The sequence below is a fragment of the Rana temporaria genome, chromosome 9, assembly GCF_905171775.1.
Source record: "Rana temporaria chromosome 9, aRanTem1.1, whole genome shotgun sequence".
Lineage (NCBI taxonomy): Eukaryota > Metazoa > Chordata > Amphibia > Anura > Ranidae > Rana > Rana temporaria.
In genome coordinates, this window is record NC_053497.1 from 143483014 (window position 1) to 143724916 (window position 241903).

The 241903-nt window shown below is 44.9% G+C and overlaps 3 protein-coding genes and 1 long non-coding RNA gene across 16 annotated transcripts in view; 2 read left to right on the top strand and 2 right to left on the bottom strand.

The window, feature by feature from the left end:
• The window catches only part of SH3GLB2 (SH3 domain containing GRB2 like, endophilin B2), a 149217-nt gene extending 111508 nt beyond the window's left edge, over positions 1–37709 (top strand). For 3 of the 8 annotated variants that reach the window (XM_040324692.1, XM_040324694.1, XM_040324697.1), the window contains 6 exons: positions 7097–7120; positions 17449–17538; positions 19148–19248; positions 19469–19483; positions 34666–34891; positions 34977–37709. In XM_040324692.1, coding sequence (XP_040180626.1) covers positions 7097–7120; positions 17449–17538; positions 19148–19248; positions 19469–19483; positions 34666–34891; positions 34977–35084 — 564 coding nt within the window. In that variant the 3' untranslated portion in view covers positions 35085–37709. The remainder of the gene's footprint in view (positions 1–7096; positions 7121–17448; positions 17539–19147; positions 19249–19468; positions 19484–34665; positions 34892–34976) is intronic. The other 5 variants (XM_040324695.1, XM_040324696.1, XM_040324698.1 and 2 more) reach the window with 3 other exon arrangements.
• A 49-nt stretch (positions 37710–37758) lies between these two features.
• On the bottom strand, positions 37759–45932 carry LOC120914167. Its single transcript, XR_005743630.1, has 2 exons — positions 45736–45932; positions 37759–38356 (listed from the first exon to the last, which is right to left on the bottom strand). It is a non-coding gene; the product is annotated as an uncharacterized LOC120914167 (long non-coding RNA).
• A 24751-nt stretch (positions 45933–70683) lies between these two features.
• Positions 70684–231850, bottom strand: NUP188 (nucleoporin 188). Of its 5 annotated transcripts, none has more exons than XM_040324704.1 (45): positions 231736–231850; positions 198695–198749; positions 191825–191898; positions 187107–187188; positions 186940–187020; positions 186820–186864; positions 174162–174254; positions 166538–166660; positions 166191–166402; positions 162312–162423; positions 158532–158732; positions 157335–157424; positions 154627–154692; positions 139307–139423; positions 139091–139217; positions 136791–136946; positions 136587–136713; positions 135662–135749; positions 135494–135564; positions 132513–132624; positions 132300–132420; positions 130395–130461; positions 130155–130280; positions 129658–129791; positions 129452–129558; positions 128460–128666; positions 127152–127321; positions 127005–127074; positions 126859–126926; positions 123812–124004; positions 122921–122998; positions 106233–106318; positions 99019–99164; positions 97355–97536; positions 85712–85912; positions 82868–82960; positions 82364–82387; positions 81341–81505; positions 77913–78050; positions 77699–77773; positions 77422–77625; positions 76929–77060; positions 76775–76848; positions 76147–76276; positions 70684–71388 (listed from the first exon to the last, which is right to left on the bottom strand). In XM_040324704.1, exons 1-45 carry the CDS (start codon positions 231762–231764, stop codon positions 71212–71214), a joined length of 5229 nt encoding a protein of 1742 aa, XP_040180638.1. In that variant the 5' UTR covers positions 231765–231850; the 3' UTR covers positions 70684–71211. The 5 variants fall into 5 exon arrangements, with proteins under 5 accessions (XP_040180638.1, XP_040180637.1, XP_040180636.1 ...); XM_040324703.1 differs by having other exon boundaries at positions 130155–130277; positions 139307–139426; XM_040324702.1 differs by having other exon boundaries at positions 139307–139426; positions 231736–231849.
• Positions 231851–231861: 11 nt separating this feature from the next.
• DOLK (dolichol kinase) lies at positions 231862–237013 on the top strand. 2 transcript variants are annotated; one of them, XM_040324707.1, is made up of 2 exons: positions 231862–231934; positions 234968–237013. In XM_040324707.1, the coding sequence occupies exon 2, from the start codon at positions 235085–235087 to the stop codon at positions 236663–236665; it is 1581 nt and encodes a 526-aa protein (XP_040180641.1). In that variant the 5' UTR covers positions 231862–231934; positions 234968–235084; the 3' UTR covers positions 236666–237013. The 2 variants fall into 2 exon arrangements, with proteins under 2 accessions (XP_040180641.1, XP_040180643.1); XM_040324709.1 differs by lacking the exon at positions 231862–231934 and adding an exon at positions 231950–232082.
• The last annotated feature ends 4890 nt before the right edge of the window (positions 237014–241903 follow it).

Sequence of the window (241903 nt, forward strand, 5' to 3'; positions counted from 1 at the left end):
GCCGTGCCACTCTACTGACGTATATCGTCGTGCAGCGGTCCTTAAGCGGTTAAGGACTTGGCATGGCTCTGTGAGAAAATTACTCCAGATCATATCCAGAGGCTCTGGGAATTTTTAGAGTTGCAGATGTAGTCAGATGAATGAAAACTTCGAACAAAGGTCAATATCTCTGGCGAGGCAGCTCCCACACAGCAAGTCTCTTGCTTCATGGGCACCCAACAGTAGCTCGAACCATAAAAATACAGTGGGGGTGGAAATGTAGAGCTAAAAGTGATGTACCTACAAGGTATACACTGGCAATTTAAACCCAGTGGGGTGAAGAAAACAATGATATGACACCAAAGGGATGGTGAATAGAAAAATGAAACAAAGTCCACAAATAAATGTGTATAAAGGCAATGTCTGTCACAGATGGATGGCGAATCTTATGGTGAGGATATCATGGAAGCTGTATAAACCAACATAAGAGATATATCTTCAAACAGATGGTATGAGTTAAACACGCTTACCAGAACCGTTGGGCCCGACTGTCAGTGACAACGGATTAATCAGACATAGATATTCCCAATCTGTGGGTAGACCGGATGGTCGGAGGAATCCAGAGAGGCTCCAAGTGTTCCTGAATGGAATCTGGATGGAGGTAGCCACAAGTGGAACCGATGGACGTAGTAGCCCACGACCAGTGTTCAGTCCGATTATAGATGTCCCAATCATAAGGGCGAACCAAACGACATAGAAGGATCCAATGACAATCCAAAAGTATTCGATGGTGATAGCCCTAACTAGGGCAACAATAACCAAATGCAAGATCCCAAAAACTTGCATCCACAGAACATGGAAGAAAGAAAAAAGTGGGGCTCCCAATGGTGCAGGTCAAAAAAATATTAGGTTTTATTTGTAAAAACCAACATACAGATAAAAAGGGATCACTTATTAGATAAAAAGCAATATGGGGAACGGTGTACCAACCCTGATGTGTTTTGTCCTACTCAGACCTCTCCTGGGGCATCTACCTGCTCCCCCATATTGCACATTATATATATATATATATATATATATATATATATATATATATATATATATATATATATATATATATATATATATATATATATATATATATATATATATATATATATATATATATATATATATATATATATATATATATATATATATATATATATATATAATATAAACCATGATTGGCCAGTCAGTCAAGATCTCAATGTTAAGGTCCAAGATTGGAGAAGAGCCAGTCATATGATAAACTAAGCTCTAAATCAGGGACCAAGAGCCAATCGTACGGGACATTATGAAATACTTCCAGGTTAGTGATGATATATATACATATAGTAGTGAGTCATCACTAACCTGGAAATATTTTATAATGTCCCATACCATTGGCTCTTGGTCCAAGATTTAGAGCTTAGTTTATCATGCGACTGGCTCTTCTCCAATCACGGACCTTAACATCTTGACTGATTGGCTAATCATTGTTTTAGATTTCATACATATATAGATAGATAGATAGTTAGGCCACGTACACACCACCGGATCTCCGCTGGAAACGATCCGCCGGATCGTTTCCAGCGGAGATTCCTCCTCCGGATTTGGATCCCATGGCGTGTACACACCATCGGATCCAAATCCGTGCGGAATTCATCCGCGGTGACGTGTCGCCGCGGCGACGTGCGCGACGCTGGAAGGTAAGTACTTCCACGCATGCGTCGAATCATTACGACGCATGCGAGGGAGGGGAGCGGACGGATTGATCCGGTGAGTCTGTACAGGCACCGGATCAATCCGCTGGAGCCGATTCAAGCGGATAGATTTCTTAGCATGCTAAGAAATTTATATCCGCTTGAAATCGATCGGCCCGAGGAATCTCCGCGGATAAATATCCGCTAGGCCGTACAGACGACCGGATTTGTCCGCTGGAACTGATCCGCGTATGTATGTGCAATATGGGGGAGCAATGAGTGTATGTATGTGCAATATGGGGGAGCAGGTAGATGCCCCAGTAGAAGTCTAAGTAGGACAAAACGCGTTGGTATTGGTACACCGTTCCCCATATTGCTTTTTATCTAATAAGTGATCACTTTTTATCTGTATGTTTTTTTTTTTATAAATCAAACCCAATTTTTTTTAACCTGCACTACTGGGAGCCCCCCTTTTTTCTTCCATGTCTTGTGAATGCAAGTTTTTTGGTTCTTCCATTTGGTTATTGTTGCCCTAGTTAGGGCAATCACCATCGAATACTTTTGGATTGTCTTTGGATCCTTCTGTGTAATTTGGTTTGCCCTTATGATTGGGACATCTATACCTGACTGAACACTGGTCGTGAACTACTAGGTCCACCGGTTCCATTCGTGGCTACCTCCATCCAGATTCCATTCAGGAACACTTGGAGCACCTTTGGATTCCTCCGACCATCCGGTCTACAGACAGATTGGGAATATCTATGTCTGATTGATCCGTTTTCGCTGACAGTCAGGTCCAACGGTTCTGGTAAGCCTGTTTATCTCATGCCATCCATTTGAAGATATATCTCTTATGCTGGTTTATACAGCTTCCATGATATCCTCACCGTGAGATTCACCATCCATCTTTGACAGACATTGCGTTTATACACATTTATTTGTGGACTTTGTTTCATTTTTTATTCACCATCACTTTGGTGTCATATCATTGTTTTCTTCGCCCCACTGGGTTTATATTGTCAGTGTTTACATATTTCACTGTATACCTTGTAGGTACATCACTTTTAGCGCTACATTTCCACCCCCACTTGTTTTTGAATTTTCGTCACATTCTAGTGTAGCTGCTTCACTTTCCTTTTTGTTGAGATAGCACAATAATTACTTCTATCCACATAGAAATACAGTAAAAGAGTTCAAGATCATTTTAATTGTTGATTTAAAAAAAGTCATATAAAAGTTATAAATGGGGTGTGGTGTTGCCCACAAAACGCATTGACAAGAGTAGAAAAATTAGATGGGCTTTGAGAAACCAATTACTTCAGATATACTGTATATTAGAATCAATATTGAACCCTCATAATGGAGAAACAACCTGACAGACCGCAGTTGCTGATCAAAAAATGGACCCAAAAAACTTGGACTATTTGATCTTATTTTGGCCTGACATTCTGTATTTTTACAGTAAGACGATGAAGCAGGGGTCCGAGCAGAAGGCAGGTCACAAAAACATGGAATATCTCATGGAAGGCTCAAACTTACCGACCAATCAGCAACCAACCAAATTCACCTGTCTAACAGTGTGCGTTAAAAACAGAGGTTTAGTTGCACGCATTTGCAAATGCATGTGTAAGCTGCAGGCCCCAGAAGGCAGGTCACACCGCTACAATGGCATAGTCCGCAAGAAAGCACCAATCCTGTAGGAAAAAGGGCACACTACTAATCACAGACCTCACTTAGAGCCGGCCTATTCCTGTACGATGATGCAGTTCTTGAAGGTGTGCCACAGCATCCAATTTGTGGGTAGGCTAGCTGGCACTCTGGATGACTAGGCAGCCTTGGCTCGTCTACAGATTCACTCCTACATAAACCATGTAGATTCATGCAGAATGCACTTGGGATGCTGTGACTGCAATCTTCCTCAATTGGAGGTGGATATGACCTAATGTTTGTGATGCCAGCTCTTAAAGGAAATCTGTACTAATAGGAATATGCAGGCTGTCATTGCTGTTCACTGCTTTGGGTCACTGGGTAATTTTTCAGTACTTTTTCATTCACTGACCAGGGACATGCATGCAGCCAAAGAAAAATATGAGTAAATACTGGCTGTATGCTAGCTGTGGGTGAGTGACTGACAAAGTACTGAAGTCGGAGACATCCGGTCAACTAGCATTTTCAGAAGCTGGCCAGCAGTGACAACCTACATAGGACTTTTAGGACTGGTAATAACTACTACTGAACATTAGAGGCAGCTGTGAAATGTATTATCATGGAAACACATTAGGCCTCCAGGACAATATATGCAGAACACTGTTGGCAATCATTGTAGAAGGTAGCCCTTGATGAACGTAGTCTCTTTTAGAAACTGAAAGATATACTGTTTTGTGATTTGGCTGTTCCACTGGACCATAAATGAGGAAGACAAAGTCGGTGGAAAAGCAGATCACAAAATTAGAGCGTCAATTGAGACCTGCCAATGATTGCTAAGGGGCAAGGGTGCCACCTGGCTCAAGTAAAAGGTATTTGAAAGGCTGGTTGAAGGCATTTAGACAAACAGAAATGGGAGTAGGAATTGGAAATGTCATTAACAGCTCGAGGCCCTTTTCCCTTTACTGGTTTGAAAGTCTGCAGTATAAAAGGAAACCCGTCATAGTGGAAATATGAACGCTGACATTTCTGGCTTGTATTTGATTGCTGGTGCAAAGTCCAAGAATATGGTTGACAGCCCTGGATCAGGTACTAGACCAGAGGGGGCAGCTCCATATCTCTACCATGATGAGATCCTTTTCATAAATCATGTGCTTTGTGTAGGTCCTCCATTGATTTTGTTTTATATGGTCCATTGATCATGACGGTAGAGTAATTTTGTAGGAGTGATACAGATGTGGAGGTCATTTGGCTTCCCTTTTTTGTTGGAGTCTGACCTTCATTTGAGTGTTTGAATTCATGTCCACACTTTCATTGTTCACATCCATCAGTCATAGTCTTATCTAGGAGAGGTCAGAGCATTCCATGTAAAGTCCCACAGACCTCCTATAGTGTAAACCAAATTTACTTTCAAATAAAACCTGACCTGGGCTATTGCATTTCAAAGGCACTGACAGTGCTGAATTCCAGAATTTTGTGGTTCCAATAGCTACTTATGTGAGTCCTTAGATTTTTTTTTCCCTTTTTAGCACTACTTGGATCCTAGGCATAGGAGCTGTGCATGGAGCCTTGACTTGTGCACAAGCCGAGATCGAGAATGCCTGCTGCTGGTACTACACTTCTCCCTCATTCAGCTGTCTGTGGGCTGTAGAGAATTTGACAGTTTAGTGACAGGGGTGGTGCTGTGTGCCAAAATGAGGTGGAGCTTGATATTGTCAGTCAAGGCTGCATTTAAAGCCTATTTCTGGGATCCAAATGGGCTTAACAAGGACATAGGGATCAATTTAAAGACGAACACATGTACTTGTGTTACTTTTTGTGCTGCTGTGCTGTAGAAATATTATAGACCAGGTTAGGTTTACTTTATTGGTGTTCTCTTTCCAGCAGTGTTACAGTTTTAAGTTTGCCTTTTACAGCAGAATCTATAACACAAATTTAATTTGTATTGGATTTGACAGTGTATGTTCTCCATGGGGCTACATCTGGTTCCTGTTTGCCTGCTGTCTTTATTATCTTTAAAGGGGCATGAAGAAAACCTATAACATGACCATACGCAATAAACTAAAGCTACTAATTGTGTTACAATATGATTATATAATCTACCAAGTTCAGGTTGAATAGTACAAAAGCATAAATATCCTAACAAAATGCATGAAAATACTCCTATATACTATAAATCTTTTCTAGTCACTATCTCATGTAAACGTATTCAAATGTAAGGCATATATTGGATCCTATGTCCATGCATGTTTTAGATATCTGCACAATTGTAAATGTAGCACCCACCTAGGTCAGAATTGGCTGCTAGGTACATTTAGTTTAGCTCCCTTGTAATCCGTGGAGCAAGGGTTGACTTCTTATGGCTGCTGTTCTGCTACTTCCCTGTTTTCTAGAGTACAGTATTCTGGAAGCCTAATGGGAGGGACCATTGATGGAGGTTCTGACCCTTCTCGCACTGCCCACAAACTAAAAAACAGATTTTTGCTGGAGAGTGCACTATCTTTGCAGGCACCATATTGAATCAACCCAACTTGCTATATTGCTGTCCGAGATCCCCGAACATCCAGGTATTGGTGGACATGTCGGTTCTGAAAAATCTTGCCTTTCAAAAGTCTGTGTTTGCTTGGGAACAGTGGAGCCTTTGGCAGCAATTTAAGAAACCAGGGTGTTCCAATACCAATATGAAGTGCCTGTGTATGGATCCTGCTAGCTAACTGCAGCCTTAGTTTATTGCGTATGAATATATATATATATATATATATATATATATATATGTATGTATATGAGTGAATTTCAGAACAGCATCTTGTCTTATAAAGAAAATAAAATACATTTTTGCAAATTTACTCCTAGACCACCTCTTTGTCTAGAGGGAGGAACATTACTCATGTTTTGCTACTCATTACATTTTGATGTTGTGTGCATTATGAGGCATTGGCACAGGCTCATGCAAAATGTAGTGATGTTTGGCAAAGTGCAGTAAAATATGGAGCCAGATTTCAGCTTTATGTTTGTAGACAAATCCGTAAAAAAAAAATAACAATTACAGTGCACCTCATTCCATGACACTGATTTTATTGCAGAACATCTTTAGTATTCATATTGACCATATAAGATCTACATTACACAGAATGGCGCAGAACATAGAATAGGCTTAGTAAGTTAGTAATATAAACAAACGTGGGCAATTCAAACAATCCATAATGAAACAATGAATAGAGAGGTCATCTTCAGTAAATTCCAAATTCCACAACAATCAGTAGATCCAGAAATATAGACAACTGAAGTTATATGCAGATTGTGACTGACGTGCCCTTTTATATCTTGGATAATCCCTGATGGTGTTTTAATGCAACAGATGGAATTATACAACAAAATATAATCTTTGGAGACAGAAAAGGGTGGGGCCAAGATTGACATTTACAGGAAAAGTCAGCATTTTAATATAACGTAATATGCCTATTTTTCTGGATCTGCTGATCAGTGCAGGATGCACTAATGATAACCTCTTTTTGAATTTTTATTGTATGCTCAGTTTGACATGTCCACATTTGTGATGGCATCACCTAAGTTGGCTGTATAAAAAAAACTATTGGACCCTTCAGGATAAGTTTGCAGTGATCCACACTCCCATTAACATTTCCCTTTCCTTCCCATTCCTTCTCTGTGATCATCATTCGCTGTTGTGTTTTGTTGAGTGCCTATGATGTTATCTCAGACTCATCTCTCCTGTTACTCTGTGACTGCAGCTTTGGAGTGACGAGGTGGACAAGGTAAGCACGCCAAAGACCACATTTAGGACTATTGTTGTGCCCTGTGCTTCCTCGAAATGTTCTTTATTACCTAAACAAGGTCTTGCCATCTCAGGTCTCAGAAAATGCCAGCACTATATATTCTGTGGTGTTCCATTTAAAGCACAGCTGCTGCATTCACTTTAAATTAAGGTACAATGGTCCCAAGATGGCCAGAATGTCCAACGATCACTCAAGTGTTTTGCAGAGCAATTTCGCCAAAAACATGGCTGAGTGATTTTGTTTATGCCTTGCACAGGTACTCCCTGCATTGGCTGTTGAATGATTGTCTGGGAAGTTAAATTTTAATAAATTCTTCCCCTATAATCTGTTCAACAAAAACAGGTTTATGGGTACATTGACACTATGGCTTTGGTGGTATCTTAAAAGTCCCACAGAAAGGGAAATCTTTTACCTGGAATAAAAATAATTAAAAGATTTTGTTGCCCTTTTCAGAATTATAGACCACATATAACTTTTCTTCACAAATCTGGCATTTGGGGGCACCACATGATGAATAAATAATTCCTCAGCAGCTTTTTGCCAATAGTTATTATGATGATGGTTCTTATATTACCTAATCATTGCAATCAATGCTAAGATCCATTGAGACTTTACTAAATATCAGGATGTATTTTACTATCCAAAAACAGGGCAAAATCTAAGCCTTTAGTATTTTTTTTTTTTTTTTTTATTATTCTTATTATTTATTTTATTTATTTTTTACACACAGACTTCTTCAGATAAGACATTGAAGGTGGAGTCTGTAGGTTACTCACACTTTGTTGACCAAGATCCAAGATGTAAGCATACCTCTTTAGGGGTTACAAATATACTTATTTACCAGATACGATTTTGCTTGATAATACAAATTATGTGAAATGGCGATGATTGATCCTGGGGGGGGGGGGGGGTATTGTGAAGTGAGGAATTGTGGTGATCTTGATAGACTCAATGAAATTACCCATCTTTCACCTTTGAAAAAAAAGTAATTTAAATCTAGCTTAACAGTTTTGTAAGGAGTAATTCACATTAACACTTATCTATAGGAAATGCTGCTCTTGGCTCCCTCTATTACAGCACATAAGACCAGAAGCCTTGGCGTAGGTCATGTGACCTCTGCTGTAGGTGAGTACCAGAGGTCAGATTGGCTCATCCGTTCTGCTATGTAAACATGACAAAATGCCTAAGCTTTTGGTGCTGCAAGCGTTACTAGAGGAACAAGGAACAGCATTTTCCCCAGGAGAGGTATTTAAGCCCTTGCATTGCTCATTATTTTCCAGACTATTAGCATGTTGGCAGTATTAAACCCAAACCCAAAAATGTAATAATATTTCAGCTTACCAATTATTGGATGTTATGGCTGCATTAGTTTTCTTTTTAAAGTGGATGTAAACCCTCCATACACTCAGTGAACAGCCTCAGATTATACACAGAGATGAATAAAATCTCCCTACTTAAAGCGGGGGTTCACCCTTAGAGGGCACTTTTCCCCCTTAGATTCCTGCTCGTTATTACTAGGGGAATCGGCTATTTATTTTAAAATATGTGCAGTACTTACCCGTTTACGAGACGCATCCTCTCCGTCGCTTCCGGGTATGGGCTTCGGGAATGGGCGTTCCTTCTTGATTGACAGGTTTTCGAGAGGCTTCCGACGGTCGCATCCATCGCGTCACGATTTTCCGAAAGAAGCCGAACGTCGGTGCGCAGGCGCAGTATAGAGCCGCACCGACGTTCGGCTTCTTTCGGCTACGAGTGACGCGATGGATGCGACCGTCGGAAGCCTCTCGGAAGAATGTCAATCAAGAAGGAACGCCCGCTCCCGAAGACCCATACCCGGAAGCGATGGAAGAAGATGCAGCTCGAAAACGGGTAAGTACTGCACATATTTTAATATAAATAGCCGATTCCCCTAGACCGAACGAGCAGGAAGCTAAGGGGAGATTTTTTTTTTTTTTTAAATGGGTGAACTCCCGCTTTAAGTATTACATGTATATCTGCTGTCTTCACATTTATATACTGTTTAGAAAGTTCAGATGCTGTTAACACAGAGTGTGATGTCTGGGCATACAGCCAAGATAGCTAACATTGCTGATTTTGAGGAAAGGTACACCACACCCCCTCTCATCATAGACAGAGACTCTCAGAGGTGTTTTATAATAGGGCCAGCTCCAGTGTTGCCAACCTACCAGACTGAAATTTACTGACAAACCACCCAAAATTTACAGGCACAGCCAAGTTTTTACTGGCATTTCCAAAAGTAAAAAAAATACAATTTTAAGTGCAAATTTCAGTATTTCGGCTACAAACAAGTACAATATGCAATTAGAAATATGATACATAATAATGCAAAAAAAACATATTTCTTATTTTATTTTCAATATAGTAAGTAGCTCAGGGACAGGACTCAGGAGGGTAAGAAATTAGATTGGGTCAGGCACACACATATTAAACTGACTGACTCTCAGTGACAATGACAGCAGTATGCAGCAGCACAGAGCACCCACACGACATGTCCTCTCCTGAGTCACAGCGACAGTCACTCTCCACGCACGTGGACCCTCCTGTCCACTCCAGTCTAATTCGCACTGACCGTCCCGGTCCCGGCCTGCCTTGCTCCCGACCCACACACGAGGCTCTGGCCGCTCTGCTCCCTTGCACCAAGACATCACAGGACATGCTCAGGCAACACCTCCGCCAGAGCATCCCAAACACACTGTAGCAGGCATTCAGATGGTCTTGGCCGGCTCTGGACCTTGCCAAGCTTCACAGCCATATTTGTTACTGGCAACCTTTTCCTTTTACTGGCAGGAGAAAATTGCCTGTTTTTTTACTTCTTGGCAGTAAAAATACTGACGGTTGGCAACACTGGCCGGCTCCCTGTTAATCTATTTTAGCAACCTCCCCTGACAGAAATGTCAGGCTGCTTTTATCTGTGTCCCAGAATTTGTCAAGTTATCAGGCTGATAACAGAGGAACAAGTCAGGAGAGAGCTATGGGACTTGGCTCTTTGAAGAGTGATAAAACACTGCAAATAGATGTGCTCAGCTCAAATTTCATGAATCTGGTTTACATCCACTTTAATACAGGAGGTGTGTTACTGGTCAAATCACCAGGTAAAAAACAGAGGGGAAAAGCCTTAGAATGCCCTCACACTGGATGAAGGAGCAGAGGAGTCACAGCAGACCGCAGCATTGTCAATCTGTGGGGAGGGTTGTGTTAAATGTACTAGCAGCTTTAGATAATAAAAAATTGAAGACAAATTTTACATAAATAAAAACTAATCATTGTAATATTACTCCCCTATCAGTGGTAAATGGTTTATCTTATCCCTGTAAACTGATACATTCGGAAGACAGCTTGATCTTTTGAAAATCAACAGACATAATTTGTAGGCTGAGATATATTAAATGTTTGCTTTTGGGCTTAAAACTGCTTTAACATTTGAGATTAGCTCTGCTTTAAATCGTTCATGTCCGATTATTTTTTATTGATTATCTGGAGGCGTTCTGCAGTGCTGATGTTTTCTGAGGCTGTGGGTTGGCAAACCACTGTCATGTAGCCTAAATTTGTGAAGGGCACCTCTTATTTCTAGACTTGGCCTCATGCCAGTAGAGGACTGACCAAGGCGTCCATTTTGTTTGTTGGCTGTTTATCCTCCTCTGTTTTGTTTATAACATCCCTCCCTAGCATGACCCTCTCCTCCTCCCGAAAGAAACCTCTTCTGGATGGGTAGGGACAGGTGATTGTTATTTTCCCAGACATCAAATGTGACATCTTCCAGACATACATTTTTGCAATCTTAATTGGGAAAAAAAAAACCAAAAAAAAACGCAGGAGACGTGCCAAGGAAGCAGGCCACATCAGAAGGCCAAGAAATGACTACCGAGTTTTAAACTCCTCAATACTTTCTTCTCTCCTGATTGGCTCTACTTTTTACAACCAGGAGAATATAATGCAAAGCTGACAACTATTTCTGATTTTTCAGTTGCAGGGTTTGGAAATCTGTCCTCTACATTTCATTTTTCATAATCTAAAAACTGCCTTCTGAAGTGTCACATTTGGTTTTTGACTCAAAATATTTGTAACTATTTTAAATGTAGGTAAGATTTTTAAGGACATTTTAAATGCTTTCATAATAATGTTGATTAGTAAAAATGGCACAACGGGATTTATGATCTGAAACTGAATGTACCAAACGGCTAAAATAGACAGGAAGGACAAATGTAAAATGTTGGTGACTGCCCCTTTCATTGTATAACTTCAGTCATTACCACAAACAAGTGAATAGGAATGAATGTGTGACAATGGGAATATATTGTTCCATTTCAATCTCAGACTTTGCAACTGCTAAAATACATGTCACCTCTCCTCATTGCATGCCAATGGCATTATGCAGGGGCTGTTGGTAAATGGATTTTTTTTTTACAATGACCTATACAAATTAATTATTGGTGGAGACATTTTTAATGTGTAGTTTTCTTCCTAGCTTCAAACTCGCCTTGATTGCTGGTGTTAAAATGGGCTCCACTGGCCCCTTGACAACAGTTTCTAGAGATTGCTTGTTTCTAAACTTGTGTTTAAAACCAAACTCCAGGCAAGCCGCTAAAAATCCAGATGAAATTCACATGTGAGAGCTGTTTTACCTGTGAAAAGATGTGTATTTCTGTTCATTCATCCAGTTCTGAGATTCACATAGAACTACCATTCAGTACAGCCATATGAGAGGAGGAGACCTTCCCTAAAGTTCAGAATAAGGAACACTGGGACTTTTTAGGTGCTACTAATTGATATACAATAACCCTGGGAACTTGGGGCCAGATTCACAAATGAGATTCAGGAGAAACGCCGTCGTATCTCTTTCTATCTATGCGACTGATTCATAGAATCAGTTACGCATAGATAGCCAGAAGATCCGACAGGTGTAATTGTTTTACACTGTCGGATCTTAGGATGCAGTACCGCGGCCGCCACTGGGGGGAGTTCGCGTCGTAAACCAGCGTTGGGTATGCAAATTAGGAGTTACGCCGATCCACAGCGGTTTTTCGCATTCGCTACGTCGCCGCTAGTATAGTTTCCCGTCGCAAAGTTGCACTTTTTTTTTGGTGCCTTAACTTTAGTCAGCAAGTGTATTGCTGTCTAAAGTATGGCCGTCGTTCCCGCGTCGAAATTTAAAAATCAACGTAGTTTGCGTAAGCCGTCCGGGAATACGGAAGTACGCTACGCGCGTCGCCGTTCAAAAAATTACGGCGCGCAAAGCACGGCGGGAGTTAGGAAACGGAGCATGCGCAGTAGGTCCGGCGCGGGAGCGCGCCTAATTTAAATGGCACACGCCCATTTGAATTGGCCCGCCTTGCGCTGGAGGCCGCGGGCGTAGGTTTTCATCGCAAGTGCTCAGTGAATCAGGCACTTGCGATGAAAAATTGCGGCTGTGTAACTTATCTAGGATACGTTACACCGCCGCGATTCTACGTGAATCTGGCCCTTGATCTCCCCTTTTGGATTGTTTTTGTTTCTAATGGGAATGTGTATGTGACTGACAGAGGCTCATGTCAAATTGTTGTAAATGGACACTATAAGGAAGATATGGCAGTTTGGATATAGATTTAAATTTACACTGATCAGCCATAACATTATGACCACTCACCATAATCCTTTGAGACATGAACGCAACTAGACCTCTGAAGGTATGCTGTGATACTAAGCTCTCTGTAGCAGACCCTTTTAAGTTCTGTGAGTTGTGTGGTGAAGCCTCGATGCATAGGACTTGCTCTACCAGCATATCCCATATTTATTGAATTTTTTTTAGATCTGGAGAATTTGGAGGACAATACTCCTTTATTGTGTTCCTGAGACTAGTTTTAAATTCATCAGACCAGGCCACCTTCTTCCATTGCTCCGTGGTCCATTTCTGATGCTCACATACCCATTGTAGGTGTGTTTGTCTGTGGACACAGGTCAGTATGGGCGCACTGATCTTTCTGATGGTACACAACCTAATATACTACAAGCTGAGATGCACTGTGTGTTCAGAGACCTTTCTATAAGAACCAGCATTAACTTTTTCAGAAATTTGAGCTGAATCTGAATTCTGTTGAATCGGACTACACAGGCCAGCTTTTTCTCCCAACATCAATGAGCCTTGGCCACCCATGACCCTGTTGCTGGTTCGCTGGTTTTATGTCCTTGGACCACTTTTGGCAGGTCCTCATCACTGCAGACTTGGAACATCTCACAAGAGCTGCAGGATTGGAGTTGCTCTGACCCAGTCATTTAAATCCTTATGCTTGCCCCCTTTTCTTCTTTCAAGAGATCAAGTCCGAGGACAGCATGTTCACTTACCTGTTGTTATTTTATGGCTGATCAGGGTGTGTATACACAGTATGTGTATAAACCGTACTGTGCAAATGTTTTAAGCAGGTTTGAAACAATGCTTAATTGTTTATTTTTATCAATTAACAAAATGGAAAGTAAATGAACTGAAGAGAAATACAAATCAAATCAATATTTGGTGCGACCACCCATTCCCTTTTAAAACATCAGTTCTTTTAGGTACCCTTGCACACAGTTTTTGAAGGGGCTCTGCAGGCCGGTTGTTCCTGCCATCTTGGAGAATTAGCCACAGATCTTCTGTGGGTGTAGGCTGCCTCAAATCCTTCTGTCTTTTCATGTAATCCCAGGGAGACTCCATGATGTTGAGATCAGGGCTCTGTGGAGGCCAAACAATCACTTCCAGGTCTCCTTGTTGTTTGTTATGCTGAAGATGGTTCTTAATGGCATTGGCTGCAAGTTTGGGGTTGTTATCCTGCTGCAGAATAAATTTGGGATGAATCACACACCTCCCTGATGGTATGTTATGATGGATAAGTATCTGCCTGCATTCAGGACACAATTAATCCTGACCAAATCTCCAACTCCATTTGCAGAAATGCAGCACCAAACTTGCAAGGAGCCCCCCCCCATGCTTCACTGTTGCCTGTACACACTCATTATTGTACCGCTCTCCAGCCCTTCACCAACAAACTGCCTCCTCCCAGATTTCTGATCAGTCCAGAGCACCTGCTGCCATTTCCCTGCACCACAATTCCTATGTTTTTGTGCATAGTTGAGTTATTTATCCTTTTTTCCACATTGGAGGTATGGCCTTTTGGCCACAGTTCTTTCATGTAAACCACTTCTGGCCAGACTTCTCCAGACAGTAGATGGTGTACCTGGGTCCCACTGGTTTCCACCAGTTCTGTGCTGATGGCACTGCTGGACATCTTCCAATGTCGAAGGGAAGTAAATATGATGTGTCTTTCATCTACTGCATTAAGTGTCCTTGGGTGTCCACGGTCCTCAACGTTGCCTGATCAATGGTGTCCTCATTGCTGAGAAATACATGTAGATCCTTATCCATCATGCCATACCATCAGGGAGGCATTTGATTAGCCCCAAATTTATTCTGCAGCAGGACAACGACCGCAAACATACAGTCAATGTTATAAAGAACCATCTTCAGCTTAAAGAAAAACAAGGGGTCCTGGAAGCGATGGTCTGGGATTACGTGAAGAGACAGAAGGATCTGGGGGGCAGCTTACATTCACAGATGATCTGCGATTAGTCCTCCAAGATGTTTGGAACAACCTATATGTGTGTGTGTGTGTGTGCACTGTGTGTGTGTGTGTGTGTGTGTGAGCACTGTGGGGTTGATTTACTAAAGCTGGAGAGTGCAAAATCTGGTGCAGCTCTGCATAGACACCAATCGGCTTTTAACTTCAGCTTGTTCAATAAAGCTTTGACAAAATATTCTGGAAGCCGATTGGTTTCCATGCGGAGCTGCACCAGACTTTGCACTCTCCAGTTTCAGTAAATCGACCCCAATATGTACCATTTATATGTGTTAGTTACCATGGCTGTTTCAAGTTTTTAAGGGATCAGATAATACGGACTATTCCTCTAAAGTTGCTAACATTATAACATGAAATATGGTGCATCATCTCTTTTTTAGTGTTCCTTTATAACAAAAGTGTTATTTTGTTTTCTTTTCTGAAAATTGAGCTTTAAATCTACTCCCTGAATAAGCTTAGAAACTTGGTCACATAGCAGTCATAGTATAACGATCTCGCTTCCAAACATTTAGCTGCCCTTCATATCCCCTTTTTTGTGGGGTTTTTCTCTTTTTTTCCCTTATTAGCAGGATTTGAGTTGTGTTTGCTCTATTATAGTAAACATCCTCTCCTATATAGATTTTTCCACAGTCTCTTTATGAAGATCCCTTGGTATGGAAAACGCACTGACCAGCACTTATTTTTAAAGGAAAGATCGGTTCCATTTTATATAATGGGCTATGCTGACCGGTGGGGTGTTTGAGGGTATTTCTCCTGTGGACAGTTTATATAATCCTATAAGTAGTGTTTTTGACATTCTATTTTTGTCTATGGTTAATTTGCAGCTCCTTATTCCTGAATGTTTAACCTATATAGAAAAAGAAAAATTTTAATGAAGGATGTTGTTGTACATGATGTATATGAATTAGTAGTACAACATGAAAAGTCCCAATGTCTTATTTCTTTTTTTGGTGTCTATACTGATCTATAGCAATGTGATGCAATATAATTTGCCAGTCATAGGTGTAATTAAAATCCACTGCAGTTCAGTTAACATAAGTGGTCTCCTCCTCGCCCCTTGCTTTAATCGGACAGTGAAGAGAATTGGCAGAATGATTCGGTCATCTCTTTGCTCTTCTCTTTCATCAGCATGCTTTTTGCACTGCAGCACAACTGATTGGCTGTTTCTTCCACCCCTATTGTGAGCACTGCTGCACAATGCACCTTAAAAAAATTGTATATAAAGATTTTTAAGGCTGTATTGCTGAATTCGGGGTTGTATTCATTTATGAGGTTTATATATCTGCCTGGAGTTCAGTTTGAACTGTTTTTTCTGTCTGACATTGACTACTGGCCAGGAAGCAGTAGCGATGTTGTGTCAAGTTAACTTTGGAAACAGTTTTCATGTAAAGGCTTGCAACAGTTTCAAGGGGATTTTGCAGCTAGGTGGATAAACACATTCAACGGATTGCAGTGATCTGAATAATCAGCTTAACTTGCCGTCTCCTACAAATTCCTTGTATTTTTAATAAAAACACGGATCCCTTCAGTGTTCACTAGCTCCCTGAGGTTTGTGTAATATATTAAACATTCTGTTTTCGAGTAATCTGAGGGTATTTAAGGTGATTACTGCAACAGAATGAAACTACAACTCTTCCATGTAAGGGGGAAGATTGTCCCTTTTTTAATTTTTGAAGGTATCTGTGGTGAGATTACCCCACAGTGGGCTGTGTAGGGGGTCACCTTCTCAAAGCTGGATTTTCCTATTTGTTCTACCTCATGGAGAATCCATTGGGCATGGAACCATCACTGGTACTTAGATGACCACAGTGGTCGGACAGTTGGAAACTGATGGAGATATCTCAAATGAGAAAGAAAATGGTCAGCAAATTAATAAAAAAAAGCTGTTTTGGATGAAACTGCCTTAACAGCAAAGCACAAAATGACAGTATGAGGTGTCAAGTACAGCAACCCCTTTAGCAACTTAAATTTACATTACTACCTTCAAGCAGTATTCATTTTGATTATTTGCCATGTGTTTAGGCACTTTGCCTTCTTGGCGTACACCCTTTCAACTGAGGTTGGCAGATGCCAAATAAATGCTTTTGAAAGTTGCAGCAAGTTACTAAACCACACCTGTTTGCAAAATTGTGTGCCAAATGGGCCACGAAGATTAACAAGTATCCTCCTTTCCAAGTAGGGTTTCTCTGCAGCAGATGCAGATAAGTCTTTCCCAAATTCATCACAAAGAAAGAAAATCTCCTGTGAAAGCTGTAGATAGCAAGCTGGTATTCCCTCATGCAGACTCTCGAGCAGCATATTGGTTCAAGGTAATGAAGTTGAGTCCATTCTGCTTAACTACCTTCCAACTAATAGGTGATTCAGAATCCAGATTGCCACCTACCATTAATGGCTTGTCTCCTAGGTATATTCTTTTGCGAGAGACCCTATTTAGTCCCAGAAGAGCTGGAATCCAGAATACCAGTTCTATTTGGTAATAATGCCAATAAAGGATCATTAATTTGAAGAGAACCTTTCGTTTAGACACTGGTTACTATATTGAGGGACAAACAATGGTTCAGCTTGTCATGCTGTGCCTCTTGTTTTTTACTGGATTCATTTTCTGAAACATTGGACAAACCTACAAAATGGCTGCCACTCCTGACAGGTACACTTTAGAGTTTTCTTGTATTGATCTGAGACTGTTTAATTCTCTTACAGGCAGAACATGAGTTGCGAGTGGCACAAACAGAGTTTGATCGCCAAGCTGAAGTCACCAGACTGCTGCTGGAAGGAATTAGCAGTACACATGTGAGTCCTGAGATCTAATCTACCCGAGATTTATGGAACCAAGGAAAAATACAGGAGGGTGGCCTATAAGTTGTCGCCTAACAGGCTGGATATTAAAGTAGAACTATTTAAAAGTCCCCCCCATTCTTGATAGAATAAGGGAGGGTTATAACCAGTGTTTTTTTGTTTCTTTAATTGTTTTTTGCCATCTGTATCCCATTGGGGAAATTTCCCTTCACTTCCCGTCCCATAGCCAAAACGGAAAGTGAGGAAATCCCTTGGGGTCCCCCAGGTCACCAGAACTATTGGAAGATTTCCTCTAATATTACAATTTGGGTTATTTCTTTTACTTTCAATGATAATGGTAAACATGGCAAATTGAGTTGGTAAATCTCCCTAATGGGGGCACAGACGGCATAAAAAGACCTAATCTGTGTTCTAAAACCCTCTCCTCTCTGTGCAAAACAAAAGTTTGTCTTTAATTATCCAAGGTTTTCAGCTTTGATGACGGGCGACTCGCAGTGAGCTTTTGCCTAAGTGATTCAGAAGACACAAGTCCAGCTGAAATATAATGCAGAAAATTGTTACCATTCTTACCGTAATTTTCCTTTCCTGGGAGCTCAATGTCAGCCTAGGGTTTCGTAGGCTGACATGATTGGCCCCAGGAATAATACATTCATAGAAAGTCATGGTTTTAAAGTGGAGGTTCACCCGAAAAGTAAATTTTTAACATTAGATTGAGGCTCATTTTGTCTAGGGGAATCGGGTGTTTTTTTTTTTAAATTGAAGCAGTACTTACCGTTTTAGAGAGCGATCTTCTCCGCCGCTTCCAGGTATGGGCTGCAGGACTGGGCGTTCCTATTTGATTGACAGGCTTCCGACGGACGCATCCATCGCGCCACAATTTTCCGAAATTAGCCGAACGTCGGTGCGCAGGCGCCGTATAGAGCCGCACTGACGTTCGGCTACTCGTGACGCGATGTATGCGACCGTCGGAAGTCTGTCAATCAAATAGGAACGCCCAGTCCCGAAGACCATACTCGGAAGCGGCGGAGAAGATTGCTCTCTAAAACAGTAAGTACGGCTTTTAAAAAAACTACCCGATTCCCCTTGACAAAATGAGCATTAATCTAAGGTTAAAAAAAAAAATTTCGGGTGAACTCCCGCTTTAAATGCTGGCTCCACATTACCAGAATTCATCAGCACAGGGTGTTGAGGTGAACTGTCACTGTCACTTGCAGCCAGAATAAAGCTGTCTGAAAAATTGTGGGCCAAAGCGGCTGCCTCAAAAGCAGAAACTGTTCAGTCAACCATTTTCTGCCTGTTGTCCTTCAATTTTTATTTTATTTTTTTATCAAAGAATGGCTGATGAGAGAGGGATGTCTGGAAGTCACTCCCTCGCTGGCTGAACGCTGCAAAATCATATTTTGCTTTCAAGGGCGACACCTCACTGATACAATGAGGCAGAGAAATGAATTTCTACGTTTTATAGCTTGCACAGTTCAAAGATCATACATTTACACGCACCAATTACCTTGCCTTGTTTACAGTATTCAATGTTTACTAATGACCTGAGTGTTAGCTGATGGATGATGTCCTGGAAAAAGTATTACATGTTTCTCTTCCATAGGTCAACCACCTCCGCTGTTTGCATGAGTTTGCAGAAGCCCAGGCTACATATTATGCCCAATGCTATCAGTACATGGTGGACCTGCAGAAACAGTTGGGCAGGTAGGGAGGCATTGAAATGTATGGATCACATAATGTACATGTAATTTGTCCACAACACTCCAATACTTCTGCTGTCCTGTTGCTGATGTGTTCATATACGGTTATAGGTCTTGGACTAATTTTAAATGGCACTTGCATATAAAAGTAAACAGAATTACATGCATTTAATTAACCTTTTGTAATGCCGTGTTTCGTTTACATTTTTTCCTTATGCTGGCAGCTCAAAGGGTGATGTGTAAGTATAATTATTATTATTTTTTTTTGGTCATGTGTATTTGGTATTGATTGTCTTTGCCCAAGTGACCAGCTCCTCCCAATATACCCCTTGTTGTAAGTCTATGGTCAGCATGGGTTATTATTATTTAATTTGTCATTGGGTATGAGTACTGAAATTGTAAGAAGAAACTGTTGTATTGCCTCAAACAACTAATCCGCTTTCATAATATACTTTTCTACCCCAGAAATGTGATGAGCTGGTTTGTAGCTGCAAAAAGATTCTTCCTTTTTATAAGTTATAAATCTGTTTAATGCTTTGTTGCATATCGCTGTTCCCTGAGGGAGAAACTATTTATTTAGGAAACCTGCATAGAGAAAAGAACATGGCAACTTCTACTGCTAAGCTTTCCTTCAAAACATGCTGCTTCAGTGGCTTGAAGGAAGGGTGGAGCTCTGACCTCATCTCCAGTCCTGTTCTGGGTCAGAAAGTCTTAAAGCCAAGGACAGTCAGACACTTGGCATTTTCAGGTGGTGGTCCACATTGACAGCTATTGTTTAGCCATACAAGCAGTGATGGCTGGTGCTCAATATTTCAGGTGGAGGGGGGGGCGGTGGAAAACAAACCTGCCCCCCTCACTCACACCGCTGCCAAACAACCCCCTGCGGGAGATGGATGGGAAGACAGGGGTTTGCAGGCCTTACCGTGAGGAGGAAGATCACACGGAGGGCTGCTGCTCCTCACTCCAGGAGGATCTGGGAAGAGCCAGGGCTTCTCCTCCTGGCCAAACAGGAAGTGGGTCCTGAGGCCCGATTGGCTGGGATTTCTAAGACTCCCTGGCCAATCGGGTATCGGGACCCGCTTCCTGATTGGCTGGGAGGAGAATCAGAAAGACATTAGCGAATATTAATCGCACAACTGGGTTGACTCAGGGTGCAGTGCTCTGCGCCCCAAGCCCATCCTTTTTTTAAGCCAATTAGGGCCTCGGGCTCTAATCGTGTGCTTAAAAAAAAAAAAAAAAAAAATTGTAATCCATGCGTCCGGCACTCTGCATGTAGATTAGGGGCCGGGCACATGGATTAGGGAGGCGGCGCTTCCACGCCCCTTTTTGGAAGGGCCGACACTGCATACAGGATCCTTGTAAAAATGTTTGGGGAAAAAAAAACGTGTTGGCATTGTACCGTGTAAAAGGGTAATGTGGACACTGCAGATTGGTTCATGTGTACTGCCTCCCTGAGTAGGTCCCAGCACAGTGGTGATCATAGTGTTAAGATTCTACATATGCTTGAGGTATTTGAGTCCTTGCTAGCTAGAACAGGCCATTCTGTGTCACTGTACACTTTATTTACTTTGGCTTTGATTGGATTATGTTCACAATACACAAACAATAAATGAATAATATGAATTATATACACTTTAATACTTTAACACTGATCTACTCACAGTAGCCCAAGAGTTTTTTCTTTTATTTTATTTTGATTGGATTATGCTAAAAGCTGAACCTCTTTCCCAAAACAGTTTATCAAACCAGACTGCCTGGCTTTTCTTATGGTCCAGAGCAGTTATTTATATTATTTGGATGGTGTGTAGCATCCTCAGAAATGCTGTAAATGGACCAGTCCTGATAATAGAAAATTGTCTCCAGGTCAGTGTGCATACTTGGATGGAATCAGGGCTCGAGTCCTGCGGGAACGGCGTCCCTGCACTTTTTTTACAGCAGGAACGCCGTTCCCTTTACAGGACTCGAGCAGAGATTAGGATTAGGCAGTGGGCGGGTTTAGGCAGCGGAGCAGCATGCGCCCCCCCCCCCCCCACTGAAGAGTCAGTAAGGCTGAGCGGGCGGGTTCAGAGACAGCGGGCGGGTTTAGGCAGCTGTACTGAGGGGGGGTGGGATCTGTACTGAATGGGGGGGGGAGGATCTGTACTGAATGGGGGATCTGTACCGAATGGGGGGGGGGGGAGGATCTGTACCGAATGGGGGGGGGGGGAAGGTTCTGTACCGAATGGGGAGGGGGGCGAGGATCTGTACCGAATGGGGGGGGGGCGAGGATCTGTACCGAATGGGGGGGGGGGGCGAGGATCTGTACCGAATGGGGGGGGGGGGCGAGGATCTGTACCGAATGGGGGGGGGCGGGCGAGGATCTGTACCGAATGGGGGGGGGAATCTGTACCGAAGGGGGGGTGGAAATCTGTACCGAAGGGGGGGGGGAATCTGTACCGAAGGGGGGGGAATCTGTATCGAAAGGGGGGGGAAATCTGTATCGAAAGGGGGGGGGAATCTGTACCGAAGGGGGGGGGGGAATCTGTACCGAAGGGGGGGGGGGAATCTGTACCGAAGGGGGGGGGTCTGTACTGAATGGGGGGGATCTGTACTGAATGGGGGGGGAATCTGAACCGAAGGGGGGGGGGGAGAATCTGTACCGAAGGGGGGGGGGAGAATCTGTACTGAATGGGGGGGGGATTTGTACCGAAGGGGGGGTCTGAACTGTGGGGGGGGAAATCTGTACCGAAGGGAGGGGAGTGAGTAAGTAAGTTTGCAGAGGCTACAAACCTAACCTACCTAAGGCAGTGTTGTATCACAGTGGCTTAGCTGTGTTAACTGTCTGATGTTTTTAATGGTATTCAGCAATGAGGGGGTTAATGTACTTCCACTGATGCATTGGTGATCAGTGGCAGGTAATTAACCCCTTTGTGCTGCATTAGTGACACCAGTGTCAGTGTTTATTACCCCTATTTGGTGCAGCATGAAAGGGTTCATAAACACTGACACTGGTGTCACTAATGCAGCACAAAGGGGTTAATTACCTGCCACTGGTCACTAATGCATCAGTGGCCAGTGGTGTATTTGATACTACTCACCCCATACACTCCGCACCCCTCTTATCTACATACCACCCACCCCCCATCATTTTTTTTTTTTGGTGGGGGAGTGGATCTTGGGTGGGAGTTCCCACACTTTTCCCCCCAGGACTTGACCCCTGGATGGAATAGAGTAAGCGTGACATTTCTAGTATGCTGAGACTTCCGCACATTGTGAGCCATTTCTCAGGCAAGGGAGTGACTATGGACAGAAATCTACAATTGACTGTGTTCAGTAGTTATACATGGAAGCTGCGGAGCCAGGCAGAGTTGATAGGATTATATCATTATTAAAGAAACCACCCTTATCCTTTTAACCACTTAAGGACCGCCTCCTGCACATTGACGTCGGCAGAATGGCACGGCTGGGCACAGGTACGTATGTACCTGTACGTCCCCTTTAAGTGCCCAGCCATGGATCGCGCCCGCGACCCGAAGCTCCGTGACCGCGGCCCCGATCGCCGCTATTGTCCCGCGATCGGTCACAGGAGCTGAAGAACGGGGATAGGTGTGTGTAAACACACCTTCCCCGTTCTTCACTGTGGCAATGTCACTGATCGTCTGTTCCCTGATATAGGGAAAGGCGATCAGTGACTTCACACGTCCAGCCCCGCCCCCCCTACAGTTAGAAACACATATGAGGTCACACATAACCCCTACAGCGCCCCCTAGTGGTTAACTCCTAAACTGCAATTGTCATTTTCACAGTAAACAATGCATTTGTATAGCATTTTCTGTTGTGAAAATGACAATGGTCCCTAAAATGTGTCACAATTGTCCGATGTGTCCGCCATAATGTCGCAGTCACAAAAAAAATTGCTGATCGCCGCCATTAGTAGTAAATATATATATATATATATATATATATGTAAATAAAAATGCTATAAAACTATCCCCTATTTTGTAAACGCTATCAATTTTGCGCAAACCAATCGTTAAACGCTTATTGTGATATTTTTTACCAAAAATATGTAGAAGAATACGTATCGGTTTTTTTATATCTTTTTTGGGGGATATTATAGCAAAAAGTACAAAATATTTTTTTTTCAAAATTGTCGCTCTATTTTTGTTTATAGCGCAAAAAATAAAAACCGCAGAGGTGATCAAATACCACCAAAAGAAAGCTCTATTTGTGGGGAAAAAAAGGATGCTAATTTTGTTTGGGAGCCATGTCGCACGACCGCGCAATTGTCAGTTAAAGCGACGCAGTGCCGAAATCGCAAAAACTAGCCAGGTCCTTTACCTGCATAATGGTCCGGGTCTTAAGTGGTTAAACAGCCTCTTCGCTTAAAGCTGACCAAACCTAAACCTAAACAAACAAACAAGACTCACCAAGAGAACGTGGCAGCAAGACATTTTTAAACTGTTTTTACACCCATCTATACAGAGAGCACAAAATAAAAATCCAAAACCTTTAATATTCAGGCTCCTCCTGACAGAAACCCTAACAACGTGTAGAGAAAACAATAATTGTGTTGACCTCCCCGACACCCCCTATGGGATCAAGCTGTGTCATGAGGAAAGTGGGGCCCCAAAATGTTAGGCCAAAGATGGGGAGGAAGGACCCCCCACAAAATAAATATAAAAAGATTTGTATGACTGAAGTTTTGAGATGAGGAAGCTGTATCACTTAAAAGATAGTCATATAAGAGGGGGGTAAAAAGCAGGTAAAAGAGGAGAGAAGCACAAGGGAAGGGACAGAAGAAAAGAGAGGGCTACGCTGAGAAGTAGAGGAGGGCTATCGAGGGAGATCCAAGAACTGGAAACCCTGTGACCTTTGCGATTATTGAGAATATTTTATTCCAGAAACTTCAAATTTTCAGGCATTCCCACCATGTGTGGAGTAGAGAGCCCACCCCACAAGCTGCATCCACAGAAGCATAGGGGGAAGAAATCTAGAGCCCACCCCACAAGCTGCATCCACAGAAGCATAGGGGGAAGAAATCTAGAGCCCACCCCACAAGCTGCATCCACAGAAGCATAGGGGGAAGAAATCTGGAACATCTTAGCCAGTCTGGTGGGGGACCAGATACCATCTTGTGTCTTCCATGGGGGAAGGTATTCAGGATCCGTTTAAAAGAGCAATAAAAGGAGTTATTCCAGGCTTCCAACTCCCACTGTTCCGAGAGTTCTATCGCCCATGCTTCCACATGTGGGAGTCTGGTGAGATTAGAGGAAAGAGGTCTATAGACAATCAAAATATCTGCCCTCTGCTCCGAGGTGGCACCACACCACCATTTATATTCTGTAAAGATTTGAGGATTAGGTTTGTTGAGCCAAAGCTTATGGAGGAAATGTGTAATTTGATGGAATCTGAAGCATTCAGAGTTTGGCAAGTCCAGTTTGCTGATACAAGGAATTGGAGTAAGCGGTCCTAGTGAAGGAGTGTCCAATGCAGGACATTCCCTTGTCTAACCGTATATCCATGCCAGGGGGTGGAGTTAGGATTGTGGAAAATATGGTTCAGGGATTGGAACAGGGAAATGAAGTAGGGGAGCTTTCTTGGGGAGTCCCGAAGTTAGAGACAGTGGGATAGTTTGGGGGATAGAATAGGACAGGGATAAGCAATTAGCGGACCTCCAGATGTTGCCAAACTACAAGTCCCATGAGGCATAGCGAGACTCTGACAGCATCAAGCATGACTCCCAGAGGCAGAGGCATGATGGGACTTGTAGTTTGGCAACAGCTGGAGGTCCGCTAATTGCTTATCCCTGGAATAGGAGGTCTAGATAGTGGGATGCGCCAAACCAGGAAATCAAGGGTGCAAGTAGGGGCTGCCTGTCTTTCTAGGTATACCCAGTCCGGTTTCTTGTATATTATGGACAGTTGGGCTAATCATGCTGCTTGGAAGTACAAGAGGAAGTTAGGGAGCCCCAGGCCACTGCTGGTCCTCAGGTGAAACAGGACGCATTGGGCAAAACGATAGCCCAATTTACCCCAAACAAATTGTAACCATTTTACCCTGGAAAGATCTTTTGTCTTTCTTAATCGGAATGGGGAGGGCTCGGAACAGGTAGAGAAGGCGGGGGAGTAGTGTCATCTTAGCTGAGTTGATCCTGCCTAACCATGATATCTCTAAGGATGTCCAAGTTTTTAAGTCGAGCCAAACTTGAGTTTTTGGAAAATTTGGGGGTAGTTGGCCTTGTATAAACGTTCAATTTTAGATGTGAGATTGATTCCCAAATAGCGGATGGTCGAGTCACTCCAAGGTGACCGAAAATAGTTATTCAAGTTTTCTACTGATGTTAGGGGGATAAAGAGACGTTCCCTGCTATGGATTTGGATAGATTGACTTTTAGGCCTGAAACCTTAGCAAAAGCATCCAAAATTTTACAAGCAGCGGGGAGCGAAGTGACTGGAGAGGTCATGAAGAGGAGTAAATTGTCCGGAAGGGGCACATTTGTGTATTTGGGTTCCACAGTGAACCCCCCCCCCCCCCCCAATATCTTGTTTAGTACACATAGCTATCGCTAGGGATTCTATGGCTCTTGCAAAAATTCGGGGAGACGGAGCATCCCTGCCTGGTGTCTCTAGCAAGTCTGAGCGGTTCAGAATAGAGTCCTTGAAATCGAATTCTCGCTTCTGGGAAGGGCACTGATTCCTATGAAATTTACCCCCAAAACCCCAATGATGTAGGGTGGCAAATAGATAGGACAAGGAGACGGAGTCAAAGGCCTTTTGAATGTCCAGAGAGAGAAACATGCCTCCCTGACGAGGGCCCCATCCCAAACCAACCGGAGTAAGGAAATAATATCCTTACCCTCCGCACTTGTCTACCTGGGATAAAGCCAACCTGGTCCTTGTGTATGTAGAGGCTGATGGCTAATATTTTGGTCGGTATTAATAAGGGAGATAGGTCTGTAGTCACCTCACCTCTCCCCGGATCTTTACAGAAATGAAGGCTGAGTTTAACCCCTTCCATACCGGGCACTTATACACCCTCCCGCCCAGACCAATTTTTAGCTTTCAGCGCTGTTGCACTTTGAATGACAATTGCGCGGTCATGCTACACTGTACCCAAACTACATTTTTATCATTTTGTTCCCACAAAGAGATTTCTTTTGGTGGCATTTGATCACCTCTGGGATTTTTATTTTCTGCCAAAAAAAACCAAAAAAAATTACTGAAAATTTTGAAATAAAATTTTTTTTTTTGCTTCAGTTCTAAAACATTGTAAATAAGTATATTTTCTTTCACAGATGGGTCACTGATGGTACTGCACTGATGTGGTGGCACGGATGGGCACTGATAGGTGGCACTGATAGGGGGCACGGATAGTTGGCACGGATGGGCACTGATAGGGGGCACTGAGGCGGCACGGATGGGCACTGATAGGCATCACGGATGGGCACTGAGGCGGCACGGATGGGCACTGATAGGGGGCACTGATAGTTGGCACGGATAGGGGGCACTGAGGCGGCACGGATTGGGCACCGATAGGCGGCACGGATAGTTGGCACAGATGGGCACTGAGGCGGCACGGATAGTTGGCACGGATGGGCACTGAGGTGGCACGGATAGGGGGCACTGAGGCGGCACGGATAGGTGGCACGGATGGGCACTGAGGCGGCACGGATAGGGGGCACTGAGGCGGCACGGATAGTTGGCACGGATGGGTGGCACGGATAGGGGGCACGGATGGGCACTGAGGCGGCACGGATTGGGCACCGATAGGCGGCACGGATAGTTGGCACAGATGGGCACTGAGGCGGCACGGATAGTTGGCACAGATGGGCACTGAGGCGGCACGGATAGTTGGCACGGATGGGCACTGAGGCGGCACGGATGGGCACTGAGGTGGCACTAAGGCGGCACGGATAGGTGGCACGGATGGGCACTGAGGCGGCACGGATAGGGGGCACTGAGGTGGCACGGATAGGGGGCACTGAGGCGGCACGGATAGTTGGCACGGGGGGGCACGGATAGTCGGCACGGATGGGCGGCACGGATGGGCACTGATGGGTGGCACGGATAGTTGGCACGGATGGGCACTGAGGCGGCTTGGATAGGTGGCACGGATAGTTGGCACGGATGGGCACTGATAGTTGGCACGGATGGGCACTGATAGGGGACACGGATGGGCACTGAGGCGGCACGGATGGGCACTGAGGCGGCACTGATAGGGGGCACTGATAGTTGGCACGGATAGGGGGCACTGAGGCGGCACGGATTGGGCACCGATAGGCGGCACGGATAGTTGGCACGGATGGGCACTGAGGCGGCACGGATAGTTGGCACGGATTGGGCACTGAGGCGGCACGGATAGGGGGCACGGATGGGCCCTGATAGGGGGCACGGATGGGCACTGAGGTGGCACGGATAGGGGGCACTAAGGCGGCACGGATAGGTGGCACGGATGGGCACTGAGGCGGCACGGATAGGGGGCACTGAGGTGGCACGGATAGGGGGCACTGAGGCGGCACGGATAGTTGGCACGGGGGGGGCATGGATAGTCGGCACGGATGGGCACTGAGGCGGCACGGATGGGCACTGAGGCGGCACGGATAGGGGGCACGGATGGGCACTGATGGGTGGCACGGATGGGCACTGATAGTTGGCACGGATGGGTGGCACGGATGGGCACTGATAGGGGGCACGGATAGTCGGCACGGATGGGCACTGAGGCGGCACGGATAGGGGGCACTGAGGCGGCACAGATAGTTGGCACGGGGGGGCACGGATAGTCGGCACGGATGGGCACTGAGGCGGCACGGATGGGCACTGAGGCGGCACGGATAGGTGGCACGGATGGGCACTGAGGCGGCACGGATAGGGGGCACTGAGGCGGCACGGATAGTTGGCACGGATGGGCACTGATAGGGGGCACTGAGGCGGCACGGATAGTTGGCACGGATGGGCACTGAGGCGGCACGGATAGTTGGCACGGATAGTTGGCACGGATGGGCACTGATAGTTGGCACGGATGGGTGGCACGGATGGGCACTGATAGGGGACACGGATGGGCACTGAGGCGGCACGGATGGGCACTGAGGCGGCACGGATGGGCACTGATAGGGGGCACTGATAGTTGGCACGGATGGGCACTGAGGCGGCACGGATGGGCACTGAGGCGGCACGGATGGGCACTGATAGGGGGCACTGATAGTTGGCACGGATGGGCACTGAGGCGGCACGGATTGGGCACCGATAGGCGGCACGGATAGTTGGCACGGATGGGTGGCACGGATAGGGGGCACGGATGGGCACTGAGGCGGCACGGATTGGGCCCCGATAGGCGGCACGGATAGTTGGCACAGATGGGCACTGAGGCGGCACGGATAGTTGGCACAGATGGGCACTGAGGCGGCACGGATAGTTGGCACAGATGGGCACTGAGGCGGCACGGATAGTTGGCACGGATGGGCACTGAGGCGGCACGGATAGTTGGCACGGATGGGTGGCACGGATAGGGGGCACGGATGGGCACTGAGGCGGCACGGATTGGGCACCGATAGGCGGCACGGATAGTTGGCACAGATGGGCACTGAGGCGGCACGGATAGTTGGCACAGATGGGCACTGAGGCGGCACGGATAGTTGGCACGGATGGGCACTGAGGCGGCACGGATAGTTGGCACGGATGGGCACTGAGGTGGCACTAAGGCAGCACGGATAGGCGGCACGGATGGGCACGGATAGGGGGCACTGAGGCGGCACGGATAGTTGGCACGGATAGTTGGCACGGATGGGCACTGATAGTTGGCACGGATGGGTGGCACGGATGGGCACTGATAGGGGACACGGATGGGCACTGAGGCGGCACGGATAGTCGGCACGGATGGGCACTGAGGCGGCACGGATAGGGGGCACTGAGGCGGCACGGATAGTTGGCACGGATGGGCACTGATAGGGGGCACTGAGGCGGCACGGATAGTTGGCACGGATGGGCACTGAGGCGGCACGGATAGTTGGCACGGATGGGCACTGAGGCGGCACGGATAGGTGGCACGGATGGGCACTGAGGCGGCACGGATAGGGGCACTGAGGCGGCACGGATAGTTGGCACGGATGGGCACTGATAGGGGGCACTGAGGCGGCACGGATAGTTGGCACGGATGGGCACTGAGGCGGCACGGATGGGCACTGATAGGGGGCACTGATAGTTGGCACGGATGGGTGGCACGGATAGGGGGCACGGATGGGCACTGAGGCGGCACGGATTGGGCACCGATAGGCGGCACGGATAGTTGGCACAGATGGGCACTGAGGCGGCACGGATAGGGGGCACGGATGGGCACTGAGGCGGCACGGATGGGCACTGAGGCGGCACGGATGGGCACTGAGGCGGCACGGATAGGTGGCACGGATGGGCACTGAGGCGGCACGGATGGGCACTGAGGCGGCACGGATAGGTGGCACGGATGGGCACTGAGGCGGCACGGATAGGGGGCACTGAGGCGGCACGGATAGTTGGCACGGATGGGCACTGATAGGGGGCACTGAGGCGGCACGGATAGTTGGCACGGATGGGCACTGAGGCGGCACGGATAGGTGGCACGGATGGGCACTGAGGCGGCACGGATAGTTGGCACGGATGGGCACTGATAGTTGGCACGGATGGGCACTGATAGGGGGCACTGATAGTTGGCACGGATGGGCACTGAGGCGGCACGGATTGGGCACCGATAGGCGGCACGGATAGTTGGCACGGATGGGCACTGAGGCGGCACGGATAGTTGGCACGGATTGGGCACTGAGGCGGCACGGATAGGGGGCACGGATGGGCACTGAGGCGGCACGGATGGGCACTGATAGGGGGCACTGATAGTTGGCACGGATGGGTGGCACGGATAGGGGGCACGGATGGGCACTGAGGCGGCACGGATAGTTGGCACAGATGGGCACTGAGGCGGCACGGATAGTTGGCACGGATGGGCACTGAGGTGGCACGGATAGTTGGCACGGATGGGCACTGAGGTGGCACGGATAGGTGGCACGGATGGGCACTGAGGCGGCACGGATAGGGGGCACTGAGGTGGCACGGATAGGGGGCACTGAGGCGGCACGGATAGTTGGCACGGGGGGGCACGGATAGTCGGCACGGATGGGCACTGAGGCGGCACGGATGGGCACTGAGGCGGCACGGATAGGGGGCACGGATAGTTGGCACGGATGGGTGGCACGGATGGGCACTGATGGGTGGCACGGATGGGCACTGATAGTTGGCACGGATGGGTGGCACGGATGGGCACTGATGGGGGACACGGATGGGCACTGAGGCGGCACGGATAGGGGGCACTGAGGCGGCACGGATAGGGGGCACTGAGGCGGCACGGATAGGTGGCACGGAGGCGGCACGGATAGGGGGCACTGAGGCGGCACGGATAGGTGGCACGGATAGGGGGCACTGAGGCGGCACGGATAGTTGGCACGGATGGGCACTGAGGCGGCACGGATAGGGGGCACTGAGGCGGCACGGATAGTTGGCACGGATGGGCACTGAGGCGGCACGGATAGGTGGCACGGATGGGCACTGAGGCGGCACGGATAGTTGGCACGGATAGTTGGCACGGATGGGCACTGATAGGTGGCACGGATGGGCACTGATGGGTGGCACGGATGGGCACTGATAGTTGGCACGGATGGGTGGCACGGATGGGCACTGATAGGGGACACGGATGGGCACTGAGGCGGCACGGATGGGCACTGAGGCGGCACGGATAGGGGGCACGGATAGGGGGCACGGATGGGCCCTGATAGGGGGCACGGATGGGGGGCACGGATGGGCACTGAGGTGGCACGGATAGGGGGCACTGAGGCGGCACGGATAGGGGGCACTGAGGCGGCACGGATAGTTGGCACGGGGGGGGCACGGATAGTCGGCACGGATGGGCACTGAGGCGGCACGGATAGGGGGCACGGATGGGCACTGAGGCGGCACGGATGGGCACTGATAGTTGGCACGGATGGGTGGCACGGATGGGCACTGATAGGGGACACGGATGGGCACTGAGGCGGCACGGATAGTCGGCACGGATGGGCACTGAGGCGGCACGGATGGGCACTGAGGTGGCACGGATAGGGGGCACTGAGGCGGCACGGATAGTTGGCACGGGGGGGCACGGATAGTCGGCACGGATGGGCACTGAGGCGGCACGGATAGGGGGCACGGATAGTTGGCACGGATGGGTGGCACGGATGGGCACTGATGGGTGGCACGGATGGGCACTAATAGGGGACACGGATGGGCACTGAGGCGGCACGGATAGGGGGCACTGAGGCGGCACGGATAGTCGGCACGGATGGGCACTGAGGCGGCACGGATGGGCACTGAGGCGGCACGGATAGGTGGCACGGATGGGCACTGAGGCGGCACGGATAGGGGGCACTGAGGCGGCACGGATAGGTGGCACGGATAGGGGGCACTGAGGCGGCACGGATAGTTGGCACGGATGGGCACTGATAGGGGGCACTGAGGCAGCACGGATAGTTGGCACGGATGGGCACTGAGGCGGCACGGATAGGGGGCACTGAGGCGGCACGGATAGGTGGCACGGATAGGGGGCACTGAGGCGGCACGGATAGTTGGCACGGATGGGCACTGAGGCGGCACGGATAGGGGGCACGGATAGTTGGCACGGATGGGTGGCACGGATGGGCACTGATGGGTGGCACGGATGGGCACTAATAGGGGACACGGATGGGCACTGAGGCGGCACGGATAGGGGGCACTGAGGCGGCACGGATAGTCGGCACGGATGGGCACTGAGGCGGCACGGATGGGCACTGAGGCGGCACGGATAGGTGGCACGGATGGGCACTGAGGCGGCACGGATAGGGGGCACTGAGGCGGCACGGATAGGTGGCACGGATAGGGGGCACTGAGGCGGCACGGATAGTTGGCACGGATGGGCACTGATAGGGGGCACTGAGGCAGCACGGATAGGGGGCACGGATGGGCACTGAGGCGGCACGAATAGTTGGCACAGATGGGCACTGAGGCGGCACGGATAGTTGGCACTGAGGCAGCACGGATAGGTGGCACGGATAGTTGGCACGGATGGGCACGGATAGGGGGCACTGAGGCGGCACGGATGGGCACTGAGGCGGCACGGATAGTTGGCACGGATGGGTGGCACGAATGGGCACTGAGGTGGCACGGAGTCGGCACGGATAGGTGGCACGGATGGGCACTGATAGGGGGCACGGATTGGGCACTGATAGGCGGCACTAACGTACTAATGTATGTGTTTTACTAATGCCTGCCAATCGGTGATGCTCATTGTGGGCACTGATTGGCATCCGTTATTTGTGATTGTCATCCCTGGTGGTCCAGTGTGGGCTGTGCTGATAATCGATCAGCACCAACCCCCCTGTCAGAGGAGCAGCCGATCAGCTCTCCTCTACTCGTGTCTGACAGACGCGAGTGAGGAAAAGCCAATTACCGGCTTTTCCTGTTTACCACGTGATCAGCCATGTCCAATCACAGCTGATCATGATGTAGAGAGTCTCCATCAGAAACTCTTTTTAAAGGATCACTAAAGGAATTTTTTTTTTTTTTTTAGCTAAATAGCTTCCTTTACCTTACTGCAGTACTGGTTTCATGTCCTCATTGTTCGTTTTTGCTTTGAAGTGGCTGTAATTCTGCTCTGATCTCCAGACTTCCTGGTTGTCTGTTTCCTTATAACCATGGTACTGGGAGCTTTTCACTGTAGGTCTAAGCTGTCATTACTGTGTGTCTAAAACTTAACAGAACTAATCAGATTCATTTTAAAAACAAAACACTGCCCTGGATTTGTTTGTTTTTGTTCTGTGTGTCTCTTTACTTCACAGGAACATGAAAACAGTTTAAAAGTGAAACTAACCTACAGGCACATTATATGATATGATTACAAATAGATTAAAAATCATTTTAAAAGGAATCAGTTGACTATACCCTGTAAACAGAGACATAAAAGTTATTTCAGCAAAAACCTTTTTTTTCCTTTAGTGACCCTTTAATTAGATTGGTGTTGTGGGGTGACAGACTGACACCCTGCAACAACGATGGCCGCGATGCGCGCCTCAATATCCTGAGGACATCATATGATGTTCACTCAGGATATTGAAACCACGTTGCCGACGTCTTTTTGCATAAGGCGGGGTGGCAAGTGGTTAATAGACGATCAAGGGGGTTACCTTTCTGCATGCTATTTAAACTAATTGCGGTGCTAGTATGTTAGCAAAGGTCTTATAGTAGGGGATTGGAAATCCATTAGGCCCACATTTCTGGGGTTTTAAATCTCAGATGATTACCTGTCATGTTTAAAGCGGGAGTTCACCCATAAATGTTTTTTTCCCCTTAGAGTGATGCTCATTTAGTCAAGGGGAATCGGGTAGTTGTTTTAAAATCCGAGCATTACTTACCGTTGTAGAGAGCGATCTTCTCCGCCACTTCCGCATATGGTCTTCGGGTGCGGGCGTTCCTTCTTGATTGACAGGCTTCCGACGGTCGCATCTATCGCGTCACAAGTAGCCGAAAGAAGCCGAACGTCGGTGCGGCTCTATACTGCGCCTGCGCACCGACGTTGGGCTACTTTCGGAAAATCGTGACGCGATAGATACGACCGTCGGAAGCCTGTCGGAAGACTGTGAATGAAGAAGGAACGCCCAGTCCCGGAGCCCATACCAGGAAGTGGCGGAGAAGATCGCTCTCTACAACGGTAAATACTGCTTGGATTTTAAAACAACTAGCCGATTCCCCTAGACTAAATGAGCATCACTCTAAGGGTAAAAATAGCAATTTACCGGTGAACCTCCACTTTAAGCCGTGAATATGGGGGGAAGCTGTTTTTTGCTGTCATTTGTGAACCAATAATAATAAGGCTGCATTCACACCTAAGTGTTTCAAAGTTGCGTGTTATTACTGCGATTTTTTACAGGTCACCAATGTAAAAAGCAGAAAAACGCCTGGAATCTGCCCCAAAGGAGCTCAGGCATTTTGCTTCAGGTGACAAAATGCTCAGATGTGAACAAGGCCATTGAAATGAATGGGATTTTTGCTTGTTAAGCGTTTTTAAAGGTATTTTACGAGCTAAAAACACTCCGGTGTGAATGCAGTCTCAAGATATTGGACTCTCAGATTGTTTTGTACACTTGGATTTCAAAATCTGGACCCCTTAGGAGTACCATGCTGTTGGAGAGAGCTGCCTCACCACGGGGGTGTGTTTGTGCAGCAGCTGCAGGAGAAGGGGCATGTTCTACCTAAAAACAGATGGGCATACACTGTGAAATTCTCCTTCCCTCTCCTCTCTAGAAAATGGAGATATTTGCACCAGTTTACAGGTTTTCAAGTCTGTGCAGAAAGTGCTTTCTCTGTCCTTGTCTTTTTACAAGCCACCTTACCTCAATGTCTTTATTCTGCAGATTTCCATCTACATTTGTGGGCAATGCAGATGGCATGTCGCCACCTCTCAGCACCTCACCACCAGCTGCCACTCTGCCGCTGCTCCAAGCTGTGAGTCCCAATCCTGCAGACGGAACCCTAAACCCATCAGAGGTGAAGCCACCTTCCAGTGGTACACGTAAAGCCAAGGTTCTGTATGATTACGAGGCAGCAGACAGCAGTGAGCTGGCGCTCAAGGCAGATGAGGTAAGCTAAGGAAAACTGTAGGTTGCATTACATTACAAGACCTTTTCCTTGTATACATTACCAGTTCCTTTTGTTCTCTTTTCAGTTAATTACCGTTTATAGCCTCCCTGGCATGGACCCAGACTGGCTCATTGGAGAACGAGGGAACAAGAAAGGAAAAGTACCAGTTACCTACCTGGAGCTCCTCAGCTAGACTAGAGTTTTACAGATGTGCAGAATCTCTCAACAAGCCAATTGCTCCTAGGGGCCGACTCATTGCTCCGAGGCTGCTGCTGCTTCAAATCCCAGTTCATCTGTCGTTGCAAGTTCCCTTTTTCACACACAGCCCTTCTTGTAACTGATCAGCCTCCAGTTTTAATGACTGAGCAGCACAGATGTAAGTTAACTGCCTCACACTGTGCATTACTAAACTTTAGTCTGCTGTTCAGGGAACTGTTCACCTTTCATGACCAAACTGGCTTGTGCTAAAGTCCCAGAAGTCAAATCTCCCAAAGCGCATTTCCAATGAGGCCGCAAGCCAAGATGGCAGCAGCTTCCACAGTGCTGAGTCATTGGTGGTTAATGAGTCCCAACATTTTGTTATTTAGTCAGGGTGGAGTTCTGTACATTTTAGTTCCTACTACTATAAAAAAAAATCTCTTTGTGGGGCATGTTTGGTTTTCAGAATTTTCTTCTAGTATAAAAAGGAAAAAAAATCACTTTAGCACCACTATGCAGAGAGAATGTATCTGACGGGAAATATTCTGTGACTTTCTTAGTCCCTTTTAGAGCCAAGCCATCTTTGTACACATTCCTTTGTATCAATAGTTCCCCTCTGCCCCCCCCCCCCCCAGCTTTTTATAGAGATAACTGCCGACTGGAATACATATTGTGTTCCTTTCAAATAAGATGTATATCCTGCAAACAAAAAGTATATAATAGTCAAAATGACTTCTGTACCTGGGTGCAGTCCTTGGATACTCTTTAATGAGGACATGTCAAATTGAAAAAGAGATGATGTTGGAAGAGTTATGTCATATATATTTGATATACATAGCTTGTTATCTACCCCTTATTGTTCAGGTAGGTTTACTCACCATCTACCATTATGAATGGGAAATGGCGTCATATTTTTCTAGGAGTTATGCTTTCTGTTTTTACTTCATTACAGAAGATTCTTATAGGCTTTGAGGGAACTAGCGAAGCTTCCTGGGCCATTCTAATAAATTGGCACGTGCCACATTAACAAAGTTGCTGGACCTGATTTAGATCTCTCTGCACTACTCAGATTGGAGCAGTTTCCAATATAGAATGTGATGTGAAGTGTTCGTGGGTAAGCTGGCAGACCGCTCTCTGCCTTTGCAGTGAACACATTACATAGAGAAAGCCCCTGGCTGTTACTCCCAGCAAATGCAGGTTAACAGTCTTCATCCTCCCTCTCAGCTGGGGGGGGGGGGCAAATTATGGTAGGCATAGGGAGCTAGAGTAAGCGGCTGCTTATGATCGTCTGGCACAGAAAAACAAAACCGATCACACCTAAACGACGACAGAGCTTGTCCCCTTCATTCACAAGAGTAGTGCAGACTTTATGCCTGTGCCACTCGTTCCTCATTATTTCCCCCCCTTTTGATTTTTTTAAACAGTAAGACTTGGCCTTAAAAGAAAAGAAAATCTAGTATTTATCTACTGTCTGTGTGGATACTTTTCTAGTATAATGGAACATTTTCTTCTAGCAAAAGTAATTAAACTTTTTCTTACTGCCCTCTCTCTCTCTATATATATATCAGACTTGCTGAAACTGTACCTTCCTGTGTGACAAACATGGGGCAGTATCTGTGCTGCATGGATAGTCTTGGCAATATGGACACTGCACTCTAAACTGAATCAGTCAATTGTCGTTCCTATGAACAAATAAAGCTAGGGCAGCTTATGCCTCCGAATATTTGGGGTTATAAAGAGTTTTTTTGGGATATTTTCTATTTTTACCATAGTCTGAATGGACTATAAAAAAAATATTTTCTCTATATTCCCCTTTACTTTATTTGGTATTTAGAGTGAACACAGCCTCACTGAGCTCAGTTAACACTCCCCTCCTTTAGTAAGGCATCACCTCTACATATCATTACTGGGATGAATAAAAACAGAAGACACACCTCATCCTAGTGACCAGCCTACCTTTCCCCTCCCCGTAGCATCCCTACAAAATGACAGGTCCTCGTTAAAGTGCTCCTAATCTCTGTTTTTTAAATCTTAAGCATACTATAATTTTCTTTCAAAGTTTATATCCTATTATAGGAACAAGGCTGTATAGATTGGATTCTTTGGTCCAATGACATGTACTCTGCCTATGAGGAACAGAATGCATTCATTGAAATAGTTTGTTTTTGAACAAATCTTGTTGCCAGTAGCAACAATATTCATCCTTTCAATCTCCCATACACCACAAGAATGTCAGAATCTTATTGGATCATGTGAGTTGCAAGGACAGTTCTTTCCTCACACACTTGGTGAGAAGCCCCACTATGATCAGTTGAGTTCTATTTTCTCATCTTCCTACACTGGTCTCCAGCTCTGAAAGTGCTTTGTTACTGCAACACAAAATGGCTACTGTACTGTCCCCTCCCCCTCCTCCCACTAGGGGCCGGACTCTCTCCAGCAATTCTGGGTCTGCTGTTATGTTCCCGACTTTTCTAACAAGGTGCAGGTAAACCAAAAGGCCCACTGCTTCACACATATGTAATGATTTTTCTTTTATTCTTGTGTGTTAATTTATTGCCTGTCTGCATTTTACTGTCTGTGTTTGATTAGATATATTAATAAATTAAGTCATTCCTGCATACAAGGCCTGTGTGACTTTTCCCTCAGCAAAGACTGCTCAGAATGCAACATGTTATCAAGTTTCTTTTACTTTCAGTATAAATAGGATGTCAAAAATACAAGCCGTCTTCAAGGAAAAAAACAAACCATCATACAAAAAGAAAAATGAAGGGCGGCACAGTGGGCATGGTGGTGTCAAGCTCTGCATGCAATGACACCACCATGAGGCAGTTTAGTCTCCTGTAAGGGCCGTGCAACACATCAACCAAACCATTTCCTCATCTCTGACTACAGCAATTCAAAATCAGATTGGTTGCTTTGTTACTTAAATCTGCACTGCCTATGCTTGTATACATGATGAATATGTGGCATTTTAAAAAGATACTTTCTGGTCTTCTTGGTTAACAAACCTGTATCAAAACAATGGTCGGTGGTCTCTTGGTGGTAGCAGTCTAATGGTTGGTTGTGGTCCATGGACTTGGTCAATGAGATTATGTACATTCTTCAATCAGTCCCCAATAGTTCCTATCTCTGTACATGTCGTATAAAAATGCTTGGAGCAGCTGAATTTTTGGCTCCTGGGCTTCAAGAGCTACCTTTTTGGCCAGCTGCAGGAGAGGAAGGGATGCCACATCGCATGTACCATGATAGGCTGGAGACCAGAGTGCTCTGAAATGAGAGAATGGATGATTAGAGATCCATATTATACAGCTGTATGAATGGTCATTCCTAGAGCTTTACACACAATCACTGGGGTATTAGCTTCTGCTAGGAGGATGCACAGAACGTGAAGAGCCAGGGTTAGGCGACATTAACCTCTTCCCGTATGCGGCCTCAAAGAAGTGGGTTTTTCTCCGTGAGGCCACATATACAGGTGCAGCTCATAACATCAGAATATTCTCAAAGTAAATTTATTTCATTTTAATGATTGTGGCTTTAAAGCTAGTGAAACCTCAAATTCTGTATCCTCTAGAGAATTTGAATATTGCATAAGACCATTAAAAAAAAAGTATAGTATGCACTCAATACTTGGTCGGGGCTCCTTTTTGCATGAATTGCTACATGAATGCAGTGTGGCATGGAGGTGATCAGCCTGTGGCACTGTTGAGGTGTTATGGAAGCCCAGGTTTCTTTTATAGTGGCCTTCACAGCTCATCTGCATTGTTGGGTCTGCTGTCTCATCTTCCCCTTGACAATACCCCACAAATTCTCAACAGGGTTTAGGTCAGGCGAGTTTGCTGGCCAATTAAGCACAGTGATACCAGGATCATTAAGGCCGGGTTCACACTGGCACGACAAACGCTCCGACATTGGGAGCCCCGGAGCTGCTTAGTAAATCTGTGTAGCGCGTTTCATTTTGGACACCTTTTCAGGTGTATGGGAACGATGTACCCCATACTCATTCACATAGGGTGGGGGGCCAGGATCTGGGGGCCCCAGATTCCGATAAGCCCGCAGACTCTGACAGCCACTGAGCAAGGGTTGTTGGGACAAAGCCCTTGTCCTCATCAAAATCACCCCCCCCCCCCCCCATGTTGAGGGCATGTGGCCTGGTACGGTTCAGAAAGGGGGGGTGGGGTGCTCACTCGTCCACCCCCAATGATGTTTTTTTTCGGGCGTAGGGGGTTCCCCTTAAAATCCATACCAGACTGAAAAGCCTGGTATGCTCTTGGAGGGGGAACCCATGCCGTTTTTTCAAATTTGGCATGGATTTCCCCCTAAAGATGCATACCAGACACAGTGCCTGGCATTGTCGGGATCAAAGTCAGATCCCTGTTCATTGAAGTCGGACGCATGTTGGACTTCAAGTCGCAGGGCAAAGTCAGATCCAAAGTAGTACGACTGTTGTGTCGTACCAGTGTGAACGCGGCCTAAACCAGGTATTGGTACATTTGGCAGTGTGGGCAGGTGCTGTAAAATGAAATCAGCATCTCCGTAAAGCTGGTCAGCAGAGGGAAGTATGAAGTGCTCTAGAATTTCCTGGTAGAGAGCTGTGCTGACTTTGGACTTGACAAAACACAGAGGACCAACACCAGCAGATGACATGGCTCCCCTAAACTGTTACTGACTGTGGAAAATGTTGCATTTAATGGAGGAAGAGTTGAGAGGCACAGAATCCAAGTTGCATGAAGTCCAGTGTGAAGTTTTCAGTCAGTGATGATTTGGGAAGCTATGTCATCTGCTGGTGTTGGTCCTCTGTGTTTTATCATGTCCTAAGTCAGCCCAGCTCTCTACCAGGAAATTTCTAGAGCACTTCATGCTTCCCTCTGCTGACCATCTTTATGGAGATGCTGATTTAATTTTCCAGCAGGACTTGGCACCTGTCCACACTGCCAAAAGTACCAGTACCTGGTTTAATGGTCATGGTACCACTGTGCTTGATTGGCAGCACACTTGCCTGACCTAAACCCCATAGAGAATCTGTGGGGTATTGTCAAGAAGAAGATGAGAGACACCAGACCCAACAATGCAGATGAGCTGAAGGCCTCTATCAGACAAAAAACAAATAAAATCAAGCGCTCACCAAAATGAAATGAAGGAGATAAAAATACACGCTTAAAGAGGGGAAGGGTGGAATGGTGAAACTCATGTAATGGCTGAAAGTTTAAAAAATGAAATGAAAAAAGGGGAGGATTTTAGGAATGGGGCAGTGATCAAATTCAGCTGTTCATGAGAGATTTGTTAAAAATATAATCAAAATTAGAAAATTAAAATTATTTGTGATAAAAGTCCAGTCCATAGAAAAGTTTGTGGAGCAGTAACACAAGTTATATTAGATTTGATATACACTCTTGCTTGGAGGGCTGCCAGCTGTCAAGAAGAAGCAATTCTGGAACAACAACAAGAGAAACAACAAGAGAAACAAAAAGCGGCGCCCTCTAAGCGTAGTATGTAGTTTAATAAAAAGGACAAACAACAACAATTCTTATGAGGGGTTACTCACAAGGATACAGGGGATACAGGTATTGAAATACTGGTGTCATCTGTGGCTGGCATCTGGAGTGCATAGACTCTGCTGGGAAGATCTTCTTACAGGCTTCAGGCAGCGTGATGTTTAATCCACACAGTAAGGGCCGAGTGCGGTGTCTCTGGAGGTCCCTAGATGGTATCACAGCGCTGGTACGGGGGGAGGCAGGCAGGAACGCCACATTCGGCGCGGTGGAACGCAGCCGTGGAGCGCAAACGGCAGAGCGTCACTTCCGGATACAGTCTCAGGGCAGTATCAAAGCAACCTGGGCTTCTATAACTCCTCAGCAGTGCCACAGGCTGATCACCTCCATGCCACACTGCATTGATGCTGTAATTCACGCAAAAGGAGTCCCAACCAAGTATTGAGTGCCTACTACACTGTACATGGAGATACTTTTTCTGTATTAAAAATCCTTTTTTTTTATTGGTCTTGTGTATTATTCAAATTTTCTGAGATACAGAATTTGGGGTTTTCACTAGCGGTAAGCCATATTCATCAAAATTAAAAGAAAGAAATGCTTGAAATATATTACTCTGTGTGTAACGCATGTACACAAAATAGGGGTTTTGCTTTTTTAACTGAATTACTGAAATAAATGACCTTTTTACATTTTATGAGATGCACCTCTATGTGTACCTGTCTTTGTACTGGGAAAGTACTGTGCTGCACGCTCCCAGGACAGAGACTGGGCTCTCGCTCCTGGTTTCCCAATTGCTACTCTCATGGCCTCAGGACTCACCTTGCAGCCATCCGTGTTTTCTCTCTCTCACTTCTGAATGGAAAGAAATCTAAATGGGGGAGATTTACTATATCTGAAGCATTTACTGTAGAATTTGGTGTAGCTGTGCATGGTAGCCAATCAGCTTCTATATTCAGCTTGTTAGCTTTCAGGTTTGACTGTCAAAGCTTCAGTGAAGTAGTTACTTTGCACATCTGCACCAAATTCTGCGCACTCCAGTTTTAAATCTTCCCTGTGTATATTTTGCTCCTTATGTAAACAAACAAATGTATGTAAAAAAACGGAGTTAGACTTACCAGTAACTTTTTTTTAGGAGTCTTCCAGGACAGCCTCTGAGACATAGGGCTCCCCCTGACAGGAAACACATTCGCCCAAGACCTTGAAAAGGAAGTAAACCCTCAGGGACAAGTTAAACCCACAGGTAAGCCTAGATTGAGGCTTACCTGTAGGTGCTTGCAATATCTCCGAGACCTACAAAATCTCAGAGATATTTGCAATTTCCCCGAGCGACGACTTCAGCAGCGCATGCGCCGTCTTGAAAGAGTACACTATGGGGTCATGCCATGAAAGGCGGCTCCCGTTGGGTCTGCTGTCTTATCTTCCCCTTGACAATACCCCACAAATTCTCAACAGTGTTTAGGTTTAGGCGAGTTTGCTAGCCAATAAAGCACAGTGATTCCATGAGCATTAAGGCCGGGTTCACACTGGTACAACAAACGCTCCGACATTGATAAGCCAGACATTGACCTCAAGATAAGCCAAAAGGCTTCTTCTAAAGTCTATTAAATGAAAACTTCCTTCCTCACCAACCTCTGAGGGGCAATAAAATGTTGGCAGAATGATATCTTGCGTTCTATGAAGCGAGGACACTTTGGGGAGAAAACCTGGGTCTGTTTTGAGCACAACCCTATCCTCCAACATGTACAAAACGGGTCTCGAATTGAGAGCGACTGCAATTCACTCACCCTTCTAGCAGAGGTGATTTGTGACCAAAAATACTGTCTTTGAGACTACCCACTTAACCTCTGATTTCTGCAGGGGTTCAAAGGGACTGCCTGTATGCGCCCTGAGGACCAAAGACAGATCCCAGGCCCGAACCCTCACTGGCCTGAATCAATCTTGCTGCAGGGAGACCTGAAGAAATACACTCAAGGCGGTGGGGGGCCTGCACCTTTAGCGTGCTGATAGAGAGGCCTAATTCTACACCCGCCTGGTTTGCTCTAGGGCCATAGGGTAAGGATCACATGTCAGGGTCACTATATTTTTGGATAGGATTTAAAAAAATATATATATATATTTTTTTTATTTGGTATCTGTTGTTTTTTTTTTTTTTATCTAAAACATACTAAGGATGCACTATTGTTTCTGGGCTGTACTAGGGGTAAAACAACAAATAACATACACATACAGTGCATCAGGAAAGTATTCACGGTGCTTCACTTTTCCCACATTTTGTTATGTTACAACCTTAGGCCAGTTACACACGAGGTGGACTCCGTCGCTACGAAGTCTGCCTGCTCCCGCCAGCTCAGCGGGAGATGAGTCCGCAGATCTTCGCTGAGCTGGCGGATGACAAGCTCCTCTCTGTTCACTGAGGGGCTTGTGCAGCGCCGCTGATTTCTATGGAGCGATCTGATGAAATGTTTTCATCTGATCTCACCCAATCCGATATGGGCGGATATATGGACGTATCGCCATACGTCTGATTTTATCGGCTCGAGTCTGATGTCAGCGGACATGTCTCCGCTGGCATCCGACGCTCCATAGGACTGCATGGAGTGGCCGTTCAGGTCCGCCGTCAAAACTGACAGCCGGGCCTGAACCGTCCATCCGTGTGAAAGGGGCCTTATTCAAAAATCAAATTCATTATTTTCCTCAAATTCTACAAACAGTACCCCCATAATGACAATGGGAAAGAAGTTCGAAATCTTTGCAAATGTATTAAAAATAAAATACGTAAGAAAAATCCCATGTACATAAAAATTCACAGCCTTTGCTCAATACTTTGTTGAATCACCTTTACCACCAATCACAGCCTCAAATGTTTTGGAGTATGATGCTACAAGCTTGGGCAGTTTCTCACATTCTTCTTTGCAGGACCTCTCAAGCTCCATAAGGTTGGATGGGGCGCGTCGGTGCACAGATTTTTTTCAGCTCTCTCCAGAGATGTTTAAGTCTGGGCGGCCACTCAAAGACATTCACCGAGTTGTCCCATAGCCACTTCTTTGTTATCTTGGCTGTGTGCTTAAAGGAGTTGTAAAGGTAAATGTTTTTTCACCTTAATGCATCCTATGCATTAAGGTGAAAAAACAATACCCCCCCAGCCCCCGTTATGCTTACCTGAACCCTTGAAAGTCCCGCGCTCGTCCCTGACATCCTCTTTGCCGCTCAGCCTGGCCGTTGATTGGCTACACTGGATGGATTGAAAGCAGCGCAGACATAGGCTTGCACTGCCGTCAAACACATCCAATGATGCGTGGGGGCGGGGCCAAGTGATACAGTGAGTGGCAAAAGCCGCATCACGGCAGCGCGCCCACAGGAACTCAACACCATGCGAGCTTGCATTAAGGTGTTGAGTAATTGCGGGGGGGGGGGGTTCGGGGGAGCCGAGACAGCCGCCGAGGGACCCCAGAAGACCAGGTTCGGGGCCACTCTGTGCAAAACGAGCTGCACAGTGGAGGCAAGTATAACATGTTTGTTATTTAAAAAAAAAAAAAATACATTTTTAAGGTCGTTGTCCTGTTGGAAGATGAACTTTTGCCCCAGAGTGCTCTGGAGCAGGTTTTCACCAAGGATGTCTCTGTACATTGCTGCATTCATCTTTTCCATGATCCTAACTAGTCTCCCAGCTCCTGCTGCTGGAAAACAACTCCACAGCATGATGCTGCCGCCACCACCATGCTTCACTGTAGGGATGGTATTGGCCGGGTGATGAGCGGTGCCTGGTTTCCTCCAGACATGACCCTTGCCATTCATGCCAAAAAGTTCAATCTGTTTCATCAGACCAGAAAATATTGTTTCCCATGGTCTGAGAGTTCTTCAGGTGCCCTTTGGCAAACTCTGGGTGGGCTGTCATGTGCCTTTTACTGAGTGGCTTCTGTCTGGCCACTCTACCATACAGGCCTGATTGTTTGGAGTGCTGCAGAGATGGTTGTTCTTCTGGAAGGTTCTCCTCTCTCCACAGAGAAATGCTGGAGCTCTGTAAGAGTGACCATAGGGTTCTTGGTCACCTCCCTGACTAAGGCCCTTCTCCCTCCCCCATCGCTCAGTTTGGCTGGGGAGACCCACTCTAGGAAGAGTCCTGGTGCTTCCAAACTTCTTCCATTTATAGATGATGGGGGCCATTGTGCTCATTGGAACCTTCAAATGCTGCAGTCATTTTTCTGTACCCTTCCCCAGACCTGTGCCTCTATACAATCCTGTCTTGGAGGTCTACAGACAATTCCTTTGACTTCATGGTTTGTTCTCCAACATGCCCTGTTAACTGTGAGATCTTATATAGACAGGCGTGTGCCTTTTCAAATCATGTCCAATCCGCTGAATTTACCACAGGTGGACTCCAATCAAGTTGTAAAACATCTCAAGCATAATCAGTGGACACAGGATGCACCTGAGCTCAATTTTGAGTGTCATGGCAAAGACTGTGAATACTTAGACCCCTTTCACACTGGGGCGTTTTTCAGGCACTTTTTTGGGGCCAAACATAGCACCTGTAAAGCACCTGAAAAACGGCTCCCCTGCAGTCTCAGTGTGAAAGCCCAAGTGCTTTCCCACTGAGGCGATGCGCTGGCAGGGTGTTTAAAAAAAAAAGTCCTGCAAGCAGCATCTTTGGAGCAGTGAAAGAGCGGTGTATACACTGCTCCTGCCCATTGAAATTAATAGGCACCACTGCCGAAGCGCCTGCAAAGCATTTCAGCAGCGGTGCTACACAGGTGCATTGTTACCTTTGTCGGCCGCTAGCGTGGGTTAAAAGAGCCCAGCTAGCGGCCGACTAGCACTGCTAAAATGACGGTAAAGCGCCGCTAAAACTAGCAGCGTTTTACTAGCAGCGCCCACCTGCTTCAGTGTGAAAGCAGCCTTATGTACATGTGATTTATTTATATATACATTTGCAAAGATTTCAAACAAAACTTCTTTTGTGCTGTCATTATGGGGCATTGTTTGTAGAATTTTGAAGCAAGTTATAAATTTAATACATTTTTAAATAAGGCTGAAACATAACAAAATGTGGAAAAAGTGAAGAGCTGTGTTGACTTTCTGGATGCACTGTATGTCAAACCGAGGTCTCCCAAATATCAGCTTATTATCAAACACAATTCATTTATGTACTATGCATACCAGTTCAGAGGCGAGCTCCTGCTTCATGCGTTCTTTGTCTCTGGGGTGGACTGACGGATGACGAAGATAACGCAAGGCTTGTGACATGAACAGGTAGAAACAGTTCTCAATGATAAATAGAAGAGGCCTGGTGGAAACAACAAGCAAAACTTAAAGGAGTTGTAAAGGATTTTTTTTTTGCCTAAAATGAATGTCTGCAAGGTAGACAGACAGAATAGTGGAATGATTCTGTTAAAAAACGAGTAAATACCTATTACATTCCTTCATCTATATCACCTCCGGCATTCTAGTTTCTGTTTCTGTTCTTCTTAAGTCTTGACAAGTAGGTTTTGTTCCCTGTTTACAGGAGAGGACTAGGCAAAAACATGTTAAATACATGTTACATTAACAGAGTTGAACAGCCCCGCCCAGGGGGGCGGTCCCTCCAGACATAACCCTCCTCACTGCAGCTTGCAGCCTCAGTTCGTAACAAGCAGTACAAACCTAAAAAGGAGGGGTGGGAGCTGTATCCGTCCATGGACGTCAGAGAAAAGGATTTTACGGTGAGTACAAAAAATCCTATTTTCTCTTATCGTCCATGGATGGACACAGCTCCTTAAGTCTTGACAAGTGGGACGTCCCCAAGCAGTGTCAAAACGAGGGGTGGGAAATATATCAATAAAACCAATTTTAACTTCACCCAAAACAAGCAGAGCTCCTCAAACGGAGGAGATGCAACTTCAAACGGCCGCCTGCAAACACTAGCGGGCCGAAAGAAAGCATCAGAAGATGCACTCACAGCAACCATGTAAATTCTGGAAAGGCTGTGAACGGACGACCAAGTCGCCGCCTCGCACACCTGAGACCGACGCATGTTGTCGGACCGGAAAAGGGGGTCCCGCCCCTTAAGAACACAGGTCTGTATGACAGCCTACCTAATCCACCGAGAAATGGTGGGCAACGAGATTGTCAGTCCTCTTTTGTGGACCAGACATCGACACAAAAGAGTCAGATCTTCCGAAACAGAGCCGTAGCAGGCTAGTATACCCGCAAAGTGCGTACCACGCCTAAAGTATGAAAGGCAACTTCCGTAGGATGCGGCGGCCGAGAAACAATGTCCTTATTCTGGCGAAAAAGCCAAAACCACCTTCGGAAGAAGGGAAGGTCGCGGACGCACCACCACCTAAGGCTATGAAGGATCAAACATGGCGGCTTGCAAGACAAGAGCGCCAACTCAGAAACCCCTCTAACAGAGGTAAAAGCCACTTAAAGGTGCCACTTCTAAGATAGTGTCAAGAGAAAATCTCTCTGATGTTTCCAAAAGGAAGATTCCCGAAGAACCAAGAGCGCCAGAGTCAAAACTCATGGGGGAAAAGATGGGCCAAGGGGGAAAGGTATAGGACAAGCCCCCTCTACAAAAAAGGTACCCACCAGGGAACGTCCGCAATAAGGCCACTGAAAGAACACAGCCAAAGCTGAAATCTGCCCCCAAACGGTGCTCTAAGCTAATTTTTTGATCCATCAAGCTGTAAAAACAGCAGGCTGATGGACCCCGAGTACGTCCGTGGATGTCACTACATCTCTTCGCACCCAGAGATGTAGGTTTGCCAGACGGGACGGTAGGTTCACCGGAAGAAGACTACCGTGCCCTCAGCATTGTTGAGGTGACCGAGTCGGACAGACCCCGGTCCCTTAAAGTCTGGCTTCCAATAGCCCTGTTGAGCAAGTCAGTGACTGTACAACAGGAGGAAGTATGGAACCTCGAGACAGAAGGACCTCCTGCCCTGGCAACAGCCAGGGTACCTTCGCTACCAGGCGGCCGAAATCGGCGCACCCAGGATCTGGAGCTATTAAAATCATCGGAATTCCTCAGCCTCCACTCTGTGGAGCAGCTGGGGAATCCACTACAATGAGGGAAAGGCATAAAGTCGCCGAGACAGACCCCACAGGGCCACCAGCGCAACTTGCGTGTCTGTACCAGATCGCTAGATCTGGCCACTAACCTTGATACCCCTGTGGCTGAGACGAGTGGCTAGGAGCCATGCCCTGCGAGGCTCACCTCCTGCCAGGGAGTTGACTCCATGTGCCAAGACCAGTTGTCCTGGTTCAACATCAGGCGACTCCAGTGGCCCGCCTGCCGGCATACCTGATGGTAGCCCGAAGCCACCGGCGTGGCGTTGTCAGGTTGAATCAAGATCAGACGACCTTGCAACCCCCTCGACCACGAGGAGAGGCATAGCCTGACCGCCCACAGTACTAGGGCAAGTAACGGTAGACAAGGTCTACGGCACCTGGTATTTACAGGCGGACTCCCACCCAGGTGCTAACCAGGCCCGAGCTTGGGTAGTTACCGAGATCCGACGAGAATGGGAGCATATAGGTCTGTGTGGCCGTAGGTCCACTCAAGTCCAGCGACTCTGGGCCGACTGGACCCCCCAGGCACCCTCACAACCCTAGAGGTTGGCGTCCGTTGTAATCTCCACAGAAAGGAAGAAACCACCTCCCGGCCCGAAAAGTCAGGGATCCCAGCCACCAATTCAGAGAGACACTGACTAGGTGGCGTACCTGAATCTGATGATTCAGAGACCAGAGATTCGTACCACTTGGACAGCATTTCCCTCTGGAAAAAAACACGAGCGTGGAACTGGGCATACGGTACCGCCTCGGAGGAGGCTACCCACAGACCTAGAATTTGCTTGCAAACGGAGAGACCAATTGCGTGATGTCAATCATCACCACCGACTGAAGAGTCTGCAAGTTCTCCAGGGAGAAAAAAGACCTTCGCCACGAGGAGTCCGGAAGTCGTAAACATTCCAAACTGAGTTGGAACCAGGGCCGACTCCAAATGTTTAACACCCACCCGAATTCACGGAGAGTCCGAAAAGCCACAGACACAACCTCTGAGTCAGGAAGTCGTCCAAGTAGCCACGACGGCAAAGCCTCGCTGTCCCAACAAGGATAGGATAAGTGCAAAACTCCTTGGTGAAAATCATTGGTGCTGGCGCCAGTTCAAAAGGAAGGACCACAACTGACCGTGGGCATCCCCATCGCGAGGCACAGAAAACCTCTATGACTTGCGCAAAGTGGAAGCATGTATGTGTCCTTATGTCCAAGGACGCCAGAAAGTCCCCCGGATGGAGCGCAGCTAAAAGCTATATAGGTAGCAGCCCCATGGTGGGTCGTACCTATGGCCTTCTGCACCGAAGTGCAAGTGGCTACCCCACTGAGCGAATGGATTCCGAGCGGACCTACCCATCATTCACAAAGGCCTTTAGGTCCTTGAAGCCCAAAATCGGATGGACCATGCCCATCCTTGGGACCGAGAGGGGATTTGGATAGAGTCCCTCAAACCACTAGTCCTGCGGAAAAGATAAAATCACACCGCAGCTTAGCAAGTCCCATACTGCTTAAAGGCAGACCGAGCCGGGAGAGGGAGACACGAGGGAAGAAAACTGTTCGGTGGATCGGAAGGGACCCTATCTAGTACCCCGAAGATACCACCTCGCAGACCCACTGTCGGAGAGCAGGGAGGTTCACCGAGCTGTTAACAGCAAAGGCGACCCCCCCCACTTCAGAGACGGGCAGGGGAAGCTACATACATTGGCGGGTTTGGGTGCCGGCGCAATTGGCTTACGCACCCAGGGACGGATCAGCCCCCCAGCTGAGCCCTTGTCGGCCCAGGATGTTCGCCCGCGGCCCCTGACTGATGGAAAAAGACCGCTTTGGTGTGGAAAAAGAAGGACCCGGCCCACGGCGGGGCCCTTCCCCCTGGAGGCCTGAGGGAGGAGAGCGCTCTTCCCTCCAGGGACATCATTGATAATGTCAACCAGCGAGGACACAAAGGTCTCCCACCCAAAAAAGGTAAATCAGTCAGGGCGTATGTTAGAGGCCTGGCCAGCAGACCAGTATTCCAACCAGAGAAGGCGCCATCTCAGAAACCAAAGCCCTGGATATCAAGGGCGCGGCATCCAGTGAAACATCACAGACATATACAGGGCCCTGGACCCGCAGGTCCGTTAGTCTAACAACTTCGGGAGAGAGTCGGCACTCCTCCACTGTATGGTGCAAATGTTTGGTATCCATGTACTCGGCCTAAGATCATAATTTTTATTTCATCAATAATTTGGGCAATATAGTGTGTTTTAGTGCTTTAAAATAAAAAAAAAGTGTATTTTTTCCCCAAAAAATGCGTTTGAAAAAACGCTGCGCAAATACTGTGTGGAAAAAAAATTTGCAACACCCACCATTTTAATCTGTAGGGCCTTTGCTTTAAAAAAATATATAATGTTTGGGGGTTCAACTTAACTTTCTTGCAAAAAAATAATATGTTTTTATGTAAACAAACAGTGTCAGAAAGGGCTTTTTCTTCAAGTGGTTAGAAGAGTGGGTGATGTGTGACATAAGCTTCTAATTGTTGTGCATAAAATGCCAGGACAATTAAAAACCCCCCCAAATGACCCCATTTTGGAAAGTAGACACCCCAAGCTATTTGCTGAGAGGCATCTTAAGTCCATGGAATATTTTAGATTTTGACCCAAGTTGCGGGAAATATAAATATATATATATATATATATATATATATTTTTGCGCAAAGTTGTCACTAAATGATATATTGCTCAAACATGCCATGGGCATATGTGGATATACACCCCAAAATACATTCTGCTGCTTCTCCTGAGTACGGGGATACCACATGTGTGAGACTTTTTGGGAGCCTAGCCGCGTACGGGACCCCAAAAACCAATCACCGCCTTCAGGCTTTCTAAGGGTGTAAATTTTTGATTTCACTCCTCACTACCTATCACAGTTTCGAAGGCCATAAAATGCCAAAATAGCACAAAACCCCCCCAAATGACCCCATTTTGGAAAGTAGACACCCCAAGCTATTTGCTGAGAGGCATGTTGAGTCCATGGAATATTTAATTTTTTTGCCCCAAGTGATTGAATCATGACCAAAAAAAATTAAAAAAAAAAAATGTACAAAACATTGTCACTAAATGATATATTTCTCACACATGCCATGGTTATATGTGGAATTGCACCCCAAAATACATTCTGCTGCTTCTCCTGAGTACGGGGATACCACATGTGTGGGACTTTTTGGGAGCCTAGCCGCGTATGAGACCCCGAAAACCAAGCACCGCCTTCAAGATTTCTAAGGACATAAATTTTTGATTTCACTCACACAAATCTTGAAGGCATATAACCATGGCATGTGTGAGCAATATATCATTTAGTGACAATTTTTTTTTTTTTTTTTTTTTCTCATTATTCAATCACTTTGGACAAAAAAAAAAAAAAATCAATGGACTCAACTTGCCTCTCAGCAGTTTCCTTGGGGTGTCTTCTTTCCAAAATGGGGTCATTTGGGGTTTTTTTTGTGCTATTTTGGCATTTTATGGCCTTCGAAACTGTGATAGGTAGTGAGGAGTGAAATCAAAAATTTACACCCTTAGAAAGCCTGAAGGCGGTGATTGGTTTTTGGGGTCCCGTACGCGGCTAGGCTCCCAAAAAGTCTCACACATGTGGTATCCCCGTACTCAGGAGAAGCAGCAGAATGTATTTTGGGGTGTATATCCACATATGCCCATGGCATGTTTGAGCAATATATCATTTAGTGACAACTTTGCGCAAAAAAAAAAATATATATATATATATATATTTATATTTCCCGCAACTTGGGTCAAAATCTAAAATATTCCATGGACTTAAGATGCCTCTCAGCAAATAGCTTGGGGTGTCTACTTTCCAAAATGGGGTCATTTGGGGGGGTTTTTAATTGTCCTGGCATTTTATGCACAACAATTAGAAGCTTATGTCACACATCACCCACTCTTCTAACCACTTGAAGAAAAAGCCCTTTCTGACACTGTTTGTTTACATAAAAACATATTATTTTTTTGCAAGAAAGTTAAGTTGAACCCCCAAACATTATATATTTTTTTTTAAAGCAAAGGCCCTACAGATTAAAATGGTGGGTGTTGCAAAATTTTTTTCCACACAGTATTTGCGCAGCGTTTTTTCAAACGCATTTTTTGGGGAAAAAATACACTTTTTTTTTATTTTAAAGCACTAAAACACACTATATTGCCCAAATTATTGATGAAATAAAAATTATGATCTTAGGCCGAGTACATGGATACCAAACACGACATACTTTAAAATTGCGCACAAACGCGCAGTGGCGACAAACTACATACATTTTTAAAAGCATTTAAAAGCCTTTACAGGTTACCACATTAGATTTACAGAGGAGGTCTACTGCTAAAATTACTGCCCTCGATCTGCCCTTCGCGGTGATACCTCACATGCATGGTGCAATTGCTGTTTACATATGACTCCAGACCGACGCTTGCGTTCGCCTTTGCGCAAGAGCAGGGGGGGACAGGGATGCTTTTTTTTATTTTTTTATATATTTATTTCACTTTTTTTATTTTATTTGTTAACTGTTCCTTACATTTATTTATTTTTTTACCATTTTTATTGTTATCTCAGGGAATGTAAATATCCCTTATGATAGCAATAGTTAGTGACAGGTACTCTTTTTTTTTTTAAATGGGGTCTATTAGACCCTAGATCTTTCCTCTGCCCTCAAAGCATCTGACCACACCAAGATCGGTGTGATAAAATGCTTTCCCATATTCTCAATGGCGCCGTTTATATCTGGGGGGGGGGGGGACATTCCCTCCCACTGAATGTAAAAGCAGTCTAGAGGCTAATTAGCCGCTAGGACTGCTTTTACATGAAAGCCGACCGCTGGCTGAAAAGAATGATACCAAGATGATGCCTAAACCCGCAGGCATCATTCTGGTATAACCATTCAAAGTCCAGCAACATACCAGTACGTTGATGGTTCTTGTTGGACATGTATTGTAATCTTTTTTTTTTTTCATGCAGCCTGTTGGCTGAACAAAAAAAAGATTGATCGGTGGGTATGCCCACCATTAGAATACCTCCCTTCATCCACCCACTTCTAATGATGGGCATACATGCACCATTTATATATGCCGAAACATGGGGGCATCCTCCCGCAAAAAAGTTATGCCGCGTACGGTCGGACTTTTCTATGCCGCGTACACACGGTCGGACTTTTCTATGCCGTGTACACATGGTCAGACTTTTCCACAGGAAAGCCTCCGTAGGAATGTCAACCGTATGTACGCGGCATTAGGAGCAAAATCGCTCCTCCGCCCCTAATGCCCCCATGCTCCGGCATATATGCTCTTTTTTGAACTGTAGTGGTGAAATCACCTCCTACAGCATTGGAGTCGCGGCTTTATATATCGTGGGAGCAAACGCTGTTACTGTCACGCTAAATAAATCCGCACTGCAACTGAATGGCGTACCTGCTAAGCAAATGATGGTTAACATTAAAACAAAGTAACATTCCAGTATAACAGTGAGGCCGAGTACTCACGGCAGGACATGTCCAATGAAAACGGTCTGCAGACCGTTTCCATCGGACATGTCTGGCCGGGGACTGCCCGGGGACTTCTGTTCGATGGCTATACACACCATCGAACAGAAGCCCGCGCGTAAACATTACGCGGGGCGTGTCCGCGGTGTCGCCGCGTCGATGATGCGGTGTCGCCGCGACAATGACGCGGCGACGTGGGCGGGCCGCCTTAAAAATGCTTCCACGCATGCGTCTAAGTCATTCGACGCATGCGAGGGATGCGGGCGGCAGGACATGTACGGTAGGTCTGTACAGACGACCGTACATGTCCGGGCGGACAGGTTTCCAGCGGACTGTTTTAAAACAAGTCCGGGAAACAGTTGTCCGCTGGAAACCTGTCCGATCCGTCCCAAAATGGTCCGCTCGGGCCAACACACGGCCAAACATGTCTGCTGAAACTGGTCTGCGGACCAGTTTCAGCAGACATGTTTGGTCGTGAGTACGGGGCCTAAGATCATACCATACCTGCAAAGCAAATACCTATAAAAAAACATAGTAAAAAATAAAACATTTTTTAACGCAACCTGTGCCTAAAATATATATATGCCGAAGCATAGGGGCATCCTCCCGCAAAAAAGTTATGCCGCGTACGGTCGGACTTTTCTATGCCGCGTACACACGGTCGGACTTTTCTATGCCGTGTACACATGGTCAGACTTTTCCACGGGAAAGCCTCCGTAGGAATGTCAACCGTATGTACGCGGCATTAGGAGCAAAATCGCTCCTCCGCCCCTGCTGCCCCCATGCTTCGGCATATATGCTCTTTTTTTTAACTGTGGTGGTGAAATCACCTCCTACAGCACTGGAGTCGCGGCTTTATATATCGTGGGAGCAAACGCTGTTGCTGTCAAGATAAATAAGTCCGCGCAACAGCTGAATGGCGTACCTGAAAACAGTAAAATAAATTACATACCTGAAAAGCAAGCATGAAAAAACATAACAACAATAAAACTTTGCAGAATAGAATACAGTAAAAAAGAGCAGAACAATAGAGAGAGAATAGAGAGGGAGAGAACAATAAAACAACAACTATTTTTGTTTTTTTTATTTTATATTTTTTTGTGTGTTTTTATTTTTTACTTTTTTTTTTTTTTTTTTTTAACACTTTTTTTTGTAACTGTGAACTGTAACTTCAACTTTTCGGTTCCAGGTTTGGGTCTCTCAAAATGCGATGGCATCTTGGGAGACCCTGTGTAAGTGAGCCTAGCCTGTGAAATGTTTCACCCTACACTAATAATTAACTCGTGTGTGGAAGCGTTCAAAACATTCACCAATACAAAGACCAGGATTGGCAGGACATTTGGGACAAAAATAACGGGTGTCACGCCTAAATCCGCGCTTGGTACAGACACGACATTTTCTTTGGGGGGCTCGTTGGGTAGGGGTACTCTCGAGGACATAAGAAAAATGCCTCTCATGCAGTCGGCTTACTGCATTTGGTAGGGGCTGGTGAGGTACAGTACCGCCTGGATACAGGAGTTCTGTGATGATATCCCTCTGGAATTGAAGGAAGGATTCATTCCGTCCTGAAGCTCTGTATACGACATGAGCATTCAGTAGAGCCAATTGAAATAAATGTAGAGACACTTTTTTGTACCAGCGTCTCGTCTTACGGGCAATATGATACGGCGCCATTAACTGGTCGTTGAGGTCCACCCCTCCCATATTAAGGTTATATTCGTGGACACAGAGGGGTTTCTCCACAACACCAGTCGCCGTATGAATTTGGACTGTCGTGTCTGCGTGAAGGGTGGTAAGAACGAAAACATTCCTATTGTCCCGCCACTTCACAGCGAGCAAATTTGTACATCTGCAGCAGGCTCTCGCCCCCGGCCTAATACGGGCATCTACAAGCCGCTGGGGGAAGCCCCGGCGATTAGGTCACACGGTGCCACATGCTCCAATCTGTTGATCAAATAAGTGGCTAAAAAGTGGCACGCTGCTGTAAAAATTGTCCACATACAAATGGTACCCCTTTCCGAATAAGGGTGACACCAAGTCCCAAACAATCTTGCCAGCGCTCCCCATGTAATCTGGGCATCCTTCCGGCTCTACCTGACTATCTTTTCCCTCGTAAACCCTAAAGCTCCATGTGTAGCCTGTGGCCCTGTCACAGAGCTTATAGAGCATGACCCCGTATCTGGAACGCTTGCTGGGAAGGTACTGTTTGAAAGACAAGCGGCCAGCAAATTTAATCAGGGACTCATCAACGCATACAACCTGCTGGGGATTAAACAAGGCTGCAAAACGTTCGTTGAAATGGTTTACGAGGGGCCGAATTTTGTAGAGCCGGTCAAATTCAGGGTCTCCACGTGGACGACAAAGTGCATTGTCACTGAAATGCAGGAACCGCAGGATCGCCTCGTATCGTTTCCTGGCCATGTGAGCAGAGAAAACGGGCATATGGTCGATGGGATGTGTGGACCAATACATCCGCAATGACGGAAATTTGTGTATGCCCATGTTGAGGGCAAGGCCCAGAAAGGTCTTAAATTCGGAAACCTCGAGAGGTTTCCATTCTTTGGCAAGGCGAGACTGGGGGTTAGCGGCGATGTAGGTACCAGCATATAAATTAGTCTGGTCCACAATAGATCTATAGAGATCTTCCGTGAAATACAGCGAATAAAAATCAAGTGACGTAAAGTTCGCTGTATCCACCTGAATACCGGGTTGGCCAGTGAATGGGGGAAGTACAGGTGCTGTAGAAGTGGTGGGGACCCAATCAGGATAGGCAAATTCTACAGGAAGGGCACTATGGGCACGACGGGCCTGTCTCTGTCTTCTTCTTGGTGGCAGCGGGACACTACTTGTGCTTGCCACATCGCCAGCTTGAACTGCACTTATGGGACTCGCCACGTCACCAAGTGTTACTGCAGTGCTGGATAAACGACCAGGGTGTACTAGGCCGCTGGTGCTTGACAATCCACCAGAAGGAATAGCGGCGCTAGTACTGGATCTCTGCTCCATACGAGGGTCCTGCGGTTCTTGCTGCTCAACAACATCAGAATGGGATCGGGTACGCCTGGCCTTAGCAGGGACCTCAACTTCGTCGTGCGAGCTATCTGACATGGAGCCGCTGTCGTAAATGGGTTCATATTCTGAGCCAGAATCTGTCAGATGCGTGACCTCCTCCTCTTCACTATCTGACATGCACATGAACTCCAAGGCCTGCTTATCATTGTACCTTCGGTTTGCCATTTTGGACTCTAAATTTAGTGGTACAATGGTAAGGATTCACAGGTAAAAAAAGCACCTGACTATAGAAAAGCAAATGTAGAAAACGCTTAAAAAAAAACTGTAAGCGATCGCAGGGATCAGGCCTGTCTCTGCGAACGCTGCAGTTATGTGTCTTGTGTTTTGTAAGTGACAGTGATCGATCGATACTGCACTTGGGTGGGTTGGGCTGGGCAGAGGGGAAAAACGCAGGTGCTAGCGGGTATCTGGGCTGATTCCGCTAACAATGCATTTTTGGGTACCCTAAACTGCTGGGTACGCTAGTATAGATCTGATCAGATCAGGTATCGATCCGTTCAGATCCTATACCACTAAGGGGGGTGTATGCTTAGCGAGTGGGTGTAAGCGGTACTGGCTCTAACCTAACGCTGCCTGGGGCGACGCAGACCCTGACTGGCGCTAAAATTAAATTTATATCACCCGCCGGGTGATCAGGGGGTTAAACCTATTGGGTTATATACGGCGGGTGCTCTGATGCTATAAACAGCAAACTAACCAACCAGCGTCAACCGTAACACTTATACGGTGATCACTGGTGAAAGGGTTAACTAGGGGGCAATCAGGGGGTTAAAACCTTTATTCGGTAATATATGGGGGTACCTAACGCTTTCTAAAAACCTGGTGGCGAACCTAAAATAACTAAATAACTAACTGGCTAACCACGTCACCAGTGACACTTATACAGTGATCAGTGGTGAAAGGGTTAACTCTAGGGGCAATCAGGGGTTAAAACCTTTATTTATGGGGGTACCTAACGCTATATAAACCTGGCGGCGAACCTCAAAAAAAACTAACTGCCTAGCGGCAACAGTGACACTAATACAGCGATCAGAAACCGATCGCTTAGTGACACTGGCAATAGGGGTGAAAGGGTTAACTCTAGGGGCAATCAGGGGTTAAACCTTTATTGGGGGGGGGGGTAGGGGGCTACCCTGGACCTAAAGGGGCCTAAACCTAACTGCCCTGACACTTTTTTCTGTCACACTGACACTAAAAGCAGTGATCAGAAAATAAATGATCACTGCAATCAGTGACACTGTGACAGGGGGTGATCTGGGGGTGCTGGGGGGGTGATCGGGGGGGGGTTATGTGCCTATGTGTGCTGTGTCAGTGTGCTGTTGGTGCAACTCACAGTACTGACGTCTTCTCTCCTCTGGAACCGGACGAAAAGACCGCCAGAGGGGAGAAAACGTCACTTCCTCCCTGCCTGTGTTTACAGTTACACAGGCAGGGAGGGCTCAGGTGGAAGCTCATTCGCGGAGGGAGATCGAGAGGGGACGGCTGGAAACCAATAGCCGCCCCCTCCTCCCGGACCTCCCGTACACCGTTCCCGGCCCTCGCATGTACCGGAGGGGGTCCCGATCGGACCCCCGAACCCGGGTAAGGCGGGGACGTACCTGTACGCCCATGTGCCTGTACGTGCCATATTGTGGACGTATATGTACATGCGGGGGTCGGGAACTGGTTAAGGAGCTGTGTCCGTCCATGGACGATAAGAGAAAAAATGTTTTCCTTTACAACCCCTTTAAGCCAAAAGATTTTCAACCATCAGGTGAAAAAAATCTATAATTATAAAAAAACATACAAATATAATTTCCACATTAGTGCTCAAAAAATTATTTAATTTTTGAAACGCTACTGTGGAAATTATTATTTTAAGTAGCAGCACATATTTCATTCACTTTTAGTGTCATAGGCGCATTGAATTCAAAAGATTGCTTCAGGAAGTTTGAAGACCAACAAGTAGAAAGAATAATAGCATCCGTACATAACACCGCAACTGACATAACTACAATCAAAATAAATTTTAAATGTATCGCGAGATGGCACAGGACACCTGAAGTTATGCATAAATTCAGTAAAGATAAAACGCCATTGTGTTGGAGAGAATGTGGACAGATAGGAACAACTACACACATATGGTGGGACTGTCCAATGATAAAGGAATATTGGCAGGAAATTCTGGTGTATATTGAAGCCATAACTGGGAAAAAGGTACCTAATACCATACAAGCTTGCCTGTTCCATAAATCAAAAGAATCAAATAGTAGTTATAAGAAAACGTTAATTCCAGCACTGATAAATGCCGCAAAGGGACTGATACCAAGAAACTGGTTAAGTATTAGAAAACCTGACATAAAAGAATGGTTCGAAAGGGTGGAAAATTATAATAATTTGGAACATCTATGTAGCTGTGATGAGGGCCAATTTAAAACATATAGAAAGAGATGCTCCGTGGATTTAAAGTCTCTCCACGGCTTCCAATATCTGGAGAAAATTATAATAGACAGCAGTAGATTTAAAAAAAAAAAAGAAAAGGACAAACCATTCGGGGTGGGGGGTGTAAGAGGGTGGGTACGGTTTATACTGACTGAATGAAAAGAGATTAGGAAAAATAATTAATAATAACGAAAAAGTAAAAATATATAAAATAACGTTTGAAATACCACAAATGATGCAAAACCAAAAGTGGAGACGGAATTATGAATAAAATCATGAGCAAAGTCTCTTGCTGTGGTTAAGTCTGAGGTGGGGGAAAAAAAAAAAAAAGATTGCTTCAGCTAGCTTAGGGGTTTTTTTTTTTTTTAATTTTAAAGGTAAATTTTCATGGGAACTTGTCAAAACTTCCACAGATAGAACCTGTAAGAGCCGGGGGCACTTTGGGGGCGACTCGGCAAGGCATCCTGAAGATGACTTCAGAGGCGACTTGCAAAATGACTTCTGTATTGAAGTCAATGCAAGTCACCCCCAAAGTCGTACAAGAACCTTTATCTAAGTCGGAGCGACTTGCATCACTCCTATTAGAACGGTTCTATTGAATAGAATGGGACGCGACTTGTCAGGCAGCTGAGTCGCCTGACGAGTCGCCCCAGTGTGAACCGGCTCTAAAGGTCTCAACCAGGGATCCTCAAACTACGGCCCTCCAGCTGTTGCGGAACTACAAATCCCATGAGGCATTGCAAAACTCTGACATTCACAGACATGACTAGGCATGATGGGAATTGTAGTTTCTGAACACCTGGAGGGCCGTAGTTTGAAGACCCCTGAGACTCTCAACCATTGAGACAGGTTTGAGAGCATGCAACTTCTGTTGTAAGAAGCCAACTCCATCTTGTGGTCACAGAAGGCACTACTACTGCTTACAATGTGAGTAAACGTATTAAATACCTTGCAAGAAAATCTAAACAAATGAATGGGGTGGGCAACTACATGGCAAATGAGGTTTAATGTAGAATATTTTTAAATAATGCATTTGGGTGGCAAAAATATGAATGCAATCTGTACACTGGCGGGAGAACCTCTGGGGGAATCTAGGATGGAAAAGGACCTGGGGGTCCGAGTAGATGATAGGCTCAGCAATGACATGCAATGCCAAACTGCCACTAACAAAGCAAACAGAATATTGTCATGCATTAAAAAAGGTCTTAACTCCAGGGATAAAGCGATAATTCTCCCATTCTACATGACTCTGGTCCGGCCGCACCTGGAGTATGCCGTCCAGTTCTGGGCACCAATCCTCAGGAAGGATGTGCTGGAAATGGAGAGAGTACAAAGAAAGGCAACAAAGCTAATAAAGGGTCTGGAGGATATTAGTTATGAGGAAAGGTTGCGAGCGCTGAACTTATGCTCTCTGGAGAAGAGACGCTTGAGAGAGGGGGATAGGATTTCAATTTACAAATACCGTACTGGTGACCCCACAATAGGGATAAAACTTTACCGCAGAAGGGAATTTAACAAGACACGTGGCTACTCATTAAAATTAGGAGAAAAGAGGTGCAACACACTATGCAGAGGGTTCTTTACTGAAAGAGCGGCCAGGATATTCCCTTCCACAGGCGGTGATCTCAGTGGGGAGCATCAATAGTTCAAAAAACTATTAGATAAGTACCTGAACAACCACAACATACAGGGATATACAAGGTAATACTGACATATAATCACACACATAGGTTTGACTTGGGGAACTTGTGTCTTTTTTCTACCTCACCACCTATGTAACAATATATGTAACTATAAATATGAAATTTGTAGTCTCAAGCTTGAGTGTTAGTTCACATCATGATGCAAAGAGTAAAAAAAAAAAAAAAGCCCATTTAAAATTTACAGCAAAAATTCATCAGACCTTAAGCAAAGTCAATCAAACTCTGTTTTGTTATTGGAGCTCACCTGAGGTTCTTGCTTTCATCTGATAGGCTGGAAAAAGGTGCAGATGGAAAAAAATGGATCTTTCTTCTTATCCATCTGCAAAGAGATGAAATTTGTCACAATAGTGCAGTTACAGAGAAAAGTATAAAAACGCTTGTGATGGCTCACCTCTCCCAGCATGTTCAGCATCACATTGACAGTAGCCAGGAAGGTCCCGAATGAAGGCGCCACATCTGCATAGAAAGCTGGTGTAGTGAAGTTCAGGGCTTATGGCATCTGATATTGTGAGAGGTACAGATAATACTAGGTAATTATTCCAGGCCACTTTGATAAAACAACACAAGGTAACATTAACCCAATGAGGCACTCTAGGCCCTGTAGCCCAAACCTAGTTTGGGCTACAGGGAGGAAAGCCAAGTATTTATAAAGCAATATATGATCAGCGGATATTGGCGCGGCTTTTTTATATTGTTTTATTTTTCTGTCATCGCACGCTAGCCGCCGCCTAAAAACTGTGTTGTGTTAGCGCGTTTTTTTTGTTGTATAATATATGATCAGCGCAATATTAAATAAACACTGTTCAATTAAAATATTAGTCGCCTTGTATGAGGCCAATTGTGATTACTGTCAACACCTATCAGTGTGTCCACATGTGACTCTCAAACCAAATTCAATATAACATAACCGGTGTAGCTCAACCAATAATATATGAAATATAAAGTCCCAATTTTTTGTAAAATTTCCACCGTGGTGCAACTTAAAGTGAGAGTTCGAAATAATAGTAGCTGGAATGACTGATCACCTCCAAATGACAACCCCACTACAGAGTCCCAATCGCTTGAAAGTGTGGCTCTCGGGATGCCACTGGGTTACTCCTCCAAAAGATGTCCCTGGACCACAATGACCTCCTCTTGAGATCTCAATCAAAAATAATCAGGGGAAACCATAGTGCTCTCTGCTATGAAAATGTATTGTACAACTGCACACATGGATTAAAAATACTCACATAGATATGTAAAAACATGCACGTCATCATCTCTCTACACTGACATACAAGGAAAAAACATCAAGTTGGGAGGAGCAGCGTTTCAGGACGATTTTTCCTTGTCAGCATAGAGCGCTAATGATGTGCATGTTTTGCACATATCTATGTGAGTATTTTTAATCCCTGTATGTGGTTGTATAATACATTTTCATAGCAGAGAACACTATGGTTTCCCCTATTATTTTTTGGCCACACACGACTGATTGAGATCCCATGAGGAGGAGTAACCCCGTGGCATCCTGAGAGACACACTTACAGGCATATTGGGACTCTGTAGTGGGGTCATTGGAAGTGAGCCGTCATTTTAGCTAGAGATGGTGGTCACTGAATTATCATCATTTTGAGTCGCAGCACGGTGGAAATTTTACAAAAAATTGGGACTTTATATTTAATATATTATTGATTGTATTGGTTGCGCTACCCCGGTAATGTTATATTAAAGCAAAGTATCTGCCACGTTTACACTGTGATGATTTCCTTTCACATCCTGTCCCATTTCCTAGTGGAAACACAGATAGCAATAGAAATTAGACCAAATATTGTAACTCTTTCCCACTCCAACCAGAATTAGAAGAAAACAGTTTGACTGAAGACAACACTTGAACTGCTTGAGGACCAGCCGCCGTATAACTGGAATTCAAAAAAGGAAAAGGAATTCATATAAAATAACTTTATTTAAATAAGTTCTCAATCGTCTCAGTGCTCTGAATCTCTGAATGTGACTAGGTGCCACATGGTGCTGCACTTGTGAACAGGATTTACATGTCTCCTCATCTGAATGTCCTTCATAAACTGCGGACAACGGTCTGTTGTCAGATTTTTGGATGGTCAGTACACAAGGCTGTCACACAAAAGTTGAAAGTAAAAAAGGGATTTTTAATACAGCTTACCTGTAAAATCCTTTTCTTGGAGTACATCACGGGACACAGAGCGGCATATTCATTACTATGTGGGTTATATGGAGTACCTTCAGGTGATGGACACTGGCAATCTCAAACAGGAAGTGCCCCTCCCTATATAACCCCCTCCCATAGGAGGAGTACCTCAGTTTTGTAGCAAGCAGTATGCCTCCCAAAATGGTCCCCATAAGAGGGGGTGGGAGCTCTGTGTCCCGTGATGTACTCCAAGAAAAAGATTTTACAGGTAAGCTGTATTAAAAATCTCTTTTTCTTTATCGTACATCACGGGACACAGAGCGGCATATTCATTACTATGTGGGTTGTCCCAAAGCAATGCTTACAATGAGGGGAGGGAGAAATCTTCCCAAGACAAAAGGATTTAATTTAGAGATATACTCAAATCATAATAAATCCAACTTAGTTGAGAAAAAATAATTTTAAATATTAAATTTTACTCAAAAGGGAGCCCCCGGAATCCGAGGGTCTCAAACTGCAGCCTGCAGCACTGCCTGCCCAAAGGCTGTATCAGTATTCCTTCTTACGTCCAACTGGTAGAATTTTGTAAACGTGTGGACAGAAGACCAGGTTGCCGCCTTGCAAACTTGAGCCATAGAGATCTGGTGGTGTGCTGCCCAGGAGGCGCCCATGGCCCTAGTAGAATGAGCCTTTAATGATAACGGAGGAGGCAACCCCTTAAAGCCGTAGGCCTGAGTGATTAACTGTTTAATCCACCTCGAGATGGTGGATTTTGCAGCTGCCTGCCCCTTCTTGGGCCCATCCGGTAAAATGAACAACACATCTGTTTTCCGGATCTTCTCTGTAGCTTTAAGATAGGCCTTCATGGCCCTGACAATATCCAAGGTATGCAACAACCCTTCCTTTCTGGAAGTAGGTTTCGGAAAGAAGGATGGTAATACCAAATCCTGGTTTAGATGAAAACTGGATATAACCTTTGGTAGGAAGGAAGGATGAGGGCGGAGAACGACCTTGTCCTTATGTAAAATAAGATATGGTTCCTTACAGGATAAGGCTGCCAGTTCCGATACTCTTCTGGCGGAAACCATGGCGACCAAAAATACTAACTTCCTTGTCAGTAAAACCAAAGGAATTTCAGCCAACGGCTCAAAAGGTTGTTTCTGTAAACTTGACAGAACAAGATTTAAATCCCACGGACAAAGCGGGGATTTAACTGGAGGATTAATACGTAAGACCCCTTGCATGAAGGTCTTAACCAGCGAGTGGGTGGCCAGCGGCCGCTGAAACCATACTGACAAAGCTGAAATCTGTCCCTTGATTGTGCTTAATGCCAGTCCTTTATCCACTCCTAGCTGGAGAAAACTTAATACTCTATCGATGGTAAACTTACGAGAAAGCCATAGCTTGGACTCCAGCCTACATAGGCCTTCCAGACCCTGTAATAAATCACCCTAGAGACCGGTTTCCTGGCTCTGATTAGGGTAGAGATTACTTTCTGAGACAGACCTCTACCCCTGAGAATCAGGGATTTAGCTTCCAGGCCGTCAAATTTAGATGCCGTAAGGCAGGGTGGAGGATCGGACCTTGCGATAGCAGGTCTGGCCGTAGAGGAAGAGTCCAAGGGTCTCCCACTACCATCCTTAGGATTAGTGAATACCATGCCCTTCTGGGCCATGCTGGAGCTACCAGAATGACTGGTATGTGCTCCACCCTGATCCTGCGCAGCAGGCGGGGTAGTAACTGGAGCGGGGGAAATGCATAAAGAAGTTTGAACTGATGCCAAGGGCAAACCAACGCATCGGTTCCGCAGGCCCTGGGGTCCCTTGTGCGGGACATGAACCTGTCTAGCTTCTTGTTCAATCTCGATGCCATGATATCCACGTCCGGCACTCCCCATTTCTGGCAGAGTGTCTGAAAGACCTGTGGATGCAGAGACCACTCCCCCGGCAACAGAGTCTGGCGACTTAAGAAGTCCGCCTGTAGGTTGTCCACTCCGGGAATGAATATAGCCGATATGCAGGGTACATGGGCTTCTGCCCACAAGAAAATCAAGCTCACTTCTTTCTGAGCGGCTTGACTCTTGGTTCCCCCTTAGTGATTTATGTATGCCACCGCCGTGGCATTGTCCGATTGTATTCTCACCGGGAACCCCTGTAGTTTGGACGTCCAAGCTCTGAGGGCTAATCGAGCAGCTCTGAGCTCCAAGATATTGATGGGCAACTGCTTCTCTGCCGCTGCCCAAGTGCCCTGGCGAGTGCAACCATCCAAAATTGCTCCCCAGCCCATCAGGCTGGCGTCTGTGGTTACTATCTTCCAGGTCACAGGACTGAAAGTCTTTCCCTTCAGGAGATTCTGAGGGTTTAACCACCAAGATAGACTTTGCCGGACTCTTGGTGAGAGTGGCAAAGGAATCTCTAAGGCCTGAGGCCTCTTGCTCCATGCTGACAGGATGGCTGCCTGCAGGATGCGAGTGTGGCTCTGAGCGTACGGTACCGCCTCGAATGTGGCCACCATCTTGCCTAGTAGCCGCATACATAGGCGAACAGTTGGCTTTCTCTTGCTTAGAACTATTTGTATTAGCTCTTTGATGGCCTTGACCTTTGATAGAGGTAGGAACACCTTCTGTTGTTCTGTATCCAATCTCATGACGAGATATTCCAGCTGCCTTGTGGGCAGAAATGCTGATTTGTCTCGATTTAGGACCCAGCCGAACCTCTCGAGGTACTGAACCGTGAGGGCGACTGCTCGTTCCAGGCCAGGAGACGAGTGGTCTACGACCAAGAGGTCGTCCAGGTAAGCCAGGACCGTGACCCCTTGGGTCCTTAGATTGGATAGGATTAGGGCTAGGACCTTCGTAAATACCCGGGGGGCCGTAGCCAACCCGAAGGGGAGCGCCACAAATTGGAAATGACGCTGAGCCACCGAGAAGCGTAGAAATACTTGATGTGGCTGAAAAATTGTTAGTTTCCATCCGGAATGAGCGGACCCTTAGGTACGCATTTACTCCCTTTAAGTCCAAAATTGGCCTGACATCGCCGTTGGGCTTTGGGATGATAAACAGGTTGGAGTAGAACCCCAATCCCTGTTCCTGGACTGGTACTTCTACTATCACCTTCTGGCACAGCAGATGATTCAATGCCGCCATCAACGCGGCTCCTTTCACAGGGTCGCCTGGTACTTTTGACTCCTGGTAATGAGGAGGAGGGAATTTTAAAAATTCTAGTTTGTAGCCCGTGGCCACGGAAGACCGTACCCAGCAGTCGGGAATGCTGGCCTCCCAAACTTCTGCAAAGAGACGTAGCCTTCCCCCCACCATCGTGGGTGGGGGCGCCCCTTCATAAGGCCGACTTGGGGGCTGGCTTCGCAGGCTTGCGGTACCACTGCTTCTTGCCCCCAGTGGCTTGGCCCTGTGGCTTAATGTTAAAGCCTGATCTTGCAGGAGGCCGTCGATACTGTCTGGTATTAGAGGGCCCCTGTCCCGGGGAGGGCTGGCGCTTAAACGCGGGCCCTCGGGCTTTCTTCTTGACTGGCAAGAGAGTGCTTTTGCCGCTTGATATAGTCTGAATATATCTATCCAGATCCTCTCCAAAGAGTCGTCCTCCATGGAAGGGAAACCCTACCAGGAGTTTTTTGCATGGGGGCTCAGCTTCCCAACTCTTCAACCATAAGAGCCTTCTCATATGGATTAGAAATAAGGATAAACGTGATGCCTGCTGGATGGAGTCCTTGATAGTATCCACCGTAAAGCGTATAGCCCTCGGTATATCCGAAAATTCCTCTGCCTGCTGGGCAGGGATAAGTTTAAGCATTTGCTTAGTCTTATCTAAAAATGCTTGGGTAACTCCAATAGCAGCCACAGCGGGCTGAACTATCGCCCCTGCTGAAGTAAAGGAGGCTTTAAGTAATGTTTCCAAGCGTTTATCAACCGGATCCTTAAACACCTGTACGTTTTCCACCGGACAAGTTAAAAATTTGTTCACACAGGAGATGGCTGCGTCCACCGCCGGGGGCGCCCACCTTTTGGAGAATTTCTCCTCCATAGGATATAAAACAGAGAATTTTTTAGGTGGTAAAAAGACTCTATCTGGCTTAATCCAATCCTGAAACATGACATCCTCGAGTAGAGGATGGACCGGAAAAACTGCGTTGCTTTGAGGCGTTCTTAATGAGCCTAAAGCTGAAACTGCCGATACTTGAGGTTCTGGTATGGGTAACTTAAATGCCTCATGGACCATGTCCGTTAAGGCCTGAACCCACAAACTTTCCCCTTGGGAGGCTGAACCAGACTCCTCAGTATCCAGATCCTCGATCTCTGAACCACCCTGGTCCAAAGCGTCAAGTTTATCCAATTCCCCTAGGGAAAGGATCTCTGTGTCTGAGGGTTCTTGCTCGGGTGACGGAGACCTAGTCCGCCTTCTACCCGATATAGCCTTAGCTATCCTTTTTGCCATTCTTTTCTCTAGTTCACCTAAAGAAACAGCAAGCACCCTCTCAGTGACAAAGCCGGGGTTGGACTGACCTGGATCAGCCTCAGCACCAGATCCCCCAGGTCCGATCAAGGCGTGCCCTGATATGTCCTGTGGGGAGAGCAGCGGCATAGCCATGTCTGAGCCCTCGGATTTTGCGGGGGAATCCCCACCCTTTGTACCCTCTGACCCAGAAGCCATGGTACAATACCGAGGTACACCTGCTATCACCCAGCCACAGACGTAGCTAAGGGGATCTGTCGGTTTGGGAGCGATAGAGACTAACGCCCAAACTGAGAAGGGAGATCAGCAGTTCTTTCCCTTCTTCTCTTTTCCCTTTTTTTTTATATTGAAGAGGAAAAGAAACCACTCTGTCTCCCACTAAGTATTGCCAATAGCCATCTGCTGAAAAAAAGGAAAAAAAAACCTATCTGTAGGTTTGACAGTCTTTAGAAAAGACTGCAATCTTTCCTTTCGCCACCGGGTGTCCTCGGCGTGCTCCGCTCTGCGTCCTCCTCTCCTCTAGCTCAGGACGACACTGAGCTCTTGGCAGCTAATGGAAGGGCCTCCCCTTCCTTTATTTGTGATTCGCCGCCCACAGGAAAATCGTTCATATCTCGGCCCGTCGGCGGGGGCCATCACACATGGAGGAGGACGGAGCAGCGCAGGCACCCAGGCAGGTAAGCCCTTTAGGTAGGTCACAGACCTCCTTTTTAGCATGGGAAAAAGGCTCCCCTTCACAGAGATCCCACACCTAGCGCCAGCAGCCCAGCTAAGCAACACTTACCAGGGAGGTCACATATTACTGGGGAAAAGATTGAATCATCCTGTCTCTGTCATAGACATAGTGATTCCTTGCCAATGCAGAGCATACCCAGGCATGTCCCCCTGTGCACCCCCTGCAGGGAACCTGCTAAGAACCAAGTTCCGCAAGCTCCCCCAATACTTACCTGCTCCATGCCGCAGGACTTTTGCACAGCAAGAGGTCCAATCTTCCCCCATCTCCGTGGGTGGCGTCTAGACCTTCAGGCCCTGGGTTCCTATGAAGGAGCCACTGTCCTGGGCCCATATAGCACCCTGGCAACAGAAACATTAGGCCCCCAAAGGTTTCTAAGTTCTGGGCCCAGGGTCCAGCTCTCTGAACAGAAAGCATTATGGGCTATACCCCAATGGTTTGGGGTCCGGTTGCTGACCACTTTAGCACTGAGGCCTTTGGACAGAACCGGTTAGCCCACCTTAATCCCAAGGATGTGGAGGTAAGCTAAACCATGACCAACACCTAAGACACTGGCGAAAAAACTGAGGTACTCCTCCTATGGGAGGGGGTTATATAGGGAGGGGCACTTCCTGTTTGAGATTGCCAGTGTCATTCACCTGAAGGTACTCCATATAACCCACATAGTAATGAATATGCCGCTCTGTGTCCCGTGATGTACGAGAAAGAAAACACGCATGCTCTGAATCAATGCTCAACAAACATGAAATTAGCAGAAGGGGCCCGAAGGGTGGCGCTCAAGAGCTGAAATTCCTTGTAGTACGTCACTACGTTCGTATTTGTTGGCCGACAATTGTGTACCGTTAGTATGCAAGACAAGATCCTGGCACACTCCCTGAAGACAAAAATCAGACGCTCGGTTGGCCAACAATCTGATCGTGTGTACCAGACTTTAGGCCTCTGTTAGGAAGTTGTATCTCAAAGTCTTCAGCCGCCTCTCCATCAGTGTTGTGGTCAATCTGTACATGATGAAATATTATTCTCCACTTGTTCCAGACCATCACTCATCCTCGATTTTCCCCCATATCTGAATTGCTGGGCCAGTATTCTGATCAATGAGTAGATATCGCATACCCTACACAGTAAAATTCTCCTTCCCTCTAGAAAATGGAACAATTTGCACCAGTTTACTGGTTTTTAAGATACTGTTAAAGTGGAGGTTCACCTGAAAAGTTAATTTTTAACATTAGATTGAGGCTCATTTTGTCTAGGGGAATCGGGTAGTTTTTTTTTAAATCAAAGCTGTACTTACCGTTTTAGAGAGCGATCTTCTCCGCCGCTTCCGGGTATGGGCTGCGGGACTGGGCGTTCCTACTTGATTGACAGAGGAAGAATCACGCATACTTCGAACGCGCGCACCTCCCCACTGACCTCACACCCGGAAGTGACAACATCTGCCGCTGTGCTTCAGGGAACACTGTCCTCCGTCTCCGCCAGCTGAGAGCACCTGGTTTCTCCACCGCTGCCGACAGAGGAGAGGAGACATAGAGATACCGTCCTTCTACATCAGGGCTCTAGTAGCACTAGCAGCCCCCGGGACATGGCGGATGAAGAGTTATTCAGATAAGCCCATTATTTATCCCTTTTGTAAGTTTATCTCTTATGTACTTTGCAACCTTTTATTAAAATATTTACACTGCTACGCTTAGAAGGCACCGCTTTTTTCTTCTTAGCACAGACTTCATGCCTGTGCCACTCGTTATTTCCCCCTTGTGATTTTTATTAAACAGACTTGGTCATCAAAGTAAAAAAATCTAGTATTTATCCATGGTCTTTGTGCATACTTTTCTAGTATAATGGAACATGTTCTTCTAGCAAAAGTCATTTAACTTTTCCTTACTGCCCTCTCTATCAGACTTGCTGCAACTGTACCTTCCTGTGACAAACATGAGGCAATATCTGTGCTGCATGGATAGTTTGGCAATCCTCCAATATTGCATAGTGGACACTGCACTCATAACTGAATCAGGAGCCGTCAATTATCTGTTCCTATAAACCAATAGGAGCTTTGCTTTTTGGAAAGTGGGGTAAAGCAGCTTTTATTCCTCTGAATATTTTTTCTTCTTTATTTTTTTTTACCATAGTCTGAATAAACTATGAAATATTTTTTTTTCGAAATTCATCTGCACTTGATTGGGTCTTCAGAGTGAACACAGCTTCACTGGGCTCAGTTAACACTCCCCTCCCTAAGTAAGGCATTACCTCTACATATTACTGGGAGAAATGAAAACAGAAGACACCTCAGCCCAGTGACTAGCATACCTTTTTTTCAGTAGTATCCTTGCAAAATGACAGGTCCTCGTTAAAGTGCTCCTAAAATCAGTTTCAAAGAGATTAAACATGCTATAATTTCCTTTCATGGTTTATATGTCCTATTATAGGAACAAGGCTGTTTAGACTGGAATCTTTAGTCCAAAGACACGTAGTATCTACTACTCTGCCTGGGAGGAACAAACAATGCATTTACCTTTACATTAAAATAGTTTGTTTTTGAACAAATCGTGTTGCCAGTAGCAGTCATATTCCTCTTTTCAATATCCCATTCTCAAGAACGATGTCAGAATCTTATTGGACAGTTCTTCCTTCACAAACACTTAGTGAGAAGACCCACTATTGTCGGTTGAGTTGTACTTTATTATCTTCCTACACTGGTCTCCAGTGCTGCAAAGTGCTTTGATACTGCAAGACAAAATGGCTACTGTACCGTCACCCATCCCCCCCACCCCCCACAAGGCCAGACTCTTTTCAGCATTTCTGGGTCTGCTGTTATGTTCCTGAGTTTTCAAACAAGGTGCAGGTAAACCAAAAGGCCCACTGCTTCACACATATGTCATTTTTCTTTTATCCTTGTGTGTTATTGCCTGTCTGCATTTACTGTCTGTGTTTGATTAGATATATTAATAAATTAAGTCATTCCTGCAAAACAGGCCTGTGTGACTTTTCCCTCAGCAAAGACTGCTCAGAATGCAACATGTTATCAAGTTTCTTTTACTTTCAGTATAAATAGGATGTCAAAAATACAAGTCGTCTTCAAGGGCAAAAAAAACAAACCATCATACAAAAAGAAAAATGAAGGGCACACTGGCATGGTAGTGTCAAGCTCTGCATGCAATGACACCAAGTGCAGTCACTGGCTGTTCCATGAGGCAGTTTTGTCTCATCTTCCAAAATGTGAGTTTTCAGTAAGGGCCGTGCAACACATCATCCACAGCAACCAAACCATTTACTCCTCCATCTCTGACTACAGTTAGTAAAATCAGATTGGTTGCTGTTACTTAATTCTGCACTGCCTATGCTTGTATACTCACAGATGAATACATGATGAATGTGTGTGATAGGCACTGGCCTTTACAAAGATGCTTTATGGTCTTCTTGGCTAATAAGCCTGAAACAAAACAATGGTCGGTGGTCTCTTGGTGGTAGCAGTCTAATGGTTGGTTGTGGTCCATGGACTGGGTCAATGAGATTATGTACATTCTTCAATCAGTCCCCAATAGTTCCTATCTCTGTACATGTCGTATAAACGCTTGGACCAGCTGGATTATTGGCTCCTGGGCTTCAGGAGCTACCTTTAAGGATGCTCCGACTTTTAACTGTGGGGAAGGCAAGTGGCCAGCTGCAGGAGAGGAAGAGACCCCGCGTCGCATGTACCGTGATAGGCTGGAGACCAGAGTGCTCTGAAATGAGACATAAAAGAATGGATGATTAGAGATCCATATTCTAAGAGCTTTACACACAATGACTGGGGCATGGACTGCTGTTAGGGGGATGTACAGGACGTGAAGTCAGGTTTAGGTGATATTAACCCCTTCCCATCAACAGTATGCAGATATGCAGTCTCAAGGAAGTAGGTCTTTATCCATGAGGCCGCATATATGTGTACCTGTCTTTATCCTGGGAGCGCACAGCACAGAGACCAGGCTTTCACTCCGGTCCCCCAATTACTGTGATTGCCTCAAAAGTCACTGTGCAGCCAACCCCACGTGTTTTCTTTCTCTTGTGAATTGAGAGAAATATACATGAGGGATTAAAACTGAAGCACTCAGAATTTGGTGCAGCTTTGCATGGCAGCCAGCCAATCAGCTTCTAATTTCATTAGAATTTCATGAAGCCTTGGAAATAAAACCTGGAAGCTGATTGGTTACTATGCACATCTGCACCATATTCTATACTCTCCGGTTAAAGTAAATCTCCCCTAGGTATATTTTGCACCTTATGTAAACAAATGTGTGTAAAACATTATTATTATTTTTTTTAATAGCTAGATCTAGGTCAGTGACAGGGGTAAGAATCAAATGTTAGTATATTTGGGATAGGATTTTTTTTTTTAATTGGTATCAGTATATTTTAGATATATATTTAAAGAAAGCAGCATTGTTTCTGGGGTGTACAACAGGTAAAACAACAGACATGTGGTATCGCTGCAATCGTCTGAAGCAAGATCATTTTTTAGAGTTGTTCTTTGGTGGTAGGTTATGACAGTAACAAAAAATATATAAGCTAAATTTAAAAACAAATTTACTATTTTCAATCAGTTTTCCTTTTATAATAATATAAAAAAAAAGAGAGCAATATCAATTGCCATTTACCACCAAAAGAAAGATGAATTTGTCCTCCTGGATATACAAAGTAGATTATATGTACAGTTTTACTAATGCAGGTCAAGATTGCAAAAACATTTTTTTTTTCGTTTTGGATAGGAATTACAGTGCCTTGCGAAAGTATTCGGCCCCCTTGAACTTTGCGACCTTTTGCCACATTTCAGGCTTCAAACATAAAGATATAAAACTGTAATTTTTTTTGAAGAATCAACAACAAGTGGGACACAATCATGAAGTGGAACGAAATTTATTGGATATTTCAAACTTTTTTAACAAACAAAAAACTGAAAAATTAGGCGTGCAAAATTATTCAGCCCCTTTACTTTCAGTGCAGCAAACTCTCTCCAGAAGTTCAGTGAGGATCTCTGAATGATCCAATGTGGACCTAAATAACTAATGTTGATAAATAGAATCCACCTGTGTGTAATCAAGTCTCCGTATAAATGCACCTGCACTGTGATAGTCTCAGGAGGTCCGTTTAAAGCGCAGAGAGCATCATGAAGAACAAGGAACACACCAGGCAGGTCCGAGATACTGTTGTGGAGAAGTTTAAAGCCGGATTTGGATACAAAAAGATTTTCCAAGCTTTAAACATCCCAAGGAGCACTGTGCAAGCGATAATATTGAAATGGAAGGAGTATCAGACCACTGCAAATCTACGAAGATCTGGCCGTCCCTCTAAACTTTCAGCTCATACAAGGAGAAGACTGATCAGAGATGCAGCCAAGAGGCCCATGATCACTCTGGATGAACTGCAGAGATCTACAGCTGAGGTGGGAGACTCTGTCCATAGGACAACAATCAGTTGTATACTGCACAAATCTGGCCTTTATGGAAGAGTGGCAAGAAGAAAGACATTTCTTAAAGATATCCATAAAAAGTGTCGATTAAAGTTTGCCACAAGCCACCTGGGAGACACACCAAACATGTGGAAGAAGGTGCTCTGGTCAGATGAAACCAAAATCGAACTTTTTGGCAACAATGCAAAACGTTACATTTGGCGTAAAAGCAACACAGCTCATCACCCTGAACACACCATCCCCACTGTCAAACATGGTGGTGGCAGCATCATGGTTTGGGCCTGCTTTTCTTCAGCAGGGACAGGGAAGATGGTTAAAATTGATGGGAAGATGGATGGAGCCAAACACAGGGCCATTCTGCAAGAAAACCTGATGGAGTCTGCAAAAGACCTGAGACTGGGACGGAGATTTGTCTTTCAACAAGACAATGATCCAAAACATAAAGCAAAATCTACAATGGAATGGTTCACAAATAAACATATCCAGGTGTTAGAATGGCCAAGTCAAAGTCCAGACCCGAATCCAATCGGGAATCTGTGGAAAGAACTGAAAACTGCTGTTCACAAACGCTCTCCATCCAACCTCACTGAGCTAGAGCTGTTTTGCAAGGAGGAATGGGCAAAAATTTCAGTCTCTCGATGTACAAAACTGATAGAGACATACCCCAAGCGACTTACAGCTGTAATCGCAGCAAAAGGTGGCGCTACAAAGTATTAACTTAAGGGGGCTGAATAATTTTGCACACCCAATTTTTCAGTTTTTTATTTGTTAATGTTTGAAATATCCAATAAATTTCGTTCCACTTCATGATTGTGTCCCACTTGTTGTTGATTCTTCCAAAAAAATTACAGTTTTATATCTTTATGTTTGAAGCCTGAAATGTGGCAAAAGGTCGCAAAGTTCAAGGGGGCCGAATACTTTCGCAAGGCACTGTAGAACCCCTGTCAGGTTTTTATTCCTGTCTGTGTCCCTGCTACCACTTCAGCCCCAGAAGATTTTACCCCCTTCCTGACCGGAGCATTTTTTGCAATTCGGCATTGCGTCGCTTTAGCTGACAATTGCGCGGTCGTGCGAAGTTGTATCCAAACAAAATTGATGTCCTTTTTTCCCCACAAATAGAGCTTTCTTTTGGTGGTATTTGATCACCTCTGCGGTTTTTATTTTTTTGCACTATAAACAAAAAATTTCGACAATTTAGAAAAAAAAAAAAGCAACTTGAGACTATTTTAGGACCATTGTCATTTATACAGCTACAAATAGCCACTGATTACTGTATAAATGACACTGGCAGGGAAGGGGCGATCAAGGGGTTAAGTGTGTCCTAGGGAGTGATTCTAACTGTAGGGGGGGCTAATCTCACTAGAACATGACAGAGATCACTGCTCCCGATGACAGGGAGCAGTAGATTCCTGTCATGTTGCAAGGTAGAACAGGGAAATGCCTTTTTTTACACAGGCATCTCCCTGTTCTGCCTCTCCTCACCAAAATTGCAGACCGATGGCGAACATCGAGTCCAATGACGCGGCCAGCGGGGAGAGGATGGGGGGGGGCAGGGCCGAGTCATACACTATGTACAGCTATGTACGCCGAGTGTATGACACGGGAGCGCGCCTGCAAGGTAACCCCCTCAGGAGAAAGCTTCCCAGAGGGGGTTAGCTACTGTGGTGAGAAGCCGCGAGAGTCGCTGTGGGACCCCAGAAGAGAACGATCGGGGCCACTCTGCAAAACTGCACAGTGGAGGCAAGTATGAGGTTTGTTATTTATTGATTTTTAACCATAAACCTTTAATATGCAGGGATTTCCTCTCACTTCCTGTTTTGCTTTGAGACATCTCTAAGGCCTTGTACACACGATCAGTCCAAACTGATGAAAACGGACTGAAGTTCAGTTTCATCAGTCCAAACCTACTGTGTGTATGCCCCCATCGGACTTTTGTCCTTCAGACCAAAGTTTTAGAACTTGCTTTAAAATGGGACTGATGGACGCCTGACCGATCGGTCAAAACCGATGGTTAGTACGCAAAAGCATCGGTTCAAAACCCGCGCATGCTCAGAATCAAGTCGACGCATGCTTGGAAGCATTGAACTTCGGTTTTTTTCAGCACGTCATTGTGTTTTACGTCACCGCGTTTGACTCGATCAGTTTTTGAACTGATGGTGTGTACGCACATCAGTCCATCAGACCATCAGTCCGTTTTTATCAGTTTGGACTGATTGTGCGTACAAGGCCTAAGATGGGACACAGATGGTGAAAATGTTTTACATTGGTTATAACCATCCCTTATCCAAAATGATAAAAAAAAAGTTCTGCCTATAGTTCTACTTTACCATTTGTAACTAAGGGGTTGGGGAAAACAGCTGTACTTATCTCTCCTGAATATACTGTTCAGCTTCCCAGTTTCTAAAATTGACACTACAGCAAAAACGATATTATATTAATGTTTAATATAAATAGTGCACATTTTCTTTTTCTGATGTATTTACAGAATGGGCAGACTCACACTAGTGTAGGCACTAGGACAAACTGCAATAAATATACTGGGGAAAGGGGTCAGACCAGTCTGTCTGGTTTTGTTGTTTATGAGGAAATGTCCCCAAAACCAGAACTAAAATCCAGACAAATGTTCTGACCCGTCCCCTCTACGCCAAAAAAACTTCTGGAATTCCTTGAAGAAGAAATGTAAACCATTTTCAGACTGGGAGCAGGTTTGGAGCCCTAAAATTGATTTATAGATAGTTCTGTAAGTTGTGTTTTACCTCATGTGTTGCTTGCTGCAAGTGCAGTTTCAGATTGTTAACACAAGGACGGTTTTATGTAAATTGTTTTGGAAAAGCAGAAATGTTAGTACATAGAGTTCAGTGCAATAACATGGAAGGGTGGAATGCAGATCTATTGGTTGGTAAATTGAATTTAGCTAGCTGCAGTGCTATTGAGAAGCTGATGATTACATAGAAACACTAAACTTATCTGTATGTCAAACAAAGGCTTCCCAAATATCCAATTATATATAAAAAAAACGATGTACTATGCATACCAGTTCAGAGGCGAGCTCCTGCTTCATGCGTTGTTTGTCTCTGGGGTGGACTGACGGATCACGAAGATAACGCAAGGCTTGTGATATCAACAGGTAGAAACAGTTCTCAATGATAAATAGCAGTAGAGGCCTGGTGGAAACAACAAGCAAAATTAAACAAAAAGATGGCTTCAGCCAGCTTAGGGGTTGATGTCCTTTATTTTAAAAAGGTCATTTTTTTTTATTTTTATGGAAACTTGTCAAGACTTCTGCAGACAGAACCTGTAATGGTTCTAACCATTGAGACACGTTTCTGAGAGCATGTTGCTTCTTTTTTTAAGAAGTGGTCCCAGAAGGCACTACTACTGTTTACAGTGTGTGTAAATGTATTAAATATTTGCAGGCTCGAGGCTGAATATTAGTTCACATCATGAAGCAAAGAGTCAAAAACCTATTCAAAATTTGCAGCAAATACGAAGTCTTATTGACTTTGCACAAGGGGGTTTATTTATTAAGGGCAAATCCACTTTGCACTTCAAGTGCACTTGAAAGTCCACTGAAAGTGCAGTCGCTGTAGATCTGAGGGGGACATGCAAAGAAAATAAAGGTCTCATGAATTTCCAAACTCTGTTTTGTTCTTGGCGCTCACCTGAGGTTCTTGCTTTCTTCTGATAGGCTGGGAAAAGGTGCAGATGGAAAGGGTGGATCTTTCTTCTTATCCATCTGCAAAGAGATGACATTTGTCACAATTGCCACAATAGTGCAGTTACAGAGAAAAGTATAAAACGCTTGTGATGGCTCACCTCTCCCAGCATGTTCAGCATCACATTGACAGTAGCCAGGAAGGTCCCGAATGAAGGCGCCACATCTGCATCAAAAGCTGGGGTAGTGAAGTTCAGGGCTAATAGCATCTGATATTGTGAGAGGTCCAGAGGCTGGGAACAGATAATACTAGGTATTTATTACAGGCCACTTTGATAAAACAACACAAGATAACAATAACCCAATGAGCCACTCTAGGCAAAACCTAGTTTGGGCTACAGGGAGGAAGGCCAAAATCTGCCACGTTTCTAGTGTAATGATTTCTTAGCGGAAACACAGATAGCAATAGAAATTAGACCAAGTATTGTAACTCTTTCCCACTCCAACCAGAACTAGAAGATAACAGTTTGACTCAACACTTTAATGTTCAACACTCAACCAAACCAACAATTATTAAAATAACCCCCTACAATTTCACAATAACTATTAATCCTGATTTGAGGGCTAAACTTTTCCTCCTTGAATATCCCTGACCTGCAGGATCTGGCTGAGATCCGGTGTGAAAGCTCGCAATGTAGACAGGGTCTTGCTCAGGATCTTCAGGAGGCTGAACTGAACAGAACGCAATACTCTTAGCTCCAGGGCCTCACTCTCCGGTGTCGGCTGTACGGAAGGAGTCTGTGGTGTGCGCTGACCTCGAGAGGCTGTGCCTGATGTCACTGCTTCCCCACTTTTTATCTGAAGACAGAAGATTTCCTTTAGATTTAGAAGGTCCTCAAATGCTGATCTAGACATGTGCTAGGATACTCACCTGTAAATAATGTTGCAGCATCTTTCGGCTGTACAAAAGGGATGTGCAAGACTGGCACAGATAGCATAAACTGACCTACAATAAAAGAAAGGAATTATAAACTTAATTTATTATTGAAATAAGCTCTCAATTGCCTCAGTGCACTGAATATCTGAATGCCGCCGGGTTACCACACGCTGCTGCAATAGTGAACAGGATTCATACGTTTCCTCACCTGAATATCCTTCATAAACTGCGGTAAGTGGAAATGCCATTCTTTGATGAAATTGGACAGCTGCAGCAGAAAACCTACACTGTGGTCAGCCTCCTCCAGACAGGCCAAGTTCTGCACAGTGCGCACCGCGCCCAGGCACTGGGGAAACACCAAGTGTGAGTAGGACACCAATACACAATCAAGCATAGAGAAGAAAATCTAAAGGGCAAGAATATACTTTGTGGAATGGACGTACAGTGCCTTGGCAAAGTATTCATACCTCTTGAAATTTTCCACATTGTGTCATGTTACAACCGAAACTGTAAATGTATTTTATTGGAATTGTATGTGATAGATCAACACAAAGTGGCACAAAATTGTGAAGTGAAAGGAAAATTATAAATGGTTTTCCAAATGTTTTACAAATATGTGAATAGTGTGGTGTACATTTGTATTCAGTACATTTGGAGTCAACACTTTGTAGAACCACCTTTCTCTGCAATTACAGCTGCAAGTCTTTTTGGGGATGTCTCTACCAGCTTTGCACATCTAGAGAGGGACATTTTTGCCCATTCTTCTTTGGAAAATTGCTCAAGTTCTGTCAGATTGGATGGAGAGTGTCTGTGAACAGAAAATGTCAAGTCTTGCCACAGATTCCAAATTGCATTTAGGTCTGGACTGTGACTGGGCCATTCCAAAACACAAATATGCTTTGATCTAAACCATTCCATTGTAACTCTGGCTGTATGTTTAGGGTTATTGTCCTGCTGGAAGGTGAACCTCCACCCCAGTTTCAAGTCTTTTGCAGACAGGTTTCCTTCTAAGATTGCCCTGTATTTGGCTCCATTCATCTTCTCATCAACTCTGACCAGCTTCCCTGTCCCTGCTGAAGAAAAGCATCCCCACAACATGATGCTGCCACCACCATGTTTCACGGTGGGGATGGTGTGTTCATGGTGATGTGCAATGTTAGTTTTCTGACACACATAGCATTTTGCTTTTAGGCCAAAAAGTTCAATTTTGGTCTCATCTGACCAGAGCACCTTCTTCCACATGTTTGCTGTGTCCCCCACATGGCTTCTCGCAAACTGCAAACAGGACTTCTTATGACTTTCCTTCAACAATGGCTTTCTTCTTGTCACTCTTCCATAAAGGCCAGATTTGTAGAGTGCACGGCTAATAGTTGTCTTGTGGACAGATTCTCCCACCTGAGCTGTGGATCTCTGCAGCTCCTCTAGAGTTGCCATGGGCCTCTTGGCTGCTTCTCTGATTAATGCGCTACTTGCCCAGCCTGTCAGTTTAGGTGGACGGCCATGTCTTGGTTGGTTGGTTGCCACTTTGTGCTGATCGATCACATAAAATCTCAATAAAATACATTTACGTTTTTAGTTGTAACATGACAAAATGTGAAAAATTTCAAGGAGTATGAATACTTTTTCAAGGGACTGTAAATGGCACTATAGGGGCACACTTGCCCATACCTTTATCGTCTTGACAAATGTAAACACTGTTCTCTACATTCAAATGTTTTCATAGCAAATTGAACAAACAGCAGACTGCACACCAATAAAATCAATGTATAATCTAAAGAAGCAGTCCACCCAGGAGCGACATTCACTTATGGATGGAACCTTCATATAGTTAAGGGGAATTCAGCCCCCTTTTCTCCCTGCCACAGTTCATTCAACAGCCTGAAGGTTGCATGCATGTGAAATTACATTTTAAAACCCAGCTCCAGCCAAGCTTTTATTTTGTTTTGGATAAAGTGGCTGTAGCCAGAGTTAGAGCCTCTGTCATGCTATGTCTCCATTACTTGCTGAAAGGTGTAACAGTAAAGTGGGGGAGGGTTAGAATTTCTGACAAAGTAGATAGGTATAACAGGCACAGAAAGTAGGGCAAAATCTTCCCAATAAGGTAAATAAAACAAGAGTGGACAATGTTTGTAACTTTTCTCACTACATTTAAACCCCCCAAAAAAACAGAGGAAGTAGGCTTAAAAAAATAATTAAAGGGGAGTTCCACCCACAATTTCACTTTTTAAATATAAATTCACCTGTAATACACAAGCTTAATGTATTCTAGTAAAGTTAGTCTGTAAACTATGGTCCGTTTTGTTAGGTTGTTACAGCATTTAGATAGTTTATAATCTAGAAATAGACCATGGCTATCTTAAGTGTGGGCATCATGAAGCCAGACTGTATGACTTCCTGGATTTCAGCTTTGCATATCTCGCACATGCTCAGTGCACAAGCAATGTAATAGGTTTCAGTCAGGTTTGCAAGGACTACTGGGAAACATGATGCCTATCCCAGAAACCCTTGCAAATAGCCTAGGCAAATAAGGAGGAGGAAGTAATGAAGGAATACAAAATAAAGGTATTTACAAGCAACAAATTAAATAAAAATTGTCCATTCTGAACACTATGAGATTAGAGCATGCAGCACAGACAAACATAAAAAAATGGGTGGAACTCCACATTAAAGGGTCACTAAAGGAAACATTTTTTTTGCTGAAATGACTGTTTATTGGGTATAGAGACATAGAAGTTAACTGATTCCTTTTAAAAATGATTAAAAATTGAATTTAATCTATCATATAATGTGCCTCTAGTTTCACTTTCGGTTTTAAAGGTACATACATGAAGTTGCGGGTGAGAGGTGAGTCGGGAAGACTCACAGAACATAAACAAACAAATCCAGGGCAGTGTTTTGTTTTTAAAATGAATCCGATTGGTTCTGAGGAGTTTTAGACACACAGTAATGACAGCTTAGACCACCGTGAAAATCTCCCAGTACGATGGTTATAAGGAAACAGGCAACCAGGAAGTGTGGAGATCACAGCAGAATTACAGCTACTTCAAAGCAAAAACGAACAATGAGGACATGAAACCAGTACTGCAGTAAGGTAAAGGAAGCTATTTAGCTAAAAAAAAAAAAAAAATTCCTTTAGTGACCCTTTAACTATTAATGGGTATGTTGTGTCATATAGTGCCTTACTATATAGAGATGAAAGGATAAGGATGACAGCCTTGGACTGTCTACCTTAAAGAAGTTGTAAAGTTAGAAGGTTTTTTTTATCTTAATGCAGTCTATGCACTTCTCCTCAGCACCCCTAATATTTACCCGAGTCCCATCTCTCTCCAGCAATGTCCACGAGTCCTTCGGCCATCCGGGACTCTCACTGCTTTCAAAGTCAGTTAGCCAATTAGGAGCGAGAGAGGGGCAGAATGGACACACGAAGCTGCAGCTCGGTGGCCCTACAGCAAGCTGCTTGCTGTGGGGGCACTCGACAGGAGGGAGGGGCCAGGAGCAGCGAACAGGGACCCAGGAAGAGGAGGAAAATATAAAAAAGGTTATTATATTTTATTAAAAGACAAGACTTTACAATCACTTTAAGCTGCCACTGCTTACTTCTTTTAAATGTCTGGTCTCATGAAGCCCTAATATTACCTGTAATATCCTCTCTTGATGAACGCCTACAAAGTCTAAGGCCTCGGTTAGGAAGTTGTATCTCAAAGTCTTCAGTAGCCTCTCCATCAGTGTTATGGCCAATCTGTACACACCAGGCCATGATGGAGCATCCAGAATTTTACGGGATGAGAGCGGGGTCTGCACCTTTGAAAAGAAGAAATATTAAAAAACAGCTTACGGGTCCCGTCGCACTCTGTTGAAAAAACACGGTCAAAACGCATGCGTGTTTTTTGTGCGTTTTCTGGTTGCCCGACTCCAATTGTGCACGTGTCAAACATGGACGTTTGACTCCAAAAGTACACCAAAAATTGCAGTGCATTTTTGATGCCTTTTCCAATTATTTCAATGGGAGGTGCATTGTTGGTGCACTTGTTAAACATGCACCAAAATTGCAGCATGCAGGACTTTTAAAAATGCACCACACCAGCAGCACATTGGTGTGAAGAGTTGCACAGGATTTAAAGGAAAACATATTTCATGCATTTTAGTTTATTTTTTTTTAAACACCAACAACACATCAAAAACTGATCCGTGTGAAAGGGTCCTAACATTAGGAAGGGTTTCTTTCAATGAGTGAGGGGAAAGCTGAATTCAGCTGATAATGGTCAATCATTATTTTACATTAAATACATCCCTAATATAGTTTACTTTTACCCATCTGCCACCTCACTAATACATGAAGTCCTAGCTCACATCAGTGTGGGTTTTATTGGTTCAGCACCCCTCTCCACCACATCAAATATCACAATGCTTCAGTATAGCAAGCTTAAAAAAAACTAAAATATGCATTTACAAGTCTATAGGAATGAATAGCAAGAGGGAGCATGGAGATTGCCAGGAACCCACAAAGTGAACCGAGGGCAGCGGTACAAAGCAATTGGGGACACAGGACAGAAAGATGCAGGGGAAGGGGGGTGGGGAGGGCAAAGTCAGGCAGCACAGATACTCAGCCCAGAGAGGCTCTGGCAGGCAACACAAGGTTAGAGACCTGCAGTGAATTACCAAATGTGGAGGCCAGGATGTGAGCTGGAACAAGAAGACATTTTTATTGTTTTTTTGGGGATACAGCGAGACATAATCCAAGTTATACCAGAATGAATAAGTTCTAACTGGGAGATGTAGAAATAGGAGAACACAATTTGACTTGAATTGATAAATCACAATGGAACATAAAAGGCAGACAGGGTCTAACAGCAGTAACTGCTATGAAATACTAATGCTATTTCAAATGTTGCTCCATTCTACAGGAATTAGGCTTGCAGTGGTGCCAACTGTAATGTAGGAATGCCACAGTAAAGGCTACAAGCACTCAACAGTTGGAACATGTCTTGTCTACACTAAACTTTTTCTAATTTTCCTGGAAAGTATTTTAGAAATGTTACATCCAAGTAACATTCAGCATTCCCAAACTTGTTAGCATTTTTATATTGCCACGTTAAACAGATACAATTAGGCACACATCACATCCAAAAATAAGACAAAGGATAAAAACAGTCCATTCCTCACCGTGCTCCCTCCATTGGAAGTCATCTGGTAGACGTTCAGCAGAGGCAGACACACGCTCTGCGTGATGCCAGATCCAGCTATGGCTGCTGCCCCCTGTAATTCAAATATGGCAGAAATATCAGACTATTTCCATGGCTCTCCCACACTTGCTTGTTCATTCAGCTTTCATCCATTCAACACCTGCATAGGGACTTCAAGGAATGTCTCCAGAACCACGTGACAGCTCAGCCCAGAAGACAACAAATTCATCTGCAGTTTAGGAGTAGAGAGTCTGATCTATGGAACACAGGCTTGTACTGACAGCAGAAAATATGCAAATATCAGGTATTGGGTCCAATGTGAGGGACCGTTATGAATTTAAAGGGGCTAATACTGTGCAGCTGAGCACTTTTAAGTTATTGGCCATTTCAGAATTTAGTTGTGTGTAGAAAAATACAGCAATAAAATAAGTTAACTCCAGATGTTTTCTGCTACATTCTCCCATAGTTAGATAAATACTACCCCCTTTATTTTCTTAGCTCCGATAAGTGTCTGAAAGAAAAAACTGTAGAAGTTTTTCAGCAAGCACATATTTTAAAGGGGTTGTAAAAGGTAAATTTTCTCCCTAAATAGCTTCCTTTACCTAATGCCGCATACACACGGTAGTTTTTTGTGATGAAATAAAACAACGTTTTTAAAAATGTCATTTAAAATGATTGTGTGTGGGCTTCACATGGTCTTTTGTCTTCTAAAAAACGACCAAAAAAAAAAAATCGAACATGCTTCAATTTTTGATGTCGTTTTTCAAAATGTCGTTTTTTGTACCATAAAAAATGATCGTGTGTGGGCTAAAACGACGTTTTAAACCTGCACATGCTCAGAAGCAAGTTATGAGACGGGAGCTTGAATGGAACAGAGTGCCGTCGTACGTGTTGTACGTAACCGCGCTTTGCTAGAGCATTTTGAGAAAACGATGGTGTGTGGGCAACGCCGTTTTTTTTGATGAAGTTAGAAAAACGCAGTTTTTTTTCATGATTTATTTCATCACAAAAAACGACCGTGTGTACGCGGCATTAGTGCAGTCCTCCTTCACTTACCTCATCCTTCCATTTTGCTTTAAATGTCCTTATTTCTTCTGAGAAATCCTCACTTCCTGTTCTTCTGTCTGTAACTCCACACAGTAATGAGAGGCTTTCTCCCTGGTGTGGAGTGTTGTGCTCGCCCCCTCCCTTGGACTACAGGTGAGTCAGGACGCTCTCTACATTGCAGATAAAGTAGCTGTGTGTTAGTGGGCGTCCTGACTCTCCTGTAGTCCAAGGGAGGGGGCGAGCACGACACTCCACACCAGGGAGAAAGCCTTGCATTACGGTGTTGAGTTACAGACAGAAGAACAGGAAGTGAGGATTTCTCAGAAGAAATAAGGACATTTAAAAGCAAAATGGAAGGATTAGGTAAGTGGAGGAAGACTGCACTAAGGTAAAGGAAGCTATTTAGGGAAAAATGTACCTTTACACCCCCTTTAAGTTCCACATGTAAAGTTTACTGCAAAGTGAAATGGTAAAGTGTTACCAAACCCAGGACCCTGCATTCACTATATCTGGTCTCCCACAGTACACATAACATGGAAATGCAATTATTTTAGCAAATATAAACTGCTAAATACCTTTTCTCATCAGCAGTATATAGCAGTCTTGCGACTTTTATCAGTGCCTGGTTAAAGTTTGTTGGAGGAGTTTTCATTCTGCTCTGACTGTCCTATGAGACTGCATGACCCCTGACCCTCTATCTGGTCAGTGCCAATTGGCCCTGTGCTGATCACATGCACTCTCACAAGCAAAAAAAAACTCTCTAGCAATACACACCAAACTGAGCATTTGCAGCTTGTCCCCTAGCCTCTGTTCTATCAGGAGAATTATTGGGGACAGTGGAAAGAATGGGAGGATCAGAGAAGACAGGATCCACAGTAAGTATAACAAGCATGCTTTACTGCATATACACACTGATTTTTCAGGCGTATTTCATGCGTTTTACTTGTTTAGTGCATTTTCAAGTGTTCCCATCCAAGTCCTTGGGGCCAAAAAAGCCCAGTTTTGCCTCAAAGTAGCTCTTGTCGTTTTTTGGAGCATCAGCCATTGAGCTATATGTACTCGGGCACTCACATGTATAAAGTCACCATTGGAATACATGAGATTTTGGATGTTGAGCGTTTTGGAGCTTTGAGCTACATAGTTAGTAAGGTTGAAAAATGACACAAGCCCCAGATCGCCAGTGTAAATCTAAACTGGAAACCTGTAAAATCTTTGAAATCGTTGTTTGTCGCCGTTGCATGGGCGTGCACAATTTTAAAGTGTGACATGTTTGGTATCTATTTACTCGACGCAACTTCATCTTTTACATTTACAAAAAAAATAGGTTGTGTATTGTGTTATTTTTTTTTGCATTAAAATTCAAAAAAGTTTATTTTTGTCCCCCAAAAATTGCATTTGAAAACCCACTGCACAAATACAGTGTACTGCTGCACAAAAAATGCAAAACTCACCAATTTACACTCTGCTTTATACTTACCTGCTCTGAAAGAAAGCGGCTTTATATATGGGCACTTGTGCATGCTCGATCCGGAGCCTCGCTGTCTGTGTCACAGACAGCAGGGCTCAGCCCCCCCCCCCCCCATCACTTTTAAAGTATTGCTGCTTTAGACAATTTAAGGGCTGTAAATAGTTCTAATACTGCAACAAAATACCTTGATCATGTAACAGATCTAAAAAGTACCATTTGTTCAGAGTTAAACTTCATAAAGGATACCATGTGATACAAATGCCTATACCTGTAAAGAGGGCAACTGTAAAAAAAAAAAAAAAAACTGACCTGGTGAGTTTTAGCCAAAGTGAACAAAAGATGAAGTGCCGCTTCACAGAAGTGGAGGTTCTGTTTGACACGCAGGCTGACTTCCAGTGCGCTGAAGAGCATGGGCAGCATGGGTAACTTTCTGGTCACTTGTAGCCACTGGTCTCCGTCTTCATCAGCCTGGCACAGCTCCTTGGCCAAATGTAATGCCAGTACACAAACCTTCATAAGAAGTCAAGATGGAAGTGCTTAATCATAGTCTGTTTTCTTTACATAAAGTAGAAATAAAACTTTATATTTATATATATATATATATATATATATATATATATATATATATATATATATATATATATATATATATATATAAATATATATATATAAATATAAATATAAATATATATATACACACACACACACATATATATATACACACACACACCGTGCCCAAGAGGGTTAAGGCAGTGCTGGAAAAATAGGATTTTTGTACTCACCGTAAAATCCATTTCTCTGAGTTCATGGACGGACACAGCAGCAATTGACCTTAGGGTATTATCCTCCCTTTTAGGAGATTGACTAGTCAGAAAAACAGCATGTTAAGTGTTAAAACACTCCACACATTACAGTACATCCAAGGGGGTGGATCCCCCGGGTACATCCCCCATTCTCAGTTCTGCAGCCTCAGTTCATAAACAAGCAGTACAAACAAAGGAGGGGTGGGTGCTGTGTCCGTCCATGAACTCAGAGAAATGGATTTTACGGCAAGTACAAAAATCCTATTTTCTCTTCCGTTCATGGACGGACACCGCAGCAATTGACCTTAGGGACAGTGTCAAAGCAGTGTCAAAATTCGAGGGGCGGGAAAACACAGCAAACCAGCTTCACCCCAAACAAACCAGAGTTCCTCAACGGAGGAACTTCAACCTTAAACAGCCGCCTGCAAAACCTTGCGGCCATAGGAGGCATCCGAAGATGCACTCACATCCACCTTGTAAAACTTTGAGAAGGTGTGGACTGACGACCAGGTCGCTGCCTTACACACCTGAAAAAGAGACGCTTGATGGCGGAAAACCCAAGAGGCACCAATCGCCCTGGTCGAATGCGCCGTAACCGGGAAGGGGGGCGCCCGCCCCTTTAGGGCATAGGCCTGAAGCACGACCTGCCTGATCCACCTAGAAATGGTAGCCGACGAGACCGCCAGACCCTTCTTAGGACCAGTCACCGACACGAAGAGTAAATCCGACCTCCGAAACGGAGCCGTAGCAGACAGGTACACCCGTAGGGCTCGAACCACGTCCAAGAAATGCAACGCGGCTTCTTTTGGGTTCGCTGGCAGAGGACATAAGGCTGGAAGAACAATGTCCTCATTAATAAAAGGCCGAAACAACCTTAGGAAGGAAAGACAGCTGCGGCCGCAGCACCACCTTATCCCTGTGGATGACCAAGTAAGGGGCCTTGCAAGACAAGGCCGCTAATTCAGAAACCTGTCTGACCGATGAAATTGCCACCAGAAAAACCACCTTCTGGCAAAGAGTCAATAAAGGGATTTTCCGAATTTCCTCAAACGGAGACTTTTGAAGCCCAGAGAGAACTAAATTCAAGTCCCATGGAGGCAGTGGAGGACGCACAGGAGGGGCCACATGTTGAACCCCCTGCACAAACGTACGCACCAGAGAGTGCGCCGCCAAGGGTTGCTGAAAGAAAACAGCCAAGGCCAAAATCTGCCCCTTAATAGTACTTAAGGCAAGAGCCTGCTCCCCTCCACGCTGTAAGAACAGCAGAATCCGGGACATCACGTATGTACGAGGGTGCCAATTCATCTCACACATAGAGATGTAAGCCTTCCACGTACAATGGTAAATCTTCCGGGAAATGGACTTCCGCGCCCGCAGCATGGTAGAGATCACCAAGTCCAACAGGCCTCGATCCTTCAGCACCTGGCTCTCAATAGCCACGCAGTTAAAGCCAACGACTGTAAAGCAGGATGAAAGATAGGGCCCTGCGACAGAAGATCCTCTCGCAGAGGCAGGCGCCAAGGAACGTCTGCCACCAGACGCACCAGATCTGCGTACCAGGGACGGCAAGGCCAATCCGGAGCGATCAGGATTGTTGGTATCCCCTCGGCTTCCACTCTGCGCAGCAGACGAGGAAGAAGCTTTAGAGGAGGGAAGGCGTAGATTATGCGATAGTGACCCCACGGCGCCACCAACGCATCTGCCGCGTCCGCCCATGGGTCTCTTGACCTGGCCACGAACCGTGACACCTTCCGATTGAGACGAGACGCCAGAAGATCCACGTCTGGAGTGCCCCATTTCAGACACAGACTCTGAAACACATCCGGGTGTAGCAACCATTCTTCTTGGTCTAGCGTTTGGCGACTTAGGTAGTCCGCCTGCCAGTTCTGTACCCCCGGAATGTACACGGCCGACAGAGCCGGAATGTACTTTTTGGCCCACCGGAGGATGGGAGCGACTTTCGCCGCTGCAGCTCTGTGTGCCCCCTTGAGGATTGACATACGCCGCAGTCGTGGCGTTGTCCGACTAGATCCTGACCGGGCGGCCCTGCAGTCTCAGAGACCACTTGGAGAGGCACAGCCTGATCGCCCGGAGCTCCAGGACATTGATCGGCAGACGGGACTCTTCCCGAGTCAAGCGCCCCTGGGCTGACTGAACACCCCAGACACCCCCCCAGCCGGAGAGACTGGCATCCGTCGTGACCACCGTCCAATGGCACGGCAGAAATGATTTCCCGGCCCGAAGTACCGGAGATGTCAGCCACCACACTAGGGAGGACCCGACCAGGCGACTCACCCGGACTTGGTAATCCAGAGACGAAGGGAGCTTGTCCCAACGCGACAGAATTTCTCTCTGTAACACTCGAGTGTGGAATTGAGCGTACGAAACCGCCTCGAAGGCCACCATCAGACCCAGAACTCGCATGCAAAAGCAAAGCGACGACCACGTCTGGGTCGCCAACCGCTGCACCGCCGTTTACAGTGTCTGTAGTTTCTCCGTTGGAAGGAAAACTCTCGCCTCGAGGAATCCAGGACCAACCCCAGGTATTCCAGACACTGAGACGGTACCAACACTGACTTCAGAACATTTAGCAGCCAACCGAATTCCTGGAGGGTCTGGCAGGTGATAGACACATCCACCTCTAACTCTGAGCTTGAAGAAGCTCTCAGGAGAAGGTCATCCAGGTATCCTACAATAGCGATCCCGCGCTGCCTCAACAGGGCCAGAATCGGAGCGAGCACCTTGGTGAAAACCCGTGGTCCCGAAGCCAGGCCAAAAGGGAGGGCCACAAATTGAAAGTGGTCCTCCCCGACCGCAAAGCGCAGAAATCTCAGGTGCTTTGCGCATATGGGGATATGCAGGTACACTTCCTTGATATCCAAGGACGCCAGAAAATCCCCCTGATGGAGTGCCGCCACTACAGAGCGAACCGACTCCATCCTAAACTTTTGCACTTTGACAAAACAGTTGAGGGCCTTGAGATCCAGGATTGGACGGACCCCTTCCTTCTTGGGGACTACAAACAGAATGGAGTAAAACCCCTGAAACTGTTCCAGTAAAGGAACCGGCACGATCACCCCCCTGACCAGCAGATCCTGAACAGCCCCAAACAGGGCTCCCCGACGTTCCGGAGGAAGCTGGAGGTTGAAAAATAAAAAATAAATCTGCGCTATCGAAGTGGTGGAGCAGCTGCATACAGTCCAGTGAAAAAAAGGAAAGCAATACAAACAGAAAACAAACAATGCAGCGCTGGGGGAATGAGAAAAGAATAAACAATAATGTCTATATAAAATGCTTATATGTGTAAACATAAGGTGTATAAGTCCATGTATTGGTGGAAATAATCTTGAACTGAAAAAGGTCAATCAGTATATATGAAAACACCTTAGACGTATATTCCAATTCCTTAAAAAAACAAGTCCACAAAAATGAACGTGAAAAGTAAAAGTGAGATGATCAGTCAAATAATAGTGACACAACACCCACGGTGATCCAAAATAAACTGTGATGAGAGTGATATCGCCCGCCACCGATAACAATGGAGGCTTACCGGATGCGGTGGACCCAAATGAGCTTATGCCCAAAGGATCAATAAAGCTTATAACTCAATTGAGTATAGAAGTGGACCGAACCACACCAAACGATCAATCAGCAGACAACGGTGAAATCCTCACTTAATGACAGGTGAGCAGGATGACTCCAGTTGAAAGATGACTCATAGAAGTGGAAATACTTGCACGGAGTATGGGGAGGAAAATAAAAGGCACATAGCGTAACTCCGCAACAAAGGGGAAGTTTAATAATGGTAAAAAACACTTACAATTATGTAGGCATTAAAAGACATCAATGTAGGATAGTGCATGGCAGCAGTAGAGTCCCGACGCGTTTCGCTACAACTAGCATCGTCTGGGGTGATGCTAGTTGTAGCGAAACGCGTCGGGACTCTACTGCTGCCATGCACTATCCTACATTGATGTCTTTTAATGCCTACATAATTGTAAGTGTTTTTTACCATTATTAAACTTCCCCTTTGTTGCGGAGTTACGCTATGTGCCTTTTATTTTCCTCCCCATACTCCGTGCAAGTATTTCCACTTCTATGAGTCATCTTTCAACTGGAGTCATCCTGCTCACCTGTCATTAAGTGAGGATTTCACCGTTGTCTGCTGATTGATCGTTTGGTGTGGTTCGGTCCACTTCTATACTCAATTGAGTTATAAGCTTTATTGATCCTTTGGGCATAAGCTCATTTGGGTCCACCGCATCCGGTAAGCCTCCATTGTTATCGGTGGCGGGCGATATCACTCTCATCACAGTTTATTTTGGATCACCGTGGGTGTTGTGTCACTATTATTTGACTGATCATCTCACTTTTACTTTTCACGTTCATTTTTGTGGACTTGTTTTTTTAAGGAATTGGAATATACGTCTAAGGTGTTTTCATATATACTGATTGACCTTTTTCAGTTCAAGATTATTTCCACCAATACATGGACTTATACACCTTATGTTTACACATATAAGCATTTTATATAGACATTATTGTTTATTCTTTTCTCATTCCCCCAGCGCTGCATTGTTTGTTTTCTGAAGCTGGAGGTTGGAAGGAAAAAATCTGTTTGGCGAACAAGAGATAAACTCTATCTTGTCCCCCGAGAAAACTACTTTGCAAACCCACCGGTCGTAAAGAAGAGACCTCCATGAGCCGCGAAGCCGGCCCCCCACCCGAGAGACGGGCGGGGGCAGACCTTCATGCGGAAGCAGGCTTGTTGGGCTTGCGGAACCAGGGGCGCTTCTGCCGTTCAGCGGGCGCCTTAGCGCCCTGGGAACATTTACCTGCCGGGCGGACGAAAAAAACGCTTGCGGGCGGTAAAGGAGGGACCTTGCCTACGGCGAGGCTCCTTACCCTTACCAGATTGTGGGAGCAGAGTACTCTTACCTCCCGTGGCATCTTTTATGATGTCATCCAGAGACGCCCCAAAAAGCCGTTCACCCTTGAAGGGTAAGTCCACCATGGCCTTTTTAGAAGACTGGTCCGCAGACCAACACTTCAGCCAGACAAGGCGGCGCAACACTACCGCGGTAGGCCAAAGCCCTGGAGAGCAAGGAAAGCGTATCCAGGGACGACTCGCAGACAAATTTTAGGCCCTGCACCAACTGGTCAGCCAGCGCCACACAGTCCGCAGGGACATCATGCTCCTCCAACTCCTGAAGCAACAACTTTGCCCGTTCCGTAAGTGCCTGACACTAGAGCCCCGGCCAAGACCGGTCTCACCGCCGACCCCACCACTGTGAACATGGAGCGGGCCACAGCCTCAGCTCTCCTATCTGCAGGGTCCTTGAAAGCGGGAGCCCCTTCCACAGGCAACGTGGTCGCCTTGTTCAGCCTGGACACGGGGGTCCACTGACGGAGGAGAGGTCCATTTTTTTAGGAAGTCCTCCTCAAAAGGGTAATGGACCGCAAAGCATTTCGGAACAGAAAAAAACTTTCTGCAGCCGATCCCATTCCGTGTACAATTTTTTTCCAGATAAGGAACGAAAGGAAACACTTTTGCAGTGCGGGCCGGCTTGCGGAACCCAAAAGGGACCGACATCTCTGATGTCTCCGCCGAATCCTCAATCTTCTGAGTATCCCGCACCGCAGTGATAGGGCGCTTGTTGGAGCTCTTATCATGCGCTGACCCTAATGCAGAGTCATCCTCACTGTTCGTGTGGACTAGGCCTGCATCCTCTGACATCACGGAACCAGGGACGGAAGCTGTAGCAGGGCCCGATTCCGCGTCAGATGCATCCCCAGAAAAAGGCGGGGGGAGGAGGCGCTTTTTACCCCCCCCGTCTGGCCACGTGCGCAATCAATCCTGGCAACAACTGCCTCAAGGACTGCCGTCATAGCATCCACAGAGGCCACAGGGGCACTAAGGGTTAACTCCAGCATATCTGGGGGAGAAGCATCCGGTTCAGACGCCATGCTGACCCACCCAATAGCTGCCCTTGGACTGCAAGGCAAGATCCACAGGCCACCCTCCCGGCCGCAGCAGAGAACAGGGGACCCCCCAGAGGACTCACCACCCGACCAGGCTGTACTGCTGCTGACTGCCCCAGAGCGATGTCCGTGCTGTGCCGTCCCTTAGAAAGTGTGCTGGAACCGTTCGCAACGATTTTCTAGGCACTAGAGGCAAAACCCCCATCCAAAATGGCCACCGACATGCAAAAACAGCATGCGGGCTACAAGAAAATGGGCGCCGATCGTTAATAAAGGCGCCCGGCGCCGGAAAAACGGCGGCAGCGAAAGTGCAGAAATCACACAGTAAACACCGGGAACCCCCGGGCAGGCCCCCCCCGCACACACGGCAGCAATAAAATCAACACAGCACCCCCGAGGGCAGCCACAGCCCCCAGCCACAGGATGGAGCCCCCCAGGCGGATCCCCAACCTCACGGCCGACCACCCAGAATGCGGGGAAGGAGGGAGAGAGGAAAGCAGGGCGGACCCCCGATTGACCTCCCCAGGAATGCACCAGCTGCACCACCATGCCAAAGCAAGGGGACTGCTACTTACCCGTCCTGCAACCACCGGCTGGAGGCATCCCGGACAGAACCAATGTCCGCGCAGTTACGGCATGGCTGTCAGCCCGGCACACTGTGACTCGGACATAGAGCCCGGTCATATGTGTGCCCTGGAGCGTATAGCTCACCGGCCACCCCTGGAGCAACGGGGCATGTTGTGGACGGCCCAGCGCGTAGCTAAAGGCCGGCACACGCTCGATGGCCGAACATGGGGGGACTACAAGGATCGAGGATCCAGCCTGTCACCCAGTCGGCAGTTGATTGTAGATCTCAGGATCCAAAAATGCAGGAAAAACGAAAAGAAAAGCAAGAAAATCGCAAAAAAACGAATCTCCAGAGCACATGGACCCAGAAGAGCCATGTCATCGCCTTGCTAGGCAGAAAAAAACTGGTGCTGCAGAACTGAGAATGGGGGATGTACCCAGGGGATCCGCCCCCTGGGAAGTACTGTACTGTGTGGAGTGCTTTAACACTTAACATGCTGTTTTTCTGCCTAGTCAATCTCCTAAAAGGGAGGATAATACCCTAAGGTCAATTGCTGCTGTGTCTGTCCATGAACGGAAGAGAAATAATGGTGGCCACACAAAATATTGACACTTTGGGCCCAATATGGACATTTTCGCTTTGGGATGTACTCACTTTTGTTTCCAGCGGTTTAGACATTAATGGCTGTGTCTTCAGTTATTTTGAGGGGACAGCAAATTTACACTGTTATACAAGCTGTACACTCACTACTTTACATTGTAGCAAAGTTGTCACATGAAAAGATAGAATAAAATATTTACAAAAATGTGAGGGTTGTACTCACTTTTGTAAAATACTGTGTGTGTGTGTGTATACACACACACACACACACACATACATACAGTGGGTACGGAAAATATTAAGACCCCCTTAAATTTTTCACTCTTTGTTATATTGCAGACATTTGCTAAAATCATTTAAGTTCATTTTTATCCTTATTAATGTACACACAGCACCCCATATTGACAGAAAAACACAGAATTTTTGAAATTTTTGCAGATTTATTAAAAAAGAACTGAAATATTACATGGTCCCAAGTATTCAGACCCTTTGCTCAATATTTAGTAGAAGCCCCTTTTCATCTAATACAGACATGAGTCTTTTGGGGAAGGATGCAACAAGTTTTTCACACCTGGATTTGGGGATCCTCTCCAGTTCTGTCAGGTTGGATGGTAAACGTTGGTGCACAGCCATTTTTAGGTCTCTCCAGAGATGCTCTATTGGGTTTAAGTCAGGGCTCTGGCTGGGCCATTCAAGAAAAGTCACGGAGTTGTTGTGAAGCCACTGCTTCGTTATTTTAGCTGTGTTCTTAGGGTCATTGTCTTGTGGGAAGGTAAACTTTCGGCCCAGTCTGAGGTCCTAAACACTCTGGAGAAGGTTTGCGTCCAGGATATCCCTGTACTTGGCCGCATTCATCTTTCCCTCGATTGCAACCAGTCGTCCTGTCCCTGCAGCTGAAAAACACCCCCACAGCATGATGCTGCCACCACCATGCTTCACTGTTGGGACTTTATTGGACAGGTGATAAGCAGTGCCTGGTTTTCTCCACAAATACCACTTAGAATTAAGGCCAAAAAGTTATATCTTGGTCTCGTCAGACCAGAGAATCGTATTTCTCACCATCTTGGAGTCCTTCAGGTGTTTTTTTTTTCTTTTAGCAAACTACATGTGGGCTTTCATGTGTCTTGCACTGAGGAGAGGCTTCCGTCGGGCCACTCTGCCATAAAGCCCAGACTTGTGGAGGGCTGCAGTGATGGCTGACTTTCTACAACTTTCTCCCATCTCCCGACTGCATCTCTGGAGCTCAGCCACAGTGATCTTTGGGTTCTTCTTTACCTCTCTCACCAAGGCTCTTCTCCCCTGATAGCTCAGTATGGCAGGATGGCCAACTCTAGGAAGGCATCTGGTCATTCCAAACGTCTTCCATGTAAGGATTATGGAGGCCACGGTGCTCTTTTTTTGTAACCATGGCCAGAGCTGTGCCTTGCCACAATTCTGTCTCTGAGCTCTTCAGGCAGTTCCTTTGACCTCATGATTCTCATTTGCTCTGACATGCACTGTGAGCTGTAAGGTCTTATATAGACAGGTGTGTGGCTTTCCTAATCAAGTCCAATCAGTATAATCAAACACAGCTGGACTCAAATGAAGGTGTAGAACCATCTCAAGGATGATCAGAAGAAATGGACAGCACCTGAGTTATATATATATGAGTGTGACAGCAAAGGGTCTGAATACTTAGGACCATGTGATATTTCAGTTTTTCTTTTTTAATAAATCTGCAAAAATGTCAACAATTCTGTGTTTTTCTGTCAATATGGGGTGCTGTGTGTACATTAATGAGGAAAAAAATGAACTTCAATGATTTTAGCAAATGGCTGCAATATAACAAAGAGTGAAAAATGTAAGGGGGTCTGAATACTTTCCGTACCCACTGTACACACACACACACACACACAACGTATACTGTGTATGTATATAGATATTGATGCAGATTTTCCGGCTGCACATCCATCATGCAAATCTCCCATTCCATCACATCACATCCCAAAGGTGCTCTATTGGATGAGATCTGGTGACTGTGGAGGCCATTGGAGTACAGTGACCTCATTGTCATGTTCAAGAAATCAGTGGTGAGAGGATTTGATCTTTGTAACATTGGGCATTATTCTGCTGGAAGAAGCCATCAGAAGATGGGTACATTGTAGTCATAAAGGATGACATGGTCAGCAACAATACTCGGGTAGGCCGTGGCGTTTAAATGATGCTAAATTGGTACTAAGGGGCCCAAAGTGTGCCAAGAAAATATCCCCCACACCATTACACCCGACCATCTGAACGTCACAGCTGAAATCGAGACTCATCAGACCAGGCAACGTTTTTCCAATCTTCTGTTAACCTAGTCTCAGTTTCCTGTTCTCACTTGACAGGAGTGGCACCAGAGTGGTCTTCTGTTTTTGTAGCTCATCAGCTTCAAGGTTCGATGAGTTGTGCTTTCAGAGATGGTATTTTGCATACCTTGGTTGTAACGAGTAATTATTTGAGTTACTGTTGCCTTTCGATCATCTGCCCATTCTCCTCTGACATCAACAAGGCATTTTTGTCCACACAATTGCCGCTCACTGGATATTATCTCTTTTTCGGACCATTCTCTGTAAACTCTAGAGATGGTTGTGCGTGAAAATCCCAGTAGATGAGCAGTTTTTGAAATATTCCGAACAGCCGTCTGTCTGGCAACCATACCTTATTCAAAGTCACTTTAATCCCCTTTCTTCCCCATTCTAATGCTGGGTTTGAACTTCAGCAAGTTGTGTTTACCGCGTCTAGATGCCGCCATGTGATTGGTTGATTAGCAATTTGTGTTACCAAGCAATTGTACCTAATAAAGAGGCCAGAGTGTGTGAGTGTGTGTGTATGTATGTATGTATGTATGTATGTATGTATGTATGTATGTATGTATGTATGTATATATATACATATACATAAATAAATGCAAATTGCAAATAAGGGGAAAAAAAGTGTGTGAAAAACTTAGTGATTCATCAATAGCTTGAAAGCTGTGTAATTAATGATCGGGAGACAGGATTTTGGTAGGGAAGGTAATTAGGAAGTCTAATATCTATATGGTTTAATATTCCATATATCTGCCATTAGCAGATAGGAATTGTAGCCGTCATAACGGTTTTGGTGTTCAGATTCCCCTAGAAATGTTAAAAAACCAGGACAGGAAACGATGGGAAATGATTTTGTGGGGACACAGAGTGAAGCTAAACATTGTTTTATAAGATGGGGAAAGTTTAGAACCCCTGTTAGGTTGTCAATAATTTCTGTGACAACCACTATCCCGATTTGCTGCACTGCTGTCAGAGGTATTTAAAGCGGGAGTTCACCCAATTAGTTTTTTTTTTATATTTTCCCCCTAGCTTCATGCTCGTTTTGTCTAGGGGAATCAGCTATTTGTTTTAAAATATGATCCGTACTTACCCGTTTTCGAGATGCATCTTCTTCCGTCGCTTCCGGGTATGGGTCTTCTGGAGCAGGCGTTCCTTCTTGATTGACAGTCTTCCGAGAGGCTTCCGACGGTCGCATCCATCGCGTCACTCGTAGCCGAAAGAAGCCGAACGTCGGTGCGGCTCTATACTGCGCCTGCACACCGACGTTCGGCTTCTTTCGGAAAATCGTGACGCGATGAATGCGACCGTCGGAAGCCTTTCGGAAGACTGTCAATCAAGAAGGAACGCCCATTCCCGCAGCCCATACCCGGAAGCGGTGGAGAAGATGCATCTCGAAAACGGGTAAGTACGGATCATATTTTAAAACACATAGCCGATTCCCCTAGACAAAACGAGCATGAAGCTAGGGGGAAAATGTGTTCGCTATGGGTGAACCTCCGCTTTAAGTCAAATCTAATCAAACCTTAGATAAAATATTTGGCAGGAGCTGGGCTTTAATCTTCTTGATTGTCCTACAAAAGTTAATGAATTCACAATCTAATTTTTAGTTTGCTTTAAAGTATACTAATGTTACATGTCTGCATATATACTAAAACCATCAAAATCTTACCCCATCAGGCAGGTCTTTTTGCTTTGCTCGGGGCGTATCTTCAGTCTCCATGCTGTCTTTATCCTCCCCTCCTTCAGCACTTGTCACTTCAGGCCGTGTCTGACTGACAAGGATAACCACCTCTTCCTGCAGATTCTCACAGACGCTCAGCACAAGTTGCTCATACTGAGGAATCTTGGAGGCTGCGTACACATCATATATATAGACCGTGAGGCTGCTGGTCAGACACTAGCTTCAATACACCAAATAATATACAGTACACATATCACAAAATGTTCCCAGGTCAGCAACTCAAAGAATGACAGCCAAGTCGCGTGTCATTTTAGGAGGCAGTTGGCCATTTCAGAGTCTATTTCACAGGCCTTCAGGTCTATCAGACTTCCGGTCCCCCTGGCTGATGTGGTTCATCTTCCAGCCACTACAGATTTCTCAATTGATAAAGGAACCACAGCACAAGCCGGGGACCAGGAATCTGATAGAATTGTTTTTTAGATGAAGACGATTTTTCAGCTAGCATAGCTTGTAAAGATAATGAGCAGTGCAAATATTAACCATTTTCTTTGTAGGGAGTGTAATTTTAATTTTAATTTTATTTTTTACCTAGCAAATCTCTAACATAGCCACCTAGTCAATTTGATGCTTAAAGCAAAACTATAATGGTTTGGGGTCAATATTATTACACATTTTTAAGCTTGTATTAAAGGCAAATAAAAAATAAAAAAATACTTGCCTCCTCTGTGCAGCAGTTTTGCACAGAACAGCCCCAATCCTCTTCTTCTTGGGTCGCCTGCTGGCGCTCCTGCCCCCCTTTCTGTCCCCAAAGCAATCAGCTTGCTATGGGGGTACCCGTTAGGGCTTGCTTCCCAGCCTTTGTTCTGTCTGTCCATTCACACACGGAGCACGGCGCGGCCACACAAATGCTTTCTCCTCATTGGCTCACTTGGCTGTGATTGGCAGTAGTGGGAGCCAATGGCTACTGCCGTCTCAGCCAATGAGGAGGAAGAGACCAGGGAGAGCCACTGCTCTTGTGCACATTGCTGGATCGAGATGGGGTTCAGGTAAGTATTGGGGCAGGCTGAATCAATCAACTTTCGGTACAACCAGCCTGCCGAATTCACTTGTGATTGTTGCTAGCAGCTGCTATAGCCACTAGCAATAGTCCATGGTTTGCCCTGCCAGTAACAGACAAGTGCTCCACAGGAGTGATTCCCCTGCCAGAACTGCCTGTGTTGATTGGAGAATTGTGCAAATGTTGCACCGTCTATAGCCTGCCATAGTTTTAGAATTAACAGAGCACCAGCTGTTAGCTAAACCAACAGGACTACAGCAGTGGCTCCCATTCAGACAGTCTCTTATTGAATTTTAGTACCTTAAGCCTGGTACACACTACTACTTTGTTTTCAATTAACCCAGCAGGCTAAAGGAAAAAAACGGACAGCTCAGGATGGAGCTACTATACTAACAATCCGATGTTAGTACAGCAATCTCCCCTGCTGTTCTATTGTGTTCTGATAGGACAGCACAAGTCATCATTTGAATGTCCCATCCACCTGCGTTGCAGGACTACAACATAGGGCTGTTACTTTAAGGTTGACCAACTTGTTTGTTATGGTTGTAAAAACTTTATTAAACACATTGAAACAGAAACAAAGCATATGGCTTACCTTTCAGCTGCTTAATTTCTAGCACAGAGATCAGGGCAGAAAAGACTCTGGCTTTTGTTTTCTCTGCCTGTCGTTCATCAGCCTGCAGAACGCCTTCCAGGATTTTCCCCAGAGATTTCAGAATGTTCTCAGGTGAAGCAAGCTCACTGAAACAAGACAAATCATTAACTAAACCCAAGATAATATTTGTGCGCTTACAATAAAAAGAAAAATAAATAACTCTTAGGCCTCGTACACACAGACGGACTGTCTGATCAAAACGGTCCGCCGGACTGTTTTCATCGGACATTTCCGCTCGGAGATTTCTGTCTGATGGTTGTACACACCATCAAACAGAAATCCGCGCATGTCCGGTGAGTCTGTACAGACGACCGAACATGTCCGACGGACAGGCTTCCAGCGGACATGTTTCTTAGCATGCTAAGAAACGTTTGTCCGCTGGAAACCTGTCCGATCCGCCGGAAAATTGTCCGGTCGGACGTACAGACGACCGAACATGTCCACTGAAACTGGTCTGCGGACCAGTTTCAGCAGACATGTTCGGTCGTGTGTACGGGGCCTTAGTGACAAAAAAATGAGTAAAACAGATACAAGAAAAACTCAATTAAATCAATTAGGCGGCAGCATCTAAATCATCAGAGTAGGATGTGCAACACGCTCCAACCAAACATTAAAAGTGTGCAATCCTTCTGCTAGTTAAAAGTTAATAAATCACATTAAAGACACCATAAAAATGCATTAAACATAATAAACTATAAAAAACGTGCTGAGAGGGGCCTAACACGTGACATTATTCCGCAAGTCAGCCTTACCGCTTGGACCTGCTGGTTGTTTGTAACACATAACAAATAAATAATACTCCGATTGTGTAAAAAAGCTCAATCGATTTAACAGTGAATAAAAAAAGCAGCAACAATGTAATGTGAGATATGACACAACAAAGAACCGAGCAAAGAAAAAGGTGTGCTAATTTTGTTTATATTTATATATTTTTTATACACAAGTCCAACAAGTGATCTGATTGTTCAAATTCGACCAAAAATAGGTGATGCCGTTCACAGCAAATGGTATCCAGTAAATCCTCCACCAACGTTTAGTCAAGATGTGGTCTTACCCACATGATGGACCCTCTAGTAATGGAAGGTCAATCTTGCTTAGGATATATCTGCTACTATGGCGTCCAAAGGAGTATAATGCAGGCAGTCTACGTCTCTCTATCCATTTCTCCCACACTAGAAAATTAACCATGAAGGCAGCCATGTGAAGAAGCTGCTCGGGGGTGCACTGTGGTGATCCATTCCTTCTCCAGTACAGGTGGGCAGAGCAGGAAGAGATCACCACAGTGCAGCACACTCCAGAGCTCTCCCTGGGGCTGACTGCAGATCTCTGAGGACAGATAGCAGCCTGCATCTTCTCCACATGGCTGCCATGATGGTTCATTCGTAGTGTGAGAGGAACAGCTGGACTGCCTGCATTATACTCCTTTGGACACCATAGTAGCAGATATATCCTAAGCGAGAATGACCTTCCATTACTAGAGGGTCCACCATGTGGGTAAGAACACATCATGACTAAACATTGGTGACGTCACTTGGTGGAGGATTCACTGGATACCATTTTCTGTGAACTGCATCACCTATTTTTGATTGAATTTGACCAATCAGATCACTTGTTGGACGTTTGTTTATATATTTTTTATACACAATTAGCACAACTTTTTCTTTGTTCGATTATCTTTGATTGCAACACATGCTGTGCAATTTCTTAAAAATGATAAGTGTGCTTTTATCATTATATTAAAAAAATATACTACACTATGTGGATTTTCTTCTATATTTGAACTTCCTCTATGGAGTCTATCTTGGCTTAGGAGATCATGGAACCATTGCATGCAAGATTGTAGAGTGGATGGGTTCTATGCAGCAAGGTGTCTGATGGTCTCCTTGTGGGATCAGAGCAGCAGGTAAGCAGCTCATTTAAGTTTGTGGTAATTCCTTTTGGGAGCATTTTTTCTTCGGTGGTGCACGTTATCATCATCCCTTCATGCCAAAGAAGAACTGTTGATGTTTAGAAAATCTGCGCACCTTTTTGCACGCGCACGCGCACACACACACACACACACACACACACACATATAATTTTTATTTTTTTATAATATTTTTGGACAGTGTTTGCACAATTTATATGGACTTCATTTGCAGACATGTCAATTAAGGATGAGTTTATCATATGTTTAATGCACTTATTGTGTCTTTTATGCGTTTTTATCAACTTAACCTAGCACAAGACAAATCATTAGGCAGTATTCACATGAGCGTCTAGCACCGATGCAAATGAGAGAGGCAGGAATGGCGTTTCCTGCCACCTGTGAGTAGCAAGCTGCGGCCACCAAGCCTCGTACACTTCAATAACAGATCTCTGGCAGCCACAGCCATCTGTGGCTATACGCAGAGTCGGCAATTACCTGAGGCTCAAAGTTTGTACTAGCAGAGATCACCATAGGTAATTACTGGCTCTGTGTACAACCACAGATAGCTGCCAGAGATCTGTTACCGAGGTGTTTAGGCCTTGGTGGTTGCAGCTCGCCGCTCACATTTGGTGAAACAGCAGCAGGAAAAGCCATTCCTGCCGCTCTCATTTGCACTGGTGCTAGACACTCATGTGAATACTGCCTAATGATTTGTCTTGAGCTAGGTATAAAAGTTAAAGGGGTTGTAAAGGAAATTTTTTTTTCCCTAAATAGCTTCCCCTTTACCTTGGTGCAGTCTCATCCTTCCATTTTGCTTTTAAATGTCCTTATTTCTTCTGAGAAATCCTCACTTCCTGTTCTTCTGTCTGTAACTCCACACAGTAATGCAAGGCTTTCTTCCTGGTGTGGAGAACGCCTCTTGAGGGGGGAGGGGGTGAGCAGGAGTGTCAGGACGCCCACTAACACACAGCTCCTTTCTCAATCTCAATTAGAGAGTGTCCTGACTTGCCTGCTCGCCCCCTCAAGAGGTTTTCTCCACACCAGGGAGAAAGCCTCGCATTACGGTTTTGAGTTACAGACAGAAGAACAGGAAGTGAGCATTTCTCAGAAGAAATAAGGACATTTAAAAGCAAAATGGAAGGATGAGGTAAGTGAAGGAGGACTGCACTAAGGTAAAGGAAGCTATTTAGGGGGGAAAAAAAATCCTTTACAACCCCTTTAATAAATCACATAAAAGACACAATAAAAGTGCATTAAAAACATATCCTAAATCGACATGTCTTCGCAGATTCCTGCCACTGTAATTCGCACAGGTTTTAGTTGCCTGTGAAAATGCTACCTTACATGCATTGTACTTTATTATCCATCACCAAAAAGACAATTTGTATGCATAAAAGAGATCCAAGGAATGTGGAAATCTTACCAAGAGGTAAATGCCTAAATAAAAGCTACATAAAAAAAGGTTGAAAGAAAGTATGGAAAATTCCACAAAAAAAAAAAAAAAAAAAAAAAATAATGGATCAACCTGGTGCTACAGACCAGGAACATGTCATCACCAACAAGTGGAAACTGCAACCAGAGAGAAAGACGAATCATAACTAAAAATTGGGAGAACAATCAGTCATGAACCAAAAGTAACTACCACCGACTGCTGAGGTGGTCAATAAAAAAAAAAAAAGAATGTTTATTGGGTTATAGGACAAAGTCTAGTATACCTAACCCTTAAAAAGGTCAAAGCTTTTTTGCCCCTTCTTCGCCTAAGGATCACAAGAATGCCGTTTGGACTGACATGTTCTCAGCTGACAGCGAGCAGAAGCAGTCAGGATCCACCCAGATGCCTGGACCGATAGCTGTCTCAGCCTCTCAGCAAGCCGCTGAAAGCAAGAGCCAGCCACTCCTGCCCCCTGCAAAGCTCAGCCCTCCAGTGAGCGCTGGGGGGAATAGAGCAGAGAACTGATGACTGACAGTAACCAGCTCTCTGCTCAGTGAAGACTGAGAACGGAGTTGTTTTTGATTGCTCAGTTTTCAGTTGCAGTAGCATCGAGAGACAGTACTTCTCCTATTACGGCATGAAAAGATGGAAAGAAAAGGCGCGTTTAAACAAAAATGACCAGTAACAGCTGAAGGCTGAAGTGGAACACCCTTAAAATAGTAATAAGCCCAAAAGCAAACATTTATTATATATGAGAGTAAAAATACTTAGATGTGACTCTAAAGGTTTTGCATTGGTTTTCTTTTTAGGCTCTCTCATTTTCATTTGTATAATTTTTTTCCTTTTATTGGTTAAATAAGATGGACTTTTTTTGTAACCAGACTAACTATGTATCTACAGTATGTCACAAAAGTGGGTACACCCTTTACATTTTTGTAAATATTTTATTATATCTTTTCATGTGACAACACTTTGCTACAATGTAAAGCAGTGAGTGTACAATTTGTATAACAGTGTAAATTTGCCACCCAGTCAAAATAACTCAACACACAGCAATTCACGTCTAAACCGCTGGCAACAAAAGTGAGTACACCTCTAAGTGAAAATGTCTGTGGTGTCATGTGACTCGTTCGGGTTACAAAGTCTCAGGTGTGAATGGGAAGCGGGTGTGTTAAATTTGGCATCATCGCTCTCACTCTCATACTGGTCACTGGAAGTTCAGCATGGCACCTCATGGCAAAGAACTCTGAGGATCTAAAAAAAAAAAATTATTGTTGCTCTACATAAAGATCCAGGTGAGGAGTACAAAGACAAGTGTGTATTGCCTACAGTCAAGCATGGTGGTGGGATTGTACGAGTGCTGCCAGCACTGGGGAGCTACAGATCATTGAGGGAACCATGAATGCCAACATGTACTGTGACATACTGAAGCAGAGAATGATCCCCTCCCTTCAACTCTAATGCCGCGTACACACGGTCGTTTTTTATCATGGAAAAAAAAAAACGACGTTTTTCAAACTTAATTTTAAAAAACGACGTTTGCCCACACACCATCGTTTTTTCACAATGCTCTAGCAAAGCGCGGTTACGTACAACACGTACTGATCCACTCTGTGTGTCCGTACAGCTCAGCGGGGATCCTCCGTAAAATCCCTGCTGAGCTGGCAGCTGACAGGGCAGGGCGGTCCCCGCACACTGTGCAGGGACCGCCCTGTGTTTCCTCCGCTCTCCCCTACGGGGGATCGGACGAACACGGACCGTATGTCCGTGTTCATCTGATCCGATAGACGGAAGAAAAATAGGATTTGTTCCGTCCGCAAATGCGGATCTTTGCGGAGGCGGACAAATTACGGGTGTCAGCGGATCTTCATCCGCTGACACCCGTAATCACATAGGCACCCATGTATGTCCCGTTTTCATCCGCAAACGGATGGATGAAAATGCGGACATATGGTCCGTACGTGTGAAAGGGCCCTAAGGCAGTACTGGAAAATAATGGTGGCCACACAAAATATTGTCACTTTGGGCCCAATTTGGAAATTTTCACTTATGGATGTACACACTTTTGTTGCCAGCAGTTTAGACATTAATGGCTGTGTATTGAGTTATTTTGGGGGGACAGCAAATTTACACTGTTATACAAGCTGTACACTCACTACACAACATTGTAGAAAAGTGTAATTTCTTCAGAGATGTCACATGAAAAGATAGAATAAAATATTTACAAAAATGTGAGGGGTGTACACTCTTTTGTGAGATACTGTGTGTGTGTGTGTAACTATTTTCATCTAATGATCCTGCCAGCAAGTCTGTTTCTTTTCAACAGAACAATCTGTCTTGCAGAGTGTCAGGACAAATCATTTACCACTGAAACAGGTGCTTACAACAATCAGCTTACAGGGGCAAAATGAAGTCAACACACAAAGGGGGGCTTATGAAAAAGAACACCTTACAATTGTCCTACAAGTAACGTAGAAGATATAATTCTTGACTAAAACCACAAAAGTACACTGAAGCGTAAGTCTTGATGACTCCACTGTGGAGAGATGTGTAGGATCGAATGGAATACCACTCTCAAGGATAGATTGCTACCTAGGGAGGAATCGGAGATCCCAGACTGCATGCAGCACAACACAATGCTGGAACAAGGCACAGAGGGGTGAAGTAATATCACAAGAGGGAGCCCCTATCCGTTTGACATCGCCAACAGCGATCTGAGCTAGAGGGGTATATGGCATGCAGTACGTCGGGGGTCATGTACCAGAAGAGAAGTACTTTGTATGTGTTCTCTTTGTACAGTGTACAAAGTGAACTCTTTGCCGCCTGGGACCATATTATCCGCCATTGCTCTATTGGGATTACTTCATTAAAGGGCTTTTTCCCATCGGGTCATATAGGAGTGTTTACCCTGGGTTTGCGATCGGTAGGCGTTTAGTATCTTGTATATGTCGGAGATGAGGCCTTTCTGGGTCGATCCGGCCAGGATCAAAGTCTCAAAGGGCACTGGGGGGGAGAATTGCAGGTCAGGTGCTATGGATAGGGCGTAATGGCGAATTTGCAAATAGCTATAGAATACCTGTCTAGGGAGGTTGAATTTGGTCTGGAGGCTAGAGAAGGGCAGTAATTTGCGTGAGATGGGATCTACTAGGGTCCCAAAGTGAAACAGATTCCGAGATGTCCACGGATGAGACATATGGTGTGTGAGGCTGTCTGGCACCTTGGGGTTACACATAAATGAAGTCATGAGCGAACGCTCCGAAGACAGCCCAAGCGGTCTCGACAGCCGACGCCAAAGATGCCTGAGCTGTGTCATAGATCCCAGCAGACGTTCAGGGGGAACCTCCGCGTCCGCGCACCAAAGTAAGTTATTAGGATGAGTCGGGGCTAGCCATAATTTTTCAATCTCTGTCCACTTATTATAGGAACGTTGCGTAACCCAAGAAGCTATCGCCCTGAGTTGAGTGGCCTGGTAGTATTTGACAAGGTTGGGAAACGCCAAGCCGCCGTCTGAGCGCGCCGCCATTTATACTGTCTGAGGTATCCTATGTCTCTTGTAGTTCCAGGTGAATTTAATTAGGTCAGACTGGAGTTTCCTCAAATGTTTATAGGGGACGGGGATGGGTAACGTTTGGAAAAGGTAGAGGAGCTTTGGGAGTATTGTCATTTTGACTGAGGCGATCCGGCCGAGCAGGGAAATATGGTGTTTCTTCCATTGTGTTAGTAGTAGTGACTTTTTAAGCTATCCAACAGCTTCCACAAAATAAATAATCATATAATTACAGGAAATAATTTTGCATTCAGCTCGGTACTTACCACTTCCACCGTCTCAGCAGAATTATCATCAAAATACACAACATAGATCCAAGATCCATACAGGCCACAGAGTTAGGAACCTGGAACTAAAACAAACATGGGGCTCAAATCACAAAACAAAATTCATGTTGCATTTAAAAGCTGAAATTTCCAGCACTGTGGGAGTTATTAGCTTTGGGTCTAACACTGAAGTACATTAACCACTGACCCCCCGGCCTATAGCAAAACAACGGCCGGGCGGTGGATGCGTTATCCTGAATGAACGTTCTATGACATCCAGCAGTATAACAGCCACCGCGTGCCCATGGGGCGAGCATCGCGGGGATCGGTGGTGTGGTGTGTCAGCCTGACACACCGCTACACCGATTCTCGGTAAAGAGCCTCCGCCAGAGATGTAAACAGGAAGGAGCCGTTGATCGGCTTTTCCTCACTCGCGTCTGACAGACACCAGTAGAGGAGACCCATCGGCGGCTCTCCTGACAGGGTTCATCAGCGCAGTCCCACCCCCCGCGCAGATGCCCACATTGGACCACAAGGGAAGCCGCTAGGACCACCAGGGAAGGCCCCAAAATTTGGATGTCCAAGTATGTACCCTATGGCCATTCACATATTAAAAAAAAATATGCCCAATATATGCCCACAAATGGGCACTGATTGGAAACATTATGGAACACTACAGACAAGTGATACCCAGCAATGTCACGCATCATTGTCAGCAGTGCCACCGCTCAGTGCCCACCTATGCCTGTGCCAATCTGTGCCACCTAACAGTGCCCATCAGTGCTCATCAGTGCAGCCATATCAGTGCCCATCATTGAAGAAGAAAACATACTTATTTACAAAAAAAAATTACAAATTTTCAAAATTTTGGTCTTGTTTTTATTTGTTGCATAAAAAATAAAAATTGCAGAGGTGATCAAATACCACCAAAAGAAAGCTCTATTTGTGGGAACAAAATTATAAAAAATGTTGTTTGGGTACAGTGTAGCACGACCGCGCAGTTGTCATTCAAATTGCGACAGCTCTGAAAACTGAAAATTGGCTTGGGCAGGAAGGTGCATAAGTGCCTGGTATTGAAGTGGTTAAAGAAGGTCCTGACAGGTGCTCATAGCTTTCAGTCCACTCCTCAACTGACAAAAGTCCCTGCATTGCTTTCAGACAGTAACACATTCTGTGAATGGGGGGGGGGGAGACTTTTTTTTTATTAATTTGCACCCATTCTTATGACACTGAGTGAACTCTTAAACCTTCCCAGAGGTGAAGGTTCAGCAACACCTAAGTGATGTCCAATGAAGGAGTCCGGGTCAGGGAGCTGACTCAGTGTGGATCTCCTGGTGAAGAAACAACCATCTGTCTGTGGGATGAGACTTAAAGCGGGGGTTCACCCTTAGAGGGCACTTTTTCCCCTTAGATTCCTGCTCGTTTTCTCTAGGGGAATCGGCTATTTGTTTTAAAAAAGGTGCAGTACTTAGCCGTTTACGAGATGCATCCTCTCCGTCGCTTCCGGGTATGGGCTGCGGGAATGGGCGTTCCTTCTTGATTGACAGTCTTCCGAGAGGCTTCCGACGGTCGCATCCATCGCGTCACGATTTTCCGAAAGAAGCCGAACGTCGGTGCGCAGGCGCAGTATAGAGCCGCACCGACGTTCGGCTTCTTTCGGCTACGAGTGACGCGATGGATGCGACCGTCGGAAGCCTCTCGGAAGACTGTCAATCAAGAAGGAACGCCCGCTCCCGAAGATCCATACCCGGAAGCGACGGAAGAAGATGCATCTCGAAAACGGGTAAGTACTGCTCATATTTTAATACAAATAGCCGATTCCCCTAGACCGAACGAGCAGGAATCCAAGGGGAGAAAAAAAAAAAATTTATAAATGGGTGAACTCCCGCTTTAAGCACTGGGTATAGGGAACACCCTGGAAAAAAATCACCCTGTATGAAAAATCAAGTTATAGAGTGAAGACAGAAACCTTTCATTATGAAGAATGGGAGTTTAAAGGAGAAGTCCAGCCAAAGCTTGTTTTGCACTCCTTTGACTGAAGTCTGCTCTCTGCTGACATCACAGAAATCAGTACAGGCACCACGTCATCCAGACAATGGGAGTCTGGATCCGCCAGGTGCCTGGACTGACTCCCATCTCAGCGAGCCGCTGAGACGGCCGCTCCCCACCCCTTCACAGCTCAGCACTCCAATGAGTGTGGTGGAGCAGAGCGGAGACTGCTGATTAACACATGGTATTTGAGCAGCAGTTTAAAAAAAAAAAAAAAAAAAACACTAAAGTTAGCCCAATTTTTTTGTATACTGTGAAAGACGATGTCACGCTGAGTAAATGGATAAATAACCTGTCACGCTTTAAAATTAACCACTTGACCACCAGGCCTATTTTGGCACTTCTCTCCTTTATGTAAAAATCACAATTTTTTTGCTAGAAAATTAATCAGAACCCCCAAACATTATATATATTTTTTTAGCAGACATCATAGGGAATAAAATGGCAGCCATTGCAACTTTTTTTCTCGCACAGTATTTGCACAATAATTTTTCAAGCACCTTTTTTTGGGAAAAAAAAACGGTTTCATGAATTAAAAAATAACAAAACAGTAAAGTTAGCCCAATTTTTTTGTATAATGTGAAAGAAGATGTTACGCCGAGTAAATTGATACCCAACATGTCACGCTTTAAAATTGCGCACACTCATGGAATGGCGCCAAACTTCGGTACTTCAAAATCTCCATAGGCGACGCTTTAATTTTTTTTACAGGTTACTATTTTCGAGTTACAGAGGAGGTCTAGTGCTAGAATCGTTGCACACGCTCTAACGCACGCGACGATACCTCATATGTGGGGTTTGAACGGAGTTTACATATGTGGGCGGGACTTGCATGCGTGTTCATTCTGCGCGCGAGCTACCGGGGATAGGGGCGTTTAAAAAAAAAAAAAATCATTTTATTTTTATTTTACTTCATTTCTTTATTTTTACACTTTTATTTTTTTTTATCACTTTTATTCCTATTACAAGGAATGTAAACATCCCTTGTAATAGGAATCACAGTGACAGGTGCTCTTTATGGAGAGATGTGGGGTCAATAAGACCCCACATCTCTCCTCCAGGCTTACAAGCATGAAATCGGTGAAAAAACATTCACCGATCTCACACCGACAGCCGCGATTGCGGCTTTGTTTACTTCCGGGTACCGGGCGTGACGTCATAACGTCGCGCCCGGGCCTCCGACGGTCATAGAGATGACTGTGACTGTCTGGTCACCAGTCATCTCAATGGTTCTTCAGCGAGCGCCGGCCGATTCGCTCTCCAGGCCCCCGATGGCACGGGAGAGCCCGGAGAAGCACCGGATGGCGGTGGGAGGGGGGGTCGTCCCCTCCCGCTGCCTATTAGAATGATTAAGCAGCGGAACTGCCGCTTTGATCGTTCTTATTGTGCACAGAATCGCCGGCTGAAGACGGTGATATCTGAATGATGCCGCTGCAGGCATCATTCAGATATCACCGCACAAAGTCGAGGACGTATATTCTCGTACTGCGGTGGGCAAGTGGTTAAGCACGCTTGTAAAATGGCGACAAATTGCTTTAACTTTTTTTACAGGTTACCAGTTTAAAGTTACAGAGGAGATCTTGGGCTAGAATTATTACTCTCACTCTAAAATTTGCGGCGATACCTCACATTAGAGCTGCACGATTCTGGCTAAAACGAGAATCACAATTCTTTTGCTTTGAAGATAGATCACGATTCTTGCGGCGTAACATTTTCTTTCACATTAAAACAAAAAAAAATTGGGCTAACTTTACTGTTTCTTTTTTTTATTAACTGAAGTGTATTTTTTCCCAAAAAATTGCATTTGAAAGACGGCTGGGCAAATACAGTGCGACATAAAATATTGCAGCAATTTCCATTTTATTCTATAGGGCCTCTGCTAAAATATATATAATGTTTGGGGGTTCCAAGTAATTTTCTAGTAAAAAATATTGATTTTAACTTAAAGGGGAGTTCCAGCCATTTGTATGTTTATTAAAAGTCAGCAGCAACAAAAAGTGTAGCTGCTGGCTTTTAATAAACAGACACTGAGGGGGCGTGGCTTGCAAGCGATCGTGATGGCCGCTTGAGCGCAGAGCTCCGTCGGAGAACCGGGGATATAGCGGCAAGACATTCGTTTTGAATTTCAAAAAAGGTCGGTAATTGTCGATCATTGCCCGCGGAACATACCCGATGTTTCCGCGGAAGAAGAAAGACAAAGGACAAAACAAAAAGCTCGCAGACTTCTTGGAGATGCCGGGTGCAGAGGGATCACGGCTGAATGATGGCGCAGATACCGCAGCTATGTGTCAGGCGCCTGCATCCTACTCTGATCTGCCTGATGATGAGGGAGCTCCGTGGCAAGATGTACAACATTCGTCCATTGTTAGAGGCTCCCCCTTACATAGCCCTTCGTCACATAGCCCTGCCAAATCAAGGAGGAGGATCGATGACGCAGCTCTTGCTCTGATCCCAGGTATGTCACCTATGATGCATACCTTAGCTAACCCCTGTGACGCATCTCTAATTACAAACTATCCCACTGTGGGACAACCAGTGTTAGACACAACTATGAAAGACATGCTCATTTCACTGCAAGCATCACTCATGTCTAGTTTCTCAATGATGATGAATACATTCTCTACTGAATTGCGGGGTCTGAATGACAGGGTCATCACTGTTGAAAACAAAATGGATGACCAATCTGACGCTGTTACTGATCTTATGGACGCTTATAGAGACCTGTCAGATGATAACGTTAAAATTAAAGCCAAGCTCGCAGACCTTGAGGACCGCTCAAGGAGAAATAATATTAAACTGAGAGGGGTCCCTGAAACCGTTCCCCCTGATGGTTTAATTAAATATGCGGATGATTTAATTGCCAATTTGTTGCCGGAAGTTTCCCAAATGGAAAGAATGATCGATAGGATCCACCGAATTCCCAAACCTAAGAACATGGACGCAGCTATTCCTAGGGATGTCCTTATGAAGATTCATTTTTATCCCACAAAAGAAAAACTATTGGCGAAAGCTAGGATCCTTTCAGTACTTCCTGGTCCATATAAAGACATTCATCTTTACGCAGATCTGTCACAATATACTCTGCATTTGAGAAGGCAACTTAAGTCTACAACCAAGGCATTGAGCGATCACAAAATTCCGTATAAATGGAAGCATCCTGCTACACTGATAATTACCTACAATGGATCAACTACCGTCGTGTCCAACCCTAAAGATGGTCTGCAATTGCTTCATTCTTGGGGTATTACCCCATCTCTTTCCTCTAAAGACGGAAAAAGTGCGACTGGAATGAACCTCGACAATCAACGTCTCGATAATTACCATATGAACAGAGGAAGATGAGGAACTATTGTGATTTCCCTTTGATGTGTTTCCTTTTCCTTCCTTCCTTTCTTTTTTCTTATCTTTTGCTATAGTCATTTGCAAAATTCCTTTGCCGTCAATACATCCCCCTAGTATCCGAGTTATTTTTTATTACTCTTGCCTGTTGAACATTACCCCTCCTCTTGGTCGGTTATAGTTTTCACCCGACCTCTATGATATTGCATTGCTAGTACCAGGTTAATTCCCCTAGTACACAACATAGCGATTTGTTTCATATACATATGATAGCAATTTCATTAATTTTGGTTTGTTGCCATTTCAATTATTTTGGCTACTTTGTTTTATTTATTTTGAGTTAACTTTGTTTTGTTTTGTTTCTTGTTTTGATTTTGTTTCTGTTTTAGTTTTTATTTGCAGCTGTCACAGAACGATTGGTTGATTCCGTGTTCCCTGACAGTGCATACTTCTGGACATCTTTCGCTTTTCATTGATCCATATCGCCTAAAGGTATTCCCACCCTGTAAGTATCACACACATTGCACATACTCACCGCTACATAATGTCTATCAATTTTCTCTCTATCAATACTAACGGTTTAAATCACCCGGCTAAGAGGGCCTCAGTGTGGAAAACAGCGCTGTCTTCTAATTGCGATGTTCTTTGCTTACAAGAAACGCATTTTGTCAAGGATAACGCTCCACAATGTCGCCATAACTCTTATCCTCATGTTTTCAAGGCAGACTATACTCGCAAGCAGAGAGGTGTGTTAATTGCTATAAGAGATACATTGGCTTTCAATCTTTTAAACGAATATGCTGATCCTGAAGGCAGGTTTATTGTCTTGGTATGCACATTGGATAATGTATTATACACGATAGTTAACTTGTATGCACCAAATTTCGGACAAATGAAATTCCACAAGGCCACTATGAACAAAATTATAGACATGCAGAAGGGTAATCTTTTGATTTGTGGTGACTTCAACTTGGTACCTGATGTGCACGTTGATTCCTCCTCAAATGCTAAAAGGTTTGCTTCACCTCTTGCAGCTTTTCTGGCAGACAATGAGTTTTATGACATATGGAGGTGCTGTCACGCGTCTGAGAGGGACTACACGTTCCACTCCCCGCGCCACAACACATACTCCCGAATTGATCTATTAATTTCCGACAAATGGTTACTACAAAATGTTTTGGAGTCTCACATCCATACTGCTACGTGGTCGGATCATGCACCAATCAGTATTAAGCTAAAGAATGTTAATTCTAACAACAAATCTTATTTATGGCGCATAAATAATTATTTATTACAACAACCCGATAATATAAAATATATTTCTCAAAAATTGACTGAATTCTTCTCGGACAACAAAGATTCCGTATCCGATCCAGTAGTAGTATGGAATACTCATAAGGCCTTCGTTCGTGGTCTATTCATTCAACTTGGATCACGGGCAAAAAAGATGAGGAGATCTAAGACTGATGAACTCACCAAAAAACTAGCGGATGTCGACTCTGAAAACAAATCTAAACCTTCTACCTTTCTTAAATCCAAGATATTTAAACTTAGGCATGATTTGAGATCTGTACTAATGGAATCGTATGATTCTAATCTTAGAAAATTGAAGGCACGCTCCTATGTCGCTAATAACAAGGCAGGTAAACTTTTGGCTAACCGAGTTAAGGGTCATAGACTAAAGATGAAGATTTCTCATCTCTATGACCCAGTCTCGAAAGATAAAATTATTGACCCCCAACTTATTGCTGACTCATTCAGTTCTTACTACAGTGATTTATATAATCTCTCCAGGGATATTAATACCCACCAACCCTCCACTGATGAGATTCGGGCATTCCTATCGCATATTAAATTACCCAGATTAACGGGAGATCAGCTTAAACTTTTAAATAGTCCCTTTAATAATATTGAGATTCTCTCTACCATTGATTCTTTACCTAGGGCGAAAGCGCCGGGTCCGGATGGATATTCCATTGAATATTTTAAAACGTTTAAACAAGTACTTCTACCCCATTTACAAGACGTATATAACCATTCTGCATCTATTTCTTCATTCCCAAAGGAAATGCTGTCTGCACTTATTGTCACTCTACCTAAGCCGTGTAAAGACCCGACCTTCCCACAAAACTTCCGCCCCATTTCTCTACTGAACGTAGATTTGAAAATTTATGCTAAAATGCTTGCCAATAGAATTGTAGACCTCCTCCCTAAACAAATTAATTTAGATCAAACTGGTTTCACCAGGGGTAGACAGTCTTCCGACGCGACCAGAAGGTTGATTGACGTTATCCACAATATCAACGCTACCGGAACGCCTTCTCTGCTCCTATCATTGGATGCGGAGAAGGCGTTCGACAGGGTCAACTGGACCTATCCGTCACTTACTTTGCAGGAATTTGGTTTTGAGGGCTTTATTCTCAGAGCAATTCTCGCCCTGTATTCAAATCCCATTGCGCGAGTTTTCAGTTCTAACATGCTGTCTAAACCATTCCATATCACCAATGGCACCAGGCAAGGATGCCCATTGTCCCCTTTGATATTTAATTCATTAATAGAACCTTTGGCTGAACACATTAGGTCTAATCCAAAGGTCTCAGGTATATCTATCGGCGACTGCACACATAAAATTAGTTTGTTTGCAGACGATATTATTTTAATGTTATCATCCCCATTTTCTTCTCTTCTTGAAGTTCAAAAGATTTTGGCCTGGTTTGGTAGAATTTCATTTTATAAAGTTAACGAAAACAAGTCCTATGCCATGGATATAGGTATTGACGCTGTGTCTAACGGCCTGCTCCAGCTCCAGTTCCCATATTCATGGGCAGAAACCAGCATTCCATACCTAGGGATACTACTATCCCGATCCACTAGATCTCTATTCACACAAAACTATATTCCTCTCAAAAAGAAATTGCTGATAGACCTGACAAAACTGGGTAAGCATGAATTGTCTTGGTGGGGCAGACTATCGGCATTCAAAATGATACATCTACCTCAAATATTGTACTTGTTTAGGTGTTTACCTATACCTATCCCTGTTCACTTCTTCAAATCTTTGCAATCGATCCTCTCCAAATACATTTGGAATGGGAAGAAATCTAGGTGTGCCCACTACAAACTAATCAAACATAGGAAGTGGGGAGGAGTGGGTTATGTCGATTTCCGTGATTACTTTCATGCGTCTATATTGTCCCAGCTAAAAGAATGGTTTCAACCTTATCCCACTACAGCATGGGGTCGGATTGAAACCTCCTTCTGCGTTCATGGCTCTGCTAATTTGTGGTTGTTTGGTGCGAGTCTAGGGATAAAAATCCCCACATATCTACCCCCTACAATGCAGTTGTCAATTGCTACATGGCTTAAAGTTTTAAAATCTGTAGACCCCTCCGATACTACTCGTATAGTGCATGCTCCACTGAATGTATTGAGACTAGTTTTGAAACATGTTCCACTGGATCTTTGGGGTGATCATGGTATTAAACATATACATAACCTTTTCTACAAGGGTGGAATTAAATCATTCCAAGACATTCAATCTGAATTCGATTTACCTAGTTGGTGCCATACTCATTATTCTCTCATAGTGAAATATATGCGAAAATTGAACGTTAACACCACTCAAGTACATCCCGTAATGTGGTCCTATTTAACTTCGCTAGAAATTAGAAAGAAGGGAATCTCCGTTTTTTATAATTTACTCCAGGAAAAGCAGAGATTTTCTAAAACCTCCTCACATGTTCAATGGGAGAAGGATCTAGGTCGATCATATACGGATGACCAATGGCATATCGCGTGCAAGCTAAATCAATCAACATCTTGTTGTACTACGTTATGGGAATTATCAGTTAAATTCGCCTTGAGGTGGTATTATACTCCAGATGTTTTATCAAAATTTGGCGGACAGCAGTCTGACAGATGTTGGAGATTATGCGGATTCAGAGGTGACCTTCTACATACTTTGTGGGGCTGCCCTATGCTTAAAAAATATTGGGCGGAAGTGTTCGGAATTATATCTGTTTTATCTGACAAGCGGATTATTCCAGACCCCGCCTTGGCTTTGCTTTCTCTGGGTATTGAAAACTTTTCAGCGAATCTTAGATGCTCAATAGTTCATTTACTTATGGCTGCCAGACTTTCGATAACCAGGAAATGGAAAGATCCATGTCCTCCTAGCATTTTGGAAGCTATTGATTTAACTAATATCCACTACACGTATGAGAGGATAATGGCTGAGTCAATGTTTACCTTACCTAAACACGTAATCTCTTGGGCCCCTTGGAAAAAATGGTACGAAAATAACACGTAGCCGTTGATACTCATGACTTTCCTATGAAGGGTTGTTGCTTTTATTTCCCATTAAGTATTCTGCGACCCATTGTGTCGCTTATAACAGATACTAAATTTGGGTTACCTTGTTGTTCTTTTCCTGTATTTATAACAGAAGCTTCATATTGCGCTCGTCTTGATTTTCAATGTGCTAAACGACATGTAATGATTCTCCAAGCTAAGTTCGATATATATTATATTTAATTAATTACTTGCTTACTCGACTGGTCTTCCATCTTGACTACCTACTGAATTTGTCTAATCTTATGTATGCTTATTATTTACATTTTTTCTGAACAAAACAGATAGTTACTTTTGATTATTGTTCATGTATTATTATATACCAATAAAAATGTATTGAAAGAAAAAAAAAATAAACAGACACTTACCTGCTCCAGCGCTCCGCCGGCCGGGGCTCCGCTCCTCTCCCCGACCGGCGTCTTCATTCTCAGTGTGGGCACCCGGCCGTGACAGCTTTTGGCTTCATGGCCGGGCACCCACTGCGCATGCGCGAGCGGCACTGCGGCGTGTAATTGGCCAGGAGATCGCCTAGGACCTGTGACGTGTCCTAGGCGATCGCCTACAGCAGCCCCTTCCTGTAGGCGATTAAGCTTAGTCGCCTACAGGAAGGAGGAAGTGGGACAGGAAGTCCCACTCTTCCTGAAGCCCCCACCCCCCCCCCAAAAAAATTACATGCCAAATGTGGCATGTAAGGGGGAGAGGAGTGGGTTAAGAGGAAGTTCCAAATTTGGGTGGAACTCCTCTTTAAGAAACAAGTGTCAGAAAAAGATTTGGACTTTAAGTCCTACCATTTACACACAGAAGTTTGATCCAAGAAGGAAGTTAGTTACAATGTTTCATGTTGTTATAAACTTGGCAGACTGTCTTGATTTTTTCTTTATCCCTTTGATCTAAGAAGGAAGCATTAATTACAATGTTTCCTGTTAAAAACTTGGCAGACTATTGACAGCTGAGTGAGCAGATAAAGTCTCTCCACTTGTTATATGAAAGAATCGGCAAACTCTGCATTGGAAATCGTCAGGGGGGGTTGAATCGAGATCACAATTTTTTTTAACGATTAATTGTGCAGCTCTACCTCACATGTGTGGTTTGAATGCGGTTTACATATGTGGGCGTGACCTATGTATGCATTCGCTTCTGCATGCAAGCACGAGAGAATGATAGCACTTTAAAACAAAAAAAAATCCCTTTAATTAAGCTCTCCTTTATGCAATGTACTCTGCATCCCCTTCCCAGGTTTTCACTTGTTTGATAATGAAAAAGGGGGTACACTGTCCTTGTGAACTCCTCCTGTGGTTCATATCTGCCCCCCACCTGGGTAATCATTGCAGCTGCTCCACTCCTGTGATCATTAAGGTGATGTGTTCACATTCAAGGCCCATTCACACCAGAACATGGAGCGGAAAAAGGCACATTTCTGTGCCTGTTTCTCACTCCAGGCGAGAACGTAATGCCATCGCTAACTGCAAGCAGGTCCCATTATTTGGCCTAAAAACGCATCTAGCAAACAATGAGTGCTTGCAGCCGCCAAATCGCAAGGTAGCGCAGTGCAATACGGTTTTGTGTGGCATGATTTGGAAAGGCTGCTCCTGCCCTTTTTCTTGCGCATTCCTGTGAATTTGGCACCCCACTAAAATGAATAAACTGTCAAAAACGTGTGTGCAGAAATGCACAGAAACACACACGTTCCACTGTGAACTGGTCTAAGTTGGCATAATATATCATTTTTAAGTAGTACCTTTTCCTGAGGAAGCCCATTAAAAGCCAGCAGCTACAAATACTTCACTTACCTGTCCAGCGCGCCCGCGATGTCAGCAGACGAGGCTGAGCAATCGCTCGGTCCTCGGATGCTGCCGCCAACCATGCTCGGTGAGGGAATCAAGAAATGAAGCCTTGCGGCTTTACTGCCCAATTCCCTACTGCGCATGCGCGAGTAGCGCGGCGTGCCCTCACTGGTCCCCGCTCTCTCCTGGGAACAGTGTTTCCCAGGAGACAGCAGGGGGGGAGTAGCGTAGACTCCCACCGGAGTCTATGCCCGAAAGTGGGTGCAAATAACCTGTCTTAGATAGGTATCTGCACCCCCTCCCCCCTAAAAGGTGCCAAATGTGTCACCGGAGGGGGGAGGGTTCCAAAAAGCAGAAGTTCAATTTCTGGGTGGAACTCCGCTTTAACTACATTTAGTGGTTTATGACAAATGAAGCAGGTTATTCTATACAATTACTGTATGAAAGAAGTCCTAAGGTTTTACTGAATGATACATATTGTGATCAAGTATCTTTTAAGCAATGTACAGTGGGTAAGGAAAGTATTCAAATAAATCATTTAAGTTCATTTTTTTTCCTCATTAATGTACACAGCACCCCACATTGGCAAAAAAAAAAAACAGAATTGTTGAAATTTTTGAAGGTATATTAACCACTTAAGACCCGGACCATTATGCAGGTTAAAGTGGAGTTCCACCCATAAATATATCATTACATCAGTAGTTTTAAAAAAAATGTCATTAGTCCTTTACGAATTTGTTTTTTGTTTTTTTTTAGATGCCTTCAAAGTGTTGTTGCTAGGCAGAATAGTTAATCTTCCCACTTCCTGCACCTAGGTGCTTAATGCTTCCTAACCTACACCGCACAGACTCCTGGGAATGTAGTGGGTGTAACTTTCCAGGAGTCTGTGCACTCCCCAGTCTCAAAGAATCATGTGACTTGGACAGCACAGGTGCTGAAACCTGATCTGACACTGCTTGTGCAGCACTGAGCATGTGCGAGATTTGCAAGGCTGAAATCCAGGAAGTCATACAGTCTGGCTTCATGATGCCCACACTTAAGATGGCCCCAGTAAATTTCTATTTTATAAAGTGTCTAAATGCTGTAACAACCTAACAAAACGGACCTTAGTTTACAGACTAACTTTACTAGAATACATTAAGCTTGTGTATTACAGGGGTATTTATATTTAAAAAGTGAAATTGTGGCCGGAACTCCGCTTTAAGGACCTTGCCCCTTTTTGTGATTCGGCACTGCGTCGCTTTAACTGACAATTGTGCGGTCGTGCGACATGGCTCCCAAACAAAATTGGTGTCCTTTTCCCACAAATAGAGCTTCCTTTTGGTGGTATTTGATCACCTCTGTGGTTTTTATTTTTTGCAATATAAACAAAAAGAGCAACAATTTTGAAAAAAAAATCAATATTTTTTAGTTTTTGCTATAATAAATATCCCCCAAAAATATATATAAAAAAAAAATATTTCCTCAGTTTAGGCTGATACGTATTCCTTCTACATATTTTTGGTAAAAAAAATATCACAATAAGCATTTATCGATTGGTTTGCGCAAAATTTATAGTGTTTACAAAATAGGGGCTAGTTTTATGGCATTTTTATTAATATTTTTTTTTTTACTACCAATGGCGGTGATCATTGTTTTTTTTTCATGACTGACATTATGGCAGATACATCGAACAATTTTGACACATTTTTGGGACCATGTAATTTTCACAGCGAAAAGTGCTATAAAAATGCACTGGTTTACTGTGAAAATGACAATTGCCGTTTAGGAGTTAACCACTAGGGGGCGCTGAAGGGGTGAAGTGTGACCTCATATGTGTTTCTAACTTTAGGGGGGCGGTGCTGGACGCGTGACGTCAGTGATCGTCTTTCCCTATATCAGGGAACAGACGATCACTGACATTGCCACAATGAAGAATGGGGAAGGTTTGTTTACACACACCTTTCCCCGTTCTTCAGCTCCGGTGACCGATCGGGTCCGCGGGAGCGGTCACGGAGCTTCGGAATGGGTCGTGCGCGCTCCGGCGGCGGCGCGGTCGCGACTCCACGGCTGGGCCTTACAGAGACACGTACAGGTACGTGCTTGTGCCTAGCCGTGCCATTCTGCCGACGTATATCGACGTAAAGGGGTCCTTAAGTGGTTAACGCCGATATATGTAGACAGAATGGCACGGCTGGACACAGACACGTACAGGTACGTTGCCCTTTGAGTGCCCAGCCATGGGTGGGTGGCGCGCCCGCGACCAGGTCCGAAGCGCCGTTACTGCACACCCGATCGCCACCGGTGTCCCGCGATCGGGTCACAGGAGCTGAAGAACGGGGAGAGGTGAGTGTAAACACACCTTCCCCGTTCTTCTGTGTGGCAGTGTCACTGATCGTCTGTTCCATGTTATAGGGAACAACGATCAGTGATGTCACACGTCCAGCCACGCCCCCCTACAGTAAGAATCACTCCCTTAAGGCACACTTAACCCCTTAGTGCCCCCTAGTGGTTAACCCCTCCACTGCCATTTTCACAGTAACCAGTGCATTTTTATAGCACTCTTCTCTTCTAAAAATGACAATGGTCCCAAAAATTTGTCAAGTGTCCGCCATAATGTCACAGTCACGAAACAAATCGCTTTTCGCCACCATTACTAGTAAAAAAAAAAATTATAAATAAAAATGCCATAAAACTATCCCCTATTTTGTAAACGCTATAACTTTTGCGCAAACCAATCAATAAACGCTTATTGCGAATTTTTTTTACCAAAAATATGACTGAGGAAAAAAAATGTTTTTTTTATATATTTATATATATTTTTTCAAAATAGTCTATTTTTGTTTATAGCGCATAAAATAAAAACCGCAGAGGTGATTAAATACCACCAAAAGAAATCTCTATTTGTGGGGGGAAAAAGGACACCAATTTTGTTTGGGAGCAACGTCGTACGGCCGTGAAATTGTCAGTTAAAGCGACGCAGTGCCGAATCGCAAAAAGGGGCCAGGTCCTTTACCTGCATAATGGTCTGGGTCTTAAGTGGTTAAAAAAGAAAAACTGAAATATCACATGGTCCAAAGTATTTAGGCCCTTTGGCCGGGTTCATACTGGTACGACAAACGCTTCAACATTGGGAGCTCTTGTCGCATGACGTGTGAAAATCTATGTTTCCCTAGGAGGACCGTCTTAACTGGTCCGACACAAGTTGGTCCGACTTTGAAAATGCTCCCTGTACTACTTTGGTCCGACTTCCATTAAATATCATTGAAGTCGGATCAAAGTAGGATCCTTGTCCTAACCATCCGACTTTTGACATCCGACATTGTGATTTAGGCTGGGTTCACACTACTACACTACTTTCATCCTACTTTGCTCTGCTACATTGGTCCTACATTTATCCTACATCGGTCCTACATCCATCCTACTTTCATGAACAGGATACTACTTTGGTCCGACTTCAATGATATTCAATGGGCTGAAGTAGGATCAATGTAGGACCAAAAGTAGTACAGGGAGCATTTTCAAAGTCGGACCGACTTGTGTAGGATCAGTTAAGACGGCTCTCATAGGGAAACATTGATTTTCACACGTCATGCTACATGAGGCTCCCAATGTAGGACCGTTTGTCGGACAAGTGTGAACCCAGCCTAAGACCTTACAGCTCACAGTGCATGTCAGAGCAAATGAGAATCATGAGGTCAAAGGAATTGCCTGAAGAGCTCAGAGACAGAACTGTGGCAAGGCACAGATCTGGCCAAGGTTACAAAAAGATGCAATATATATTTTTATAATAAACAACCATATGCTTAGTGGATTTACGCTACAAGGGTTTATTTTTCACAATAATTTGTGGATACCTGATCATTTGACAACTGCACCACGGAGGTTGAAGAAAAACAAAGGCTTTATTACATCTTGGCACTCGTGGAAGGGGTCAGACTCTCTCCGAGATACCTGTACGATTGGATTACAGCAAGGAAGGAGGATATCCTGGCAAGGGGGACTTTGGGATTTGGAGTGTATTTAGGCTACAACACTCTCTACCCCTGCAGGGGTGAGGCGCTCTGGTGAGTGCGGAAACAAGAGGGGAGCACAGAAAAAAGAAGGGGAGCACAGATAAGTCACCTAATTGTGTAACATGGAATCACTTTACAGACTGTCACTTTTGGATTAAGCAGGTGTCACTTTCTAGATTATGGACATTAATGGACATTAATTTATATGGCTATCAGTGATGAATTTATGCATATATTTTTATATTCATTTGTACACTTTTTTTCATTCATTTTGCCTGCATACGTCACTTTAGAAGAGTTTAATTAATTAATTATTTGCACTTTATTCACACAGCTCAAAATTTGTTAATTAATTACCACTTTCCCCACATGGTCACAATTTATCATAGTGGATCATTGTTCACTCTGATACATTGTTACACCCACCCTATGTGTGTAAATACGTTTTGAACAGCTCTACCTTCCTTTCATTGAGTTTTTAATTGAATGGATTTCACCTTAGGTGAAATTTTACATAGGGAGGCAGCAGTTCACCTATACCCCAAGCGCGGAATTTTTCTATTTATGACTTCACATGATGCTTCAGGGGAATGAGCAACAGTGGATTGGTGCCTTCTTCATATTGCATGACAGAAAAAAGTGCATCACTCCACCCAGCGGATGATCCCTCAGCCTTAACCCTTACCTTAGGAAAACTGGTAGCGGCAGGAATTAAAAAAAAAAAAAGGTGCAAACAGTGAGCTAGCTTCCAAAATGAGACCTCAGAGTCAGGGTCACACTTGGGGCGTTACCACAGCTCCGAGGACTGAAAAGTGCTCCGAGGGTAACACACAGTACACTCTGGTCAGGAGGGTGCCACAACGCAGAGCCCTTTGATGGAAGGTTACCTTTTAAGCAGCACTGTAGAGCAGAATATTGATTAGTCAAAGGAAAAGAATCCACAAACAAAAAAAGTCTGGGAAAGAATAGTTACATTGAGAAAAAGGCCTCCAAACGCCTGGGAGACTAGAAAAAACAGACATGCTGGGTAAAGAACATATTATACGGGGGCTGGCCTAGAATTTTTCTGTTTGCCACTGTTCAAATATGTAGGAGGCAGCATAATTTGAATGTGTCTGAATTAATGCATCACCCAATGAACGATAAAGGAAAAAAGCTATTGACTACCTACCAGATGTTCTGCTCCATCCAAAATATCCTGGAAAAGCTGTTGTCTAATTTTTGTATCTGTCAGGTGCATGACATCCTCCTGCAGAAGAACATAACACACAATGGGTCAGGGAAAAAACTGCAGTGAAGGACAAAAAGTTAAAGAAAATGTAAACCCAGCATTTCATGTTCCTTATATTTGCCATGTACTTGTATAAAAAAAAGTATCCCGTTCTCTTTGTATTGCTTCCGGAGGTCAAGTGGTTAAGGATGTATGCTTATTAACATGCATTACATATTTTTTAGGTTTGATGGCTGAGTGTACACACAAAGAACATGAAAAAAGCAGAAATGTGGGTGGGGGCCTAGCCACTGGTGAAATTGTGAGCGGGGGCCTGCCACTGGTGGAATTGTGGGGCGGGGGCCTGCCACTGGTGGAATTGTGGGGCGGGGCCTGCCACTGGTGGAATTGTGGGGCGGGGGCCTGCCACTGGTGGAAATATTGGAATTGTGGGCGGGGCCTGTCACTGGTGGAAATATTGGAATTGTGGGCGGGGCCTGTCCCTGTTGGGAATATGAGTAGGGCTTGTCACAATTGGAATGTAAGTGGGGCTTAAAATTACAGTGGGGGCCTTCCACTATTGGAAATGTGGGTGGCGCCGGTCACTATTGGAAATGTGGGTGGGGCCTTTCACAGTTGGAGATGTGGGTGGGCCTTTCACTGTGGAAATGTGGGTGGTGATTGTGAGTGCTGGGCCAAGCCTGTCACTGTGGAATTAAAATCTTTCAATTACACAAACCGGAGAGATGCACTCCATGGTTTAGATAAAGGGGGGGGGGGGAGTTTGAGTTTTTGTGGGGCTGATTGTTGATGAATATAAAAAGTACATTGTGAAACATAAGGTGGACTTACAAAGTGGGTGGAAATAATGAGCAGTATGCGCCAGGCAGACAGCAGCATGTGGTATTCAGTCAGTGAGCTGCAGCTGCCCTCCATCTCTGCCACACGAAGTACCAGTTCGTGAACATAATTGGACCAGTAGGTGAAGCGGCCCTCCTTCGAGAACTTCGTCAGGATGCTCTTCAGAGAGTTGTCCAACGATCCCCTGGGCAGAGAACAGGAAAGGGAAAGTCATACTGAGTAGTGCAGCTCAGATATACTATATTGCCCAAAAAGCCACTAGGAATCATTTAGGGAAACAGACATTACAATTCTCTGCTGACCATTTGCTTCACAACAACAGTTATTTGCCCAAAAGCAAACCTGTGTTTTTTCCCCATAATGGGAGTAGGGCGATCATGGCATGGCCACACTGTCACCTACATTCACTTTACCAAGTAATAGTGTTTTGAGAGAGAATACAATTTTGTCTACCAGCATTAAATCTGAATGCCAACTTTCTTTTCACCAGAACTTTATAGAATGATCAATCCCAACATAGATCATATCTTTGTACCATGTTGCTCTGCTGTCTGCAGATCCCTTAATATTCTGGGTTTAGTTGTGGCTTTGTATCATGTGACACTCTGTATATACTGATAGACTCTGTCCCTTCCACGGCCACTTCCTGCAGCAGATAGAGCCCTTTAACACTCCCCTGCAAATTATGCAACTTCCATTACAGCTCTGATGGTGGGTGGGATTAAATACATCCTAATTAGCATTTAATCCCACCCAGTCATACCTACAGAAAGAGTCCAAACATCCCAAGTCCCACCTTACAAATCACAGCTTTATTTAAGAAACCCCTTCATACACAGCCTGTTCTAAAAGCTAGTTGTGTTGCTGCTGAATGAATGGATCACAATTAGAATTCAATCCTGCCCAGATAAATATGTCGACCAGTGTGAACAGAGAGAGAGTCCCTCCCCTCAGATCCCACCCCTCCCAGCGCCCTGCTTTCTGCGAAGGGATTAATTTACACTTGAAGGAAGTGCCTTTATAATAATCTCCCATAGCCCTTCCTCTGTAGTCTTACAGTAAGTATTATTTGGTATGCTGCAAGTCAGGAATGCCACAGGAGAAGGTATGATGCATTCACACTTTTCACCGCCCATATGAAGGGCCAAAAACAGCCACAGTAACCCTTAGACCCACCCACATCAACTTCCAGGACTGGTACAAGTGAGCCCCATAGCCCACCCTAAAGCTACAGAGGCTCAAAAGATCATGGGACATGTAGTAAGAGAAACCTGTGTGAGGTACATGACACAAACTGACAGTAGGGTTGTGATTCATTTACATGCACAATGAATCTGTTGTTTTATGGAGGAACAGCTGGAGTTCTTCTTTAATTGGGGAACACAACATATGTACATTAGGAGACTGGACCCTAAGTGAAACACAAAGGTGTATAGTCCTCTCAGTGGACTATACACCGCTCCAAATGCAGAAAGAGCTATAACAACAACAATGTCGGGATCCGCCCAGGTCTCATCGGCAGCTAGCTCAGCCTCTCAAGCAAGCCGCTGAGAGCATGAGCAAGCTGCTCCCTCCCCATGCACAGCCCGGCGCACCAATGAGCACAGGAGGGGCAGAACAGAGACCCGGTGACTGACAGTCACTGGCTCTCTGCTCACTGAATCACTCAGTACTCGGTGTAGAGCCAGCGGGGGACAGCTGCACCATCAGATCGATGCTGTAGCCATCTAGGGGAGAATAAATATTTGCTTTTTTGTGAGCCCATCCTTCTCTTTTAACCCCAACAGGCACAAAGCAATGTAAACACAACTTTTTGTGGAGAGTATCCCCAAATGAACTACTGGAGAAAAGGATTTTACATGGAGTACAAAAATACTCTTTTCCCTCAGTATTTAGTGGGGAAAACAACAGACTTCTGGGACTTTTAAAAGCAGTGCCACCTAAGGGAGTGAGGAGGAAAATTAGGATGTTTGGTTTACCTGTTTTGGAGTATATCACAGAACTCAGATGACCCTTGGGGTTATTCTTCCACCTTCAGGAGAATGAACACTGGCCAAAAAATAGTCAGGCATAGCTCCCCCCCCCCCCCCCCAATGGCCACACGTACTAGACAATGGTAGATAAGAGCTGAAGGTTCCGGGAGGCACACATCAGAACAAGACCTGCTGTGTGTGAGCAAGTGGCAGTCTCAGTCTGAAACTACACCAGGCCACGCCTCCAGCAGCATATAGCACCATGGCAGCAAAGGTGTCCAGTGCGTGTGGTCATTTGTTTGTACTGTTGGAACTCACTGGACACCTTTGCTGCCATGGTGCTATATACTGGGTGCTCAGTGCCCCCCCCCCCCCCCTGTACCTTTAAAGGAGTGGTGGGCTCCCTCCAGGCTCACCTGCCTCTGCTTATCCATTATAATGCACGTGCTTCCACTGTGGAGGCTGTCAAAATTCAGAGTTAGGACTACAGTAAATACTTGGGTGCTTTGACGGTACTCTGTAGCTTATGCATGTATCTGCAAATGTGTGCACAGCCTAAATCACTTTTTTTTTAACACATACTGGATAATTTAGTTGGTTGCAGGCTGGTCAGTAAGTCGAGCTAGGGAACTTCTTTGGTTTTGTTTTGCATGCATTTCCCTTCCATGTGCTCCTTGCTGTAAAGGCCAGTTAAAGGTGAGGGCAGTGGCCATTTTTTTGTAAGAGAGAGAACTACCCTCAAATATACACTGTTGCATGCTTGTTGGGGAATAATTGCCCTTAAAGCCGCACACACAAACACACACTTTTTCTGTACTGGAGAGAGAAAAAAAGAAAAAACACAGAAAGCAATAAGAAACCTCTACAAATTTAGCGGAAATCCCACATTGACAATCATCACTGGGAGATCTCCCCCTCATTTTCTTTCCTGGAGACAACTGTCACTTGGACAGGAAGTAAAGATGGCCTCCACACTTATCTGAATGTTCTACAAAAACGGTAAATTCCTAAGATTTTAGAACATCACATGTAAAACAGTATGTGGGTAGCAACACACACAAATACCTGACTACGTAGTAGATCTCCAGGCACAGGATTCTCATAATGAAAGCACAAGTTTCTAAGACACTCAGCTGGAAAAGAATTAAAAGTTATGAGACAGGGATCAAGATCATTCCTAAACAGAGAAAGGTTAGACTGAATAAACTTACGTCTGAGGAATCTGAAGGGGAAACAAGTGTTCCAAAGAGTGGGCCTGTCAAATTCTCCCAAAAATGTGGCCTACAGAGAGAGGAAATTAATTCAGTAACATGTACCTCAAGAACTCTCAACTTGCTGGACATAAATATACTACTCACTTTGTTCTTAGTACAGACATGGCACTGTCACGGCGATCTTGCCATAAAGCATGCAGGAAGGCAATAGCAGAACGGTGTAGCTGAGGGGTGCACCAAAACCGATCTGATTTCTTTAAGTCAATTAGATCCAGAACAACCTGCAGACAACTCCACTGTCCCAAGCTATATTCCTGCGTGGGGAGTAAAAATTAGAAAGTTAAAAGCCACGAAGTGGGAGAAGGTCAGGGAGTCTCTTTTTATTTTTTAATAGAAATTTCCCTCACTTACCATGGGGTCACAGGGGTAGAGAGAGTAAGGCATTTCTCCCCAGTGAAGATACAATTATATAAACATGACAGAGGTTCTAACCTTTCCATGCTATATCTCTTGGTTGTAGGTGATGGTCCACTTTAAGGCGGAAAGTAGAAGTGCCTAAGTCAACTAATTTGTTGTCCTTTACCGACAGTGCAATACCACTTATAAAATAACTATATGGGCAACACCTCCATTTTGCTTCTACATTTGAAAAGGGAAACCTTGGACTACGTTTTAAAATTCTAGGACAACCAGAAAAACAAGAAAAAACATGTGTACAATGAGATCTTTAAGACATGGACATTTTCGCATGGACATCTGAGGGCATAGAATATAATTTAACCGCTTGCCAACCCCCTCACATAAGAGTATGGCAGCATAGCTGTTCTCCTGCATTGGATCATGTATCAAATATGTGATCTAGCACTTCAGGTAGGGCTTCGCGCCCGCCGTGTCGGCTGTGCTGTGATTAGTTACAGTGCAAAGCTGCAGGTCCAAGTCAATGTTGCCGGCTGGGAACCACTGATCGGGGAAAAGGATGATAGTACAGAGGTCTGTCAATGTAAACACAGATCTCTGTCAGCAGAGATGTGCTGGTTTTGGTTTCCCTGCAACGCAGGGAATAAAAACCGGTACATTCCTTAGTAAAAACAGCACACAGTGACTGCACCAAAAACAGTTAGGCACACATTAACCCCGTCCCAGTAAATGTCATTCGTACAGTGACAGTGTATATTCTTAGCACTGATCACTGTATTAGTGTTGCCGCTTCCCACATAGTGTCAGATTTCCCGCCATACTATTACAGTATCCTCTTCCTTCCCCCTCCTCTACAACATTTACAATATGTCCTAAGATACTGCGGGACCATTCTGAAAGTGCAGCATATCTCATGCATGCACAGTGCGGCGATGGCTGGGAAACAGCAGAAAGTCACAACCAGCTATCCACAATCAAGATGACAGCGCTAATGTGACCATGCTTTATGACAAGGCGGACAAATTAATCACTCACTTTTGTTCCATCGCTCTTGTTCTTCACATCCAGGTTTAGGAAGAGTTCAATGAGGCCTGGCTGGGTCTCCACAGCCACAGTAAGAAATTCCAGAGTCATAACCTTTATCTGCATGTCCTCTATGCTGCACTCCAAGCGGTTCAAAAAAGCATCACGGATAGCAGCTGCATCATTTCCCAGACAGGCATACACAGACATGGGGGCCACCTGTGATACAATTTATAGGTATCAAGACATTTTATAAATGGTGTGCAGTACTTGTATCTGCCATACTTCACAAACTGCAAAAAACAGACCTGACTGTTTTTCTGACGAATGCAGTTTTCTATTTAAAACCCAACTCTCAACATTTCTTACTTCCTTCTTTTTGTTTGTTTTTTTTATAATAAAAAGGCAGCACAGGCTAAAATATTCTACAATACTTGTTTCACCACAAGGTGTCCTTGGTCTCCATGACACTGAGCATTACTCATTCTGGAAGACTGGAGGACATATTGTCAAGAGCTTGCCCACTAAATGTGCAGCTTTTAGCATAATCAAACAACAGGAGAAGACCAAAGAAAAAGACCAAGCAGGTCACATGACCAGATTAAAGAAGACTGAAAAAAAGCATTAATAAAAAGCCAAAATGTTCTGCCAAGAGGCCGTCCAGGGAAAAGGGTGCTGCTTGGCACACTAAACCCAGAGTTGGGCTTTTAAATAGGTCTGCAAAGGGTAGCCTTGAAATTTCTTTCCTCCTTAAAAAGACCCTTATGAGTATACCAGATTATGCACTGAAATTGGGTGCTGAAATTTCTTAGACTATGGGTGAAGATAACTGGAGCATAACCGCAAAGAAAAGGTACAAGTGACAGCTGTTAGTTATGTTTAATTATTCAACAGGATTAAACTATGAAATCATTTAAATATAAATAAAAACTAAACATACACAAAAAAAAAACTCTATCAACTCAAGCCATTACAGAACAAAAACACCTATAAAACTGTCTTACTGTAGCTAGACGTTTCAAAAGCTGGATAGCCAGCCGTGGTAGAGACGGATCGTATTTATGGTAGATGTATTTGGCCAGGACAGCAATAAGATTGTTCCCATGAGCTCCTGTTGGGGGGATGACAACATGAAGATATAGTTCAGAAAGGCACAACGATTACCACAAACACGTCATGATTGATTGTATATCCTACCAAGCCCACATACCATGTTGAGTGAGCGCCTGTTCCAGTGGGGACACACTGCTAGAGGATGGCTTCAGTCTAATGACATTGTTTGTGATGGAAAAGGCCAGTTTAACAGTCTGGATTAACATCTGACCTTGTCCTTCGGTACCACTGCTAAAATGAAAGAATCCAAAAAAATATAAATAAAAGTAAGGCATATAGTTATGACATTGCTGTTAGAATAAATTAAGGCTTCATCCAACACTGACATTTCAGTTTTAGTGGATCCTGGTGGGTGGAATGAAATAATGGGTTCTTTTATCTCTCAAATAAGTCATAAAACTTTCCTGCAGTATATGATTTTCTCCCCTTCCAAATAATCTTTTATACATCAGTTGTGTGTGGAACACAAATATATAAATATATTAGTATTTAAAACTGTACTTCCAACATAATTTTGGGATAGCAAGGCTTTGACATATTTGCATCATCATTTATAACGCTTTGGACATCTTAGCCAACCACAGTGATGCTTACCTGCCAGACTGAGATGCCATGACCAGGTTGATTGTATCAACGCCGATTCCCATAATATTAATAATGGCTTGTCCTGCCTCAGTGTTAGTGAGTGTGTAGATGCACAAGGTCTGCAGGCTGGGGCTGCTGTGGACAATATATATATTATTATTGTACAGTGATATAAATCGGGCTGCATTATCAGAACACATATGACGTAAAAAAGAAAAAGAGAGGTGGGCTGTAAGCCAAGTGCATCACCTGCTGCGTTGATCTGTGTCGGGAGAGATATTAAGGATGGCATGAATCAGATTCAGCATCAGATAACCTGAAACAAGCAGAAGTCTTAGAAGAAAAATCCAGTTGCCTGACTGCCATGCTGATCTATTAGTTCTATTAGACTGACTCAGAACATGTATGCTGATCAGATGTTCTAACTTCACCCTGACTTTCAAATCTGCATGTTTCATCTGGGTCAGTGACTTAAACTACTGAAATCAACAAAAAACAACATCTAGCACATAAGGGTGGTAGTCTGGTATAGCTGTAGGAGATAACGCCATGTCACTAAAACGTTAGTTAGAGCCTTGCTGCTCTCTAGGACTGGGGATGTCCTGAAACTACTACAAAAAAACTAACAAAGCAGGGCACACCAGCCTCATGCATTATCCCACAAAATGCCGCGTTTGAGGGCGGGGTCTGGTTATTTTAGTGTGTATAAAGGGTGTGACGTGATGCGCCGCCCGTGCCCCTGGAAGACGCAAGTTATTGCGAAACGGCGTAGGGTGGAACGGCACGGAAACGTCACTCCCTATTTTACCTACCAACAGGAACGGGTTTACCTGCAAGCGACCGGCCGGCACTGCAGGTTTAAGGCGGTTTATTTCTTGATCTGATGCAAGTGTGTTTTTTTATTCTTTCTTTAATAAATCCTATACGGTTTTACACTATGGAAGCTATTTTTGTTGTTTTTTTGGTATGATCTCCGCCATTGGAGTCCATCGAGTCTGTGGGTGATTTGATATATCATCATTCGGATTTGGCTGGAGTAGAGTGAGCTGCATCTGTTTTTAAAGCTGTCTTTGACCCTCTGTAATATGGGGTCACTAAGATCTGGTAAGCAGGCACTTCTCTTGGTGGTGGATCCTATGAAACAACTTCTGTCTGTGAAGCAATTACAGCATTTGGAAGAGACTGTTTACACATGGGTGTTCTAACTCTTGAGTCTATCATAATATTTTTAGAATACCTCTACTGGTGTTTTTCCTGGACTTTTTGGGTCATACAACACTTATTTGCTCCACGGGATAATGTGTTTAGTTTACTGGAATATTATATTAATAATTTTTGTATTTTATTCACTTATATTTATTCACTTATTTGTACCAAGTGATTCACTATTCTTGTTTATATTTGGTGCAGATTGATTATAGCTAGCGCAACCTATAGTTTTTCCAATTTTGTACACTGTTTGTTTATCAGCAGGTTTGCAGCTTTCTTATCCTCACAGATTTATTTATTTATTTATCCAATTATTTTGGGATCACATATATATTTTTCAACTAATATATTTTTTAGCACAGTGTAGCGCAGTTTCTTCCCCCATTTTTGTTCACTTATTATATTTTTAAACTATAAATTATACTCACAAACATGTGAATTCAAATCTCTTATCAAACGACTCATCCCTGTGACCCTTGAATCAGCAACACTCCAAAAGACAGAGGGATCTCACCTGGGTCCTAAACTGCGAACGCATTGCAAATCTAATAAGGAAGGGATTGCCTTTGAAATGCGTTAGCCAGTTAGGACCCTGGTAAGCCCTGTCCTTTGGAGTGAGCAGTGTCAAAGATCATAGGGCTACAGATAAGTAGCTTGTTGAGAGATTTTAATTCACACATTTGCGAGTGTATACTATGTTGGTTTTGAACTAGTACTCTTAGCAGTAGATCAGCAATAGTGGCCCCTGTATTTCCTTAGTATGGGCTTTCTTGAAAAATCATTGTCAGAAGGATGGGTACGGGAGCTTCTTATACCAGTGTCCATTCTCCCAACAGGCAGGAATTTTAGCCCGTAGGTCTCCTAAATAACAAATATGAAGCTTCGATATTGTTCATTTTCTATATTAGTCATACTTAGAATTACAAAAACAAAAAAGGGTCATACCAAGGTTCTCTCTGACTCCATGAGAGTTATAACGCCACCTATGGTAATTAGGAAGCATCTCACGTAACACAAACATGATGCAAGGCACTAGACCTTGGCTTTGGGTACTGCCCAGCTGACCCTGGAAAAATAGAGAAATGCATCATCATATATAATGCCTGGGTAGCTGGCACAAAAGCAAAACCTGTGCTGAGGCTTTAAAGAGATTCGTACCTTCACTAAGGTGGTGATGAGGCGAAGGAATGAAATGGTGACATTGTATTCACCCAGTGTCTGCTCAATTCCAAGTAGAGTCCCAAAGCCACCAGCACTCATACCTTCAGTGCTATGCACAAGGGTGGGGGGGGGGGGAAGCAAAAGACAAGTTTTTGAGCAGGATCATGTGTATAATTTTTAGAAAATAAGAATGAGGGGGGAAAAGGGAAAATAAGGCTGACAGAATAACACTATTACATTCATTTGGATATTTCCTATATGGTTGAAGATGTTTCACAGCTTTTCAAAGTTGAATACGACTATAACACGACTCTGGTACATTTGAACCTTCATAGACATATAAACAATCATTATGAGCTGTATACCTGAAAATGGCAGTGGGGTATGTTCCTGATAATTATTGGAGCTGACAATTGGTTGGATAAGCTGCACAATGTCTTCAACAGAGCAAGTGGGGGGAAGCTCTTTTGTACTTCACCATCAAATCTCTCTCAGTCAATTGGGGACATTATCTAACTTTTCTGTTCTGGCTGTTGCCCATTTTGTTAGCATTTCTCATTTTGTAAGTGCTAGCTACTCATGAGCCCTCATTTCCTAGCCTTTTGGCTACACTTCTATGGCAAAAGGCCGCTGTTGCCTGACATCACAGAGCCAGTGCAGGCTCTGAAAAAATCCCAACCATATGGTCGGGATCCACCCAGAAGAATGGATTGGCACCTATCCCAGCCTCTCGGTGAAAGGCTGGGAGCCCAAGTCAACTGCTCTCTCCTCCTCCTCCAAAGCCCAGGGCTCCAGTGAGCGCTGGAGCAGAGAGCTGCTGACTCACAGTCCTCAGAGCAGAAGGGAGAACTGGGCAATCAGCAGTGTTTAATCGCTAAGTCCTGCCGGAGGAACAGATGCAACATGCAACGATGCTGCATCCACCTAGTATAAGGCCCCTTTCACACTTGTACGACCTGAAAGTAGCGTGACTTTGCAGTGACTTGAAACAATGCCTTTGTAATCTTGAAGTCTATGGACCTCAAGTCACATCAAAGTCGGACCAAAGTAGTGCAGGGACTACTTTGATACACAGATATAAACAGTACTCATTGGAAATCATGGGGTATGACTTGTCATGCAACTTTGCAGTCCCAAGTCACAGGAAAAGTCACACAAGTGTGAAAGGGGCCTTAAAGCGGATGTGCCACTAAAAAACTATATTAAAAGCAAGCAGCTACAAATACTGCAGCTGCTGACTTTTAATATAAGGACACTTACCTGTCCTGGAGTCCAGCGGTGATCGCAGCAGATGACGAGCCGATCGCTCGTCACCCTGCTGCTCCCCCCTCCATCCACGGTGAGGGAACCAGGAAGTGAAGCGCTCCGGCTTCACTGCCCGGTTCCCTATGGCGCATGCGCGAGTCGCGCTGCGCCCGCGGATTGGCTCCCGCTGTGTGCTGGGAGCCGAGTGTTCCCAGCATACAACGGGGGGGGCGACGGGAAGCGGAGAAAAAACCCGTCCTTTGCCCGTATCGTAGGGCCGGAAGTGGGTGCAGATACCTGTCTGTAGACAGGTATCTGCACCCCCCTCCCCCCTGAAAGGTGTCAAATGTGACACCGGAGGGGGGGAGGGTTCCGATCAGCGGGACTCCACTTTAGAGTGGAGATCCGCTTTAATGTTTATTTTTTTACAGGAAGCCATACTTCTCTTTTAAAGATCAAGCCTTTTAATATAAGGTGAAAGTCACTTTCTAAGCATCCTCTGAGTAGTGGATGTAGGCCATAGGGCTGATTTTTCTAATGGAAGATTATTGTCAACCGACATGCTTTATCATACTAGAAAACAATATATAAAGTTATATATATGTTTCACATAACAACTATTTAAATGTAAAAGGATCAGATATGTGTTTTTTGTTCTGCGCCCTCTATTTTGAGCCTACTTGTTTCATAAGGTTTACTACAAGATTGTTAAACAAAGATTATCTGGAAAAGGGGTCAATAATCCCAAAAGTGACATCTTAGTTTAAGTAGAGCCTTGAACTAAATGAGTACCTAGCTTCTTGGGTACTGTATGCTACAAATCTTTTTCTGGAAATTCTGGGCGCTTTTTCTGATGATTTAGTAGACAGAGTGCCAGGACTGGAGGGTGGCTGGGGAAATTGAGAGAGTGGAGAAACAAAAAAGGGCATGTTTTAAGACAGGCAAAACACAGTCTGTTCCTTAGGTCTTTACCACTGTGGAAGATGTGTGCACTTGCTACCATTATCTTCTATAATGAGGTTGTCAGGAGTTGGTTATTCTTTGCATTTAGAGGAAACAAACCGCTTATCTGGAATGTTTTCAATCTACACAGATTCATTTTTAAAAAAAGTTAGTGCAAATAGAAAGTCTCTGCAGCCTTAGGAGTTTTAAATTACCCAAGACTGGAAATGACACTGGTAGAAGCAACAGGCTGATCCTCATGCTCTGCATTAATAAGAGCTGAAATGTTCTCAAGGGAGTTGCAAAGGCTAGAGCAAGTCAGAATCAGAGTCTTTGTGGCCAAACTCTTGGAGGCCGCTAAGGCTGCAGGCATTTCAGATATAGAATCTACTGGAGAAGGGGCATGGGAGTGTGCTTGGGGCTTTTGTTATTAGGGTCAACAAATAACTGGGTGAAATTGGTCACAGCCTTGCTTGGCCCTGGCAAAAATGTTAGCCAAGAGGGTCCAGACACATCCGATGGCGCCAAAGAGGACCCCAAGGACAGAACAGACTAAGTATTGTTGAAACATGACTGGCTGACCTTGAGAAACCATGTGCACTATTCCTTCCCTTTAATTTTTATAAATCAATGTTCTTTATAAGCACTATTGTTCATTATAGGTTGTGTTGACAAAAAACACGGGTAATTAACAGTCTACAGAGATAGGCTGAAAACTGATTGCTTCTGCGACCACAATGTAATAATTTCATATCAACAGGCTTCTTTGAGCTAAAAATTACAAAATATACCTGATAATGTGGCTCGAGATAGGATTAGCAGCGGATGGCAAGAATCCAGTGTGATGCAAGTCTATCCAAACCTTAAACCATAACAACAAAGGAATCCATTTTTATGCCATAAAATGCCTTTACACAGTAACACAGATTAAACTTCCACCCTCCGAACTCCATTCTCACCTTTGCAGGCATACGTGTCGCCAACACAGTCAGGCAGTTGACACACGAAGCAATGAAATCCATAGGTGGGTTCATAACAGTTGTTAACCTGCAAATAAACACAACAGGTGAGGAATTTTCCTAAAACGAACCTGTCTGATACAATTTTTAATCGGTCCAATGCATTTGTCAATGGTTCCTATGTAACCCAACGTTCTAATAAACACCTTGAACAAGAAAATTAACTTATCTGAACAGAAAAATAGGAGTGCACTGTTGTCTTGTTGTTGATGGTAGAGGTCAATGAAGCCCTCACCAATATATATGCCCTGGATTAGTCTAAGTAGCAAAGCAAAGACGACAGCCTGGAGTGTGTGAGCTTAAAGCGGGGGTTCACCCTAAAAAAAAAAAATTCTAACATTGCATGGAGCCGGCCTATGAGACCGACAGTATGCTGTTGTTTTTTTCTTGCGTACATACCATTTTAGGGCTATTTTCACCCCCGGCTTCCCCGCGGGAGTGGGCGTTCCTAATCACAGGCTGTGATTGACGTGCTTCTTCGCGTCACGAGTTGACGAAAGAAGCCGAACGTCGGTGCACAGACACCATATAGAGCCGCACCGACGTTCGGCTTCTTTCGGCAACTCGTGACGCGCCGAGTGAGCGTATGCACCGGTCGGAAGCACGTCAATCACAGCCTGTGATTAGGAACGCCCACTCCCGTGGGAAAGCCGGGGGTGAAAATAGCCCTAAAATGGTATGTACGCAAAAAAAAATTAAAAAGCATACTGTCGGTCTTAGGTTGGCTCCATGAAATGTTAGAATTTTTTTTTAGGGTGAACCCCCGCTTTAAAGCAAGTCTGCAACAGTATATCCATATTTCTATCCAGACAGCTTCTTTTAAATATTTGCCCTCATGTGTCTACCAATCACTTTGCTCACCTACCTCTGTAACAGCTGGTACATGCGGGATGTAATAGGTAGGAGATAGTCAGCTATGGATAGGTCAATGCTGATAACTTTGTGTACAAGGTCTATGATTGGTTTCACCCTGTGACAGTGCTGTATGACATCTGGGGACACAGAGAGTAGAGTTAAAAACGAGCATTGCAATTCAGTGGCAGAAAGTAAGATTTCACTTGTATCTCACCTGCTGTGGACACAACATGAAGGAGCATTTCAACCTCACAGGTAAACAGGGTCCAGCTACTAAATGAGAATTCCCAGCGAACAAGGAAACCATCGTCATCAGAAATCACCTGGCCGACCGTCCCCTGAGGTATGCGCAAGTTGGTCTGTCCCTGTCCTGGAGTAATGAACAGCAAACCTTATTACAATTGGTTTTCTTCTTTCAACAAGGCAGTGGAAAAGGTCAACAATTAGACCAATAGTGGGCAGTGAAGACTAGCGACTGACCATTCAGAGTTGCATCTGGGGGGGGGTGTCACATTTTACAATAGTAAATCCATACTGCATATACTACAACCAGTGTTCTGGCATTTTATAATGAAGCATTTTGGTGCTTTATTATAAATCAGGCAAATACATAAAAAATAAAAAAAAGGTATAGTCCACATAGATTTAAGCATTTATTAAAGAGTTTCAGCCAGTTTACGGCCTTATCATAGACAACCAAGTCACAGTCAGCTATGATTAAGGCCACAAGTTAGCTGGAACTCTTTAATCAATGCTTTTATATACTTTTATGAAGGATACGTGGACAGGCAGAGGCCCTTCATTGCACCAGCAACTAGAGCTGCACGATTAATTGTTAAAAAAAATTGTGATCTCGATTAAATGCCCTCTTATCATCTCAATGCAGAATTTCCCCATTCATTCATATAACAAGTGTAGAGTTCTCTGCTCACTCAGCTGTCAAAAGAAAAAAAACGGGCAGCCTGCCAAGTTTTTCACAACATTGTCCATGCTGGTAGATAACTATAAACATTGTAACATTTTGTTCTTGGATCAAAGGGATGAACTTTGGTCTGTAAATGAGGGAAGTTTAACCACTTTAGACCCCTTTCACACTGAGGCACTTTTCAATTTTTTTAGCACTAAAAATACCACATGTAAAGTGTCTGAAAAGCACCTATCATGCCTCCCCAGTGTTAAAGCCTGAGTGCTTTCACACTGGGGCGGTGCACTTGTCAGACAGGAAAAAAAAGTCCTGCAATCAGCATCATGGGGCAGTGCAGGAGCAGTGTATACACCGCTCTCAAAACACCCTGCCCATGGAAATGAATGGGCAGTGCTGCTGAAGCTGAAATTAAAGGGCAGCGCTGCAGGTGCTTTTAACCCTTTCTTCGGCAGCTAGCGGGGGTTAAATGCGCCCAGCTAGCGGTCCAAAAACGCTGCTAAAACAACTGTAAAGTTAAAATCAGTATTTTTTGCTAGTAAATTACTTGGAACCCCAAACACTATATATTTTTAGTAGAGACCCTAGGGAATAAAATGGCGACTGTTGCAATATTTTATGTCACACTATATTTGCGCAGTGGTCTCTCAAACGATTTTTTTGGGGGAAAAAATACACTTCAATGAATTAAGAAAAACTAGACAGTAAAGTTAGCCCAGTTTTTTTTGTATAATGTGAAAGATGATGTTACGCTGCGAGAATCGTGATCTTTATTCTCATTCTAGCCAGAATCATGCAGCTTAAAAACCAACCAGGTAAGGAAAGTAAACCTTTTTTTTCCCTTATCATTCACAATCTTCTATATTTATATGTATTTCTGTTTGCTCAGAGAGATGAACAGGGAGGCCGTGGGAGTGAAAGGAAGGTGAACACAAGCAGCAACACAATGGGGGTTAGTTACAAAAGGCAAATCCACTTTGCAATTGAATTTGCACTCGGAAGTGCACTTGGAAGTGCAGTCGCTGTAGATCCAAGGGGGACATGCAAAAAAAATAAAAAACGGCATTTTAGCTTGCACATGGTTGGATAATAAAATTAGCAGAGCTTACGCTCATTTCAGATCTACCCCTCAGATTTACAGCAAGTGCACTTTCAGTGCAATTTCAAATGCACTTTGCACTTGTAGTGCAAAGTGGATTTGCCTTTCGTAAATAACACCCAGTGCCTCTTTAGAGTTCTCCCCCTGCTTTAAATCACTTATACACACTTTCTCAAAACTCCACTGTCGCTCCATAACTCAACACTGTGTAAGTGCCACATCAGAGCATGCACATGATTGACGAGTCAGGGATGAGGTCATGACAGGAGGTCACATGCTTACCCATACGCAAAAGCACTGGGTATTTTGTAGGGGCTGCAATAGATTCAGTTTTCTCTGAATGGTAAAGAGTCTCCTTTAACGCAAGGTGCAATTGCAGAGCACAGGTACACTGTAAACGTCTCTCCCACACACACTTTGCTATAAGTGTCTCCAAGTTTAGTCATTCACAGGCTTTTATATAAATGAACCATTAAACAAACTTAGAGGTTACCCAAGGCATATAGAAGTTTCGGAGTGTGCCTCCTCCAGAGAGTCTCATCGTTATGCGACATGATATCATGAGGTTTGTGCTTGTAATGTTCTGTGTAATGAGACATCTTATCCAGGAAAGTGTACACCTGTAAAAAAAATTCACATAACGTAAACCACAATCAGCTCAATCTGATCAGCTGCATAGCAATAACCCATCAATTATTCTCTATTTTACCTTTTTGGCAGTGGATTTGCTGGAGACGAGAGCACTTAAGAGCTGGAGAAGAGGTGCCAGGCGGGCAGGGAACATGGTGCACACACTGTCCAGCAAGACTCCCAGGCCTACAGTAGACTGCTGGTGGTGAAAAATAAGACACAATCATTAGTTCATACGGTAATGTTCAGCTTCAGCCATGTGTTCTTTAGGCATGAGCTCAGGCGGCTTCAGACACAAGTCTGAATCATAAGTGGCAAAAGCATGCCCCAATCTGCATCAGCACGTATGAAAAGGGCATCTATAAGCTTGGCTGGGGGGCAGGGAATGCCTCTGCCACATATGATTGGCTGTCTAATTTGCCAGCATTGCTCAGGCCAGTTCAGACTCATGTTCAAACCCATGTGACCTCATCCTTGGTCTTCATATTGGCTACCATTTTCAGTATACTTGTGGATAGAGATGAAGGCGTTGTTCTATGGATTGGGAGATACAGTTCCTTTCTGGTTGTAATTTTTTGACTGAATATGGAAAACCACATAATTCATGGAATCAAATAATCAAAAGTATATGAAACTCATTTTATACATATTGGGCAAATTTGTACGCACATAAAATAAATGAAACAGAAATTTACTGGAAAGGTTCTGTGTATTTTGTAGTGTAATGCTCTAAATCGGAATTAGTACAAAGTCATTTTATTCCAAAAGATATCATTTTAAAAGTGCAGTTGTGCAAAACCTTTTGACAAATCAAATCATGTAAAATTAAATTGCCATAAACATAAATAACTGACAAGAGGTTTTGCACAACTGCACTTTTAAAAGGATATCTTTTGGAATAAAATGACTAATTCCGATTAGATCATTAGATCCCCTTCCCCTTTTATTTTACTGATATGCTTATTGGTTACGGCAACAAAACCCAACAGGGTATATGATCAATTATAGGTAGTTCCATTGACGACCTATAGAGTAGTGGTTTAACTTGTGCCCCCTTTCCCCAATTCCCCCATGTTTTTTTTTTTTTTTAAGTGTAGTGGGACTGCATTGGGTGGCTAATCCAATGTAGTACCACCACAAGATAAGGCAAAATGCTTTAACTTCTATGTGCCTGGCTCACACCACTGCATTGTGGTGCCCGATCACATGATCAGGAGCCCACAGGACCCCCTATTATTTTGAGAGCTTGGTCACTGTTCTGGGAGCACACAGTGAGTGCACGCTCAGCACAGAAACCTCATATGTGTCGCATGTGGGCATCAAAGCCCACCCTCTTTGCTCCTGCAAATGCATTTTGTGGGCAGCAAGAGGCTAAATTGCACTGCTACTGACCCCTAATGCAGGGGTGAATAAACATCACTGCCACTGACCACCAATGTAAGAGGCAAAAAATATTACTGGACACCAATGCTGAGGGTTATTGCACTTACTGACACAAATGCTGGGGGTTATTGTGCATTGCGATTATGCTGCAAAAAATGCAGCAGGACCAAAAATTTGGGGCGTAGAGGTGCGGTAAAGCATGGAAGCATTAGGAGCCACACCTGAGGTCCTCTAGAATTTTTAAGTTGACAACAACTGGACTAGAGTGTTCAACAAGATCCGACAACCACCCCCCTATACCAGTTCCCCACAAATTAAGTTTAATTCAATTTAAGTGGTCCATATAGTGAACTTGGTGTTATTCACTTTAAAAGGTCATCAGAGAGGACAAGGGGACACTCTTTACATCTGGAGGAAAAAAGATTTCATCTCCAAATACAGAAAGGTTTTTTCACAGTAAGAGCTGTGAAAATGTAGAACAGATTTCCTCCAGAGAAGGTTCTGGCCAGATCGGTAGATTTCTTTTTAAAAGGGACTGAATTCTTCTCTAAATGTACATAATATAACTGGGTACTAAGATTTATAGGTAAAGTTGATCCAATGAATAACCGATTGCCTCTAGGGGGATCAGGAAGGAATTTTTTTCCCCTGCTGGAGCAAACTGGATCGTGCTTTGCTGGATTTTTTTTGCCTTCCTCTGGAACAACTGTGGGTGTAGGATTAACCACTTAAGCCCCGGACCAATATGCAGCCTAAAGACCCAAAGGGGTTTTTACAGTTCGGGACTGCGTCGCTTTAACAGACAATTGCGCGGTCGTGCGACGTGGCTCCCAAACAAAATTGGCGTCCTTTTTTCCCCACAAATAGAGCTTTCTTTTGGTGGTATTTGATCACATCTGCGGTTTTTAGTTTTTGCGCTATAAACAAAAATAGAGCGACAATTTTGAAAAAAATGCAATATTTTTTACTTTTTGCTGTAATAAATATCCCCCAAAAACATATATAAAAACATTTTTTTTCCTCAGTTTAGGCCGATACGTATTCTTCTACCTATTTTTAGTAAAAAAAATCGCAATAAGCGTTTATCGATTGGTTTGCGCAAAATTTATAGTGTTTACAAAATAGGGGATAGTTTTATTGCATTTTTATTAATTTTTTTTTTTTTTACTACTAATGGCGGCGATCAGCAATTTTTTTCGTGACTGCGACATTATGGCGGACACTTCGGACAATTTTGACACATTTTTGGGACCATTGTCATTTTCACAGCAAAAAATGCATTTAAATTGCATTCTTTATTGTGAAAATGACAGTTGCAGTTTGGGAGTTAACCACAGGTGGCGCTGTAGGAGTTAGGGTGCACCTAGTATGTGTTTACAACTGTTTGGGGGTGTGGCTGTAGGAATGACGTCATCGATCGTGTCTTCCCTATAAAGGGAATGACGCGATCGATGCGCCGCCATAGTGAAGGACGGGGAAGCCGTGTTTACACACGGCTCTCCCCGTTCTTCAGCTCCGGGGACCGATCGCGACGGAGCGGCTATAAACAAATAGCCGCGCCGTGGTCCCGGATCGCTCCCCGAGCGGACCCGACCTCCGCATGTAGCGGGGGGGGTCCCGATCGGACCCCCCACCCGCTAATAGGCGAGGACGTACGTGTACGCCCATGTGCCTGTACGTGCCATATTGTGGACGTATATGTACATGCGGGGGTCGGGAACTGGTTAAGGATATGGGATTGTATATTTTTTCCCCCCTTTTATAGGTTGAACTAGATGGACTTGTGTTTTTTTTTCAACCTGACTAATTATGCACCTATGTAATATAGCACTTGGGTAACATCACTCCATCCTAGATATTTTTGACAAGCATTTTGTTCTAAGATAACAATGCTCCCTCAATTCATCTGCAGTGATGTCACTCCTTGGTACACTCTTCTGAGATGACTACAAGCAGTTGTGTGTCAAAGTGTCCTGGCACATTCTTCTGTAGTCCCCTTGGTCAAAATGTGACTTTTAATCACAGTTGGAGAAGACATTTTGCCCACGTTCACATTGGGCCGATTTGACATGTCAAATTGCATGTCAAATCGGCAGGTGTTGCCGGCAATGGCACCGTCCGAATCTGACTTTGCGGCGCCGCACCGATTCCCAGAAGTAGTTACTGTACTACTTTTGGCGACTTCGGGGAAGATTTGAATAGACATCTGTGCATGAACCCACACAGATGTCTGTCAAAACGCAACCGATGTCGGACTGCATTGCCGGTTTGAAATACAGAACGCGCATGTTTTCAAACACTCATCATTGTGAACCTAGGCTTACAGGAAGTTCATGCAAAGACTCTATTGTAGAGGGCAGGGAGAGAAAACATGTACAAAGAAAGGCAGAAAACTCAGCACTACAAAAGCTACTATTATTTTGTGAAAGATTAGTTCCACTTTTACACTTAAAGTGACACTATAGGTTTGTTTTTTATTTCTTTCAATAACAAACATGTCATACTTACCTCCACTGTGCAGCTAGTTTTGCACAGTGTGGCCCCAAACGCCCGCGTCTTTGGATTTGATTGACAGCAGCGGGAGCCAATGGCTGTGCTGCGATCAATCAATCCAATGAAGAGTTGAGAACCCCGGGCAAAGATCCAGCGCGTTCTCGACATGGGACTTTTCAGGGCTCTGGTAAGTAAAACGGGGGGGCTGGGGGGCCGGTAATAGTAAGATGCATTAAGGTGAAAAAACAGGAGGGTTTACAACCCCTTTAAGTTAGGTCCACTATTTGTAAAAAAAAAAAAGGAGGACAGACACTTGGGAGGAAAGGTATGAACAGAATATGGTCTACTGCATGTGGCCTGCTCTGCCATGTGGGTGACAACATTCCCCTGGGATGTCCAATTTAAAGTTGCTAAAGACTCCACTAGGGTCAACCTCCCAATGCAGTCTTGCTATGGCTTCAGACCACATAGGCCTATTTACAGCTCATGATTTTCCTTCCCCTATCCTGCTTCCCTGGTTTCATTAACCACTTAAGGACCGCCGCATGTACATATACGTCAGCAGAATGGCACAGGCAGGCACATGTACGTATATATACGTGCCCTGCTTGACGTGGGTCGGGGGTCCGATTGGACCCCCCCCCGGTACATGCGGCGGTTCCGTCGGCTGCAGAAGCGATCCGGGATGAGGGGATGGCTGTCCGTTTTCAGCCATCCCCTTGCGATCGCTCTCAGCCAATGCCAGCGCTCCCCTGCACTCCCCCCTCCTCCTTCCTGTGTTTAGTGTAAACAACAGGAAGGAGGAAGTGTGTGATCTCTCCTCGTGGTGGTCATATCGACCACCGCTGAGGAGAGGAGACATCACAAACGTAAGTTGCACCCCAACACTACTCTAACACCAGCACACATAGGCACATTTAACCCCTTCAGTCACCGCCGATCGCCCCCCCCCCCCCCCCCCCCAGTCTCCTGTAACAGTGTCACTGAATGCAGTGTCATTTTTTTTTTTTGATTACTGCATTTAGTGTCAGTGTTACAGAAAAAAGTGTTAGGGCAGTTAGTTTTAGCCCCCTTTAGGTCCAGGGTAGCCCCCTACCCCCCCCTAATAAAGGTTTAACCCCTTGATCACCGCCCTAGTTAACCCTTTCACCCCCTATTGCCAGTGTCACTAAGCGATCGATTTTCTGATCGCTGTATTAGTGTCACTGTTGCCGCCAGGCAGTTAGTTTTTTTTGAGGTTCGCCGCCAGGTTCTATAGCGTTAGGAACCCCCATAAATAAAGTTTTTAACCCCTGATTGCCCCCTAGTTAACCCTTTCACCCCCTATTGCCAGTGTCACTAAGCGATCGACTTTCTGATCGTTGTATTAGTGTCACTGTTGCCGCTAGGCAGTTAGTTTTTTTTGAGGTTCGCCGCCAGGTTCTATAGCGTTAGGTACCCCCATAAATAAAGTTTTTAACCCCTGATTGCCCCCTAGTTAACCCTTTCACCAGTGATCACCGTATAAGTGTTACGGTTGACGCTGGTTGGTTAGTTTGCTGTTTATAGCATCAGGGCACCCGCCGTATATAACCCAATAAAGGTTTAACCCCCTGATCGCCCGGCGGGTGATATAAATTAAATTTTAGCGTCAGTCAGGGTCTGCGTCGCCCCAGGTAGCGTTAGGTTAGTGCCAGTACCGCTTACACCCACTCGCAAAGCATACACTCCCCTTAGTGGTATAGTATCTGAACGGATCGATACCTGATCTGATCAGATCTATACTAGCGTACCCAGCAGTTTAGGGTACCCAAAAACGCATTGTTAGCGGAATCAGCCCAGATACCCGCTAGCACCTGCGTTTTCCCCCTCTGCCCAGCCCAACCCACCCAAGTGCAGTATCGATCGATCACTGTCACTTCAAAAACACAAGACACATAACTGCAGCGTTCGCAGAGACAGGCCTGATCCCTGCGATCGCTAACAGTTTTTTTCGAAGCGTTTTCTACATTTTCCTTTCTATAGTCAGGTGCTTTTTTTACCTGTGAATCATCACCAGTGTACGACTAAATTTAGAGTCCAAAATGACAAAGCGAATGTACACTGGTGAAGAGGCCGTCAGGATTCTGTGCATGTCAGATAGTGAAGAAGAGGAGGTCACGCATCTGACAGAATCTGGCTCAGAATACGAACCCGTTTACGACAGCGGCTCCATGTCAGATAGTTCGGACGACGGAGTTGTGGTCCCTGCTAAGGCCAGGCGTACCCGATCCCGTTCTGATGTTGTTGAGCAGCAAGAACCGCAGGACCCTTGTATGGAGCAGAGAGCCAGTACTAGCGCCGCTATTCCTTCTGGTGGATTGGCAAGCACCAGCGGCCTAGTACACCCTGGTCGTTCATCCAGCACTGCAGTAAGACGTGGCGACGTGGCGAGTCCCATAAGTGCAGTTCAAGCTGGCGAGGTGGCAAGCACAAGTAGTGTCCCGCTGCCACCAAGAAGAAGACAGAGACAGGCCCGTCGTGCCCATAGTGCCCTTCCTGCAGAATTCGCCTATCCTGATTGGGTCCCCACCACTTCTGCAGAACCCGTACTTCCCCCATTCACTGGCCAACCCGGTATTCAGGTGGATACAGCGAATTTTATGCCACTTGATTTCTATTCGCTGTTTTTCACGGAAGATCTCTATAGATCTATTGTGGACCAGACTAATTTATATGCTGGTACCTACATCGCCGCTAACCCCCAGTCTCGCCTTGCCAAAGAATGGAAACCTCTTGAGGTTTCCGAATTTAAGACATTTCTGGGCCTTACCCTCAACATGGGCATACACCCATTTCCATCATTGCGGATGTATTGGTCCACACATCCCATCGACCATATGCCCGTGTTCTCTGCTCACATGGCCAGGAAACGATACGAGGCGATCCTGCGGTTTCTGCATTTCAGTGACAATGCACTTTGTCGTCCACGTAGAGACCCTGAATTTGACCGGCTCTACAAAATTCGGCCCCTCGTAAACCATTTCAACGAACGTTTTGCAGCCTTGTTTAATCCCCAGCAGGTTGTATGCGTTGATGAGTCCCTCATTAAATTTGCTGGCCACTTGTCTTTCAAACAGTACCTTCCCAGCAAGCGTTCCAGATACGGGGTCAAGCTCTATAAGCTCTGTGACAGGGCAACAGGCTACACATGGAGCTTTAGGGTTTACGAGGGCAAAGATAGTGAGGTAGAGCCGGAAGGATGCCCAGATTACATGGGGAGCGCTGGCAAGATCGTTTGGGACTTGGTGTCACCCTTATTCGGAAAGGGGTACCACTTATACGTGGACAATTGTTACAGCAGCGTGCCACTTTTTAGCCACTTGTTTGATCATCAGATTGGAGCATGTGGCACCGTGCGACCTAATCGCCGGGGCTTCCCCCAGAGGCTTGTAGATGCCCGTCTTAGCCTGGGGGCGAGAGCCTGCTTCAGATGTAAAAATTTGCTCGCTGTGAAGTGGCGGGACAATAGGAATGTTTTCGTTCTTACCACCCTTCACGCAGACACGACAGTACAAATTCGGACGGCGACTGGTATTGTGGAGAAACCCCTCTGTGTCCACGAATATAACCAAAACATGGGATGGGTGGACCTCAACGACCAGTTGATGGCGCCGTATCATATTGCCCGCAAGACGAGACGCTGGTACAAAAAAGTGTCTCTACATTTATTCCAATTGGCTCTACTGAATGCTCATGTCGTATACAGAGCTTCAGGACAGAATGGATCCTTCCTTCAATTCCAGAAGGATATCATCACAGAACTCCTGTATCCAGGCGGTACTGTACCTCACCATCCCCTACCAAATGCAGTAAGCCGACTGCATGAGAGGCATTTTTTGTATGCCATCGAGAGTACCCCTACCCAACGAACCCCCCAAAGAAGATGTCGTGTCTGTACCAAGCGCGGATTTAGGCGTGACACCCGTTATTTTTGTCCCAAATGTCCTGCCGATCCTGGTCTTTGTATTGGGGAATGTTTTGAACGCTTCCACACACTAGTGAAGTATTAGCGTAGGGCAAAACATTACACAGGCTAGGCTCACTTACAGAGGGTCTCCCAAGATGCCATCGCATTTTGAGAGACCCAAACCTGGAACCGAAAAGTTGAACAGTTACAAAAAAAAGTGTTAAAAAAAAAAAAGGAAAAAAAAAAAAAAAAAAAAATAGTTGTCGTTTTATTGTTCTCTCCCTCTCTATTCTCTCTCTATTGTTCTTCTCTTTTTTACTGTATTCTATTCTGCAAAGTTTTATTGTTGTTGTGTTTTTTCATGCTTGCTTTTCAGGTATGTAATTTAATTTACTTTACTGTTTTCAGGTATGCCATTCAGCTGTTGCGCGGACTTATTTATCTTGACAGCAACAGCGTTTGCTCCCACGATATATTAAGCCGCGACTCCAGTGCTGTAGGAGGTGATTTCACCACCACAGTTAAAAAAAAGAGCATATATGCCGAAGCATGGGGGCAGCAGGGGCGGAGGAGCGATTTTGCTCCTAATGCCGCGTACATACGGTTGACATTCCTACGGAGGCTTTCCCGTGGAAAAGTCTGACCATGTGTACACGGCATAGAAAAGTCCGACCGTGTGTACGCGGCATAGAAAAGTCCGACCGTACGCGGCATAACTTTTTTGCGGGAGGATGCCCCCATGCTTCGGCATATATATATTTTAGGCACAGGTTGCGTTAAAAAATGTTTTATTTTTTACTATGTTTTTTTTATAGGTATTTGCTTTGCAGGTATGGTATGATCTTACTGTTATACTGGAATGTTACTTTGTTTTAATGTTAACCATCATTTGCTTAGCAGGTACGCCATTCAGTTGCAGTGCGGATTTATTTATCGTGACAGCAACAGCGTTTGCTCCCACGATATATAAAGCCGCGACTCCAATGCTGTAGGAGGTGATTTCACCACCACAGTTCAAAAAAGAGCATATATGCCGAAGCATGGGGGCATTTGGGGCGGAGGAGCGATTTTGCTCCTAATGCCGCTTACATACGGTTGACATTCCTACGGAGGCTTTCCCGTGGAAAAGTCTGACCATGTGTACGCGGCATAGAAAAGTCCGACCGTGTGTACGCGGCATAGAAAAGTCCGTCCGTACGCAGCATAACTTTTTTGCGGGAGGATGCCCCCATGCTTCGGCATATATAAATGGTGCATGTATGTCCATCATTAGAAGTGGGTGGATGAAGGGAGGTATTCTAATGTTGGGCATACCCACCGATCAATCTTACTGGTATGCTGCTGGACTTTGAATGGTTATACCAGAATGATGCCTGCGGGTTTAGGCATCATCTTGGTATCATTCTTTTCAGCCAGCGGTCGGCTTTCATGTAAAAGCAGTCCTAGCGGCTAATTAGCCTCTAGACTGCTTTTACATTCAGTGGGAGGGAATGTCCCCCCCCCCGGATATAAACGGCGCCATTGAGAATATGGGAAAGCATTTTATCACACCGATCTTGGTGTGGTCAGATGCTTTGAGGGCAGAGGAAAGATCTAGACCCCATTTAAAAAAAAAAAGAGTACCTGTCACTAACTATTGCTATCATAAGGGATATTTACATTTCCTGAGATAACAATAAAAATGGTTAAAAAAAAAAAAAAATGGAAGGAACAGTTAACAAATAAAATAAAAAAAGCGAAATAAATATATTAAAAAAAAAAAAAAAAAAAAAAAAGCATCCCTGTCCCCCCCTGCTCTTGCGCAAAGGCGAACGCAAGCGTCGGTCTGGAGTCATATGTAAACAGCAATTGCACCATGCATGTGAGGTATCACCGCGAAGGGCAGATCGAGGGCAGTAATTTTAGCAGTAGACCTCCTCTGTAAATCTAATGTGGTAACCTGTAAAGGCTTTTAAAGGCTTTTAAAAATGTATGTAGTTTTTCGCCACTGCGCGTTTGTGCGCAATTTTAAAGTATGTCGTGTTTGGTATCCATGTACTCGGCCTAAGATCATAATTTTTATTTCATCAATAATTTGGGCAATATAGTGTGTTTTAGTGCTTTAAAATAAAAAAAGTGTATTTTTTCCCCAAAAAATGCGTTTGAAAAAACTCTGCGCAAATACTGTGTGGAAAAAAAAATTGCAACACCCACCATTTTAATCTGTAGGGCCTTTGCTTTAAAAAAATATATAATGTTTGGGGGTTCAACTTAACTTTCTTGCAAAAAAATAATATGTTTTTATGTAAACAAACAGTGTCAGAAAGGGCTTTTTCTTCAAGTGGTTAGAAGAGTGGGTGATGTGTGACATAAGCTTCTAATTGTTGTGCATAAAATGCCAGGACAATTCAAAACCCCCCCAAATGACCCCATTTTGGAAAGTAGACACCCCAAGCTATTTGCTGAGAGGCATCTCGAGTCCATGGAATATTTTATATTTTGACCCAAGTTGCGGGAAATATAAATATATATATTTTTTTTTTTTGCGCAAAGTTGTCACTAAATGATATATTGCTCAAACATGCCATGGGCATATGTGGAATTACACCCCAAAATACATTCTGCTGCTTCTCCTGAGTATGGAGATACCACATGTGTGAGACTTTTTGGGAGCCTAGCCACGTACGGGACCCCAAAAACCAATCACCGCCTTCAGGCTTTCTAAGGGTGTAAATTTTTGATTTCAACTCCTCACTACCTATCACAGTTTCGAAGGCCATAAAATGCCAAAATAGCACAAAAAAAACCCAAATGACCCCATTTTGGAAAGAAGACACCCCAAGGAAACTGCTGAGAGGCATGTTGAGTCCATTGATTTATTTATTTTTTGTCCAAAGTGATTGAATAATGACAAAAAAAAAAAAAAAAAAAAATTTGTCACTAAATGATATATTGCTCACACATGCCATGGTTATATGTGGAGTTGCACCCTAAAATACATTCTGCTGCTTCTCCTGAGTACGGGGATACCACATGTTTGGGACTTTTTGGGAGTCTAGCCGCGTACGGGACCCCAAAAACCAAGCACCGCCTTCAGCATTTCTAAGGGCGCAAATTTTTGATTTCACTCCTCACTACCCATCACAGTTTCGAAGGCCATAAAATGCCAAAATAGCACAAAACCCCCCCAAATGACCCCATTTTGGAAAGTAGACACCCCAAGCTATTTGCTGAGAGGCATGTTGAGTCCATGGAATATTTTTTTTTTTGCCCCAAGTGATTGAATCATGACCAAAAAAAATAAAAATAAAAAAATGTACAAAACATTGTCACTAAATTATATATTTCTCACACATGCCATGGTTATATGTGGAATTGCACCCCAAAATACATTCTGCTGCTTCTCCTGAGTACGGAGATACCACATGTGTGAGACTTTTTGGGAGCCTAGCCACGTACGGGACCCCAAAAACCAATCACCGCCTTCAGGCTTTCTAAGGGTGTAAATTTTTGATTTCACTCCTCACTACCTATCACAGTTTCGAAGGCCATAAAATGCCAAAATAGCACAAAAAAAAAACAAATGACCCCATTTTGGAAAGAAGACACCCCAAGGAAACTGCTGAGAGGCATGTTGAGTCCATTGATTTATTTATTTTTTGTCCAAAGTGATTGAATAATGACAAAAAAAAAAAAAAAAAAAAAAATTGTCACTAAATGATATATTTCTCACACATGCCATGGTTATATGTGGAATTGCACCCCAAAATACATTCTGCTCCTTCTCCTGAGTACGGGGATACCACATGTGTGGGACTTTTTGGGAGCCTAGCCGCGTATGAGACCCCGAAAACCAAGCACCGCCTTCAAGATTTCTAAGGACATAAATTTTTGATTTCACTCACACAAATCTTGAAGGCGGTGCTTGGTTTTCGGGGCCCTGTACGCGGCTAGGCTCCCAAAAAGTCCCACACATGTGGTATCCCCGTACTCAGGAGAAGCAGCAGAATGTATTTTGGGGTGCAATTCCACATATAACCGTGGCATGTGTGAGAAATATATCATTTATTGACAACGTTTTGTAATTTATTTTTTTTGGTCATTATTCAGTGACTTGGGGCAAAAAAATTTAATATTCCATGGACTTAACATCCCTCTCAGCAAATAGCTTGGGGTGTCTACTTTCCAAAATGGGGTCATTTGGGGGGGTTTTGTGCTGTTTTGGCATTTTATGGCCTTCGAAACTGTGATAGGTAGTGAGGAGTGAAATCAAAAATGTATGCCCTTAGAAATCTTGAAGGCGGTGCTTGGTTTTCGGGGTCCCGTACGCGGCTAGGCTCCCAAAAAGTCCCACACATGTGGTATCCCCGTACTCAGGAGAAGCAGCAGAATGTATTTTGGGGTGTAATTCCACATATGCCCATGGCATATGTGAGAAATATATCATTTAGTGACAATGTTTTGTAAAATATATATATATTTTTTTTTTTGGTCATTATTCAATCACTTGGGGCCATAAAATAAATATTCCATGGACTCAACATGCCTCTCAGCAAATAGCTTGGGGTGTCTTCTTTCCAAAATGGGGTCATTTGGGGGGGTTGTGTGACATCTTGACATTTTATGGCCTTCAAAACTGTGATAGGTAGTGATAGGTAGTGAGAAGTGAAATCAAAAATTTATGCCCTTAGAAATCTTGAAGGCGGTGCTTTGTTTTCGGGGCCCCGTATGCGGCTAGGCTCACAAAAAGTCCCACATATGTGGTATCCCCGTACTCGGGAGAAGCAGCAGAATGTATTTTGGGGTGCAATTACACATATAACTATGGTATGTGTGAGCAATATATCATTTAGTGACAACTTTGTGCAAAAAAAAATCAGTTTGTCATATTCCCGCAACTTGTGTCAAAATATAAAATATTCCATGGACTCGACATGCCTCTCAGCAAATAGCTTAGGGTGTCTACTTTCCAAAATGGGGTAATTCGGGTTTTTTTTTTTGCTATTTTGGCATTTTATGGCCTTCGAAACCTTGATAGGTAGTGAGGAGTGAAATCAAAAATTTGTGCCCTTAGAAATGCTGAAGGCGGTGCTTGGTTTTGGGGCCCCGTATGCGGCTAGGCTCCCAAAAAGTCCCACACATGTGGTATTCCCGTACTCGGGAGAAGCAGCAGAATGTATTTTGGGGTGCAATTCCACATATAACCATGGCATGTGTGAGCAATATATCATTTAGTGACAACTTTTTGTAAACATTTTTTTTTTTTTTTTTTCGTCATTATTCAATCACTTGGGACAAAAAAAAAAAATATTCAATGGACTCAACATGCCTCTCAGCAGTTTCCTTGGGGTGTCTACTTTCCAAAATGGGGTCATTTGGGGGGGGTTTAGCACTGCCCTGCCATTTTAGCACCTCAAGAAATGAGATAGGCAGTCATAAAATAAAAGCTGTGTAAATTCCAGAAAATGTACCCTAGTTTGTAGACGCTATAACTTTTGCGAAAACCAATAAATATACGCTTATTGCGATTTTTTTTACTAAAGACATGTGGCTGAATACATTTTGGCCTAAATGTTTGACTAAAATTTAGTTTATTCAATATTTTTTACTTTTTGTTATAAGAAAAATCATTTTTTTTAAAAATTTACGGACTTTTTGCGTTTTTTTCGCAAAAAATAAAAATCGCAGAGGCAATCAAATACCATCAAAAGAAAGCTCTATTTGTGGGAAGAAAAGGACGCAAGTTTCGTTTCGGTACAACATTGCATGACCGCGCAATTACCAGTTAAAGCAGCGCATTGCCAAATTGTAAAAACACCTTGGGTCTTTAGACAGCGTATTGGTCCGGGGCTTAAGTGGTTAACAGACCTGACTTTAAAATAAAGAGACAATAAAAAGGTTACTTATACAAATCTAATTTTAGTTTTAATGACTCTAGGTTATTTTTTTGGCTATACGTCTAAGGCTAAATTCTGTCGTCAGCTGATGTCACGCAGCCGGTCCAGGCTGGGGAGAGATCCTAACTTTACAGTAGGGATCCACCCAGATGCTTGGACCAGCAGCCGACTTAGCCTCTCAGCTGCACGGTTGGGAGACCGAGCTAGTCATTCCCTCCTCTCCACAGTCCAGTGCTCTAGGGAGCGTCACAGCCACTGCTCTCTGCTCAGGGCTGGAGGGGAGAACTGAGAGAACGAGCCCAGAGGCTCTGGGGGACAAATGCAGCAACACATTGATTCTACATCCAGTATGAGTGTTTTCTTTTGTAAACCCCATACTTCTCTTTTAACGTTTTATAATTTCTGCTGCCATTACATAGCCAAAATTTTAGTTTAATAGTAAGTAAGGATAAATAAAGACAATAGTCCATCCAGTTCAACCTACGTAGGTGTGTGTGTCAGCGTCTATAATAAATTTTCATATCCCTGTATGTTCTGCTCACCAAGATGTACATCCAAGAGTCTTTTAAAAATATCAATATTCTCGCTGCCACCACCAATTGTGAAAGAGGGTTCCACGTTCTTATCGCCCGGACAGTGAAAAACCCCCTACGCAGCTTAAGGTTACACCGCTTCTCCAATCTCATTGTGTGGTCCCGTGTCCTCTTACACTACCTGAGACTGAAAGGTTTTCTTCTTATGCTGTGATCACCAATGGGGTATTTGTATACCGCTATCATATCTCCACAGCGTCTCTTCTCCAGGGAGAATAAATTTAGTGCTTGTAGTCGTTCCTCGTAATTGAAGTCCTCCAGTCCCATTATTTATTTGGTTTCCCTTCTCTGGAATCTCTCCAGCACATCCTTCCTGAGAATGGGTGACCAGAACTGGATGGAATACTCTAGATTTGGCCAAACCACAGTTTTACAAAACTTCAGGATTATCATTTTATCTCTGGAGTAAATTCCCTTTTAATGCATGCTAATAGTCTGCTGGCTTTGCTTGCTGCAGCTTGACATTGCATGCTATTGCTCAGTCTGTCTTCTACCAGGACCCCTAGATCTTTCTCCATCCCCGATTCCCCCAGAGGTTCTCCCCCTAGTAAGTAGTTTGCGTTTATATTTTTAGCCCCCAAGTGCATCACTTTATATTTCTCAACATTAAACCTCACTTGCCATGTAGTTGACCACCCCATTATTTTATTCAGGTCTTCCTGTAAAATGTCTCTATCCTTATGTGAAGTTATTGCCCTGCTTATTCCTAGTCCGTCCGCAAAAACTGAGATTGAGCCATTTCTCTCATCCTCCATATTATTTATGAATAAATTAAACAGAATTAGTCCCAAGACAGAGCCATGGGGTACCCCACCTAACACTACAGACAAATATAAGTGCACAATATTTATCACCACCCTTTGGACACAGCCCCCTAACCAGTTTTCCATTAACTGCATGGCCCATGCCTATAGACCTCAGTTTGAAGATTTAGCATTTATGGGGAACTGCATCGAATGCTTTTGCAAAAATATGAAATAATTTGATAAGAAATACTTAAGGAATCCAGTAAAAACATTATTGGTGCAGACAAGCTACTGTAAGGAAATGTTATTACTGAAATTCAGGGGCAACATGGTGGCATGCGATTTGGTCCACAAATCCACTGGCATATCTCCCCACTTACTGTATTCCAGAAAAGTTCTGACAAGTTTGGTGCAGTCAGTACTTGACAAGCAGTATCAATTATGTCCTGTAAAAGGCAAAAAAACAAAGTTACAAACATACATTCTTGAATCTCACAAGGACATGCTGGAGAACAAAACTCAAGTAAGTGAACATCAGGTAACGCTCCCTAAAACAAAGTCTTCCCAAAAAGAGGCATTACTTCTAGTCAAATTACATTTTCACACAATCAAGAAATTATTTAAAAACAGTGGATGAGGCATGATTTACCCAAGTTATTATTCTTTAGGAGAGATCTTAACACAATCAACTTACAATAAAGAAAAAATACCAACTATGTGAAATTAAAAAAACTGCCATCCCTCTACAGAGGTTTCAGCAGCAAATAGCCATCCACCCAAAAAAGGGTGCACTCAAGGACGGTCATTTTGATCTGGTGCTATAATGTAATTAAAGGGGTTGTAAAGGTCCGTTTTTTATTTTCTAAATAGGTTCATTTAAGCTAGTGCATTGTTGGTTCACTTACCTGTTCTTTCGATTTCCCTTCTAAATGTTTTTTTTCTTTGTCTGAATTTCTCACTTCCTGTTTCTCCTCAGTAAGCTTGCCCCCATCATCCGAGCCATTCTGGCTGGGGGTTAGTCAGCGTGCGGTCTCCCCGCAGGGATGTAGTCCCAAGGGAGGGGGCGAGCACGCTGCCTAACCCCCAGCCAGAACAGCTCGGATGATGGGGGCAAGCTTACTGAGGACACAAGAAATGAGAAATTCAGACAAAAGAAAAAAAACATTTAGAAGGGAAATCGAAGGAAAAAGGTAGGTTAACCAACAATGCACTAGCTTAAAGGAACCTATTTAGAAAAAAAATAATAATTTTACAACCCCTTTAAAGCTCACCTGCTTTTCTTCCAGCCAAAATGCAGCACTTTGCACAATGGGATTTAGAGGCTTCAGTTAGTGCTCCAGACCGTTAAATGTTTTGAGCATTTCAGGGACGCTCACCACTGTATGCTTTGGAGGGGTTGTCAGGGCGCACTGGTCTTTCCAACATGGCCACCTGTGCACTGTTGTTCAAGGCATGGGATGCCAAGAAGTCACTGGGAGTCTCCTCCCTCACCAAATATACCCTTATTTAGGGTAATGACAGATTCCCTGAGCTATCTACCCCCCAGGGCTTCCATAGGTTGGGACGGGCAGGAGTTCTTACTCTTTCACAAATATATGAGAAGGGTTCACTTCTTTGAGCAGCTAATAAAAAGGAATTTTTCTTGAACCTTAGGTTTACCAATTTTTGCAGCTACGCCATGCTTTTGCATGATCAATTTTCTTCTTCTCCCGTTTGGTTTTCCTTGGTGTGAGTGATGGATAGAGTAGCATAAGCGACTTCCACCAAGGGCCTTATTTCTGTTACCTACTCAGCCCTTTTAGAGAGCTCCTTTTATAAATTCCATCTGCATTCTAGAACGAAGTGGGAACAGGATATTGGGCCCATTTCAGGCAATGCTTGGGAAGAGATTCTTCAGGCGCTCCCCCATGTTTCACTTTCCTCTTCGCATAGGTTACCCTGGATTTTTCATTCTCCATAGGGTGTAGAGAACCTGAGAATTTTTGTGTGCGATTGGCTTAAGAGCCTATCCAGCCTGTCCTAGATGTGATAATTCGGGGTACCTGACACACTTATTGTGACGTTACCCGAAACTCCAGAGGTATTAGGCGGAGGTTGTGGGCACACTTAATGGGATTTTAAATGTGAACATTCCAGTGGATCTTCTTACATACTTATTGGGCTACGTTGTTTTTTTTTGTTGCTTAAGCCACCAATGAGGATCACTGTTGTAGTGCTCATCTCAAAGGATATACATGCCTCCTGCATGTATCCTTACCCGTCAAATGTCTCCCCTTTTTCTGTTTGTAGCCCCGCAAAACTCGGATTCAGTGGGCGGGTATCTTGTGCGGCGCTCGGTGGGCGGAGTCATGATGTCAGTAGACTCCCTGTCCACCTCTATACCCCCCTTGGCTAGCCAGCATTACGAGGACAAACCTCGCGCCAGGGGAGTCTAAAGTGTGCACACGGGCGTGGCAGAGAGCGTTCTGTGAGGAAGCAGACCCTGCTCATGGCCTCATGTCACTCCTGCGCATGTGCACATACACAGCAGTCTCCAGGGAAGAATTCGAGACGAGGGCGGTGTGAAGTACACAGAATGCCTCTCTCATGCTCGCTCATGCATGATATAAGGAAATTACCTGTCAGTCACAGCAAGGGGGAAGAAACGAACACCTATTTCTCTGCGTGTGTCAGTTTTTATCTTACTGAAAAAAGATGGATTGCTCGGAGCTGGATTAACTCCTTGTGGCAAGACAGGGCACAGATGAAATGACATCCTCTGCTGTACCAGGTATGACTATGAATTAAAGTTACATCCATTTAAGTTACAGGCCCTTTCAGGCATAGATGTATTGTTTTGTTTATTAAAAGTGGGGCCCATATGCAATGTTATTTTTTTTGCTGGTCGTTATTATGCTTTTTACTTACTTACCGTTTTGATTGCATTTAGGTACGCACTTTGTGTCTTTTTTTTCTGTGTTCTGTATTTTGTATGTATTTTTGTTTTGTTATGTATTTCTGGGATATGTTCATTTTGTTTATTTGTATAAAACCTATTTCAAATAAAATAAAATCTGATATAAAAAGAAAAAGAACAATAACAACTCACCTGCTGATTGCCCAGTGTTTGTTGGTCTATGGAGATCAGCACAAAACACAGCTGACTGTAGACACACAGACAAGCGGTACTGGTTGTACACTGTAGCACAAACAATGAAAACATGTATCAATAGGTGAATAACATAAAATTATGTCCCAATAAAATGGATTATACTGATTACTACTAAAAACTACAGCCCACATTTTAATTATTAATGCATAGTGTACATATTTGTATAAGGACACTACAATGTTTCCATCCCTGTTACTGACAGGCCAGTAAAAGTTAAAATGGAACTTTAGTTGGAAAATGAAGTCCTGCTAGATCACTTCATGCTGTTCCCTTTTGTAGGTATAGCCATGTAAAACATTACAAATAAGTGCCTATACTGTTTAAAATACAGTAATACACTGTCTTTTACCCTGCTCTGCACATGCTCAGTTGCTCTCCATTTTTAGGTACTACAGAATCTGCCGACAGCCTTGGAATTAAACCCTCCTATCCTTTACAGCCAAGATTTCAACTGCCATGGTGCTGCACAGTTATGCTGATCAGTTATGACACCAGCCATTTGCGGTTTGACAGTTTGCGGACAATGCAAGTTAAAGTTAGCAATCCTAGCATTTTGGAAATGTAACACTTTTTTTTACACTGTTAAATCCATGGGTTTAGTTCATCTTTATGGATTTACTGCTGATCAGGGCTCTGGGCTTTAGCAAAATGGCAGCCTCCAGCAAGAAGAAACAGGAGCAATGCTGGAGGCAATTTTCAAACACACACTAATTTTGGTAACATAATTATTAATGTTGAATGTAGGTTCTTTGCTAAAGAACATCATTTTTTATCAAGTAGTTATGGGCAAAGTTCCACTTTAAAGAGGAAGTAAACCCTGATGGGTTTTATTTCCTCTTCATTTCCCTGCAAAGGTAAAGCATAATGGGCTACTATGCATCGCACATGCGCCGAATACATTGGCGTACAGAGACATTGTAAATATCTCCAAAACCGTGTAAGTTTAGGAGATATTTCCAGCACCTACAGGTAAGCCTTAATATAGGTTTACCTGTAGGTGAAAATGGTTATACTGAGTTTACTACCACTTTAAGCCTACTGAATGACCCAACTAATTAACAACATACAAGCAGCCATTTTTTTTCTTACAAATTTGAGATTTGCCAAAGATAAACACTGTGTAGCAATACTCACACTATGCTCACCACAACCGAGGCCTTGAAGCATTTTGGTCAGATACTGGAAAACATGGAGCTGTAAAGCAGTGTTGCCCATTTTTCGGGTGGCTGGAGAAGCATCATCTGCGCCAAGTGTGTGTTGAAGGAGAGCCCAGGCCAGAAGAATAGGAGCGTGATGTGGGAGGTCTCCAAAGGTAAACAAGATCTGATCCATGTCCTGTTCGGAATAGTTATAGAATGTTGTGTCAAAAAGGGAAGAATATTATAGGGAAAAAAGGTTTGGTCACTATACCTAACTTGCTAGGAACAACAATCGTAAGAATAAAAATGGGAGTCCAAGTAAATCCAACACTAGAGCGAGCTTCTTAATAGAGCTGTAGCAGCCTCTAAACACACTAAGGACAAATACAATAGAATGTATTGTCACTGGATACTACATATGGTCAAAAGATGCAAATGGCAATGGCAATAAGTTGGCAAGTGGCAAAAAATGAAGCTGGAGCTAGTGCATTGTTTAAACTGCTTAAGGTCCGTCCCACTTACATATACTGCATCAGGGGGGCCCTTTAGCACAAAATCACATACCTGTTTGTGATTTCCTCCATCGGCTCTGGGGCGCGCACATGCGCTGCCACTGTGATTGGACACAGCGGGAGCCAATCAGTGGGTCCAGAGGGCGCCGGCCACCCACGATCATTCTCTGGAGAGGCAGAACGGCAGTCTGCCTATGTAAACATGGCAGACAGTTGTTCTGTCAGCGAGGGAGAGAGAGATCTGATTTCTGCTAAATCAGTAAGAAAGCACACCCAGGGAACACACTTAACCCCTTGATTGCCCCTGATGTTAACCCCTTTCCTGCCAGTGTCATTTATACAGTGACAGTGCATTTTTTAGCACTGACCACTGCATTGGTGTCACTGGGTAAGTGAAGTGGGTAAGACACTCCCCACTATTCATCCATCCTGAAAGTCCCAGCCAATGCAATTTCTGGCTCTTGTTAAGCTGTGCCTCAATTTTCCCCTTACAAGTTGTTGGCTCCAAAGATATCTATTGGCAATGGCTTAAAGAGAAGGAAATAAAGACACAGCCTTCTATTTCAAAGTCACCAATCACAACTTTTTTTTTTATTAGAGGAACAAGTAAAAGGTGTCTGCGCTGTGAAACACACTATAAGTGAATATTAAATGTGTAGAGGGGGGGACCGGGCACAGGTGACAGGGAACATGTGAAATAAAATGTGATGTTTACAATAGATGGCAATATATTGAACAATACCTCAGTACATATTGGACATACACATATATAACTAATAAGAGTCCAGAGAACACAAGAAAGCAAAATCTCCAAAAAAAATAAAAATTCTGGCAAGTCTGATGATAAAAAGTAAAAACAAGTGTTCAGTAGAAGGAGACCCCGCAGCCAAATATGGTGAAGAAAGATAATCCGTACACCTTGAGAAAGTCCACAAACACCTCTGGTGATCCCAACAGCTCACCTTAGGTCAGGCAGAATACACCTGATAGGGAAGCCTTAATAAATGGCAGTCTGGTCTTGATGGTAGAGATAGCTCTTACGATCCAGGTCAGTACATGCAAAACAAGGACATACAGCAGGATGGTGTAATATTGATGGCACCAAGGGACCTGGCACAAACCACACTCCGATGCACTCACATGAATAATAAAGAAAGAGGGCTTATCTCCACGAGCAGCGAGCTCGTCAGTGGTCTGCTTCTCCTCTCTCTCCAGTGCACATGGATCACAAGCTGGGGATGCTAGATGGTGCATACGGCAGTGGGATACAGCATACGGCTCGTACAGCAGTGGGATAACCAAGACAGTAGGGAAGCAGAGCACATCGCATAATCCGGTATAAAAAGGTAGGGTTTATTAAAACATCATAAAAACAACTCACATTTAAGTTGGTGTAGATGGCATATATCCACGAGTAGCGAACTCGTATTCCGTCTGTGGGATGCCAGAGGTCCTCCAGCGCTCCAATCCTGACGCGTATCGTCAACCATGTGACTTCATCATCATATATCCACGAGTTCGCTACTCGTGGATATATGCCATCTACACCAACTTAAATGTGAGTTGTTTTTATGATGTTTTAATAAACCCTACCTTTTTATACCGGATTATGCGATGTGCTCTGCTTCCCTACTGTCTTGGTTATCCCACTGCTGTACGAGCCGTATGCTGTATCCCCACTGCCGTATGCACCATCTAGCATCCCCAGCTTGTGATCCATGTGCACTGGAGAGAGAGGAGAAGCAGACCACTGACGAGCTCGCTGCTCGTGGAGATAAGCCCTCTTTCTTTATTATTCATGTGAGTGCATCGGAGTGTGGTTTGTGCCAGGTCCCTTGGTGCCATCAATATTACACCATCCTGCTGTATGTCCTTGTTTTGCATGTACTGACCTGGATCGTAAGAGCTATCTCTACCATCAAGACCAGACTGCCATTTATTAAGGCTTCCCTATCAGGTGTATTCTGCCTGACCTAAGGTGAGCTGTTGGGATCACCAGAGGTGTTTGTGGACTTTCTCAAGGTGTACGGCTTATCTTTCTTCACCATATTTGGCTGCGGGGTCTCCTTCTACTGAACACTTGTTTTTACTTTTTATCATCAGACTTACCAGAATTTTTATTTTTTTTGGAGATTTTGCTTTCTTGTGTTCTCTGGACTCGTATTAGTTATATATGTGTATGTCCAATATGTACTGAGGTATTGTTCAATATATTGCCATCTATTGTAAACATCACGTTTTATTTCACATGTTCCCTGTCACCTGTGCCCGGTCCCCCCCTCTACACATTTAATATTCACTTATAGTGTGTTTCACAGCGCAGACACCTTTTACTTGTTCCATTATCACTTTTGTCTATCGAGGTAGACCTTCCTAGGTTTTGCAGCAGTGCCCCTTTCCCCCCCCCCCCCCCCCCCCCCCCACGTCCGACATTCACAGACAGCGCAGGAGTTTCACTTTTTACTTTTTTTTTATTAACTTACATAAAACAAACATCCCAAAAGGGAAAAAGACTTGGGGCCCTTAACGGGGAACAGTGGGAGGAAGCGGTTGAATCTATTCCTAACTGCTCTCTAAATATATTTCAGAAAGTGTCACAGCTGTAGATTATACTTAGAGTACACTATACCCCAGTAAAGCTTCATAGGTTGGGTAAAATGGCAGACCCCTTGTGTGGTAGGTGCAGATGGGATCCAGGAGATCTCGTACATCTCCTCTCGTGTTGCCCGAAATACCTTCATTATGGAGGGATATTTCTATCAACATAGGGGGAACCAAGGCAAGTTCAAAACGCTTTGGGCGCCTTGGCTTCATACGCCAGGAATAAGCCCTAGGGAACTTGTCATGTCAAGAATTCTTCAATGTCCCACACAATGATTGTGTTTAGTACATATGCTGTGCTGGTTGCAATATTTGACTGCTAAGAGGGCTTAGACATGTTGGCTACATGAGAGGAACAAATTGTACCATTGTAGGCAAATGTTTGATGTGATTTGTACAAATGCATGTCAGATTTTGAAATGTATGTACACTGGAAGTTGTTTTATTTTCAATAAAAATAATTTTCTGATATAAAAAAAAAAAACACTTTAAAAAATTTGGCATCCACTTTCTATAATTTCCCAAAATGTTCCCCTGATATTCCATGTAAATATTTGTGATGTGTATTTGACAAACAAATTTGTGATTTTTTTCTTTACAACTCTGCTGGAAAAAAAAAAAAAACACACCTTAAATATACCAATCATTGTGAAGTGATTTACCTTGCAAATCTGAGGTTCATTGCTGAGTGGGTGTTCAATGTTTTCTTTTAAAGCACACTCCTGTAAAGAGTCCATGTCAATTCCTTCCAGTAGAATAAGAACTTCAAAGTAACTTTAAAGTGAAGGAAAACATATTTTAGGGTGGTGAAGACAATCACTAGTGTCAAACTATATTTAGCAAACATCAGACAAAATATAGAGGTTGCACAGGCAGTCCAACTCCTCCAGGATGGCACATCAATACTTGCCATTGCCAGAAGGTTTGCTGTGTCTCAGAGCATGGAAGAGATTACAGGAGACAGGCTCTAGGACAAGGATGTAGAAGGTCTTTAACCCATCAGCAGGACCGATATCTACAAAATTACCTCCAGTAGGCCACTGGTGTGAATGTCTCTGACCAATCAGAAACAGGACTTTATGAGGGTGGCCCTAAGGGCCCGATTTCCTCTAGTGGGCCCTGTGCTCATTTGACATTTGCCATTGAACACCAGAACTGGCAGGTCCGCCACTGGCTTCCTGTGATTTTCACAGATGAGAGCAGGTTCACCCCGAGAACACGTGACAGACGTAAAAGGGCCTGGGAAAGCCATGGAGAAGGTTCTGCTGCCTGTAACATTGTTCAGCATGACCGGTTTAGTGGTGAGTCAGCGATTGTCTGGGGTGGAAAATCCATAGAGGGACGCACAGACCTCTACAGGCTAGACAGGGACACCCTGACTGCCATTAGATATCAGGATGAAATCCTTGGACCTATTTTAAGACCCTACACTGGTGCTTCTGGGTCCTGGGTTCCTCCTGGTGCATGACAATGTCCGGCCTAATGTGGAGAGAGTTCCTGGAGGATGAAGGTATTGATACCATTGAATGGCCCCCATGCTCACCTAACTTAAATCCAATAGAACACCTCTGGGACATGTTTTGGTCCATTCGACACTGCCAGGTTGCACCTCAGTCTGTTCAGGATCTTAGTGATGCCCTGGTCCAGATCTGGGAGAAAATACCCCAGGACACCATCCGTCGTCTCATTAAAAGCATGCTCTGACATTGTCAGGAATGCCTAAAAGCACGTGGGGGCCACACAATTTACCGAGTACCATTTTGAGTTGCTGCAATGAAATTTCAGCAAAATGGAATAGCCTGCTGCATCATTTTTTCACTATGGTTTTCAGCCCTCTGTAGGTTGACAATTTTAAATTTCCATCAAACGATAAGGCATCCTTTCATTCCTAACACATTACCCAGTCCATATTGGTATAGATATCCAGCATGAGATTTTTCCCCATTGAGATATGATGTGTTTTCAAAGTCTTCCTTTATTTTTTTGAGCAGTGTAGATACCAAACATGTCACAATTTAAAATTGCACACACTTGTGGAATGGCGCCAAACTACAGTACTTAAAAATGTTCATAGGCAATGCTTTAAGAAAATTCACAGGTTACCACAGTTTAGAGTGCTACAGAAGAGGTCAAGCAATAGAATTATTGCTCTCGGCATAAAGTTTGTGGCAATTCCTCACATGTAGTGTAAAACACTGTTTACATTTCCTTTAACCGCTCGCAGACTGGTCGTATCAGGGGACATAAAGCCGCGCATGAAGTTCTGAAGTACTGGGCTTGTGATCTAACGCTTTTTTGACCTCTTTTTAATTAAATAGGTCAACACCTTGTGGTAAGGAGCCATCCTTTTGAGCACATTTGGGGTGAATTCCTGTTTTGGTGGAGACCCCTATCAGTGGACTTTAAGCACAAGCACTATTCTATCCAAGTTACTGAACACAGATACCTTATGAATGGACTTTATTAATTTATCTATTTATTTATTTATTTTGATCACTATTTATTTACTGGCATTTGTCATTTATCACTTAATCTAATCTGTTCGGTTAATCCAATGTTGGTGTGTAATTCACAATATACTATGCATATATAATACTATTATATTATCAACATTTTTTACTTTTAAGCGCCCCCTATCTCTCACCTTTTAATATGTATATATGGGTTGCAGTTTGCCAGTGGTTAATGGGGGTTATGGCTGAAGCCATCAGCCATAACCACAGCATTTCCTTTTTTTCAGCTGGCGGCTGGCTTTCTTATCTCATTAGCCACTGGATCGCTTTCCGAAGGGAAGGGAGAGGACGCCCCCCTCCTGCCGATCACCGGTGCCAGCGAGAAACAATACGACAGTTTGGCAGGCTGGTCACAGAGGCAATGAGAGACTAGATCTTCTCTGGACACCTCTATGGCCTTGGAAGGACGGAGCGACATCATGACATAACTTCCAGTCTAGGGCAGAAGTAAACAATTTTTTTTTTATAAAGCAAAATCTTTTTTTTTTTTTTTTATCTTTTGCTTTTAAAAAGGTTATTTTTGACCCCAGATCTCTCCATAAAGAGGACCTGTCATCCTTATTTATATTACAAGGGATGTTGACATTCCCTTTAATCGGAATAAAAGTGATAAAAAAAAAACACACACACACAACAATAAAAAAAGGGACAGTGTAAAAACGAAGGGAAAAAAATACTTCAGGCGCTATAATTTCTCCATGCTCGCGCGCAGAAGTGAACGCAAGTCGTACACACATATGTAAATGGCATTCGCACCACACACGTGAGGTATCACCGCCAACATTAGAGTGAGAGCAATAATTCTAGCGTTAGGCCTGTAACCCTAAACAGGTAACCTGTAAATATTTTTAAAGTACCACCTATAGAGAATTTTAAGTACCGTAGTTTGTGGCCATTCTAGGAGTGTGCACAATTTTAGAAAAATTTAGGTATCTATTTACTCAGCGCAACATCTTCTATAAAATTGTACAAACAATTGGGATTTTAATTGTGTTTTTTTTTTTTTTTGTAATTCATTAAAGTGTACTTTTACCAAAAAATTTGCTTGAAAAACAGCTGCACAAATAACGTGTCAAAAAAATTGCAACGAGCGCTAGATTATTCCCTAAGGTCTCTGCTAAAAATAATATATACATTACACACACACACACACACACACATATATATATATATATATACACACACATACATACATACACACACACACATATAGGCTCCTTATAGATATACAGAATGTATGGGAGAGATGTCCGATAAAAAAACTTTATCCTAGTGTGTTGATATTTTAGGAAAACTTGTTTCTATATACAGTTCAAAAGTTATAGGTGTGTGAAAGACAGCCATATATACTCAACGCATACCGTATTTATTGGCGTATACCGCGCACTATTTTGCCCTGAAAATCAGGGCAAAATCGTGGGTGCGCAATATACGCCGATACCCGCCATGAGTTTGAATACTGCGCCCGCATATAGCGAGCGCAGTACACTCGTGAATCTTCGGCCAGTCTCGGCGCCTCTCGTACTGACGTCCTGAGCGTACAGGACGTCAGTGCGAGAGGCGCCCGAGCCTGCCCGAAGATTCACGAGTGTACTGCGCTCGCTATATGCGGGCGCAGTATTCAAAGTCGTGGCGGGAAATGAGCGGGAGGACGCCGCCGAAGAACGCCGGACCCGCCGAAGATGGACACCGGACCCGCCGAAGATGGACACCGGACCCGCCGAAGATGGACGCCCGACCCGCCGAAGACGGACCCGCCGAAGAGGACACCCGACGAGGCCGCAGAAGGACGCCGGACCCGACGAGGCCGCAGATGGACGCCGCGCAAGACATCAAAACTGTAAGTACAAAACAACAAAAATCTTTTTTTCCCACAGGATTGGGGGCCACTTTGGGGGTGCGCGGTATACGCCAGAGCGCGTTATACCGCGATAAATACGGTAATTAGTGTTGAAAAATGTGCAGACTTAAAAAGGTGGAACTCAAATCTTGGAATGACTTTATAACAAGTGATTTTCCAGTCCTTACCCAATTCTGTCTATTATGGGGTCGAGGCTTTGTTCAACCAAGTGACGATTTTGTTGCCGACGTCCAAAGCCATGCTCCGTGAAGAGTTTAGTAAGCAACAGAAGATTGGTAGGAGGAATTGCAAAATAGGCATAGTACAGGAAAATAATCTCCAGCAACATGGCCTGCTCCCGGAGACACTGCATGAACCAGCGGGACACCTGTCGTTCAGTCTGTACACAACGCACATGGGAGAACACAGAAAACAAATCAGCAATGTACATTAATAAAATAATTGCTGGAAATAAACAAACTATATTATACAAATTTCAACTCAAAAGAGCATGGAAATATGTACTGATACATACCATGAGGTTCCCATGAGTTTCCCATGTAGGTGCATCTTCTTTGCAGAGCTCCTCAATTTTTTTTATATATTTCCCAATTAGATCCCCCTCTTCCAACATATCCATGCACTCATTAAACTCTTTCTACAGGGAGAAGTTATTAAAAAAAAAAAAAGAAACCCAAAAAGCATTAGTATGATGCAAGAATAAAATATACTGGTACAGTAAAGTTATGCATTTTTTCTCATCTTATTAAAATACAAATCAATTTGAACCAAATTTGAGCTGTAAAATACATGGCCCAATGGCTCAGAAAGTAAATAATCATTTTGACAAGCAGCTTTCCTATGTATTATTATAGTTCGAGTAAAATAAATAAGTGCTCACAAGGTATTTTCACACATTATTATAGTTCACCCGCGCTAATACTGAACAAAAATAGGATTTTTTGTACTCACCGTAAAATCCTTTTCTCCGAGTCCATGGACGGACACAGCTCCTTAAATCTTGACAAGTGGGTTATGTTCCCTGTTTACAGGAGAGGACTAGGCAGAAACATGTTAGATAATTAAATACATGTTACATTAACAGAGTTGAACAGCCCCGCCCTCCAGACATAACCCTCCTCACTGCAGCATGCAGCCTCAGTTCGTAACAAGCAGTACAAACCTAAATAGGAGGGGTGGGTGCTGTGTCCGTCCATGGACTCAGAGAAAAGGATTTTATGGTGAGTACCACAAATCCTATTTTCTCTCATCGTCCATGGACGGACACAGCTCCTTAAATCTTGACAAGTGGGATGTCCCCAAGCAGTGTCAAAAACGAGGGGTGGGAAATATATCAGTAAAACCAATTTAACTTCACCCCAAAAACAAGCAGAGTTCCTCAACGGAGGAAGTGCAACAGTCGCCTGCAAAAACTAGCGGCCGAAAGAAGCATCAGAAGATACACTCTCACAGCAACCATGTAAATTCTGGAAAAAACGTGAAAGGACGAGCAAGTCGCCGCCTCGCACATCTGTGAGACTGTCGAATGATGTCGGAAAAAAAACCCGGAAGAACCAATTGCCCTGGTCGAAAGTGCGATGACCGGAAAGGGGGGCCCGCCCCTTAAGAGCATAGGCCTGTATGACAGCCTGCCTGATCCACCGAGAAATGGTGGTCGACGAGACCGCCAGGCCCTTTTGTGGACCAGACACCAACACAAAAGAGAGTCAGATCTCCGAAATAGAGCCGTAGCAGGCTGGTATACCCGCAAAGCGCGTACCACGCCTAAAGTATGAAAGGCAACCTCCGTAGGATGAGCCAGCCGAGGACAGAAGGAAGAACAATGTCCTTATTCCGGCGAAAGGCCGAAACCACCTTCGGAAGAAGGGAAGGTCGCGGGCGCACCACCACCTAATCCTTATGGAGGATCAAGCATTGCGGCTTGCAAGACAAGACCGCCAACTCAGAAACCCCTATAACAGAGGTAAAGGCCACTAAAGGGGCCACCTTCTGAGATAGTGTCAAGAGGAAATCTCTCTGATGTTTCCAAAAGGAAGCTTCCTGAAGAACCGAGAGCACCAGAGTCAAAACTCTTGCGGGAAGAGATGGGCCAAGAGGGGAAAGTATATGACAAACCCCCTGCACAAAAAAGGGACCCACCAGGGAACAGGCCGCAAAAAAGGCCACTGAAAGAACACAGCCAAGGCTGAAATCTGCCCCAAAACGGTGCTTTAAGCAATTTTTTGATCCACTCCAAGCTGTAAAAAACAGCAGGACCCTGGACACCGACTACGTCCGTGGACATCACTCTATCTCTTCGCACCAAGAGATGTAGGCCTGCCAGGTGCGACGGTAGATCCTCCGGAAGAAGACTACAGTGCCCTCAGCATTGTTGAGATGACCAATTCGGTCTCTTAAAGTCTGGCTTCCAATAGCCATGTTGAGCAAGTCAGTGACTGTACAACAGGAGGAAGTATGGAACCTCGACACAGAGGGATCTCCCGCCCTGGCAACCACCAGGGTACCTCCGCTACCAAGCGCCCGATATCGGCGTACCAAGGACGCCAAGGCCAATCTGGAGCAATTAGAATCATCAGGATCCCCTCAGCCTCCACTCTGTGGAGCAGCTACAAAGGAGGAACGGCAAAAAGTCGCCGATACAGACCCCACAGGGCCACCAGTGCGACAAACGCGTCCGTACCAGATCACTAGACCTGGCCACTAACTTCGACACCCTTGCGGTGGAGACGAGTGGCCAGGAGATCCATGCCCTGTGAGGCTCACCTCCTGCAAGGGAGCCGAAACACCCTAAGCACAAAGACCAGTCGCCCTGGTCCAGCGTCTGGCGACTCCAGTAGTCCGCCTGCCGGTGTACCTAATGGTAGACCGAAGCCACGGCCGTGGCATTGTCTGGCTGAAACCAGATCAGACGACCCTGCAACCTCCTCGACCACAAGGAAAAGCATGGCTTGATCGCCTAAAATAGTAGGACAATGAAGGGTAGACAGGGTCCACAGCACCTGGTATTCCCACGCGGTCTCCCACCGAGGCACTAGCCAGGCCCGACCCTGGGTTGCTACCGAGACCAGACGAGTGCGGGCACATTCAGGGAAGTGTGGGTCCACGCAAGTCCGGCGACTCAAGGCCGACTGGACCCCCCCAGGTGCCCCCACAACCCGTGAGGCTGGCATCCGTCATAAAAACACCGACCACTGGAAGGAAGAAACAACTTCCCGGACCGAAGAGTCTGGGATCTCCGTCACCAACTCAGAGAGACTCTGACTAGGTGGCGCACCGGAATCTGATGATTTCAGAGACAAGAGATTTTTACCACCTGCACAGTATTTCCCCTGGAAAACCCGAGTGTGGAACTGGGCATACAGTACCACCTCGAAGGAGGCTACCCACAGGCCTCGGACCAGCAGGTGCCCGGAGAGAAGACCGATTGCGTGATGCCAATTCCTCCAGGGGAAGAAGGACCTTCGCCACCGAGGAGTCCGAATCAAACCTAGATACTCCAACGCTGAGTCGGAACCTAGCATGCCCAGGATTTGAAACCTGGGTCGCACACATGGAAGGCGGGCTTGCTGCCACTGAGCTACACCTTCTGGCCTAAATGTTTAACACCCATCCGAATCTTCGGAGGGTCTGAATGGGAACAACACATCCACTAGGTCTGAGACAGAAGCTGCTCTCAGAAGAAAGTCATCCAAGTAGCCATAAGGCAAAGCCTCGCTGTCCCAACAAAGTTAGGATAAGTGCGAGCTCCTAGCCGAAAACCCATGGTGCCGACGCCAGATCAAAAGGGAGGGCCACAGGCTGACAGAGACCCTCTCTCATCACAAAGCACAGAAAAAACACTGACATGTGCAAAACGGGACATGCATGTATGTGTCCCTGATGTCCGAGGACGCCAGGACGGCCCCCGGATGGAGCGCAGCTACCACCGAACGAATAGATTTCATGCAGAACTACCCGATGTTCACAAAGGTATTCAGGGCCTGAAGCCCATAGAAAACCCCAAACCTCTCGTCCTGCAGGAAAGGGAAAATTACCCCGCAACTTAGCAAGTCCCACACTGCCCAAGGCAGACCGACGGGCCGGGAGAGGTAGACACGAGGATAGAACTTTGTTCTGTGGATAGGAGGAAACCCTATCTAGTACTCCGAAGAGACCACCTCGCAGGCCCACTGGTCGGAGAGCAGGGAGGTTTCACCAAATTGTGAACCAGCAAGCCGCCCCTCCCACCTAGAGACAGGGAGGGAAGGCTACATACATTCGGCAGGATTTGGGTGCCGGCGTGATCAGCTTACGCACCCAGGGACAGATTAATCCCCCAGCTGGGCCTTTGACGGCCTTGGAGAGTTGCCCATAAATAATACACACACATAGTGTGTATGTATATTATGTAGGCGTATGCACACATGCCTTTGGAGAAACCGGAGTACCCGGAGGAAACCCACGCAGACACAGGGAGCGACAATGCAAGCTCCAGGCAGATTGGTGTCAGTGTCCGGATTCTAACCAATGACTCTCTTGCTGCCAAGTAGTGGAGTAAACCACTACACCACCGTGTGCATAAAACCATTCTGAAACAGAAGCCCTGGATACAAGGGCGCAGCATTTAATGAAGCATCACAGACCTATATGAGGTCCTGGACCAGCTGGTCCGCCAGCCTAATAACTTCGGGAGAGAGTCGGTGCTCCTCCACTGTCTGGTGCAAGTCAGACCCCAGCATGGTAAACATGGAACGGGTCAGCACTTCGGATCTTCTATCAGTCAGATCCATACAAGCGGGGGGTTCCCGCAATAGGGAGAGTGGTCACCTATACATGAAACCCGGAGGGTCCACCACCGGAGAAGCCCACCTTTTGAAAAGGCTCTTCTCAAAGGGGCACTAAACCGCCTGGCGTTGAGGGACTACAAAAGCCCTCAGCGGCTTTTCTCATTCCGCATCTTAGAAATGAGAAAAAAGACAGCGCCCTCGGCGGAAACCCAGCTGCACTATCCAGCTTAAGAGAGTCCCTTGCAGCAATGCCTTATCCTGCTTCTTTTTTCTTTACTACCCAGGTACCTGGTCCATGGCTCCATAACAGAGCATTCCCCAGGGGATAACAGGGGAAGGGGGCACTCTTTTACCGCCCATCCGCAGTCCACCCCCACCATGGCACAAACGTGTCCAGGACTAACAATAAAACCTCTGTAGGAATCCCAGGTGCCAACACCTGCTGCCACCACCAGCATGTTGGGGAAGGACCCAGATACCGACTCCAAATCTTAATAATATTTACATAATGTGTATGTATAATATGTAGGTGTATTCCTTACAAATAAACAGAAGCTCCTAAACCCTATTCAGGGCATCCCATCCACTTGCTGCGCTGACCAGGTGCGGAATCTGCAGGGACCTGTGTGCACCGTAGGATACAGCACTAGGGGTCAGGACTACTCAAAGATGGCCGCCGAGCGTTCAGAACGCGGCCACAGGAAAATGGCAGACAGCAATGTAAGCTGTGCCATAGCGAGGCTATGACAAAATGGCCGCCAATTGGATTTTTCAATGTAATTGAAAGCTTCCCAAAAAATGGCGCCAGCGCCGCCCAAATGGCGGCAAAGTGCCACATTTAAACAGGAAAAGCCTCCTAGGGCTTTTTAACAGTGAAAAACCCCTCACAGGAAAGCCCCATACAAAAAAGAAAAACGCAGGCCAGATAACACAGTCCCCTCAGGAAGGGCCCCCCCCCCCTCCTCCCCCTGACAGTGGCAATGTTAGCAATGCAGCAAATGGAAAGGAGCAGGGAAGGGAGGAGAAGAGGACCCCCGAACCCCAGCCATACCAACCCACCGAATCGGGAGGGACTGTACTTACCCGTCCGAGCGAGGACTCGCTGACGCATTCCTGACAGAACTACAACCGCAATGGAGGTAGCTGTCGGCCCGGTCCACTGTGAGTGAGATAACACCACAGCCCAGTCCTATGTGGACCTCAGAGCAAAGCTCACCGGCCAGCCCAGGAGTCATGGGGTATGGCATGGCAGACCCAGCCTCTTTGCAAAGGTGTGCTCACGCTTGCTGGTCGGACTGAGTAGACTAAAAGGATCTATATTATCCAGCCTGTCTCTCAGCCGACAGTTGAAAGAAGATTCTTCAAGTAAAATAAAATACAATTTCTCCTCAGGGCGCTGGGCCCAAAGGGAGCCATACGTCCTTCTCCTTGCTAGGCAGAACGAGACTGAGGCTGCATGCTGCAGTGAGGAGGGTTATGTCTGGAGGGACTGCCCCCTGGGCGGGGCTGTTCAACTCTGTTAATGTAACATGTATTTAATTATCTAACATGTTTCTGCCTAGTTCTCTCCTGTAAACAGGGAACATAACCCACTTGTCAAGACTTAAGGAGCTGTGCCCGTCCATGGACGATAAGAGAAATATGCATGTGCTAAACAAATACATTTCTGAAAATGAACTAAACAACAAGCAGCTGTCATGCAAACATATAATGTTCCAATACAATAAAGAAAGTCCTTTTCTAAGGAAGACCTCCTCAGGATATTCACATTCAGATGACGAAACTTGTAAGCAGGGCTTCAAGTGGCCTGGCTTCCAGATCTGTAGAATCAATGTTGAAAAGCATAGCCGTGGTTTCATTTTCAAGCTTAAGCTTTGTAATGCTATGTAAGTGCACTACTATTTTATATTTGGGTTTAAATAAATATATTACATCGTAAGAGGAATTCCTATTTTTCTCTTGAGGGTCCTGCTGTATAATTCCTGCTGCTACTGAGAATCTTAAAGGGACAGTGGAGCATTGACCACATTGGTGGGGGACCGAACGCATGACACATTTGCTGAGAAAGTTTAGTTTGACTTCTTTTCCACAATAGGAAATCAACACCTTCAGGTGAATGCTGTGCGTTAAGGAAAAGCACTGAGGAGTGAAGACACACACGTTTCACTTTTTGTTTTATTACAGCACATGTGATTTGGATTTAATTTTTATTTATTTTTTAACACACAGTGCACTTTGTATCACATGGACCGATTTATTGCAATAGTATAGCATTTGTGGTGGCTATTAATTTACATTGGAACACAGTAAATATTAGCACCATCTTTCTTTGTAAAGCAGCCTTTTTAACATAAATGCTAGGACTTACTAGGGCCAATATTTTTTGCCATATATAGTCAATCATGCCTACATTCTGGCAGGTGACAGATTTTTTGGGGGATATCACACAAGGCCATTTTTGGATAGTTGGGTATAAATGGATGGCTAAAACATGGTCTGGATGATAGAATTTCCCACCCCACATGACCATGAGGGTGGTCTGACTTCAGAGAATGTGTCCAGAGAGGTAGTGTTCACCCAGTCCATGGGTATCAACAGATGACATGGCTCATCTTGTCAGTTACACGCCAAACCTAGTTTGGGTGGCACTAAAGTCCCAATTACCTTTTGGTATAGGTTAGGGTACAACCTCTGCTGCTTAGATCCCTAGCAAACTAACAGCAAAAATTAAATGCTAAATCATGAAGTTCTCTTTATAAATGTGATAAACAAACTGATTAGTGCAAATAAATGAATTATAGTGCTCATTCAGTCGTTCTTTGCAGAGATGTACATATCACAGAACAAACATATATGAAGCTTGGGTTTACAAAACTTCACTAATTCTATGCTTTTTTGGATACTGAATAAAACTAAACAAGGGTAGTCCTATATTCTTCAACCAGGTTTCTGTAGAACCTCCATTTTGACTGTTTTTAGCATCCTTCCAGCGCACCGTTCCGGTGTGAAAGCCCTCGGGAGTGAGAGAAGAGGCGCTTTACAGGCACTATTTTTAGCGCTATAGCACCTGTAAAGTGCCTCAGTGTGAAAGCAGCCTAAAAAGTTTTGACCTCATATTATATGGTTTGGTAAATCTGTATAAAATCTAATATTGTGTATGGGGCTTTAAGCTGTGTCCCTTTGGAACAATAGAAGAACAAGTGCAAGTCTCACAGCATTCAGTAAAACCTTATTTCCCTGAAGCATTGCAACTCTCTGGTGCTGAATATAAAGCAGACAAGAACTCTTGGCACATAATTAATGTTGGTAAAAATTCATACATGAGAAAAATATGGGTACAGGATAGACATAAAATGTTAATATACCGTTTACCTTATAAGGGTATTTTTCATCCTGAAAATAAGTCAGCAAATGTAGAACACATCGCAGCATACACATCCTGTCTTCATAGTAATATTCCGCCATCTAAGTTGTGAAAGGCAATTCAAAATTAAAGAGAGCTATAATCACCAACCCAAAGCACACTTTTTTCAAAAGGTAGCCTTTAAAGCAGGGATGTTCAAACTACGGCCCTACAGTTGTTCAGGAACTACAATTCCCATCACGCCTAGTCATGTCTGTGAATGTCAGAGTTTTACAATGCCTCATGGGATGTGTAGTTCCGCAACAGCTGGAGGGCGGTAGTTTGAAGATCCCTGCTTTAAAGTAATTCCAAGGCAAAGGCTCCCCCACCCCCGTTTTTATTGTAGGGAAGGGTGTACTATTGGGCAGATTTATTTTCACTTCCTATCCTGTAGACACAACAGGAATCAAGAGAAGAATTATCTAATGCAGGGGTCCTCAACCCCCTGGGCCAGAGTCTGTCATGGCCTGTTGGTGGCAGGGGTTGTCATAGCGGAAGCTGGCGCCCACTACTCTAACAGGAGGGAAGACCTCTTAGACAGCAGTCACCTAAAAAAGGTGTCTTCACTGGAAAATATTCCCTTTATTCCCCTTTCCCCAGTGGCGACACAGAAATAATAACAACAACAATAAAAAAAATAAACATTCCTCCACACTCTAACAAAAAAGAAAAGAAAACACACTTTAACCCCTTAACGCCCGCCGCACGACTATTTACGTCCGCAAAATGGCACGGACAGGCTGAAGGAAGTATATATACGTCCCTGCCTTCTAGCGGGTGGGGGGTCCGATCAGGACCCCCTCCGCTGCGTGCGGCGGGCGGATTCCCTCGGGGAGCGATCCGGGACGACGGCGCGGCTATTCGTTTATAGCCGCTCCGTCGCGATCGCTCCCCGGAGCTGAAGAACGGGGAGAGCCTTATGTAAACACGGCTTCCCCGTGCTTCACTGTGGCGGCGTATCGATCAAGTGATACTTTTTATAAGGGAGACTCGATCGATGACGTCAGTCCTACAGCCACACACCACTACAGTTGTAAACACACACTAGGTGAACCCTAACTCCTACAGCGCCCCCTGTGGTTAACTCCCAAACTGCAACTGTCATTTTCACAATAAACAATGCAATTTAAATGCATTTTTTGCTGTGAAAATGACAATGGTCCGAAAAATGTGTCAAAATTGTCCGAAGTGTCCGCCATAATGTCGCAGTCACGAAAAAAAAGGGATTTTTATTAACAGCTTACCTGTAAAATCCTTTTCTTGTAGTACATCACGGGACACAGAGCAGCATAGCCATTACATATGGGTTATATAGTGTACCTTCAGGTGATGGACACTGGCACTCTCCGACAGGAAGTTCCCTCCCTATATAACCCCCACCCATAGTGGGAGTACCTCAGTTTTGTAGCAAGCAATATGCATCCCAAAATTCCCCATAAGAGGGGTGGGAGCTCTGTGTCCCGTGATGTACTACAAGAAAAGGATTTTACAGGTAAGCTGTTAATAAAAATCCCTTTTTCTTTATCGTACATCACGGGACACAGAGCAGCATAGCCATTACATATGGGATGTCCTCAAGCAATGCTCCATGAGGGGAGGGAGACAACCAGAAAAAACCAAACAGGAGGTGCCACCGGACAAGAGGAGATTAAACTGCGGCCCGGAGTACCGCCTGCCCAAAAGCTGAATCAGCGTTCCTCCTAACGTCCATTTGATAAAATTTTGCAAATGTGTGGACAGATGACCAGGTTGCTGCCCTGCAGACCTGGGCCATAGAGACCTGGTGATACGCTGCCCAAGAGGCACTCATAGCTCTAGTGGAATGAGCCTTAACCGATAAGGGTGGACTCTTCCCTTTCAGGCCATAGGCCTGTATAATCGTCTGCCTAATCCACTTAGAAATAGTGGCTTTAGACGCTGCCTGGCCCTTCTTGGGCCCTTCCGGCAGAATGAATCCGTCTTACGAATCTGGGCTGTAGCTTCCAAGTAAACCTTTACCGCTCTGACTACATCCAAGGAATGTAGTAACCTCTCTTCCTTAGAAGAAGGTTTTGGAAAAAATGATGGAAGAATCACATCTTGATTAAGGTGAAAATTCGATACCACCTTAGGCAGGAAGGACGGAAGCGGCCGCAAAACGACCCTGTCCCTATGCAGTAATAAATAAGGTGCCTTACATGACAAGGCTGCCAACTCCGACACTCTTCTGGCGGATGCCATGGCCACCAGAAACACTAGTTTCCTAGTCAAAAGGACCAAAGGGATCGCGGACAAGGGCTCAAAGGGCTGCCTTTGCAAGGCCGATAGAACCAAATTTAGATCCCAAGGATACAGGGGAGCTTTAATCGGGGGATTCACCCGAATAACACCTTGTAAAAAGGATTTCATTAAAGAATGGGCAGCCAAAGGTCTCTGGAAGAAGACCGACAAGGCAGACACCTGCCCCTTGATTGTGCTGACCGCCAAACCTTTTCCCACTCCCAACTGTAAAAACTCCAGGATTCTCCCAATGGTATATTTGCGGGGATCCCATTTCCTGGTTTCACACCAGGTAATATAGGCCTTCCACACCCTATAGTATATTAACCTGGAAACTGGTTTTCTTGCGCTTATAAGGGTGGAAACGACCTGCCCTGAAAGGCCTCTGTTTCTGAGAATCAGGGACTCAGCCGCCAGGCCGTTAAATTTAGGGCCTGTAAGGCAGGATGGTAGAATGGCCCTTGTGAGAGGAGGTCCGGACGTAGAGGGAGGACCCAAGGCTCCTCTACCGTCATCCTTTTTATCAAGGAGTACCAAGGTCTTCGGGGCCACGCTGGGGCCACTAGAATCGCTGGCTTGCGTTCCCTTTGAATTCTGTGAAGAAGACGGGGTAGCATCCGTATTGGAGGGAAGGCATAGATTAGCGCAAACTGATGCCAAGGGCACACCAAGGCATCCGTCCCGCAGGCCAATGGATCCCTCGTTCGAGAAACAAACTTTGCTACTTTGGCATTGAATCTGGACGCCATAACGTCCACCTCCGGAGTACCCCACTTCCGGCAGATGTCCTGGAACACTTCGGGATGGAGGGACCACTCCCCTGGGGACATCTGTTGGCGGCTGAGGAAGTCCGCTTGCCAATTGTCCACCCCGGGGATAAAGATAGCTGAGATGCAGGGGACATGGGCTTCTGCCCATGAAAAGATCCGATCTACCTCCCTCTGGGCTGCCTGACTCCTGGTGCCGCCCTGGTGGTTTATATAAGCTACGGCAGTGGCATTGTCGGATTGTACCCTTACTGGGGAGCCCTGCAGAATCTCTGTCCAGCCCAAAAGAGCCAACCGAGCTGCTCGGATCTCTAAGACATTTATGGGTAGGGCTGATTCTGCCCTTGACCATTTCCCCTGTAGGGTTAAATCGTCTAGGACTGCACCCCAGCCCGATAGGCTGGCATTCGTGGTTACTATCCTCCATGAGGGGGGACTGAACGATCTTCCTTTCAGAAGATTTTTTGTGACTAGCCACCAACACAGACTCTGCCTTACCGCATAGGGAAGGGAAATGGGAAGATCCAAGGCCTGGAGTCTTTTGTCCCAGGCCGTGAGAATTGCTCTCTGTAGCCTCCGAGAATGGAACTGGGCATAGGGCACTGCCTCGAAGGTGGCCACTAGCTTTCCCAACAGGCGCATGCAGAGGCGTATAGATGGCCTTGCGCTGCTTAGGACTATCTGGATTAACTCCCTTATCGAGTCCACTCTGGACTGGGGCAGGAAGATCCGTTGTCGTCTTGTATCTAAAATCAGACCTAGATACTCCAACCTTCTTGTGGGCTGTAAGGCCGATTTGTCCCGGTTTAGAACCCAACCTAGGGACTCTAGGCAGTTTACTGCTAGCAACACTGCCCGATTTAAGCCGGCCGCTGAGTGGTCGACTACCAGAAGATCGTCTAAGTAGGCCATGACCAGAATGCCCTGTTTCCTTAGGATGGCTAACACGGGGGACAGGATTTTCGTAAAAACCCGAGGGGCCGTGGCTAGTCCGAACGGAAGAGCCACGAACTGATAATGCCGATAGTTTAGGGCAAAACGCAGAAACCTGTAATGGCCTGGGAAAATCGGAACGTGCAGGTATGCGTCCTTTATATCGATGGAGGCCAAGAACTCCCTTCCTTGGAGGGCGGCCACCACCGAACGAATGGACTCCATTCGAAAGGACCGGACTCTTAAAAAGCGGTTTAATGACCTTAGGTCCAGTATAGGCCTGACGTTGCCGTTTGGCTTCGGGACAATGAAGAGGTTTGAGTAAAACCCTTGTCCTTGCTCCCCTGCTGGTACTTCCATAATCACTCCTTGAGATAGGAGTCGCTCTAGGGCGGACAGAAGTGATGCCTGCTTTTGAGGGTCGCCTGGAAGTCTTGACGCTTGAAAGTGAGGAGGGGGGAACTCCCGAAACTCCAGCTTGTACCCCTGAGTCACTGAGGACAGAACCCATTGGTCGGTAACTTTGGCCCCCCACAACTCCGAGAATAACCGGAGTCTTCCCCCCACCCGAGAGAGTGGGGGCGCCCCTTCACAAGGCTGCCTTAAGGGCAGCCTTAACCGGCTTACGGTTCCACGGTCTCTTGTTCCCTGCAGCTTGCCCCTGTGGCCTGTTTGCAGCTGCGCGTCCAGGAGGCCGTCGATACTGCCTAGAGAATGAGGGCCCTGGAATTGGAGAGGTTGGACGCTTAAAAGAGGGACCCCGGAACCTTTTCTTAACCGGCAAGAGGGTGCTCTTACCACTAGAGATCTTTGAAATATATTTGTCAAGATCTTCTCCAAACAATCTCTCTCCTTGAAAGGAGAATCCTGTAAGGAGCTTTTTGCAGGGGGTTTCTGCAGACCAGTTCTTTAACCAAAGTAATCTTCTCATGTGAACAAAATACAGGGATAGGCGGGACGCCTGTTGGATTGAATCCTTGATAGCGTCTACCGCGAAACATAAAGCCCTAGGTAAGTCGGCCAAATCCTGAGCCTGTTGAGCCGGGAGGTCCTTTAGGGCCTGCTTTGCCTGGTCCTTTAAAGCCTGGCAGACGCCAATGGCAGCTACGGCTGGCTGGACCACTGCCCCCGCTGTGGCAAAGGATGCCTTCAGTAAGGTCTCAAGCCTTTTATCCACAGGATCTTTGAACATGTGAATATTGTCCACTGGACATGTTAAAGCTTTATTGACACATGATATGGCTGCGTCAACAGTGGGGACAGCCCATTTTTTTGAAAACTCCTCCTCTAAAGGGTACATAACTGCGAACCTTTTAGGAGGCAAAAAAATCCTGTCTGGCTTAACCCAGTCCTGAAATATCAGGTCCTTTAACAAAGGATGGACCGGGAACACCAGGTTGGCTTGGGGCGCTTTTAGGGAGCCCAATGAGGACACAGCGGAAGCCAGAGGCTGAGGCAAAGGCATTTTAAAAGCTGACCGCACCATATCCGTTAAGGACTGAACCCACAGTTTTTCTGCGTGAGAAGCTGAAAAAGGTTCTTCTATAGTAGAATCCTCAGAACCTAAATGGTCCAGGTGATCCTCGGCCTGGTCTCCTGTATCTTCCAATTCCTCAGTGGAAAGGACATCTTCCTCAGGAGATTCAAACCCGGGAGACGGGGACCTAGCCCGCTTCTTCCCGGATAAAGAGGCCGTAATAAAAGCGGCCATCCTTTTTTCAAATCCACCCAAGGTGGAGGCTAACATCTCTTCCGTGACATAGGAAGGAGTTGGTTGAATAGGGCCAGCCGTAGCACCTAGCAACCCCGATGGCTCACCCAGGGCAGCAACCTCCGGATCCTCCGGGGAGGTAGGGGCAGCTGGATTTTGGGAAATATCCTCCGAGCCCGATGGGCAACCCTTCGGCTTTTTAACACCTTTAGCATTTTTAGTGTTCCCTGCACCCTTAGGAGCCATAATAAACAAATCTGAGATACTCCGCTAATATACAACTAACTGTAATAGCTGGAGAAAAACACACATTTAAATAAATGAGGAAAAAAATTAGGCTAGGGTAATGTTAGACAGAAACTAAACTTCCCAAAACCTAACAAGGGATAACAATATTGAGCCCCAAGGGCTTAATCACATCCTAATATTGCTTCCCTTAATGCTGGGCTAGGAGAGTACCTAATAATAAAAGTACTCTGACTGCTACTTAGTACACCGGCTTTCTAGAGAAAATATGAGCTTAAACAGCTCTTTAGCAAGGTGTGTACAAAAAAACGGCCACTAGGTGTCACTGTGTCAGCATAACATAGGCAAACCTATCCTGCTCAGCTCAGCATCGCTGCTCCGTGTCCCTTCACAGCCTTCAGCAGACTGACAGGCTAAATAGAGTTTTCCCCTCTGATGTACAGAGGGGAGGGAACTCCCCGGGCGTCCCCCGCCCCCTCCACGCAGCGTCGGCGTCTCTATAACAGTGCGCGCGCGCGCGCTCCCGGCGCCGCTCTGAAGGAAGCAGGAAGCCATGTGGGGAGAGGAGCCCAGGAGCTGCTGGAAGACACACACAGACATCAGGAAGTAAGTATTTTAAACCTGACATGCCCCCTTTTACATCTCATGGAGCAAAACACCTTGTAGCAGCAGCAGCAGTCTACTAGCCCAGCCAGAGGAACAGTATACCTGGGTGTCTGAGCCATCCAGTCATGCAGACTTTGTGGTTTCTCTTTTAGCCCATGCACAGAGGCATAAAAAGGCTTCACCCCAGAGTCCCCTGTGGGGGGCCCACTGACAAACCAAGTTCCGTAGGCCCCCCGCTTACCTTTCCACGCCGCAGGGTATTGCTCATGCAAGAGGCCCAATCTTCCCCCTTCACCGTGGGTATGGTCATAGACCTTCAGGGACCGGGGTCCAAGTCAGGAACACCACACACCTGGACCTATACAGCACTACTGGCAGCAGGTATCCATAGGTTAAAAAAAACCCAGTCCTGGAACCCAGAGTCCAGCCCTCCAAGGAGAGGCATTATAGGCAAAACCCCATCCACGAATTGGGGCCCGGGTACCGTCCACTTTGGCTATGAAGCACCTTGGACGGATCCGGTCGGCTGGCCCTGGTCCCAAGGACAAACTGCAGGCACAACCTTCAACGTGCACCAACACCTAAGACACTGGCGAAAAAACTGAGGTACTCCCACTATGGGTGGGGGTTATATAGGGAGGGAACTTCCTGTCGGAGAGTGCCAGTGTCCATCACCTGAAGGTACACTATATAACCCATATGTAATGGCTATGCTGCTCTGTGTCCCGTGATGTACGATAAAGAAAAATCGCTGATCGCCGCCAATAGTAGTAAAAAAAAAAAAATTTATAAAAATGCAATAAAACTATCCCCTATTTTGTAAACGCTATAAATTTTGCACAAACCAATCGATAAACGCTTATTGCTATTTTTTTTTACCAAAAATAGGTAGAAGAATACGTATCGGCCTAAACTGAGGAAAAAAAAATATTTTATATATGTTTTTGGGGGATATTTATTATAGCAAAAAGTAAAAAATATTGCATTTTTTTCAAAATTGTCGCTCTATTTTTGTTTATAGCGCAAAAAATAAAAACCGCAGAGGTGATCAAATACCACCAAAAGAAAGCTCTATTTGTGGGGAAAAAAGGACGCCAATTTTGTTTGGGAGCCACGTCGCACGACCGCGCAATTGTCTGTTAAAGCGACGCAGTGCCGAATCGCAAAACCTGGCCTGGGCATTTAGCTGCAAAATGGTCCGGGGCTTAAGTGGTTAAGCAAGGATTACCGCTAAATGTTTTCAGAAGAAAAACAGAAAGCCTGTTTTCAGAAAGAAATGTGAGGCTACTGCTCTTCCACAGAATAATAGGACTTTGGTCCTCCCTGAAAAAACATTTTTCCTGCCGTCCATTGGAGGGACCCAAAGTCAAATCTTTGGGTTATACTGCCTGCTAAGAAGCACTGGACATTGGTAAAGAGAAAACTTTAGGCCATCCCAGGATATAAAAACCTCCGACTACCAGCATGCCACAGTTTAGTAGCAAAGCAGTACCAAAAGCAGTATAATAAAAATAGGGGGTGGACCTGTGTCCGTCGACTGAAATAACTTTACCAGGAGTACAAAAATTTGATTTTCTTGCTCGCCAATGGGGGAGTGGGGTAAAGGAAGTCACACACTTTTAAGGACATCCAAAAGCAGTCCAACTTAGAAGTAGGTAACATAGCAAACAAACACGATCAAAATAAAAAATATAAAACACAGAATTGGGGACTGCCTGAAGCTCATAGAGCTGCCCAAAAGGCCTTATACCCAAAAGGTGATTATCAGAAGTGGCTATAACGTCCACCTGGAAAAACTATGAAAATGTGTGAACTGAAGCCCTGAAGTGGCAGCCTTGCAAATTTGAGAAACAGAGACCTGATGGAAAAATGCCCAAAGAGCGCTCACAGGCCTGTTGAAGTAAACAATGACTAGAAAAAGGAAGAACTGGATCTTTGAAATCATAAGCTTGCACAATAAACTTTCTAAGCCAATGAGATATGGAGGAACTAGAAGCCTGGGCACATCCAGGTTGACAAAATTGGAAATCGGCCTTGCAGAATTAAGGTGTGGCTAGGAAATACACTCAAACAGCCCAAACCACATCCAAAGAAATGGAGAGAAATCTACCTATCGTGAACTGGCGCTAGATACAAACAAGGCACAACAATGTCCTGAAATGTAGATATCACATTGGAAAGGAAGGCAGATCAAGGCCTCAAGAACACCTTTTTCTTAAACAGGACCGAAAATGGTTCCTTAAAGGATAAAGTTGCCAGTTCAGCCGATTTAAAATAATATAGATCTGCTGTCCTCCTTCCGAAACCTACTCCCCAAGCTGCTGTAAGTGTATCCCACGGGATATCAATATATGATAAAAGAAGTTGCAGCACTATAAAATTCCACAGTGCCTCGCATAAAATCAATACTTCCCCATAAAATTTTGTAACGTGCCAAATCTGTAAAATAAATATACTCTATTCATAAAGAGTCATACATGAAAAAAAGTCCATATACAATTACAGTATCGTTATGTCTGACAGTATAACATTTGTGCAAATTGTAAGGTCCATAAAGTGCATACTTCAAAACCCAAAACACAGTGCTATATCCTTTTGATTGCCATATTCATCACTCCTTCCAGTGCTTCAAATAAAAATCTAGAGAAGGATGCCTCCAGGGGTCAACTCAATAAGCCCAACTGACCACCTAAAAATTAGTAAGTAGGTCAAGAAAGCTTAACGGTATTCCAGCCATGGAAGATAATGTAGACTCCCAATTTCTTTACAGTTTTCGATCTCACCAGCTCCTGTGATGTGCATACGTGATAACATAGAAGAGGCAGATCAGCATAGCACTTAACTGTACTCTTTTTAAAATTCAATAAAAACAGGAAAAAAGTCCTTACTCAACACTACAGAATAATCGCTCAAACGCGAAAGTGTCTCTGCATGCCACACTCGCAGACCTATGTGTGCGTGCGTGCGTGCCGATATGTGACAACGTCACTATGCTTTGGCCTCACCCAAAGCATTTCCTCAATCGACCACCTCAGAAAATTATATGGAGAGATTATTTTTATGCAAGTTCTTACTGTAACCTCTTAGCACTCCTCTAGTTGAGGTGATAGCAACCAGAACTAGATTTTGGGTCATAGCAGAGAGAAAGATCTCTGCTAAAGCTCCAAAAGGACCAAAATGAAATCCTGTGGAGGAAGTGTGGATTTAATTTAGAAGAACCACATGGAAAACCCTCTTTACCAACGTCTTGGTCAGTGTGAGAAGCCAAAAGTCTCTGGAAAAGAGAACATGGAAAAAGCAGAGATCTGGTCCTCGTATAGTACTATGGGCCAAGCGGTGCTCCAGACCCAACTCAAGCTAAAAAAACATCTTTCCTTCAGAGAAACTCCTAATTTGAACAAAGTAATGTTCTGGAAATATGAGTATGTGTAAGTAAGCATCCTTTATGTCCACTAAGGCCAGAAAGTCCCCAGGTTGTCCTGATGCAGAGAGGCATAAATTGATTTCAATGCCTCATTCGGGAATTCTGGGACATGAGTGTAAGCATTTAAGGCTCTGAGGTCCAGAATGGGTCAAATGCACCCTTTGAGCTCTGGTACGATAAACGGGTTGGGACAAATTCCCTGAACATATTCCACAGCAAGAATTGGGGTGGAGACCACTTTTTCCAAGAGTCCAGAGGGCACCCGATTGAGCCAGGTGCCAAGGAGTCACCAGATGACCGGCAACAAAAATGTGCAGAAGTGGAAAAGAACAAAACACAGGCCTGTAACAATGGAAAATCATTTGGATGACCAACACAGGATACTTAATGTTACCCGAAGAACTAACATGTTCATTATTAAAGAGATGTGAAAAATGGCAAGACCTCTGACTTAAAAAGCCCCAAGTCGCATTTGCCCATAGATAATTAATGCAGGGAGTTGATGAAAGCTTGAAAGGCATCATTATGAAAAACATATTTTTTTACACTAAAATTAGGGTTGTCCCGATACCACTTTTTTGAGACCGAGTACAAGTACCGATACTTTTTTTCAAGTACTCGCCGATACCGAATACCGATACTTTTTTTAATGTCATGTGACAGTATTTATTTATTTTTTTCACTTTTTTTTTTTTTACTATTTTTTTTTTTTTACAGTGATTTTTATTTATTTATTTATTTTAGGGGGGGGGTGAATTGTCAGTGTGTTTATTTTTTTACATTTTATTTTTATTTATTTTTTAATATTTATTGCAATTTTTTATTTTATTTTTAATCAGCCCTGTAGGGGGTCTTTGGTGAGATATCAGGGGTCTTAACAGACCTCTGGCATCTCCCCTTTAAGACAGAGAAAAGGACTAGGGAAACAGATTCCCCTGTCCCTTTCTCAGCAGCCTCAGCTGAAATGAATGGAGGGAAGCTCCTCCATTCATAAACTGAAGCATCGTAAACACAGGAGGTTACGATGCTCAGTTATATGAATGGACAGAGTCAGTGATCACCGACTCTGTTCATTCGGAAAAAGTAGGAGCCGGGCTTAGCGGCTCCTACCTCCGCTCTCCCCCCTGACAGATTGGGGGGGGGGGAATGCAGAGAGAACTGCACGGACGGACGGAGAGAGATCTGGAAGGGGGGAGGAAAGAACTGCACGGATGGACGAGGAGAGAGATCTGGACGGGGGGGAGGAAAGAACTGCACGGATGGACGAGGAGAGAGATCTGGACGGGGGGGAGGAAAGAACTGCACGGATGGACGAGGAGAGAGATCTGGACGGGGGGGGAGGAAAGAACTGCACGGATGGACGAGGAGAGAGATCTGGACGGGGGGGGAGGAAAGAACTGCACGGATGGACGAGGAGAGAGATCTGGACGGGGGGAGGGGGAGAACTGCACGGATGGATGAGGAGAGAGATCTGGACGGTGGGGGAAGAACTGCACGGATGGATGAGGAGAGAGATCTGGACGGGGGGGAGGAAAGAACTGCACGGATGGACGAGGAGAGAGATCTGGACGGGGGGGGGGAAAGAACTGCACGGATGGACGAGGAGAGAGATCTGGACGGGGGGGAGGAAAGAACTGCACGGATGGACGAGGAGAGAGATCTGGACGGGGGGGAGGAAAGAACTGCACGGATGGACGAGGAGAGAGATCTGGACGGGGGGGAGGAAAGAACTGCACGGATGGACGAGGAGAGAGATCTGGACGGGGGGGAGGAAAGAACTGCACGGATGGACGAGGAGAGAGATCTGGACGGGGGGGAGGAAAGAACTGCACGGATGGACGAGGAGAGAGATCTGGACGGGGGGGAGGAAAGAACTGCACGGATGGACGAGGAGAGAGATCTGGACGGGGGGAGGGGGAGAACTGCACGGATGGATGAGGAGAGAGATCTGGACGGGGGGGGAAGAACTGCACGGATGGATGAGGAGAGAGATCTGGACGGGGGGGGGGAAAGAACTGCACGGATGGACGAGGAGAGAGATCTGGACGGGGGGGAGGAAAGAACTGCACGGATGGACGAGGAGAGAGATCTGGACGGGGGGGAGGAAAGAACTGCACGGATGGACGAGGAGAGAGATCTGGACGGGGGGGAGGGGGAGAACTGCACGGATGGATGAGGAGAGAGATCTGGACGGGGGGGGAAGAACTGCACGGATGGATGAGGAGAGAGATCTGGACGGGGAGGGGAAGAACTGCACGGATGGATGGACGGACGGGGGGGGGGGGAGAGAGAACGACACGGACGGGGGGGGGGGGGGGGGGAGGATGCAGAGAAAACTGCACAGACGGACGGAGAGAGATCTGGACGGACGGGGGGGGGAAGAACTGCACGGATGGATGGACGGACGGGGGAAGGGGAGGAGAGAGAACGGCACGGACAGGGGAAGACAACACTGACCATGGGGGAGAGAAGATTTGCAACTCCTCTGCCCGCCCAAGTATCGGGTGAAGCATCGGGAGCATTTCCCCGAGTACAAGTACTCGGGGAAATGCTCGGTATCGGTCCCGATACCGATACTAGTATCGGTATCGGGACATCCCTAACTAAAATCATTAGGCTCAATTATTTATTTATTTTTTTATGAACATCCGTAAAAAAAAAGAAAAGAAAATGTGACAGACCTTTAACATCAATGCTTGACTCTGCCTTTCATCTTGCGGCACCAGCTGGAAAACAAAGGCAAGAAATGTAACACTTTTTTTTGTTTGTTAATTATATCACAGAGCTGGACAAGGTCTGACCTTTATAGAGTCCTGGGTTCCTCTGTAATCATCCTGGAGATAGCACTGAAGCAGCTGCACACTCTGCTCCTCATCCAGTCCCTGCATCAGAGTAATAAGACATATAAATACATTTCAGCTAAAACATAACTTCTTTACCCCTCCACCACGCCAGAGAGCTGACTCACCAGAAACTTGCTTAAGCGTAATCCAAGTTCCTTCAATGCCGGAGCTACATTGCTAGCTTTTACCTTGTCTGCAGAGCTAGTGCTAGAAGATCAAATACAACGTCAAATGCATTATTATTCCGAGGAAACTACCAAATAAAAAATAATTAGTAACAGTGTTTAAATCCCATCTTCAGCCATTGTTTGTTTCATATCCCAACAGGGAAATCAGTTTAAGGCTACAAGTGTTTTTTTCAAGCACTTATGAGCTCATGTTGTGTTTTTCAGGCGTTTCTATATGTTTCTTTACATTGTAGCAAAGTGTAATTTCTTCAGTGTTGTCACATGAAAAGATAAAATAAAATATTTACAAAAATGATAGGGGTGTACTCACTTTTGTGAGATACTGTACATACACACATACATACCATAGCTTGGAGACGACATAACTTTCACGCAAACCAATCAATATACACTCAATGGTATTTTTTTTACCAGAGACATGCAGCAGTATACATTTTTGGCAAAATATATGAAGAAATATTTATTGAATAGGTTTTATAGCCCCATATTTTCCATCTTTTTTTCATTTATATAATAGGAAAAAAAAAACAGAGGTTATCAAATACCACCTAAAGAAAGCTCTATTTGTGTGAAAAACAATTACCGGTAGGGTTGTCCCGACACCACTTTTTTAAGACCGAGTACAAGTACCGATACTTTTTTTCAAGTACTCGCCGATACCGAATACCGATACTTTTTTTTAATCTCATGTGACAGCAGCACATGTGTCAGTATTTTTTTTTTTTTTTTTTTTAACAATTTGTTTTTAATTTTTTACAATATTTTTTTTTTACAACTTTTTATTTTATTCATAATGCTTTCTTTTTTTTTAAGGGGGGGTGACCATGTCAGTGTATTTTTTTTTTATTTTTTTATTATTTTCTACAATAATTTTTTTTTTTTTTTTTTATTATTATTCTTTATTTTTTTTTTTTTTTTTTCAGCCCTGTTGGGGGGCTTTGGTGAGATATCAGGGGTCTTAACAGACCTCTGACATCTCCCCTTTGAGACAGAGAAAGGGACTAGGGACACAGGTTCCCCAGTCCCTTTCTCAGCAGCATCAGCTGTGCTGAAAATGAATGGAGTGAAGACAGAGTCTTCTCTTCATTCATAAACTGAAACATTGTAATCACAGTTTACGATGTTACAGTTATGTGAATGGACCAAGTCAGTGATCACTGACTCTGTCCATCCTGACAGTTCCAGGGGGTGGAGGAAGAGCACGGAAGGGGAGAGAAACACGGCGGGATACACGGAGGAATACACAGAGGGAATACACGGAGGAATACACGGCGGGAATACACGGCAGGATACACTATATAGCGGTGATTGGTGCCTGTAACCTCCCCATGCACTGATCACCCCTGACAAGTATCGGGTGAAGCATCGGGAGCATTTGCCCGAGTACAAGTACTCGGGCAAATGCTTGGTATCGGTACAACCCTAATTACTGGTATATAAATTCTGTTTGAGTACAGTGTACCATGACGGTGCAAATACTAGTTAAAGAAGCGCGGTGCTGGACAGCAAAAAATGGCCTGGTCATGAAGGGGGTAAAACCTTCTGGAGCGGAGGTGGTTAAACCAGTCTGAACCTCTGGAAAAAAAAAATCACACGACTTATAAAATATGGGAAACAAGAATCATTGTCAATAGGAATCTCCAGGGATTTGACAAATTTCCCTGCAATTATTCCATAAAAACAAAAACATTATAAATTCATAATTTTCTTTTTTTTAAAGACTTAAGACCCGGACCAATATGCAGGTAAAGGACCTGGCCCCTTTTTGCGATTCGGCACTGCGTCGCTTTAACTGACAATTGCGCAGTCGTGCGACGTGGCTCCCAAACAAAATTGGCGTCCTTTTTTTTCCCATAAATAGAGCTTTCTTTTGGTGGTATTTGATCACCTCTGCAGTTTTCATTTTTTGTGCTATTAACAAAAATAGACCGACAATTTAAAAAAATATATATATATTTTTAACTTTTGCTATAATAAATTATCCCCTAAAAAAAAATATATATGTATATATATATATATATATATATATAAAAACGTTTTTTTTTCTCAGTTTAGGCCGATACGTATTCTTCTACATATTTTTTGTAAAGAAAAAATGACAATAAGCGTTTATTGATTGGTTTGCGCAAAATTTTTAGCGTTTACAAAATAGGGGATAGTTTTATGTAATATTTATTAATATTTTCATTTTCACTACTATCTAATCGGCGATCATTGATTTTTTTCATGACTGCGACATTATGGCGGACACATCGGACACCTTTGTGGGACCATTGTCATTTTCACAGCGAAGAGTGCTATAAAAATGCACGGATTACTGTGAAAATTACACTTGTAGTGAAGGGGTTAACCGCCGCCGTGGTCACGGAGGGCAGGATCGGGCCATTCTGCCGACGTAAATAGTCGTGCGGCAGCCCTTAAGTGGTTAATGGATTGTCTTTTGTCTAGAACGTTCTTTTAGACACCCATTTGGCTGTCTTATGGCAATCAAAAACAAAAACACTATAAATGCGCGTTTCTTCTACCAGGAAGTATTTTGACATCTTCCACCGTTTATTTTGTAAATGTATAATTTTGTTGTTATAGCAAGTCACTGATTGTGCATGTCTGAGGTAACCGACAACGACTCATAAGGCCTTGTGCACACCGGACATTTTTAACACTGCTGTTAAGGGCGCCAGTTCCCCCCCCCCCTTCTCTGAACGCTCCTGCATGTTAGCTTATGTGTCCATGCACACATAGGTGTTTAGGAGGCAAAAAACAAAACAAAAAAACACTGCCAGCGCATCCAGGAGCAGCGTTTTGTCAGACAAAATCCCTAACGCACCTATACACATCTAAAGGACAGTTAATGCTAGGCTCGTTTAGTGCTTGGGATTTAATTAATTTCAATGGCCATGATAAATTAATTTCATTGGCCATAATAATAATTTCAAGCGGAGTTCCACTCAAAAATGGAACTTCCGTTTTTTGGAATCCTCCCCCCCTCCGGTGTCACATTTGGCACCTTTCAGTGGGAGGGGGAGCAGATACCTGTCTAATACAGGCATTTTGCTCCCACTTAGGGAGTAGGGGCATAGATAACAGAGACACCCCGGCTATCTATGCCACTTTCGGCGCCTCCTCCGTCTGTCTTGTGGGAGACACACATGTCCCAGAAGACAGCAGGGACTAGTGGGATTGCGCAGTGCAAGTTGTGCATGTAACTATGTAACTATGTACATGCGCAGTAGGGAACCAGGAAGTGAAGATGGCAGCACCTCCACCCGAGAGGCGAGGGACAGATCAGCTTTGAGTGCCAACATCGCGGGCACCCTGGACAGGCAAGCGTCCTTATTTTAGTCACCAGTTGCAGTATTTGTAGCTGCTGAAAAGAAAAAAAAATTGGCGGAACTCCGCTTTAAGTAGAACTATGGGCAAATTTTTTTTTTTTTTTGGGCTAGAGTAAGAGAGGGTCCCATTGCGGAGATTTCCCTTCACGTTCTGTCCCATAGCCAAACAGGAAGTGAGAGGAAATCCATGCAAGTTAAGGGAATTTCTTGGAGCCCCTTAGGTCACCCAAACTAGTGTCCCCGTTGGAAGATTTTCCTCTCCATTACTTTTCTGGGGACAACCCAAAATGTAGGATTTTATTCTACTTTCCTTTTCAATAACGGTAAAATAGAGAAAGTCAATATCCTTGATGGGGTACAGGCTGAAATAAAAAATGTGACAGTTGTTCTAATCCCTCTTCATTCTATCCAAAAATAAAATAAAAAATGTTTTGCCTTTAGTTATACTTGACACACCTATTACACATGTTTAGAAGTGTCAAGTGTTTTTTTCTGCCAAAGAGTTGCTGCCAGGTGTAGGAATAACCATTATACCATATCATCCGGTCTGCTACCTTTGTTTCCATCAGATTTTGTTCCAAGCAGAAGGATATATAGTCACACCCATCCCACTACATTTGTGAATTTTCTGAAGCAGACTTGTCACGTCATCATTAACATGCCAATTTGATATTTTCCTTGTTTTAAAATATCTTGCAGTTTGTCCTTTCTCCAATTATGCTACCTATTACATAGCCAAGGTCATGAGACGGCTTACGTTTCTTTGCACACTGCAGACCAATCTCAACATTTAAAAAGTTGCACTCGCACCCAGAGAAATTTATTCCAACACAGTTCATGCATTTTATTAATTAGCACTTATATTAAAATGAAATATAAAAATATATGATAAACACTGGGGTTTAATGTTAGTAAATTGTTGATAACCTGTATTTACTTTAAATACCTAAACATGCGCTAGCAAAAAAACGGTATTCTTTAAATATCCCTCCAACATGATTGGGTATTTGAAGTAAACACAGTGAATGGCACCACAACACTATGTCTATAGAGCAGGTGCATTGTAGGAATGTGTTTATTTTACCTCTCCTTACCACAATGCACAGGTAAGAATGGTCCCTCTTGGGGTATACGGACCCGTTCACATCTCAATGTTGTTGGTGAAATGTAAAAAAAAAAAGAAGAAGCTGTCCTTGGCTGCACTTTTGATGCATTTCCAGTCAAAGGGATGAGTTTAAAGTAACCCTTTCACTGGAAACTTATCAAAAATGCATATTTGATAAGCTTGTTTTTGCTTATGCCAAATACATTATATTTGCGTACCTGGGAGGTTTGTAGAAGGCCAAGCCTTGAAGAAATCTTCCTCCATATCGATCAAGCTCGCTCTTGATCTGCATCTAGAAATCAGTTACATTTGTCATATTACTAAAAAGAACACTTTTTTGTTACGAAATTAATGAATCATGCAAAGAGAGGGAAATGCCCTTTTCAGAGATAACAACCAAATTATATCTAATAGAAAACACTGCCACTGCCCTTACATCTGAGATTACCCATTTCACTCTCATCTGAGCACTCTACATGTGAAACTCAAAAAATGTGAATATCGTGCAAAAGGTCATTTATTTCACTAATGCAACGTAAAAGGTGAAACTAATATATGAGATGGACTCATTACATGCAAAGCAAGATAGTTCAAGCCGTGATTTGTCATAATTGTGATGATTATGGCTTACAGCTTATGGAAACTCCAAATCCACAATCTCAGAAAATTAGAATATTGTGAAAAGGTGCAATATTCTAGGCTCAAAGTGTCGCACTCTAATCAGATAATTAAGCCATAACACCTGCAAAGAGTTCCTGAGCCTTTAAATGGTCTCATAGTCTGGTTCAGTAGGAATCACAATCATGGGAAAGACTGCGGACCTGACAGTTGTGCATAAAACCATCATTGACACACTCCATGAGGAGGGAAAGCCTCAAAAGATAATTGCAAAAGAAGTTGGATGTTCCCAAAGTGCTGTATCAAAGCACATTAATAGAAAGTTATGTGGAAGGGAAAACTGTGGAAGAAAAATGTGCACAAGCAGCAGGGATGACCACAGCCTGGAGAGAATTGCCAGGAAAAGGCCATTCAATAGTGTTGGGGACTTTCACAAGGAGTGGACTGAGGCTGGAGTCAGTGCATCAAGAGCCACCACACACAGACGGATCCTGGACATGGGCTTCAAATGTCGTATTCCTCTTGTCAAGCCACTCCTGAACAACAAACAACGTCCGAAGCGTCTTACCTGGGCTAAAGAAAAACACACCTGGTCTGTTGCTCGGTGGTCCAAAGTCCTCTTTTCTGATGAGAGCAAATTTTGCATCTCATTTGGAAAACAAGGAGCCAGAGTATGGAGGAAGAATGGAGAGACACACACTGCAAGATGCTTGAAGTCCAGTGTGAAGTTTCCACAGTCTGTGTTGGTCCACTGTGCTTCATTAAGTCCGGGGTCACCGCAGCCATTGACCAGGAGATTTTGGAGCACTTCATGCTTCCTTCCACAGACGAGCTCTATGGGGATGCTGACTTAATTTTCCAGCAGGACTTGGCACCTGCCCACACTACCAAAAGCACCAAAACCTGGTTCAATGACTGTGGGATTACTGTGCTTGATTGGTCAGGCAAACTCGCCTGACCTGAACCCCATAGAGAATCTGTGGGGCATTGCCAAGAGAAAGATGAGAGACATGAGACCGAACAATGCAGAAGAGATGAAGGCCTCTATTGAAGCATCCTGGTCTTCCATAACACCTCAGTAGTGCCACAGGCTGATAGCTTCCATGCCATTCCATGGCACGCTGCATTAAGGCAGTAATTGCTGCAAAAGGGGCCCAAACCAAGTACTGAGTACATATGCATGCTTAAACTTTTTGGAGGTCCGATATTATTCTATGTACAATCCTTGTTTTATTGATTGCATGTAATATATTTTCTGAGATTGTGGATTTGAGGTTTTCATGAGCTGTAAGCCATAATCATCACAATTATGACAAATCACGGCTTGAACTATCTTGCTTTGCATGTAATGAGTCTATCGCAGATATTAGTTTCACCTTTTACGTTGCATTAGGTGAAATAAATGAACTTTTGCGCAATATAAAAAAAAATTGAGTGTCACCTGTATATTCCACTGCAACAATAATCAACCAGGATGATGTCCGAGTTCTTCAGGGGTGCCCTGGCAAAATGTCTAAAAACAGTCCCAAATTTTCAGCTATTGTGTACAAGCTTTTACAGTCACAGGTTTCAACTTGCAGCATTGCAACCTTGGGCACCGAAAGGGCCAGCTGGATACCAACAATTGATGACATTACCCCCTCCTGTCCCTCTCCGTTAGCACTGGCTTAGTGATGGAGAGAAACTAAAGGAGAAGAAAAAACACTGGACTACTAGTCAGTAGCAGTGTGTAAAGGTGCCTTTGCTTTGCAAGAATAAATCGCCTCTAAAGTTGGGTCTCCTACGTGAGCGCCTGCTGCTGCAATATGTTAAACTATTCGTTTTGTTTTTTACATTTTAGATTGCGGTGCTTTAAGATCATTTTAAAAGCTGCCCTGACTAAAAGAAAAAAAAATGTTAAGAAGCACTGATCTAGAGCGATCAATGCAAGTCTGCGTTCCCACCTGAGCAGAGCCATTTTCATATGGGCATTTTTGCACGCATGTACAAGCTTTGTAGAAGTGTCCACTCACTGGCCACTTTATTAGGTACACCTGTACAATTGCTAGTCAGCCAATCACATGGCAGCAACTTAATGCATTTAGGCATCTAGACACAGTAAAGACGACTTGCTGAATTTCAAACCAAGCATCACAAATGGGGAAGAAAGGGGATTTAAGTGACTTTGAATATGGCATGGCTGTTGGTGCTGGTCTGAGTATTTCAAAAACTGATGATCTCCTGGGATTTTCACACACACAACCATCGCTAGGATTTACAGAGAATGGTCCAAAAAACAGAGAATATCCAGTGAGCGGCAGTTGTGAGGACAAAAATGCCTAGTTGATGTCAGAGGAGAATGGACAGACTCGTTTGAGATGATAGAAAGGCAACAGAAACTCAAATAAGCACTCGTTACAACCAAGGTATGCAGAATACCATCTCTCACTGCACAACACTTCAAACCTTGAAGCAGATGTTCTACAGCAGCAGAAGACCACACCAGGTGCCACCCCTGTCCACTAAGAACAGGAAACTGAGGCTACAATTCACACAGGCTCACCAAAATTGGACAATACAAGATTGGAAAAACGTTGCCTGGTCTGATGAGTCTCAATTTCCGCAGTGTCATTCAGATGGTCGGGTTAGAATTTGGTGTAAACATGAAAGAATGGATCCATCCTGCCTTGTATCAGCAATTCAGGCCGGTGGTGGTGTAACATGTGGGGGATATTTTCTTGGCACACTTTAGGGCCCTTAGTACCAATTGAGCATTGTGTAAATGCCATGATCTACCCGAGTATTGTTGCTGTCCATCCCTTTATGACTACAGTGTACCCATCTTCTGATGGCTCCTTCCAGCAGGATAATGCCCCATGTCACAAAGCTCCGATTATCTCACCACTGGTTTCTTGAACATGACAATGATGTCACTGTACTCCAATGGCCTCCACAGTCATCAGATCCCAATTCAATGAAGCACATTTGGGATGTGGTGGAATGGTAGATTTACATTATAGATGTGCAGCCGACAAATCTGCAGCAACTGCATGATGTTATCATGTCACTATGGGCCAAAATCTCAGAGAAAGTTTCCAACACCTTGCTGAATCTATGCTACAGGTGCCTAAGTGTTCATATGTGGATGGCCACCATTTATTTACATGGGAATTTGATTGGTGACAGTTTTGAAACTTTGAGCTTCAAGCTAAAATTTGTTCAGATGTGAATGAGGCCCAAGAGTACCTCCTGAAGCCTGTGCTATGCCCCTTTTTTCTCTGCCTTTCCTTTATTGTCAATCACATTTCAAAATAAGAACAGGCCTAATTGATTCATAGCTTTAAAGTGGAGTTCCACCCATAAATATAACATTACATCAGTAGTTTTAAAAAAATGTCATTAGTCCTTTACGAATTTTTTTTTTTTTTTAGATGCCTTCAAAGTGTTGTTGCTAGGCAGAATAGTTAATCTTCCCACTTCCTGCACCTAGGTGCTTAATGCTTCCTAACCTACACCGCACAGACTCCTGGGAATGTAGTGGGTGTAACTTTCCAGGAGTCTGTGCATTCCCCAGTCTCAAATAATTATGTGACTTGGACAGCACAGGTGCTGAAACCTGATCTGACACTGATTGTGCAGCACTGAGCATGTGCGAGATTTGTAAGGCTGAAATCCAGGAAGTCATACAGTCTGGCTTCATGATGCCCACACTTAAGATGGCCCCAGTCAATTTCTATTTTATAAAGTGTCTAAATGCTGTAACAACCTAACAAAACGGACCTTAGTTTACAGACTAACTTTACTAGAATACATTAAGCTTGTGTATTACAGGGGTATTTATATTTAAAAAGTGAAATTGTGGCCGGAACTCCGCTTTAAGAACATTATTAATGCCGACATATTTTGACATTACAACTCAAAGTTTATGCCCAGCCAACACTTTTTTTCAAATTAGAGTGGGGAAGGGTTAGACCCTCTGTCAGGCTTTACTGCTATTTAAGGCTCAGTTAGGGAGATTTTTCCTCACTTATGCTGGCCATACATTATACAATTTTCCTTTAGATTTACCAAAACCATATAAGGTCAGACCTACACACTTAATTTGTATGCAATCAAGCAGGCCCTTGCACTACATAGTTGCAAGTAAATCTAAAGGAAATTGAACAACAAAATTGCAACTATGTATAACGTAAGGCCAGCCATTCTGTCACATCGACAATGGTTTCACCAGCAGTAAAAAAAAGGGGGGGGGATTCTGTCTGTGGTGCCATTATAGTTTATCACACATTTCCTGTCTAGGGAAACTGTTGTCACTGCAAAAGGAAATAAGGGAATTCTCTCTCATGGATCCCTGAAAAGCAGTTAAATCCCAACAGGAGTATTAATAATTCCCTACTATATCCAAAACTATATAAAAAAAAAAAAAAAGTACTCTTGGCTTGAGTCTTGAAATATTGCACAGGTATGCTGTGCTATCTTTATACTTCTCAAAGCTTTATTTTCAACTGACTGCAATGTACCTCCTGAACCACCAGGACAAAACCTTATATTTCTTTGCTCTACCTATTTTTATTATCATGTACTGAAAAAAGACTTAGAAGAAATATGAAGGCTAACAATGCGAGTGCCTGGCTCAAAGGCCGATCTTTTGGCTTCAGTATCTTCTAAAATCACCAATCTGGAACAAGTACACAGATCACACGAAAGAATTACACCGGCGTATCTCTTGATACGCCACGTAATTTCAAATTTTGCGCGTCGTATCTTTGTTTTGTATCTACAAAACAAGATACGACGGCATCTCGGATCGATCCGACAGGCGTACGTCTTAGTACGCCGTCGGATCTTAGGTGCAATTTTTTGGCGGACGCTAGGTGGCGTTTCCGTCGAATTCCGCGTTGAGTAATCAAATTAGCTTGTTACGGCGATCCATGAACGTACGTCCGGCGCATTTTTTTACGTTGTTTGCGTATATCTACCCCTGCTATTATGAGGTGTACTCAATGTTAAGTATACAAAGAAACACCCGCATGAAGCGCTACACCATAAGGACGGTAAACCACAGTGTTGTCAGTGGTTAAAGAAGTTTCACTAAAACACAATCCGTGCAGCTGTCAACTTTTGATAAAGCGTCCTGGCACGCGAAACATGTCAGTCACGGCTCACCAGTACAATCTTTGATGCCCCTATATGTTTGCAGCAAGCACACTGCAGCTGATGTGTAGTGCCGACACTCGGGAAATCCTCTCAGTGACACTAGCGCCAGCATCTCTACTGCTCGTTTTCTGCCCACACTGATTGGTGCTTTGAGTCACCTGACGCTGGATCGAAGGTGTCCGGACACCTCCTGCTCTCTGTGTGACTCTATCAGGCTACCATCCCCCTTTCCTCGCTCCCGTGTGACGCGGCTGCGTCACTGAACCGGCTTGGTGGCTCCCCTCCAGGACTTCCCCTGCTGCTGGAGATTTCTGTTTGCGAGGAAGGTTTCCTTTCCATCAGCCCCTGAGCTAGTGGTCTTTAAACGGCAGTATCCATCTCTGCATGGATATAACTTCTACATCTGCTCCCAGTGTGGCTGTCATCATCCCACCAACGGATTCCATCTCCCTGCATTGAGACGTAGAAGCGGCTGCTTTTATTGAGGTATTGTTTTACCTCTGCATACAAGTGTATGCACACTACCTGGATTCATTCCTAACATCTCCCCCGAAGTGTATGTGTTTTCACTCTACCATCTCCACGTGAACTGCTGCTTATGTTATGCGGACTATTGTTATTAGTTTTTTTAAAAAAAAATAAAAAAAATTTAATGTGCTATTTTCCTGTGTGCTATTTGTGGCTACTTCAATTTTTTCAACTTTTCAATTTTTCATGCATATATGTTTTTCCACACATTACAGACTATAAAGTGACATTCACTTAACCCTTGTGCACTGTATGTTTTTGTTCAATGTTAAGTATGGCCGTCGTTCACGCCTCGCATTTTGAATTTTTTACGTCGTTTGCGTAAGTCGTTCGCGAATAGGGATTTGCGTAGAATGACGTCATTGGCTTGTTCCGGTTTCATTTCGAGCATGCGCACTGGGATACCCCCACGGACGGCGCATGCGCCGTTCAAAAAAAACATTGTTTACGTCGGGTCACGACGTATTTACATAAAACACGCCCCCATTACATCCTTTTAAATTTTGCGTCCCTACGCCGCCGTAACTTACGGCGCGAATTCTTTGAGGATTCGAAAAAAAAATATGAAGTTAAGGTGGCATAGTGTATCTTAGATACGCTGCGCCCCGGCGGAAAGATGCGCGGAGGTACGTGGATCTGGCCCTACATGTGATCACTGGGATAGTGATTTGGAATTAGTGCAGCAAAGGATCAGCATACCAACCAGCAACTACTTTTACAAAGATGTCAGTGGCCTATATTTCTTGGTTGAATCAATGAAAGGTCTCTGCCGTTTCTAAAGTTCCACAATGAAAAATTTCACTTACAGGGTCCCTCAAGGCCGATCGCCCAAGCAGAATGGTCCACAGCTCCCGGCTGCTTCTATAAACAAAATAAAGATGATTAGTTCCTGAAAACCAACCAGTGATGTGGCAAAGGTTATAAGAGTAGTATTACGATCAGATCCCCAAATATATATAACTAGCTGAATACCCGGCGTTGCCCGGTCTTCCTATCTTAACCTTTTGGGGAGGAAAATCATAGTAATATAAATATACCCATCTTTTATATAAGGGTGTAGGTAAGGGTTAATTTAACTGTCATATATTTTTATTTGGCATATAAGTAATATGTGTACCAGGTATTATTGAAATATCTCCAGGCGTACAGAAGTTATGTGGGAACATACATTTCCCATTGATTTGCAAGGGACTTTAAACAAAAACCCCGACCCTCACAAATGGGGGTAGTTAAGGGATAAATTAACTATCCTATAGTTTAAGTGGACATATAAGTAACATGTGACCAAGTGTTATCAAAATATGTACAGCCGTTTGGAAGTTATGAAGTAACATGTATTTCCCATAGAGTTGAATGGGACTTTAAAGAAAAACCCCGACCATGGCAAATGGGGGTGGGTAAGGGTTAAACCACCTATCCTATGTTTGTTGCTGACATATAAGTAACATGTGTGCCAAGTTTCATGTTAATATCTTTAGCCGTTTGGACGTGATGCTGGAACACACACACACACACGTTGAGTTTTATATATATAGATTATGCACATTTTAAACTGGAACAAAAATGTAACCATGTTATCTAATCAAAGGACACTTTCTTCACAAAGCAGACAAAAGTAAAACATTTTCATTTTTGGTGTCAGGACTCCATCATGGTTAGTTTTTGGTGCATGGCACTCAACACAAAAGGCAACTCAAAAATCAATGACTTCCTAATCTGACTTTTAACCCCCCTTAACCCTTCATTTGCATATTTAACTGTCCTGCACCAGCAGCCTCTGAGCTGAAGATATACAGCCCTGCACTTGAAGATACTTTTTTTTTTCCCATCAAAAATCTGTTTATTGAGCAAAACTTCATCATACAGGGTATACATGCAGCGTAAATTTCATAGTAAGTTAGGAACATTCTCAGAGAAACACATGAACAAAACAGTAAGGGAATACAGAGAATGCATTGGTGTGTACTCTGGGGCTCTCTGATGCTGCGACCCACTGCAGACTAACAGGCTATCTAGCCACCCCCGAGTCCCTACCTCCTCCTCCTGGCTCCACCCCAGGCAATAGATCCCCCCGCACCCTTCAGAAATCCCTACACACAGGTTGCATGCGACTTCAGCCATTTATCCCATATTTTCTCGTATTTTTGGGGACAACCCCTATGTGAATAAACCAGTTTTTTGTATGGTAGGACCGTGTTAACTTCCACCAGCCAGTGAGAGAGTTCCGGGGGGTCTGGTCTCATCCACACCCTCGCTATGACCTTCCGGGCTGCAAAGAGTGTTTCATGCAAAAATGCTTTGACGAACTTGTTCAATTCAGCATTTGGAAAGATCCCTAGCAGGCATGGCTTCGGCTGCAGGGTAATGGGGGACCCCATCTTATCGTGCAGGAATTTCACCACCTGTTCCCAGAAGGCCTGGATCTTAGTACATTCCCATATTAGGTGAAAGAAGGTACCTGTGTTCTGGCCGCACATTGGGCAAGTGACAGGGAAGTCCCTTCTGTATTTGGAAACTCTGAGGGGTGTAAGATAGGACCTGTTGATAATAAAGGTTTGTGTAAGGCGATCCGATAATTTTGGGGACACGAGCTTACAGGCATCCAGAGCATCGCTCCATTCATCATCCCCCATGAAGCCCACCTCCCGCTCCCACCTAGGTTTCAGAGCATAGGCCGACACTGTCGCGCTCGGTAATGTAATTATGGTGTGAAACTGAGTGATCAACTTCTTGGGGTCGGGGTATTTAATTGCTGCCATAAGAGGGTTATCAGCCAACACTAGGTCGTCCTGTGGGAACTGGGCCCGAAAGGCGTGTCGGAGCTGAGCGTATCGAAATAGCATATGGTCAGGTAAGTTGTATTCAGCTTGCAATACGTCAAAGGATTTCAGTTTGCCACCTCTGGTGATGTGCGTCAGATTGTATATTCCCCTAGAGCTCCATACTGTAGAATCCCGAATGAGCTCCATCTCCGGGAGGGCAGCGTTGTGCCACAGGGAGGTGTAGCCATGCGGGGACGAGATGGCGAGTCTGGTCGAGACCACGTTCCACACCCTCCTGTAGTGGAACAGGAGGGAATGTCGGTCCCCTGACGGTCTAGTCCCCCCCGCTATTACTACTAAGGGGTCCTCTGTCGTTTGGGTCCATGCTGGGCACAGAAGGCGAAGGAACCGTGTCCTGTCTACCTTGTCAACGTGGAAAAGCTGTGACAGCTGGGCAGCCAAATAATACGCATTGAAGTCGGGCAGTGCCAGGCCAGCCAGGTCGGTCGGGTTCTTAAGTCTATGCCAGGGGAGTTTATGTCTCGCGGCGCCCCAAACAAATGGTTTAAGGAGAGTTTCCATCAGTCTAAAACATCTGAGTACCAGATAGACCGGTGAGTGCCACACCATGTACAAGATCTTAGGCAATAAGACCATTTTCACAAGATTTATACGGCCCATGACTCCCAATGGGGGTCAAGCCCAGGCCTGGGTCCTCTGTTTAATCATGTCGTACAGTGGCGTGACATTTAATGGGACATAGTCTGCCGGGTCTCTGGTGGTTCGGACCCCCAGATATTTAATTTCGGCAACTCTCTGCAAAGGGAGGAGGGCCCTATCCGCACTCACCGGGTAGCTATCAAGAGGGAGTATTTGGGACTTGTCCCAGTTGATTCGGAGTCCCGAGAAGGCGCCGAAGCGCTCTATCAGGGCCAGAGCCACGGAGAGAGAGTCAGTAGAGACGTCTAGGTACAAAAGCGTGTTGTCCGCATAGGTGCTAATTCTTTCCTCCACCCCGCCCCTCCGCAGTCCTGTTATACCTGGGTGTGCTCGTATGGCTATTGCCAGGGGCTCCGCCGCCAGCGCATACAGCAGCGGCGACAGGGGGCAGCCCTGCCGTGTGCCTCTCCGCAAAGGGAATCGAGCCGAGGGCCATCCATTGGCTAGGACTCTAGCCACTGGTGCCTGGTAAAGCAGCTTCACCCACTGAATAAATTTGGGGCCCAGTCCGAACCCCGCAAGGCATCTCCAGAGGTACCGCCATTCCACCGAGTCAAACGCCTTGGCTGTGTCCAGGGCAACCACTATTCTAGAGCCGGAATTGTCATGTTGGGCCTGAAGGTTGATGAATAGTCTCCTGAGGTTAAAGGAGGTGTTACGCCCTGGCATGAACCCCGCCTGGTCAGTGTGCACTAGGGAAAGGATCACTGAGTTGAGACGCGCTGATAGCACCTTAGCCAGAATCTTGATATCTACTTGCAACAAGGAGATGGGGCGGTATGACTCCGGTAGGTGCGGGTCCTTCCCTGGCTTGGGAATCAAAACTATAGTCGCTTCCCTCATCGAGGGCGGGAGCTCGGAGCCGTCAAAAATGGAGCCGTAGAGGGCAAGGAGTCTGGGCACCAGTATGTCAGCGTACGTGGTATAAAATTCCGCCGGCAGACCGTCGGATCCCGGCGCTTTGGACCTTGGGAGGCCAGCCAGTGCAGCGGAAATATCCTCTGCCCTTAGTGGTTCCTCCAAGGCCTGTGCTTGCGAGGTGGTCAGACGGGGGACCTGCAGATCCGTCAGAAACTCTTCTGCCAGGGAGTCCCCTTCAGGGGCAACCGTGTCATATAGGGAGGAAAAAAATTTGCGGAACATATCAGCCACCCGTTCTGGGTCACTCACCAGATCTCCCCCTGGAGTGCGCAGGGAGATCACCACTGGGGGTCTCTCCTCACAGTGTATTAAGTACGCTAGTAGTTTCCCCGCTCTCTCTCCGTGTTCAAATGTTCGTTGTTTGAGAAAAAAGAGCTTCTGTTTTGACTTTTCGTATTGCAACTGATCTACTACCCTGGTGTATAGCTTAAGGTCAGCGGCCAGGTCAGCTGTCGGGTTAGTGATGAATTCTCTCTCCTTAGCTAGGGCAAGGTCTGAGGCCCTGTTCAACGCCTCAGCAGAACCGGACTTGAGGGTGTTTATGTGGGCTGAGATTGTCATGCGGGCATGCAATTTAAAGGCCTCCCAAACAGCCCGTGGGGACGCAGACCCGGAGTCGTCGGAGAAGAATCGCTCCCACTCCGCCGCCAGGTCCGCATCTCCCGGGAGCAGGGTCAGCCAGAAGGGATTTAGCCGCCAAGCAGGCGGCGGATGGGCCCGGGGCAGTGCCAGCTCCGTCCAACATGGGCAGTGGTCTGAGAGGGATCGGGGGGAGAAGCCTGCGCCTCTCAACCTAGGGACAAGGGACGTAGATGCTAGTATTAAGTCGATGCGGGACATCGAGTGGTGTGTGGCCGAGAAGCAGGAGTATGCCCTGTCCGTAGGGTGGTTATATCTCCATGTGTCTACCAAATTGAAATCCGCCAGAAGCCTCGCGAATCTCGTGGGTCTTGTTTCTGCCTGCCCGGTCCGAGCCCCCGTCAACCTGTCAAGGGAGGGGTCCAGTACCTCATTAAAGTCCCCCAGCCAAATAGTCGGTACACCTATATGCAGGGCCATAAAGTCAAAACCAGATATCAATATTGTAGAGTGGAACGGGGGTGGAACATAGAATGCCATCAGTAGGAGCGGGTCCCCATACACTTTTGCTTTTAAGAAAATATATCTGCCCAATGGATCTATCACTGAATCCTGCCGTTCAAAATTAACTGTTTTAGCAATTAACAGGGAGACCCCCCTGGAGTGGGATGTGTGGACGGAGTGAAATCCCCAGCCCACCCATGGCCGCCCCAGTGCCCTCTGGGCCAGGCCCTCTGCATGTGTCTCCACCAGAGCTACAATGTCTGCCCGTTGTTTTTTGAGCACCGTGAAGACCGCAGAGCGCTTGATCGGGTCCCTCATCCCACGGACATTCCAAGTCAATAACTTTAGCTTGGCCATGGGACGAGGCATGCAAAATAGGAAACCCCAGGATTCCCGGCCATCACTCTACAGCCACCCAGCCACACCTTCCTGTATAACAGTGACAGTACTCCTAAACACCCCCTGTATTCGTCTTGCTCAAACAGAATATATATTGATAAGAAAAGCAAAGAAAAATAAAAAAATAAAACAGTAACACATAACCATTGCTCCCATCCCACCCCCCTCCCTGCCCTGCACTGTCCCCAACTGGTGCGGGCTTGAACCCTCAACCGCCAACATGGCAACTGCAGCACCCGTAACATATCTAACAGACTGATCAGTAAGGATACACAATAGGGGGCCACCGACACGATCCCATGTGGCGACCATCTGAGCTTCCCCAGGCGGGACCGCGCGGCGGTGTCCCCCCAGGCTTGTTTGTGTGTTGCCGCGCTTGGGGCGAAAAAATCGCTGCGCATTGCGGTACAGAACAGGCCGTCCGCTGTAAGCCCGTGAGCTTTTCACCTCCCTCCGCCGGGGGGGAGGAGAGTCCATAGTAGGGATGAATAAATGTCCTCCAAAGTATGAAAGGGGGGGCACGTAGGAGGAAAGGGGTTTCAATGTGATATGTGCAGTGTAAATGACCTGCCCCCCCCCCCCGCCCGGGTCCCCGGATAACATAGTCTCTCAGCGGGGGGCCTAGTATCATGAAGTAGGGGGAGGCCAAGTCCAGTGCGCTCCGCATCCTCCAGAGTGGGGTCACACAATAGGGGGGGAAAACTCCATGCGTTGCGGGGCTCCGGATATCACAGAGCAATGTCACAATGCCGCCTGGCGCCCCCGATCACCCCCCAGGAGACCAATGTAAAAGGGGGTGCGGGGGGGCACCCCCCGGCAGGAGAACAAACAGGGGGGGCCCGAGGATTTCCATTATGGCACACAACATACTCTGCGGGGGCCAAGGCACTAACGGCAACCGTGGGACATCACAGAAGGGGGGACAGTAAAGGCAAAGGAAGGGCAAGGAGGGGGTAGTCAGTACTTATCTGCGCCTCTCTTGTCTCTCCAGCCAAGTCAGAACCTCCTCCGGATCATCAAAAAAGTATGCACGATCATCTCCCTCCACACGTAGGCGAGCTGGAAAAAGCATTGCGTATTTGATGTGTTTGACACGCAGACGCCTTTTAGCTTCCATGAAAGTCTTCCTCCTGCGCTGGACCTCAGCCGAGAAATCCGGGAAGACGGCCACCATTTTATTGTCAAAGGGGATGTTGCCCTTTTTATCTGCTCAGACGGAGTACAGTGTCTCTATCTCTGTAGTTTAAGAGCTTTGCAATGAATGTGCGGGGGGGGGTGCTCCAGGCGGCGGAGGCCTGCCTGACATTCGATGGGCGCGTTCCACTGTGAACATGGGGGAAAAGGCCGCGTTGCCGTAGGTGTCCTTCAGCAGTTTTCAAGAAGTCTTGCGGGGCTCTCCCCTCAACCCCCTCAGGAAGACCAATGAACCGCAGGTTACACCTGTGGGTTCTGTTTGAGGTCATCTTGCTTCTGTAGCAGTTGATTTATCTGTAGTTGCATGGCTTCCGAGGAGTGCTGTAGGGGGGGGGAGGGAGTCCTCGACTGTGCCCAGTCTCACTTCTGCCTCCGCCACCCTGTCTCTTAGCTTCTGGATGTCCTGCCTCACCAGGGAAACATCCACCTTCACTTCCTCGATCTTAGTCGTGAGGGTGGCCTGGCACGTCGCTACCGCTTCCTGGCAAGATGTAATAGCCAGCAGCACCTTGGCCATGTCTGCACTAGCCGCCGTCTCCTCCGTCCTCGTGGCGCCGCCATCTTGCCCCGGGGGGTCCTTCTCCTGGCGGAGGTATTGATCGATCTTAGGACCCGCCGACTTGGCCGTTTTTGGTGGGGCCATGACCGCTGTGGTGTCCGAGGCTTGCTGGAGGTTTTCGGAGTGAAAAGGCGTTTGTAAAATCCCAGGATTTAGTTGAAAGGATATTCGGCCGGCGGAGCTCAGTGACCTAGCGTCCTATCCCATACCGCTCCAGGCCACGCCCCCCCACTTGAAGATACTTTACTTAAGCCTTCTGATATGGTAAAAGGGACCCAGAGCAAGCCCTTCAGTACTTTTGCCTGCTCAGAGAAACAGGTTTATCTCAAAAGTAGTCAATTCACTAAAAACATGCATTAATTATAGATGCATCAAGAGAGAAAGTGGGCGATATGCAAGTTCCTGGGCAGGACACCATACTCACTAGGTCCAAAATACCGGCCTGACTTTATGGACACCCTTGGTGGCTTTCCTTTGTCAAGACACCTATCTCTAAACTACATCGACTGGTGAGGGTGCTTGTCAAATCAGGTGGCCTACCTACCTTGACCACTTACTCTGACTTCCTGTGGGATATGGGACCAGGCTGCTTTTACTGTGGATTTTTGCAGGGCTAGCTGCACACTCTGATATATGAATGCACTTTTACCCAACATTCCCTGGGGAAGGTTGTTTAAATGAGAAGTACAGCCAAAGCTTGTTTGGCTGTACTTCTCATGTGGATCATAGGAGTGCAGTTTGTTTTGCACTCCTATGACCCGTTCTCATCCACTGTCAGGTGATGTCACAGAGCCCGTCCTGGCAAGATCACAACAATGGAGTCGATGTCCCGCCCACATGCCTGGAATCAGGATCCGCCCACATGCCTGGAATCAGGATCCGCCCACATGCCTGGAATCAGGATCCGCCCACATGCAGTGTTCGATTGCTCGGTTTTCAGTTTTAGAGGCAGGACAGGTGCAAAAACGCCTTCATTTAGCACTGGATGCCGTTAACCTTGCATGGCTACTTATTCATTGTTTTTAAACCCATTCATTTTTGTTTACTCAAATGTTTTCACACCTGCCACCTCTGTAATGCATTTGATTGACCCGTTTTTTATTTATTTTTTGGATTTAAGCTTTAGTTTTTGTAATGTCATATACAGTGCCCTGAAATAGTATTCATACCCCTTGAAATTTTCCACATATTGTCATGTTTTATTTGTATGTTATGTGATAGACCAACACAAGGTGGCACATAATTGTGAAGTGGAAGGAAAATGAAAAATGGTTTTTCACAATTTTTTTTTACAAATAAATATCTGAAAAGTGTGGCGTGCATTTGTATTCAGCCCCCTTTACTCTGATACCCCAAACTAAAATCTCGAGAACCAATTGGCCTTTAGAACTCGCCCTAATTAGTAAATAGAGTCCACCTGTGTGTAATTTATCTCAGTGTAAATACAGCTGTTAAGTGGCCCCGCCACAACTGGTTCTTACTAGACTGCTCCAAGTATAGGAGTAAGGTCATACAGCTTCCATGTCATAGATCAGTGATGGCGAACCTTGGCACCCCAGATGTTTTGGAACTACATTCCCATGATGCTCACCTACACTGCAGAGAACATCAACATGTTCCAAAAATCTGGGGTGCCAAGGTTTGCTATCACTGTCATAGATCTACAGGCCCGAGTGGCTCATAGACTGTTGGCGGTAGATGGATACTGCATTGTGATAGGTGCCTTTACTACATGATGGCAAAATTTGTTTGGAGAATAGCACATGCTGCATCGTTTTTTATTTTCTTTTTGTTTTGATTTATTAGCATATGTTCTGCTGACTACTAGATTTACTATGTAAACAAAATGTATACCCTGGTATTACTCACAAGCCCTGAAAACTTGTACTATCTTTGAGATGTGAATTCAATACTTATATGTTTTATAAATCCGTTTGTACTTCTTGAAATTTTGCACAATAAAACGTATTTTCTGATTAAAAAAAAAAAAAAATCAATACAGCTGTTCTGTGAAGCCCTCATAGATTTGTTAGAGAACCTTAGTGAAAAAAACAGCATTATGAAGGCCAAGGAACACACCAGACAGGTCAGGGATAAAGTTGCACAGAAGTTAAAAGCAGGGTTGGGTTATAAAACAATATCCCAAGCTTTGAACATCTTGCAGAGCTCTGTTTAATCCATCATCCGACATGGCTGTCCACCTAAACTGACAGGCCGGGCAAGGAGAGCATTAATCAGAGAAGCAGCCAAGAGGCCCATGGTAACTCTGGAGGAGCTGCAGAGATCCACAGCTCAGGTGGGAGAATCTGTCCACAGGACAACTATTAGTCGTGCTCTCCACAAATCTGTCCTTTATGGAAGAGTGGCATGAGACATGAGGCCATGCCCCTGATGACATCTACATGATGAAATGCATTGGGTGGAGCTGGATCATGGGATGCTGCCACGCACAGAGGTCTGTCGTCTTGATGGTTGGAAACGTTCTCATTTTTTTATTATTGATGTACATGCAAGCTTTTATATTACACAGTGTGTGCTGGATTTTATTAGAACTTTAAATCGAACATACCACACTATGAAATGTCTCTTTGCCGAAGAGATCTGGTGTTTAGTCGATTGGATTTTAACCAGCGCAAATGACCGCTGTATCTAGTGGTCCACTTTGCACGTAAGAGTCGGTGTGTTGTTTCTAGTCTAGGGGTGCACCAAATGTGTTTTTTGGTGCAGAAACAGATACGGAAAAAAAAAATGAATTTTTATATATTTGAAATAAAAATGTATTTTTATATTTTAAATAAAACATATACATTTTTATATAACACATTGCTAATAGCAGCCCTCAAAATTTCTACTAGCATTTGGCAAGTAGATTTAAGCTGGGGGCGAGCAATGACAGGGCTGCATGACCAATCTCCCTCCAATCTGTGCCTACACTTAGAGTCCCGATGAGATTGGCGGATGAAGAGGAAAGGTGCATGCTCGGGAACAGTAGTCTGGTGAGCTGCGCACAGGCAGAGCAGTACACAGTTGCTCTCCTTACAATTCTCATTAAGCCATGGGACCTAACAGTATGACCTCTCTGAGCCTGCCCCCCCTCCCCCTCCCAATGTAGCTGGAGAGCAGAAAGTAATGAGTGAGGTGGAGGATTGCAAAAATTACCACTCCGGTGCAAGCGCTCACTGAAAGTTGCCCTGACACTGAGAGCGGCAGCCTTCTAGTTTGTGCAGTTTTCTTCTCCTTGTGCTCTATGTAAGTTTAGCCTGAGCACTGTGAACAGACTGGTCTCAATGTGTGCTGTGCGCTGTCATGTGCGCTGTGCTATGGTGTCAATGGCTGTGCAGTTGTGTGGATCTCAGCGCGGATTGTACTCCCTCCCGCTGTGCTGCAGCTCCTCTCTGCCAGCCTGAATAAAAGGGGAAGTGGGGACATGCAAGCGTGGAGCCGCACACACAGGCTCCTGATGATGCGATGAATGGGAGAGAGAGAGAGAGGATGGATGGGAGTTGCAGAGGAGACAGCAAGAGAATGGGCAAGAGACCCAGTTCTAGTGCCCTGTCCCTCTGGTCTGCCCCCTGTGCCCTGTCCCTCTGGTCTGCCCCCAGTGCCCTGTGCCTCTGGTCTGCCCCCAGTGCCCTGTGCCTCTGGTCTGCCCCCAGTGCCCTGTGCCTCTGGTCTGCCCCCAGTGCCCTGTCCCTCTGGTCTGCCCCCAGTGCCCTGTCCCTCTGGTCTGCCCCCAGTGCCCTGTCCCTCTGGTCTGCCCCCAGTGCCCTGTCCCATTTTGTTAAAGTTGTTGTTGGTAATATTTAATTTTGTAACTTGATTCTGCATAAAACATTGTCATTCCATGAGATAATCTATGAGGGCGTGTTTACGGGTGCAATTAGGCGCAGGGCAGTGTATGAATTAGGTGGGGCAACTGGTGGCGAGTAACTCTTGAGGCCTGGCTAGTAGCTTAGGACTTGAAATTTTGAGCCCTGGCTAAAAGTATTAGCAACATTTCCATGCTGTGCACCTCTAGAAGATATGATACAGGGACTGCAGATGATTTCCAGGACATGGTCAGAGACTGCAGACGTGGTACAGGAGAAACAGCGAGCCTGCTCGGTGAAGCTTACAGTTACCGTAAGCTTCAACCAGGGGGCTCACTGTTTCTAACAGCATGTCAAACTCTTAACCCCCGGGCGCTGCACACTGATAATAATGATACTCCCGCTGATCATACCGACAAGCCGCTGCTTAACCCGGTGTGCAGACAGCTTTCCTCCATAGATGGAACACTGTTTTGCTTTCTGCCTGTCAAAACTTTTCAGCCGCCCGCTATTCTGCTGGGCACTGTGTACAGCGCAAGATATGTGTCCCAGTCATTTCAGGAGATTGCGTCGAGGAGGGAGGGGAGGAGAGGACTGGGGTTGGACTGAGGTGCTGCCAGAACGACCACACCCGTGCTGGGCAGCACCGCCCAGGCCCCGTCCCTTTTTTGGTGTTTTTTCTTTTGGCAATGCAAAAACACAATTTTCAGCCGTCCATTCCTAGTTTGCAACTGTTGGTGGAGGATCTCTCACAGGATTTTCTATTACCACTTAGATTCCACACTAATTGGACTCTTTTGGTTGAACTTTTGTTTTATAGTTTTGACAATCTTTTAGCGCTGCCAAATACAGCACCCAGAAATCCTATAAGCACCTTGAGTCTTTTAAAGCGCCTCATTTCACTTCTTCACTATCACAGTTTCTGAGGCCCTGAAATGCCAAGATAGCACAAACCCCACCCCCAAGTGACCCCCTTTTGGAAAGTAGATACCCCAAGTGTTTGCCAATAGGCATGGTGAGTATTTTTGCAGATCATTTGTTGCCATATTTTTTTTGAAAATGAAGAAAGAAAATTAAAAATGTATTTTTCTTTTCTTTTTTGAATTTTCAAAACCTTGTGACAAAAAATGAGATCTGCAAAATACTCACCATGCCTCTTATCAAACACCTTGGGGTGTCTACTTTCTATATCTTGGCATATCAGGGCTTCCGAAACCAGGGCTTGACAAGTTTGCTTGGCATCTCAGAGCCAGCTAAAAAAGTTAGGAAACAGGAATGTGCCCCGTCCCGCCGAGCTCGCGCGCAGAAGCGAACGCATACGTAAGTAGCGCCCGCATATGAAAGCGGTGTTCAAACCACACATGTAAGGTATCGCTGTGATTGGTAGAGTGAGAGCAATAAATCTAGCGCTAGGCCTCCTCTGTAACTCAAAACATGCAACCTGTAGAATTTTTTAAACGTCGCCTATGGAGATTTTAAAGGGTAAAAGTTTGTCGCCATTCCACGAGCGGGCGCAATTTTGAAGCGTGACATGTTGGGTATCAATTTATTTGGCGTAACATTATCTTTCACAATATAAAAAAAAAAAAAAAATTGGGCTAACTTTACTGTGGTCTTATTTTTTAATTTTAAAAAAGTGTGACAGAAAGTATTGCAACGACTGCCATTTTATTCTCTAGGGTGTTAGAATAAAAATATATATATAATGTTTGGGGGTTCTAATTAGAGGGAAGGAGATGGCAGTGAAAACCGACAGGGGAAGCTCCATTAGCATTGTTGGTTGTCTTGCCATACCAATGGCCACCACAAGACAGCGCCAGATCACAGAAGGAAGCAAATGCCTGCAGAAGGCCGCAAAGCAGCAGCCTCAATTACTGGCTGGCGCGGCCCGAGGCGATCGGAGACGGAGGGTACCCCAGCTGTGCCGCCCCAGTCTCCGTGTAGCTAATTCTAGTCACAACTGCAAACTGGTGCCCAGGGTTTTTTCGACCCCGGTCCAAAACTGTGATAGGTAGTGAGAAGTAAATTAGCCATTTACGCCCGCCCTTACAAAGCCTGAAGGCAATGATTGGTTTTTGGCACCAATACGTGGCTAGACTGCCAAAAAAGTCTAACACCTGGGGTACATCCATACATTTAAGTGACAACTTTGAATAAAAAAACATTTTTCAAAAACTAAAATCTTCCATGGGCTCAACATGCCTCTCTGCAATTCCTTGGGGTGTTTACTTTCCTGTCTTTTCTCCCGCTCTACCCTATGGGGTGATCGGATGAACACGGACCGTCTGTCCGTGTTCACCCGATTCAATCTGCCAGATGGATGGAAAAGTAGGTTTTTCCTCCATCACACTTTGGTGGATCAGAGCGGGTCGGATGCCAGCGGGCATGTCACCGCTGACATCCGTGGCTCCATAGAGGATCACAGAGCGCCCGTTCAGGTCCGCCTAAAACTGGCAGGCGTACCTGAACAGGCCTCCTGTGTGAAAGAGCCCTTAGGCTGCTTTCACACTGAGGCACTTTACAAGCGCTATAGAGCTAAAAATAGAGCCTGTAAAGCGCCTCTCCTCTCACTCTAGTGTGAAAGGCGAGGGTTTTCACACTGGGCACTCCTACAGCGCCCCTGCCCATTCATCAATGGGAAATCAATGGGCAGCAGCACTTGGCTGGCGCATTTAACTGCCAAAAAAAGGGTCAAAAGCACCCCGCTACGGTCGAAAGGTGCCGCAAAAAACAATGGAAAACCGCCGCTAAAAATAGCGGCGCTTTAGCACTGATGCCTGCCTGCCTGCCCCAGTGTGAAGGTGCTCTTAAAGTAACGAAAAAAAGGCCTGGCCAAGAAGGGGGTTAAAAACCTTCCAGAGATCAAGTGGTTGGGTAATGGATATCACCCGCAAATGAAAGTGGTTGTTAAGGTAAAAGTTTTTTTTTTTAATCTGAAGACCCCTTTTCACACCAATGCGCTTTCAGGTACTTTCATGTAAAAAAAAAAAAGCGTCTGAAAAGCTCCCGAAAACTTATTTGCATTGAAATCAATATAGCTTTCACACTCGGGCAGTGTGCTGGCGGGACGGTGAAAAAACCTTAGTTAGACTTACCGGTAACGGTATTTCTATGAGTCTTTCAGGACAGCACCTGGAGAGAGCGCAGCTCCACCACTTCCCAGGAAAACACTGCAGTCAATGCTATAACTCCGCCCCCTTCCACCATGGCCTCAGTTGTTCACGAGTACCTCCGGCCACGCTGAAATTAGATAAGCAGACATAGACACTACACGCATTGCATATATATATATTATCTTTAATAATAAAAGGGCGGGTTATCGGTGCTGTCCTGAAAGACTCATAGAATTACCGTTACGGTAAGTCTAACTAAGGTTTCTTCACCTCGTCTTTCAGGACAGCACTGGAGATGATAACCGAGTACTTACTCTAGGGTGGGACCACCGCTTGCAGGACTTTCCTGCAAAAGACTGCTCTGACACAGAGAGCAAATCCATCTATAATGACGAGCGAAGGTGGAAAAGCTGTCCATGTTGCCGCTTTACAGATGTGTCTGGTGAAGCTCCAGCCCGTTTGCCAGGAAAGTTGCCACCGCCCCTAGTAGAATGGGCCATTACTCCCGGAGGAGGATCCAAACCTTTAGCTTTGTATGCCTCATGGATAGCCATGCGTAACCATCTAGCCAGAGTACTTTTGGAAGCCCCATGCCCCTTGCGGGATCCTGAAAACAGAACAAAAAGCGAGTTCGCCTTTCTGAACTCACTAGAGACCTCTAGATAGCGTCTAATGCATCTCCTGACATCTAAGGAATGGAATTCCCTCTCCTTCGGACACGAAGGAGTTGGACAAAAGGTAGGTAACACTATTTCCTGCGTCCTATGAAATATTGACACTACTTTCGGAAGAAAACTCGGATCAGTTCTTAATACTACCCTGTCAGGGAAGATTGACAAAAAAGGCTCCAAAATGGAAAGCGCCTGAAGCTCGCTAACTCTCCTCGCTGAGGTGACCGCTACCAAAAGCACCAATTTCAAAGTCAGAAATTTTATAGAGGCGTCTACCAGTGGTTCGAAGGGCCTTTTAGTCAAACCCCCCAGAACCACTGATAAATCCCACTTGGGGAAAAATTTAAACGAGGAAGGCCTAGCCCTGGCTAAGGCCTTAAAAAATCTGATGACGTAGGGCTCTAGAGATAAACGTCTCTCTAGAAAGACTGACAAGGCCGCCACCTGCGCCTTCAAGGTGCTGGCTGCCAGATCCTTATCCATACCGTCTTGTAAAAACTCCAAGACGGAAAAAGTATTCAAAGGAGAATAATTTTTACCTTCACACCAAGAATTGAAAACCTTCCAAGTCTTGAAATAGATGGCCCTCGTGACCTCTTTCCTGCTACTAAGTAGCGTATCTACCAAACGTTTGGACAAACCCTTCCTGCTAAGAATTAGCTCTTCAGTAACCAGGCCGTGAGTCTTAACCGACTCACGTCTGGATGAAGTAGAGGGCCCTGAAAAAGCAAATCTTTTCTGACTGGCAGTACCCAGGGATCTTCTACTGCCAGATCCAACAGACTCGAAAACCAAGGCCTCTTGGGCCAGTACGGGGCTATCAGGATCAGAGTAGTTTTCTCCTCCTGAAGCTTCCGTAATACTAAAGGGATGATCTGAACTGGGGGGAAGGCATAGCACAGGCGGAAGGGCCAGCGTTGGACTAACGCATCTAGACCCTCTGCCTGGTCCATTCTGTTGAGAGAAAAATAAGCCGGAACCTTGGCATTGGACTGGGACCGAACGAGGTCCATCTGAGGGGTTCCCCACCTGTTTACTAGCTCTTGGAAGACCTCCGGGCATAAACACCATTCCGATTCAGAACCCTCGTTCGACTTAAAAAGTCTGCCAGAAGGTTTAGGCTGCCTTTTAGTGTACTGCCGATAGGAAGCCAAGTTCACCTCTGCCCAGGACAGAGTCCTGTAAGGCCAGATTGAGGAGTACCTTGCTTCTCGTGCCCCCCTGTCTGGAAACATACGCCACTGCTGTGCGTTGTCTGACAAAATCTGGACATGTTGGTCCAGAATCAGCTCCTGGAAGGCCCTTAGCCCTAACCAAATGGCCCTGAGTTCCCTCCAATTGGAGGACCTTCTGGACTCTTCCCTCGTCCAGGATCCCTATGCCATCTGCCCGTCTAGGTGAGCACCCCATCCCCACGAACTCGCGTCCGTAGTTAGGACCCTTGTAGTGGGGAAGGACCAAGACAGGCCTAGGCGCAGATTTGCCTGGCCTCTCCACCACCAAAGTTCCCTCTTCACTGAAGACGGAACTCTGAATCTTTTCTCTAGGGATTCCCCATGGTTCCAATTCTGAAGGATAGCCTGTTGTAGGTCCCTTGAATGAAGACGAGCCCACTGCACCGCCGGAATGGCAGCGGTGAGTAAGCCCATTGTGGACATGGCTGAGCGAACAGAAATCGGCACATTTGTCTGAATTGTCTTCACCGCAGCCTGAACTTTCTCTATTTTTTCTTCTGGTAGAAAAATCTTCCCCTGAACAGAGTCTATAGTGTATCCTAGAAAGACTATCCTCTGGGAGGGCACTAGATTTGACTTTTCTCTGTTCAGAATCCACCCGAGCCCTTCCAAATGAGCCTGGGTCCTCGTCAGGTCCAGGAGAAGCTGCTTCTCCGACTTGGCGAACACCAGGAGGTCGTCCAAGTATGGAATTATGGAAATCCCCCTGAGCCTTAGGGGTGCCAAGGCCTCTGCCACCACTTTTGAAAAGACTCTGGGAGAGGAGGAAAGGCCGAATGGGAGGGCTCTGAATTGGAAATGTCTCACTCCGCTCTCTGTTCTGATGGCTAGGCGCAGATAGCGCTGAGAGGAAGTCTTGATCGGGACGTGCAAATATGCATCCCTTAAATCTATCGATGCTAGAAAGCACCCCAGAGGAAGAAGCTTTCTCACCGAGTATATAGAATCCATGCGGAATCTCTTGTACCGGATAGCTAGATTCAGGACTTTTAGGTTTAAAATTAACCTGAATTTGCCCGACGGTTTCCTTACTAGAAATATATGGGAATAACAGCCCTCCCCCTGTTCTCTCTGGGGCACTGGCGTAATCACCCTCTGTTGGAGAAAATCTTCCACTAATGCCAGCATTGCCCGAGATTTCTCTTGCTCCCTGGGCAACTGGGTCACATAAAACCGCGACGGTGGTCTTCCCGAGAACTCCAGTGCGTAGCCCTCTGCAATCAGTTTGAGGACATACGGACTGGACGTCGCCTCTGCCCACTGTGGAAGGAAGGCTTGGAGCTGACCTCCCACAGCTGGGAGACCGTCACTGGGGCTTAGCAGGCTGGCTGGGGAGCGAAATAACACCCAGGCTTCCCGCGGCCCTCTGGGACCGCCAGGGTCTACCACCCTGGCCTCTTTTGCGAATCCTTAGGACCCCTGGCTTGGAAAAAAGAGACGAAAATTTTTCTTGGGCCCTGAATCTACCTTTTTAAAGGAAGAGCCTTCTTTCTATCCGCCGTCCTATCCAGAACGGCGTCTAGCCCTGTGCCAAACACCAAGTCTCCTTCAAAAGGTAATCCACACAGTTTCAGCTTATAGGCTGTGTCCCCCTGCCAGGTCTTAACCCATAAGGCCCTTCTGGTTGAATTTATCAACGCCGAGGATCTGGCGGAGAGCTTCACGGATTCAGCAGATGCATCCGCTATATAGCCTACCGCTTTCATAAGGACTGGAAAGGACTCCAAAGCTCTCTACGAGAGGTACCCAGCCTCGATGTGACCTTTAAGCTGATCCAGCCAATGTTCAAGTTTCTAGCCACCACAGTGGATGCCATAGCTGGCTTGAGATTAATCAAGCTGGTATCCCAGGCTTTTTTGAGCAGGGTATCTGCTCTTTTATCCAGGGATCTTTAAGGGTACCTGTATCCTCAAAAGCTAGGTCCGTATTGCGAGAAACTTTCGATAATGCTGCATCCAGTTTAGGCCTTTTATTCCATGCCTGCGTTGGATCTTCATCGAAAGGAAATCTCCTTTTCAGAGATTTAGAAAAGAAGGGAGCCTTTTCTGGGTCCTTCCATCTCTTTTAATTGTTTCGGGACAATACTTTATGTACTGGGAAGGTACGATGTTTCACCTCATCCCAAGCCCTGGTACATCCTGTCATGCAAGGACAGCTGAGTCGCATCTTCCTTAATGTTTAGGTAGAATGAATAGTCCTTAATAGGTCATCAACCTCTTCTAAGGACAGTTATAGCGCGAGGAAGAAGTATCCCTTCTTCTTCTTCTTCCGCCTCTGATCCTGAAACATTTTCAGGTTCCTCCTCCTCGGACTCACTGTCTAACCTTCTAGATGTGGAGGGGGGTACTGGCCCTGGCCTTAGATCCCTTAGTCGGACCCTTGTCCAGGAAGGAGCGAAAAGACTGAAAGTCTGGTGCAACTCCTCCCTAAATGAAGAGAGCAACTCCCCGTATCCTTGACGGTGGGCTTGCTAAGAGGCCGAACTAGTAGAGGCCTCCCCCTGACAATCTCCGCAATACAATTTTTGCATAAAGGTTTGGTCCAGTTCCCTTTAACCTGCCTGGCGGTATTCCCGAGTCTGACTCGGGGTTAGATTTTCCTGCTGCGAGCGGTAACCCCGAGTCAGACTCGGGCTTGCCTCGCTAGATCCACAGGCATGGTTACCTTACCTTGTCCCTGGATCCAGCGATGGCCACCGCGCTGTGTGAGCGAGCGGTGACCTCGCTCGATTCACACGTGCCTCCGTGTGACGCCGATCTCCGTTCCCTGCGACGTTACGACGCACGGGGACGGAGAACGGCGCCAAATTCAAAAAAGTAAACAAACACTTTACATACAGTATACTGTAATCTTATAGATTACAGTACTGTATGTAAAAAAAACACACCCCCCTTGTCCTATTGGTCTGTCCTGTGTCATGCAATGTCATTTTATATAATAAAAACGTTTCTTTCTCCCTGCAAACTGTAGATTGTCCATAGCAACCAAAAGTGTCCCTTTATGTCAAAAATAGTTTTAGATCAGCTAAAAAACAGCGATAATAAATTATAATCACTTGCAGAATTGTGCGATAGCGATTTGTGGGGAAATTCGTCATAAAAAAAAAAAATAATGACAGCGACAATTCTGCAACTGAAAAAATTCAGTGATTTTGATTTGATTACATTATTGAATAATTTTTATTATAATTATATTATTATTTGTTATAATTATTTATAATTATTTATTATATTATAATTTATAATTTTGTTTTTAAAAAAATCTCATACCCGGGATGCCTATTAGAATCTTGTTTGGTCAGATTTAAGTGAGTTATTTCTAAAAATTACAGACCTACAATATAAAACGCCAAATTTCCTTGCAAATAATGGTACCGCTTTCAGCATGTTTTTTCTGAAAGAATCATACCGCCAGGGAGGTTAAGAGAAGCTTTACAAGTAGCACACCGCTTCTTGGAAGGAGGAGGTTCTACCACTTTAAGTTTTTCTTTAACTTTCTGAAACGACACAAAGGACAACAACGCTATGTTTAACCTTTGTATGCCAGACCAAATCACACAAGTGCACACAGCTAGTGAACAATTAACACCAGAACCCATCACCGCTGTACCAGAAAAAACTGCACACACCCATAGAAGTGACTAGGGTGAGTGAGGCAGGCTCCCCTCCCCCGAAGGGGCAGAAAAGAGGGACATAACAATACCCTGGCACATTGACCACCGCTGGGTCTCCTACCTGGGCTGGGCTGGTGCTTGTGGCTCCTGCTCCCGCCACCTCCGCTGCGTCTTCTGGCTCCATGGTCCCAGAACGCTGCGGGCGTGCGACAGCTTTTTGAATTTCCCGACTCTTTCTCGCCGCTGCGAGACCCAGGAAATAGCACCGCCGAGGCCACTCCTCCTCCTGCGTTCCAGGCGGCCGGAACCGGAAGCCGCCACGCGCCGCCGGAAGTCCCGCCTCCACCCGGAAAGGACGTCACTACGCCCTCCGCTCCGGGGACCTCGTATGCCGGAAGAACGGCACCTGACCGCCCCCGTAAGCTACGATGCCCGGACTCAGGGAGCGGGACCTCCAGCAGCCTCTGTCCTCACGCCGGACCGAAGAGGAGAAGCACCCGACCTTCACCCGCACGTCAGGGAGAAGTCGAGTCCGCCTCCTGGGGGATCACCTCCTAAAACATCAAACACCGGTATGCCCACAAAGAATCACCTTCCCCGCCTGGGGAGAGAACAGCACACCCCCTGGTTCCCTGCAGCGCTTCCACCATGGGCCGGAGGAAACACTACAACTGAGGCCATGGTGGAAGGGGGGCGGAAGTTATAGCATTGACTGCAGTGTTTCCTGGGAAGTGGGTGGAGCTGCGCTCTCTCCAGGTGCTGTCCTGAAAGACGAGGTGAGAAAACTATATTTGTGGGAACAAAATGATAAAAATGTAGTTTGGGGGGGGGGCGTGGCCTGACGCAGACGACAATGGACGCTTTCTGAGGAGGCTCCATCTAGCCAACTTTTATCTAGGGGCCATCCGATACCTAGATCGGAGATTAGCGCTCTAACCCCTCCATCCTTATTTCAAGATATCTCCCTACATAGTCCTGAACCCATTATTTTACCTTCAAAAGGTCCTCCGGAGTGTGCTGTGCTCCGTGACGGGGGGTTCAGTTTAAGACGTCCCGTCGCCATTTTGGGGCCTACGAAGCCTTAACCACAGGCGCGCCTCGGGTGAGGTAAACTCAGCGGCTACTGAAACATTTATAGTTTTCATCTTCCTCACGGGTGGCGATCCTGGTGAGTGAGTTCGTTCCCCTGTGGAGGCTAAACATTCGGGAGACCCCCTGCACCGTCCCCCTGCGGCCTATACTCCCTCCGTGATCCGCGGATTCAATTGCTGCAGACGACACCGCGGTCGAGTACAGGGGGGACCAGCGGACGAATCGATCTACCAGAAAACACTCCCGCCTGTGTCATACAGCTCTGCAAGGGGTGACCAGGACAAACATCCGAACAGAGACTGGTGGTGACACACGTTTTCTATACCAGAGGCCTTCGGACGCACTTTTTAATAAGACTGAGGGGACAACGCCGCCATCTTGTGGCCTACAAATTTATTGTCTCAAACATCAATTTAGTGTGGCATAGGCTGCTTTGACTGGCCCTTTTTTTTTTCTAATTGATTCATCCCCTGAAGTCTGAAGCTAGGAGTGAGGTATGTGGATGACTGCTTGTCAGTAAATATACAAAGGCCTGACAGTGTCTTCATAGGCCTTCTCCTCAAGTTCCCCCAAAAAAAAAAAAAAAAAAACTTCCTGGAATCTGCAGTTTTTATATTGCCTCACTTATATAAAGGATACAGAGACTGTACTGTTGTTAATATAGGTAATACCTATTGCCACTAACCAGCAAAAGAAATATAAAGGAGCCAATACTGGGAATAATAAGTGATTTTACCTCAGAGTGTAGTAAATTGTGACCATTATACTGTGGAATTTCTATAAGGATCTGATAGTATATGGATGAATTTTATGCACAGGTCACCGTGACATCCTGAATCATACATAATCCACTGTATCATACTATTTGGAGTTCTTATTATATATATATTTTTTTTTTTTCTCTAAACTGAGGTAATTCTTAGTTCACTGGCTACATGACTGCAATGATAATCTATTAACAGTAGTCAAAGGTTGATTACCAACTGAATACGATGCCCAGGGTTTGTGTTTTACAGTGTGGAATTATCCTATGATTTTCCCTGCTATGGAAACTTGCTGAGGTACTCCTACACACCGTCCGATGTTGGTTGACAAAAGCTACAAACCAATCCGCTAATATAACACCTGCATGATATGTAATTTGAGGCATTTTTATGATGATGATCTTTTCACAGTACTTGCTGTAAAGGCCCAAATCTGGGCCTGGTCTGTTCACATAAGTAATACCTACTGTAAGATGGTGGTTATAAGACTGTTATGCCTATAGGAACTGATATAGGAGTGAACTGTTGATTTTATGATATAGAGCAACTCTACCCCTGCTGATAAGAATTCACTATAACACTTAGTATATATGAAGGGGAAACAGGGCAAAAAAAATAAGCACCTCAATTATCAAGGAGAGTCTTTTAATATGGACACACCTTCTCATACAAGTCCTCAGGTGCCTGTGGTGGTCCTAAGTTTACTGAACATTTCTCATCTCATATGACACCCTCCTCATCACCTCCTCCCTTAAGTTCTACTACATCTTCAGCTTTATTTTCATCTGTAGTAAAGGAGGTATAATACCTATAAATGGCTGATCACGGGATTCCTATGGTTTCTCCCTCACATGACCCTATACAGTACCTGCTATACCGTTGAAACTGCCCAGAAGTTTCTTTCAATGTTGCTGATCTCTATAACAGGAATTCTGAAATGCTGGAAAGGGGTTTAGCTCACACGGCTGAGAAAATTACTAAAGATATTAGGGCAGACCTTCCAATGTCTTGGCAACAGGATTGATTCAGGTTGAGCATAAACTGGACACTAACGTTTCTAAAACTGGACCATCATGATGATCATATCCATTTCCTACAAGAACAACTGGAGGCCCGCTCAGGCTAAGATTGACGATTTGAAAACAGGTCAAGAAGAGAAAACTTCAGGGTTAGGGGTCTCCCTGAATCCATTATGGACATTCATTCAGCAATACGAGATATTATGAGAATCCTCCTTCCATCTGAACCTGATATAAAATTGGAGATTGATAGTGGCTCATAGATCGTTAGGCCCACTGAGAAGAGATGGTTTGCCCAGGGATGTGGTGGTCAAGCCTCATTTTTTTCTCCACCAAAGAAGACATTATGAAACGGTCCAGACAACAGGAGAATCTTCAATACCAGGTACTATATACAAATATTTTCTGACATTTCACCATACACCATTCAGAAAAGAAGAGCAATGAAACCGTTATTGTCTGCCCTCATCAATAAAGACATCAAGTATAAATGGGCTTTTTCCCTTCGCCTTAAAATTCAATTATAATGGTAGAAACCATATAATACATAATTTCCAAGAGGTGAACGAACTTCTGTCTGATCTGAAAATTATATCTCTTGATCCTGTCATGGACACTAATCCGCCTCAACTTCCATCTGCCAAGAGGAACACACCTACTAGGAGTCCGACTCAAAATCCTTGGAACAAGGTCAAGTAAGGAAAATTGGAGGTGACCAAGCACCCTGATATTGAATAGACTTACCCAAGACGTATCTCTTATTCTTTTATTCAGATGAATTTTTATCCCAGAAACTTTCTAAAAAAAGAAGACTCCGGGATTACATGTCTAGTTTTATGCAGTTTTTCTTTAGATTATTCTCCTATTGTTTTTTGGTCATCCTATGATTCACATGCCTTTTTTCTTAAACTTGTTTTAAGATGTGATGTTTAATCTGTCGGCAACTGACGACGGTGAGGTATTGAACCTCAACTTACCTCTTGTGTCGACGCCTTGTCGACCCAATGGGTAAGAATATAGTCCTTTTCCGGGACTATGCAAAAATTTCTTGTTTGAATGAGGGAAGGAGAATTATTCTCTTCCCCCATTCTGGGTCACGAATTGACCTTGCACGATCTAATAGTTTATTGTGCTATATGTTTTTTTATTTTTCTCTTCTTATCTCTCCTTTTCATTTCTTTTTCTTTCTTCTTCATACTCTCTTCGTTTCTTCAGCCTGCCTGCCATTGTTCGTATTTACGAGACTATTGATGATATCTGTACGGTCCTGCATGTTCATAGATGTCGACAAGACTTATGGCTGGATCGAATGATGTATCTAAACCCCTTAGTGTTGTTACTCACAACACTCAGGGGTTGAATTCTCCTGTTAAGAGGCGCAAAAGCTTTTCAAGTATATAAGTCCTCTCCGTGTAGATGTGGTTTTCCTTCAAGAAACCCACTTTCCTAAACGATACAACCCTTCCTTTATGCATGCCCACTTTCCAACGTTTTACCTAGCTAAAGCAGAAAACAAAACTAAGGGGTGGCATTTTGTTTTCTAGGTATTGTAATTTTAACCTGACTAAAGAATTCGGAGATCCGAAGGTAGATTTCTATTGTTACAAGGTACCTTGATGGCAGATTATACACATTTATTTCCTATTATGCTCCTAACAGAGGTCAGAAAAAGTTTTTCTCTCAGATGCTTGATACCCTCCGACCATTTATGGAGGGATCATTCTTATGGGTGGAGACTCTAACCTAGCTTTGACACAGAGGATGGATAAGTCCAAACCTTCTGTCAATGGAATTGTCAGACCGACTAAACTTAGTCTACAAGTAGCAACGCATTCTACATCAGTCTAGATTAACTGACATCTGGAGGGAGTTGAACCCCAAAAATAAGGACTATACTCACTATTCAACCCTCACCATTCTTATTTCGCGTATAGATCATATATTAATCTCTAACCATCACGTCCCAGCTGCCATTAAGTCTCAGGCATAGTTGATGTTTCCTTGGTCAGATCACTCGATGGTTCTATTGTCACTGAGGAGAGAGGACACTTCTCCTATAAGTTGTCTCATTGGACACTAAATAAATCTATTTTGAAGGACCCTCTGTCCTACTGAAGGATATTGAGCATCTCTTCTAGAATACTTTAAGCATAATGATACAGGAGATTGTGTCCCCTGAAACTCTGTGGGCTGCCCACAAAGCTTCTATCAGAGGCAAAATTAATACAAATGGCCGCTAGGCCTCAAGAAACAAAGAAACATAGACATAAGGAAGCTGGAAAACAACTATATAGAGCTCCGTAAAAAACATAAATCTGATCCTCTTAACTTTCCTACTCAGGCACTTGATGCAGCTAGATCTGCCCTAAACTTAGTACTTACCACCAAGCTGGGGAAGATATGAAATGGACTGGAGCTAATTTCTATAAATTTAAGATAAAATAGGCCCGATGCTAGCTCATAAACCCTCACCCAGATTTCAATCACGGTCTCTCCCTAAAATAAGGATGACTGATGGTTCTCTTACCCTGAATCCTAGGAAGATAATGGAGGCCTTTCATGATTTTTTTTTCTAAGCTTTATGCATCCACTGAGGATTCTTCTTCAGAGGGAATGGATGATTTTCTAGACAATTTGAATCTACCTCAATTGACTGAAGTTCATAGAGAAATGATGGAGTCTCCCATATCAGCTGAAGAAGTATTGTTTAAGTAATTAAAACCTAAAATTAGATAAAGCCCCGGGCCCTGATGGGTTTTCAAGTGCTTACTATAAAACATATTCGAGCATTTTAACACCCTACATGGTTAAATTCTTCACCACATGACCGGTGGGAGTTCCCATAGACAGACAACTTAATTTAGCTTATATTTCGGTTATCCCAAAACCAGAAAAAAGACCATAGCCTGGTGGAAAACTATAGAACCTATATCCCTCATTAACAACGATCTTAAGATACTCACTAAGGTAATGGCCAATAAAGGTCTCTTTCATTGGCCAGTATGTTAGTAAAGATCAAGTAGGCTTCATCGCTGGAAGGCAAGGTCCTGACCAGGTTAGGAGGGCTGTGGATCTGATCTCCATTTTGAACTCGGGTTGGACTGGTGATACTAATCAAAGGGGAATGCTTCTTTCTATTGATCTACAGAAGCATTTGACTCAGTATCATGGCCATTCATGTTAGAAGTGATGAAACGTTGGGGTTTGGCACGAAATTTTTTGGAATCTTATCTGCACTTTACTCTCATCCTAAAGCTAATATACGCTTTCAGGGTATCTTTCGGGAACCTATTGAGATTCATAGGGGGGTACTAGGCAGGGTTGTCCTCTGTCTCCCCTGGTGTTTGCAATAGTTATGGAATCCTTGGCTATAGCTATTCGTGAGAAACACAAACATCAGGGAGTTAGATGTGCCAAAAAGGAGCATAAATGTGCCTTATTTGCAGATGACCTTTTACTGTTTTTGAACCGCTCCAGATACATCCCTACCGGATTATAGTCTCTTTTAGACAAATTTTCTATAGTTTCAGGTCTAACCTGTGAATATGGCCAAGTCTAGGGCCCTCAATGTTTCTCTCTCTGAATCCACGGTTTTCTCTACTAAAGGAAAATTATGGATTCAAATGGGAGCACCTCTTATATCAAATACCTAGGTATCTATTTGACTCCCAACATCCAAAACTTGTATTTGGCCAATTATCCACCTATGTATAGAAAACTTGAGAAAGATTTGAGAGATTGGGGGACTCAGAATATAGGTTGGATTGGTAGAATTAACTCGTTAAGATGACTCTTCTCCCTAGGCTTTTGTATCTTTTTAGATCATTACCCATACCGATAATTAAAGTCATCTAAATCCTTTCAAGGAAAGATTATCAAGTTTATTTGGAACAATAAGGGTCCACGCCTTCCATCTCGCACTCTCTATACTTGCTGAACAGGGGGGTCTGGGGTACCCAACTATTATGGTACTATCAATCAGCAAGATTGGCACAGTTATCGGAAACTTTTCTTAAACATTGAACGCCCTGACTGGTTAGATATAGAAGAGCAGGCGACCCCGAAATCTAACGATAGAGGAGTTAATGTGGATTCCTACCAAGAATAGCCTTCTATTTTATCTCCGACTCTTTCTCAAACCTTTGTTTTATGGGGATTCACTTAAAAACAATCCCTCTCTAATTTCTAAAGGCAGACCTTTATCGAGTATTTTCTAGACCCACTCTTTGTTTCTAAAATTGAAGTAGATTCGTTCAAATGGTGGCATGACAAAGGGTTGTATCGTATAGGCCGTTTTTTTTTCGCGCTCGGGTCCACTTCCTGAACAACACTTCATTGGACAAGCTAGGTCTTCCTGTCTCAGAAAAATTAAGATTTTCTCAACTATATGACTATGCACAAAGCCTATGGATAGTGCTCGATCTCTGGACTATTGACACCTTATGAAAGTAATTGTGATCAGGTTTGATCAGGAAGGGGAATATTTCAATCATATATCAATCGCTTTGCTAATAACTGCACCAAATTACCTCATATGCTGGCCTGGGAAAGGGAACTTAATAACAACTGGATTTATCTGACCTGGTGTAGTAATTATACTAGATCCATCAAAGGATATGTGAATATATCCCTTGTAGAGGCTAATGTAAAAAATTTATACTAGGTGGTATTTAGTTCCCGTTAAAACTGGCTTTCCATGTATCCGTCAACTTCGCCCCTTTGCTTCAGAGGTTGTCAGGGATTGGGGTCTATGGTACATATATGGTGGGAATGTCCAAAATACGTGGATAACTGGGAATAAGGTGTTCAACATAATAAGACGTGTCACAGCTGTAATTTGCAATCAATCCCCCACTATCGCTTTACTTCACGGGATGTTACCCAAACCTCCAAGGTTACTAGAAAACTCATCCTATACATTCTGACAGGTGCCAGGATCACAATTGCAGCTGCGTGGAAAAAACTACTGTCCTCCATCCGGTATATGAAACAAAAGGTTACATGGATTATGGAACAAGAAAAGAGGGTATGTTCCATGTTGGATATGTCTACTCTTTTCCATGAAATATGGAGCCGTGATGAAATTTATGGGATAATCTTTTATCCCATAAAGGCTGTGGTGATATTTATATCCTTAAGACGATGTGTTCGTTGCAGGCAGCTGCCATCTCTTTTCCTTTTACTTTCCCCTGATCTTCTTTTTTCTTTCTTTTCTTCTCTTTTTCTCTTTTCATTGATTGTTATTTGATTTGATAATTTTGTTTTTTACACGAGGATAACATCCTTGTTATTTCTCATTCTCAGAGTGTTATGTTTAGAAAAAAAAAAAAAAAAAAAAAGATATATATAAACATTTGATTAGCATATGTTTGGGTATCAAAAGATTCCACCAAATTTTTGGGGATGTTAGGTATGTTAAGGGTTTTGAAAATATATATTTACAGATACTGGTGGGTATTGGTGATAATTATTGGAGGGAGGGAAGGGGGATTGAAAGGTTTGCTTAACCTCTTGGACACAGACTGTCCAAGAGTGGGGGTGTCAGAGAGGTCATTGTTTTCCAAAAATCCTGTCCTTTAATCGTTCCATAAGATTAGACCCAGTACACACATGGGGTTTTTTATTGTGTGACAATAATAAGCCTAAGGAATTATATAGTATATGGAAATATCCTTTTATTTATTTAATTATAAATTATTGGTTATACCTAGCTTTTCTTTTTAACTATTACAATCTATTATACTCTCACCGTATGGTGATAGCATATGATATGGCTGTATATGATAGACAGTTTCTATGACAAGACCATCTTCTATGTAAAAACAATGCATTGGATTTATTATTTTCTGTGTATTATGAATTGTATACTGCTGTTATAGTACAAATGTATGTACTTTATGAAATAAACATAAATTTGAATGAAAAAAAAAAAATGTAGTTTTGGGTACAGTTGTAGCACGACCGCGCAATTGTCCATTCAAAGTGCAACAGTGCTGTGAGCTGAAAATTGGTTTGGGCAGGAGGGTGTATAAGTGCCCGGTATGGAAATGGTTAAGGTTTGACCTCATTATACGGTTTTCATAAATCTGAAGACAGAAATCTGCAGAAAATCTAATAGCGTGTAGGGGCCTTTAGTGACAACTATGCATGAAAAACGGCAGCAGGTGCTCTGGACTGATGAGTCAAATTGTGAAATATTTTGCTGTAGCAGAGCTGGAGAGCGGTACAATAATGAGTGTCTACAGGCAATGGTGGAGGTTCCTTGCAGGTTTGGTGCTGCACTTCTGCAAATGGAGTTGGAGATTTGGTCAGGATCAATGGTGTCCTCCATGCTGAGAAATACAGGGAGATGATTATCCATCATACTATCAGGGAAGTGTGTGATTGGCCCCAAATTTATTTTGCAGCAGGACAACCTCAAACATACAGCCAATGTCATTAAGGCTGCAGTCACACTTTGCCACAATACAACATGCTGAAGTGTGAATGCAGCCTAACAACTATCTTCACTGTAAAGAACAAGGCGTCCTGGAAGTGATGGTTGGGCCCCCACAGAGCCCTGATCTCAGCATTAAATCTGTCTGGAAATACATGAAGAGAAAGAAGGATCTGGGGCAGAAAATCTGTGGTTAGTTCTCCAAGATGTTTGGAACAACCTACCTGACAAATAAGTTCCTTCAAAAACTGTAAGCAAGTGCACCTAGAAGAGTTGGTGCTGTATTGAAGGCAAAGGGTGGTCACACCAAATACTGATTTGGACTTCTCTAATGTTCATTTACTTTCTATTTAGTTAATTGATAAAATACAATTTAAAAAAAAAAAAACACTTCTATTTCTAGAAGAATTCTTTAATTTACAGCATATTCACACCTGCCTAAAAGTTTTCCACAGTACTGTATATATAATAGTAATGCTGGGAGTTGTAGCGCAGTAGAGAATAGAATGCTGGGAGTTGTAGTGCGGTACAGGGTGTAATGCTGGGAGTTGTAGTGGGGTACAGGGTGTAATGCTGGGAGTTGTAGTGGGGTACAAGGTGTAATGCTGGGAGTTGTAGTGGGGTACAGGGTGTAATGCTGGGAGTTGTAGTGCGGTACAAGGCGTAATGCTGGGAGTTTTAGTGCGGTACGAGGTGTAATGCTGGGAGTTGTAGTGCGGTACAAGGTGTAATGCTGGGAGTTGTAGTGCGGTACAAGGTGTAATGCTGGGAGTTGTAGTGCGGTACAAGGTGTAATGCTGGGAGTTGTAGTGCGGTACAAGGTGTAATGCTGGGAGTTGTAGTGCGGTACAAGGCGTAATGCTGGGAGTTGTAGTGCGGTACAAGGCGTAATGCTGGGAGTTGTAGTGCGGTACGAGGTGTAATGCTGGGAGTTGTAGTGCGGTACGAGGCGTAATGCTGGGAGTTGTAGTGCGGTACAAGGCGTAATGCTGGGAGTTGTAGTGAAGTACAAGGTGTAATGCTGGGAGTTGAATAGAATGCTGGGAGTTGTAGTGGAGCAGATAGTAGAATGCTGGGAGTTGTAGTGGAGTACAAGGGTTTAATGCTGGGGAGTTGTAGAGAATAGAATGCTGGGAGTTGTAGTGGAGCAGATAGTAGAATGCTGGGAGTTGTAGTGGAGTACAAGGTGTAATGCTGGGAGTTGTAGTGCGGTACGAGGTGTAATGCTGGGAGTTGTAGTGCGGTACAAGGGTGTAATGCTGGGAGTTGTAGTGGGGTACAGGGTGTAATGCTGGGAGTTGTAGTGCGGTACAGGGTGTAATGCTGGGAGTTGTAGTGCGGTACAGGGTGTAATGCTGGGAGTTGTAGTGCGGTACGAGGTGTAATGCTGGGAGTTGTAGTGCGGTACGAGGTGTAATGCTGGGGAGTTGTAGTGCGGTACGAGGTGTAATGCTGGAGTTGTAGTGCGGTACGAGGTGTAATGCTGGGAGTTGTAGTGCGGTACGAGGTGTAATGCTGGGAGTTGTAGTGCGGTACAAGGCATAATGCTGGGAGTTGTAGTGCGGTACAAGGCGTAATGCTGGGAGTTGTAGTGAAGTACAAGGTGTAATGCTGGGAGTTGAATAGAATGCTGGGAGTTGTAGTGGAGCAGATAGTAGAATGCTGGGAGTTGTAGTGGAGTACAAGGTTTAATGCTGGGAGTTGTAGAGAATAGAATGCTGGGAGTTGTAGTGGAGCAGATAGTAGAATGCTGGGAGTTGTAGTGGAGTACAAGGTGTAATGCTGGGAGTTGTAGTGGGGTACAGGGTGTAATTCTGGGAGTTGTAGTGGGGTACAGGGTGTAATTCTGGGAGTTGTAGTGGGGTACAGGGTGTAATGCTGGGAGTTGTAGTGGGGTACAAGGTGTAATGCTGGGAGTTGTAGTGGGGTACGAGGTGTAATGCTGGGAGTTGTAGTGCGGTACGAGGTGTAATGCTGGGAGTTGTAGTGCGTTACGAGGTGTAATGCTGGGAGTTGTAGTGCGGTACGAGGTGTAATGCTGGGAGTTGTAGTGCGGTACAAGGTGTAATGCTGGGAGTTGAATAGAATGCTGGGAGTTGTAGTGGAGCAGATAGTAGAATGCTGGGAGTTGTAGTGGAGTACAAGGTTTAATGCTGGGAGTTGTAGTGGGGTACAGGGTGTAATGCTGGGAGTTGTAGTGGGGTACAAGGCGTAATGCTGGGAGTTGTAGTGGGGTACAAGGCGTAATGCTGGGAGCTGTAGTGGGGTACAGGGTGTAATGCTGGGAGTTGTAGTGCGGTACAAGGTGTAATGCTGGGAGTTGTAGTGGGGTACAAGGTGTAATGCGGTACAAGGCGTAATGCTGGGAGTTTTAGTGCGGTACAAGGTGTAATGCTGGGAGTTGTAGTGCGGTACGAGGTGTAATGCTGGGAGTTGTAGTGCGGTACGAGGTGTAATGCTGGGAGTTGTAGTGCGGTACGAGGTGTAATGCTGGGAGTTGTAGTGCGGTACAAGGCGTAATGCTGGGAGTTGTAGTGCGGTACAAGGCGTAATGCTGGGAGTTGTAGTGCGGTACGAGGTGTAATGCTGGGAGTTGTAGTGCGGTACGAGGTGTAATGCTGGGAGTTGTAGTGCGGTACGAGGTGTAATGCTGGGAGTTGTAGTGCGGTACAAGGCATAATGCTGGGAGTTGTAGTGAAGTACAAGGTGTAATGCTGGGAGTTGAATAGAATGCTGGGAGTTGTAGTGGAGCAGATAGTAGAATGCTGGGAGTTGTAGTGGAGTACAAGGTTTAATGCTGGGAGTTGTAGAGAATAGAATGCTGGGAGTTGTAGTGGAGCAGATAGTAGAATGCTGGGAGTTGTAGTGGAGTGCAAGGTTTAATGCTGGGAGTTGTAGAGAATAGAATGCTGGGAGTTGTAGTGAAGTGGACTGTGTAAAGTTGGGAGATGTAGTATAGCAAAGAATACAAAGTTGGGAGTTGTAGGGCAGTAGAATATGTAATGTTTGGAGTTGTAGTTGAGTAGAATGTGTAAAGTTGGGAGTTGTAGTGAAGTAGAGAGTAGAATGTGTAATGTTGGGAGTTGTAGTGGAGTAGAGAGTAGAATGTGTAATGTTGGGAGTTGTAGTGAAGTAGAGAGTAGAATGTGTAATGTTGGGAGTTGTAGTGAAGTAGAGAGTAGAATGTGTAATGTTGGGAGTTGTAGTGAAGTAGAGAGTAGAATGTGTAATGTTGGGAGTTGTAGTGAAGTAGAGAGTAGAATGTTGGGAGTTGTAGTGAAGTAGAGAGTAGAATGTGTAATGTTGGGAGTTGTAGTGAAGTAGAGAGTAGAATGTGTAATGTTGGGAGTTGTAGTGAAGTAGAGAGTAGAATGTTGGGAGTTGTAGTGAAGTAGAGAGTAGAATGTGTAATGTTGGGAGTTGTAGTGAAGTAGAGAGTAGAATGTGTAATGTTGGGAGTTGTAGTGGAGTAGAGAGTAGAATGTGTAATGTTGGGAGTTGTAGTGAAGTAGAGAGTAGAATGTGTAATGTTGGGAGTTGTCAGTGAAGTAGAGAGTAGAATGTGTAATGTTGGGAGTTGTAGTGAAGTAGAGAGTAGAATGTGTAATGTTGGGAGTTGTAGTGAAGTAGAGAGTAGAATGTGTAATGTTGGGAGTTGTAGTGGAGTAGAGAGTAGAATGTGTAATGTTGGGAGTTGTAGTGAAGTAGAGAGTAGAATGTGTAATGTTGGGAGTTGTAGTGAAGTAGAGAGTAGAATGTGTAATGTTGGGAGTTGTAGTGAAGTAGAGAGTAGAATGTGTAATGTTGGGAGTTGTAGAGAGTAGAATGTGTAATGTTGGGAGTTGTAGAGAGTAGAATGTGTAATGTTGGGAGTTGTAGAGAGTAGAATGTGTAATGTTGGGAGTTGTAGTGGAGTAGAGAGTAGAATGTGTAATGTTGGGAGTTGTAGAGAGTAGAATGTGTAATGTTGGGAGTTGTAGTGAAGTAGAGAGTAGAGAGTAGAATGTGTAATGTTGGGAGTTGTAGAGAGTAGAATGTGTAATGTTGGGAGTTGTAGTGGAGTAGAATGTGTAATGTTGGGAGTTGTAGTGGAGTACAAGGTGTAATGCTGGGAGTTGTAGTGGAGTAGAATGTGTAATGTTGGGAGTTGTAGTGGAGTACAAGGTGTAATGCTGGGAGTTGTAGTGGAGTAGAATGTGTAATGTTGGGAGTTGTAGTGGAGTACAAGGTGTAATGCTGGGAGTTGTAGTGGAGTAGAATGTGTAATGTTGGGAGTTGTAGTGGAGTACAAGGTGTAATGCTGGGAGTTGTAGTGGAGTAGAATGTGTAATGTTGTAGTGGAGTACAAGGTGTAATGCTGGGAGTTGTGGTGTCAGTCATTCTCTCCTCAATCTTCCCGCCTCATTAGTACATAGCTATACACACACACACACTGGTGTCCCTCCCCCCACGCGTACCTCACGTCTAGGCCCCCGGTAGCCGCCATCTCCGTCTTCTTCTCGCCCACCGCCGAACACGTGACCTCACGTCACCCGCCCGCCACACTACACCGGGGAACGGGGGAAGACGAATTAGCCGCTGCCGGAAGTCGCGCGGCTCCGGGAAACGTCATTTCCGGTAGTCTGGTGTCCGGAGCCCAAGATGGCGCTGTCCTAGGTAAAGGTGGTTGTGCGGGAAGAGCGGGGGGTTTTCGGAGGTCGGGGAATTGTTCTCGGTGTGGATTTAGCGGTCATGTTCCCGGAGTCCTCGGTCATTCATTGTCCCTATACAGTACGGTGTATAGAATGATCCCTCATCGGTAGCGGTGTGTATAGAGAATGGGGCTCAGGGAGACATTTACTGACCGGTCACCAAGAATTTACTGACAGCACCAATTTTTAATAACATTTCAATTTCAATGCATAGCAAGTGTGATAAGCAATGTGTTTAATGGATAACAAAAGTTCTCAGTTTACATGATGGTCAGGGTAATATAAATAAGAACCCAACACAGAGTTCCCCTTTACAGTGCTAGGGGGGACTCTGCTGGCCCTGACATATAAAAAGGAACACTATGGACTGATATAAAGGAGGACTCTGATGTGAGGGGGGATGCTGCTGACTCTGGTGTAAAGGAAAGCTGTGATGTAAAGGGGGGGATCTCTGGTCATTACAGCCTCCTCCTTACACAAAAGTCCACAGAGTTCCCCCTTACATTACAGCAGTGTTTCTCAATTCCAGTCCTCAGGCCCCCCCAACAGGTCAGGTTTTCAGGATTTCCCTCAGATGAAAAGGCTGTGGTGATTACTAAGGCAGTGAAACTGATCAAATCACCTGTGCAAAATAATGGAAATCCTGAAAACCTGACCTGTTGGGGGGGCCTGAGGACTGGAATTGAGAAACACTGCATTACAGTGTGTAGAGACTGCAGACATGGTACAGGAGATGGTCAGAGACTGCAGACATGGTACAGGAGATGGTCAGAGACTGCAGACATGGCACATGAGATGGTCAGAGACTGCAGACATGCTACAGGAGATGGTCAGACACTGCAGCCACAGCACAGAAGATTGTCAGAGACTGCAAATATGATACAGGAGATGGTCAGAGACTGCAGATATGATACACAAGGTGGTCAGAGACTGCAGATATGATACACAAGGTGGTCAGAGACTGCAGACATGGCACAAGAGATGGTCAGAGACTGCAGCCACAGCATAGGAGATGATCAGAGACTGCAGACATGGCATAAGAGATGGTCAGAGACTGCAGACATGCTACAGGAGATGGTCAGAGACTGCAGCCACAGCACAGAAGATGGTCAGAGACTGCAAATATGATACAGGAGATGGTCAAAGACTGCAGATATGATACAGGAGGTGGTCAGAGACTGCAGACATGGCACAGGAGATGGTCAGAGACTGCAGACATGGCACAGGAGATGGTCAGAGACTGCAGACATGGCACAGGAGATGGTCAGAGACTGCAGACATGGCACAGGAGATGGTCAGAGACTGCAGACATGGCACAGGAGATGGTCAGAGACTGCAGACATGGCACAGGAGATGGTCAGAGACTGCAGGCAATATTTTTTATGGGCGGCCACTGTCAGTAATGGACATTTATGGACAGTTTGTAAAGCTCCCGAAATTTACAAACTGTCCGTAAATTTACAGACGGTCGGCAACCCTGTGTTAGTGGAGGTGTGGCCTGACACTATTTGAAATGTGGGCAGGGCCTGATGCTATAGGAAATTTGGGCGGGGTCTGGCAATATAGGGAATGTGGGCGGGGCTTGGAAGTGTGTTGATAAATATAAAGGGGCAGATCCACAAAGAGAGTACGCCGGCGTACTTTCAAATTTCCTGCGTCCTATCTTTGTTTTGAATCCTCAAACCAAGATACGACGGCATCTGGGTTAGATCCGACAGGCGTACGTCTACATACGCCTTCGGATCTTAGATGCAATTCTTCGGCGTCCGCTGGGTGGCGTTCCCGTCGTTTTCCGCGTCGAGTATGCAAATCAGCTATTTCCGACGATCCACGAACGTACGAGCGTCCGTCGCATTTTTTTTACGTCGTCTCTAGTCGGCTTTTTTCAGCGTATAGTTAAAGCTGCTATTTGGTGGCGTACGCAATGTTAAGTATGGCCGTCGTTCCCGCGTATAATTAAAAATGTTTTATTTTGTTTGCGTAAGTCATCGGTGAATGTGGCTGGACGTAATTTATGTCCATGTCAAAAAAATGACGTCCTTGCGACGTCATTTAGCGCAATGAACGGCGGGAAATTTAGGAATGGAGCATGCGCAGTTCGTTCGGCGCGGGGACGCGCTTCATTTAAATGAAACACGCCCCCTACTCGCCGATTTTTTTTTTTTTTTTTAAGTGTATTTTGTGCGTGTACTCGAGAGAGGAGCCGGACTGCAGGAGTTGGGAGTAGGCAGGCCTCCCCCAGAGGCCATCTGCCACCTTTCTCCATGCCCCGGGTGGCAATGGCGGGTGTGTGAGGGGGTCCTCCCACATAGCCCGCCCTACGTGGTCCGCTTTGAAGCGCAACGGGGCAGAGGGACTCCCTATAAGGGAGTGAGAGGATTAGCCCACTCAACCAGCCCCATTAGTCCTTCGCCTCTATTTTTTTTTTTTTAGAGAACGCGTGGTCAAAGTGCGTGCATGTTAACCCAATTTCGAGTGCGTGTAAGTGTGGTGGTTTTTGTGGAAGTGGGGTGGGCATACTAAGCGCAGGCTTACCTCGCCGGGAGCCGGGCTGAGACCACCAAACTCAATTCACATGTAGCCAAGACCAGGATTCGAACCCCTAACTGCAGAGGTGAATGGCTTGTCAGCGCAGTGCCAATCGCGTTGAGCCACCGCAGCTCCCTCCCTACTCGCCGATTTGAATTACGTGTCGTTACGCCGCGAGAGATAGACTACGCTGCCGTAACTTACAGCGCAAATTCTTTCTGGATTCAAAGCTAACAAAAGTAAGTTACGGCGGCGTAGCGTATCTCACATACGCTGCGCCGGGGCAGATCTTTGTGGATCTGCCCCAAAATGTCTAACAGGAAACAAATGACTTAACAAGAGGATCCCCAACAAGGACCTCCATGGCAGGCACATTGGATAGTGTCAGATTTAGAATTAATAAACGGTTGTTTTTATGAGATTTAATGATGTATACATTTTAACATGTATGACATTTTTTTTTTTTTAGGTTTGTTTGCGGACTTTCCAGACAAGGAAGATGAGAAATCGGGGGAAACCTTTGTAGACACAGGCGAGCGTGAATCATTTCTGGAAGCCTTGTAGAAGTTCGGCCATCTTTGGATCAATGGTCCCTGGCAATATGGTGAATAAACTTGTAGTGGCGGAGTCCCTTGTGGTCTTTTGCATTGTCCTCAGTATTCATTCTGTAGTGTGGGATCGCTTTTCCTGGTGTACCCTGGCCTTGGCTGTGCAGGCTTTTTATGTGCAGCATAAATGGGATCGATTGCTGCAGTCCGGTGGAGCAGTGTTCCAGTTTCGATCTTCTGCCAACAGTGGACTCCTCCCAGCCAGTATGATCATCCCTTTGCTGGGCATTGTGATGAGGGAGAGGTGCAAGGCTTCGGGCAATGTTTACTTTGAAAGGTTCAGCGTGGTCATAACAGCCACCGGCATGGCCTTGGCCTATTTCCTGTCCATAATTGCACTGGGTATTACCAAACCTGTGCCGAAAAACACCTGCATAGTGTCTGGAGCCACCTGTTGTGCGGTGCTGTATACTATGAAGAATTCTCTGGCCGTGTCTGAAATTATCGAAGTTCTGGAGGTGCTCCTCATCTTTGTGTATCTCAGCATGATTATCCTTTACTTGCTGCCACGTTGCTTCACTCCTGGGGAGGCCCTCATTGTCCTCGGTGGACTCAGCTTTGTCCTTAACCAGCTTATCAAGCGCTCCTTGAATGCCGTGGGTGGAAAGGGAGATCCCGTTGATTACCTCCTGCTGGTGACTTTGGTGGCTTTGGTCCTGCTGGGCATTATTTTCTCAGCCTTGTTTTTTTTCATGGACTCCACCACTTGGACCTCCGCTTTATTTTTCTACATGATGACCGCCGTTTTAGGTCTGGGAGTCTTTGTGCCCTGGCTGCAGTACCTCATCAAGAGACATCCGCTCTTCTGGCTGGTGGAGTTTCTGGTTCAGAGCAAAACACGACTGTATCTCCTCCTCTTCTGGACATGCCTTGTTCTTGTTGCTTGCGGGATTGTTCTACTTCAAAATTCAAAGAGGTCCACGGACTCCAAAAAGCCGCAAGTATCCACCATAACCCGCAAGTACTTTCACTTTCTTGCAGTGGTTGTCTATGTTCCTGGAGTCATGTACGATCGTTCTTTGCTCTATGTGGCTGCAGTGGTATGTTTGGCTGTTTTTGTGCTATTGGAATACGTTCGCTTCTTCCACATCAAGCCACTTGGACAGACCTTACGGACTCTTCTGACGCTGTTCCTGGATGAGCGGGATAGCGGTCCACTGATTCTGTCACACATTTACCTTCTGTTGGGGATGTCTCTACCGGTTTGGCTCTTTCCAAGACTCTGCGCAACATCTCTTTCTGGCCCCTCTACCTTGCTGCCTTATTGTGGCATTCTGGCCGTGGGAGTTGGTGACACTATAGCCTCCGTCTGTGGCAGCTCAATGGGGGAAATTAAATGGCCTGGCACAAAGAAGACATTTGAGGGGACCATCATGTCCATCTTCGCCCAGATTATTGCGGTGGCCCTTATCCTTATATTTGATAGCAGTGTGAACATTAACACTGGCTACGTCTGGTTATTGGGGTCCATCACATTGGTGTCACTGCTAGAAGGTTTTACTACCCAAATAGACAACTTGATTCTGCCGCTTTACCTGCATATCATGTTTATGGTCTAAGGAGCTAAGAAGTCTTCTGCCCTCTGAAAATTTTAAGTATTATTCTACCCAAAGCTGATATTTCTGGTTCAGGTGTATTATGTTCGGCTGAGGCATGTACTACGGTTTACTTTCTACCTTTTTGAAAGTAAAGAGCTTTTCACCTCCATGTCCAAGGAGTCTCCCTCTTCCTGACACAATTTTACATAAATGAAAAAACCCAACAGGGAGAGTGAGACCCTGCACTAATGACCGCTGCACATGGGTGCAGTCGAGTATATAACTCTTGCTAAATTCAAGAGCTATAGAACAGTGGTCATCAACCCTGTCCTGCAGGGCCCACTAACAGGCCAGGTTTTATGTATTACCTTGGGGAGATGAAGTCTAGTCTGCAATCACTGAGGAGCAAACAATATCAGCTGTGATGTATTTCAGTTATCTTGCAAACCTGGCCTGTTAGTGGGCCCTGCAGGACTCATGTGAATGATTCAGCCCACAAGAACACCCTATTTAAAAGCAAGATCAGTTTGGGTGAACGGACCTTTGAATAGATTGCTTTGAGGTTTATGTCAATTATGAGTCTTTAAATGGACTGTTTACAAACCTGTTGCATGATAGAGATGATGGCCTTGAAATAATTAATTGCTCATATAGCTAGTGAGTGAGAATCTGTTGTGTTAGGCATACACCAGGTTGGTACTGTACTAAAAAGTGTTAACATCATACAGAGTAATGGGAAATAATCCAAGCAAATGAGTTAAAATTAAAGCTACAAAGTTAATAAAAAAAAAAAAACCTGCAAGACAAAAGCTTAATGAGCTAGTATGCATAGCATACTAGCTCATTTTGAATTACTTGCCTGAGATCGAAGCCCTGCAGCGGTCATCGGACACCTCCTCCATTGCCACCATGATACCTGGAGTGACTTCCGGGTATCGCTGCTCAGGCTCTGTGACTGGCCGGAGCAGCATTGACGTCACTACCGTGCAGGTGCCGCCACTAATGGCATGATCGTCGTTAGAAGCGGCACACTCAGTGCGCATGTGCCGTAGACATCGGTGCCTGTCTTTTCTGCAAATATCTCCTAAAACTTTTAGGTTTGAGAGATATTTGTTGCACCTACAGGTAAGCCTTAATCTAGGCTTACTTGTAGGTTAAAGGGGTTTACACCCACTTTTATTAAAAGTCAGCAGCTACCAGAAGAGGTCCATGGGCGGAAGGAGGAAGTGGGACAGGAAGTCCAACGGAAGCCCCCACCCCCCCCCAAAAAAAATTACATGCCAAATGTGGCATGTAAAGGGGCAAGGAGTGGTTTAAGCGGAAGTTCCACTTTTGGGTGGAACTCCGCTTTAATAAAACAGGAACGCAAAGGAAAGGGGGATTTACAGCTACCAGCCAGATATTTGCTGAAAGTGCTTGTAAACCCCCGACATAAAATATGAACAAAGCATATCCCTCTATAGCAGGGATATGCAATTAGCGGACCTCCAGCTGTTGCAGAACTACAAGTCCCATGAGGCGATGCAAGACTCTTGACAGCCACAAGCATGACACCCAGAGGCATGATGGGACTTGTAGTTTTGCAAAAGCTTGAGGTCCGATAATTGCATATCCCTGCTCTATAGTGTGTACCTGCCTCAATCCAGAGCACTGTCATTTCGGTCTGCTGCCTTCTTCCTCTGCTATCAGCATGAGTCACTTCTGACAAGTTCTCTTTAAATCAAGAGAAAAATGGTGACAGGGGAGGGAGATCCAGCTGATTTGAAAGCCTCAGGGGGAGGGGGGGTGTCCCTTTCCTTCCATCAGCTCACGGAGCTCTCCTAACTTCAGCTCTCTGCTTTTGAGAGATCCTGTGTAAATTGTGAACCTTAAATGGATGTAGGGGAAAGATATAAACATGTACAGCTTTTGTAGGAGGATCTGTTTAATTTCTGTATATCAAGTGAGGCCAGTCACATCACTGGGTATATGGAAGGGATTACAGCCACTTTACTCACACGCCCTCCAGCAATGTGATGGCCACAAGCTACCTCATCAGGCTTCTTCACCTGGTCTTCCTTCAGGTTTTGAATCTTTGGCCATTTCAGGATGACATAATGCCTTGCGCATGTAAGGGAATGCGTTCATCCTGATAGATGCCGAAATTGTACTCTGAGCTGGGCAGGCAGCTTTTATACATTTGTAAAGAGGCAAGTACATATTCTTCATTGCAAAATACATAGTTTTTTTCTTTTGCAATAAAGAGCCTGCCTGTTCACATATTTTGAAACTTTATTTTGGATGGAATAAGGGAGGGTTTTAATCCATCATTTTTTTTTATTATTATTATTTGCCATCTGTGTCCTATTTGGGAGATTTCCCTTCCTGTCCCACTGTCAAAACAGTGAGAGGAAATCCTTCTACAGTGAGAGACTCTCTGGTTGTCACCAGAAGTCGTGTCCCCAATGGAAGATTCCTTCTCTATTATTGTTCTGGGGACAACCAAAAGTTGGGATTTTCTTTTACAGTAAACACAAACCTAACAAGCATTCTAATCTAGGGCTGCAACTAACAATTATTTTCATAAATCAATTAATTCGCAGATTATTGTTTCGATTAATCAGATAAATGTATAAAAAAAACGTAATATGTTACACCCCCAGGAACACCAATCTAACTATCTCCCAGAAATACTTATGATCATGTCATCACAGAAATTAATATAGTATTGTATAGCCACTACCTTATATCACAGGTACAGCTTGGTGCTCACGGCTGCTTCTCGCCTTCCTCTCTCTCTATTCCCTCGAGGCAGCAGCGGGCGGGGCTAAGAATATCAGGGGAGGAGCTGACATCAGCAAGAGGGAGAGAGGCGGACGTGCCTGGTCACATGAGCGCCAATGTATTCTCATGAGAATACGGCGGTGCCGCCGCCAGCTTGTACACAGGATTCTAACACTGGGACAGAGGCGGGACTGGCAGGGAGGAAGGTGCGTGCTGTTAGACCAACTAATCGATAATGAAAATCGTTGACAACGATATTCATTATCGTTTAATCCTTTCAGCCCTATTCTAATCCCCCTTCACTCTATTCAGAACTAAAAAAAGGTCATGACTTTATCTATACTTTATGGTAGGGGGAGCCCAACCAGTGGCCCGAGGGGCCATGTGGCCAACAGTGTCCTTTGATGTGACCTGCAACCTCCTGCCCTGGGATGGTGGGTCAGCAAGCCCAGATCAGTGTTTTGAATAAAGCCGGCGGTAGAGGAAGCAAGTGATAGTGATAGCACCTGCCGGCAATACCTGTATGGAAGACTGTTATTAAAGGTAAGTTTATTACTTAAATCACAGTGTAAATATGGGCAAATCGCTCTTCTGCAGGGGTTATTGGGCTGCTTTCAAACTGAAGCAACGTGCAGTGCATCTTACCTACACTTAGCCATAGACTTCTGTTTTTACCTGCTGGTTTGGTGCGCATTCTGAAAGTGCACCACACCTGCAGGATATAATAGAAGTCTATGGGAAAGTGTAGCTAACCCGCATGAAAGCCACAGGTGCACTGTGCTGCACCCACGGTACAGGTAAATCACAGTGCATCAGTGTGAAAGCAGCCTAAGGCCCCTTTCACATAATAAGTCTGACCCAATCGGACCCCCCATTCACCTCTATGGAGCAGCAGATGTAAACATACTTGTGTCCATTTACACCCACCTCCAATTTTGATCAGCTAAAAAAACAAACAGAAGGGGATCTGGGTGGATTGGGTCGGAGGGAGGGCACATACAGCACAGTAAAACGGGTTTTGTCCGTATCCACTCTGCATATGAAAAGTGGACACGAACTTGTCATCTGCCCTCGCCACTCATTGTGGCCCACAACCGTTTACCAAGTCGCTTAAGTGGCCCTCGCTCTTCAAAAGGTTGGGCACCCCTGTTTTAAGGCCTCATTCACACATTTTACTTAACTTGGGAGTAGTAGCTCTGTCCCCCAATTGACGAGAATGGTATTGCCTGCGCAAGGATACCTGGAACACCTGTACATCGCTTGTGCAGGCCCACATGGCCCTCATAAGGGCGTATGCTTAGGCTGGGTTCACACTACTACACTACTTTCATCCTACTTTGCTCTGCTACATTGGTCCTACATCCTACTTTCATGAACAGGATACTACTTTGGTCCGACTTCAATGATATTCAATGGGCCTGAAGTAGGATCAATGTAGGACCAAAAGTAGTACAGGGAGCATTTTCAAAGTCGGACCGACTTGTGTAGGACGCTACAAGACGCTCTCATAGGGAAACATTGAACACAGAGCAAAGTAGGATGAAAGTAGTGTAGTAGTGTGAACCCAGCCTTAAACAGGAGCTCCAGTCTCCCCCCAAAAAAATAAAAGTGCTGCTGACTTTTAATATAAGGACACTTACCTTTCCAGGGATCCAGTGATGTCTTCACTCGAGCCGATTTTTCAATCTGCTTGGGTTTCAGGCACCGGCATCTTAGGTAAGGGAAACCGTCAGGAAAGCCTTCTCGTTTTATAGCTGGTTTCTTACTGCGCATAAGTGAGACGTTTTGTGAATGGTCCCCACAGTTATCTGGGACCTGTGATGTGTCCCAGAAGACAGGGGGGGGTGAACATTCTCACAGATCACTGCATCAATCTCATCCAGAAGTGGGTCAAAACCAGGTACCCGCTCCCAACCAAAAAGTGCCAAATGTGGCAGTGGAGGATGCAAAAAAATGGAACTTCCCCTTTTGGTAAAGTTCCACTTTACGCTTGTGTGAACGTGGCCTAATGCAGTTGGTAATGAGATCTGTTCATGTTTTAGGCAAATGCAACTCTCGGTGCTTATAAACGAATCCCGTCTACAGCAGCTTTAAAGCCCCATACACATGATCGAACTTCCAACTGACTTTTCTGTGGATTTTGCCCCAAAGGGCGTTGTCCGTGAACTTGGTATACATACACACGGTTGGACTTTTTCAGCCAACAAACACGAACGTAGTGACGTAATAGACGCGCTATGTAGTTTTTCTGCTCTTTACCGCCACCCTTTGGGCAACTTCTGCTATTGTCTGATCTTTAGCATTGGTTCTGAGCATGCATGTTTGTACTTTGGACTTTAGTCCACACGATCGGATTAGCCGACGTAGGACATTTGTTGATGGAAAGTTTGTCTGTTCACACAGCGAACATTTGTCCGATGGAGCGTACACACGGTCGGATTGTCTGCAAAAACAGGTCCGTTGGAGGTTTGTTGTCAAAAAGTCAGATTGTGTGTA

What these genes read in the sequence shown, in the direction of transcription:
- NUP188 (XM_040324702.1), bottom strand. Translation starts at nt 231,764, where the DNA reads ATGGCGGCTACCGGGGGCCTAGACGTGAG. An exon ending in ATGAACCTCAGATTTGCAAG is followed by an intron (nt 158,733 to 162,311) that starts GTAAATCACTTC and finishes TATTCCGAACAG; the next exon opens with GACATGGATCAGATCTTGTT. An exon ending in CTTCCAATGGAGGGAGCACG is followed by an intron (nt 82,388 to 82,867) that starts GTGAGGAATGGA and finishes TTCTTGTTCCAG; the next exon opens with CTCACATCCTGGCCTCCACA.
- DOLK (XM_040324707.1), top strand. Translation starts at nt 235,085, where the DNA reads ATGGTCCCTGGCAATATGGTGAATAAACTTGTAGTGGCGGAGTCCCTT.